This window comes from Pogona vitticeps, chromosome 3 (assembly GCF_051106095.1).
Source record: "Pogona vitticeps strain Pit_001003342236 chromosome 3, PviZW2.1, whole genome shotgun sequence".
In the NCBI taxonomy this organism is placed as follows: domain Eukaryota; kingdom Metazoa; phylum Chordata; class Lepidosauria; order Squamata; family Agamidae; genus Pogona; species Pogona vitticeps.
In genome coordinates, this window is record NC_135785.1 from 78,600,166 (window position 1) to 78,857,047 (window position 256,882).

Genomic DNA, 256,882 nt, shown 5'->3' on the forward strand with positions numbered 1-256,882 from the left:
CAGATTAAGATTTTCCAGGAGTGTCTGTTCCTAACACCAAGGAAAAACACTTCCTTTTAATGTCGACAGAGACATGTTAGCAGTGTCTCTGCCATCTCTGCCAGCTACTGTGCAGCTTGTAGCTCAGCTCATAGGGGACAGGGAAGCTTGGTCTAGGCAACTAGCCGATGATGGGGTGGCTAGCTAAGGCATACTAAAGGGCCACCATGATGTAGTGATTAGAATGCTGGACTATGCTCTTCAGAATCTCTGGGTTCAAATCCACACACAACCATAAAGTTTCCTGCATGGCCTTGGGCCAGTAACACACATTTAGCCTTACCTAATTCAGATTGTTGTTATAAACATGTGGAGGAAGGGAGGAGTTATGGATGCCATCTTGAGCTCATGAGAAAAAAGGTAGGATACAAAAGCAACAAATTAAATAATAAAAAAGTAGTATTGCCTCAAGTCTGCTGCACTTCTGCTCCTAGGGCTGATTCTATGCATAAACAGGGAACTCCCTCTCCTTTCTAGCTTATTCATCAGCTTTTGAAAAAGCTCTGGACATTTCTTTAACATTACACTCACCTTCCCTTTCAACATTATCCAGCTCCACAGTGTCCTTGAGTTGTGGTCCTGAGTTCCTAAACATCAAACTGCAAAAAGCTCTTTTCTGTGGCTGCAGGTACCTGATTTCCTTAGCCAGTATCGATCATAAATACTGTATTTTTCGCTCCATAAGACGCACCTTTCCATAAGACGCACCAATTTTTAGGAGAAGAAAACAGGAAAATATAATCTGTTTTCTTCGCTCCATAAGATGCACAGACTTTCCACCCCCCTGTTTTGTGGGAAAAAAGTGTGTCTTATGGTGTGAAAAATACGGGTACTTTTTTTTCCAGCTCTGGACTGATTGGAGGTGATTGACATACACATGTATGATTAATTACAGTCCTGACCATATCCAGCAGCCATGGCTGTTGTGCAAAGCTCCACCTTTCCCATTCTCCACCTGCTGTTGGAGAATGGGAACTGGAAGGGGATAGTTAACCCTTTTCCCTTGCCTCCAAAACAACTATCAAGATTGCAGCTTTTTAACAGAAGGAAAGTGTGTTTCAACTAAATGCATTGGAAAGAGCAGAGAAATCCTGGCATAACTGAAATAAAGACTTTCCCAACATATTTAGTGGATTTCTCATCTGTATACTTAACTATTGGTGCTTATCTTCCTACTTTGTGTGACTTTGTGTTGCTTCATACTTGACCATTTTCTTCCATATGACAACCAGCTTTTTAAAAAAAGTATAGAAGCACAGAATATGCTGAATCATCCTCAAGCAGACAAAATGCAAGAAGCCAAGTTTGTTCCACCACACATCAGCCTAGCAGTGCGAAATTAGTATAGTCAGTCTTGACTGGGACAGAAAATGCTGTTAGGTTATGTAAAAATATCAAAATGAAAAGGCTTTGCCAATAGTACAGAGCCACACATCGGAATCACCATGAGACCTTTTCTCAGAAAAGAAAGCTTGGTAAGGTAACTTGTAAAATGTTGTTAACAAATGAGGCACTTCCAAAGGAGTGATCATCATCTCTTCACCAATACTACTACTACGACGACGACGACTATTAATAATAATAATAATAATAATAATAATAATAATAATAATAATAATAATAATAATAATAATAATAATAATAATAATAATAATAATAATAATAATAATAATAATAATAATAATAATAATAATAATAATAATAATAAACAAAGAAGGTGTGTGAGATATTTTAGTTTTTGAAACAGATTCTTTTTAAGTAATTAGCAATCAAGCTTGGAGTACTGTTCTTAGTCATTAGGTGGAAGATAGTAAGCTCTTCAGGAGTAAAAGGACTCCTTAAAGGTAAGAAGGATTCTCAAAAGTAAGGGTTTTTTTTAATGATCAGGAGACTTTGAGGTTTAATCTAAAGGCTTGCTGCTTATTTTGGAATAAGCTGTAAGGATCGTGCTATTCAAATCTTCCTGTCAGACCTCTCAACTGGTGGAACAATACACATCCTATGTCTCTGACATCCAGAGTAAACTTTGCCTATTTCTAACTCCAAAAGTGTGCCAATCTTTTCATACCCCTCATAGCACTTACGTAGTCAGCAAATAATTTGCATAATAGGCAAATGTGAATTGGGGAGCTGAAATATGACCCCTTTATGAGAGAATGGGGATTCTTCTTCTTGTTTTATTGTGGTGGAGAAGACGATTAGTAAAGAGCAGTAGGGCAGAAAGCCATTTGTTCACCTATTGTGAAAGGAGCATATGGGACCCCCTCTGTTGCTTGCAGATGGCTGTTTGACTGTTCCTTGATGACTTTGTTTTAGTTTGATGGAGACAGTCACAGAAGCATGATTAGTTTTGCCCAATTCATACACATTTTTATATGGTTTCTCACTTCCCATCCTCTGTTCTCAGTGGCAAAAACTAAGATGCATGTGCTTAGGCAGCACAGAATGCAGCAGTTTGCATCTTTCTCTTACGAAAAGATCAGACACATTCACAGTTTTGCTTGCAAAATACCCCTAAAGCTTCACATTCAAATAAATTTTTTTACAACTATGGAAAACTATACAACTTTCTCTTCCAACTTAGATATAAATGAATGATCTGACACAAGTATTGCACAAATTCATTTTCCACCTCCCAATATCCTTTCATCCCCCGAAATAACTCCTCTTTCTCCAAGAAAAATCTGTCCTCACCCCTAGGATCAGGAAATTTTAATTTAGCCCACTGGGGTTGGACTGGTGGATTTTTAATTCAAAGGAAGGTGGGAATTTGTGCTAGTTCCAAGTCCTTTCTCCTTGAGTATTCAGGGCTTTGGGTAGTGTTTGTCTTCTGATTATGTGAACTACACATTACAGGCCACTAGGGATTAAAATGGTTCAGATCCCTCCAGATGTTCCCAGAATTTCTGTCTCTCAGCAATACTGGTTGGAAGCTTAAGTCCAAAAAATTTTGAGCCACAGAACCATTGGTTTGGAACACAAGTTGGTTAAAGGTAAAGTATTTTTGCACCAAACATACAATATCTGGAACTTTTTTTAATTCACAGGAAAAAGCAATCTATATAGCTCAGAAACATCAAGGGTCAGACCTTATGCCTTGGACAAACACAGCCATTGCTATCTATAATAGCACCATTTAACAATATCTGCAATTTTTAAAAAATCCCGTAGGTCATTTGTATTTTGCACTGGCTACATTTTACCATGATGCATGGAAATTGTCAAAACATGTACTCTGGACTTCTTTAGGGCCACTCCATCCTAAACATGACCTACAACCACCCTCTAGTGGGGGAAGAGAGCAATTTACTATTGTTTAAACTAGCCAGCATTATTATTGCCACTTCATCAACAGCTCTATCTCCATTTGAAACTATTCTGCAATAGAGGAAGCCAAGCAGCACATGGGGCTATTAGAACAGGATAGGATCATTGCCATCGTTAACCAAGGGGAATTTGCGCAGAGAAAGAGACTTCCACATAAACTGGATTAGGGAATTCTACTTGCAAATGAGGTATGTATAAGCAGTCTTCATGATGCTGGATTCCTCCTGAGTTCAAGGATTAGACATATTAAATAAACACTAATGAAGCATGGCAAGAAGAATATGCAGGATGAATTTTTTAAAAAACATCAAATGCAGAAATCAAAGGAGTGAATGTGTACCTGTATCCCAATCTACACATTCTGTTTTTCTCAGGGCCAAACTATATAATACAGTCCCTGCAGAGGGAGCAGAAGGAGAGCTGTGTCTAGGAGGCCATCCTCGACTGGGTGTGTTTTTTTTAAAAAGGTTTCTGTGAGTAGGTTTATTTCTGACCATGTGCTCTCGGTGCTAGGCAAACAGGCAACACAAACAGGGGTGCTTACACAGTGTTTAGCAAGGGAGTTTTAGGGAGAGAATCAGACTTCCTTTCTTTTTCTCTCTTTTTTAAATTGACTGACCTAATTATTCATTATGGACAGTGATGGAGTGGCTCCAGTCACCTGCAGCAGCTGTGGGATGTTTGTATTCTTGCCAAAGGATGTGCCTGGCTACACATGCACCAAGTGCAAGTTGATGGTTGACTTGTAAGATACGGTCCGGCAGATGGAAGCCCATGTTTCTAATCTTCAGATTACTAGGGAGCATGAGGATTTCTTGGATGGGGAAGTGAAGATCATCTTCAGTACAGAACACATGGAAAACATCATTGAGGAGGAAGACAGTTCTCAAATACAGGAGGCAGACACATGGAGGAATGTCACACACAGAAGTAGAAGGCCCAGGACCCTTACAGAGAGTTTGGAGGTACAGAATAGATTCCAACCTCCCTCCCGTATTAATCAGGAAATGGAACAGCAGCAGGAGCAGCAGTGTCAGCCTGCAGAGAATATCCAGAGGACCCAGAAACAATCTGCACATCAAGTGTCCTCTACCAAGCTTCAGAGGAGACGAGTTGTGGTGGTTGGGGACTCCTTGCTCAGAGGAACAGAAGCCACAATCTGCAAGCCTGACAAGATGAATCGTGAGGTGTGCTGTCTCCTGGAGCCAAAATTTATGATGTGACAGAGAGACTGACAAGACTTATTCAGCCCACGGACTCTTACCCCTTCCTTTTGGTTCATGTGGGAACCAATGACACTGTGAGGCATAGCTTTCAGGACATCACAAAGGATTATGAAGCTATGGGTAGGAAGCTGAAGGACCTGGGTGCGCAGGTTGTAATCACATCTCTCCTCCCTGTTGAAGGACATGGCCCACAAAGGGAGAGAAGAATAATGGAGGTGAACAACTGGTTCTACAGGTGGTGCCGCCAGGAACGATTTGGCTTCTTGGACCACAGTCTGCTATTTCACAAAGATCGTCTTTTGGCAGGGGATGGGGTGCACCTCACAGTTGTTGGAAGTAATGTTTTTGCTAAGAGGCTAACACATCTGATCAGGAGAGCTTTAAACTGAGTTCTGGTGGGGAGGGAGACAATAGTTTTCAGGGCAGAAATTCAGCAAGTGCTGGCGAGAAAAGCCCAGCAGGACAAGTAGTACTAGAGAACAACAAGGAGAAGAAAAATACACATGGTCCTAAATGTCTCTACACTAATGCACAGAGTATGGGAAATAAACAAGATGAACTAGAACTCTTAATACAGCAAAATAAATATGATATAATAGGTATCACTGAAACCTGGTGGGATGAAACTCATGACTGGAATGTAGTTCTTGGGGGATATAAAATATTTTGGAGAAATAGTCCTAGCAAGAAAGGAGGAGGAGTACCTTTATATGTCAAGGATGTTTATACTTGTGAAGAGATCCAGGACTTAAATCTAGGAAGCCAGGTTGAGAACATCTGGGTAAGAACTAACGGGTAAAGAAACAAAAGGGATGTCATTGTGGTGGCATAGTACAGACCCCCAAGCCTGTCCGAGAGTTGGATGATGCCTTCTTGGAGCAGATGGCCACACATTCAAAAGGGAGAGATGCAACAGTAATGGGAGATTTCAACTATCCCAATATATGTTGGCAGTCAAACTCTGCCAACAACATAACATCCAGCAAATTCCTCACTTGCCTTGCAGACAATTTCATTCTCCAGTCATGTTCGACTCTAGGGGGTGGTGCTCATCCCCGTTTCCAAGCCATAGAGCCAGCGTTTGTCCGGAGACAATCTTCCATGGTCACATGGCCAGTGCGACTTAGACACGGAACACTGTTACCTTCCCACCGAGGTGGTCCCTATTTATCTACTTGCATTTGCATGCTTTCGAACCGCTAGATTGGCGGGAGCTGGGACAAGTGATGGGTGCTCATTCCATCATGTGGATTTGATCTTACAGCTGAAGATCTACAGACCTTACAGCACAAAGGCTTCTGCGGTTTAACCCGCAGCGCCACTACATCAGCGAGCTTACTCTAGTGTAATTTACCACATTAAGCAAAAGGATTTTGGCCACACACACACACACACACACAAGCCACACATAAAATTATTTAGTTCCTCTTTTCAAAGTAATATATCATTTTCTCAAAATGTGTACTGAGCCATGTTTATTCATTGCTCCTTATGTTACTTATTTGAGGAATTCTTAGACATCTCTTTTAATTACTAGTGGCAATGAACTACTCTTAAAATATTGGAGAATATTAACAAGGCACTTTAAAAAAGCATGACAACTAACACATTACTTTCATAATGTTCCAAGCTTTGCAGTTTCACTTCTTACACACAATCTTTTTAAATACAAAGGCCTTTCTCTGTGTCTTAGTCCAACAGCTGTAGTGCATTTCTTCTTGTGCAAAAAGGCTGAGAAGGATTTATTAATGTATATATTTACTGGTAAGCAGAACTTGTGCATGGATGAGCATGGTATGAAGTACCTAGAATCTGGTACTTCAGTGAAGTTCGCATATCTTGCTGTAGCTCATTAATGAGGCGCCAGGGCACATATTGGTAATGTGCCTAGCCATGTACTAACTGCACAGATGAGGCCTCATTAATCAGCTGCAATCAGCCATGGCAAGTAATGCAAGACCTAGGCAAACACTGGTAGGATTCTGCCCATTGTAATTTCCAAAGGGACCTTAGCTCACACCTTCTGGAGTGCTTGCCATAGTCCACAATAATAACAATTACATATCAAGTCAATTCTGACTGAAAGCATCCTCTTCGAGGGTTTTCTAGGCAGTGAGTACTCAGATGTGATTTACCATTGCCTTCTTCTGAAGCTGCTCTGAGACTGTGTAGTCTGCCCAAGTCTCCATAGGCTGGCTCTTCCTCCAGGAAACACAGTGAAGGACTGAACCCCCCCAAACCCTGGCTCAGAAGCTCCAGTGGATTGAGTTATCCAGCCAATAATTACTCAGTCATAAACATGATTGAGATTCTAACATTTGAAAGAAGTTAACTCTTCACTAGCTGGGGAATGATCCCAATAAAACTTGCTCTCAATATAAGCATTTATTTTAGATTTATTAAAAACCACAGAGCTCTGCAGTGGCATCACACAAATACCATTTATTACAGTGAAAAGAAAAGTACATAGATCTTGTAAGTAAAGAAGGTAGGAACAAGGATTGAAAAGTACATAAATTCCTCATCTAAAAGACTGTGCATCAAATCTTTGTTACTTAAAGACCTGTGTGCTCTTGGGTAGGAAACGCAGGATTGATCAAACACATGTACAGCAGAAGAGCAGAAAATGGCCAGGGTCATGTCTAGGTTTGGATGTGGGCAACTGAAATGGACAAGAATGCACCAATTCAGTGATCACTTAAGCAGAAGAATGAGAGTGGATTCTGCCACAAGCAAGTCAGATGTTGCCTGTGGACTAAGCTTTCTTGTCACCCGTACATCTGGGCTTTCTTGTGACATGTTTACATGCAGAATCACAACCTACGCAGGCGATACTGCCAGACATAAACAAAGAGAAGCTGCAGATAACCACATCTCACTTGGTTATAGACAGCAAGAGACCACTTGGTTATAGACAGCAAGAGACCACTTTTAAGTGAGTATGCTTCTAAATGGGTTTGTTTTTCAAAAGTCACCTACAATTCTATTGATTCCAATGGATGGCTCAGCAGAAATTTGATGCCTTGCCTTAAAAGCAGATGATGCCTTCTGGTTGGTCCCCTTCTACATCAGTGGAATCTGGTGTTGGGCTCATCTGGCAGGGGCAGCGGGGCTCCGAATCAGTGCCAGCAGCTTCTAGTTTAATCCCCCCCCCGAGTGTTGTGCTTCCAGCTGCCTGACAGTGCCATGTATTTCCATAAAATGTGGGGAGAGACACATGTCTACAGCTCCCTAGAGAGGATGGCAAAAGTACTGGCTTGTGGTGGGTAACTTTAGGAGAGGGATAAAAATTGGAGAAGGACTGGCCTGCATAGCGTTTCTATGCCAAAACCTCCTCCTGACAAACTGGGGGGGGGGGGGAGAGACACCTATGGGCATAATTCTATCAATATCAAAAATGGGAGCGTCTTAGTGATATTTCTGGGAGAAACATGAGCACACATCCACCTTTTCCACCACACTCAATAGAAAATGCTTGACCCTCCCTGGCTAAATTGTGTTCCATATTCTGTCATATTCCTACTTCATGGTCATGAATCAGTTTAAGCATTTCTTTAAAAATGATCAGATCTTTGGAGGAACTATATCTATTAGCTTAACACAGACAATGTTTCAATGAGATAGCCATTGTTTCCAAAATCAACGTAAAACATTCATTATGATGCTGACAAAGCATCAAGAGACTGCTTGAAGGCAAAGATTAAAAATTCAACATTTTAAATCTGTGATGGGTAAATAGAGGATAAATAGAACATGCCGCCGCCAAACCATAGTTAAGTTTGGGATTAAAGCTAGAGTGTGTTTACTGTAAAGTCTTTTGTGCTAAAGGCAGCTGAACATTATGTTCTGTGACCAGCTGGCTAACCGTGTTGGCACTTTGATGCTGGATATTTCTGCTGGCATGGATGGCTTTGCCTGCAGCATAACATCAGGTTTTGTTGTGCTGCACTAAACTGTTGGCAATGCACAACCTGAACAGATCTAGGTTATTAATCTGATCAATATTATTTGGGTTTTCTTAAAGGCCAAAGAAATTACTCTTGCAGCACTACCCATTTCTACAGCTGAACTGTAGTGCCAATATGCCACTTACCTGATTATGGGCTACAAAACACCAGATAGAAAAGCTTTGGCTTCTTTGTGCCAAACACACTGTACACAAACAAACTTTGTTTTTGTTTTCTTGTGGTTCTTCAGAAACGTTGGTTATATATAATATTGGTTTCTTACTGATCTCCACATAAAACTGTGGAGAAGTAAGCACATTTTGGTTATTGCCCACAGACGTAACTGCTATGCCATTGTTGTGTTGGTTGGTATAAACAATTGGTATGAAATCCATGCTATCACTTCTCTTTTACAGTAGCAAAATAGAAAGGGTCTTGTTACAGCACAGCTACAGAGGTAGCTGTAGATCCAGAAGTAAGGCTGTAAAGATTCTTGCTTTCAATTCGACCCTCGTTCAAACTTGGCATGTTGGCCCACAATCAGGCACCTCAAAAAGACAGCAGAGGGGAGGAGAAAGTATTTATAGTCACATTAAAAGCATGCTAAGTTCACTTTTCTTTAGGAGAACACAACTGGGAAGCAAACAGGGCAAACTTTGAGACGTTTGGTAACAAACAGTTTGATTGAAAACAGTTACAAGATTTATATACAACACAAATATTTGCTATCTTAGAACCAAGAAGTCTTAAGTATTTCAATAGTAACCTAAAGCCACTATACAGCAAAGCAAGCCATTAACGACACATTTTTATGCTTGTTTACTCAGAAGTAAGTTCCACTAAAATTCAACAGACTTTACTTTCTAGTCAGTCTGTACCGGATAGCAGCCAAAACCTAGTAGAGTGGGGAGACAATTTTTTTTAAAAAAAGAAAATATCCATAGTTGGAGCAAACATCACATCTTTCCTCTTCTCATGAGAAGTTAAGACACAATGTTAGAAATGTATACACAGTACTTTAAATTGCGCTAAGAACAACATAAACAGAAAGGTGCATCAAGGCATTGCTTTCTCCACTAGTAGGGCATCATTTTCTAGATACCACATCTAAACCCATCAAAATACCCTGCTCTTTATGAGTGAAGAAAACATTAACCTCTGTCCATATGCTTGTGGCCTACATAGTTTGTTGCAAGTAAGGGTACTTTGTGAAATATTCAGTCTGTTTGGGGGTGAAATGTCCTCTTTTGCACCGTACCATTTTAAGATTTCAGCAATAAAACCCAGGGCGATTGGTTTTAGGTGCCAATGCCTTGAAAAGCTTCTGATAACATAGTGACTAGATTAGTTGAAAACCAAGCCTAGTCAAGATGGCACTCTTGCCTGCAGCATCCCCATTGAGTCATCCTGTTCCGACCGGTCATGTGCAGTTGACATGCTCGGCAACTCTCCAGTACTCTAAAGATACCAAGAGCCAACCTTGCATGCATCAGCTTTTGCTGGGGTTGTAAGGACATACTGTGAATGTAAGCTTTCCATTTTGCAATCTTTGCTCTCTTTCCCATTCCACTTTTGCACTTCTGACAGGCATTCTCATGGACCTGGGTTGGGCCTGGCCTCTGGCTTTTGCCACCTGAATATATGCTTCAGGCCCCTAGGAAAAGAAAAGGATAAAGAAAGGAATGGAACCGGTTTCGCCAGAGTGTTGCATAGCAAAGTACCAGGTAACAACAGGCAATCTTCTAAATCCACAGGTTCTGTGAGAACTATTGGCCTCTGTTGTGGCTCTACAGTGTTGTTTTTTGTGACTCCTCTTTTTGTTTTCCCCTCAACTCAAGTACTTCATGTACTGGCATCTGCTTGTCAGTTGAACCTGAGAATTATTTGTTCAAGCTCCTGGCCCATCCACCTTGGCCCAGTCGTCCTAGCTGCTGCCAGTAGAAGAACATACTGAGCTACACATATTCAGATTGGAATTCTCAGATTCTGTTTCAGTCTCAGCTTCATCAGTGGTTTCAGGTGGAGAAATGGACTCGTTCATTTGATCTTGGCTCTTCTTCAACCTGGGCAAAAGAAAAGATTATAGGTAAAGGTATAGGTTCCCCTTAACATTTAGTCCAGTTGTGTCCAACTCTAGGGGGTGGTGCTCATCCCCGTCTCCAAGCCGTAGAGCCAGCGTTTGTCCATAGACAGTTTCCATGGTCACGTGGCCAGTGCGGCTAGACATAGAATGCCATTACCTTCCCACTGAGGTGGTACCTATTTATCTACTAGCATTTTTACATGTTTTTGAACGTCTAGGTTTGCAGGAGCTGGGACAAGTGATGGGCGCTCACTCCATTGTCTGGATTCGATCTTACAACTACTGGTCTTCTGACCTTGCAGCACAGAGGCTTCTGCGATTTAACCCACAGCATCACCATGCCCCTGTGAGGCTGATTATACAGATGTTGGAATGATAAGGAGAACCATGTTGTGAGACAAGAAAGCATGTGCCAGACAACAGAAATGAAAAAAGAACTGTGCATTTTTGCAAAGGTTTCCTTTGTGTATTTTGAATCTCATTCCATACTTAGTCCTCCACATGTTCAGGGTATGCAAGAAGAAAGGACCAGCGTCATGCCACTAGCTCTCTCCTTTGCATTGTTCTGCCCCTATTTAACCCAACCTCCAAGAAAGACACACCTTTAAGTAGATAACTAAAACACAAAAGACTAAATTCAGTTGCTAGTCCCATTTTTAATTGACATTAACTTCCCATTGAGTCAATGAGTCTACACTAATTGAGATCAGGAACTGGAATGCAATGCAAAATCTTTTGAGCAATACTCTAGGCATCATATCAAATGAAGTGGCAGTGCCATCTGAGTTTTGGAAAAGCAGAGACCTTTGTTGGGCAGTCTTTATGTACTTTTCACGGGTAAGCAAACACCTTTTATTCACCTAATTCTTTTCAATAATACAGTGGTGCCTCGCTTAATGATTACCTCGTTTAACGACAAATCCGCTTTACAATGTTTTTTTTTGTGATCACTATTGTGATTGCAAAATGATCTTCCTATGGGGAAAATTTGCTTCACGGCGATCGGTTCCTTGCTTCGGGAACCAATTCTTCACATTATGACGATCTAAAAATAGCTGATCGTCGGGTTTCAAAATGGCCACCCGCTGTGCAAAATGGCTCCTCGCTGTGTTAAGGATGGATTCCTTGCTATACAGATACCAGAAAATGGCTGCCCTATGGAGGATCTTCACTGCACAATGAGGTATTTTGCCCATTGGAATTTCAAGCGAAATTTAAAAACCCATTGAAATGCATTGAAAACCGTTCAATGCATTTCAATGGGTTTTTAAATTTCGCTTGACGACGATTTCACTTAACAGTGATTTTAATGGAACAGATTATCATCGTCAAGCGAGGCACCACTGTATATGTCAGATAATCTGGATTTCTCAGTTTAAATAATCAAGGTTTTAGTGCTGCTAGCTTTTATTGTATATCTGTCAGAAACCTATAGAAATAAACTGTGATGGTGATTATCCACTAATTAAGGATTTGTCACTGACATTCCTAGAAGTGTGCTAAGTTGTGTGACTGGCAGATAACTAGGCAACTTGTTAACTGCCAGCAATTTGCCCCCGCAGTTTATCCCTTTACAGTTATATCAGCATAATTCTACAATAGGCTTTTGGCCACTGTATTTTAATGTTGCATTTGTTACATGAGGCAATCCCAAACACTGGGATCATGAGTCAGCCATATAAATTTGCTAAATTAATGCATAGTCAAGAGGCTAGGAAAGCCTGAAAGTGACCCCTTTTCAAAGTAATTAAAAATAGTTGTAGAAGCAAAGATTTTTGTGCAGGTCTATGGGCAAAAGGAAATAGAGGGACTATGTGTCTGGTACAGAGGAGACAATTACAACGGGAACTCGGACTTAATAAAGATATTTTTCTTGTGGGGAATTTTACTGGTAAAAAAATGGAAGAGAGGGGAAATACAAGTCAGTGTAGCAGGAAAAACAAAGAAAGCTGCACAGCGTATGTGGCCCGTGGGGCCTTCTTGTTTGGCTTTCTGGCCTTTCCTCTTAGGTTCTGCCTCCTCTGTGGCCCCACCTCTCCTTCCAGGAGTGCATCCAAAGAAAACAAGCCTCCAACCTTACCCAAATCCCACACCCCAAACTTACTTCTCTCTGTTAAAAATGACAAAGTCTTGCTGAATTGCTTCTAGGCAGTCCTGGAGGTAGTCGTTTTCCTATTAAAAGAAAAAGTTAACTTGGACTTTTTGCCTCAGCTGCAGTGTTTTTGTTTTGGATGACATGAAATTCATTATTGATTTTATACTGATTCTTTTTCATTGCATGGTCTCTTTTGCCTTCATTTTTAAAAATTACTTCAGGACTATGATTCTCATAATTTAGCATATATGATATTGTAGTTAAAACATCAGGCTGTCATGAGTGCTTCCGAAGACCTGGAACCCGAAGGGTTAACTGTGGCTGAAGAGAATGTGGAGAGATCAGAAACACCTGAACCGCCTCCAGATTCTCCTTCCACAGCAGACAGGCTTTGGGGCAGGCTTCGGGAAAGACTTAGGACCACAAGATCAGAGGATTGCTCAAACGCTGTCCACAGAAACCTACGTGCATCTAGTCCTGAGTATTAACAGGATAGAAAGCTTTCCAGCAGCTCAAGGAGCTGTTTTACTATAAAACAGCTCCCAGTGAAGCCAGAAATTCTGTGGAAGCAAGGAGTCAAAACCTTGGCTTGCATCCATGTTTCTTGTGTTGTGTTCCTGAACCTGAACTCTGGACTCTGCCTTTGAACTACGCCGGTATTGGACTTTGGACTCTGACTCTGGACTACGCTGTGTATCGGACTCTGGACTTTGACACTGGACTTCCTTCTGTGAGTTGATTTATGGACATTGGCTTTGTATTCTTGGTATTCTTGACCCTGGACTGGTTTATTGGACTTTGGCTGTTGTAACCCCTGGGAACGTGACAGATTGCTTCCACCCCCACACTTTTCCCAACATGGAGGGAAAAGCAAATGAAGACTCAGGTCCACTGAATGCTGTGATTAATCAGGTGCAGTTCCTTACCCAGGCAGTCGGCCAGCTTCAACAGCAACAAATACAATTACAAGCGGACGCTGCTTCTCAAGCTAAATGTCCTGTGCTGCCTCCTGAAAAATTTGAAGGCAGTGTGGAGGAGTTTCCAGCATTCTTGGCACAGTGTGAGCTGTACATTGAGCTGCGTGCCAGAGACTTTCCCACAGACAAAACCAAGGTATGCTTTATAATCAGCTTACTCAAGGGTCAGGCAGCTAAATGGGCTAGTCCTATGCTCCTTGCTCCTTCACCCCTGTTAACTAACTACCAGGGTTTTCTGGAACATATCTCAGCCACGTTTGCTAACCCCTTGCAAGCTGCCACAGCTAACAGAAAGATTTGGGCCCTGAAACAGGGAAAGGCTTCAGTTTCCCAGTATTCTACTGAGTTCAGACTCCTGGCTCAAGACTTACTCTGGAATGAGGCAGCTTTTATGGACCAATATATGGAGGGTTAGCTGATGGGATCCTGGATGAGCTGGCATGTGTAGACCGACCTAACACACTGCAAAAGCTAATCACTCTATGCTTATGCATTGATGGCCGCTTGGAGAGCCGACGCTTAGCACAGGGCGGGTCCCACCTTCTGCAGTCACCCTTGCCAGTCCCCAATATCAGACCAGAGGATTCTGAACCTATGCAATTGGGAACAGCTCGGTCCTGCCTCAGCCCTGAGGAAAAGACACGACGACGCTCCCAGAATCTTTGTCTGTACTGTGGGGGAGCAGGACACTTTGCTTCTGGCTGTTTGGTTAAGCGGCATAACCTTGATTCTATGAAACTGTTGCCAGTAAAAGAATTGCCCTCAGACGTGGGGCACTTAGCTGGGTCTCCTGAACCATATCTTAGCATCCCGGGACCATTCCTTGTACCCGTTAAACTCTGCCTGCCAGATGGACGTTGTTTGTTTGTTCATGCCATGGTTGACTCTGGGGCGGATCGCTGTTTTATTGACACCGCTTTTGTGAAGCAGCACCGGATCCCTGTACAAGATAAAGAAACTCCGACCATAGTCAAATTCATAGATGGACGTCTCCTTCGCGCCGGTCCCATGACCCAAGAAACCCAACCGGTCATCCTCCAGGTTCAACAGCATCAGGAGCAGCTACAGTTCAACATCGCCCGCATGCCCCGTTTTCCACTTATTTTGGGACTTTCCTGGCTCAGAACCCATAACCCCCTAATGGACTGGACACGAGGAGAGTTAAATTTCAGGGATCTGTGTCCGCATCTGGATCCACCAGCTACCTTGGCCACAGCAGGGTCAGCAGACAAGTCCGCAATACCCTCGGAGTATGAGGACTTTGTTGATGTCTTTGAGGAGAAGGGGGCTGACCAACTACCTCCGCACCAACCCTTTGACTGTGCTATTAATTTGGTGTCTGGGGCGCCCCTTCCTGTGGCACGGATCTACCCCATGTCGGAACCCGAACTCGCAGCCTTGAAGGCCTTTCTGGATAAAAATCTAAAACAGGGATTCATCCAGCCAGCCATGTCACCTCTGTCTGCCCCTGTCATCTTTGTTAAAAAGAAGGGTGGGGAGCTCCGCCCCTGCAATGACTACAGAGCTTTGAATAAGATAACTGTTAGAGACCTCTACCCTTGATTGGTGAGCTTCTGGATTGCCTTAAAGGGGCCCAAGTCTATACCAAGTTGGATCTTTGTGGCGCCTATAATTTGGTACGAATTCGTGATGGCGACGAATGGAAGACGGCTTTTGGAACACGTTATGGTCAGTATGAATATCTAGTCATGCCTTTCGGATTAACCAACACTCTAGCGGTGTTCCAGCGATTCATGAATGTTATCTTTCGGGACTTGCTTGATCGCTTTGTAATCGTTTACCTGGGCGACATTCTGATTTATTCCCGAGACCCCGCTCGGCATATGGAACATGTTTGCCAGGTTTTACAGTGATTACGGGAACATCGACTCTACACCAAGCTGGAGAAATGTGAATTTAACCTGCGAGAAGTCGAGTTCTTGAGTCACATTGTGTCTCCCCAAGGGATCCAGATGGACCCAAAGAAGATCAAGACAGTATTAAACTGGCAGAAACCTCGGAATCGTAAGGATGTACAACGGTTTCTCGGCTTCGCAAATTATTATCGTCAGTTTATACCATCTTACGCAGATGTAACCACGCCACTGTCCTGTCTCCTCCGGCTCAAAGAGCCATTTCTTTGGACTCCGGAGGTGGATCATGCCTTTACCACCCTAAAGACCTGTTTTACCACTGAGCCCATCCTATGCTATCCGGATTCCCGGCTTCCATTTGCCGTGGAAACAGATGCCTCCAGTGTTGCCCTGGGCGCAATACTGTCCCAGCGGGAGGACCCCTCACAGCCACTACAGCCCTGTGCGTTCTACTCCCGGCAGTTCACGCCCTCGGAGCGTAATTACACCATCTGGGAGCGAGAACTTTTGGCCATCAAAACGGCGTTCGAGGTTTGGAGGCATTACCTCGAAGGGGCCCGTCACCCAGTCCAAGTTTTGACAGATCATCGAAACCTGGAACACTTACAAACAGCCTGATGCCTTAACCAACACCAAATCCGATGGAATCTCTTCTTCTCCCAGTTCAACTTCCGTATTACTTATGTCTCACATACCCAGAATCGGAAAGCTGACGCCTTGTCCCGCAAACCAAAATTCACTGTTCCGGCTTCTGAAGAAACCCCAATTTCACTGATCCTGCCTCCCTCAGTCTTTGCAGCCGTAACTACTCGCTCCCTGGCTGACGAGATTCGAGCCAGCCAAGCTCGAGATTCCTGGGCCAAGCAATGTCTGCAGGAACTTCAAGAGGGCTCGGACAATGACTTTACCAACCACCAGGGCCTCCTATTACATCGTGGACGCGTATATATTCCTCCGGGGCCCCTCCGAACTCAGGTCCTCCATCTGACCCATGATTTCCCTCCTGCAGGACATTTTGGTCAATACAAAACCCTGCATTTGCTCACACGAGAGTTCTGGTGGCCCCAGGTTCGAGCTGATGTCGCCCGATATGTTGGATCCTGTGAGGTTTGCCGTCGAGCCAAGGACGTACCAGCTAAACCTTCAGGTCTGCTGCAACCTTTACCTGTACTGGCCGGCCCTTGGGACACAGTATCCTTGGATTTCATCACAGATCTCCCGCGGTCACAAGGGTGTACCTGTATCTTAGTGATAGTGGACTTATTTACTAAGATGGCTCATTTCGTTACATGTTCCAAACCTCCCACAGCTCCTGACACCGTTGAACTCTACCTCCAGCATGTTGGACAGACCGAGCGTACCAATGCCACCCTGGAACAGTATCTCCATTGTTACACCTGTTACCAGCAAGATGATTGGGCTACCCTGTTACCCCTGGCAGAATTTGCTTACAATAATGCGATACATACATCTACTGAACAGACACCCTTTGGAGCCAATTATGGGTTTTTCTGGCTACTCTACCCTCGACCATGGTTCCTGCTGCTGATGCCCACATACGCGAGTTGCAAGCCCTTCAGGACTTGCTCCGAGAGCAGCTTCAGCAGGCTAAAGAAGCTTATAAAACAGCAGCCGACCGGAAGCAACAAGAAGGGCCACCTCTCAAACCAGGAGACCAGGTCTGGCTTTCTACCCATCACCTTCGCCGACTTGGCCGAACCCGTAAATTGGACCCTCGGTTTATAGGCCCCTATGAGATCACAGAACAAATCAACCCTGTTGCTTTCCTGCTACGACTTCCAGATACTCTCCGTGTCCACCCAGTTTTCCATCGATCCCTCCTTGTTCCTGTCTCAGCCCCAGACCCTGCTCGATCCTCGCCCCCGGCTCCACCTCCACCTGTTTTGGTCGATGGCGAGGAAGAATATGAGGTCCGTCAGGTCCTGGACTCCCGAATCCACCGAGGGGGTCTGCAGTATTTTGTGGATTGGGAGGGTTATGGTCCTGAGGATCGATCGTGGGAACCAGCCAGTGGGAACTGCTGCTGATACAGCAGTTCCATGCTACTTATCCCGATCGACCCGGCCCAACTGAAGGGGGGAATCCTGGGGAGGGGGGATAGTGTCATGAGTGCTTCCGAAGACCTGGAACCCGGAGGGTTAACTGTGGCTGAAGAGAATGTGGAGAGATCAGAAACACCTGAACCGCCTCCAGATTCTCCTTCCACAGCAGACAGGCTTTGGGGCAGGCTTCGGGAAAGACTTAGGACCACAAGATCAGAGGATTGCTCAAACGCTGTCCACAGAAACCTACGTGCATCTAGTCCTGAGTATTAACAGGATAGAAAGCTTTCCAGCAGCTCAAGGAGCTGTTTTACTATAAAACAGCTCCCAGTGAAGCCAGAAATTCTGTGGAAGCAAGGAGTCAAAACCTTGGCTTGCATCCATGTTTCTTGTGTTGTGTTCCTGAACCTGAACTCTGGACTCTGCCTTTGAACTACGCCGGTATTGGACTTTGGACTCTGACTCTGGACTACGCTGTGTATCGGACTCTGGACTTTGACACTGGACTTCCTTCTGTGAGTTGATTTATGGACATTGGCTTTGCATTCTTGGTATTCTTGACCCTGGACTGGTTTATCGGACTTCGGCTGTTGTAACCCCCGGGAATGTGACACAGGCTAAGATTCAGAAGATGAGGTTTGAAATCCCTTAGCCATGAAACTTACAGGATGGCTTTGGGCACGTTATCCAAAATTACTACTTTCTCCATTCTTCAGAATTGTGTAGACAGCATGTATGTCTATGTTGGTTGGGAGGTTGTGGGAACTGTAGTCCACAAAGTAAAGAACTCTATCAATCACCATTTTTCAAACTGTTCTAAACTCTTTCATGTCATTGTTGCACAGATATAATGGAGGGAAGGGAAGTAGGTACACTTTGGAGAAAGGCAAGACTCAGATGGATACCTAGTATGGTATACTGGATAGTGTGACAGACCAGGACTCAGGAGGCCTAGGTTCAAATCTCCCCTCAGCTATGGAAACTCACTGGGTGTGGAACTGGTGTGTGTGGAACTGGAAAAACCATTCACATAATTATCTCACCTTGAAGGCCATATTAATAGTAATCATGTGCTGTCAAGTCAATTCTAACTTACAGTTACCTTTTTCAGGGTTTTCCAGGTAGAGAATACTTATAAGTAGTCAACCATTCCCTTCTTCTGGGGAAGCCCTGGGACTGTGCAGCTTGCCCAGGGTCACACAGGCTGGCTCTACTTTGCGAATTTTACTTACAGCTTCCTATTTAAGTATGTAATTTCAACACAGATCGTAGCATATATTTTCTTTTCATACATACACTTACAAAACTGTGTTAAGGACCAAGCAGGCTGATTGGGGGGGAGGGGCATAATCTGTATCAGCAGTTGTTGTAACAAATTTCCTAAGTAGAAGTTGGCCTTATACCAATAGAAATGATGTTTGCACAAAAATTAAATAGTAGGAGAGGAGATTACAGAAGACAAATGTTCTGCATTCTCCTATAAAGCTCTTCTCAGAAACAGATGTTCAGGAGATAGCATAGCATGGCTTGTATTGGTAGTTGAAATGTTTTCTCATTCTTCAGAACTTAGGGCAAGGTAACTGATTCTATGAGTTCACAACCTTCAAACATTTTGGTTTATTTTGGTAACTGCAAAGAGACACTTACTGACTGTGAGCTGTCCTTGCTGTTATCCCTGGATTTATTCTTCGCAAGCCTCTTCTTCTTCTTGTGCAGTGGCCTTGACTCCAGGATCATCTCTTCAAGCTCGAAGGTGGGGTCACAATGCAGACGGCCTTTCTGTTATAATGAGACAGAGTTACTGCCTACAGGAAAAGCCTTGGCTTTATATTACTGCCACCTTTCCTGTGGCACCCTCCTCCACCAAATAACAGGGATCAGGAAGAGGAGCAAAGGTAGTCATTGCTTGGACTTACGTTAGGAACGAAACCTGGCTCCACTTTCTTTTCACCGATTTCATCCCAGTCCACCTTAGAGAAGTAGGAGGAAGTCTGGATATCAGCTAGGCTAGAATACCGATGTTCAGGATTCACGGTCAAAAGCTGAAATTGCACATATTGAGGAGTGAGGCAGACCTGGTCTTGACAAAATAGCACATCTAAAGGGGAAAGCTTTTTTAGCTGAGGCTTATCCTTATATTACTTCTGCAGCCTGTGGGGCCACCATTTCCATTAGGCAAAGCTGGAGAACCAAGTAACAGACCATCAGGACAAGAGGGAGATCCTCTGGAAGCATTAACCTGCCCTCCACCACAAGGACCCACTCCCTATGAGGGAGCTAACTATTGTTGCTGCTTTCCATGGCTCTCCAGAGGAGGCTTTCTTCCAAACACCGAGATCTCAGGACCCTGAGCTCTAGAGGCAGAAACAACCCCTTAGATCTTCATGGACAGAACCCCCAATCATGCTTAGTGAAAAATAGTGGACTCTGTGGAGAGGAATGGAGATATTGCTGGTCTCTTCAGTGCCCCTCTGTTCTTTGTGTCATTCTTGGAAAGGTTCAATAGCACACACATTTTTATTCCCTTCCATACTTTGTAGCAAACTTCCCAGAAAAAAGACCTCTTCCATAATTAAAAAAAACATAAAATTTGTGTAACATTAAAAAACCAATGAACAGAATCGGTGGCATGGAAATGCCACAGAAAGGATGAGCCCATAAAAAACAGCAAAGAAGTTAATGAAGCCACTCCTATTACATTAGAAACCACTATCAAAATTAGTGCTAAATTGCAACTGATTTGGCTAGTAATTGAAGAGCTACATTTCAGAATAAATTATTTTCATTCATGGCTCCAAGGCCTCCAACAGTAGCTAACATTATAGTTAGAAATATGCAAAGGTAACCATTTAGTCATCATTTTGTAAAATTGACTGAAACAATTACTTTTATTTACTTGAAAACACAGACATGTGAACACTATGAGCTTTTGCTTCGCAGTACAAAACACCTTTTTCTTCTGCCTACCCTGATGCTGTGATGATATAGCAAAAGACAGCAATAAAAGGCAAAGGGTAAGCTGGTGCTTGAACCGTATGATATTCTATGCCTATCATATAATGAGAATGAGGACAACTGTGAAAGTAACAAAAAAGTGAAGTTACAATGCAAGAGAAGTCATCACTCATTACAAGCAACAGTTGCAGTTTGATATAATGATGCTCTCATTGGTGGGAAAAGGAATTAATTCCAAGTAACGAATTGCCTCCAGACTCTGGATTTTGGAAATATCCTTCTAATTAAAGATTATTTGCAGGGTGATCCTAACCTTTAAGTCTGGCAGTTGGAAGTGTTAGGATGCAGCAGAAGTACTGCTCTGCCAGAGAAAGCAGGCCCGGGGGAATGATATCCATCTTGGCCCCCGAATGGAAAACTCTGCAGCCATAGATCTACTACAAACTTCCCATCTCCTGTTACCTGAACCTTTCAAACGGAGATGCCATCTAACAATGTCTTGGACCATCTGCAAGCAGTGGTACCTATGCTATTCTGTTGGAATAGTGATACACCTGTACAGCTTGGGCAACTCCAGTCTGGCATGCACCCAACACTTTGTCATTACTTCCCAAATCAGTTTAACATGCCACCATCCAGGCCACTTTGGACAGTTATGCAGAAAAGATGATCTCAATATGGTAGCTAGCTTTACGCATGAAGACTATAAATTGGATGGATGCATTTGAAAAGCCTTAGAATAAAAGCTTACATTTTGTCCTTAAATAATTTATACATACCAGCCTAATGTATTTTCAGCTGTGATATATTCTGTCATCATTTACATTACACAGTTTGTTTTTGAAGGGCTGTTCCTACCTTAATCCAGCAGAGGGCATCTGTGCTCTTGTTGAGTCGTTGGTGGAATTGGTTGACACTAACTTAGAGGGCAGGCAACGGGATTGTTTTCACTGTGGTGTAGGGTTTTTTTTTAATGTTTAGTTTTATTAAAACAGGGTGCTGACACTTCACTTTTTAAAATGGTCCAATGTTTACAAACAGTATATTAACACAATTCCACTCCCATGAGAACAGTAAACATAACATAGCATAAGACTCTTCAGATCTACCACTGAAAAAGGAATGTGTCAAGAGATCATATAACCCAGGACAGACAACCTATGTGGGAAATCCACGGGAATCCATATGGGCCTCTTCAGCTTTGTGTCTAGGATGTTATTACAGGCAGAGAGTGCAATGAAATGTGCCCATATATCATCCTCTGGCAGGAGAGTTCTTGCTCAGAACACCAGGTGGCAGAGATCCTCCTACAGAAAGGGTGAGCAACCCCTGGGAGCTGGAGCATTATTTTGCCCTCATGTACCCATGGGGAGGGCTGCCTTTTGTCACCCAGTTTACTGCTGTACCAACAAATTCCGGTGGTGTGGCAAAGGTAGTGTTTGCTGTAAATAAGGTCTGTCTATATTGTGAATCCTGCTTACATACATGTGATTTGGCTTGAAAACCAGCTTGTACTCACTGCACACCTGGTCTGAAAGCAGCAAAACAACAAATTTCTGGGGGGCGGGGAGGCAGAGATATCCCAGCTTTACATAATTCCCTACTCCGTTCTGCAAGTTCTGAAGGCTTCCTAGGAATAAAGGGGATTTCTAGGAGGTAGCGAAGGTAAGGGAGAGGAAGATTTTAATTTCCTGAAACAGACATGGCTGATGATGTCATTGGAGATCTGTGGCATAAGTGAGGCCAACAGGATTTCAGCCACAATGATGTCTCTAAATTTTTCCACCGAAAACCTTTAGCCCTGAACAGACCAAGGCTCAATATCCATCTGTTCTTTATAAACAGCATATTTAAAAACAAAATGTTTGGCACAGGCCAGCACTTTCAGACTGGGGTCAAATGTCCTTTTTGTTATAGTTTAAAAACTACACTCTACATCATGAGGTTTGAAAGCTCTTCCGTTAAAAATAAAAATCAGGTTTCTTGAAAGTCTGTCAGGCTTTGGAGGGCCACATGAAAAAGCACTGAAGTTGCCCATCATTGTACAAAAAAACCCTAAGAAATGAGGCTGAAAAAGGTATGTAGCATATCATAACTAACTCACATTACAGGATGATATTCAGCTTGTTAGGTGTCTAATGCTATTAGATACTTATACAAGCAGGTTGTATGAATAGTTTGCAAGCATAATGTTTGCAAATATAATGCAAAAGAAAGCCAAGATTGGGAATAAATTCCCATCTGTTAATTCATGCACACATGTATGTTAACATACACAGGCATAAGAAGCATTTCATCAGCCCGTTCTGAAAATGTAGTGTGGGAATAAGTCTACATTAATGAAAAAGGAAGAGAATAATTAAATTATATGATGTTGCCAATCAAGATTATGATCATTGTATACTTTTAGAAATAAACATTGTTCTTTTTCTAAATCATCGACATTGAACATGGTGTGTTTCTATATTTTTATCATCTACATTGCACACTTACATTTTGAAGCAGCGAATACGATGCAAAATGTGATCTAGAAAATGTATGAGATGAAGTGCCCTGTGATTAGAGTGCCAAGCACAGTATCTTCGTGATCAATGCTCAAGACGACTGGCATTGCTTCTTGACACTCTGCTTGCCACAAAGCTCATGGAGTCATCCCTTCTGAAAACTATGTAACTGTGGGCTAAATCCAACTGTTACTCCCATCTAGAGCAGACCCATTGAATGAATGAGAGATAAGACAACAATTATTTATATCTCATTGATTCTACTTGAGTCTAACAATCGGATTTTGTCCCGTGAACTCTGTCTCTAGATCAAAGTTCTTGTTTGCATTACGTTGAAGAATTACTGCAGTTCTTAGTGGAAGTAGAGTTCCCTTACCTTTCTCAATAATGCCACCATGTCTTTTGACCACGTTGTTGCATACTGGACACTTACAGTGCTGAACAGCTGGACTAAAGATTCCACTGGACTATTAGAGTGGATGTCATAAGGTCTCTGGGAAGAAAGAAGAAATCAAAAAAGAAAGACTGGAAGTGCCATGCTTACTTCTGAAGGTGGTAAAGAATGAAAGGGCAGTATCCTTTAGACTGCCAAAATAACTTAAAAATAAAGAACATGGCACACACCCATCCACGGAGGAGCTCATATGCCATCACTCCTAGTGACCACCAATCAACTTCAAAGGAGTAACCAGTTCCACCATTCACAAAAGAATGGAAAATCTCTGGAGCTGAAAAGAAAAAGAAAAATATATATCCAGGGATAGGTTATTGATTGTGTTCATTTTTCACCTCCGTTAAATTGCCATTGCAGTAAACTAGCTCAGAGGGCATATTGATATATATGTTCCTGAAGAAGGAAGCTCTGTTTAGCAAGGCTTATTCCTAGGTATGTCTATACAGGACTGCAGGCTTACCATAACTTTTGCAAGAGTAGGGGAGGAAAGTTATGAAACAGAAAGGTCAGAGCTTTGGAAAGTTACAAGCCATGATGGCTTGAGAATACTGGTAGAGGTACCCCAAAAGGGTGACATTTGCCAGCTCTGAAAAGAGGACTGAGACACCAGCCTTTGGTGTGTATGAGTGGGCAGGAAAGGCACATACTTCATAATCAGCTTTACATGTGGAGTCGTCGCTTGCATTCCTAGCTATATGGAAATCACATGACTGGGCCAGGACTAGGAACCCAAATGGCAACTTGTTAACTGCCAACAATTTGCCCCTGCAATTTATACCATTACAGGTATAATGGCATAAATCTACAATAGGATTCTAGCTGTTGTATTTTAATGTTGCATCTGATTTGGGAGCCAAACTCAAAATTGTGTCATTTGGCACCCACATAAATATGCCAAACAAATACATACTCTTGAGCTAGGGAAGCTTGAAGAGAGATTTGTGGCACAAGCTTCAAAAGCAAAGCAAAGCACAAGCAAAGCGTGCTGCTTATATACCACCCCGTAGTGCTTCAAGCACTCTCTGGGCGGTTTACAAGTTAATTATGCAGGCTACACATTGCCCCCCCCCAGCAAGTTGGGTACACATTTCACCGACCTCGGAAGGATCAAAGGCTGAGTCAACCTTGAGCCGGCTACCTGGGATTGAACCCCAGGTCGTGAGCACAGTTTTGGCTGCAGTAATACAGCAGTTGAACCACTGCGCCATGAGGCTCACATTTTCAATGCAATTAAGAACAGCTACAGATGCACAGTTGCCTCATTCCAGGTTTTTTGCTCTGGGGTATGGGCAGGAATGAAAGGTGCATACTTCAGAATCTGTTTTATATGGTGACAATGAAAATGTGGATTTACGGATCCATGCCAGTAGAATTAAAATCCTGCAGAAGAGGATGGATGGTAGCTAAGTGACAGAGCACATAATATGCATACAGAAAGTCCCAGGTTCTCCAGTTGGAAAAGACCACATGGCAGGTGAGGAGGGGGGAAAATCACTAAGCTCTTGAAGAGTTGTTGTCTGTCAAAGTAGAAAATATGGGGCTAGTTGGACAGATAGGCCTGCCGCAGTAAAAGGAAGCTTCCTTCCTTCTTATGAAAGACAAATTTGCTTCCTGTGTAGGGAATATTCCATCTCAGTACACATTTCTGCAAAGGTTCAAGTTTCCTGTCAGAAAACAGAGAGGGAGAGAATGGGGCAGAGGCAAAGCAGCACTGGAGACAAAGGTGAGAGATCCTGTCTGCATCCATATACCAATCCTGCAATGCCTTTCTCTTCAAAACATGTGATTTAGAAAAGGCCTCACCAAGAGCTGATGCTTTAGGATACAAAGGGAGGGGGAGGCTACAGGCAAAAGGGAGAAACTACTCCTTCGGCTACTCCTGGCAGAGGGAGCTTCTGCCAGTTCAATGACTTGTGGAAAATGCTTCTGCCAACACAGGAGGGAAATGTCCATTGATGCAAGTCTAGCTATGCTAATAGAGGGCTGTGACTGATAGAGCCCAAAAGGGATGCTTTGAGAACAGAATGTCTCTGAATCAGATGGGTAAAATGTAAAACCTTAAATTAACACCGTAACAGAATGAGAATCAAGATGCAACCTTTGCTGGACCTAAAGTAGAGACAGATAAAGGGGCTGTCATGGATCAAAATCTTAAATCTTTATTTTCCACGTGAAGAAACTGAGAAATTGGAGAAAGAAAGAACATGGACTTCCTCTGTGAAATTAAGACTTTTCTGTCAGTGCCTGGGAACAGCTGGCTAGAAGTGGGGAGGGAAGAGTCTGTCCAGTAAAGAGAAGGGAGTAACGCCTGCCGTTTATCTTTTGTGAGCGAGGCCTTCAAGGCCAAGTTGGCTTGTTCCCTGGTACTGTGGTAATTAGAAAGTGATTTGAACTATGTGAGAGGAAGGGACAGGAAGTGCTCTTGTCTTCGATAATATTCAAGGAAACTCAAAACCTGATTGGCAGATCGTCCGGAATGGTCCAGAATGTGAAGCTTAATATATAAAAAGGAGTTCTGAGTTACTTTAGTTGGCTTAGCTTATCTCTTAGCAGATGTTATGCTTGGTTGTTGTCCCGTAATGCTGTCCTGGAAGGGATGTACTCTGTGCATGCTCCAAAAACCATGCTGATACTATGCTAATGTGTAAGCATTAGGTAGCTTAGCTAGCTTTCTTATTTTCTGTTTTTCTTCACTATTTCAGCCTTTGCCTCAAGTTGATTGTTTGCTCCCAGTGCTTTTTGAAACATTCTGGAATCTTTTTGTCATTTTCACAATTTTTATTAAAATATAAGCTGGCTGGATAGCTCAGTGGTTTGGGTCTCTGACTGTGGAGCCAGAGGTTGGAAGTTCTACCTTGCAGGATTGGTGTAATGGTCTAAAGTGCACCTTGTGGATTTTGGGAACTTCCTGAAAACACTGCTCAGTCAGGGTAGAATAGGGTGTTGGGAGGCACCTGAGTCAGGTAGGTTCCCTAACCATCATCACCAGACTGGACTCTCCTGGATTCACCCACTCCAGCACCAACAGGGTAGTGTTGCTGAGTGCTTAGAGTGGTACTTCCTGAAGCCTGTAAACTGTCACACTCCATATATGAAATAAAAGGCACAACACAGTCCTTTGGATGAGCATTTAAAGGCATAAATGAACAAGTATGCTGATCCCTAATATGGAGCTGCTTAAAAGAAATAACAAATCACTAATTTTATAGGAATGGAAGAAAAGTGGCTTTGTAAACACTGCTCAATTCATCAGAGTTTCTGAACCACTAACAAAGAATTGTGGGGTGGTTTCTTCCAACTGGTAGAACTGACACCTGCGGAGAAAGTTCCAAACCCTAACACTTTGTGTGGGAGGAACATAATCAAATAATCTATCATCAAAACATTTGCATGGAGATCCTCTCAACTAAGTGAAGTTGTTTACTTACCCATATATGGCTTCGTTCCAGCTAGAGCAGTTGCTCTTTCACTGCCCCTGATGATGGTTGCAATATTAAAATCAGTTAGGTGTGCATGGCCTGAAATGAAAATAAGAACAACGTAAAATGTCAAGTTATGTAGAAACAAAATACATAACATTGATGCTAAAACACTGCACAACTGTGTTGCCCATTTCCAGGCTGGCTGGAGATGGCAGGATTTGTAGTTCAACTAATCTGGAGGTGGGTGGGGTTGGGGAAGTCTGCATTAAGAGTTAGCATAAGTGTAAAATTGCTCCCTCACGAATAATGTGAATCATGTGGCATTATCTAGGTTTCATTATAGAGGTCTGAAAAGAACCCAAGCCTCTTGCTGTTTTCAAAGATTAAGAACTAAAGCAATGAGAACTATTACATTACCATCACATTATAAGGAATATTACAGGTTTTCCCACTAGTTTTTAGTGTACTAGATGCACAACTTTTGTAAAGCCAGCAAGCATTAATATAATTAATATTCGCACATGCACACACGCATGCGCGTGCATGTGCACGTGCGCGCGCACACACACACACACACACATCTCCAGATCCCATGTTGCCATGCTGGCACATGGTATACATATATACATGTGTGTGTGCACGTGCGTCTGTGTGTGCGTGCGTGCGCACATGCATGCATGTGCAAATATTAATTTTGTGCACTAAATTTGGCACCTGCTGTAAAAATTCAGCCAGATATATATATTACAGCAGGTGCCAAATTTAGTGCACAAAATTAATATTCATATATATACCCAAATCTTAAAAGCGGAGTAGAACTTCAGTCTAGGCATAGTACTTTCTTTTTAAATGAACACTCAAATTAAAGGAACAGTTTTATGTTACTCAAGACCTTGAACGCTGTGTTTTGAATTGATCAACACTGTCTTAACAAAAGTCTTATTGCACTGATCCTATGAATTGTGTTACTGTGTGCCAACATGGCAAGATGCAATCTGGATAAAATGGGTAAAGGTCCTGTGGCACCTTAAAGATAGCGGTCAGAATCTTATTGGAACCATGACACATGAACTAACAGTTGCACAAGTGGTGTGCCTGATTTTGCTTGCTGTCCAGAGTATGGCCTGACACCTGGCAAAAGGTCAAAACACATGCTCAACTGCCCTTACGTGTGCTATATTTTGCAATATGCTTTTGATCTGAAAAGCTAAATCCAATTGTTAGTACCAACCTGATAAGAGCCATTGAATCAATGGGACTTACATAAAGCTTGACTTAAAAGGGTCCATTTATTCAATTGATCTACTCCAGTTTGGACTTATAGTGGGATTTAGCACTGACAAACTTCCATGGACTAACGCTCCATATCAAATACTAGATTATACAATCATGCATTTGTTATTCTATAAAGTGCAGAAAGACTTTTGGTCCAGGAGACTAGCCTGACTTCCACTCTGGGAACAGTTATGAGTAATTTCTACAAACTGCTTCTCGGGGTCAGCATACTCCTTAATAGAAGTTTGTTTTACTCCTTGCTTGCCTGATTAGCAAAATAAGCACCCTATTCCTAGGAAGTGATCAGTGAGTGCATCTTGTCCTCCAAAAGAAAAGATGTTACAGAAGACGTTAGAACATCACTCAAATCTCTTCCCGATCAATGTACTAATGTGCAAGCTATGACACCTTAAGCACAACAAATGCAGGCAAGGTAAATGCCTGTTCAAGCAATCTCTGCTCAGAACGGGACCCAACCCACTCACTTCTCTTCTGTATCTACTAAAACACTTTTTGATAAGCTGTTTAAGAGATTCATATGGGAACACGGTGTTGTCTGATCTGAAAAAGGACTGAAGGCACCAGGAAGGAAGGAAGGAAGGAAGGAAGGAAGGAAGGAAGGAAGGAAGGAAGGAAGGAAGGAAGGAAGGAAGGAAGGAAGGAAGGAAGGAAGGAAGGAAGGAAGGAAGGAAGGAAGGAGTAACACTCTTTTACTTGATGGCATTTTTTAAAAAACTAAAACTTGATTAATGAAAAAAATGGCACAATACTGACTGGAAGGGGCTATGGCTTGCCTCATTTAACTTCTCCTCTTCCTTCTTCCCATCACCCTCTCACTGAAACTGGCTTGCCTCACAGCTGGTCAACCAAAGTACCTTTGCTCCTCAAGGTGGCAGTCATTGATTTACCTGGAGCGAACAAAGCCCCAAATGTCTGGCTGTGAAGTGTCCCATGAGCCAGGCATTTGGGGAGTTAAGCAAGTCTGTGGTATTCAGGGCTAACAGGATGAACCAAGCAAAAATCAATAATTTCTCAGCATAAATAAATGAGCTTCTGAACATTAGTGCTCTATTGTTTTTTTACATATATTTTAAAAAATATTTTTACAACCAGACAGAATCTCTTTGACAGGACCAGTACCTGTTTGGCCAGAAAGGAGTTAAAATTATTCTCCTGAGAGTCAGCTACAGGGTCAAGACTTCAGATTGCCCCAGACCTGAAGCTGATATCCTCTTGGAAGATTTGTGTCAGGAGCCTGATCTTCAAAATCCAGAGATAATTTTTAGTGAAAGCATTCAGGGCTTGGAGAAACACAACTGCTCTGAGTTTTTTTAAATGCAGAAATACTTTGACTATGCCTTACAAAACTGTATACTAATTCCCTGGAGATACATGGCAAAATATTCCTTTCTGGAGGACTGTCACTCCATTCCCTTCTTTAAAGGGAACCTGGTTTTTTTACTGTTTCTGTGATCTTTCATTGGCTTCCAAACATCTCCATTCCCTAGCCAGGAACTGCAACAATGTATCTACTTTAGAACACTCTTGCTGGTAAGCCTGTTCCACACCTGCTCAGTTTATTACAAAGTCATTGTTCTACCCTTTTGAAAGGATTTTTTGAGGATCAATATTTAAGCCCCTGCAGCCTGGAATCCTTCCAAATAAAAAAACTGGGTGCAGTCAACCATTCTCTTCCAAGATAAGCAAGATTGATCTTTTCTATTAATTTGATTTGTTTAAAATCCAAAGATGGCTGAAAGTTGCTTGTTTCTGCACGAGGAGGGTTAAAACAGATTTAACTTTTTAAAAAATCATAACAAAAATCATTTCCCCAAATTTCTCTAAATTTGGCAGAAAGCAAGAGCAGGCTGTGTGCTACATGTGTGCCACACTTGGTGTTGATCTGAAGCTCAGTTTCAAAGGTATAAATTTTTGTTCATGCTGCTCCCGTTTTTAGAATTGCCTTATCAGTTGATTTGCTCTGCTGAACAATAACATCTCTGTACTTTCATGCAGTGATAATCCAATGCTGAAAATGGCACAGGACCTTCAGCTGTGACCAGGAAGCCAATCCAGAGTTGCCAGGGCAGGCTGTGTGGCATGCCCAGCTCAAACAAGGAGAAAAAAGTCAAGAACAACAACTGGGGTCAGTCAATTCTTCCTCTCCACCTGTCTCATTTGGTTTAAAAGTAAGGCCAATCTTGAACATAAAGCAGAGTGCTGGGTGCTCTTTAAAGTATCCAAGGCAGAGAACTCTCCCCTGCTCCCCTTAGCTATTTTGGACACATGCAAAAAGATGGGCTTTAAAAGAGCAGGCCTCTCCCTATCGTGTGTACTTTGTCATTTTTGCTATAGTCTGCACAACATAAAACAGGATATATGGAACTCTCTCCTCCAGTCCTCCATTAATGTGGACCAGTTTTGAACTAAATACATGTGCCCTCTATAAGACCTGGTTTTCATACAGCAGCTGTATAGTTTGTTGCTGTCAGATTTCTAGTGTTAATAGCCACATCTCACTTAGACTACAATTAGAAGTACTATATAGTCTTTGACCAATTCAGCTGTTTCCTCAAAAGGCTGGAAAGAAATCCCACATGAGGTGCCTGAAGTAGATTAGGAACTATTTTCAGAACTTGCCTGAGGAAGTTCTGAAAGCCAAGATAAAAACTCTAGTCCAAAAACAATCCTCTTTCTTATTCTCTAGTGTGTGCCTGTGGGTATCCACGCACAACTGCAAACTCTGTTGTTACACACCAGATAATGCTGGTTAACTTTTTGGAAGTCTGCACCCAATATGCTGTTAGTGAGCCTACATCCCTGCAACAATTGCCCATGCCTTACTCTGCTTCTGAAGGGTTGAATTCCCATCAACACCCAGAGGAAGGATATGCTGCTTTATCTTGCCCCAATCACTGCTCACTCTTTGCCTTTGGCTTGGAGGGAGAGGGTGACTGAACAAGCAGCTACTGTGATGAAGATACCTGACAGTGCGCCCCCTCTTGGTCTGAAGGCTTTGAAAGATGTGTAGTAATGTCAACCCATGAGAACACCATTTGCAGTCTGAACTGGCCTTGCCATTAGTGAAGCAATGTTTTCAGGTGACAGGAATGCAGCTGCCCTCCAATATGCCTTCTGAGCTGCCAAATATTTCTCTGTTGAAAGCGATGTACGCCACATGGCCAATACTGCATCCATTAAACTGGCCTACTTGTCACAACCAGTATGGCATAGTGGACCAAGTATCAGACTAGGACTCAGTCTACTTGTGTTCAAGTCCCTGTTGGGACATGGAAATTCACTGGGGGATGGCAACGGTAAACCACTCCTTCAACGTCTCACATTATCCCAAATATTGTGTGAAGGTTGCTGTAAATTAGAAGCAACTTAAAAACACGTAACAGTTACCTTCAACTGTGGTATAAGATGTTTTCCCATTACAAATACTGAAGTAAAATTTGGCTATCAATTTCAGTTTGTGGAATGGGGGAGGGTAAAGCCATCTTGCCCTACATACCAGATGTACAAATTTTTTAGGCCTGCCCCGGTGGCAACAGCACTACCAGTCTTAACACTAGAGTGCTGGAGATAAATTTGAGATTTCAGCAACTACTGGCCCTTGAGGCTGTGGTGTGACCTGGCACTGCTTAAACTTCATGATAGTAAAGGGCAGAAAGCCAACCCTACCACCTCCATTCTTAAGGAGTTGGTGAGGAAGCATACTTTGGACTGCCGCCCAGAGTAGACCTTTGGTCTAGATGGGCGGGGAAGAAGTCTAATAAATAAATAAATAAATGGCAATCTACAGGGCGAGGGTCACTTGCATACGGAGACGGCATGTTCCAGCTCTCAGAAACTATTGCTGCTCTTATTCATGGCTTTGACGTGTACAAGGAATTCCATAAGAGATCAAGTGCAAGCTATTCAGAGAAGGGCCATCACAGATATGAAGAACTGCTGGATAACTCAATGGTTTATGTGTTTGTGGAGCCAGAGTCTGGAAGTTCAATTCCTCACTGTATCTCCCTGTGCAGGGCTAGATGTGATGATCCATAAGGATCTGCTCTTTCTGCTCTTCAGTTGTAAGATGAGGAGGAGGAGGAAGAGTGAAGTCTCCACTTTTATGGAGTTCCCTCCATGCTGCGCTCTACAGAAAGCTGCTATATAACATGTCAGATCAAAGGCCCAGACAGCTCAGTATTGGCCAACTTTCTTAGCAGCATTTCTCCAGAAGCCAAGCCCAGAGATGCCAAAAATTGAACCTAGGTACTTCTGCAGACAAAGGGCATGGTCTCCTTCGGGGGTACAGCCCTTCCCCTATCAAAGCCCAGCACAACTGTAGCTGTTCCTTTAATTCCTTTAATTCTTTCCTCTGTCTAGCCAAGCATCAAAACAGTGTCAAACCTTACAAAAAGGCATAAATATGTCCTCAATAACAAAGTATCTCTATCAGTAAAAGACAATGGGTGCCCCACAGGCTTCAATTTTAGTTGCTTTTGCCAAACCACTGTCGTTATTTTAAAAAAACTTTCCAGAATGAATAATAGTAGCAACCAATCAATGTCAATTACCACTAATTCATCACTAAAATGAATCTGGACAGCTGATAAATAAAATCAATTCACTTTTGAATCTCATAACCTTGTGTACTTCATTCACAGCCATGAAAACTGGTGTAGAAAATTGAAAGATGTAAGTGAATGCACAAGACCCAAGGTGCTGGGAAAAACCAGACTATTCTGATACACAAGAAGGAGAAATAATCAGCATTCCTCCCTCCCCTTACCTTGTTCATCAAGGAGAATGTTGTCTGGCTTCACATCTCTGGAAAGCAGAAAACAAGCCTTCATTGTGAAATGTGAAATGTTCATTGTGAAATGGAAAAGGCAACTATTAAAATTCACATATGGGCAACTTTTGTGGTTCTGAGGGACCTGCTAGGCCACTCTGCTAGTGGTAGTAAGTACCCACAAAGTCCCCCCCCCCATGGCATTTTATATATGAAATGTGTGAGGAGCACACACCTTGTTTAAAAAAGGCTTACAGAAGCATTTTTCTTCTCCTTAACAAGGGATGCACTCTCTGTGCTCCTTGATGTCAGAGAACCATGTGCAGCTTTCTACTGTTACAAAAGTAGCTGGTAAGGCAGAAGGTAGGTCTGCACGTTACATGTTATCTGTTCTTGATATCATGTACAATGTCCTTGTAGGACATAAAACAATGTGTGTCCAGTATTACCCAATGTTTGAAATAAAATGAAGGTGTGAAATTTCTGCAACCTCTTCAAGGAAACTTTATTTGAAAGAAATGCCTTACGTTGAAGAATAAAGGAATGACATGGCCTGAACACAGGTCTGACTTAATCCAAATTTTTAGAGTTTAAGCCCAGGTAGACAGTTGTTGGAGCATTATTACAGCCTTGCATGCTGCTTATGGTTTGAGTAAATGGGAGGGACATTTCTAGGCTGGGGTTACTGGATTGATGGAGCCTCAGAGGACTAGGCCAGTCCTTTCACGGGTGTATGTCTGTGACACCCAGGATACCGCCTATGAAAATTTATTAGAATACCGGGAGCTGGAATCCAAAAAACCCCAAATGCCACCACCGTGGTAATCATAATCCAAGAAACTTATGGCATGAACAAACGCTAAGAGTAAGAACAGAAGAGGTTATATGCATACCCCAAAGGCTGTGCATCTCTAATAAACACCTCAAGATAATTATGACAAGTAGGCAATGACATAACCTTTCAACTGGAGGTGGTGATGTATAAGTCAAAGGTCGCCTAATGGTGATTTTTCCTGACACAAAGTATCATATAATTCAACACTAGCACTGGGGCTTAGATGTTTACTGACTATAAACTATGTAAGCGCAAGTTCAGTTTTACTGCTGAAACCCACTGAAAAGCTATCTGAAATGAGCCTGTATCTCTGTTGAATTGTACGGTTATGCCGATTTCTGACAACTGGGGAGCAACAGATTGAGCTGTTACCTGTGTATGATATTCTGGCTGCGCAAATAATCTAAAGCTGAAGCCATTTCACAGATATAGAGTTTCACTGTTTCTTCAGTAAACTGCACATTTTGCTGGAGATGATAGCGCAAGTCACCACCCAGGAGTAAATCCACCACCATAAACATGTCCTCTTCATCCTGGAATGAGTACCTGCAGAAAAAGAACAATGGTGAGCAAACTGCAGGATGTTATTAAAATTTCAAAGAAAGTCTAAACATGTCTAAAGAAACGGGAAGATCTGTTCATTTATCCAGGATCTTTCTGCCCATTGCACCCATATATTTTATCCTAGCTAACTTCATTTTGTGTTGTTTCATTTTGTTTTGCAGTGCTTATTATATCACTGTGCCTTATTTGGCACCTAGCAAAGAGCAGCTGCCCCAGTTAATTGTGTCTTCCTTATACAAAACCTGCTTCTATATTTGGTATAGTCACATGGCTTCTATAATATAATCATTGCACAGTCATTTTTTCCCAGGCATAATCAATAATGTACTGGAATATCAAGCATCCTGTCTCATTTCATTATCGAAGAAAAATCAGTGCCGTCCATGTGAATGACTCATGGGCCATATTGCATTAGCCCGAGTTTGAGTTGTTGCTATTGAGCCTGCTTTTTAAAAATAGGATGTCAGGGGCATAACTGGCACCTATTTGTTCTATGAGCAGTGTTTCTCATTTAACAATGGTTTAACAATGGTTGAAAGGGAGGTTGCAATGAGACAGATAATTGTCTGGGAAACAGAATATACTGATAATGATGTAATGGAGAAATTATGGGTTAAAAAATCAACTTGCCATTCTGTCCTCAAGTGCCTTCATTAAGTGATTCCCCCACTCCCACCCTGACACCTTTTATACAGTTTAATCGAAGAACATATTTATTTATTTATTTATTTATTTATTTATTTATTTATTTATTTATTTATTTATTTGATTTATATCCCGCCCATCTGATCTAAAAGACCACTCTAGGTGGCTCCCAATATAGTAAAAACAGTGAAATAATATAAAAAACACACACAATTACATAAATCATATTGTAATAAACAGACTACAACAATAGAATAGAAAATACAAAAGGAGAGAATAAAGAAAAGTCAGATATGACCAGTGGCCATGCTGGTACAGTAGTATGTATACTGTGCATAGCAACTGTTCCTTTTCCATTTCTTTCTTTTGTTCTATAGAAGATTCCTGAGTTGCATTTTATTGCCAAAATCCTGTTCCTTAGCATTGTAACATCACATTAGAATAGGTCCATTGAATCAATGGAGGTTTGGTGAGTAATCTCCTCTGTAAATTGCATTTATTCAAATAGACCTGCTCTAACTACATTTTGTGGGACGTGGTGGCACTGCAGGTTAAACTGAAGAAGCCTATGTACTGCAAGCTCAGAAGACCGGCAGTCGTAAGATCGAATCCACGCAATGGAGTAAGCTCCTGTTGCTTGTCCCAGCTCCTGCTAACCTAGCCATTCAAAGCATGTAAAAATGCAAGTAGATAAATAGGTACCACCATGGTGGGAAGGTAATGATGTTCCGTGTCTAGTCGTGCTGGCCACATGACTACGGAAACTGTCTATGGACAAACGCTGGCTCTACAGCTGGGAGACAGGGAAGAGCACCGCACCCTAGAGTCGGACACAACTGGACTAAACGTCAAGGGGAAACTTTACCTTTAACTACACTTTATTTGTAACTTGCCAAAAGGAACAACAAAAGAGTTGTGGCAGCTTCAAGACTAACAGATTTATTTCAGTGAGAGCTTGTGGCTCACAAGCCACTTCCTTCTTTATATGTTTCTCAAGAAGTGGACTGTAATCCATAAATGCTCCCACTGAAATAACTCTGAAAACTATGAAGATGCCACAATTCTTTTATTTTAGTTTTTGTTGTGCTAATAGTCCAGAACATCTAAACAGGATACAATCAATTAAAGCCCAATAAAAAAATAAAATAGGAGCCAAAGGAAACCAAAGAGGTAATAAAGAAATTAGACAAAATATTTGCTTCTAATTACGGTAGTTACTAAAAGTAGGCATATTTGTACTTTTGAATGACAGCTCCCAGAACCCCCCTGGCAGAACAGCAAGTAACGAATCTGCGCAGCTCTAGTAGCTAACAGCATTTTGCCACTCCCACTCCCCCAAATATTATCTTCTGCTTATGATTCATTGAGGATTCTGCCATCTTCCTGGACTTTGCTGACCAAACTCTGAATGCAGTTGTATGCTAAGTACAATTTTGCCAACACCAACATAGCTCTAGTTGACATGTGAGTTTGACAGACAGTGAAACAGAGTCATCCACCCACTTCACAAACTGTATTGGGGGAAAAAAAAGATTCACCAGAGATTCACCAAGAAGACATGTTCGATTTCCTGCAGAATCTCCAGTTCTCTGAACACGTTCCGAACCTCATCTCTTTCAATGCACTGCTGTTTGTTCATGTACTTCATGGCATACATCTTTTCTGTGTCTCTCTTTTGTACAATGCACACCTTGATGTGAAAAAAAAAAGAAAAAAAAGAAAAAGTGAATTGTGTTAGATTGCATGGTCTTACTTGCTTCTTTATCCAGCTGCATGAAGCCCTTCAGCCATGGATAGTCCTGATCTTGTTACACATCTCAGCTCATACTCTCTGTGGTTGCCTTCTTGCAACAGAATAAGATTTTCAACAGGCTACAGCAAACCACCTTATAACTCCAAGTTTCCAGTAATGTGCAAAATCCTGGCAGTATGTCAGAGGTAAGCAGCCACTGGTAACATCAGGGCTATACTATATGAGTAATTTAGTGCCAGTCATCAGCCACCACTTGAGAATGGGGTACCCAAAGGACATCTCTACATATGGCTCTCCATAATTTAATATCTTCAGAACACACCATTGTCAGGTGACCTTGCCATCTGAGGTACAACTGAGAGCTAAGAGAGATCTGCATGCTTGGAGAGACACCCCATCTGTGGAAAGCTTCCCGCATGGGGACTCGCTTGGTATCTTATCTTGATGCCAGGAAAAAAACATTTTTTAAAAAAAATCCTAAATTTATAAATCTAATTTTAATCCTGTGCATATTGCTTTAATTCCACTGACTCTTCCATACCACTTTTAGAGTGCAGTGCTTTGATGTTCTTGTTTTAACATTGTACCGTAATTTCAGCTCTTTGTAAGCTGCCCTGGGAAAGCATTCAAAGACAGGACATAAATGAAATACATAATATGACAAGCTGTTTATATGAAGAACTACCATATCAACCACTGCCCGTTGTTTAGCCAAGCTCGTTACTGTCTACTCTACTGGAGTTGTTCACTGTCTCAGGCAGAAGATTTTTTTTTTAATCTGCCACTTGATGGGGGGGCATCCAAGGCAGGTCTGAACGGGAATCTGTCTGAAAGTAGAAGCAATTACTTTTTAGCTATCTTGATGTTTTGACCTACAACCTCTTATCTACAAGCTAGCCATGGTCCAAGAAGAAGGGCATGCCACATCCTGCTGTTGCAGAATGAGGTATGCACCTGCTTTTATTAGCGGCCATTCTTGCTGAGCGAATGGAAGTGATAGACCAAAAGATACATAGGGCCAAAAAAGCCTTCATTGCAACTTACAGGCTGGAATCAACCTATCTAATTATTAAAAACAGTAGTCCCAGCTTACTTAGTTTTTATTATCTCAGGGTGTCATTATTTAACTCTTCAGATGCATAAGTTAACAGAAAACAGAAATACAATATGCTGCATAAATGCACATTATGTGCTTCTTGACTTAGTGTGTAGGTTAATGACAAAATCATGTGCTTGAGTTACTGGATTTGCACATGTTTTCGGGTATTGGAAACGTGGCAAATTGGACTAGGGAGGATTATGGCAGATCAATGATGGTGGCCTCTTTTTAGCCTGTGGGAGTCTGCCTTCTTCATGAGCTAGAATTCTATCCTTGACACGATCCTTTTAACTGGAGACACCAGGGAGTAAAATAGGCACGTGTTATTCATACTGAACGATGCCCTCCTCATATATTTTCTGTCCGATGCATTTATTCTTGAACAAATAGTTACACCTAGCTAAATTCTGGACTTGAATCACTTTTCATATTCGTGAATTGCCTTTAGAGGCATATGGGTGAAACTTCTGCTCTGTTAGAGGATTAATTCTATTACCATGCAGACAACCAGGCTGAAGCTCCATTGCCCTTGAGATAGCTTATTCCAGAAACAAAACTGATGCTACCAGCTATTGACACTGAGAGGTTAATTTACTTCCTTGAAAAAAAGATTCATCTGCCAACCAGTGCAAAAACAGGTGGGCTCCAGTTACTGTACATTCTTACAAATGCTTTGACTTTGGACTGTATTTTTTCTTTTCCAAGGCTTCTTTCAAGCATTGTGAAACACTTAATTACAAGGTAACTATTTGGAAATGAGTTGATGAAAATTCTACACCAGGCACATTTACATCCGTCGTCCTTTAATTAGCAGATGCTTAGGAAGCTGTGCCTGCATCTAAGAAATTAATATGACCATTCATTCATACAGTTTCCTCAGCAAAAACAGAAGGTTGAACATGACCTGAAGGTGACATCAAACAAATAGTTAGAACAAGAATTACTCATATGCCAACAGAAGTAAACAATCAGAACAGGACATGAATGGGCATGGAGCATGACCGCTTGTTATTAACAAACTGCAAGTTGCTGCCAACATATAATGTGAAAGCACCATGGAGGCATAAGATGCAGGGAGAACAAATAATAGATAGTTATGATGATTTGGGTGAAGACCTCAGCTCCACCATCTACTTTAGAGAGGCACGAATAGAAGAAATGAGAATCAGCACATTTTTATATGACAGACAGTACGTTTATTTGTTTATTTCAGTATATCTCTCTTGAATGTAATGCCAGTACTAAATATAGATTCCCTGAAGAGGTTACAGTTAAGATGCACGGTGCATTGTGCATGGAAGTTTAAATTTCTAACATTTCTAGTTATAAAGTTATTAGCCCTGAAAAAACCCCGTATCAAGACTCTGGAATCACTGTCAAACAGAGCAGACATACCTGGACTGAATGTTCAGCAGGCCAGACTCAGTATGAAACAGTTCCTTGAGGGAAGGATAGAGCAGACTGTTGCAGACAATATTTTGGCTCATAAATACTCATACACAACACTTATGCAACTAATGATGCATGGGAGGATCTTCAATGCATGTTATTTCTTTGCTTCCTCTTTCTCTTATCAGGCCTGCTCTATGTTTCTGTTCCAGTTCCTATTTTGGAGGTGGTGAAGACTTTCAATCCAGCACACAGTTCAGAGAATACATGAACTAGGCAGTCACTGATGATACCCAAGCCTGCAAGGGACTTGTTTGCAAAATGCCTTTCCCCATCACCTCAAGGAAGTAAAATCCATGAGTGAAAATTCTGTGTCTTTATGGTGGACAGAATTCTGTCCTACACATTTTTTGGAGGAGAATACAGAAAACAGAGGGCAGTTGCCTCCAACATCATGAAGGGACATGGCCCCTTTCTAGTCCCTTCTCATTTTTGCACTTCTATTATATTTATATCTTGCCTGTCTTTTAAATACATGGTTCTTCTCATCTCCTCCATTCTGCATTTGGAACAGACCTTGTAGGATTACATACGCTGAGGAACAGTGGCTGGGCCAACCTCATGAAATGAGCAAAATGGCTATGTAAAGACCTGAATCTGCATTACTGTCCTTTAAGCCCTCACAACTGCTCACCACCCAAGCCCCACTCTTCCTAAGAGTCCACCCTAAGAGTCTATGCCTTACAACTCTATCTTATTTCCTACTGTTCCTCATAGCCTTTCTCTTTTCTCTCCATGCATGTTCTCTCTCTGTTTCTTGTCTTTGACCCTCCCCTTTGCTTTACAAAGCTGCTGATTTTATTTTCAAATATTTCTATGCACATCATTCGGATTAGCGGCATGTTTTGTAATTGAATTGTCCATAGAATGCCTTCTCTATTTTCCCTCTCTTCATCAGAGCTTATTTTTCTGAACTGAAGCATCCTTCACAACTAAAGTGTGATGGTTTCCATGCTGTCTTGACACAATAGACACCACACTCGTATCTTCTTAGAGACATCAGCTGGTTCTAGATTAAGGACTGTGTTTGTCTGTCTCCCACTGTGAGGTGGTAAGAAGCAGGTCTTGACATTTGAGCACGCATATACCTGACTCATGAGCAAATAACAGGAATAAAGAGTTTCTGCATTATTCATTCTGTTTCAAGAATAATTTGGGGCAGCATTCCCAAAAATGAAAGGCTGCAATACAGGAAGTGACTCTTGGACAATGCTGATAACCTATGAGCAAAAAGTTGGTTTTAGAACTACAACAGCAAGATTTAAAAAACCTGTGGGACAGTTTACATTATCTTTCCACTTCAGAAATGTTGCTAGCTTTGAGGGGCCACAAACAGGACACCTTGGGGAGGACACTTTGCTATCTGCCTTGCTTTTTTCTATCTTGCAGTGGCTCTGTGGTTACAGTGATGGTGGCTCTCTTCCTGTCAAAGAGAAGTGCTGCAGGGCAGGCTACAGGTCTGCACTGTACTAGTTTCTATCATTTTCTTTGCTAAATTTGAGTAGCAGCAATCTGAACTAATCAGCCACAGCCTCTAAAGTGAGGACACTGAAGCAGTGTCCTCACTCTAGAGGCTGTGGCTGATTAGTTCAGAGTGCTGCTTCTCCTGGGCTGCCTCCTGCTCTCATAATCTCAGTGGCTGCACTCTCCCAGTGGATGATTTGTTTAGTTCAATGCTGCTCAACAATGCCAAGCCAAATGCCTTTTGGCAAAATGCCAAAATGGTGGGTTATATGACTTCAGCCTTGACCGGCTAGCCATGTCGAAAACACTTTCCTTTAATCCAGAGTGTTATGATTTGGGGTCCAGACAGTGCCACTACTTTCCAAACCAAACGGTCCTGCCTACAATCAGCTTCAAACTCACCTTAAGACAGTTTGCCTTGCAAACATTTGCCATGAACCTTTGGGACATGCATTTATGATTCTCTGTGCTGCACCTGAGCTACTGGTGTATGCCTGAAGAAAGGATTTTTAATTCACAAAAGCTTGCAGTCATTGTTTGGGGTATTTTTTAATGGTCTACTAAATGTGTCACATTTTTCTACTTTTGTAATTCCAGATAAAAATCCTTCTTGCCCGACCGTCATATCTAACTCATATATTTTTGACTGCATGCAAGGCTTTTTTTTGGGGGGGGATGTCCATTGCTGATGGTATTCCTCTATTCAGATGGTTTACTATTCTGAATATCACTACATGGAAGGAGATCCCATGGGTTTATCCTGTTCAGCAAGTCATAGGCAGATCAGTCCATATTTTATGGCTACAGAGATTATGAAGACAGCATGGTTGGAATGACAACATGAACTGGTAGCTTTCTCCAACTGTTGTCCCATGGAATGAGTGAAGGAAGCACCCAACAAAAAAATGTTGAGGTGAGTTATGCTTCCCCAGCACTCCAACTGCAAGTCACCAATGATTGAGAAATTCATTGATTCTGAATCCAAAGGTTGCTTGTAGCTACTACAGCTAGATGTCAGTATGAACAAGTAGTCATACACAGAAACTGTAAATGGATGTTTCCCTCTTATTCTGCTGGTATTTAGCCTCTTATTTTGTACAGAAACCTGCCTCAAAGCAACAAAATGTAATTATTAGACAAACTCTGTATAATATGGGCAGAATTAAGGCTGCATGGGCCAGGATAAACATGTCTGCCTGTTCAAGAGCCTGTGTATAATAGACTGAACAGAATGCTGGATTCCTTTTCAGTTCAGCCTCTGCCAACTGATTTGTGCACATCTGCCATTGCTTTTATTAAGTTACTTGTATAAAGAGCTTAGAAATTACTTTATTCAGGGAAGATGCTATCTCCCATCTGTAAGCACATTCATGAGACTCTGGATAATCTGATACTACTCTTTTATTTTTTACAATAAACTAGATCAATCAACATCTATATTCTGCTCCCATTTATGTTACTCATCTTATACAGAAAGAAATGAGAGAGCAAGGCTTTGCAACATTAAATTCATTTCTTTGAAGGCCCTCACAGTGCTGTCCTGTATTTTAATGCCTGTACTCAGAATGAAGTCCTCTTGTGCACAATGAATTTGTTGCATATAAATTGTCAATCTGAAATTTCAGTTCAATAAGCCATGATGTCAGAAAACGAGTGCTCGGTATGGGGCACAGCCATATGGGGTGTACTAGGATTAGATGCATAGCTGTAATAGTACTGGCTCAGTAAGACAGGACATTTTATGCCACATTTTATGCTGCTTTCACCAGCAGATTAATCAATTTAGGGGTGATTACTCTGTCAGACCCCTTCACGGATTGCTACCTTGTCAAAGTAAAGGGGCATGAGTAATTCAGAGAAGCTATGGGCTATGCCTGGCAGGGACACCCAAGACGGAGAGGTCATAGTGGAGAGTTCTGACTAAACACAATCCACCTGAAGCAGGAAATGGCAAGCCACTCCAGTATCTTTGCCAAGAAAACTCCATGGACAGAAACAAAAGGCTAAAAGATATGACCCTGGAAGATGAGCTCCTCAGGTCGGAAGACGTCCAACATGCTACTGAGGAAGAGCGGAGGACAAGTACAAGTAGCTTGAGAGCTAATGAAGTGGTTGGGCCAAAGCTGAAAGGATGCTCAGCTGTGGATGTGCCTAGAAGTGAAAGGAAAGTCCAATGTTGCAAAGAAAATTACTGCATAGCAACCTGGAATGTAAGATCTATGAATCTTGGTAAGCTGAATGCGGTCAAACAGGAGATGGCAAGAATAAACGTTGACATCCTGGGTGTCAATGAACTAAAATGGATGGGAATGGGAGAATTCAATTCAGACTATTATCATATCTACTATTGTGGGCAAGAATCCCATAGAAAAAATGGAGCAACTGATAGTCAACAAAAGAGTGGGAAAAGCTGTAATGGGATATAATCTCAAAAATGATAGAATGATTTCAATACAAGTCCAAGGCAGACATTTCAACATCACAATAATCCATATTTATGCACCAACCACCGATGCTGGAATTAAGATAGCTGGAAGAAATATCAACTACCTCAGATATGCAGATGATACCACTCAGATGGCAGAAAGTGAGGAGGAATTAAAGAACCTCTTAATGTGGGTGAAAGTAAAATCTGTCATTGCCTCCATATCTTCCCCTTCTATTTCCCAGGAGGTGATGAGATCAGTGGCCATGATCTTAGTTTTTTGGGGGGGAGGATGTTGAGATTCAGACTGTTTTTTGCGCTATTCTCTTTCAACCTCATTACGAGATTCTTCCTCCTCACTTTCTGCCATCAGAGTGGTATCATCTGCATATCGGAGATTGTTCATATTTCATCTAGCAATCTTTCCAGTTTGGAATTCCTCCAGTCCAGCCCTTTGTATGGTGAATTCTGCATATAAGTTAAATAAGCAGGGAGACAAAATACAGCCTTGTCGTACTCCTTTCCCAATTTTGAACCAATCAGTTGTTCCATATCCAGTTCTAACTGTTGCTTCCTGTCCTACATATAGATTTCTCAGGAGATAGATAAGGTCAGGCACTCCCATTTCTTTAGTTTGCTGTGGTCCACACTGTCAAAGGCTTTTACGTAATCAATGAAGCAGATGTTTTCTGGAACTCTCTGGCTTTCTCCATAATCCAGTGCATGTTAGCAATTTGGTCTCTAGTTCCTCTGTCCCTTCGAAATCCAGCTTTTACTTCTGGGAGTTCTCGGTCCACATACTTCTGAAACCTGCCTTGGAGGATTTTGAGCATAACCTTGCTATTGTGTGAAATAACTGCAATTGTACAGTAATTGGAGCATTCTTTGGCACTGCCCTTCTTTGGGATTGGGATGTAGACTGATCTTTTCCAATCCTCTGGCCACTGCTGAGTTTTCCAAACTTGCTGGCATATTGAGTGTAGCACCTTAACAGCATCATCCTTTAAGATTTTAAATAGTTCAACTGGAATGCCATCACCTCCATTGTCCTTGATGTTAGCCATGCTTTCTAAGGTCCACTTGACTTCACTCTCCAGGATGCCTGGCTCAAGGTCAGCAGCCACACTATCTGGGTTGTCCGGGACATCCAGATCTTTCTGGTATAAATCCTCTGTGTATTCTTGATGTCTTCTGCTTCTGTAAGGTCCCTACAATTTTTGTCCTTTATCATGTCCATTTTTGCACAAAATGTTCCTTTAACATCTCCAATTTTCTTGAACAGATCTCTGATTTTTCCCTTTCTATTATTTTCCTTTATATCTTTGCACTGTTCATTTAAGAAGGCCTTCTTGTCTCTCCTTGCTGTTCTTTGGAAGTCTGTATTAATTTTCTGTAACTTTCCCTATCTCCCTTACATTTTGTTTCCCTTCTCTTCTCTACTATTTGTGAGGCCTCATCGGAGAACCGCTTTGCTTTCTTGCATTTCCTTTTCTTTGGGATGGTTTTTATTGTTGCTTCCTGTACAATGTTACGAGCCTCTATCCACAGTACTTCAAGTGCTCTGTCCATCAAATCTAGTTCAAAATGAATGCTAGATTGGCTAAATCATATTACATTTTCAATTTTCAATGAAGACCTCCAACAACTTATGAACACTCTCTGACACTCTCTCCCTAGATGCTGAACTGGATAAACAAATTGGCAAAGCAACTACCATGTTGTCTAGACTCACAAAGAGAAGCTGATGGCATACACCAAGATCCAGGTCTATAGAGCCTATGTCCTGAGTATAGTCCTGTACTGCAGTGAGTCCTGGATCCTTTGTGCACGGCAGGAGACGCTGAACACATTCTATATGCGTTGTCTCGAACACATTTCTGGTGTCACCTGGCAGGAGAAAGTTCCAAACCTGGCAGGAGAAAGTTCCTAGAATGAGCTGGAATTTTTAGCATATATACATTACTGAAACAGTGATGTCTACATTGGCTCGGGCATGTCATGAGAATGGCTGATGGTTGGATTCCAAAAGATCTCCTGTATGGAGAATTAGTGCAGGGAAAGCACCCCAGAGGGAGACCACAGCTGTGATACTAGGATATTTGCAAGGGGGATCTGAAGGCCTTAGGAATAGACCTCAACAGATGGGAAACCATGACATCTGAGTATTCAGCCTAAAGGCAGGTGGTGCATCATGGCCTCTCCCAATTTGAAGAGACCCTTATCCAGCAGGCCAAGGCAAAGAGGTAGTCCCGAAACCAGCAAAATCAGGGAGCTGGACAGGGGACAGATTTTATTTGTCTTCAGTGTGGAAGGGATTGTTACTCTTGAATTGGCCTCCTCAGCCACACTAGACCTCTGTTCAGAGTATGTTACCCTAGTCTCTCGAGACCGAAGGATGCCTACTATTAGATTTTCATAATTCATTATATTGTTCTCCTACACAACATCCGAGGAAAACAAAAGTGATGAACACTGGCCGCTCAGTTGGGCCAATTTCACAGTCTAAACTTGGTAGCCACATTTACTTGTTGAACATACCCTTGTTCTAGACTGTCCTGACTTCATCCCTATTTAAAGTATTTCTCAGAGGCCACTGAACCACCTGCTCTGCAACATTTATTCCTAAGGCATTTGTCTGATGATGAGGTGTAAATTGGTGCTCTCTTTCATTTTGTTCAAATAGTGGGCTAATAAGAGCTATATTTGCATCCACCACTTTTCCAGTACATATTTCAATTGGCAACCATGAATCACATATCAAATTTTATCCTTCAGAGGGCCAGATGTGGCTCCATAGATTCCAAATACTGATACCTACTCTGTAAAATGAAGACTACCAGGGTTCACATTGCTATAATATGAAACAATTCATATTCTGTACATATGAGTTGTACATCTCTACTCCTTAGGAGTAGAGATGGATTAACAAGGCTATTCCTGAGCATCTCCCCCCAGACTGTCAGGGAAATGCCCATTGCATGCCTGATATTAAGAACTACCATGCCTCCTACAATGATTCTTCTCGCCTTGAAACAAACTCAGCAATTACCTTTGGCCAAAGCTACAGATTTTATGGAAGTCAGTTGCTCTATTTCAAATAACATTCCATAAAAAACGCAGACTTTGAAATCCAAAAGACACATAAAAGGGGCATATTTGGATGGGTGAATGCCCATAAAAGTACAGCATCTGGCATGATAAATGAAGTTTTTGTTAGCGAAATGATCTCATTATTATCTGAATTTTCATTGCCAGCCGCAGGGGCGACATGCAGAATGTAAAACATTAGATCCTGAATGGATTGTTGAAAGAAATAGGGTACAAATTGCTAATACCAAAAAAAGATAGAACAGAATGTCTTTCCCAAATATATTTTCAAACCGCAAGTAGTAAAAATCTACCATCTTCTCACATGATAAAGAGCTTTTCTGTCACTCAAAATATTCCCTTTTCCAAAACCAAGAGAGGTGTTGGTCCAATAAAAAACATTGTTCATAATATTTTGGTTTTTTTCAATATCTGGAAGCCAACACTGAAGCAATAATCAACACCAAAGTATTAGGAATACTCAGTGCTCTTTCTTGATGAGAATATTGCAAGTCACATGGGGAGCAAGACAGATTGCTGGCTTCCTCCCCTTGTTACTCTCAATCCTCCAGTCAATTCTAAACATTGCATGCTCCAGTAGTTATTTAGTAATTGGTCTCAAACCAGATCCACTGACTGAACTACTGAACGGTAAATCATTGCATAAGTCTCATTGATTTAATGAGTCTCCTGTAGTTGGGACTAACAGCTGCATTTAGGCCTCTACCCCTTGCTGATGTCAATAACACTACAGTGAGAAGTTATACTATGGCCAAAATCCTACTATCAAGTACCACCTGCTATAATTACAATGTATTACAGCAGATAAGTAATTTCCAGTTTGCGTTATACAAACCGAGGAGGATTCCAGCTTACCTAACTAGAAAGACAAAGTGACATTGACCATACTGAAGCAGACATTGTGAAGACACTGAGTGTTTTGAAGAAGATCCAGAAATGTAGGAGGAAAGGAGTGAAAGAGAAAAGGAGTTAGGGAATGAGGTGATGGTTGGCCTTTCTCAGGCAGGATTCGACCTAGGGCTTCCGGTTGCCAATTCCTGTTGCTTATGTGCACCTAACTATAAATTGTCAGCATTCATAACCAGTTATACTGTGATAAATTTGGTCTTTTGCTCTTCTTATCTTGATCCATCTTGGCTTGGTAACATTTGTTTAAGCATATTTGCAGAAAAGATATAGCACAGGATTCTTACAGCAATGACTGAAAAGCTTACAGATTCAGAATGAGTAATAGAAATATAGAAGGCTTTGCTGTAGCCATCACTGTATTCAAGCTATCTTCTGTCATAGAAGTGCTTTCATTCCTTCTCAACTACACTCAAATCTGGTTGATGAGGCCCTCAGTGTATAAGGCCTTAGATTTATGACAGATGGTAATGAGTGGCTTTAGTACATATGATGGGCTTTCCACTTTTACTTGTGCTTTTACTTGTGAGGAGCATATCCATATTACTTGATTGCATCAGGATATGAGCACAGAGAAAGGTAGTAGCATATTGCACAAGTCCCAGTGTGAGATGGCTAGCAGGTCCAATAATACCCCTGTTGGAGCACCATCCATCCCAATTGAGAGGAGAAGCCCACAGACCTTCAAGCTGAGAAAAACAGGGTAGAAACTGTAGGAAATCCAGGAGCCAGGAACTGGAATGCCCAAGATCAAGGCCCCGATAAGGAAACTGATGTTCCTGTTGCCAGTTTCATCAGACACAGAGTTAGTGGACTTTAACCGGGAGTCTGGGTGTGGACAATTGTACTTTATCATGGACAACCCTTTTGTGACCCAAGATTATAATCCCCTCCTTACCCCGTTATGTGAAGAAGAGAAGTTGACAGTTCAAGTTGATGTTAATAGTTTTTTGGATTTATCTGAAATAAATGTTTTGAATTTGAACCCTGAGAGTAAGTTGTTATTACCTAGTCCAAAGGGGGAACCAGGAGACAGTATGGCTGAGGTCCCTAGCGAACCCCCACACCCAGGCATCTGAACAGAGAATAGGAACCACTTTTCTGTTTTTCCTAATGGTAGGCTGTCAATATGTACGTGCTGCTTTCTTCTGATTATTATTTTTCCCCTGTTTCCCATGCAACAGAAAGTTTTGGCAGTCTTTGTTCCAGTATAATATTTAATACAGAGGTGAAGCTTACACTTGTGCTAAGTGTCTGTCTTCTTGTGACACTTGAAATGCAGTGTCCCATTTAATAACTTTCATTTCTCGTAAAAGTGAATTTCATTTATAGACTTTTAATAACTCTTTTCTTGAGCGTCTGGATTAGCAATGAGCTACAAACCTTGCTGAGATTAAAGGTTCTCAAGTAATTGCATAGCATGTCCAGAGCTATCTCACTCCAACGATATAAGCAGAGCGTGGAATTGAAAAAGCAACCATTTTGTATTCTGGCCACTATCCATGAGCAATATCAAATAGCAGAAAATAATTACTTGAGCTCTGCTAAGCCAAGATATCTGTTCTGTTCTATTTACAAAATGTATTGGTCATTCCAACTTGCAGTACTTATAGTCCTGTTGCTAACTGTATTTGTTGAAATTGAAAGAGATGATATGCAATCAAAATGCAAAAAAATAAAAAATAAAAAATGCCTTCTAGTAAATTTGATTTCTCTCACCACTGCAGCTTGATGATAGGAAAAGCAGCACCATGTACCTCCTACTGAAGCTCTACTGTCTGATCCTAGTCACATAGGTATGTCTGATTTCCAAGGAAGATTATAGGCTCTCAAATACAGGAGCCAGTGATGGCTTGCACCATTAGGGGGTGCCATGCCCATCCTTCTCCAGTCACCCCAAACCACCTAAGATTGGATCCTTACTAGGACTGAGTCCAGCAAGCCCTGTATGGTTAGCATTTCCCATCCCAGCATAAAAATGACTCTGAAGCACTGACATTCATTTGACAAAAGAAGCAATGTCATGAGCAACAACAAAAAGATCAGACAGTTTAATACTAAACAGGTAGAGAAGGGAGACTGAATAGAAAAGAAAAGAACAAAGGAAACAAAAAGGTCAAAGAAGGGGGCAGAAATAGGAAAGCTGCAGGCTTTGTTCCTCTTTCCTGCAGGGGACCTGAACTGCTGAAAGGTTTTAGTTACAGACAGTTAAATAGCCTGGTGCCTCTTCTCATTGTGTTGTCATAAAATATTATTATTATTATTATTATTATTATTATTATTATTATTATTATTATTATTATTATTATTATTATTATTATTATTATTATTATTATTATTATTATTATTATTATTATTAATAATAATAATAATAATAATAATAATAATAATAATAATAATAATAATAATAATAATAATAATAATAATAATAATAATAATAATAATAATAATACAAACCAAAGAAAGACCAGTGTGAGAGGGAGAATGGAGTGCTGCATGTGTGAAGAACAGTTCAAGGCATGGGATAACCTGAAGCCAAATTTGAACAGAGGGGTTTCGTCCTTCACACATGGACATTTATCACACCAGCTATGAAAATGCTGCTTGGAACAATCTGAAAAGTTAAGGATTTGGAGAAAAAAGGCAACAATCCATGACTGAAATATTCTTTTCCAAATCATAAAATAATCTGAAATATTAATAGCCCGGAATTAAAGAAAGGACTACTTGTTCTAGAAGTTATGAGTTCTGGGCAGTTATGAGGCATGTTATGGCTGTGAAGAGCATCTTCTTGGCAGTGGTACCTCACAGATGTGGCTCAGTCCTGCTCAATGGATGCATATACTGTTAGCTTTTCTTTTTATGCTTATATCTTTTTTTAACCAAACATCATTGCAATTATTTCTCCTGCTTTTAAACAGTGTCTTTATACATTTTAATAAGCCACTCTAGAAGTGTTTACTAAGAGGCAATGCTGAAATTGAGACTGTAACTAATCGACCAAGCAAACAAGCAAGCAAACAATAATGTAAAGAATCTTCAAAAGCATTTTTAATTGTCAGAGTGCAGAAAGCTTATGGAGCAAATGGAAACCCAAAGCAAATGAAATTAGAATTTGCTGCCTACACTAAAAGTCATATTTAAGCACCAACTGGAACGTAAAACAAAAGAAAGTTATGTACAGACTAGAACAGATTTAGATGAAAGCAACAAGAATGGTTAGGGGTATGTTAACAAGTCCTGTTACAAAAGATTAGAAGAAGTGGGTATGTTTAGCTTGAGACAGAGAAGAAAGGGTGGGGTGGCGTAGGGATGATTCAACTTATGATTGGCACAAGGGGTTGTTTCCCTGAAATTTTGGGATGAGGCAACTCCCCTACTTAGATATCTTTTACAGAGAAGAAAGAAGAGAGCTGTTCTCTATTGTCTTTCAGAGCTGGACTAAACTTAGTAGCTTTATGATACAGGAAGTATATTTGTGAAATGCTTATCTAGAAATAAAGGTCTTTTGCAAAGACCTAAAATGGAGTAGTATGGCTTTACATTTACGTAATCTAAATGTAGAGGGAAATGTGGTATATCCGCAAAGCCTTACTCCTGGCAATAAATAGTAAGGTCTCAGATTAATGTGGAATAGTCCTTCAGAATATTTAAGTGATTGGGCTGAATGTCAGGAGGAAAAAAAAAACATGTATTCAGATATGTCATGTAAATCTTTTTTTAAAAAATGCAAATAGCTGCTGTGTGGGGAAGGTAATCACACTTAGAACAGTATGGGATGGGGTTCATCCTGTCAAGAATTGTGCCCACCTCTGCCTGTATCTGTTATTTGGACTGGAACAATGGGAATTTTTGAAACAGGCAGTTGTGACCTCACAGAGCATTAAGCCCATTCCTTGCTTAATTTCCCTTTACGCATAGGGAAATCAAGAAGCCAAACCAAAAAAGTTCTGATTTGAAGGATCAACTCCAGAACCAAGTATTAGCAGCAGAATTCTCTTTCCTTGTTCTGCTCATGAAGTGGAACCATCATCACAGAGCTTGCAAAAGGGGGTATCCAGGGTCTCCTTCTGCCAGTGGAAGCCATATTATTGCTAATGGGTCTCTGTCTGGGCAACAGACCCTGTATGGCAATAATGCCAATGGAGCTCTCCCCACTTCTCCACTGATGGACAACCGGGTGCTGGTCTCTGAGTTCAGCCTACTTCAACTCAAACCAGAGAGAAAAATATTCCATAGAAGAATGACAGTCCCATTGATGAAATAGATTTACTCTCTTTAGATCTATTTATCCTTCTCAAAAGGAAGAAATATCTTTTATTGTTGTGATTGTACATAGTCATATAATTCAGAACAGTTACATGAGGTCGCAGTTGCTTTGATTATGCATCTCATCTGTTCAAGGCTTTGTTCCCTGAACAGTTTTGACAACAGTGTCACCAGCAATGTTATCCTCAAGTATTATCTTCAGCACCTAGAAATCCATTTAAATGAATTGGACATCTGTGGCAGTGAATTAAGTGGTGATCTGCATAACAATAACCACTCTCAGACAATAACACGAGCAAGGCATGGTAGTAGAATAATTTTTATTCATGGTGTGTTATCACTGATAAGGAAACTGCTTCTTTCGCTGCTGATTTAGGTTTACAAAGAACCTTAAGCTACCGATGGCATCCAAATGGTTTTGAAAAGAAAGATCTGCACTGGAACTTTAATTTTGGAAAGTAAATTCTCATTTAATTAGGACTGCTATTGTACATGAATTTGACTTTCTTTCTTTCTTTCTTTCCTTTTTTCCATTTTTTTATTTTTTAACATAAGGGGTGACAAAAAGGAAAAAGGGAATTGGAATTGGTGAGGAAGGGGAGACTTTCTTTCTTTCTTTCCTAAATGTCCTGGACAAAATGGCTTCAATTTATTCTGAGGACTGGGGATGAAAGCTTTAGAAAACTTAGGGCTTATCCAGACAGAGCAATTGTTCACTGTAATTTATATGATTCAGCACTGATGTCATTAGGGGTCTTCCTGGATGCCATGTTATCCATATGCCTTGATTCAGCTAGTACAGGGACAAAATCTGGACTTTTTGTGCTGCTTCATACCTCCTGAAGGCATGGTTTATTTCTTATATTGTGTTGTTCTTTTAAGCAGAGCACTATGTCACTTTTCATTGAAGTTTGTATCCAATTTGATTGATTGATTGATTGATTGATTGATTGATTGATTGATTGATTGATTGATTGATTGATTGATTGATTGACTGATTGATATCCTGCCCATCTAGACCACTGGTTCTTAACCTTGGGTTACTCGGGAGTTTTGGACTGCAACTCCCAGAAGCCTTCACCACCAGCTGTCCTGACTGGGGTTTCTGGGAGTTGCAGTTCAAAAGCATCTGAGTAACAAAGGTTTAGAACCACTGATCTAGACCAAAGTCCACTCTGTGCAGCTTCGAAGTAACAGCTTCCTGTTTGGAAGCCTTTAGTCAGCACTTGAAAGCATATAAACAACTCCAACAGCTTCAGCAAACTCTCAGAAGGAAATATGATTTCTTTAATTTAAACATTTTTTTTAAGAGACTAGCATTCTTGCCTCTTAAAGTTAATTTGGTTTGATTATATGTGAATCCCAATAAACTGTATTTATCTAGTTAACAAGTATGTTGCGGAGTGAACAAATGGTTTGTTTGTTTGAGCCATTAAGCTTCTTAAACTAGAAAGGAAAAAGAAAAGGAAAAAAATGAACCATTTGGTCTCTCTCTTTTTGCAACATCTAACTTGACGGTAAAATATGAATGTCACAACTTAATCTGAGTGAAATAATAGCAATGCTGGGGTGATTCAGATAAAATGCAAAACTTCGGCTTAGCTTTGCACAAACCCCAGGCATCTTGTGTGTGTTCATTTTCTCCTCTTTCACACATCAGTTTATTCCTATCAGTCCCTGTGCAGAAAATCAGTTAATGGATGACAAACAGCCTGAAGTTTCCACACTTACACCAGTCTCCACACAGTCATGATGACAATGGGGTTTGACTTCACTATCAAGCACAAGCTCTATGAATGGTGCACTGTTCACATAATGGACCGTTGCACTACTGGAAGGAGCAAACAGGATTCTGCCATTGGGTGGTGGCAACCTACAGTTTGGGGACCAGGTAAAAGCCAGAATGGAATGAAATGGAATGGAACGAAGTGGAGCGAGGACTTCTTAATGAAAATGGATGCCAGAAACAGTGGGATGCAATGGACAAAAAGAGCAATAATTCAGAACTCAAACCTTAAAGAAAACATTATTCTTCCATCAACTCTTCATTATTCCCAATAAAGAATCCCCACAGGATTCTCTCCTAGCCTTACCCGATCTACCTAGGATTGTTTCCCAGTCCTACACACAGAGATACTAGGAGCTGAATGTGGGACCTTTAGTGTACAAAACATTTTTTAACTAATGTGCTACAATCCTTCACCCCCCCCCCAAGCTGCACTTTTGATACTTTTAAAGTTTCATGTTGTGTTACATTTTTTTAAAATTTTGCAAGCTTACCGATCATCGCAATGTGATGTTTTCCCTATCTAAACATCGCAATGCGATCGCATTAGCAATCGCAAAAAATAGATCGCTATGCGGATTCGTCCTTAAACGGTGTGCTCATTATGCGAGGCACCATTGTATATTAAAAAACAGTTTTGCTGGTGTCACACATTTCAGAATGATTTGTAATTCATGTTGGTTTTCACATCTCATGTGTTTACCAACAATATCAGATTTCCTCCTACGCCATCTAATATAAGTAGCCGGGTTCTTTTGATATTCTTTGATATTCTTTGCATATGAAACTCATAGCACCTTCAAAATGATTATGTTGGTTTTTTTTTACCAGATTAGTATAACTGTGGGGAACCAAACAAATTCGAGACAGCGATGTGATGGCATGGTTTATGATATGTCAGTACTGCCATGTTTATTATTTTCTGCATCTTCATTCCATGTATTTATTTCATTTCATTTAACACGCACACTGCTTTTCTCCCTGTAGAGCAGCTCAATGTAGGTTACACATTATTAAAATCTTGAACCATATTTGGACAGGCATCCTAGCTTTTCAATAAAAATATTTCAGAAATTAATCTTGCAATTCATAATTTTAGCAATCAGCAGTATATTTTTTTACAAAGATTTACACTATTTTACCCATTGACTAATGGGATATATTAAAACTGCTATAATTCTTCTCCCAGGCATTGAGCAAAAGCTGTAAAAATGCTGAATTGCCAGAATATTTTGTTTGAAATGTGTTATCCTATTTTGGATTTTTCTTAATCTGTTGGGAGAGCATGTCAGTAATATTGGTATGCCACAGTTATCAAATGAAATCGAAGTTTCTTTATATGTACAGTACAAGGACATTGTGCCTCTGAAATGCTCCTAGACTAACTTATTGATTCATGCCCATGGCCATGCAGTGGTGACCTGATTTCACCTTTATAAAATTGGCAAAGCCCACTGCAGAAGTTAAGAATTAATGGATAACGCATGCGGGTGAAGGACAGTGGGAAGAGATTTGCTTCTGTGCCATTCTCTGAACAGACCCAGCCACAAAGCTGTGGGTTATTTGCAGCCAGCTGTTCTCTGCCACGAAGAAAAACTAACATTTAGACTTTGTGCAAGCAACTTGTTTGGACTAAAACTCCCTAAACACTACAGAATACTGAGAGATTTGGAGAGCTGTTGCTAAATTTCCTAAGCCCTAATTACATTTATGCAGGAAAAACACAAGATGACCTCCTTTGCACCAGGAAATACAGTTATTTGGGAAAACAATGAACATTTGATCCTACATAATGTGTGTTACTAGCACAGGACACTTTTATATCAGTTAGCAGGCTGATCTTATGCATGTGCATTTCAATGTAAGAACTTCTGGGTTCAATTTAGATGCTAGTTAAAGGTGAGATATTTGTATTACTACACAAATACAAATAACCTGGACCCAGGTGGCAAGGGTTACCAGTCCTGCATCACCAACCTGACCCGTCCACATATGGGTCACCGCACAGCACGCACGGCCAGCAACCTGCTCATTGTGCCAGTGTTGGAGGAAATCTGGCTGGCACTGCTCCGCCTTCCTGCTCTTCTAGCCACTCCAGCCAGGGGGTGGGATTATGAGTCTACCTACTCAGTTGCTAAGTGACTATAAGAGCAGGAAAGCAGAACAGCACCAGGAGAGCTTCATCCAACTTTGGTGGAACAAGCAGGATGCTGGCTGTGCGTGTTGCGCTGCAACCCGTAAATAGATGGGTTGGTTCAGGAAGGTGGGACTGAAGATCCTAATCACCTGGTCCAGGATATTCATGAATATCCCATCTCTAGTGCTAGTACCAATGAGATGAGTTCCATTAGCCAAATGGGACTTACACTAGTGTTGACTTTACCAAATTTCATGCATTCAGTGGGTCTATTCTATTTGATGCTAACAGATGGATCTAGTTGTCTATGTTCAATGGGCCTTCCTCTCAAATCATGATCCTTGTCCCTTTACATCTTAGCAAATCAGGCAAAAACTAAAGAAAAAAATAAAGAAGACAAAAATGTTGTGGCAGCTTATATTTTAATGTGAGCATTTGTGGACAAGTCCACTTCTTCAGACTTAGCAAATGTTACTCGAGGAGGTTTCTGCTTATGTTCAGAATGAACTTTCCTTCACATTTAACATACTTTTTGTTGTAGAAAGCTATGGGGGAGGGCTTGCCAGGCTGCTCCTTTCTTTCATTTACAGCAAAACCCAAAAAAGAGAGAGCTTTAAATGGAAATGAGTATTGAAGACTCTTTCTAAATCTCACAGGCAAGCTGCTCTTGCTTCACCATTAGAAGTAACTTGACTGCTTGTCAAAATATGTTTCTAGGCAACCATCTCTAATGTTGTGGGACCTAGAGTCATGTTTGTTTGTTTTTCAACATGCACCAAATGTGTCTTTTAGAAATGGAACAAGAAGAGGAGAAAAGGTGGGAGGTAGTGGAAGAGAGGTTTAATGTAAATTCTAACGAGATTTCAGAGCAATTTGGAAGTCATAGAGTGTACTTTTAGCAAGCCATCATTTATCTGAAACTCTGTTACTAGAACTCTCTCCAGCCTCCTCAATTTCAGCCTAACACAGTTTTTTCATTTATCCTGACCTGCGATCATCCATTTGTTTTGGATGTTTACTGGGCTATTTAGATAACTGAAGGTCCCCTTTGATGAATGGTGTGTTGTTTTTATGAGTCTGCTTTTTCTTTTGTCCTTTCAGTATCTGGTAGCTCTTTCATCAACAAGATTCAACAACTCAAAAATTTAGATTTGGAATGCACTGCCAGGACATTTTGCAAAAACAAAGCAGTAGCAAAGGCAGCAGCAACAACAGCACCGAATAACTAGGTGTAATAAGCCCAGTACAGGACACTAACACAGCAATTAGAGCATCAGCACTAGATTTTGCTTTCATTATTCCACCTTGATTGCAAATTGTTGTTTCCATATCTCAATGGTTGGTAATTAGAAACTGTATTGCTGACTATTATTGGAAATTCTATTTTTGGCCCCTGCAATAATTGCTGAGTACAATCTGAAGTTTTACTGGAACTGAGGTTGCAAGATCCTTGTCTCATTTCCAACACTGGTGCTTTAGCCAGTTGAGATAGAAAGGAGTGAGATCAAGATGTTAAGTCAATATTTCTGTTCCTCAAAAATTGCATAATGTAAAGAATGTATTAAAAATGCATCAATGTTCTTTTCACCACAGGCCTAAATTGAAGCAGAATCCCAACTAAACAAATTCACATTAATGGGGCTTCTTAGTGAACACTAGCAGAAGTTTCACTGTTTTCAGTGTTTCTATTCTAGTCAGGACTAAAATTAGATTTAGCCTTCATTCTTTTTCCTGTTTATTAGAAGTATCATCTATAGTAGGCTTTATCGTAACACTAAGGTTGTGGAGCTTCTGTTGCAGTGGCTTTGGGAAGAGATGTGCATATTTGTGATTTTGCATTACAGCTTCCAGACTCTGGGGAGTTGTCATTCAAAAACACAAATCTTCACATCTCTAGTTTTCAGTAACTATTCTGGAAATGTATGACATTTTTGACATTATTTTGCAACCTATCTTCTTTTACTAGGCCTCGCCTTTTCAGAAGCTTACTCTTTTGAAGTGTGATTGTGTTGGACCTCCTTGGCAATTGCCACTGATACGTAACTTAAACTTGAGAGCACTGCAACAATTGTTTCCCACAACACTCAGTTTCTGCATTTGGTCCTGAGCATCTGTTCTTTATGTGGACTTTAAATTCCTCAGGAATGCTGTTAGGATGATATTTTGGCACTATGATTCTTTTAGTGTGTTTTTCTCCCGAGTTTTACTCTAATGTTGGATATTAACAGTTCATGCCCAGTACCACAATCTACTCATCTTATTTTGGCTGACAGAATACCAGAAGAACTGTGGAGTGAAACCAGATATATTATCAGAGAAATAAGCAAAAAGACAATTCGTGTCGTAAAAAGAAAAGAAAACCCATGATGGATGAGAGAAGAAACACTTAAAGTTGCAAAGGGTAGAAAAGATGCAAAGGTAAAAAGTGCCAGAAGTAGGGTCAAAATCTTGAATGCAGTTTTCCAGTGACTGTCATGTAGAGACAAAAAGAACTACTACAACAACCAGTGCAAAGAAATAGAGAACATAAAAAAGGGGGAAAAATCTCTTCAAGAAATTCCAATAAATCAAAGGGAAATTCAAGCCTAGATTAGGCAAGCTGAATGCCAAACAGAGAAGCACATTGTCTGACCAGGAGAAAATAAAGAGAAGATGGAAACAGCACACTGAAGACATATAGAGGAGACATAAAAGGATGACAGATTCCTTTGAAGGGAATCCTATGATGAAGAAATTGCAGTTCTAGAAAGTGAAGTGAAAGCTGCTCTGAAGGCACTGGGAAGAAATAAATCACCAGGGGTAGATGGGATATTAACAGAACTGTGTCAAGCCACAGAGGCCAAATCGGTCAAAATCCTAACAAGAATATGCCAATAAATATGGAACACAAAACGATGGCCCATAGACTGGAAATGCTCAATATACATTCCACTCCCTAAGAAAGGTGATGCCAAGGAGTGTAGTAACTATAGGACCATTGCTTTAATTTCTCAAGCAAGCAAAGTGATGCTCATATTTCTACAACACAGGCTTTTTCCGAATACAGAGTGAGGGATGTCTGGTGTTCAAACTGGATTTCAAAAAGGAAGAAGCACTTGAGATCATATTGCAAACATCTACTGGCACCAAAGAATTTAAGAAGAAGAAACAGCTATGGGTTGTTCGGAAAGGCATGGGTGTGCCTCAGCACTTGACTGTCCTGATGCATAACTTGTATTGTGGACAAGAAACTACCATTGAGACAGAATATGGAGAGACAGAATAGTTTCCTATAGGCAAAGGTGTCAGTCAAGAGTGTATTTTATGTCTTTATTTGTTTCATCCATACGAAGATCATATCATACAGAAAAACAGTAGATTCAGACAGAGTGAAAACTGGTGGAAGAAACATCAATAATTTAAGATATACAGATGACCCCATTTTACTGGCAGAAAGCAGTAATGACTTGAAATGACTTTTAACGAACATAAAAGAAGAAACATAAAGATGACCAAAATCATGAATACAGAAGAAATACACAAATTTAATGCTGACAATGAAAAAATTGAAATAGACATTTTGTATGCCTTGGTTCAATCATCAATCCAAATGGAGACTGTAGCCAAGAAATCAGAAGAAGACTGACTCTAGGGAGGGCAGCAATGGAGGAATTAAAAAAGATCATCAAGTTTAAGGATATGTTACTGGAGACCAAGACCAAGACCAACCATACTATCAAATTTCCAATAACCATGTATGGATGTGGATGCTGGACCATTAAGTTTGGACTGCCAGAAAAGCAAACAAGCAGGTCCTAGATCAAAATCACATCTGAACTATTTCTGGACACAAAAATGTTGAAACAGAGGCTGTCCTACTTTGGGCACATCATGAGAAAGGAAGATTCTCTGGAAAAGACAAGAATGCTTGGAAATGTTGAAGGCAACAGGAAAGCGGAAGACCAGATATGAGATGAACTGACTCCTTGGAGCAAACCACAGGCTAGAGTTTACAAGAGCTGAACAGGGCAGTTGAAGACAAGACCTTTTGGAGATCACTCATTCATAGGGTCACTATAAAATTTTGGCTCAACTATAAAAAGTTCAGCAAAATTTTTAAAAGGCAGTCAAGGAAGGAGTGTGTTATAAAGGTTTTAACTCAGGACACTGAAACTTAGGGTGCAATTACATTACTCAGATTATCTGGGAGTTGTGTCATGGTATTATTGTATCAATTCATGTCACATGCTCTTTGTGCTGCTGTGTACATCCTCATACAGCAGCTTCAGTCGAACCAGATTTATTCAGTGCAGGGGACTACACCATTCTTTAAATGACCTTAAATAGTCTTGAGGCTGGCACTTTGATCCAACCATGGGCCTATCCTGACTGTGCCTGCATTCTGTCCTTGCCAATAAGCTTCTTGTCCAGAGTAATTTTTTGCCCTTTTTAAAATTCTAAATGGCATAGCACTGCATCAGTGTCGTAGACAGAAAGAAGCACCAATGAAAAAGAGAATCAGTCATACAGCAGGCATAATTGCAGATTTCCTGGTGGGACAGCATCCCACACTTTCTCATAAACATCACCAAGGCATCTGCACAAGGAATGCCCCAAACACAGAATACAACACAGCTGTTTACACAACAAAAATGGGTAAAAAAGACAGCGTGATGTCGAGCAATTGAAAATAAACAGCCTCCTGACAGGTGTTCAAAAAGAAACAATTCCTTGAAGAAAAGTGAGAGTTTCCTCCGATCTTACAATACTCTTGTGCAGTTGGGAAATTTTAAATCGATTTGGATTGTCCTAAACCTAGTGTAAATGGAGGAAGTATATTGCAAAGTAGTTGCACCTTCAGTTAGTAAGAACAAAAAGGAAACTACTTCCTGAGAAAATATTTGATAACCAGAAATTAAAAAAAAAATACACCTGGTGGCAGCAGAAAAGACTATGGGAGGAGAAGAATTGAAAGGGTTATGGCAAATGGTTTTACCCATTTCCCTTTCTAGATACAAAATGGCTTTGCTCACTTGTGACAATGGACTCGCCTGTGTTATTCTGTTACCATTGCCAGTCAAAGGTATTCTGTTCAGATTCAAGATCCTGCTTACACTGGACATATTTTGAAAACAATTTCAGATCAGCTTAATAAGGGATCACAATATTGAGGCTCTCCTTTGAGGGCAAAATTGAAAAGAAACATTGTTCAAAGAATGAAAATATGGGACCAATGATGAAAGGCTTCGGAGGGTGAAGAAAGGTTAAAATACAGATGATATCTCTGAAGGGCTTGAACAACCGAGTCATATTTATCTTTTGAGCTTTAATAGACTTCTCAAGCACAGCTGCTCCTTTCAATTAACCTTAGGAGAGTGGGAAGCCCAAGAAGTAAGGTGATTTGATTTAACATGAAAATTCAGAGGAGGGGTGTTATGTAAGAAAGAGAGGGAGAAAGGGAGAAGGAAAGAAATCGCTATGCTAAAGTGATTGTATTTCCTGTTTTGTATTCCTACTAAACAAGAACAACAACAACAACCTTTGAACTGCACAGCTGGAAGGGACTCTATGGATCATCCAGTCCAGCGCCTCTCAAGGAGGCACAGTGGGGAATCAAACTCCCAGCCTCTGGCTTCACAGCAGATGATACATAAACCACTGGGCTACCCAGCAGCTCATGAAGAAGGCTGATTTCCAACCCTGAATCCTCAGTGTGGCTGGATTTTAGAATTCCTCAAATCCTACTCTGTTTCAACATCTGGAGATGCATTTACTTTACAGATGTCATTTTCAAAAAACTGAACTGCGTCTACTAATAGTTAAGATTCTCCCAAGGGATGAAGTTACTTACTGTAGGTAGAATGGCCTCATCCTGAAAGAGGCACACTGTATTATCTGTGTAAGCAACTTATGTGGAGCAGTAATTATAAGCATCCTTTCCTGATTCCACAGACACTTTCCATTGAGAAAAGAAACCTCAAACGAGCAATATAGAAACTCCATGAAATAAATCCAGCCCTCACTGAACCCCACTTTTAAATACCAGTCTAATTATATAATTAGACTGGTATTTAAATCTAATTATAAATTTTCTTTACAAAAGAAAATTGTATTGCTGTTCTGCAGAACACTCAGACTTTACTCTGGTAAAATTCTAGGACAGATCTGTGGCCTTCTGGGCATAGTTGGACTCCAGTTTGCATCATGTGTGAAGACTAGCCATGTTTCTGGGGCTAATGTGAGTTATTACTATTCAAAAATCTTTCAAGGACCACACGTTCCTCTCCTCTGCCCTAGGGGAAAGGAGTTCCACTCCTGTGGACAACCTCAGAGAATATTTCCTACCTGCTCATTCTTTTTGAACTGACATCATGGACTATTCAGCTTTAAAAAGAGCATGATCTGTTGTAAAAATTTATGATGGAGCACGGTATGCATAGAAGGCAGTGTATATTAAGGTGTTTTAATACCATCTTGCTTTCATAGGCTGTTCTGAGATGAACTTTCCAAGTGTACAAGTTTTTGTACACTTGTTCTTTCAGTATTTGGTATCTGAGGCACCCTCTTCTAGCAACAGTAGTTATCAATAGTTTTTTTTCATGGATTTACATGCAAATCGACTCCATCTTCTGCATTAAAATATTATTTATATTTTATTTATTAAATTTATTATATTATTTATTAAATATAGACGGACGGACGGACGGACGGACAGACGGACAGACAGACAGACAGACAGATAGATAGATAGATAGATAGATAACATATTAGAGCTGAACAATCAATGGATATGTCTTTGTTCTTTCACTAATTTGTCTTTTCACATCAGAGCTCTGTACATCTCTGGCATGCATTATTAAATTTTATATGGACAAATGGAGAGATAGACAGAAGAACATTGTCTATGAATTTCAGCTGTCAAAAATAAATCTCCCACAGTGGCCTATATAGTACATTAGCTCTTATCAGAAATTTCCAGAAATCTCTTTCAAGCAGAGCTCCGCTACTGTATCATCCATCCTACGCACTGCAGACCAGCATGGTGAAATATTCTGTTAATGCTGGTGTTTCACAGCTATTTCCCGGATCCTGAAATTGTATGCGCAACTGTATTCAAAGAGATCAGAGCTACAGAAAAAAAAGTAATACAGCACTAGATGAGGCTGGGTGGCTTAAAACACATTGTCCTTAGTTGGTGTTCAGGGTAGATGAAGTTATAAATAAAACAGTCTTACAGTGCCTGGCAACAAAAAGTGAGCCTGCAAGAGTCACAACCCTGCCAGTGTTATTTGTGCAACTATCTTGTGTTTTTTTATGTTTTGTTTTATTTTTGCTTTCATGAGCCCAGCTGTCCAGTGCACAAATTATGCTTTAAAGACATAAAATACAGTTCAGGGAATGTTACTGAAGTGTTCCTTTATGTCTGCAATGTAGTTGGAGCCGAGTAAAAGGTTACTGCAATTTTACTCAGCCAGACTTACTGACAGTATCATCCTGTCCTGAAAATTCCCCAGTGGATGATATGTCAGACGCACATAGAAGTGGAACATCTTTAGTTATTGCCTGTGAACAAACAATATGGAATAAAAAGTGTCATTTGATTCAGGGAACAGCTCATCTGCTATAAAAAAAGATAAATCTTAGTTTACCATCCACACTTATCTGAACTTATTCTTCATATTTCTGCAATGCATTAGTATGAGCTTTATGCACAGCTGTTCAGTAATTCATGCAAAATCTTGCTTTATTATCCCTATAGTGTAGTTGTAGTAGGTGGGGCTGGGTGATATTAGCTTGCTTAAGAGCACTGATGTGAGTTCATGGTGGAGATGAAAGTTCATACTACACACTCTTAGGTACTGCAACACTAGATGTCTAAAAGATTGAATATCTGGATATTTAGGAAGAAAATACCCAAGAAATGAGCAAATATTTAATATTTCTACAGAGCTCCTCCCTTGGTGTTCATAAAAATTTCACATTCACCTCAGTTATCCTGTAAATCAGCAATGAAGAACTCTAGCATTTGCCCTGCTATAAAGGTTTCACCTCCAGCAAACCCAATGGGCCGCCTGGCTTTGCCCCACTAGCCCAAAGGATACTGGGAAGGAGAGAGTCTCTCCACTGGCAGGGGCAAGCTGATACAGGTGGAGCAAAGGGCATCATCTCATGAAGGACAGCTGGGATAGTGTGAGATGGAGGGAATAAGAGAGCTAGAGGTGCAGGGCTCAGAGTCATCATCATTAACTATGTCATCAAATGGGATAGAGGGCAAGTGGAGCCACATCCTCCCGGCGAGCCCATTCAGCCAGGGAAGGCATCGGGGACGGAGGAGGCTCTGGCAATGGAAATCCCAGCTGATCCAGCACCGCTTGAGCCTTGGCATCCTCACTGCCCAACACTTCAACCCAGCTTTGGTGCTGGAGACACAAGCAGCAACAGGCATGGAGGTGCAACACCATGGAGCTCAGTCCCCATCACCTGTCTTTACCAACCCTTCCTAAAAGGTAATGTTGCTCCTTGCTTATTTTTCAACAGGGAGGAGGAGAGCAGCCCTCCAAGGTCCATTCTGGATCTTTCTGTGACAGTGCAGCTCTGGCATCCTCAGGCAAACCAACACATTCTGGCTAGCCCCACTGAACCAGCCAACTTGATATTTCCCATTTCTCTAGGCTAAACATCTCCAACCTGGCGCCCCTTGCTGTGAAGCAAGGGGGCGATGAGAGTTGTAGTATAACATCTCTTGAGGCAGGAGGAAGCTATTCTACTCTGATGGCTCATCTACTGGTGGATTTTCAGCTGTGTGAAAATATCACAGCCATGCAGATTTCAGACTATAAATTGTAAACAGCTCAAACATCAAGCTCACAGAGGGACATGCAACCTCTCCCCGTGGTGTGTTACATAAACTGAGACGTTTTAAATTATACATGTTTATACAGCAGACTGAGTTGGTTTATGTGATAATAGGATGGTTGCTGCTGAGAACTGCACTGTAAAATCCAAATCCAAAGGATGCTATATAGTCTTTAAAAACTTCATTGTGTGAAAACAGTGGGGCTGCAAATTTCTGTTCACAATGAATTTTTAAAGAAGAGGGTTGCCCTTTTCTTTGCAATGCATAAACTTTCTTGACAATTTATGAGTTTTCTTGACCATTATTTATAACCTTTTGAAAGGTTTAAAAGAAGTCAGGGGAATTCTGTTTCCCTTTTGCACAAGACAGATGAAGAAATGTTAATCTTGTAAACAAAAATGTTTGGGCTTAAGTAATGGAACGTAATACATGTACCGGACTGTGGGCCAGAACACCAGCATTTGATGGCGCATGATGGAACCCAATGAATGAGAAAAATAATGCTGAAGGTGCTCATGTCTAAAAAAGAGGTTTTCATATTTTTTCCTAAGTATGATATCACTTTGAAAACAACAACTTGTTTTGAATTCCAGTTTTCAGGGAACTGGAAATTGGCAAGTAACTTGATTAATCTATCCGCAGTGAAGTTATGGAGTACACAGAGGGCAACCAAAAAAATGGTATGGAAACTTGTATATCCACTGCTGAGCAGACATCTAACTTAAAAGAGACCAGAGCTTGGGAATAACTAGTTATGCAAACCAGTAACAAATAACTAATTACTTGCAATTATTCCCTTTTCTTGAGATCCATAGAACATCTAAATTACATTATGACTACAACTTAACAAGGGAAAATTTCACTCCTTTTGCATAACTGTTATTTTAAAAAGCAACTATGCACAGTTACAGGGATATGGCATCACTTAATGGTAGTGCTGGCTTGTGCTATGACTTGTACTCTATTGTGCATGTTGAGATGACACTGAAACAGATGGCAAGAGTATTTGTTTTGTAGCACAAGGCAGTAGTTTTATAGAATTCTGGTATATATATTTTAAATATCTATCTGGTTACCTTTGATTGAAGGGAGTTACTTTTGAAAATATAACTACAATGATAAATAACTACTTTGGGGAGCTTTGACCGTGACAATGACTAACTACTTTTATAAATAACTTCTCAATACCTGGGAGAGGCACTGCTGGCCCTGGGTACCTCATACTAGGTAGCTAGGTCAATGAGCTTCCCACCATTTTAATTAATCACTGTGCCTCGAGTGCACCTGCACTCCAGGACACTAAGGGAAATTAAAATGGAAGACAACATAGAATTTCACTCTTCAAAGTTCCTGAGTAATATTACATCAGAGACATTGCGGGTAATTAAAATAGAAGGTCTAGCTTTGCTATCTGACTCATCCATTAACCAGCAGACTTTGCCTGGCAGTTGAGGCGGGCTCTCAGATCTAGAGGCAAACTAACTGGGTTGATAGAAATTATATTTCTCACACACATTCTACCGTAAGTAGGCTCTTCGTATGTGACAAAGTTCTTTGTGCTGTTTGGAAAGATTTTAAGCATGACCTCAAGGGTAGAATGGATTTAGAGCAATTCTAGATGTGGACAAGTATTGCCTGTTTTTGTTTTTAATGCACCAGACCTGCCAGGACATTTATACAAAAGTCACCATGGGGTAGCTTTATCATTTCTGGCACCATCTCAGCTGCACAGCTATACCCACTAAGGGGTGGGATGCTTAATGTTTGCTTTATGAAACAATTGTTGCTTTTGTGTGGCATTACCTCATCAGGCTTAAAATGGGAACCCCAGAGGAGTACAGGCTGATCAGGCTACTTAATTATTTTATCTCCCTCAAAAGCTGAGGAAAGCAGATACAGTATACACCATTTTATAGTTCTTTTTCCCCAACATACAATACAGTGGATAGCTCAGAGCAATTGCTGTGCTCCTCTACCAGCACTTATAGTTGTTTTGTTTGGAGATGTGCTCATTTCTAGTTAAGATGTTAACAGACAATACTGTTAACAGACAACTGCTCATTGTCTCCTAAGGCATTCTATTTTTGAGAAATTTGAGTAATTAGCAGTCTAGTACTGAAACACAGGGCCAGTTCAGGCTTTTCAGCCAGACATGTAGAATAGCTTTCCTCAATCTGGTGTCTTCAGGGTGTGTTGGAGTACAATCTGCATCGTGCCGGGCCATCCTGGCCACTGGCTATAACAAAAGGGGATGATATGAGTTGCAGTCCATGACCTCTGAAGGATGTCACTGAGAAACGGTGAAACAAGGCATGTAATAAACAATGTTCTCTTAAATTGTAAATAAAGCCACAGGACTCCAAATTCCTGCCATGCAGTTATAAAATATATTATGCTGCATTGAACAAAAGGTTCAGTTCTAGACACTGACTCTAAAACTGCTTTGCCCTCTCTTCTCCTCTGTCAAGTTCCTTCAGATCCCATTTTCGACTTCTCATCCCTCAGAGAATGCATGAGACCATTAGATATGATGACAGTGCCTATATGGTAAAAAGCAGTAAGTTTGTTTATTCTCTCACCAAAATATTTCAGCCATTTTATATGCCTTGAACTTCATGGTGATTGGGAAGGTTATATGTATGTTATGAGACTGAAATTGAATTCAGGTGTAATGCTAGCCATCAATGTCTTGCATTTCTCCCTGAACTGCTGGATAACTCAGGCATCTGACTGCAGAGTCAGCGGCTGGGAGTTTAATTCCCCACTGTGCCTCCATAACAGGAGTTGGACTCAATGACCCATAAGGTCCTTTGAAGTTCAAAGAAGAAGAAGATTAAGAAACACCAGCCCAGTTAATTAAGATTATAAAAACATTGATTGGTATTATATAACAGATACAAGTTTTAACCAAAAACCTAAATATCTGTCAAATATAGGCACAATAGGTATGCTGTTCCTAATATTGCCATTTTTGAAGCTCTGATGGTGCTGTTTCTGAGATCTGCAACTGCTTATAATATGTGTGAAATGTCTTGATATTCTTCTGAAAGCCACTGAAGTGTGTTTCATCCAGAAGTGAAATGTCTCTGTATTTTGTTAGTTTTTCCAATTCTTTATCTTCAACTCTGGCATCCCCTGGAATTGCAATGTCAATTATCCTCTTCTTCTTCCTCTTCCTTATTATTATTATTATTAACTGTGAAATGCTCTTTCCTAACAAAAAATGCACCCAAATCTTAGCTGGAGCATTCTTATGTGCCACCAAAAATTTTTCTTATTTAGATTGGTTTTTAATATTTCAGTTTAAGAATGGCCTGTGGATTTGTATTCCATTTTTTAGCACAATGTTTTCAAATGCTTAATTTTATTCTTGTGCTGAGTTACCTTTTTAAAAACTAATGTTACTTATCATTCTAGAGTATCACAGATGGAGCAGGAAAGAAACTGAAAAATTGGATCTTATCCTATATATCAGTGGTTCCTAACGCGGGCAATAATGCCCCCCAGGGGGTGATTTCATTTTTCAGGGGGGCGGTAGAACGAAAAGGGGTGGTGTGGGGGCACCAGAACAGAAGGGGGGCGGTAGGGGGGCGCTGGAGCAAGCCAAACCTGTGAAGGCAGCTGCAGCCGCGGTGCTGGCAGTGGATCCGGTGCCAGCACCACCAGACAATCCAACTCTTTCTGCCTGCCACATCTCACCTTCCTCCCTTAAGGGAGCACTGAGTGTGGATTGGGTGGAAGGCAAGGGTCTCTCAGGTCCCTGTCCTCGCCCGGTGAAGCGCTGCCTTGCACCTGGGTGGGGAGGGAGGGACAAGCCCCGTTTGTCCGTCCTGCCTTCCCTCCCACCTTCCTGCCTGTTGCAAGGGAAGCGCGGAGAGAAATGGGTCAGTTTGAGGTGGCGTGGCAGGATTTCTAGGGATGGGGCTGGTTCGGGTCATCCTGGGTGGGTGGGAATTTGGCAGCTTTTCCAGCTTTTCTTGTTGTCCTGTTGTGACTGGCTGTCAGGGGGGAAGAAAGTTCACCTGGCCAACTTTAAATGGTTTTGAGGGACGTCGAACATGAGATCTTCCCCTGTCTTCCGTGTACCTCTATGTGATGTGCCTCTATGTGTAAATCCTCTGGGAGAGAAAGCTCTCAAATTGAACTGAGAGCACTGAGAGCAAAATCCATGGGGCTGTTATAGAGAGACAAGCAAACGCACTGCAGAAAGTCAGTCGCTCCTCTTTCTCCCTGAACCCTGAGGATCCGTTCAGCGAAGGCAGTGGCTTGAGTATAACAGTTTGCTCCCTTCCTCCCTCCGGACCGACCGCCTGCCTGCCTGCCCTCCTCTCTGGCTGGCGGCGGCGGCGGCACCTCCTTCCTGGCCCAAATGAAATGCACCCGGCATACAAGACGACCCCCTCCCCACTTGGAGGCATGTTTTTGGGGCCAAAATAGTCGTCTTGTACGCCAGCAAATACGGTATATAATGTGATTATGTTTGCTTCGTTTTTTAATTCTTGTTGTGCTCTGTAAAAAAAATTGTGTGTCTCTTTGTATTGGAATTAACACAGCCATGTAAAACTGTTTTTATCTAAGTTATCTCAAACTTGTTAAAGCAGAATATTAGAAAGACATTAAAATCATATGATTGTACAAAAGGAAATCTTATATCCACTTCTCAGTTCACACGTTTTACAAAATAAATATTGTCATAGGCCACTGAGATTTGCCTATATATATTTAACTTGCTGGCTTTAAAATTCACCAGTATATTTGGGAACACAATTTACACAAGAAACTGTTCTGAAACAGCTGAAAATGCCAGTATTAATACCACAGGAGACATGGATTCTGGTATGATCTAAAGGATCAGCATACACATGCATTTAAACTTCTGATTTTAGAACTGAGCTGAGTAGTAGAAATCAGAAGTTGCGCCAATAGTATCAGTGTTGAGAGACTAAGCCATGGATCAGAGCCACACCAGAACAAAGAAGATTATCAGGGCTGCCCCAAGATATTGTGTTGACTGAGGCCAAACAGCAAAAGTCAGGGCAAACAGGACCCAAGGTCAGTCAAGTTATTTTGGCACCTGAGGCTGCTTATTTCAGAAGTATCTATCCCTGGCAGAAGAAACACAACAACATAAAATTGAATTAATATGATTTTCCTAAATGTTGACTCATGAGTCAGCTCTTGATTCAATGGTCTAACTCTCTAGCAAATGGATGTAGGCATAGCAAATAAGTAACAATTTGCTGCCCTTTAAGACATACCACATCTATTGCCTGAGGAATTTCACTCTGATTAATGGGAGGGCTTACTCCGAAGGTTACTGTGACCCAACCAAAACAGGAAGTCTGTTTAAGAGGACCAATGGCCACCCTTGGTAAAAATGGTCAGTCTAGACATGTGGTTCCCAACCTTGGGTCCCCAGATATTCTTAGACTACACCTCCCAGTAATCCTGGTGCCAGCACAGCTAGTGGTGAAGGCTTCTGGAAGTTTAAGCCAAAAAACATCTGGGGACCCAAGATTGGGACTCAGCCAGAATGTACTTTACTACCCAGGAAGATACTGGTAACCACAGTACTGACAGTTCGCCACCATATGGGAAGCAGATGGTTACACTCTTCTAACTCAAGTGGTTCTTGGCAATTATATATAAACTCATGATACTGACATTTACCAGCAAGTAGAAAAATATACCACACGAGTGGGAGTGAAATTAACAACTTCTATGTGTGCCAGACCCATATAATGCCATGGGATTACTCTGACCCACAGTTTAGACTTGGGGTCTAATAGTTAATTAGGATTTACTTTTTCTAGGTCCCTGCTTGTTTCCAATTAGACAGATGCAGTAATAGTGACTCAAGTGTGACAACAATACTATTTAAGTAATTCTAGTGATTAAGATTAAATAACTATTGTTGCCATAGAAATGGCTGTGTGTTTCTCACCCTAGCTGTGCACAGACAGGGTAAATATTAGGAATATGCACACCACACATTAATTGCACAGAAAAAAATTATCTAGCCGGGAAATAGCTAGAATAAGATTAATCCATCCCCAAAAGGATTTCTACCTACAACCGAGAATCCCATGACACCCGTGCACAGACCTACACTTTCACTTATCAGTGAATTGAAAGACCCTGAAACACAGGCAAATGGATTTTTCGCTTTGTGGATCACAACAGAGGTTGGGGACAGAACCCTCCCATCTTAATGGATGTTCCTCAACTGCTCACTTCCCTGTACAAACATAGAAACAAGGAGATGGGTATGACTAGCTGAAGGCCCAACAGGAGGATCCCTGGCAACATTTTGATTGTGATTGACACTTTGTGTCCCAGGACAAAAAAGACCTTTGCTATTTGGCTCATGTAAGGTTACTCTAACAGATTCAAAGGGTAGCACCATAGGAGACTTCTGTCACACCATGACTCTGTTTCTAATGCTGAAATTTATGAAGGTATCCAGAAGATGACATCATCCACTTGGTAATCTACCAGGTTTTCCCACTGTTTTTTTCATCCTTTTTTATTGCTACAGAAAAAAGAAAAGAAATAGCTCCAGAGTTTCTTCTGATCATCAGCACTAGGACTGCTCTATATGGAAGAACCTAATCTTGATGGCCTCTGAAATTATGACCCTTGTAACTGCATACCAGGACATACTAGGAATCTAGCTACAGATTTTTCAAATTTATGAGATCACAATTCCTTCCATGCTGTGCATCATCTTCCCCCAACCCTCCCTAGTGTCATGCAGATGTGTCAGATGACTACTTCCATCATCTCCAGCTAGCATGGTCAATTATGATGAAGGGAGTTGTCATTCAAAAGGCTTGAAGCCTCAAAATTGGGGGAAAGTAGCTCAACATGTTTGTTTTCAGTGTCTAAACTGACATTGGATTTCAACACAGAATTACTCAAGAACACAGTCACTCCCAAATGGAGCTGTTTCTGAGATGCCATGTGAAGCCTTGTTTATGAGGCATGATATGAAAGTTGTTGTAAAGTATCCCTTGATCGTCCAGCCACAATGTTATAATCACTCCGTACATTTGCTTCATAAATGATTGTATACTAATGAACAGAAGTGGCCTGAAAAACAATGAATTTTTTGGTCTGGTGCTCGGTGGGGGTTGAGGGAGAATATAAACCTCACAGACTCTCTCAACAGGAATCCTTCTTTTTCTTCAAAGCAAGACTTCTTTGTACAAGTTTTTCCCCTCAAGAAATCTCATGAGCTTTTCCAGAAGTTCTGTGGCCATTTTCTCCCTTCTCAAAGAAGCATTAAATGGTGCACAATTATTACAATTCCTCTGTGGAATGGCGTATTTCCTACCCAGAATTCCCCCAACAAAGCAGAGGTAGTACCAAGCTGTTCTAGCTGTTTATAGTTCTTGTGCTCAATGGAATCTTTTACCTAAAGGACACTCAACTGTGCCGCATTTGGCAGTTTCCTGCATAGAACAGACCAAAAAAAAAAAAAATGAAAAAAGAATGTGAATGAGACCTCGGTATCAATTTCACAGGAAGCCACAAAATCTCACTGGTACGGGGACAAGTCTCATCACTGAGTCTTGGCTGGCAAGACTCAGGAAATTGCCAGGGATAAGAAATCTTTCTAGTAATTATTACATCTCTAGCTCAGGGAGGTCACACCTCAGGGGAAGTTTGAAAGTGTAACTAATCATTACTTCTACTGCCCAAAACAGCTCTTGGGCAAAGGGCCCTTTTTAAAAAAAATGGCTTAAAACTTTTCTTTCAGCTTTAATTCCAAAATTCACTGACATAATAGTAATTAAGGCTCTGGGTTGATCTGTACTGCACTGTTTGGATTACTTACTGAGGAAAAAATTAGGATTTTTGACCCTCCCTCAGCAAGCTGAAGATTACTGTGTGATAGAAATTTTATTTCTGAGGGAAGAAGACACAGTTGCTGCTGACTGTCAACCACTGAAGCCTGTGCACACTGATTTTAGATATCAATAGGTCTATTCTAGATATGACTAGCAATAAAAATACTTACTGACCCATCTTTCCATACTTTGTATTTTTTTTTCCTACTAGTACTTAAAGGTCCACCAACCAAATCCAAAATGAGAAGAATAGTGGCTCACTGACACTTCTATATACAGTACATGAAATTAATGATTCGTGTGCTTCTGAGTACATGCTTAACCCAAGAACTATTCAGCTTGTGATGTACAACAAGTCTAAGATTCATCTCACTTATAGTATTACTGAGCCAGGAATCCCCTATTGTATAATGGTGCATCTGGTTGCTTTTTCCCTAGGTATAGAACTTATTCCTGTTAAATTTCATTCTGTTGTTTTCAGCCCAGTGCTCAATCCCATGAAGATCTTTTTGAATCCCCCCACCCGTCTTCCAAGGTATTATCCATCCCAGATTGTTTTCTGTCACATGACTCAGTATAAGGCTACTGTTCTTGTTCCTGCTTTTCACCCCACTGACTTAGATGGATTTTGAACAGGTGATCCCGCAGTAAGCTATGGGTTGTCCTTTGCACCAAACAATCAAGCTCTTCTAAAGCATGGCATGAACAAATTGGGTTTGAAACGATAACCTGGAACTGATGAGCTTTTCTTCCTCTCTTTTCTTTTAAAGCCAGAAACCTTTTAAAAATAAGAACCACTTTACCTCCTGCACTGTTTCATATAAATCTGCTTTAAAATCATGCCCAGTAAAGCTGTTTTTTTTAATCTTATGGATTTTTATTTTTCATCGGCTGACAGACATGAGCAGTGTGATAGAAAGACTTTGTTTCACTTATTACTATCTAGGGTGAAATCTTGAGTTGGTAACGTCACTGCCATGCACGATCTTTCCTTATATCTCACCCACCCGACACATTGAAAGCAATGAATCAACAGGACCAAATTGCTTTTAAACATGAGGATTGGCCTTATCCTGAAATCTACCATCCACTTCAATTTGATATTGTGTCCAAATAGATGAAAGCTAGTTCAATTCACAAATTGCTCTGACTACGTGTTCAGGAGGAGTAAGTGACTAGCAGAACAGGGCAAGGCAAGAGCTGAACTTAAGAAAGTGCTTTTTGGGGATTAAACCCAGAATCCTCAGCTGTCATGACCTTTTGCCATGTTCACAGGGAAATACTGGGATCTGTAATCTAAAACATCATGTTGCCAAGCTCTGGATGGCAGGAAGGAGACAGAATAAGAGTGATCTCTTTCTCCTAGAAGAGAGGTGCTGTCCAGGGTGCTTGTTGCACATGGGCTTAGTCCCACTTCTGTAACAATGCACTTCTATTCCTGGAAGCCAGCTCAACAATTAAATCAGTTCCTAATTCTTGGGCAAGTGGTCCTACACAGCAAACAGTGGTAGCCAATCAGAAATCAATATGTGACAACCAACTAGAAATCAGCACTGGACACAGCAACATCAGCTGATGCTGCAGCCACCTTGGTGAGTAACCAACAGATAAAGAAATGGTTTTTGCAAGTCCTACTCAGTCACCAAGTGTATTGAAATATAGCCTTATTGAAAGGCCACAGATGTAGGCTTTTACAAGGTTGTGAATGCTAACCACATTCACTAAATCAGCAAAGGGAATGCCAAAATCCTGTTACTGTGGGGAATTGTTGAGTTCACTCCTCAATGCGTTCCAATGATTTAAATCGGCTTACTCTAGCGGTGTCTTACTTTAACGTAGTAAATAGCAGTTAGAAATGGCCCATTTGAAACAATAGAATTTATGGAGGAATTTACACTAAATCCACATTCATCCATATCCATACTCTAGTGCAATTTACTACACTAAACAACAGGATTTATGCCACTGCTTGATTGAAGTTCCCATCCTTTTGCCCATTAGCTATGTCAGCTAGAGTTATTAGGACCTGCATTCCCATCCTACCTAAGGAATTTGAGAGCTGTAGTCCAAAACTCTGCAGTTTTGCTTCCAAATACAGATGTTTAGGGTTAGCCTGAACTTTCAAGCTTCCAGATGTGCTGGATTAAGACCTCACATCAAGGAACGGCAGCACCATAAGGGTTTCTGCTGCATGGGGATGATGGGAGCTGTAATATAACATATCTGGAACAGATGCTGGACTGAGGAATGCTTGACTAAGCTGTTAAAGTCAACAAGCAGAGAGTTAAATTTCTATCTCATATCACTCTCAGTTAAAGGCAAAGAAGGCCTGGAGTACTCTTGAGGCAGAGGTTGTTTTGCTGACTGTTGTACAATATATCATGTGCTGGAGCTGAAGTTTCCCTTTACTTTTCCACTCTAAATTATTTAACAACATTATATGCTCCAGAATTTTACGCTTGCTCTCACTGCTACAGAGCTAGACAGCAGGCCAATAAGAGTTTCCCACCCCCACCTCTCTCTTGGTTGCAATTTTTAATCTGCACTGTTTTATAGCTTGCTTCTACAATCCTGGCCATGAACTGTCCTCTCAGAAGAGGCATCAATTTTGACCCCCCTTTCCCTCTACCTCCAATAGTTTCTCAAACAGCCAGTTCGCTACAAGATGCTAAAAGGAGGCCACAAGCAGCAAACCAGAGTTGCGGGTGGGTAGATGAGTCTTTTCTGATTGCATATACTAGAGGAAAGGAAGCACTAGCACTGGGAAAGTGACAGGGAACAAAATTATTCCTTCTTGTGTTGATAGGCTGGCTGCACAGCAGGGCTAGGCAAAGTGTGGCCTTCCAGAGGTTACTGGACTGCACCTCCCACCAGCCACTAGAGAGGAATGCTGGGAATTGCAGTCCACTGCCAACCTTGCTAAGACAGTCTCTTTGTGATAAATACTGAAGTCTGATGCATTTACTCTCATTGCAAATCAGAGTTTGGAAATGTCCAGCAGCGATTTCCTCCCCACAAACTCTGTCCTAAATTGCTATCCACAGAGGCTGCTGTAATAATCTATTTTGGTCCCACCATGCCATGAAAGCCCTATTCACTCATTCCCTTACTCCTTGAGGTGAGTACACTACGCCTGCTCCTTCCATTGATATTTCGAACACATGAAGGCAACAGACAGAACTGGGGGATGCCTCTCTGCATAGGCAGCCTCTCCAAGTAAGCTAGAACTTCCCCATGGGCGAGGCTGGGAGAGTAAGGCTTAGTAGGTTCCACTCAACATGTGCCAGAATGACCTGCTTAGATAACAAAGGAGCAGGGGTCAAATATGAGTGGCATATTTCAACTCTGTGAACAATGGCTTCCCTATAACAGCCCAACAGCAATGAGAAAAAGGCATTTACTCTTATCTACTGTCACGTCAGAAACTACTAACAGCAACCCTAATAGAGCATTCATGGTAAATGCAATATTTAAGTGTATTTTTACCAGTTTCCCGCACCCCATGAGTTTCCATGACCTGGTACGGAATCAAATCCAGGTTTCCTGATTCCTATCCACTACACCATCTTGGGTACAACTCTGTGAACAATGGCTTCTCTCTAACAGCCCTACTGCTGCACAAAGAAGAAAGACACACCAACACCATCAGTTTCCTCCCCTGGTGCCAATGCCAACCTCCCTTCCCAACTGCTGATGGAAACAGAACATACATCTTGCCACATACATGGAAGGATGGAGTGTGTGTATTTGTAATGTTGGGCTGAGCCAAACTGGGAAAGAACAAGATGTAAGACACAGTGGTATTCCTTTTCACTACCCTCATGCAGATCTTTGCTGCTTTTAAAAGAGACAGTTCAAAAGTTATAAAGACAAACTGGCACCACAGGACAACTGAATAATTTGGTACAGTATTTGAGGGCTCTGCTCCTCTTTTCTTAGACTAGCCCTACAGCCATGAACACAGCTGAATCTCCCAACTTGTGCCTTCCCTTGGCTCAATCCATTACCTGTATCTAAGGTGAAATATAAGGGGTGGGGGGGAAATCCTTTAGATTTACCATCTTCTCCATTATGATCTCTCTCGAAGATTCAAGCCATTGAATGACTGGGGATTTTGTACTGTTGCATATCTAATGGCAGACATTTTTCAACTGTCGATGGGACAGAGTCATTTCATGCAAACAGCTGTACCAACATTGACTTATGTATTTTCACTGCAGTTTCTGTTGGGTACTGTATTGATCCGCAGCACCACAGCAGTAGTGTGGCAAAATTATTCCTGCAAAAATAAGTGTTTTTTAAGAACTACTGTCATAATGATACCGTATTGGGTGGTTATGAATATAGAGATTTTATCTAGGTGACTCGAAACTGGTTCTGGCTTCATTCTATTTTTAGGTCCTTTTATTGTCTATTCACTGATTCCTGCCAAATTCTGAAAAATACAGATAAAGAGATTTTTCTCTTCTCCAATATGGGTTGAAGCAAAATGCACATACAAACATGGAGGAAACATCTCCCTATACAAACAGAAGTGTTATATTAAAAACATATTACGGCTGAGATATATATGGAGGAAGGGTCGGGAGAGAGGGAATGCTACCATGCAAGGACAGACCTTTGCAGGAAGCAACAAATTAACAGTGGCAGTCTCTGATCAGCAGGAGCAATCTCAAATTAACACCTCCTCCTTCATACATCAGGCTTTTAATATCATAGCTTCTAAACTTCTGAAAAAAAGAGATTTCAAAAACATAAATCAACAGAGGATTTGTCTTCATGCGATGTGCTGTCAAGCCAGACCTAATTTACATTAACCACATATATGAACATATTTTTAAGTGAACAATATAAAATGTGGGTTACTGTTATTCCGGGCTGTATCAAATACCTACATAAACTATTTTCCTGCTATAATCGGCACTCAAATCGATATACAAATGAGGAACTCTGTCTGTTCTATGCACAAAAGTAAAGCAGGTTTGATCTGTGGTATCAACCCATTTGTCCACTATTTGTTTGTATTCTAATTTGATGGATTTTCTCATCTTCTTTTTCTTCCTTTTCTTCTCCTAGAAGAAGAATTGTGAAGAAACTGGAAAATTGGAGAAGGTGGAACAGGGGATTCATCTAGAAATTTTGTAAGTGCCTGGGAAGCAGACTAAGGCTGGGGTCTGCCAAGAACAAAGGGGAAAATGACACTTCCAACTGATTTATTGCCTGAGAGGAAATCAAAGCAGCACACAGGGATCTAGCACCTTCACCTTATCTCTTCTCATTAAAAACCACTCTCCTTAACTTCCTTGGAGTCATACAGATTGAGAGAGGATTGCAGCTATGTGAAAGGAAAAGGGGAAGAAGGTGCTTTTATTTTTGGTAAACATTAAAGGAGATTTTGATGAAGACAGGTCTGGAATGGTCATTTGATGTATAAAACAGATTTGGAAAACCAGTCAGCTTAGCCTGACTAAGTAGAGGGGGCTTTGCTCACAGCTCAGTCTCTGGAGGAAAGGTTTTGTCCAGCTGCTGTTTGCGATGCCAGGAAGGATGCATTCTGTGCATCCCTAAGAACTATCTGACCATGCACAAAGGTGAGGGTATCAGAAAGATAACTTTAGCCTTTGTTATTTTCTGGTATTAACTCTGAACTGATTTATACTATCTCTGTCTATTGCTCCAAGTAATGTTGACTTTGTGGAACTTGTTGTCCTTTTACTCTTTTTTGCTTTTTTTTTAAAAAATAAAACCTATACATTTCTTCAACCAACTGTTTGAAATTTTAGCTCAGAGAGTTTGTGGGACTATCATCAGGTCTTGCCTTCACCAGCTATCATGACTTCAGTGTCTGTCTAGGTGCAGTCGCAGCTCTACCTTGCAAGAGTGGTGCATGTTCTAAGTGCCTAACCTTGTGGATTTTGAGACTCCCTAAATGCACTGCCATGTCTGATGGGCTGGATTGTTTGGGAGCGATAAAGTTCCAGTCAGGTTCCATAGCATTCACCACATCTGACTCCTCCCTGGTCTCACCCACCACAGGAAATTCAGGGGTAGTACAGCTATTGGCAATGTGTACAGACAGCCCACACATCACTCCTGTCAGTCATTTTAGAGCTCTACTATAGGAGCCTATGACAGGACAGGAGGGGCGGAGCCAAGAGAACTGTGAGTGACAGAGAGTTAGAGAGAAGACTGTGAAGTGTTTAGACAAGATATTGGACAGTTGGTGTATTGGAGAATATTAAAGAGTTAAAAGGAATTTATTGAGACCTTGATTAAAGTACAATGAATACAAGCAAGCTTAAAAGTAATCAAATACACGTTTATTGAATGAAGGATAATAGAACATCCATGATTTTCCTTCTGTGATTTACTTACTACTCCATAAATAAACCTTGTTATATTTGGCAGCAAGAGTGTGAGATTCATAATTGATATAGTGAGGATAATATCCTCTGGTGGCAACGAATAAAAGTGAAAAGAACAAGTCGTGTCCAAAGGTGAACTTGTGTGAGAGGCAAAACACACAGGGGTCACTGGGGGTGTGTGACAGGCAACTATCACAACAATGATATACACTACTTCATCAGTAATTTTAGGGGGGAACTAGACAACAAGCAGATTTCACATATTAATATTCCATTGCTCTGTTTGTTGACAAAGTTAAAATGGATCTTAATATTGATCTGCAGAATGAAATGCAATCCATCATCTGCTCAGGAAGGGCCCTGTGCACACATCCCTTCCACTTTCTATGCTAATTCTCAGGAATGCGCAATGCGAAACGACAGGTGTGTGTGGGTATGTGTGCATCCTGTATGCTGTGAACCACCAGTAAAGCTAGGGTGAAGAACTTCTTCCAGCCCAAATTTGAATTTAGTTTCAGAGTTTTCAAGGGCCACATTCCAAAAGTGAGCAGGCTATAGAGTGAGATGAAAAAAGTCCAGCATACTTTAATGTAAAACTACTGCTACCAACTAAAGTTTTGGAGGAGCTAATGGTTGTTCTGGGTTTTTTGGGCTCTGAAGGTTGCTCTTCCTGACGTTTCGCCAGTCTCTGTGGCCGGCATCTTCAGAGGACAGCAACCTGTGCTCTGGTGTAGTTGGCTTGGGAGTGCAGTATTTATGGCTGTGACATAGGCTTTTGTCTTTTTCTGTAGATGGGTGATTAGTGTGTATTTGGAGGAGCATTTCAACATTTTCGAATGGAAAAAAAACAGTACAAAAACTGGAGAACAGAAAAATGATGTTATAATGGGGAACACCCTAAGAATAGCTGGTTTGGGAGCCTAAGACAACTGAAGTTGGCCTGATGGTCCTCACTCCCAATATGTAGGAAATGGATTTTCCAATGCATGAAGAACTCCAGTGTTCCATGCTGGCTGGAGCGTTCTGGAAGTTGTAGTATAAAAGAAAATGATTATTCCAAAGTCTAAACTAATTTGAATGTCTGGAATCAACCAAATTAGAATGTCCTCTATGAACCACAGATGATTTTGTGCATGCACGTGTGTGAATTAATCTATTAGACTACACATTTTCTAGATCTGTGATTTTTGGATTCCTATTTTGAACACATGGCAATTCCAGCTGCACAGATAAAATCATCTGCCAAATTCTAAATCTCTACAAATTGAATAAATAGAGAACAAATGGCAGAGGTGGTGCTGTATCAGCAAGTGCAAAGTGAGGTATGTGTGTATGTGTGTGTGTGTGTGTGTGTGTGTGTGTGTGTGTTTGAGAGAGAGAGAGAGAGAGAGAGAGAGAGAGAGAGAGAGAGAGAGAAAGTATTCTGATTTCACATAGCTATTCATGTTGTTTGAACTGATGATGATTAAGCAGAAAATAATCATAGGATCTGGTACGGTAGATCAATATAAACAATAAAAACACAGACACCATAAGCCACAATTTATTAAAAGGCCAAGTATCATACAAATAAGTAGGATAAGTCGCTGGTGCAACCACATTTGGAACATTGTGATACTTCCGATTCCCTGGTGTTATTGCACAGAGTTGGAAAGGGTACAAAAAAGATGGGCCAGACTCATGGAAGCATTTGAAGCAGCTCCTACATGCAAACGTTACATGCAAAGCACTGGAGGCTTTTTGGTTAAGACAGAAAGATGACTTAACTATGCAGTTTGCCCATGTCCAGTCAAAATCGAGCCCCATCAGCAAGTACCTCTAGGATATCAGCCAAAAAGGAACACGGGTTTATTAAATCATTAATGGTATGGCATCTCAGCAACTAGCCACAATTGGCCACAGCAAGTTATGCAGACTTTATGCAAACAACGGGATTCTGACCATTCCTTTTATTCTTATAGTTGATGTTCTTCAATGTTGACTTTATGTGACACAGAATGGCAATATCTCCAACACAGAATTACAGTTTATTTGTAGTTCAGCTTCTGTCCAACCCTTTAATGTTGATTGTTAAATCCAGTTTTAATTAAGCCAAGATAATAAGAATTCAGGTCAGGCAAATATTGATCCACAATGAACATAATTCAATGTTTACTTCTGTTTCAAATATGGTCCTACCTGCCACCGAACCTGGAAATAGAAAGAAGTGCTACTGAACCTTTGCCAGTCTGAACTTTTTTCTACTCTGTACCTGACTAGCAACACATCAGAAAGAAAGAACCAGATGCAAAGATGAAAGATTGCAAGAAAAAGAAGGAGCAGAAAGGTTGGGATGTTAATTGTTTTCTCTCTTCTCACAGCTTAGGCATCTGACAAAAGTCTGGTTCATTCCTGCTCTGAAAACACACGTTTTCTGTACTGCGTTGAAAGGGAGGTTACTGAAAGAAGTGACAATGCAAGAAATTAACAAGGGCAGAAACACAGTCATGCTGCAGTGAACAAATGAAATGCACCTACATTTTCCTGAAATGAAGACAGCCAATAACTGTTGTGTGCAATAGATAGCACCGCATGTATTACTGACCCATACTATGATGCCTTTGGTAACTAAAATACTTAATGCACTGTATTATTAGTGAAGCAGAATTGATATCCTTTAAGGATTTTGTGCAAAGACATAGCTTAAATGCACAGAGTTTAATGTTTGCAGTTTATAAACTGAGGGGAGTCTTTTTCCTGGAATGGCAACAATTTTACAGTATTAGAATTTTGCTTGATTTTAAAAAATAGAATTAGAGTATAATGTTCAGTGATAAGTGTGAGCACACACCCACATAAGGTTATTGAAATAGGCATGCATTTGTGAGTGCATCCACATACTTTCATGGTTGACCTGGATCTTTGCCACAGTTAGACCATCAGGAATCCTCAGATTCATGGAACACAGTGGCAATTAAAGAAAAGTGTTCTTTGTTATTTGTGTAAGGTGCCAAGGGTCTCAGATTGAGATTCCAGCATCAAGTCCAGGTATCTCACTCTCTCCACCACCAGAGTAATTTCTTAGTAGAGAGAGCTGTCAAATTGAACTCTGTTATACCACCGTGGCCAAAGCAAAGGCAGAATGTGCTGCTTACATACTACCCTATAGTGCTTAATAGGGAAGTTTACTAATTTTAATTACGCAGGCTACATGTTGCCACTCCAGCGAGCTGGATACTCAGTTTACTGACTCTGGAAGGATGGAAGGCTGCGTCAAACTCAAGCCAGCTACCTGAACCAAGGATTAAATTCAGGTCATGAGCAGTTTTCATTGCAATACTGCAGTTTCACCAGTGTACCATGAGGTCAGTGCTGGAGCTATTCATCCATTCATCCAAATCAGGTGACCTGATCTGTGGTCCAGGCTTGGTTCCTCAGACTGAGCAACTTGCTGTTCCTTCTTATCTGCTTACTCTAGAATGTGAACAATAGCATCCCTTCCACCATGTTACCTGTTTCTGGCCCTTTAGATCCTTATCACTTCTCTTTTCAGACTTTTCTGCCTTTCCCAGAATTCCAAGGGGCTACTACTATCAACAGATCTCTCCTCGGCCATTTCGGCTAAAGACCAAGACCATTCAGACATCACTGTGGCAAGACCAGGCCATAATACCAACATCAAGTCAAATTCCTCCCCTTCATCCCATCACAAGCCTTTCAAAACATCTTGCCTAATAAAGAGATGTCAAAAGCTCGTAGAGATGTTGTGTTCTTTTGGAAGGTGTAATAAAGATATCCCAATGACAGGGATTTCAGAATTTTTCTTGTGGCCTTCAAAGTTACCTTGGTAGCAGTGTTCACAAGGTAACTGTCATTGTCTGTTGCAGACAGAGTCTTTATTGCTTAGTCCAGAGACCATATCAAAATAAAAATAAAATCAATACATTATATGAGTGCAGTTACACACAAATATTTTCCAAATACTTGGACCTCTTGCAAAGAAATAATAAAGAGTTGTGGGGCACCTCTAACAGATATTTTATTGACCAATATACTATCCCAGAAGTCAAGTGATTTCCTGACCATTAACAGGTCCTTATTTCAATTCTAGGGTGCATGTCAATCTATTAGACAGGCACACATCTGAAAATCCAAATGGGGACTTGTTATTTAGCAGAGAAAAACTGCTTTGAGTAATGCTTGACTGCAGGTATAACTAAGCAATAAGATTTTAGCCATTATAATGTGAGCTTTTTAAAACCTTGTTTAACAATGTTTTAATCACTGTTTATATGTTGTTTTTAATTCTTGTCTTATTAATGATTTGTGAGCAGCCCTGAATTCCACTGCTAAGAGAAAGGTGGCATAGAAATGCAATGAACCAATCACTCAATGAATCAATGAATCAATAATATTTTGTGGTCATTTTGCCTTTTTATGACCTTATACTAGCTGGCTGAATATTTCAATGAGTTAGGTATCTGGCTGCAGAGCAAGAGGCTGGGAGTTCAATTCCCCACTGTGGCTCCTGAGAGAACAGCCAGCCTGTGTAGTTATGGGCAAGCTGCACAGTCCCACGGTGTCCCCAGAAGAAGGGAAAGGGAATTAATATTGTTGTTTGTTCCATTCTGTTTACACTCCATCACCAATAATTATGAGCACAAGTGGATTAAGTTGACTACACTTTGTTTTCTGGATCATTCTTTTTGAGGAGCCAATGAATGGGAGCTAATTCTCTACAAATAAAATTAGGGTCATAGAATGAGTGGATACATTTTTTTTTTCTCCAACGACTTTGTCTGAGGAAGATGAGGTTGGCTGATTATGCCTGCTTGAGAAACATTTTCTGGAGATGTTCTTGTCTACCTTACACTTTTGTACAGCACCTAGTCTGCAGTGATCAAAGTTAGCAAAAGGTCCATTGACCTTTAAGGATTCAACTTATATAGAATAAAGCTTTGTTGTTTTCAGCTACAAGCAGTAAGAAGTAATAAGGCCATGCAATCATAACATTAAGTTACATATGAACCATGAATCGCATTAAAAATGTGCCTTCCTTAGAAAAGTTACACAGAAGCAGCTTCTGCTAAGTTGCTAAAATTTCCAAGTCATTCTCATTTATCACTCTTAAACTAGAAAATCAGTTATTCTCTCTCTCTCTCTCTCTCTGAATCACATATCAATCAATTCAGCTGATACCTCATCACTTGATGACTGATGAGTAGGTGATTTACAGTTGAACTTGTTAATGTCAGCATAGTGTTGGAGATGGTGTGCTGTGATATCAAGGAGTTCTCTGTATGAGATCTATTTCCCATAGGCATATGTCCTCAGTTGATATTACAGCTATGGAATGCTATGTAAATCTGCACTTACTTCCAGATAAAGACGGTTAGCTTACTAGCATGTGTACACCTCAAATCAGTGAAAAATAAAATAATTTCTTTTGCCTGAAGCAGAACAGCAGATTCTGCAGCTAATAAAATTAATATGTTAAGAGGAAGAAGACTGCCTCTCTCCAGGGCATGGTTACTTGAATACAGTTGACTTCTGTTTACTTAGTATTTTTCTCACTGCTCTGCTATGTTTTAATTGGATTCAGCTCTCTTTTACAGCATGTTTCCTTTTAATTTAGTATATGTATTAATTATCTATGTGGAATTTTATTATTTCTATAATATTCTGTGCTTATCTCAAACTCTCAAACAAATAACAATAACAACAACAATAATGAAAGCTTTGTATGTAATTAACATTTCTTTTTTTTTTAACAGAGGAGGTGTGACTGAGTTATTTAATCAATGATATTCATTACGTTTACAGTTTATGGAAGGTTTTGAATATAATCCATGAATTTGTAACTCCACCTAATAGGCCATATCAACTGTCATTAGCAATATGGGCTCTACAATTAAACATTATGAGACTAAATGTCCTATGCCTTTGTTCACAGAACTCATCATAAGGCCCAAAGTGCCCTCTGGTGAGGGACTCTCCTCTGTTGATAGATCTTCTGGAGTTTATCATGCACTAATGATGATCAACAACAACCTGAGCAGCACTGGATTACAGGGTCTGGCTGCTTATTACATTTCCCACAGTGCCCTGTGGCAACTATATGCTGAGGAGGCATCAAGGGCAAGTGAAATGGTATTTAGACAAGCCACCTGGTAGCCTTAGGAAGGTGTCATCATGGGTGAGGGAAAGCATTTGGGCTGCAGGAGTTAGTCAAAGATATCCAAATGATGATATTATTCTTGATATAAGGCCTCAAAGCAAAGCACCAGGAAGAGGAAACTCCTGTCAGTTTTTTCCAACAAAAGCTTGATTCAATCACATTTGATAAATTAGCCTGCTTTTGACTTCTGACTCTTCAGTTGGGAGATACTGTAGTTTTGTTTGCATTTTTTTTTATGTCTCAGGCATGTAGCACTGGAAGATTTGCTTACCTCGAGAGATAATCTTGCAAAAGGAAGAAATGGACATTTGCCTTAATACGATCTGACTCCAAATCTCAATGGCAACTTGACGCAACACATTAATATCTGTCTCAAAAGTTTCTCCATCTTCTTTCACCAGTTTATTCTCCTATGTAATCATGTTCTTTAATTTTTCCAAAGCGTAAAAAATAGGCACAATCTTGATATTATTGATATTATTGTAAGCCGCCCAGAGACCTCTGGGTAGAGTGGGAGGCATATATATAAATAAATAAATAAATAAATAAATAAATAAATAAATAAATAAATAAATAAATAAATAAATAAATAAATAAATAAATAAATAAATATTGTTTGTAAAAATGAGAGATAATAGCAAAAAATGTAGTATTGTTAATACGTATTAATCTAGGTGTACCTGAAAGAAAACTCGACTGTTTGTTGTTTTCACTAAAGCACAAGGTCAATTATGTGAAGAGGGACCGTTAAACAATAGTAACATAATGGTAACATATGCCTTTTGATTTCTAGATTTCTTATTTTTAAAATAGCTCTGGCATAACCATGTTGATACTTTTTTGGATACTAGGATTGTTTTGCTAATATACTTTCCTGGACTAATATATAACCTCCCTGCAATTATTCTGAATAGTCCTCAAATACAGCAGCATATCGACTACACACATGCGTAACACCATCTGTGAGGAGGTGTTTATTGGGAGCCATCATAATTACAGAAAATACAAGCTGAGTATATCTATACCCAAACCTTTCTATGAACTTGAACTAAGTCAATTACTCTTTTCTGTCAGATTTTACATATTCTTCAACAGGAAATTCAACCTGATGACATTTTTATCTTGCTTCTCCCCCTCATCTCACTCTCAATATGGGGGTGGTAGACAACGAAAAGCATGTGTTAGTGTTCTAACTGTGAGAGGAAACTTGTAAAGGGTAGAAACTTTATAGGTTGCATTTAAAATGCTATTTTAGAAAAAAGCCTATCCAGGAAAAACACAAATTGGTTACAGAGAGAAATTGGTGCAAAAGAGAAAAAGGAAGATAATATTCAGTTCCACACACATGCCTGCACTGGAATAGCAGCTGCTTCCCCAAACACAGTACAGGCCCTTGCTCCTGTGGCTTTCATACCTTCTCACCTCATTCCCCTAACATATATTCCTGATGGGAATATTCCAGACATGACCAGGCACATTTGGAAGCCAGGATCTACACTTTTCATATCATATTGCCCTTTATCCATCTCCCTGTTTCCCATGATTCAGCACTAAAGACAGGACACATAGGCAGTGATGTAGTGGAGCCAGGACTCACATAATCCATGCCCTGTGTCATGGCTACTCCAGGTCAGATAGGCCACTAACCACGCAGCCACACTACCCTGTTTGTCCTAGTGTGGGTGAAATCTAGGAGGGCCAAATGTATTGATGGTTGGGGGAAATCTTCCTGCATGGTACCTTCCCAACATCTTAGTCCATCCTGACTTAAGCAGTGCTTCCAGGGAGTTGCCAAAAATCCACAAGGATAAGTACTTAGATTCTTTTAAAAAAAGTTTTAATTGGTTTTTCAATCTATCTACGTTTGGTTCATGCTTGTCAAACATTGTGTTACATGGGTTGCTTCCAATTATTTGTTTTTTGCATCTTGGTGTCTTCCCAATTGTCCCCCCCAAATTCCACACATCTTTCGATCATTCAAACCGTTCATGTACTGTATGTATTTTAGTATACAATATTGGCTATTATCATAATATTACTCTCATAGTATACAATGTTCTTAAAATCCTCTAATAACATAAGTTATTCCAGTTCCAAATCTATATAATTTGAGAAGATTTAACCAACAAACTTTGTAATTTATACCAATGATAATTGAGTAAGTTCTTAACACATATTATCTAGAGCATTTTATACAGATTTTCTTTGTATAGTTGTTTAGCCATTTCTAACTCCACATTTTCTATCCTGTCTATAACAATATCATATCTAATGTATGTTCATTATGTACTATTTGTTTACCCCCATGCTTTCCAACATTTGTTTACCCCCATGCTTTCCAACATTGAGCGCTACCTTCCTGTTTTTTCCTTTTTCATTTTCCTAAGTAATTCCTTCTCTTAATCTTTTTTTTTCAACTTTTCTTTCTGTCTTTCTAAACATTCTGCCATCTTTTGTGTCCTCTGAGGCCATTTTATGCATTTGGTTTACCTCCAATAGATCTTTATACACTTGGTCTATCTCCAATAAATATTCCAGGCTATTTTTAATTGATTCTTTCCCCCCCTTACCTTCCCTTCAAACTATCCTCGACTCCACTAGGTTTTCCCCATTAAGTTCCTCCAGCCCTTCTTTAGGTTGGCATATACCAGCCACCACCCTCTCATTTCCTTGTTCATTATTTCCTGTCTCCTGTTGACTATAATTCTTCTTCAACTGCTCCGTGAATAATTTTGCCTCTTCATTGTGGGATCTCACTACAGTGGTGCCTCACATAACGAACGCACCGTTTAACGACGAATCCGCATAGTGACACGTTTTTTGCAATCGCTAATGCGATCGCATTGCGATGTTTAGATAGCCTAAACACCGCATTGTGATGATCGGTAAGCGTTTTGCTTACCGATCTTCGCATTGCGATGTTTAGAAAACAGCTGATCGGCGACTCTAAAATGGCCGCTGGATCAGCAAAATGGCCGTCCGCAGCATTTTTGCACCCTGCCCTCACTTACCGGACAGCGAAAATGGCTGCCGGATGGGGGAATCTTCACTTACTGGTGAGTTTTTTCCCCCATAGGAATGCATTAAACAGAGTTTAATGCATTCCTATGGGGTTCCCCCCCCGCACAGCGATGAATCCGGATAGCGATGTTAATCCTGGAATGGATTAACGTCGCTATGCGGGGCACCACTGTATTTCTAAGATTGTTTGAAGGATAGATTTTGTTTCCTCCCAAAATTGTCCTTGTTGTGTCATTATGCTCCATCTGTCAAAAAATTGCATTTCAAGTTAAAGTTATTCATATGCTTAAAGTAATCAATCCAGTTCCATTAAGTTTGAATCCAGTCCCAGATATAGAGAATTTTCCCCGCCTAATGGCTCAAGGTCCCATCCAGTTCAACATCCAAGATACAGTTTATAAGTCCCACTTTGGCTAAATTAGGCTTTCTAGAATTAATTTGTCTGTAGTACACTTCCATCATCAAAGAGAAAGGGAATTCCAAACTAATTCCTAAAGCATTCAAGGTCAGTGATTCCAGGCATTTTGCCAGTGCCTTAGATAGCTGTTACACTTAAAATAAACAGGTTTCTTTTCCAGAGTTGTTGTCAGTAGTGTTTTCAAGAAAAAGATTCTTAAGTTTACAACGACAAACACTCTCTCTCTTTTTATATATTCTCTCTCTCTCTCTTTTTAAGTCATGCCTTCCTGGTAATACCTCATTTGGAATTTAATTGTTTAATTTTATTTTTATGATTTTATGCATGTTATATTGATTTTTTAATGTAAGCTGCCCCGAGTAGACATAGTCTAGAGGGGCGGGGTAAAAATCTAATAAATAAATAAATAAATAAATAAATAAATAAATAAATAAATAAATAAATAAATAAATAAATAAATAAATAAATAATACTGAACTTCCTTCCTTTAAGTATCATTAAGGGTCTAATTAATGTCCAGTTTATTTTCCTTATGTCTCCTTCCATCTCCTCCTCTCTCCAGCTTCTCCGCAGCTCAATCAATGATGATGGAGAGCTATGAGATGCTATTTTAGCCGTAGGAATTGTCATATCCAGGGATACTAAATAGATACAGTTTTTAAAGATGTTTCTCACCCATTTGGAGCACAATGTTAATTAGGCTGATTTATCGCTTCTTCATACCCGGCTGCCGACATCTTGCAAGCAAGCTAGTTCAGCTGCTTGTTTCCACCCACTGGTCGATTGGGGAGTTTCTTGGATCAAAGGTGGGTAACCGCCATTCCTCTGTGATCAACAGGCTTCTCCCCCATTTCACCACCTCTTTGAAGTGGTTTTAACCCCCTGGGGGGGTCCCAAACAGGTCAGAATTCAGCCCAGGGTATGGAGCCCCATCCTCCTGCTGCTGTCTCATTGTAAAATCAAGCTGTAAGACCAATAAGTACTTAGATTCTTATGGCAACTGTGCAAAGTAGGAATTCCAGTGCTTGTGGAGCAAAATAAGCAATTAAAAAGATGAGGCAAGAGTAATTACAGAGCAATCTGGCAAGAAAATAAGAAAGCTAACTAATTATGCTCTTATTCTGGCATAGCTGCAGAGTAGCTTCAGAGCATGTACAAAGTTCAAGTCTTGTAGCAGGCAACAGATGAGCATAGCATTCTCTAAGAAATAACTAGGCTAAACAAAATTATATCTGTCTTCATTTTTATACCTCAAATTCTGATTTCCTGACTTTTCCAGACGATTTGCCAATCAGGCGTCAAGTTTCCCTGAACTTTCACGAAGAAGAGAATAACTTCTTCCCCCACTCAGCTGAAACCATTTTCCTAATTAACTGAGCACTAAGTAGTGAGCTAATCTTAGCCTTGATGTTTTCTTTCTCACAGAGATAAACTGCAGATGGTACTGCCATCCAATTCCTAGTGAGCATTTTGCCCCCTTCTCTTGATCAACTTGTCACTAGAGTCACTAACAATGTGCATTATGATAAATCCACCTCTGAAATGTACAAGAAAAGGTATTTGTCAGCCTGCCCTACCTTGCACTGTTGGAGGAGCAAGTTCCCATTTGTTAATGTTATGTATATAAATACCAGAATTACATAGGCTGAGCCAATAGTGCAGTTCTTTCACTGCTCCTCCCCCTGAAATATGCATATGCACACCAGAAATGTATAAAACTGAATTACAAAGGAAATAATTTCTTTTCCATTGCCAATAGAAAGAAATGGAATCTCACACAAACATAAATATATTTACTTACTCTTGAATTATGACACTGTGAAGGAAGGAAGCAACCCCACCCCATAATGCAACACATGTTCCTCAGCTAAAGGATAGATTGCCTCTGTGATGAAGCATTGAGTGTCCCTTCGTTTTCCCACTCCAAATCAGGTTGTATATTCCTTCCTGTTGCAACTCAACAACCTTCTTTGGGCCCAAAAAACAAACTCTTATATGTTCCTTGTCAAACTGAATAGATAAAAAGAACATAAGAAAAGCTGTGTCAGACTAAATAAAAGGTCTCTCTCAGAAAATACAATTTCAATGAATGTCCAAGTGATTGGTCTGTAGGAAGTCAACAGGCAGGACATTAGCACTATAATATTTTCCTGCTTATAGACTGCCATGGCTAGGATTTACAGCAATACTGTCTCAGGTTGTGAAGGTTATGAAGCAAACATATGCAAAAGATTGCCAGGTGAGCTGAAATCCATTTCCTGAGACTTCAAGGGCGATAAATTGAGACTTGGGACAGGTCTTCATTGTGACACAAGAGAAGGAACCTATAATGACATAACAGTATTTGTCGTAATACAGAGGCAGGACAGGCAAGGGTTGGGAGGGACAATTGCCCAAAACCAATGCAAACATCTTTGTGTTGAGCTGGTGAACTCTGGTGTTAGCTGTTAATGCACAGAGATGGTGTCCAGGCTTTAAAGTCACCTCTTATGGACAAATCAAACTCTATTCTCCTTTAACATGGCTCACCCAGATACTTCTCCTCCTGCCTGGAGAACTGGTGAAGCACAGCAATTCTTTGATGCCTAAGTTGGTGCTCTGAGATTTGCCAGCCTTATACTGCAAGTAGATGATTGATTCAAAACATAACTATAACTACAAAGCAAACACAGCAGTCTAGAGTATTTCACACATTCAGTCACAGGCAAAGAATCTGTTACATTTTCCAGGTTTAGAGCAAGTCAACGTAAAATCTAGTTTACATAACTCTTTCACTGCATCAGGTTTTTTAAAAATCTTGTGATGGACATGTCTTTTAACCTCTCCTCCGCTACATAGTTCTATGGCTTCAGGTTTATTCTTCTTCTTTCTTCCTTATTCTTCATAGATTAATGAGTGCCCTGAGTGTTTGCTTTTTATATTTATACTGAGATTCAGCACAAAAAACATTTCAAATTTGTTATTTTTATTGCATAAGTTAGTTCAGCGTGATATACTATTAATATCTGCAATTAAAAGTTTGGTGTGCATCGTGACACATGCTCAGGCACATAGGCTGTATTTCAGTAGCTTCTTTATTGGTCACTAAATTAAAAGGTTGCACAGATCAGCAGACCATAATGGAAATAGCAACTTGTACATATTAGCCATAATCCATTCAGTGAGTCATGGAACAAATTGCATGTTGCGACTCAGCTGATTCCAGGACTCCTGGCGCTTTCACTGTGATCTTTCAGACTATTTTTGGATTTGTACAGAAATATGGTATTTTGGTTTCAGAGATATTACTTGGGTCCTAAGCAAAGGCATGGGTTTTTCAAAATTAAAACTAAAATAACCAGCTAAAGATAAATTAACGAGCCATCTTCTGAAAAAAACAAAAACAAAAACAAAACCCTTTTAAAGACAAAAACATCCAAAAGTTCAGAAACAGCAAGGGAAGTGATAATTACATAGATATAAGCTCCATTTCTAGATAATTTCGGGGTGAGGGTGGGGAGACCTGGATTCTTCCAAATCAAAATTATGCCTTTATACATTTCATAACAGACCACACTCCATCCCAAATCGCCCTCTCTTCCCTTACCTTCCCGAAACTTCCCTTCCCAATTGCGCGGAGAATCTGGAAATGGTCAAAGTTCACTGCAAAAACAAAACAGGAAAAAATGCATTCATGTCACTTCTTAACATTTCACCAACATGTTTCACAGAGATGTATCACCAGATGAGGTGGTGTGGTGTGGTGGTTAGACAAGAACATGGGAGACCTGCCTTCAAATTCCCACTCAGTCCATCTCACAGATGTCCTGAAGATAAAGTGGGGAGAAGGGGCGCCATGTACACTGCCTTGAGCATCTGGGAAGAAGTGTGGGGTATAAATGCAAGAAATAAATATAAGCAAATAATTATGCTGAGCAGTATTGTGCAGTACCTAGTGTGGGATTAAAACTACAGAAATCTGCAACCAGATTGCTTTGGATCATGATGAATCTTCTACAGTGGCAATATGTGTTTAAACTGACTCTTTTAGAACCCTTTCTTTCTGCTGTTTCAATGCTTTCATTAGTTCTGTTGTGTTGTTCTCCTTTGCAAAATAAAATGTTGCAGCCCTAATGGCAAGGAGAGATGGAAAAGAGGAGAAATGGGAGAGAAAACACAGTGGTACGCAGGGACTCCCAAGATATAAGAAGGGCCATAATGTTATGGAGAGAGCTGCAATTTTTGGAAGATACGCACATAGCTGGCCATCTCACAAGCCAAAGTTCATGCCCCAAATTACACCACATGCTGTCCTATCATCCCTTCCACTACTAAAAACCTTAACCAGCTCCAGTGCACTGCTGGACAACTAGTTCCTCTCCACCCCTGAATGTGTTTATATGATGGAGTGAAGGCAAAGAAATGCCAAGGTCAGATGTCAATAAGTCCCTGGTTCCAAGCCAGAGCAGGTGGTTGTCTTAGATTCCCAAACTGGAAACTGTCTGTGGGCATGGTCACACCAGCAATAAAACCGAGGTTGAATTAGGATTTGCATGTTTAAAATCAATTTTAAAAATCACAGCTGCATGATGTTCTACTGACACCATATTTGTTTGGCTGTCAATCGAGTTTTTTTAAAAAATAGCTTCATGGAGGTTCTTTATTTTAACACAGTTTTGGAATCAATTTTATTTTGCATCATTTTAGCATATGTGAATGCCCCTGTCACAATAAATACAGTCTTCAATGGATTGCCAGTCTCAGCCTGCAGGGGCCTGCAGTACAAAATAATTTTTTAAAGGTTCTTTTTGGTTTTAAATTAGTGCTGTGTCACATGATGAGCTCTCCCTTAAATCTCCTCAGAACTGAATTTTTTGATTCTCACTCTCAGTTTGTGAGATTCTCACACTCAGATATTGTAGCTTACATTAATGAATGTTTGATCAGCTTGACATCAAGTAAATTCATGCATCCTTCCAGACAACTTTCTCACACTGCCACTGGTTCATTTGCAATATTATACCATAATATATTTCATATAATTTTAATTTTATCACAGCTCCAACATATATTAATATAATATGCATACGATCTTCATCACCTCCAAGATTTGTCTTGAAATATATCATAAATAATATTTAGTATTATATATGACTGATACATGGTATTCTATATGTTTTCTTTCAAATTTGTTGCAATCAAGATTTTCCTTATCTTCCCTTTAACCAACACCATATTTTTATTCTGTTGGGGTTATAGCCTGATCCTTGTTCCATTTACTTGTCAGAGCGTCTTTCCTTAATGTCATCCACCCAACCCATAAGATCATCTCAGTTGAAGCTTCTCTGGGGGCCACCCTGAGGGAGGCCCATAAATCCTCTACAAGAGGTAGGGCCTTCTTTGTGGTGGCTCCAATTTTATGGAACCAGCTTCCAGAGGAGCTCCATCTAGCCCCCTCCCTGTTGACATTTAGGAAGCAATTAAAGACACTGCTTTTCATTGAGTCTTTCCACACCAACCCTAGCTGACCACTTTCCCCTCACTTCCTCTGTCTTCTCTCGGTTTATATGATTATTCAATGCTATCTGCTTTTATAGTTATTTTTGTTGTTTTTCATGTCTTTATCTTCATTTCTGTTCTCTCTGTGTTGTAACCACCCAGAGTACTGCCTTGATACTAAAAGAAGTGAGATATGAATGAATAAATGAATGAATGAATGAATGAATGAATGAATGAATGAATGAATGAATGAATGAATAGAAAATTCATTGGCCTTTTAGGATTTGCAGATTACTAAGAACTTTATAGGCAAATTTCTAATTAATCACTTCTTGCCAAAGACTGGAAATTCCATTCTCCAATGTGCCTCCCAAAATAAGAGCCAAGAAATACTTGTAAACTAGTTCTGATTTATTGATAACTAGGAAACCCTGACAAAGGTTGCCATAAGTCAGAATCAACTTGATGGTACATGTTTATTTAACTAATTAATAAACTGCTGAAGCATAAAACAGCTCCTTCATTGTCGTTAGCTGTCTTACAGTATTCGTCCATATTTTCTAATGAATGAGACAATAGCGTGCTTCAAGCAAAATAATGTATGCCGCATAGGAACAAAAAAGGGTTCATTTTATGCCTCACAAACTCAAAAACATCTTTCAGTGTATGAAATCAGTAAGCCTCTCAAAAAGTCATATCCTCCCATACTGTACATATTTATTTCCTTCTCCCATTTAATTTAAAAAAAAACTCTCCATGTGTAAAGTCTGGAAAGCATATATCAGTCTCTAAGCTCCTTGAAGGTAGAGTGGAATAAACAGGTAGCAAATAATTATGCTGATATCCAACCTGTCGAAGGCTGTTCTTTTTATTTTGTGAGGAATGCAACAGAGTCTTTGTAAATATGCAGGAGCCCATATATAGTTGTTACTTCAGCTAGCAGGAAACCAACATTTGAAGAACTGCCCGCTGGCATCTGTTCATTTGATTTATGGTTCAATTTGAATTTTAGCTCCTAGCTAATTCCAGAGCCGTAATGGAAAATAATGGAGGGAAATGTGTTTATACATCACTTTAATTATATTTAATGTGGTCTGGATCTGCAGATGAAGCAACTACTACAAAATTATTTCTGCTAGGATAATGGCTATGATCTTTTAAAAGTAATCATTGTGTAAGATAATACATATTTAATTTACTTTAGCCAGATTTTTAAAAAGTGTCTGCTAAATATAAACATTTCAACATTTATTTATTTATATATTTATTTATTTGTAATATTTTTACCCTGCCTTTCTCCTTAAAAAGGACCCAAAGTGGTTTATATCATTACAAGACAATATCTGAAGCTAAAACCGTAAGTAGACAAGTACTAAAAAAGATCAAACAAATACCACTTTAAGAAAATGTAAGCAAAAGTAATACCAAAAACACAGTCAAAGCAATAAAGCACAGCGTCCATTAAAAAACCTCACTCAGGCAGCCAGTCACTGAGGGGAAGCTAGCCTAAAGAGAAAGGTCTTTGCCTGCTTGGGAAAGAACAGCAAAGATGGGGCCAGACTGGCCTCCTGTAGGAGGGAGTTCCAAAGTATGGGAGCAGCAACAGAGAAGGCCCTCTCCTGTGTCCCCACCAAGTGCACAGGTAAGGGTAGTGGAACTGAGAGAAAGTATCAGTCTTAGCTCCTATCAATAAAAAAAACTCCATTTCAATTAGGTAAAGATTTTAAACATTATTGATATCTTGCACTTGAATTACTTTGACTATATTTCTCTCTGTGCAACTTGCTAAGACTGGTAACATTTTACTGGAGGCTCTTCATACAATAGTTATGATACGAACAAGTGGATTCTGCAACTAAAAGTTGCTGCATATACTACTCTTACTTTGGATTTGAGCTTCCAGTCCAGTATTCTTTTGCTTTACCTTTCACCATTCTGCTTTTCTCTTTTATTCCCTCTAATGGCCAATCATCATTTTGAGTTGTTCTGGGTTTTTTGGGCTCTTTGGCCGTGTTCTGAAGGTTGTTCTTCCTAACATTTCACCAGTCTCTGTGGACGGCATCTTCAGAGGACAGCAACCTGTGCTCTGGTGCAGTTGGCTCTCAAAAATACAACATGCAAAAGGTCAACGAACTCTACCCAGCCACAAGGACAGGGGATCACTACACACAAAAGACCAGCTAATGATACCCATCAACCACAGGAACAGATAATCTCTTCTCCTTAGCACAACAATACACCCACAACAAGACACACTAATCATCCATCTACAGAAAAAGACAAAAGCCTATCTCACAGCCATAAATACTGCACTCCCAAGCCAACTACACCAGAGCACAGGTTGCTGTCCTCTGAAGATGCCGGCCACTGAGACTGGCGAAACATTAGGAAGAACAACCTTCAGAACATGGCCAAAGAGCCCGGAAAACCCAGAACAACCATTAGATCCCGGCCGTGAAAGCCTTCGCAAATACATAATTTTGAGCTCACCCAGCATACTCGGTCCTCAGAGATTTGCTTCTTTTTGGCACACTTCTAGTGCCCCCCTTCTCTCCTAAAGGTGTTGGATTCATTGTTTGAGTAATTTATGAAACTGTTGCTGTTGTTTTGGTTAGGAAAGGATCCAACCAATGGGAGAATGAGTGAGAACGGTTTTTGCCACCATACATAAAGAGCCCATGATTTTTGCGAGTTGGGGGCTCATCCTAAAAACGTTGGGACAAGATGCCCTTCCCCTCTCAGACCATGAACCACTAATGTTGTCATAACCTGTGAGTGTTATGGTATGGTTGCATGAACTGACCTTTTCTGAAGAAGGCCTAGAAAAAGGCCTCAGTCCTTTTTCAACCCTATGCTTTTTTCAGTTCTATTTGCTGCTGTTTCTCAACACACAGTATTATTTGTGATTTAATTGTTTTCAATACTTCTATCTTTATTTTGGATGGCTGGATCGCTCAGTGAGTTAGAGGTTGGAGTTCAATTCCCCACGGTGCCTCCTGTGAGAGGAAGCAGCCTGTGCAGTTATGGGCAAGCTACATAGACCCAGGATGCCTCCAGAAGGAGGTTAACCACCTCTGTGTATTCTCTACCTGGAAAACCCTGGAAAGGATCACTGTAAATTGACAGCACACAATTATTATTATACTGTCTTTATTTTACTAATCAATTTAGATGCTGTTTCAGGTAAATTACCATAGTGAAAACTTTTTTTATTTTTAATCTAAATGCCAGTATAGTCTCAGCTACAGTGGATCCATTGATCCATTGCAGGGGATCCATTATGTTATGCCACCATAATGACCAATAATTCAGCAGCTGATTCAGTGGATCTGCTCAAGGTGCGATTAGCAACTGGACTGAGGTCTCTGTTATTTCCATTGTTATTGTTTCAAGAAAGAGATTAAAGCATGGGCTCCACATTTGAATTTAAAAAAACTCACCCAGTTTTTGACTGTAGATTTCTGCATCTTTGCGATGCTGTAAGACATCCCGGACAACCCAGATAGTGTGGTTGCTGACCTTGAGCCAGACATCCTGGAGAGTGAAGTCAAGTTGGCCTTAGAAAGCTTGGCTAACAACAAGCCCAGTGGAGATGATGGTATTCCAGTGGAACTATTTAGAATCTTAAAAGATGACGGTGTTAAGGTTCTACACTCAATATGCCAGCAAGTTTGGAAAACTCAGCAGTGCCCAGAGGATTGGAAAAGATCAGTCTACATCCCAATCCCAAAGAAGGGCAGTGCCAAAGAATGCTCCAACTACCGTACAATTGCACTCATTTCACATGCTGGCAAGGTTATGCTCAAAATCCTACAAGGTAGGCTTCAACAGTATGTGGACCGAGAACTCCCAGAAGTAGAAGCTGGATTTCGAAGAGGCAGAGGAACTAGAGACCAAATTGCTAACATGCACTGGATTATGGAGAAAGCCAGAGAGTTCCAGAAAAACATCTACTTCTGCTTCATTGACTATGCAAAAGCCTTTGACTGTGTGGACCACAGGAAACTATGACAAGTTCTTAAAGAAATGGGAGTGCCTGATCAACTTATCTGTCTCCTGGGAAATCTATATGTGGGACAGGAAGCAACAGTTAGAACTGGATATGTAACAACTGATTGGTTCAAAATTGGGAAAGGAATACGATAAGGCTGTATATTGTCTCCCTGCTTATTTAACTTATATGCAGAATACATCATGTGAAAAGCTGGACAGGATTAATCCCAAACCGGAATTAAGAGTGCCGGAAGAAATATCAATATCCTCAGATATGCAGGTGATACCACTGTGATGGCAGAAAGTGAGGAGGAATTTAAGAACTTCTTAATGAGGGTGAAAGAGGAGAGCGCAAAAGATGTTCTGAAGCTCAACATAAAAAATAAACTAAGATCATGGCCACTGGTCCAATCACCTCCTGGCAAAATAGAAGGGGAAAATATGGAGGCAGTGACAGATTTTACTTTCTTGGGCTCCATGATCATTGCAGATGGTGGCAGCAGCCACAAAATTAAAAGACACCTGCTTCTTGGGAGGAAAGCGATGACAAACCTTGACAGCATCTTAAAAAGCAGAGACATCACCTTGCCAACAAAAGTCCGAATAGTCAAAGCTATGGTTTTTCCAGTAGCGATGTATGGAAGTGAGAGCTGGACCATAAAGAAAGCTGACCGCCGAAGAATTGATGCCTTTGAATTGTGGTGCTGGAGGAGGCTCTTGAGAGTCCCCTGGACTGCAAGGAGAACAAACCTATCCATTTTGAATGAAATCAACCCTGAATGCTCACTGGAAGGACAGATCCTGAAGCTGAAGTTCCAATACTTTGGCCATCTCATGAGAAGAGAAGACTCCCTGGAAAAGCCCCTGATGTTGGGAAAGGCTGAAGGCAAGACGAGGGGGTGACAGAGGACGAGATGGTTGGACAGTGTCATCGAAGCTACCAGCATGAATTTGACCTAAGTCCAGGAGGCAGTGGAAGACAGGAGGGCCTGTCAGACACAACTTAACGACTAAACAACAACAACAAAAGACATCCAAGATTACAATAGTCAGCCTGCAGTCTTTTTCTTTCCTTTAACTACAGGGGTTCAGCATGTGTTTTTTTAAAAATACTGCATACACAGAGTTTCTAAAAATAAGAAAAGGTCTCTACAGAAGATGTGATCATTCAAAAATGGAAGAGCCTAAACTTGCTTGGAACAATATATAATTCTAATCTTGTGTGTGTCAGCTGACAGAGAAGTGACTCAGTTATCTTCTCATTAGGAATGATTGCTAATAGTCGAGTCATGTATCAAAGGGGATAGGAAACTTTCATAACACACACTCTGAAGGAGAAAGAGATGGCAGCTGTTGCCTATTCAGAGAGGACCATTTTCACTCACTAATGTGTCTCCTGTGTGGCATAATTTTGACAGGACAATCCATTGAATACAACAAGGCTTTTGGCATGACGTTTCAAGTGAAGATGCTGGAGGGCCTCAAATGATACAAAAATAGTTTGCAAATTGCACATAAATGAATCAATGTTATCAAAGTCCCTAAATGACATTGGATCTGCAAACCATGCCTTTCAGACATTCTGTATTGTTCCTTTATTTCTTTCAATTACTCTGAGAGTTTGTATTCAAGATGGCTTTCGTGTCTGACAATGGAGACAAACATTTCCACCTGAAAATCATTAACAGAAAGCAGATAACAGAGAAGGGCAGATTCCAAAGCAAAACTGTTTGTATAAACTAGCTCTGTCTGTAGATTGAAAAGTAAGAGAGACCAGTAAGTTGCTTTTAACCTACCAACAATGGGCTGAGTCCATATCATACTTACAGCCAACTCAGTAAGAACAATGAGACTTAAGAACGCTATTATTAAGCCCCATTACAGTAGTTTCAAGGGCTGGAATCCTATCACTTGATTACTGCACACACTTCATTGTATGTGACTTGTGCCTTTTTCAACACTTATGCAAGGAATTATTTAATAGAAAACAACAGGGGCAGCCTCTGGCTCATGCAATGGTAAGCCAGAGCTCTTTAAACACCATAGTTGGAGCATTAACACTGTTTCCAAGTCTAAGTATAGCTATGCCTGGGTTCAACACATTATAATAAGCTTAAGCTTCACTCACTTCAATGGGATTTAACAGTGACACATTAATTGGATCAGGATCAAATATTATTCTGGGGAAACTATTTAAACATGGTATAATAAATTCAGGGGACTCTTTGGATGCAACTGTTGTGTATAAATACTTTTCAATAGGTGTATGCATGAGTTTGTTTTAAAATATCGTGCCTATTTCTATTAACTCTGTTCAATACACAGGTGGAGATATTATAGGATTTTCTAGCTCAGGCAGCTTTCCAATTTGGTATCAGAGTTTAATGAAGGTTCCCAGCCATTATGCCAGGGTCAGAGCCCATACCTTTCCCTTAAAAATGCATGTGCCTTCTCCTCTTTTAAAATGTAGCCAAGGAGAACAGCAGCCTTAAGAAATACTTCCCATTAAAGCAGTGTCTCTATCGACAGGGAAAGGTAGGATTTATGAATGCTGAAGCTGGGGAAGACAACTGAGGATGTCAGAGACTATAGGGCAGGACTACTGACATTTAAACTAGGGCTGGACAACTTTTAGCCTTCCTGATGTTGCTGAACTTCACTTTTTATCTGCCATCATTGCAAGCCTAGTCATTGGTGAGGTATGATGGAAGTGGGCATGTATCAAAATAGAGGGGCAAAGTTTTGCTACCCCTGCTTCACAGGAAAAGGTAGCATTAGGTCTTCACCAGGAAAAAAAGCTGGAAGTGAGCATGTTAGCCGATCTGCAGACAAAAGGGATGTGAAATATTCACATGTCTGGAGGCAAGGATTTGCAAACTCAACATGGTGTCACAAAACCTTTGAGTCAATTTTTAACACATTTCAGTGTGAAAACATGTCTTGGCTCTACAGTTTCCAACATCCCATGAGTCATTCAGTCTTTGACACCTAGTAGATGGTGGAAAAGTTGGCTATTCAAATATGAATTGATTTTGTAGTTCTTTTATAACACACAGCAGTTCAACTCATCAGTGTCAATATGTTTCTCAGGTAATTTTAACTGTTAAGTGCTTGCATACAAAGCTACATAGAAGAGAAAATTGTTAGATCAGTATGTGGCTGGGATGGAAAATATGCTGTATTTTCATTTTTCTTGTTTGAGACTAGTCGATACTGTATATATTTTGCCAGTAAAGTGCTGGTCACTGTTAAGGGGCATGTGCTCCAAGATACAATGAGAGTTACAAGGATCCCAAGATCTGAAGGAGGGTTTGTCTTTACTTAGTTGGGCTCCAGATTCCAACTGGTGAATTTGGTTGTGAAGGAATCAAGCCAAGCCACCAAGACCTGAGCCTTCCCCATAAGTGTAGATCCTTTTTCCCCCCTGCTTACCTTTCAGCTATCCTCTACTAAGCGAAAACTGTATTTAAAAAAACTCCACAATGAAATATGCACAGATGTATAAACAAGAGATGACTACTATGCCCTTCAAAAATTTGGCTCAAAGCACATTTGATCATTTTTGACGGTAAATCCGTTTTGAAGAAGGCTGGCATGGTTGAGGGGATAATGTTGGGTCTTTGGTCCTGAACTCTTTGCCATGAATCAGATGGCAAAACTCTTTGCCATGAATCAGAAGCTGTGAAACTTCCTAGATGATGCTGGGCTAACCACTTTTTCTTAGCTTGATCTGTCTCACAGGGATGTTATGAGGATACTGAAGGGAAGAGGGAAAAGTGTGTTATTTTATACCATTAACAATGGTATCTTATAAGCGTCAGAAATTAAAGTTGTATGTAGCACTCCACTATGTATAAGAGCTTTTGTTTCCACATTCGTTTCACACACAAGTTCCTCTGCATGTGAGACATGTTTCTCCAGAAAATGACAGAGCAGCCTACATGCAAAAAAGAGTTCTACGTACATATTGGAGCTCACTCTGGATTCCAGTTAAGGATTTTCCCATGGAAGCACCAGAAGGTAAGGTGACAATGGTTAGAATAAACGGCTTTTTTTAAAAAAAAATGCATTAGATAAATTCACAGAGCAGGACTGAACTACTGTGGCCTTCCAGACATTTTTTGGACTGGAACTCATAAAACTGAAAACATCTGGAGGTCTATTGTGCCATAAATGATTGACTGTGCATTTCTTCTTACAGATGGAGCCTCCTTGTTCGGAAGCAGTAAATCCTCAACTGATGGGATACTAAATGGTTATAGGAGCATTATGCATTCTCATAGTTCTGGAGTTAGAACGGCTCAGATTGCAAAGAAGAATCTAGCTAATCAACGGCTGTAAAGATTAAAATGATATATTTAATAGCAGGTTTATTAAAGCAGTCTGAATGTAGAGTAGCAGTTCCATTCCCAAGGTACATAACTGTTCACTGGAAACATGTGCGCAAATTATAAAATATGTTGCAGATTTCACTAATTAAATGTATTAAGTAGAACTGTACAGTGCTATTATTTGCAAGTGAAACTCCTAGACCCCCCCCCTTCTGCCAAAATATGCATAGCTCTATTTAGTAACTCAGTTAAATTAATAGCCTTTTCAGATAAGCCCTGTTTTTATTACTGCTTTCTTACTAGGGACAAAACTGTGAATAGGCTGCACTTATGGATATAAAACTTTAATACATAACCACACAAATGATGATTCTGGCATGCTTTACCTTTCCATAAACAATGCTGCATTTGGACATCCTTTTCAGTTAATTGCCCATAATGAATATTACAGATGATTCTTCAATAGACGACCCTAACCTTCAAAGGATATCACAAGGGCAGCATTTAATTCACTTGATTAGTACTGATCAGGTTGTATTACTGGCAGATCAATGAAGGATTAATTCTAAGAACCTCTCATGAGCATCTACGAGGGTTGCATCAATTGCATCCATTCCAAAACCATTATACAGAATGAACAAGATAAACTCCAGTGCTATTAAGTGTCAAATGTGCCGCTGTGATGGGATTCTGATGACTTTGTGATGCCTTTGCAGGGATATGCAGAAGTATAAAGGATAGAGAGTAGAACAACAAACTCCATTCAACTCTTAATCGCTATTGTTACACCACTGCTACTAGTGTTTTATTTTAGTCTTTTCTGTACTTGTTCCTTGAACATTTCTGAATGGGGAAAAAAGCAGCCTCAATCTAACAATCACTTCGTACCTTCACTGCAGCCTGGCACATAAGAAAATGCCATTTGGTACATGCAAGTCTAGGGACGTGGTGGTGCAGTGGGTTAAAGCGCAGAAGCCTCTATGCTGCAAGGTCAGAAGACCAGCAGTCGTAAGATCGAATCCACGTGTCAGAGTGAGCTCCCGTCGCTTGTCCCAGCTCCTGCAAACCTAGCAGTTCTAAAGCATGTAAAATGTGAGTAGATAAATAGGTACCACCTCTGTGGGAAGGTAACGGCATTCAATGTCTAGTCATGCTGGCCATGTGACCATGGAAACTGTCTTTGGACAAATGCAGGCTCTATAGCTTAGAAATGGGGATGAGCACCGCGCCCTAGAGTTGGACAAGACTGGACTAAATCTCAAGGGGAACCTTTACCTTTACCTTACATGCAAGTCTACACTGAATCTTCTTACTTGAAGAGGAAAAGGACAGGTCTGTGTGTTTATGCTTTGTGCACAGATATAGGCAATGTAATGGGCTAGCTGCTCACAAGATCTATGTGCTAGGATATTTTAATGGGCTGGAACCATGACATTCTCTCACCCATCCGGCCCTTTGGGTGTCCTTGTTCCTCTGAGCTCCTTTGCAATCCTCATAGCAACTAGAGGCAGGGAGAGGCAGGGATATTCTATTTTTGTTGTGAGCAACCTCTGTTGTAAGAAAGCCAATGTGGTTGTAAGAGAGTCAATGTAATAAGTGGTTGACTATTACCTGGATGACCTGGGTTGAAATCCAGCTTCTCTGTGAAACTCACCAGGCACTCTTGGGCCAGTCACAGTTACTCTGCCTGTCCTACCTCATAGGCTTGTAGTGAAGATAAAGTGGGAAGAGAAGAGCAAAGTGTCCTGTCTCCAGCTCATAGACAAAAAGGTGGGATATAAATGTATCTAACTAATTATCTATAATAATGCAAAGTATTTGGTAGTGGATGCTGACTCAAAGCAGCTGCTGTTGGTACAAAACAGCTAAAATCTGTTTTACCGTATGGATAAAGAGATGCTGGAAAGCTGAGTATCCTTAGCAATATGGCTATGGAGATGATAATGATAAACACTTATTCTCCAGAATGTGTCATTGTACTACTGTGCAATGCCACTGTGCCAAAACAAATTGCATTATCCCTCAAAACTCACACATAGACCAAATGTATCTATCCATCACTAAATGAACCCCAGTTCAACATCTGTAGGGATATGTTCTGTACAAATGGTTGAATCTGGACCTGGCTTTCCCATTTGTCTCTCAATATTTATGCAAACATCTCTCAACTTTGACTTTGATAGCTTTTCACAAGTAAGCATCTGTGTATAAAGACCATAGCTGTATTATTTGAAAGTATGGAGAGCAGCAGCCCATTTTATCTTTCCTGATATTTGGCACAACCCTCAGAATTGATTCAATATTGACTGCATGCAAAGCTAGCAACCTTGTCCACATTAGACCTGCTTCAGTGGACATTCTTGGGGTGCTCCTGACTTCAGAGGATAGGCAAGTAGCCCCCAGAGAGACAGGGTCTTTTCAGCAGTGGCATCCACACTTCAGTATCTATTCCCTAGACATGTGCTTTGTTTATTATTATTTAGATACTAGGGCCTGCATTAGTTCCCTAGGCCTGTATCCAGTAATGTTATTATACTATGGCATTAATCTTGCACTAGTGACTATGCAGCAACTACACAATTTAGGTTGTATAAGGGTGCTATGCAACAGAATTTCTGTTGTGCAAGCAGTTGTGTACAACTGGTTATGCACGAAGTTGCACAAGGTATCGAAGTGGTTGTAAAAAGGTATAATCCATCTGAACCGTGCTAGTGGGGATTGTGACTTTGTAAGCATTATACTGGATTTAATCAATTGCCTTTTATGTCTCTTAACACTTATGGACATTGTTTACTGTTTCTGAATCTTCTGCTTGATTTTATTGGTTGAATCTTCCACCATCTCCTCTGGTGGTTTTTTAAAATGGTTTTATAGTTCTTATTCTCATTTTCTTTTTAATTTTTGTTGCACAAAGCCATGAGACTATGTATGAAAAGGTCAGTGATTTATAAAAGTTGTAAATGTATTGCAAAAAACAGGTAAATCTCAGAGAATAAGCACTGTACACAAGAGTTAATTTCTGTAACAGAAGTTAGCATGAAACAAAACTTGTCAGTCATTAGAACGGTCATTTTGACTATGTGATTAAAAGAAGCTTTTGCCAACAGAGGTCTTTGGGCTAAATCCATAATTCACAGTCAAATATGATTATTGGATATGTTGAGCCCAGTGTGTATTCTACTCTACATCTATGAATCCTGTGCTGGCCACAAAAAATGGGCTGACACTATTTTGACCTCACAGTGACTCTTTAAGACAAGCTAAGATATGGGACATTTGTTATGTGCTGCCAAGTTAAAAAAAACTTTTAGCAACCCTAATAGGGCTTTTCAAGGTAAATATGATGTTTAAGGACTGACTTTACCAGTTCCATACACCCTAGTGATTTTCCATGGCTGAGCAAGGATTCAAGTCAAGGCTTCCCGAGTCATAGTCTGTCACTCAGTTATTCACTACACCACACTGGGTATACAAAGGTAGACAGAGGGAAAGAGAAAATGATTTATTTGTCAATTCAGTGAAGTCTACTGACTCTGAGTTTGCAGAGATTGTGTTATCTGCTCTGGATTATAGTCTGAACTTTATAGGAGCTATATAAGTTGCTGAAACTATTTTGGGGAAGGTGTTCAGCACCTTGGACAACTTGTGCAAAGTCTGGACAAAACCTGGAGCAGAATCAAGTCACTACACAGTTGCCTCCACTATATTCAACTAACCAATATGTTTCATAGCCAAGTACGGATTGGAACAGAAATCCATGCTGCGTAGAGAAGTATAGTTCAACAGCAAGTCTTATGTTTTGCAAACAGATGTTCCCATGTTCAGTCTTTGACATTTCCAGGTACTGCTGGGGAAGATTATCTGAAATGCCTAGAAGTCACTGCCAATTGTCATAAACCAAAAGTGAGTGCCCCCCCCAGTCCAGATGTTCCTGGACTTTGACTCAGACAACTGTCAGCCAGTATGACCCACAGTTAGCAATTCTGGGTGCTGTGATCTAGCAATGACTGGGAACCACTACTGTAGGCAATACGGCAGGTTCCTACATTCCACTACTAGACCAAACTGGTTCCCACTGGGGGAGAAAAAAGAACCCCTTTACTCTTTTCTTTCTGCAGTCAGGAGACCCTTAGACTGGGTTGAAAGAGGAAAGGCAGAAGGTGCCAAAACTTTCTGTTTTAATTAGGAATTCACACCTAAAAATGTGCTCCCAATAAATCTATTACTCAGCAATTTTCTACAGACACCTGTATAAGAAGTTTAACAATCAACACACAAGCCTACCTTGAAATTATTTTCTAGTTGTTTTTCTGTGACTAATGAATACATACACAATGCAGGGAATGGAATAGCAACTCAGCATCAGGCTTCACCCAAAATCGAGGCTCTTTCAACTAGAACATTTCGCAACAGCTCTTGTGTCAGCTGTAGACACGGGGCTTTCTTCAAATGCTTTCTGAATGTCCACAGATCATGGTGGAGCCTATTCTTGATCATATGCATTAATTACCCACAGGACACAAAAGTGAAAGGAATCACCGAGGTAAGCTGCTTTGGTTTTGCCTTTCAGGCATTTTCTTTCCAAGACCTGCTACATGACATCTTTGAACTAATGCCAAGTTTAATACTGAGGGGAACTTATGTACGCAAAGCATTTTCCCTTACCTCTGTTCTTTTGGTTGTTTCTAACAGTCTTCTCTCCCAGACAGAAAACACAGTTTCTGGTGCTAGCATCTCTAGAAGACATATTAATACTTTTACTGATCATTATGCTATGTTGCTACTGAGCACTGATGCAAAGCTTTACATATGCCAGTAATTGTAGTAGAGGCCTATTGCCCTCCTGCCCTGATGGCGAGCTTTCGAGAAGTACATAGTTGGTCACTATGGAAAACAAGATGCTGGTATAAGACAAGTTTGGTATACAGCTAGGATTGTATACTCTTAAATACTGAACATGCCGAAAGGGAAATCCTCCCCCCCTTTTTCCCCCTTATGGCAAGTTAAATGCAGTTATCACAGCAGTAGCAAAGCTAAAGAGCTGAGTCCTTAGATGAGCTTGAATTTAATCAGCCAGTATTCAACACAGCCAAAGGAAATATTATAAGGTCTGAAAGAAGAAATGGGAAGATTGAAAGATATGAGCCAGAGACATTCTGTTTTGTCATCCAGGATAATATGAAGCTAGGGAGAAATGCCTATGTATATATTCAGAACAGGGAATGCAAAATTTCACCAAGTTCTAAGGGAATATTGAACTGAAAAATTGGGGAGAAATTTCCAGGAAGAAAAATGAGCAAATTGAACAAGGCATGTTCTCCCCCCCCCCCCAATCCTTGTATTTTTGATAATCTTTATTCATTACATTTATATCTTAACTCTCTTTCAAGGAGGCCTAAGTGGTTAAGATGGTTCTCTGCCTTTATTTCATTTTCTTCTCACAACACATGTGTGAGGTGACTTAGGCACAGAGAGAGAGAGACTGGCTCAAGATTGTTGAATGGGATCTGAATATGGGTCTCTTTAGCCCCATCCATAATTTGCCTACTACATTATGCAGGCTTCTAGAACAAATCCACCATCTCTAGTTTGTTGCCATACTTAGATTCCACATGATTTATAAGAATCAAATAGACTGAGTCAGACCATGAGAGAATGTTCATAAAGCCACCACCATAAGGCATAAAAGAAAAAAAGAAGAAAAGGGGGGAACTTTGCTCGGTATGGCTGTGTCTTCCCCTGTGAAGCTTAAAAATTAATACCAATGTCCTTATAAAATATATATCACCCTAATTAGTTATTTTACTTCAAATAACAATTATGTGCTAACACGTCAAATCCAACTTATGGCAACTCTCCTCAGGGTTTTCTAGTTACAGAGTTCTCAGAGGTGGCTTACTCTGGTACCATACACCTTACCCAAGGAAGGCCTCACATACTGGCTCTGCCTATGGGAAGCACAGTTATCCAGCCAGCACATTTTCCTTCTGCTCAAACCAAATTATCATAGTATTGACCCCTAAAAAGTTTATGAAGAACAATCAGTGATGCATGAAGCAACTAAAATTAGTGTTCCTCCAATATTCGGTAGGTGTCACAAAAATTATGATATCAAAAGATGTGTCAGGGAAAAACAAATTAATTGAGCATTGAACAGAAGAACAGGATTAGGTTCTTTTATCCTTCCTATTTGTACCAACACAGTTGGACTAATTATGTATTCACAAGAACTGGCAGCAGTGTTACATGGTCACCTGTACAAAACAAAGCTTTAGAAATTAGTTCTGGACCTCAACGCAATTAGCAAGTACAAAGGCTGAAATGTTTCCAGCAAAGCTGGTAAAGAGAAGCTTCCCTCTGAATTAAACAGAATGGATATTTCAGTCAGTACGTAATCAATAACACTGGATTAGTCAGAGTAACAGTAACTGACTATAATACAATGCAGAATTACATGCATGCCCCCATTGAAACCAGGAATTAAAATTAATTGGTTTTTAGTACTCATTCATCAGGATTTTAGAATGACTGCAAGGAAGGAGTTGTGTTATTTTCTGGCCCCACAAGTATTCTAATGCACTGAGAGTCAACAGTAGGGTTAGGGCTTTCTGTACACATCTTATGTTTCCTATATTCCAGTGTATTCTCTGGACAGAACCAACCTATAGACAGAGAAAGGGCACTGTCGCTTTTCAGCACCAAAGTGCACAGGACAGGATTTTTCACATGTGTTACATTAGGTGTGACAAAATTTCTTGAGTAGCAAAATGCAAGGGATGAGTTGGGAATTTTTTTTTGTCTCGGCCATGTTTTGTTTGAATTAAAACAGAACAAAACAAAACAGTACAAGCCCCACAGCGGACTCTTAGTGTTGTAGTTTACAAATGTGCAAGTGATGTCATAGAATGTCCATATTACAGGTCTAGATCTATGTGGATCTATAACTCTGAGGATTAGACTATCCCATCCTTGTGCATCTTGGTTAAATGTATTTACAGCACAAGAAACAACAAGAGACAAAAGCTGTATAGTCCTTACACAATCCAAAAGCAAGGACCAATACGCAGATGACACTCAGCTCTATCACTCCTTCCATCCTTTTGCAGTGGATGCTGTCCCATCCCTTGAGCGCTGCCTGGCTGCAGTGCTGGGATGAATGAGGGACAAGAGACTGAGGCTGAATCCAGACCAGATGGAAATCCTGCATGTGTCAGCCCCTAGTTTCTGTGGTCTGAGAGCCTCCTTATCTTTGGGGGTGAGCACTCTTTCCATGAAGAATGAGGTTTGTAGCTTGGGCATGCTTATGGACCCATCACTATCAATGACATCTCAGATAGCGTCTGTGGTATGATCTGCTTATTTCCACCTTAAAACGGATCACCCAACTATGTCTCTACCTTGACACTGAGTCCCTCACTACACTGGTCCATGTGCTGGTAGTCTCAAGATTAGACTACTGTAATGCCCTCTATGTGGGACTGCTGCGGAGACTGCAACAGGTCCAAAATGCGGCAGCCAGACTTCTGAGTGGGGTTAGAAAATACCAATGTATCTCCCCCACCCTGGCCACCTTACACTGGCTACCTGTTCACTTCTGTTCCGGTTTCAAAGTGATGGTACTAACCTATAAGGCCTTATATGGTTTGGGACCTCGATATCTGGCCGAGCGCCTCCTTCCAGTTAGGTCTGCCCATCCTATAAGATTGTTACAGGCAGGGTGGCTGGGAGTTCTGACCCCGAGAGAAGCCTGAAAAACAACCACTAGAAATGGGGCCTTCTCAGTTATGGAACACTCTTTTGCCCAAAGTCCACCCGGTCCCTTCACTGGGCATGTTGAAAAAGCTACCAAAACCCAGGCTATTTAGACAGGCCTTCCCTGAACAAACTACACTTTTATACAATAGTGTCCAATAATATAACTTCTATCATACTGCCATGCTCCATGTTTCTATATTTTTCTATGCTTCTAATTGTATTTATTGTATTGTAATTTTATCCTCACTGCACTTTGTGATTTTTGATTTTCGCCCCCATGCATTGATGGTGTTATTTGCTATTTCGTTACTTTGTCATTTTTCGTTATTTGTTGTAAACCGCCCAGAGTGGCCTTGGCTGCCAGATGGGCAGCGTATAAATCAAATAAATAAGTGAAATAAATAAACAGGTGACACTTTTATTGGAGCACTACATTATTTAAAAAAGAAAGCTGGCTTTTGTCCTATACTAGTCTTCATCAGTCTCTCGACCAATATACAAGAGTCTCCAAAGTCATGGCAGATTTCTCTGCCAGCTCTGATTCTTAAAAGTGAGTTCCAAAACACAGGCTACAAATCACAGGTCAGAAATGTAGGTTTCAAACTCTACCCTGTTGTCCGTTGGTTGGATTTTCTCTTCCAACTCCTCAAAGGGTGAACAATAGTCAGCATTTTCCTAGCCCTACAGCAAAATGCTATATATGTCTACTCAGAGGTAAACCTCATTGAATTCAATGGGGATTGCTCCCTGGTGAAGTCAGTATGGGAGAGTAGGCTTAATTTTGTGCTACATTACAGTAAAAATGTGTCCCTCATTCCTGCTGCTTCTATTAGCAAGTTAGAGAGTGTGCATTGTTCAGCTGGAATATAATCTTATAATAATTATCTTTAGAACTGCAGAGCTGTAAGGGACCCAATGAATCATTGAGTCCATCCCCTGTCAAGGAGGCACAGTGGGGAATCCAACTCCCTACCTCTGGCCCTGCAGCTAGATACCTAAACCACTGAGCTAGCCAGCAGTCCTTGATGAGGATATCAGCCACAGTTTTTACAGAATGCTTTGGCAAATGGGTGATTTGGCATTTTAGATGCACCACAGCTCTCGTTTAGCTGCCATATCTAATTGTGGTTGTGCCCTGGTTGCAAGTAAGAAATATTTGTGCAAGTATACAATTCAGTTAGCTTATTCTTTGGGGAACAGGATTCTGGCATTTTAACCTTTTTATTTGCTTTCTGTAATTATTATCATTATTAACAACCCCCCGTTCTCCAAATATGCACTTCCCCATATTTTAATAAACTGAAATAATATGTTCAATTGTGTACAGGAGGATAAATAGCACCACAGACAAGACGTGTAACAATATACCCAACTAAAACTTAATCCATCACAACTTCCTCTGAACAATGTGTCAAACTATAGGAATAAAGACGTGTCTAAAATAATTCCAAGTTTTAACTTGTAAAATAACAGCCTTGTAATGCTAAGCACCTCATTCTCACTTATAATGTAGAAAATGTCAAAAAGCTAAACATTTGGAAATAAATTGTTTTTGTCTAGGATGAAAATGACCTAGCTGAGTGGTAAAGAAGAAAATTGAATTTTCAAGAAATAAAGCTCTACATATTTATTCATAGCCCAAGCTCCAAAACAAACCCTTATTTAAAATATTTCAAATAAGCACAGATTGTAATTTAACACACTGCTACATTTGCCAAACTGTAATCTGTGCACTCATTTCACACACTAGCAAGGTTATGCTCAAAATCCTACATGTAGGCTTCAGCAGTATGTGGACTGAGAAATGCCAGAATACAAGCTGGATTTCGAAGGGGCAGAGGAACTAGAGACCAAATTGCTAACATGTGCTGGATTACAGAGAAAGCCAGAGAGTTCCAGAAAAACCTCTACTTCTGCTTCACTGACTATGCAAAAGCCTTTGACTGTGTCGATCACAACAAACTATGGCAAGTTCTTAAAGAAATGGGAGTGCATGACCACCTTATCTATCTCCTAAGAAATCTATACTGAATTTTTCTTCACCTTTAAGGATTGGAGAACATGCTGTACCATACCTGAACCCAAAAGGTTAGTCTATGGGGTGACAAGCAAGTTGCATGGCTTCTTGCTGTTCCCTTTCAGTAGCTACCATCTGAAGTTTCTGTCTGCTAGGTGAATTGTCACTCATCTTATGAAAGCTCTCAATGAGAGTATAAGGGAATATTCCCAACTTGCTGGTATGCACTATCAAGCTGCATTTGACTTATGGTGACCATAGTAGGATTTTTAATGTATGTGGGTAGTTTTACCATTGTCACTCCCCTAGTGAGCTTCCATAGTTGAGTGGGGATTGGAATCAAGTTTTCTTGTATCCTGACCACCACTCAAACCACTACACCAGTGTTCCCCAACCTTGGGCCTCCAGATGTTCTTGGACTACAACTCCCAGAAGCCTTCACCACCACCTCTGCTGGCCAGGATTTCTGGGAGTTGAAGTCCAAGAACATCTGGAAGCCCAAGGTTGGGGACCACTGCACTACACTATACTGGCTCTCAACAGTCTCACAGCTGCTCCATATTTTACAGTCCTCTGACTACATATTGTCTTCAACTACTTGCCTACTGAGCTTTCTTCCAACTTAAACAAAAGCAATCTCTTCCACAACTCCACATACCTGAGGAGATATCAGTGCTGAAATTAGGATGGTACCAAGAACACATGCCAACTCTAGATGAGAAGAGAGAAAAACAGGCAAAGAGAGCACAGTCTAATTCAGTGAAATGAGACAAGTCTGTCAGTGTTTTTCATCATATCCTTTCTTTTTGTCTAGTGTGCTGCTATTACTATTTTAATTGGAGAAAATAATAACATTATTATTTAATAAAATTTAAAAAAACAGAAAAGGATGTAAAACACTAATTTCTTCATTCCTGAGATGTAGGCTATTTTGCAAAAGCACCTCATCACACAAAAATAACACTGCAATAAAACTGCATTCAAGCTTTGCCATGTCACAGTTCAATGTGAATATTGTCTGTGAGAGACTTTTAAAAGAGAGGATGTGGTGAAAAAATGGTAAGAGGCACGGGTCATGCTCCTGCCATCCACCTTGAAGATTATTCCATTAAACATTCATACCATGTACTAAAGCACTTTATACCGAAGGTTCTGGAGTTGGATTTGTAATTCTCATCCACATACATAGTGTGCTAATAGAATGTAAAGCATTTAGATATGCCATGTTTGCCTGCCTTAAAATATTTCACAGTTTCATCTCTGGCTTGTGGCTTTCTTTTTTAGAGATTTGGGCAGACAGCAGGTGGGTTTTAAGATGTGAGCTTCATGTGCACCCTACAGTCAGCAGAGAGATTACGTGGCACATTCCAACCATTAAATTCTAACTCTGACATTCGTTTTCACAGTTCAGGAAAGTATTCTTTATATAGCAGGATATAATTGCTCATTCTTCAGTTTCTGAATGATAGACTTTCCTAGAAGTAAGCCCTGTTCACCTCAATGAGACTCATTAGTCTCTGAAATACTGGTAAAAAGTTTGGGTGATGGCTATGGAACACTACAATAAGCATGCACAGTCCAACTTTTTGAAAAAAAATTCCTGTGTAAAGTAAGCATCTTTAAGGTCCCATATCTTTTAAATGACAGGATGGATCAACTTCCAGTTTTAAAATGCAAGTAGCAGGAATCAATTCCTTTTCAGGAAGCAGTGGTGGGCATTTGCAAAATAGTTACCAAGTTCACTATGAGCCATGAGAAAAACAGCAGCAACATGAAATCAGAGGGATCAGAGGGAGTGGGTGGGAAGGTTTTTAAAGCAGAAATTAGAACTTTAAAAGTACTTGCCTAAGCGTCTCCAAATATGGTACAGAGCAAGCATTTACTCTCTACAATCACTCTGCCAAACATGGCCTTGATTCAAGAGCCAGACCAAAACTTACAATGTTTTGTTTAGACTTCCTTCTTCTGTTACTAATAGCTTATGGAACATTGTTTTGACTAATCATGCAATATCAAAAGTGAACTCCTGTACACCTCTAATAATCCATACTCTAGGAGTGACAATTTTTTTGGCAGTCCAGATATTTGGATTGCAGCTCCTACAGTCCTTCGTCATTAGGCTGGGGATTCTGGGAGTTGTATGCCAAAACATTTGGAGTGCCAGAGACTCACTGTTCCTTATTTGTTTGTAGCCGCTGGCTAAGGAGGGCCTTTTGCAAATCATGTATCCACAAAGTAGTCCATATTGCTACCACTGATGCCAGCTCTGTATCTGTTTAAGATGCTAGAATGGAGCCACAAAACAAATCTTCAGTTATTTCTTGATGATACATGCCAAACCAAATCAATTAAACTGAGGTTCCTTTGACTGCTACCTGGTTTGAGAGACCTCCTGGTAAAAGAGATTGGAAGCACCACAGATAATACCTCTTTTACATGTTTCTTTTTTTCAAAATGGGTATCTAGCTATATCCCGAAGAAAATATATTTTGCTTACCTCAGAAAGAGTGTCAAGGCAACAGAACATCTGGCATGTCTTATTCAGTCCACTCAAAGGTATATACAACTTACAATGGTTTCTCATGCAGGAGTGACTTTGAAACTATATTAAACATGACCTGGACCATATCTCCATCCTGCTGAGGAGTTGGCAACTTGTGGTCTCCAGATGTTGTTGAATTGCAGCATCCCTCAATTCTAGCTATACTGGCCAAGGATGATAGGAGCTATAGGTCAAAGCCTTGTGGAGGTCTACAGCTGTCCACCTCAGTATAGTCTGGTGTTATCCACTGTCAGGTGGGTGGCTTCATCAGTGTCTCAAAAGGGATTTTTCCTAGGCTTTCTGCCAAGATGAGTTATTGTACAAATCTGGATCTTTCAAATGAAAATTGTGTTCTTTATTGCTATGCTATGCCTTCTCATTAGAATTGCTTCGAAACAATCAAACATCCACATACATTTTTATATGCCTCTTCCGGCTGAACATTAAATTCATATAGAAATGATACATTATGTGCCAGTAAAAGGCTGTAGGTCTTTTGCTGATGGTTCTGGTTGAAGAACGTTCTGTGAGTGTGTGCGTGTGTCATTTTTCTGTTGCGCGTCTCAGGATGCGCTTTGTGATTCTTCATGCTGACTTTAACCTAATTCATTTCCACTCTGCCAAGGGCTTTCAGTGTTATCTGGGATTCCCTCCTTACTCAGTGCCTGTAAGCTATACTTTTCCTGCCAAAGAATTCTTTGCCCTCCTGAGTGGCCTTAATGGCTTGTCTCATCTCCCGCTGTACTGCAATCAGGAGGGATAGCTAACCACATATCTGCATCCTCTCTCCCCCCCTCCCACATTTTTATTGTTTGGACTTCTTTTCTTTTTTCTTTTTGTCAGAATACAACAAATATCTCAGACAAACAGCTCTGATGGCAAGCTGAAAAGACAAGAAAGTGAAAGGATGAGAATTTGGGCAGTTGTGCTCCTTAGCATCTACTTCACTGTATTATTCAGGATTACTACTATGGCTATCTACTACTATTACTGTATTATTGTGTACCTGGTGTAATGGATAGAGCGATGGACTAGGACTCTGGAGAATGGAATTTTATTCCCTGCTCAGCCATGGAAACTCACTGGGGGAGTGGAACTGGTAAAATCACTCCTTAAATACTTACTTACCTGTCAGAGTCACTATAAGTCAGTTTTAACTTGATGGTACATAACAGCAACCACCACCACCACCACCACCACCACCACCACCACCACCACTACTACTACTACTACAAAATGAAATGGACCCAAACAAAGTTAGTTGGATTAAAATAATATTGGTATCACTGGAACTTAAGGTACGATTAACTTGTCCTCCTAATTTCAACTGTAATCAAGTCTGATTAACTTTGGCTGGCTCTAAGGCAATATGACCTAAATATAGTAAGACTTTAGAGGTCCAGTGTACAAAGAATGATTCTCTGAGTACTCCGGTTCTCAGTCATGCTGATCATAAAGACACCATCCAACAGTACATGGATGAAAGTGAAAGAGGGTTGTGAGCAGACAAATGGGTTATAAGCAGAAAGCAGGAACTAAAAGTACTGTGTTTTTATTGGGCTGGACTATGACTGGAGTCTGGTAGCCCTGCAATTTGTCTTGGCAGACAACACTTATGGATCAAGCCAGGGGCCAAAGCATAATTTAAAACATGACAATGCTTTCTACACGATTACTGGAACATATTGCTGGCAATATTGCTACTATTACTACTATTCCTGCTACTACTATGAAAAAATCATCAATATGCAAGGTTTTTTTATGGAGAACAGGAAATGTTCCTATCTCAAGGAGCTTACAAATTAAAATTCAACACAGAGGAAACAAATGGTGAAGAACGAATGCAGCTTGGTAAGTAAGGAAAGAATATATTTATTTCAACAGATATGTTAGGCATAATTACAGGCTACCCCCTAACAACAGAGTACCTTCATCAAGTTAGAGTGATTGTGTGAAAGCCACAAGAAGGAATTGGTGGCTTTTAAGGAAGAATTTGAAAGATGTTAAGGAGAGAGGGCACCATGCAGGTGTTCTAGGAAACCGCTCTAAGCTTACAGGAAAGTAAAATCCAGCAACTGAGGAAGAAGCATGCAAGACTCAAGGAAGGAGAATCAAAGGCAGGGATGTATTATAGCAGAAAAACGACAAGAAAATGAGTACTAAGGCTTTGAAGGCATGCACAAGAAATTTATGCTCAATCCAGGGAAAGCCAGCCAGTAAGAGGGCATCAAACAGTATCATCACGAGTCTCTAAGTAAACAGAAAGTGAATTGTCAGCCAAACATACATAACAACTATGCCAATAGGCCCCTTCACGGATTGCTGCCTTGTCGTGGCGAAGGGGCTTGAGTAATACAGAGAAGCTATGGGCTATGCCGTGCAGGGACACCCAAGACGGACAGGTCATAGTGGAGAGTTCCGACTAAACGCTATCCAACTGGAGCAGGAACTGGCAAGCCACTCCAGTATCTTTGCCCAGATAACTTCATGGACAGAAACAAAAGGCTAAAAGATGTGATGCTGGAAGATGAGCCCCTCAGGTCGGAAGGCATCCAACATGCTACTGAAGAAAAGGGGAGAACAAGTACATGTAGCTCCAGAGCTAATGAAGTGGTTGTGCCAAAGCCGAAAAGACGCTCAGCTCTGAACGCACCAGGAAGTGAAAAGAAAGTCCAATGCTGAAAAGAAAAATACTGTGTAGCAACGTGGAATGTAAGATCTATGAACCTTGGTAAGCTGGATGTGGTCAAACAGGAGATGGTAAGAATAAACATCGACATCCTGGGCATCAGTGAACTAAAATGGATGGCAATGGGCGGATTTAGTTCAGACGATTCTCATATCTACTATTATGGGCAAGAATCCCGTAGAAGAAATGGAGTAGCCCTCATAGTCAACAAAAGAGTGGGAAAACCTGTACTAGGATACAATCTCAAAAATGATAGAATTATTTCAATACAAATCCAAGGCAGACCTCTCAATGACACAGTAATCCAAGTTTATGCACCAACCACTGATGCTGAAGAGGCTGCAATTGACTAATTCTATGAAGACTTACAACACCTTCTAGCACTGACACCAAAGAAAGATGCTCTTGTAATTATAAGGGATTGGAATGCTAAAATAGGGAGTCAAGAGATAAAAGGAACAACAGGAAAGTTTGGCCTTGGAGTTCAAAATGAAGCAGGACAAAGGCTAATATACTGTAGTTTTTTCAAGAGAACAAGCTGGTCATCACAAACACTCTTGTCTAACAACACAAGAGGTGATTCTACACATGGAAATCACCAGATGGGCAACACCAAAATCAGATTAATTATGTTCTCTGCAGCCAAAGATGGAGACACTCTATACAGTCAGCAAAAAACAAGACCTGCAGCTGATGGTGGCTCTGATCATCAGCTTCTCATAGCAAAAGTCAAGCTTAAACTGAAGAGAGTATGAAAAACCACTGGGCTAGTCAGGTATAATCTAAACCAAAACCCTTATGAATACACAGTGGAAGTGAAGAACAGATTTAAGGAACTAGATTTGGTGGAGAGAGTGCCTGGAAAACTAAAGATGGAGGCTCATAACATTGTACAGGAGGCAGCAACAAAAACCATCCCAAAGGAAATGCAAGAAAGCAAAGGGGCTGTCCAAAGAGGCCTTACAAATAGCAGAGAAGAGAAGGGAAACAAAATGCAAGGGAGATAGGGAAAGTTAGAGTAAATGGAATGCAGACTTCCAAAGAATAGCAGGGAGAGACAAGAGGGCCTTCTTAAATGAACGATGCAAAGAAATAGAGGAAAATAATAGAAAGGGAAAAACCAGAGATCTGTTCAGGAAAACTGGAGATATTCTGTCAAAAGAGATATTAAAGGAACCTTTTGTGCAAAGATGGACATGATAAAGGATAAAAATGGTAGGGATCTTACAGAAGCAGAAGACATCAAGAAGAGATGACAAGAATACACAGAGGAATTATACCAGAAAGATCTAGGTGCCCCGGACAACCCAGATAGGGTGGCTACTGACCTTGAGCCAGACATCCTGGAGAGTGAAGTCAAGTGGGCCTTAGAAAGCATGGCTAACAACAAGCCCAGTGGAGGCGATGGCATTCCAGTGGAACTATTTAAAATCTTAAAAGATGACACTGTGAAGGTGCTACACTCAATATGCCAGCAAGTTTGGAAAACTGAACAGTAGCCAGAGGAATGGGAAAGATCAGTCTACATCCCAATCCCAAAGAAGGACAATGCCAAAGAATTCTCCAACCACCGTACAATTGCACTTATTTCACACACTAGCAAGGTTATGCTCAAAATCCTACAAGGTAGGCTTCAGCAATATGTGGACCGAGAACTGCCAGAAGTACAAGCTGGATTTCGAAGGGGCAGAGGAACTAGAGACTAAATAGCTAACATGCACTGGATTATGGAGAAAGCCAGAGAGTTCCAGAAAAACATTTACTTCTGCTTAATTGACTTTGACTGTGTGGACCACAGCAAACTATGGCAAGTCCTTAAAGAAATGGGAGTGCCTGACCACCTTATCTATCTCCTGAGAAATCTATACGTGGGACAGGAAGCAACAGTTAGAACTGGGTATGGAGTACGATAAGGCCGTTATATTGCCTCCCTGCTTTTTTAACCTATATGCTGAATACATCATGCGAAAGGCTGGACTGGATGAATCCCAAACCAGAATTAAGATTACCAGAAGAATTATCAACAACCTCAGATATGCAGATGATACCACTCTGAAAGTGAGGGTGAAAGATGGGAAAGCGCCAAAAATGGTCTGAAGCTCAACATGAAAAAAACTAAGATCATGGCCACTGGGCCCATCACCTCATGGCAAATAGAAGAGGAAGAAATTGAGGCAGTGACAGATTTTACTTTCTTGGGCTCCATGATCACTGCAGATGGGGACAGCAGCCACAAAATTAAAAGACACCTGCTTCTTGGGAAGAAAGCGATGACAAACCTAGATAGCATCCTAAAAAACAGAGACATCACCTTGCCGACAAAGGTCTGCATAGTCAAAGCTATGTTTTTCCATAGTGATGTATGGAAGTGAGAACTGGACCATAAAGAAAACTGATTGCCGAAGAATTGATGCTTTTGAATTGTGTTGCTGGAGGAGACTCTTGAGAGTCCCCTGGACTGCAAGGAGAACAAACTTATCCATTCTGAAGGAAATCAACCCTGAGTGCTCACTGGAAAGACAGATCCTGAAGCTGAGGCTCCAATAATTTGGCCATCTCATGAGAAGAGAAGACTCTCTAGAAAAGACCCTGCTGTTGGGAAAGTGTGAAGGCAAGAGGAGAAGAGGATGACAGAGAACGAGACAGATGGACAGTGTCATCGAAGCTACCAACATGAATTTGACCCAACTCCGGGAGGCAGTGGAAGACAGGAGGGCCTGGCGTGCTCTGGTCCATGGGGTCACGAAGAGTCAGACACGACATAATGACTGAACAACAACAACAAAATGCCAATAGAACTGGGGCCTTGTTTTTGTTTTTGTAGGGCAAACGTACAGTATGTTAAATGCCTTTGGGAAATTGACATAGATCAGCAAGTTTCCTTCCTTTAAACCCTTAGCTAATAATAATAATAATAATAATAATAATAATAATAATAATAATAATAATAATAATAATAATAATAATAATAATAATAAGAGTTAATGTTTAGAAGGAGTGACCAGCAAAGATCTTCATTATATACTACACATGTACAACTGTAGGGCAAATCTAAAGCACAATTATGGGTGAATAGTTGCTTATCATTAATCATGACTGATGAGATATCTAAGTACTATATCATTCCAGTACTTCATAAAAACAAATGTAACCACAGAATTCTTTGTTCTTCAAGGAAACCAGCTGAAAAAGAACCTTGTGGCCCCTTGCATGTATCTCCAGTCTCTCCTCCAAAACACTCATTATTTGAAATGACTCATCTAGGATAACTTAAGTGGAAGAACTCTGACACAAAGGGCTTATCATTCCCCAGAAGCTTCAGTATAAAAATAATGAATATACAGAATTCTCCAAGATAAAGAGAGGCTCAGGACTGTTGCTGGAGATCTTGTCAACGACGATAACTGTATTCCAACTTCCATAATTATATTTCAGCTTTAGCCCACAATTGAACACAGACTGGGAAAGAATCCCTGCAGCTTGAGTTAACCATGTTCTAAAACACAGAAAGCAGAATAGATTCTTCTATTGCTTCAGACATTTTTTTTATTTACTGTTAACTTTTGAATATTTTGTTTTTAAGCTATACCTCCCAGCTCACTAGTGTATTATGTTAGTTTTGGAGCCCTTTGAGAATAAGAATCCACCTAACAAACACAAAACTCAAGGAATTGGGATAGAATTTGTACACGTAAATAATACAAAGGCTAGAATCCTACTTGTGTATGCTATCACATAAGGCAAGCAGGCAAGTATTTGTTACTCCAGCAGGTTCTCTGTTGTCTCTGGCTAAGAAGGTGGGGGAGAAATTGGGTACATGAGTGACTATGTGAAGAGCATTCCTGTGGAATAAAAAGCTGCTCCATAATTGTTCTTAACACACGTGATTTTTCATAGTTGGATTTTTGGTTAACCCCTTTTTTCTAATTAACCTTTTGAAAACAACCTTGAGGCACCATGCCTAGCATAACACTTGGGCTACACAATATAAGAATGAGTGATTCATTAACATTCACTTGGTAAAATACAACTTGACTTGAGCACTGGAACATGTCTTTAATCCATATACTGTACTTGGTTAATATAAAGCTTTCTTGTGTTTCTTGCTGTTATTAAATCACATTGGATTTTGAACTTATGGACATCTAAAGGAGGACTTATAGTCTACTAAGGCAAAGGAAAGTCCTTTCTATTCCTTTCCTTGGGGTGGGGTGGGTGATTTCATGCCATCTTCTTATGTCTCAGGACACAGATGTTGATAAAAATTGGTGCAATGGTAGGAAGTACCAGGATCATGACTTGGTGTGAATTTATATTGCATTGTTATTGTTTTGACTTTTTGTTTTGAAAAAATTGAATTATTGCTTTGAATTTATATTGTATTATATTGGACTGGGTGCTTTTCAAAATTTTTATTAATTACTTGGATGCAGGGAAATGTTTATCAAGCTTGCATATGACACAAAATTGGGTAGAATAGCTAATACCGTGGAAAACAGGTAAAAGGCAAGAAGATCTTGATAGGCTTAAGCACTAGGCTGAAAGCAACAGGATGACACTTAAAAGGTATAAATGCAAAGTTCTACACCCAAGAAAAAGTTAGACAACTATCTGCCAGATATATTTTGACTTGGATTCCTGCATTAAGCAGGGGGTTGGATTTGATGGCCTTATAGGTCCTTTCTAACTCAATTACTGATTCTATTATTATTAGCTGCCTACTTTTAGAGCAGGAAATAATTTATAAAAAGAAAATAAAATAAATATTGTATCCCTGGGGTAACTTGTAATATGAATAATAAAATTGTTTTCTTGGATTAAAGAAAGAGCTATTAAGAAATTAATCAAAGATTCTATGGAGAACATGCTGTCAGCCCCAAAGAAGTCTGTATTTTGAGGGTTAGCCCTACCATTAGGCATATGGGAACAAGTGTTTCAAGCAGCAAATTTCAAGTGTCATAAAAGGTAGCAAATTGTTAGTTATTCATTTTGCTGTCATTGTGTTTATAGAGCTTGAGAATGGGAAATCTTCATGCAATCTTCCATCTCCTGTACCCCAATAACTTGTTTGGCTTTGGGTGTTGTGCACAATGACATATAGAATAATAGAAAAGTGAAGTTGGAAGGGGCGTACAAGGCCATCAAGTCCAACCCCTTGCTCAATGCAGGAATGCAATCAAAGCATATCTGCCAGGTGATTATCTAAGTTCTTCTTGAATGCCTCCAGTGTCAGAGCACTCACCAACTCCCGAGGGAACTGGTTCCACTGTCATACTGCTCTATGGAATATCAGGTTTTCCTGATATTCAACTGAAAGCTGGCTTCCTTTAACTTGAGCCCATTGTTCTGTGTCCTGCACTCCGGGATGATCAAGAACATATCTTGCCCCTGCTCTGTATGACAGCCTTTCAAATATTTGAAAAGTGCTATCATATCACCCCTCAGTCTTCTTTTTTCAAGGCTAAACACAGGTGGGGAACAGAATGGCCACTGATGCATCCCCCAAAAAGGAAGGTGGACATCACCAAAATGGAGGACAAGAAACACCAAAAAGGACAATCTTCACAAAAAAGGAGGAGTTTTTGTATTAAATGTGCATATGTTAATTTAAACTAATATACACAAATAGCATCACAACTAGACATTGTTGCTATAATTGAGATGGAAATACCCTACTGTTCACCAAATTGCATCAGACTAACATTGAGATAAAGGTTGGGATATAAATCAAATAAATAAATGTGGTGTAGTATTAATAATTGTCTGAAAGACCCTGTCCCCTTGTATGTTATGCAGCCTACTGAAAATGGAAATATATAGAAACAAAATAAACAGAGACTAGTTTTTCTTTTCTTTTTTCAAATCTAGCTAGGTAACAATCAGTTATTTCACAGGTCCTCTCTGAACAGTGCCCTCAGAATATCCAGTGCTGGTACTCATCTCACAACTGAAGCTCATACAAAACTGACATGCCATGCCATGTCCTTCATGCAGTTATACAGTATCAGTGTGTGTGGTTTGCATCTTTCCTTGCAAAGTGATCCCCCTCTAAACCATTTTATTAAAAAAATGAGAGAGGGCTGATAAGATACATTTACCAATCAAAGCCTCTACTTTCCCTGCTGGGCCATGGAAAATTACAGGGGTGACGGTGGCAGAGTGTGGCAGATACATGTCACCAAAAAGGAGGACAGCTCTCCAAATCAAGGACCCTCCTCCCTATAGGAGGACAGATGTCCTCCACATTAGGGCACCATTTGTGTTGGGCAACAAAATATCTAGGATCGCCCCTCAGTACTTCCATTACAGCCAGTCAATATTAAGTCCCCCTTTTTGTTTAAATACTGGATGAGTTTGTGACAGTGTTCTGTTTTACTCACTTGTGTATAGGCCTTAGTCTAGGAGGGTTTTTGTTTGTTTGTTTACTGAGAAAAGTAGTTGAAATATTGGTGGGTTTTTTCTTTTAACAGCCTGTATTCTTCTTATCAGGGAAATCTATAGATATTATACATTAATGGATCTTCTTTTTCATTCTTAATGACACTGATATGCCCCAAACTGGAACATGCAGTATTCTGGAGGCTATTGGCTTTTAGTTATTTTTCAGTTGCTCATGGTTTCCATGGCAACCTATATTTCTGGTGTCACTCTGAGGAAGCCAGTCATGAAAAGTCAAAGAATGACACTGGCAAAGTCCTTACTGATATAAGCAAGGAGGCCTTGACAAAATGTTTTTAAAAATAAAATCTCTGAATGTTATTTATGGGTTAGTCTGCCTTGGAGTTCTTTGTAGCTCCTGACCTGTAGTGTAGCTGTGTTGGATGAAGGACTTGGATCTTCTCATGGCAGTTATATTAAACCTTTTTCATTCGTTCTAACCAATTGAGTTATGAGTTGATTTACAGAATACCCTTCATTATAATGATAAGTTTGAGAAAACATCAGTTTATTTGGAGCACACTTGGTTTAGTGTTTCTTTCCATGGGAAGATACATTTGGGTGTTTGTCTCAATAACTGCCCCTCCCTTACGTCTGAAGTCTTGGTGACGGAGGAGCCTGGGTTTCCCATGGTTGTAACTATGCCCTGAAGCACATTAGTTCAGACAAACAGGACACCAACGGTGCCATTTAGCTCCATAACTTTCTGACCAGTGCTTCCCAACCCCTGGCCCCCAGATGTTCTTGGACCACAACTCCTGGACAGCACAGCATAGTGGCAAAGGCTTCTGACTTTCAGGCAGTAGCCATTTCCTGACATCTTGGGAGAGACTTCTGTTTTAATCTACTGCATGCAGTTCATGTGCCTTACTGCAGAGAACCAATCTCTCCCAAGGAAACAAGCTTACTTGTTCCCATAGGATTGAATAGTAGCCATGCACTTAAAACTGGAACCAGTAAAGTTGTGTACTGTAGGACAACAGTGAGGCTGGAACTCAGCTGACCTCACGTCCATCGAGCTATGACCATGTTAACAAAGAGATGATTTTTTTTATTTGTTGTTTTGTTTTTGCTTTCCCATTTGTGGTCTATTGTAGCTTGTTTACTTTCATCCAGAGAAGTTATATCATAGACACTCCTTCTATCTGACTAGGGCATCATTTACGTATTTTTACCCTGTGTTCCAAAGCTTAGTGATGACTGAATGTGACAGCAGGACAGAGTGTTGGAAATGGCTCTTGAGATAGCTCATGCCTTTCCAATTTGTTTTTGTTTCAGTGAAACAACACACGCAAAACATGGCATGTTGTATGGATCTAAATCCAGAGAGGTGATTGAACCTCAGCTTTCGAGTACCGTTTTCTTGCTCTTGAGATGAAGATCTCATTCTCTAAAGAGATTACAGCAGATATTATGTTAATTTTGGCCTTGCATCTTTTAGGCAGGAGTCAAGGTGCACATTGTTTGTATGAGTTCTTTAGAGAGAAACTCTTGACTTGTACCAATTTAGATAATTGTCCCTTGTCATCAGTCCCTCATGAAAATTGTAGGGATGGGATCTATGTCCATGCTGTTTTCCTTTTCAATTAGCTTGTCAACAGATGCTCTCGTGTAGGTGTAAGGGCGGGAGTGAAAAACAGTGGAAGGCGATGCTTTCTGTGTCAGAGCAACAATTTGCTCTAAAACTGAAGGGACCTGATCTCGTCATGAGCCCTGTTTAGTCACTTGTAATCAGAGTTAAAAAACAACAACAACAACAACAAGCACATAAGTTTCACCCCCTCTGTTTTCACTCTCATGTACAAGCCAACTTTTCTTTGAAGATGAGAATCTCCTCTAGCTGCATATGTTCTTTCTACACAGTCCAGAGCACTAATACTGCAGTGTTTTGTATCAGGTGGGAAAGCCTCCATTGTTGCTTGCCAAACACCAAATGTGTCATTGTACTGGTAGTGTGTAGGGAAAGCTAGCACTGGAGCCTTTTCATTTAGCTCCTGCACAAGCCAGTGCCCTGTGAGCAGCATAGGGATGGTTCCTTGCCCCTCTCTTATGTGACTTGGGGGGGGGGGAGAAGAGAGTTAACCCGTTTGGAGTTCTGAATCATGACATTAGCTGTCTTTACAAAAAAAGGCCTGGTATTGAGTTATGTAGCAGAGCCAGAACTTTAATGGGTAGTGCCACTGTGACTGCTACTTTAACTTACTAGGACTTAGTAGGGACCTTTTAAGTTTTGTCTGAAAATAGACAAGTGTGCATAGTTCAAAGCAAGCTTCTGACTTCTCCCTAACTCTTCATCAGGCAGGAGTGATATAAAACAGAACACCCCAAAATTGGACCAGATGTGAGGCTTGTGGCTCATGAAGTCTAACTGTCATAGAGGCAAAATGGAATTCCCACATGAGGCAGAGGTAATCCAGATGTTTTGTGCAATCTTTCCTAGTGAAGAGTTCTGGAGAACACAACAGCTCATCCTTATTTTTAACTTTTTAGTAATCCTTTAAATGCCCAGCCCAGAATAGATTGGTGAAATGAATCACACAGTTCCTTATTGTAAATGTGCAATGTTTTCAACCGCACAACCTCTTGATGAGTAATAGTGTGTGTTTGGGGGCAACATGCAGCTCATGTATAGCTACCCAATTATACAACTTGCATAGAATTTCTAATTAAATCAGACAACAGTGTACCGGCTCTCTAGAGAAATCCCTTGCCCATTTTCTCAGTTTCATTTTGTTCCAGGTGTAGCTCTTCCTTGATCACTATTCTTTTTCTCCCATTAAGCAATAGCTTCATAATGATATCCCTTTAGCCTTGCTTCGGAAGTAATAATGCATTGATTATAATCATCTGCTCCTGACCTATAAAGTTCTTAATAATGTATGTCTCTAGCTGAATATTTCTAAGGCCATCTGCCTGTAATACAGGCTGCTAATTTATGTCTGGTGCTTTAGTGAACCCTGCATGTCATCTGGCAAGTCTGAAATAATATTGAAAATTTTTACACTTGTTCTTTTCAACAGTAGACATGTTTGTGATGTAGCTACCTTTATGGAAGTATCACCTTCTTCTTTCTGGGTTTTTTTTAAAAATCCAACTTAGCCCTAGATCTTTTCAGTGGCAGAAGCTAAAATGTCACAATTAAAAACTGTACAGCTATCTATTGACTCTGTCATGGTTAAATCAAGTCATGATTTTTTAAAAAATCAGAGAGTAATAAAATCCACAGCTGTTCACCTAGAAAGTGTCCACCTTAGTTACAGATCTGCAAGAGTCATGTGAGATAATATGTGAGGCGGACCACAAGAAAAGACCATGTGCCAAGAAATGTGCACAGCTCACTGATGAAGCAAAAGCCACCTCATTGAACAGAAAAGAGATGATATTTGGCTAAAAAAAATCTTTACAATAGACCAGTGGTTCCCAACCTTGGTTTTTGGGATGACAACTAATTGAAATCCTGGCCAGCACAGCTACTGATGAAGACTTCCAGAAGTTTTAGTCCCAGAACATCTGGGGAACCACTGTAAGTGAAGGCAGACTATCATGTGATCACATTCAGTCAGTCAGGGGTTATTCCGGAAAGGCAGCTCTGCATGGTCAGCCTCAAAGGTTGTGCTTGCTCAACAAAAGTGATGGCTTAGTCCTGGATTAGTGTTAACACTGTCAAGTCACTTTGGGTGTTTCCAAAGGACAGCTGCTGACCTAACACTTGCGCCTGGCCTGACCTTACACTTTCCAGACTGTATGGTTTTCCTAGCTGTGCTCTGTTGCAGCTAGGAATTTCTTATAACAAACAAAGTTCTTATGGTACAGGTTCTTATGTTATACAATAGTTTAAAGACAAGAAGAAGATAGTAGAAAACAAGGGAAACCAGATATGCAGAAGTACAAGGAAAAAACCTAAGGGTGCAGCTGTGCTTGGAAAGAATTGAGTGAGCAGTGAGCATGCTTAGTGGCCAAAGAATGCCATGTGACTTTCAGAGGGAGAAAATAGAAAAAGTACCAGGAAAGAGAATGAATGAAATATTCTACATCTAAGCAATTTTCAACATTTGCCCTTCCATTTGTTTTGGCATCCAGCTCCCCCAAGTTGCATCCAGCATGGTCAGGTGTGGTCAGAGATTTGAAGAACTGAAGTTCAAAACAGGTGGAAGGCTAAAGGTTGAGAGAATCAATGCTGCTAGAGAAGGGTGTGGCTGGATGGCTGGGATGTGGAAGGGAACACTCAACTCTGCAAAATGTTTTTGTAAGCTCCATTTGTTATTACTGGGTACCCACCTTTTTTCCCCCTTGAGTTAACACTGTCATTTAGCTCAGTTGGGAGTCACATTTGTGGTCAAACTAGGGAACATAAATCATGCCATATTTGAAGCACAGATCTCTTAAACAAGGAAATCTGTATCTTTGTCCTAGACATCTTCCCTTCTGTAGGTTGCAAATTAGCTCACGTCCATTTGTAAGTCCTTGTCAGGGGGTAAGTTCAGGCTTGATTGCTCAGGCACAAAGCTCTAAAAGATTCTCACTCTGAAACTCGTAACACATTTTCATTTTCTAACAGTGTGCTATCTGTACCATCAGACTGGACCCTGAGGAGTTTTATTTCTGGAGAAAAGATGGAAATATCGTTTATGGTGACTGAGCAGGATTTTAAAACTGTTGCACTTTTTGCATGGCAAAGTTTACCAACCAGCTATTATGTGGCCTCAATCAAGGAAGTTTCACTTTCCAAAAGGGAAGACCTCTTCAGCTTGGAAGGCTCCTGTAATAAGCCATATAGTTAATATATGTCTAGGTATGTTGCCAACATCCATGAGCATTAATATTAAAGTACTCCTACAAAATGGATAAGGCACCAGGCTGTTTCCCCTTTTCCTAGAAACTGTGTTTATTTCGTGGGACTGGGCCACTTATTTTAAGAAGCAGCTTCCTGCCTCCACCCTCACCCCTGGAGGGCATTACTTTACAGCTAATTGAAGAGAAGTGGCCTTTGCTAATTCCCTATTCCAGTTTTTCAATGCAGCATTTTGAAATGTAAGCAAAGCAGTTACCCATATCTCTTCGGCTGTGATGGTAAAGTTTATATGCAGCAATCTGATACCCAGGCAGTCAATTTAGACCAGTTCAAACTGCACAGTTTCTTCATTAGTGTTAACAGTCTCTTTTAAAAAAAAAGAACTTAATGTCCCAGGAAGTTAAAGATCATTAGGCCTGAACATTCTCTTTTTGAGTCAGTACCAATAATACTGCTCATTAAAATACACTACGTCAATTTCCTCCATCCAGGGTAAGTATTTTGTGCTGACACTATTTTGTACATGCCCCTTCTATCCCTCAGATGTCTCCAGAAGGCTGCCTAAGATGACCATTAACTGAAAAGAAAAAGGGAAAAGAAAGGCTATACCGGATAAATTGGCATCCACTCAATTTTCTGTGGCCTTTTGGTCCTTACCTTGTATCATTGGCTTTAGGGCCAGCATTTGCTACTGAGGCTAAAGACTGAATATATCTCTGTTCTAAGTACGGATGCTGACTGAACCGGCAGGTGAACCTTTCTTCTCTATTGGAACAGGATACAATCTTTCACCACATCTGAATGCAGGAGCGCAGTTTAGGGGATGCTTCTACTGTTCCTCTCTTCCCCCCCCCCCCAGCAACAGGCGCCTGAGATGTCCACCTCACTCTGTCTAATGGTAGGGCCTATTTAAACCCTCTATGGAGGAGAGACAGCACATAATAGCTTATTTCAAAATTACCAGAATTCATAATTTCTTCATTTGGATTTTTGACCTTGGGTTCATTGATAGGTGCGTATATCTGTATTAGATATCTGTATTAGATCATTAACATCTCACAAAAAGAGGTCACCTTTCAACTCTTAAGGAGGTTTCATTAGAGTGGGCATCATAGGGCTGAGGGTGGTACAAAGGAAATAAATGTTTCAAAATTCATGGAAAGCTTCTTTAAAACAAGCTCCACGACGGGGGTTGAAGAATTAACCCAGAGGCAGTTGGTTTGAGATTCCCAGTTCAGCACGGAAGACTAGAATGTCCTTCCCAGTCTCTTTAGAAAGTCTTGTTACATTGGCCATGAAGTTGAAAGGTATCTTATGTTTGTGGGATCCTAGTGGTATGATGAAATTATCACTTACTCTTCCCTTTCTATTGTGTAGAAAGACCACAAAGTTTTATTTTTGGCTAGTTATCTGTAATGTTCACCTTTAATGTTATTTCCCCCTAGTCATGTGCTTACTCGGCTGCTGTTCTTTCAACAGTAATAGACAGCTGGTCTTTGTCATTTTTCTTCCTTCCCACTCTCCAACACCTGGGGTTACCCTGCACCAGTGCTGAGGTGCAAGGAGGGGAAGATTTTTTCCCCCTTACTGCCACTAGTAGGTGAGGAGGTTGGGGGCTCATGGAATTTTGGGAGAAGACATTGAAACTTATTGTGCTTTGGTAACTGACAACGCAGCAGAATCCAGTGGCTACTAGTTGGTTTTAGAACAAAGAAAGGCATTTGTTTTGAGAGGATAAACTCTGTTTGCAAAGCCCACTTGTGCACTGAACTTTGGAGGGGGAGTTTACTCATTGCCACAAATAACTTTATTAAAGGGGACAGTATGAAAAGAGCAGATGAAATCGTATACTAACTGTCCATTTGTCTATGACAAGTATAAATGTCAGCTACTGCAGGTTTTAAAGCTTATGTATTAAATGCCCTCTTCAGATGATGCTCTCATGCATTCATACTGGATTCATACTGGGCTGGAGTAACATTTTTGGTCTTCAACTGAACCACCTCTGATCTTTTCATGTTGATGCAGAGTTTGGCAAAGATACTCTTGCAAAAACATGGATTACAACTCTCAGAATCCTCCAGCCAGCATACAGTATCTCATGGTCATCCTGGCTGGGTGATTCAGAAACTAACTTTTCCAAGCCCTGCTTAGTAGATCTTTGCGTCTAGAGTTCTACATCTAATTACAGACCTTCCATGATTTGTTTTCTTGGTTACTTGGAGGATTTAAAAAACATTCAGCTACCCTGTTTCCCCAAAAATAAGACACTTATATTAATTTTTGCTCCAAAAAAAGGCATTAGGGCTTATTTTCAGGGGATGCTTTATTTTTTATGTATAATCTCTATTTATTAAAATACAGTCACATCTTCTTCTTCTGGTTGCTGCACAACGGTGGAGGGCAGGCTTTCACTTAACTAGGGCTTATCTTTTGAGTAGGGCATATATTACAAGCATTCTAAAAAATCATACTAGGGCTTATTTTCAGGTTAGGTCTTATTTTCAGGGGAACAGGATAGCTCCCCTCTCCTCAAAACAAAACCTCCTTTAATATATAAATGTTATGATGGAACTGGCAGGGATCAGAGCATTGGGGTGATCTAGTGTGCCAGCCAACCCTTATCATGAACACATGACAGGAAAGATAATGGAAAAGGCTTTATGTTTGTCTCTTTGTAATTTTACTGTCCAAAACCAGTGTCTTCATTCAATGGAGAAATCCATTTTGCAAAAACAGATTTAAGGGACATGATTCATACACAGAAACCACAGACTCTATATTGGATACCTTTATTTTGATGCCATGTATAAATATTTGCCATGTTAAATCTTTTTCTTATATCCGATGTAGTGGACTTGTCCATGAAAGTTCACATTTTTAAAAAAGTTAATCTTTAAGGTGCCACCACATTTTTGTCCTTTTTTACTTTTTATTTCTATTTTGCTTTTACCTTAATGCATGCACAGAAGGGTCTACTCTTGGGGATCTTCAAAATGGAACACCAAAGTAAGGTGCCGTTTTTGAAAAAAGAGCATTGGTTGATATTACTCTTTTAATGTGTATTGTAATATCTACATTTGTAGTGGGTGTGAGGAACAATCACATACAGACTTGAACAAAAAGTAGATGTTCCTGCAGGCAGGAAAAGAGGACTATCAGGCAAGCTTTCCCTTAGCGACTGGCTGCCTCAGCTGGATTTTTAAATAGATTGTTGTGCCTTATTGCTTTGAATGTGTTTTTGATGTTGATTTTTACTCTTTTTTAGTGTCGTATTTTTTTTGATATTTGTAATTTTTTATATTGTTTCACTGATGGCTGCTGCAGTTCAATATCAGAGGCGTAACCTTGGTTCACTAAGAGCTTAATAGTGATCACTATCTAATTTCACACATGATTGGCCTGAGATCACACATAGGCCATCAAATAAAATGGAGCAGATATTTGCTCATGGCTAAGATATTTCACACCTCAGAGCCACATTGATCCAGCTAATGTGGGCATATCAGAATTACTGTGACCCCAGAGTTCCAGGTTACCTAAATTTTAGGATGGGGGGGGCGAAATGCCCATGATTTTATCACTGCAACCACTCAGAACTCTAGCTTGAGAGTTAATGTCTCTCATCCTTAAAAAGTACTTGCCTTCAGCCATTCTGTGATGTTGTTTTATTGTCTTCTGATGAAACACCACAAGTATATCATTGTTGGAAAAAAAATGGGCTAAATTGGAAAGTTGATTCTAATTTAATGACAGAGAACAGAGAATTCTGGGTGCTGAGGTCTTAAAATTCTTCATTGATTGATTGATTGATTGATTGATTGATTGATTGATTGATTGATTGATTGATTGATTGATTGATTGATTCACTCATTCATTCATTCATTCATTCATTCATTCATTCATTTTATATCCCGCCTATCTGGACTACCAGACCACTCTAGGCAGCTTCCAATACAAAAATCAAAAAATGATTTTAAAAGGGTGTGTTTGACATGAAAATCACTGGGTGACCTTGGACCACTCACCATGTCTCAGGCTGACTTATCTAACAGAGTTACTGTTGTAATATAGTTACTGTTGAAATAAAGCAGGGGAGTGAAGCACATATGCTGCTTTAATCTCACTAGAAAAAAAGTGGGATATAAATGTAAGTCAAATATGTCACATATGCAACAAGAAGCCAGAAAAATTTGGCTTGTCATGCAAGAGTTGTGTTCATGTTCTTCTTTGCTACTTTCTCCTAGCCTGATCACTAAAACAAGCCAGGAAATATTTGCTTACAGGTTGTTGCTCCAAAGCAAGCCAGGAACTGTTAACCAAGAACAAACTGTAGTTTGCAGTTCTAGCTCAGTGGTTCTTAACCTTTGTTACTCGGATGTTTTTGAACTGCAACTCCCAGAAATCCCAGCCAGCACAGTTGGTGGTGAAGGCTTCTGGAAGTTGCAGTCCAAAACTCCTGAGTAACCCAAGGTTAAGAACCAGTGTTCTAGCTCATCAAGGGAGCAACATGCCAGGATCTTTAATTCATGGTACCCATGAAGCAATTCTTTTCTGGTTTATATTGCAGTCACACCAATAAGGAGTTAAGTGGGAACAAACAGGTTGCCTACTTCAGAATGCAGCTTATTCACATTAAAAGCTTCCTATCCATGGTGTCTTCATCCTGAAAGGGATTCCATGGGGAGCCGTGGGGCCTTTAGGTAGGGATGAGAAAGTTGTACATGGTTTAAGAAGAATCTTTGCATTAGGACCCTATGTAGTTGAGCGTTCAGAAAATATGGTTTGCCACTCTTAATTCTCTTTTTAAGGTATCATCATAAGAGTCCAAAGTGAGTTCTGAATCACATGTGCCCGATCAAGGCAGATTTTAAAGACGTTCATGTTTTGGGGTAATGAGATATTTGACCATAAAAATAAAGAGACTGGTTACTCTGTCTCAAGTCAGGTGACTGACCGAAAGTATGAAGTATGTGCAGCCATTCTGCTCACTAATTCTCTCTAGCACATGACCATCTGGCATGGGGCAGTATAATATGTAAGTGAAAATGTCACTAAATTCACTTTTCTAAAATATTCAGGTGATGCCTTGCACAGATTCAGACTCCCAAATCTGCATCGCTCTGTAGGGTCAGGGATGTCAACATTGTTGCTTCATGCATGAGGCACTAATGACTTCTATAGACAAAATGTGCAAACCATGATAATGAGTCTATACCATACCCTGGCATTTAAATCATTGTCACTGTTCACACAGAAAAGTTTGATTGTTTTAGAAAAGTGTGTTTCAAGCATTCATGCATCACAAACCCATCCTTCCCTTTAACTCTTATCAGCTATTTTATATAATAATATTCTTAGAACTATGGAGCTGGAAGGGACCCTATGGATCATCAAGTCCAGCCCGTCAAGGAAGCAAAAGGGGGAATTGAACTCCCAACCTCTGGCTCTGCAGCCAGATGCCTAAAGCACTCACACAAACCCCTTTACACACATCTTTTGCCAGCATTCAAATTGCTTGAGTTTCTTTTCAAAGTTTAGTGGGTGAAATAGCACTGAATTGACATTAGCTATAGTGCTAAATGAATATAACACACACATACACAATTTACAAACTGTAGTGCAGTTGTCAACCTTACCAATGTGATCAGAAGGCTGGCAAAAAGAGCCAGCCCCATGCTAAGTCCCAGTCTGTATATCATCAGTGATATCATGTGGACATGTCCAAAGGAAATGCCAAAGGACTGATGTAAGTGATCACAGAAGCCAAAATAAGACAAAATCATGTGACTGGAAATACTACCAAAAAAAGTCCAAAATATACCATATACTTCTGCCAAAGGGTTGTATCTATTCGTGATCAGTGCTAATGTTACGTAATTGATGGAATAAATATGGAAATGAATAGTGAGGAACACACATAACTCATGGAACAAATACCCACCTTGTTACAGCCTTACTTCATGTATCAGGTGGAACCTTTAGGGTCTTAATCAATTCTATTTACTTATACTTGCATGTTTAAGTTCAAGCTTTTAACATATCAGTTAAAGAAATATAGGTGTAAAAAATAAGCTGTGATAATTGCAGGAATACTGCTGTAGTTTATGCCATGGGTCTTCAGTCATCTTAGCTGGGTGGAGGATCAAAATAATGGACTGGGACCCCACTTCACAAGCCATCCATGATTTACACAGCTTTCCAGAGGCCTATAGATGTGCCTGCCCCTAATAAAATACTATACATACTGGGTTTGCTGTGGTGCAGTTGGTAAGCTAACATGAGGTATAACTTAAATATGAGAAATGTTACTTTTTTTAGTGGCCATGTTGGATGAGGTGTTCTGGGAGTAGTATTTTGGAAATGTAGGGTTTCCCTTTTGTAGCATAACCATCTTGGGATGAAATTCCATGAGCCCAGGATGGCTTTGGCCACCCTAAACTTTGATTCTGACACTTAGGAGCTTGCAATATGTCTTGCTCTTTGCTTTTTAAAAGTGGCTTCTTAAAACCCGGAACACATCCAGCTCATGATACAAATATACTTTGGTTTCTTCAAAATTACACATTTTTTAAAAGTGAAGGGCAAACTCTCCTTCCCCTATACAGGTACTATATTTTGCTTTGCTAATTATTTTAATGCAGACAAATGACTAATAAGTTTAATAAATTTTATTAATTTAACTATCCAGTCAGTCCCTATGAATCACATCCGCATGTGCAGTATGATTTAAAAATCAAGAGAGTGATTGCTTTTCATGGAAATAGCAGGGCTTCAAAATATGTACCTGCACGTGTGCTTTCAGGAAGAAGGAACAATTCATGAACAAGTTATTAGTCAGAAATCTGTATTGAACACACTGTTTGTTGCCTTGCCCTTTGAACAATGTGCAGGAAGTTGCAGCTGAAAAACTGGTAGCTTTAGATCTGTTATTGATTTTCAAGTACTGTGATGGATCACTAGCAGTTGGGTAGAAAATATAAGACATGATAGAACAATGGATGGAACATGGGCAAAGCCAGCTTTTATTCTGGTAAGAAATACACACTGGATTGCTGCAAGCAACAAGACCTAGCTGAACCTTTCTAGTGAGCGGTCACACTGGCTGACTTGTTAAGGTAACCGGCAACCAGACTTTTGCTTTTCTGCCACCCTTTTTGAGATGGAAGTGCAAACACTCAGGTCCCTTTCATTTCATTCTTGCTTCCTGGAGACATCTGCTTGGTCATATAATCATTCAGTAGTCTGGATGTGCTCTGAATCTTTCCACTTTGGCCTCCTTTTATATATTCCAGACCTCAGAATTAAGCCCAGAAATATGCAATTATTTTTCATGATTGAGCTTTACTGCGTCTTCTTGGCATAGCTTATGCTCTAGTCTAGCCTTCTCTCAGCTGGTACCCTCCAGATGTGTGAGACTACAACCCTCATATTCTCCAATTGTGGATGGTGCAACCTATAGTCCAACACATCTGGAGGACCCTAGTTAGGGATGACTGGACTAGTCTCCCAGCTGTGAAGTTTCATTGTGAACAGTTATAAAAATCTGAGCATTTTCTAGAAGCATGTAGTTGGCCATTTAATGGCTGAGGTTAAGTAAGTGGAAGATACTTTGGGCCAGTATACTTCAGGTACAGCTACACTAGCAGTAGAAAGTGAGCTAATGTAGTCCACTTGAGAATGGTTAGGCTTCATTAGAACAAACTAATCAAGCCTGGCCATTCATATGGAAATGGTTCCTCCCAATATCCTGAAGTGGCTTAAGAAGTGAGCCACTTCAGGATATTAGCAAATTAATTACTTCCCTTGCTGAGCAGAGGGAAGGGGAAATGGAAAAAAATGTTTTGACTGTATATAGATTATTGCTGATACACTGCATCAGTTATAAATTTCTTTGTGGATTTGACTGTGGATAGTTTCTTTATTTTCTCCTTTAAGATTAAGTAAAGAAAAAAAATATTTTTAACAACTGGTGTAGTGCATCAGTGACAGTCTATATATAGCCAAAAAAAACCAAAACCATTTTTAGTTTCCCTACCCTTTGCCAAGTAAGGGAAATGATTAATTTGCCAATATCCAGAAATGGTTATTCAGCTACTTCACAATATTGGCAAATTCAAGCTGGAAGACTTGCTTTGGATCAGTTCCAGTGATCGCATTTGCTGGAACTGACCCAAACCACAATGATCCTACCTGCAACAGAAAAGAAGAAGTTCCTTGATGGGGCCAAGAAAAGCATGGGCAAGAACACTCAGGGCTGGGGCTGGTGCAGTCTAGCAAAGACATTATCTGATTGCTGTCTCTAAGAGTGCACTAGTCCATCATTGCAGCACAACCAAACAGCAGGCTAAATAGCCCATGTAGTCAGCCTCTTAGTTGCTTCACTTATTATTTCAGTGATCTAATGTATAGTAGGGCCTCTGTATCCATGGGGAATTGATTCCAATACCCTGCATGGATGCTGAAAACCACGGATAATAGTGAACGTTATACATAGCATGGTAGAAGAAAGAAACATATTTTTGCCATTTATTATCAGAACTGGCCACTAGGGGGAAACACAAACCATGCTATGTATTCTTCAACAACATGAATACATAACATGGTTTCTGGCTTCCTCTTGTGGTCAGTTCTGGTAAACACACTGAGAAAAAAATATATAAGTTTTTTTCTTTTAATATTTTTAATATTTTCAGACGGCGGATAAGTGAAACGGTGGGTACTGATCCCACATAGATGGGGGTCCTACTGATCCTGAATCCTTCAAACAGGATAAAGTAAAAAATCAGTGTAATACATGAGTTGTTCTAAACTCCAGTGGCTGACCAAAAATATTTGTCTCAATAAATAACACAGCAGCCTGCACTACCTGTTTTTTCCTGGAAGCATCTAGTGTAAGAAAGTGAAATCTTGCAGCTCCAAGAAAAAACACTGCTCTTTTCTCCTCTCCGTACAAGATCCTACTCTCTTCCCAAAACATCTCCTGGGAAATCTTGTGGAATTCATTGAAAAGAGCATTAAATGACACAAAACTTGACAATTTTCTGCAGATCTTTTTCCTACACACACACACACACACACACACACACACACACACACACACACACACACACACACACACACACACACACACACACACACACACACACACACACACACACACACACACACACACACACACACACACACACACACACACACACACACACGAAAAGATAAATGAAAAGGATTGCATAAAAAGGTGGAAGATCTCTGATGTATGACGAGGTGTCAGGGGGTGATGTCAAGGTAAAACCTTTCAAAGAACAAACTGAAAAAAGAAGATTTTGGAAGTTCTTGTTACATACCAAATGTAATGTATATATCTAATGGTTGTTAATCACCCAGAGAGTGTGCATCATACCATTGGGTAGTAAGTAAGTAAGTAAGTAAGTAAGTAAGTAAGTAAGTAAGTAAGTAAGTAAGTAAGTAAGTAATCTGATGGGCAGAAAAATTGAGACTACGATGCTGTCAAATCAAGCTTTCTCGCTTATTAAATGTTTCTGGAAAAAGGAGAATCATTCTAGGATTTAAGGGTCAGGCAATAATGCACTACAATTTAATATCAAATTATATATCTTTTTGCTTGGTCATTTATCTGATTGTATAATTCACATGCTCACACTCAATTTTCTTTATAAAGGGCTTGGTATGATGTCATTGTTTAATCTTTGTAATCATTAATTTTGTTTTAAGCTGCAGTATATTACACATTGAGTAAAATCATGGCATAGAAAGTCATGGTTTAAAATGGCTGTTGTAAAACACTAATGGTTTGGAAAATGGTGTTATGATTACATGAGAACAAATATATACACTCAGCTTAGAAAAACATGTTTGTACATAGTATAGTTTTTATAAGATTTGGTTCCATGAATCAACAGTGGATTTTTAAGTAAGCATTTTATTGATTCCTTTTGGGAATTTTACACTGTAATTCTATGGATGTCTACTCAGAAATAAGCCTCACTGAATTCAATACTAAACACCCCAAGAAGGTGCATACAAGTGTTCCAATTTTAGCCCCATATTTACTAAAAATATTGTCACGGAATAAACTGCAGCATTGTGTTGTATGCAGAAGATCATGATACACAGTGGCATTTGCCGTACCCTTACAGCCATCTCTTTGTAAAATGTTACATTATAAGCTCCATAACCTTTCAGATGTCAGCTTCTATTAAGATCCCTGTCATTTTGCAAAACTTGGAAAATGGCACTTCCATTCTGACTTAATTGATTAGCTCTGGTTGCCTCTGGGCTCAGTTTCCCTCACAAGAGGTTTTTGGGACTTGCTTCTTTTTAAAATTTTACCAAATTAAAGGGAACAAAGGAACAGAAGCTTTCACATGTTTGTATTTTGAGACAGCAGGTTAACTGGCTGCATAAGAAAGCTGTAGCAATTTGTGCTCTGCTGAAAAGTTCTCCCATATTCTTTCCTAGAGAATTCTCATTCCCAGAGATGGTGAAGATCATATTGTAGCTGTTGTCATAAAAATATTAAAGGGGAGGTGCCTAATAGAAAAGAGGTTGTAACCATTCATTCATTCATTCATTCATTCATTCATTCATTCATTCATTCATTCATTCATTCATTCATTCATTCATTCATTCAACTTGTATACCACACCAATTAATGATAAATATTACTCTGGGCACTTTACATCCAGAGTGAAACAGATGTAAAATGAAACAATACAAAATATAATAAAAATGTACACCACATATAATCAAAACATAACCATCCAATCAATCAATAAAACTCCAACAATGGCGAATAGGCAATCTAGAGATTATCAATCATACCATGTTAAGAAAGGATGCTCTGTGAGGCTTCCATAGATAGCCTTGTTTTGAGCATCCTCTTGAAGACTGAGAGGGAGGTCAGGCGTAGCTCCACCAAGAGCCCATTCCAAAATTCCTTTCTTACCAGAATTCTCCAAGAACTTCTCAGACAGAATTTAGGGAGTTTCAGCCCACAAACACTTACATATAGACACATTTCACTCACCTCTAGCCAGCATGGCCTTCTTTGGCTTTTGCTTTCTGTTATTAATTGGGGGGGGGGGGGGAGAGAGGAACCTGTCATTTTGCTTCCTGAGAGTCATCGTTCTTTGAAATGCACCGTCTGTGCAGCATAATGAGACAACTAATGATGATTTTCAAATAGTCTCACTTTTAAGCAGTATTATCAGTTGGTTTGAACTTTACATTGACCATCCACCATTTTGTCGCTCATGTAAAGTATATGCAGAATATGTATTCCTATGTAAATATCTACAAAGAATATGTGTATCTGATACATGATCACAGTTCGACTTAATGTGCTTGATGTCAAGAATCCTTTCTAGTTATAGAAAAAGAAATTAGCCTTGCTGGTCCTAAGATTAAAAAACCAAGAGTCCATATTATTATGATATCTTAGTTAGGTCAAATGAATGGCCAAGGCAATGTACACAAGCTTTCAAGATCTCCAGAACAAGATGTTGAACCAGGCAAGATGTTAAACAAACAGTCCAAACTTTGCCTTATTTTATTTCACCAATGGGGAAATCAAACTTTTCTCTTCTCCTGAAGCTATCTCATTAGCTACCATCTGAATCTCTGTAAATCCCTTCTTTCTCATTTTATCTTAACATGCTATACAGACAAAATAACCCTATTCAAGCATTAGAAAATCTGGCTTCTTGCTTGCATGGAAAGCCGAATGTAAAAGGGGCACTCTATTCTTCAGACTCCCTGGTCAATCCCTGAAACAAAGATGTGTGAAGCTAAGTATTTTCCTATAACAGTATTAAGAACACCAGGTTTTCTAATACTTCTCTGGGACTCACAACAACTATTCAGATCTCCCCATTGCTCTTTTCTTTCTCTCTCTCCCGCCTTCTTTTTGTAATGTCTTGCCTAATGGAAAGATCTGGTGGTCTTGAAAGCTTGTTTGCATGTTGGAGCCCTTTTGGTTGCTCTAATAATGGTATTATCCTAACCCAGATTTTCTAGTAATGTTTGCCTGCTTTGCATATGGGCAACAAGCTGACTCTTCTCTATTTAGATTGCTCAGCAGGACTTACTGAACACAATGTTTCCAGTGAGCATTTGGGTTTCAAAATATTTGGATTTCACTGAATAATGCTATATTTGGATAGTTCTGAATACAGTGGTGCCTCGCTTAATGATGATAATCCGTTCCAGGAAAATCGCAGTTAAACGAAAATATTGTAAAGCGAAAATAAAAACCCCATTGAAACGCATTGAAACCCGTTCAATGCGTTCCAATGGGGTAAAAACTCACCGTCCAGCGAAGCTCCTCCATATGGCGGCCATTTTCACTGCCTGTATAATGAGGAATACGTCCCTAAACACAGCAGGGAGCCATTTTAATAGCCCAGTGGCCATTTTGAAACCGCCGATCAGCTGTTCAAAAACATCCTTTTGCGAAGAATCGGTTCCCGAAGCAGAGAACTGATTATCACAAAGCGAAATTCCCCCATTCAGACCATCCTTTTGCGATCACAATTGCGATTGCAAAAAGATCGTCGTTAAGCGGTTTTGTCATAATGCGGGGCAATCGTAAAGCGAGGCACCACTGTACATCTGAATTTGATAATTCCAAATGTCATGTTTCCCTGAAAATAAGACAGGGTCTTATATTAATTTTTGCTCCAAATATGCATTAAGGCTTATTTTCAGGTTAGGTCTCTTTTTTTTCAGGGAAACAGGGTATCTGCAATAATAATTCCTAATATTTAGAGTTCCATAGATCAGAAACAAAAGGCTAAGTTTCTGCTTGCTAGAGGGAGGACCGAAAGTTAAACCTATTTCTCAGGCATCCAAGAGTGATTTACTGAAAAATGAAACTTAAAGACACTCTTGACACTGAGGGTAGCAGGGACATAGAACTCTGTGTCTCCTATTAGAGGCTGACATGGGTTTTCCAAGGGAGAACTGAGACCAAAGCCTGTACATAATATCTGCCTGCACCATTTAATTTTAGAAGCAGTTACAAGATACCAGAAGGCATTTTTTCACATTGCTTTTCTCCAGTTGGGCATCGCTTATAAATCCCCTGCACATTTGCTGTAGGGATATGCTGTGGGGCAAACCTGTACCGCAGCAGTTTTCTCTGTGTCCTTTTCTGAATGCTCAAATCGCATTTACATTCTCTACATCTCCTTGTGTATTGTTTATTTAATATAGTGGGAAAAAGATTTGGAATTACTAGATTCATATAGTAATACATTATAAATCAATAGGGAGGTATTACATTATGTTTAGGCCCTTTTGGGGTGTATCAAGCATGGGAATGAGATTTTGTTATATGCAAACAGATATATTAGTTAATAGATTTTGTGCATACGTTGGCTTTAGTTGGAAGGGTTTGTGTTCTGCTGTAGCAGAATCAAAGACTGTTCTGTAATCCCTGTTAGGAAAATGCAGTTAAAAACTGGAGCTCCCAAGAAGTCAACGATCCGGAAGCATTTTCAATAGGGAGCAACAGGTGCTTGCATGGCTGTGTGTATTCAATGCAAGAAGATGCTCAAGCATAAGCAGGACTTGGGTCAGCGCTCCAATAGTAGCATGCTCCGCCACCTAAAGTCTTAGCACAGGGCACTGCTGCTGGCAAATGAAGTGGGTATTGCAAGGGCAACTGGTTTCCTTAGTGTGAAAAGTAAGAGTCATCTAAGGGCAGAGTTTGAGCCATCAGTCCAAGGAAGATGGGAAAACAGCAAGAGGAGAGGACCCACATCTCAATAATATGTTCCAGGCTGCACTGGAGGGACTTGGAGGAATGCAGGAAAAGGCTTTCTGCAAACATATAAAGCCCTAAACGGCTTAGGGCCTCGATACTTGGTGGAACACCTACTTCCACCAAGTTCTACCCGTGTCACTCGCGCGAGTCAGGAGGTGAGGCTGAGGAGCCTAACGCCGAGGGAGGCCCGGAAAGAAAAGACAAGAAATCGGGCCTTCTCGGCGGTGGCTCCTCGCCTCTGGAATAACCTTCCCCCTGACATTCGCGTGGCTCCCTCGCTGGGTATTTTTAAAAAACAATTAAAAACACTGATGTTTCGGCAGGCCTTCCCCTCAACCGATTCCTGATTATCCCTATTTTTTCCTCTCTCCTAGTGTCTGTTCCATCTTGTCCAAAGTTTGTCCCCTTTTTAAAATTGTTTTAATTATATTGTATTATGCTTGTTGTAAGCCGCCTAGAGTGGTCTTAAGTGACTAGATAGGCGGGATATAAATTAAATAAATAAATAAATAAATAAATAAATAAATAAATAAATAAATAAATAAATAAATAAATAAATAAATAAATAAATAAATAAACATAACAAATGCCAGGATTACTCACCATCTAGAGGAGATGATAGCCCTGAATGACCAGTCACTCTTTGGTGTAAAACACTGATTTCCATAGATTTGTGGCAGAACTGGCACCCCATTACCAACTGTCATCCTTAACAGTGCCTGATTTATATAAGGGTGTCAGGAAACTAGTAGAGCTGCAGTTGGCCAGGGAACATTTAGTACATTTTACAAGTGACATCTGAAGCAACCAGCAAAACATACCTCTTTCTCCCTGACAGAACACTGGTGTGAGGCATCAGGCATAGAGCAACACATAAAGATACAGGTGGGCTATGCTGAATATGATAGAGGGCAGCCATACAGCTCACAACATTAAAGAGGCTCTGAGGCAGCGGTCCTCAACCTTAGGCCTCCAGATGTTATTGAACTACAGCTCCCAGAAGCCTTCACCACCACTTCTGCTGGGAATTGAAGTCCAAGAACATCTGGAGGCCCAAGGTTGGGGACCACTGCTCTGAGGGGACATGCTGCAGCAGTGGAGTCTAGCTACAGAAAGGCAAAGTCTATTTGCTAAAGACAATGGGGCAAACATGGTGGCAGTACTGCAGACTGGGAAGATGAAAGGGGTGTGTGTGGTGTATAGCTCACACTCTCAACCTAGTAGTTTGGGGTGCTTTGCAGGGTATAGAAGGGACATCACACCTAATATAACTGAGTGGACCAGAAGGGTGGCAGGGCATTTTTGCCAGAGTGTCTAGAGCAGTGAGCTATTCCAGCAGACGTAAGAAAAATTGGGATTGTCACTGCACCACCTAATACAGGACGCGATAACTTGATGGAACTCCACTTTCTACATGCTTGAAAGAGTGCTGGAGCAAAGGGCACTCTATGACTTGGCACTGAAGACTTCCATTGATGTGACTGCTTCTCTGAGCAGAAAAGAGTAGACATTATGGGTCAAGTGGTCTATGTCCTCTGAAGGTTTGAGAGTGCAACACAGACCCTTAGAGGGGAGACAGCCAGCCTTGACCAGATGATCCCAACGTTTCAGGGTTGGGTTGGGTTGATGTAAGGCATAATGAGGGGACAGTCTGGGAGGATGGAGGATTCTATAGAAGGGAGAACAGCATTTTTCTAGCCTGAAGTGGTGCTCCTGGTCAGCAAACAAAAGGACTTGCTCCACTATAGGTTTTCCTCCTGTGGAAGAAAGAATAATATGTTCTAGTAACCTTCTTGGAGCCCCAAATTAAACAATGGGCAAATGATATTAAGCAGCAGTGGGGGAGGGGGCAATGCCAGCTATCTTTCCATCTCATTTCAGTAGTTAGTGAAGAAGGCTCAGCTAGCACTGAGGGGCCACACAGAGCAGGAAGAAACTAGCACTGTTGACAGCACCCAAACAACAGTGCTGGTTGTTGTATTCTACAGTCCAAGTCCTTCATACTTGCAACAACATGACAAGTTTTCTGGGACACTGTCTTGACAAGCATGACATGGGGAAGGACATGGCAGAGGTATACATGGAGGAACCATGCAAGCCCAAAGAAACTGACATCTTACTGGGCTGAGAAGGAGTCTGTTTGAGGAGGTTTGACCGAGGTGCCAGTGAGACTGCTGTCTTGCCCACCAACCGGTGTCCAGTGAAGGAGCGTTCTCCCAGGCAGGGGACATTGGCTGTCCACACCACTCATGATTGGAACTACATGGAACTGTAGAAAAACTTATTTTCTGTATGGTTTCTGGGATTCCCTGAAGTCCCCTTTAAGTAAGAGCGAATGGCACACTCTGCTCATACTTTAGTCTGCTGCCCCATCCTCCTGCCTCTTTCATTCTTCCAGCTGCTCCTCCAAGACTGTGCTAACTCACCCAGCTCTGCTGTGCCCCATGCTTTTGGCACACTTCCCACCACCACATACTATCTGCTGCTCCAATCTACTTGCCACTGTTGCCCAGAGTATTTGTCCACTTCCCAGTGTGACATGTCCTCTGCTTTCCCAATGCTGTTGGCATTTCCTGCTGGCATTTCCACAACATGCAATTATGTTGTTGTTTAGACATTTAGTCGTGTCTGACTCTTCGTGACCCCCATGGACCAGAGCCCTCCTGTCCTCCACTGCCTCCTGGAGTTGGGTCAAATTCATATTGGTAGCTTCGATGACACTGTCCAACCATCTCATCCTCTGTTGCCCCCTTCTCCTCAGCCTTTTTTATGGTCCAGCTCTCACTTCCATACATCACTACTGGAAAATCATAGCTTTGACGATGCGGACCTTTGTTGGCAAGGTGATGTCTCTGCTTTTTAAGATGCTGTCTAGGTTTGTCATTGCTTGCCATTATAGTAGTTTCCTAATATCTAAGCACTGTTTGCTGTTGGTGTGCATTGTTTTTGTTCAGCACAATCCCTGGGAATTGTCAGAGGACATGGGGAAATCCTTTCAAAATGTTTTGTCTGTTTGTGGTTTTTTTTAAGGGGAAAATAATTGCTATATAATATTCATAATGCCTGTAATGGAGTTTCAGATATCCAGAAATTCAGAATTTTCAAAATTCCAAATTATGAATCTGAAGGGCTGTAATTCTGAATCTGAATTTTGGTGCTAGTGCACCTCTGTAATTTTCAGCTTGGTGAAAAGGGGGGGCAAGTCTGAGCAAGACTATAGAAACTCTAATTAGATCCATGGACATATGTATACTGAAGTCATTAAAAGTGCATTTTTAAGTTTGGTTCAGCAATAGCTTCTCTCAAATGCCATGTAATATTGTTCTGTGTAAGAAGTATTAATCTCTCCAACATTAAGCATTTGTGCAATTTGAGAATGGATTCTTTAAACTGACAAGGAATTAATGTAAGCTGTCGACTAAGGTAGCTCTAAAATTTGACAGAAACTTCATGCTTAAACCAAGACAGAATGCAGCTGCTTTATTAGCACCCTGCCAATGCTTGCTACTAACTAATCAGAGTGATTGTTGTTTTCTGTCTCAAACAAAAATGAACTTCAGAGCGATGAATTCGCTCTATGGTGACGCTTTTGCGATCGCTAATGCGATCGCAGAGCGAAGGCCCCAATGGGCGAAAATCGCAGAGCAAAGGTCGGTAAGCGGTTCGCTTACCGACTTTCGCTTTGCGACCCGCTGATCAGCTGTTCCGCGGCTTCAAAATGGCCGCCGGAACAGCCGAAAGGCCCGGGCGCAGCGTTTTCGCGCCCTCCCCTCGCTTACCAAGGGCGCGAAAACGCTGCGGCCGGCCATTTCGGCTGTTCTGCCGGCCATTTTGGACCCGCTGGACAGATGATCGCAGCCATTTTCGTGCCCTCATTCAGCGAGGGGGGGGGCACGAAAATGGCTGCCAGCCATAGAGGAACATCGCTGTACGGTGAGTAAATCAGCCGACTGGAATGCATTAAACTAAGTTTAATGCATTCCAATGGCTTTTTTCTTTCCCTACAGCGATGTTTCACACAGCGAGGGTTAATCCGGAGTGGATTAACCCTCGCTGTGCAAGGTACCACTGTAGCTCTTTCAATGGTTTTTGCATGCCTGCTGTATGCATCAGGAAATAAATGCATGCTATCCAAAAAAAAAAAATCGTTAGGATATTATCTTTTAAAAATACAATTGTAGCTCTCTTCCTCTTCCCCAATCTCTGTAGTTGAGGCAAATGCTGAGGGAATTCTTCTTGGCTGTCTTCAAGCCTTACAAAGTAAGGCTTTGTTTAAAAGTGCTGGAGGGGAATAGACTGTAAATCCTTCCAGGCAGAGAAAATATTTGTCTCTCTCTCTGTCTGTTTGTTTATTTACTTATTGCATTTTGGCCATGAGGTTTTAAACTGAAGAATTTGATTCATCCTTTCTTTATTGTTCTAGATCAGTCAGAAAGAAAACTACTGTCCACTTTATCAGAACTTTTAAAATCTCCCATTGGAGAGCCCTGCCATTTTGTCCTGTTATTGAGTTTAGCAGCTAATGCTGCTAAAGCTATACATAAAACACGTTTATCTGTAGTGGTGTGTAATACACGCCCAACTTGTGATCTGAGTGCTTCTTTCCAGCCAGCACTCCCCACACCCATTGGATCCATGGATGGCCTCTCCTCTAGCTCACCCACCCACCCACTTAGACAGTGGACCAACTCAATTAAATGTAAAGTATCTTGCATCTGCTATGTTTAACAGTTTCAGTCATCCATAACGAGAGTTCTTCTAAATGCTGAGTATGCAAAAGAAAATAGCCAAAAATAACTGCCACTGCATAGAGTACTGCTGCACTTTGTTATTCATTTTCAAGAGAGAACAGTTACATCAGGCCACTTGTTTCTTTGGGTTAAATTCAGGATTCCTTGAAGAAGATGGGTCATTTCCTTTACTATTATGTGTATGATGAAAACAGTATGTTTACTAGAAGTTACACTTTGAAATTTTAAAAAATGTATATACATTTCAAAAAGAACATATTCTCCAATTTGCTTTTGGAAATGATTAACTATTATGGCATGTGGGAGGGATATAATATGTTTTATTCAAGACATTCTCTTGGGATTTAAGATCCATATATTTTAGGGCTTTAAAAGCTTGCACAAGGAGCTGGTAGCTAATGATAGCAAATAACATCTAATTAGCCATTAAATCTGGTTACCATAGCTCATGTTTGATAATGTCACCGTTCTCTACACCCTAAGAAAGGCAATTTCTAAAGATACAGAAAATAACAGGTAGTTCCTATTCTGGGTAGATAACTGATAAGCACAAGTGTAAGTCATTTTTACCTGGATATTTAACTACAGTCTAGTGACCCTCTTGGCTTTTGTTTGGTGTTCCAGAGTGATACTGAAACACAAGGTGGGCAGCTTCTCTGGAAAAAAATGGTGCAGCTTATATGAATGCTTGGTATCAGTCTGGAAGGTGATATTCCAGCTTTGAATGCATCCCTAAATCTTCTCTCTCCTGATCCTTGACAATCTCCAGCAGAATGCCAGTATTTGGGGGATAAAATGAAAAATGTTCCATGGTAACCTGGAAGAAGAACATACAGAAGGAAAGTATAATTCTACATATTCTGCTATATATCTCTATGAAAGTGGTTCTCAACCTTTGTTCCTCCACATACTTAGGCCTTCAGTTGAGAAGAATACTTTACTCTCTGGTGGCAGCCCTGTATTTGCTTACAGACAACTTCCCAATCTCAAACAACTGACAAACACTCAACAAACTACATAACACTGTTCTGCTACAAACCCAGATGCCAACTCTGTGTCCATATCTACCCCAGAAAAAATTTTACAGGGCAATTTGATCTATGCCAATGTTTGTCAACAACACTCTTCTGTACTCTACATAACATAAATAGAACAATCTCTGCACAAGATAATTGATGGACATAAACTGGACATCAGGAATGTAATATTCAAAACCAGTTTCAGAATATTTCAATCTACCTGGATACTCTTCGGATGAATTGAACAATTACCATTACTACATCCCCAAACACTACAAAACAAGACTCGAAAAGGAAACAGCTATGATTAGGTAACTGGAGACCAACTTAAAAGGACTGAATATCAATCAAGGGATCTTAAGTCATTAGCAAGTGTGAGATGCTATATTGATTCCCATTTTTCCACTTACGTTAACTATGTTATTGTTACTTTGTAGAACTAATAACTGAAATTATTGATAGCCTATTCCTTTACTGACAAGTGACTGTGATTTGTCCATTATCTGTATTGCAACCTGCTTGTAGGGCCATGCATAAATATCACATCATCTAGTCTCACTTTTATGTCTGAGGAAATGGACTTGATCCATGAAACCTCACAATAAAATATTTTAATGTGTATGGCCTAGAGATCCATTCAAAGCAAGGCTTACTCGGTTTACTATACAACCTACAGATGCCACAATGTTTTCTCTGTTGTCTGTTTTTGTTTTTGGTCTAATATGCTTGCACAGAGTAACATAGCTACTTCTTTGAAAATTGCTCTATAGTAGGAATTTGATTTGCATTAAATCATAACAAAACAAAGAAGTTAAAGCTTCCTGATAGTCTTGAAGACCATAAGAAAAATAAGAAGAAAAGAAAAGAAAAGTTTAATGAATACAGTTTCATTAAATGCACTCTTGTGAAATGGTACATGACCCACATCAGCTTGTCCACGTATATAACTGGAATAGTATTACTGGAAAGGAACAGCTGATCTGTTTCCTAACACGTCTCAAAGACCTCTCAGGTTGGTATCCGTGCTCAGTCAGTTTGGGCCCAGCCAAAATCTACCAGATAATGAACTATTTAGTGCAACATGCTTTTTGAGGCTCAAATACCATATAGGAGCCCAAACTGTTTTGCATGTAGAAGACTCCTCTGGGTGGTCAGCCATCTGATTTTTCCATTTAAAGTTACATTCTGGTTTCCTCTGTAGAACAGGGACTTGATGTTTTTCTAGATTCCAGAAGTGATGGGATTTCCATCATGGCTGTCCAAAATGGTGACAGGCCATTTTGGACTAATGTCTCATTCATCTCTTCATTTTGACTCCCAAGCTAGTCCTTGCCAATAGAGAAATACATTGTCCAATAATCAACAGATTCTTTCAATGTTGGCAAAACAGTTCATTCTTTCTAGGATTGGAGCATACAGACAACAGAAAATGTCTACACCTTCCAAGATAGCTCAGACAAATGCAATGGAAAGTTTGGAATTTGTCCAGCATTTTAAGGTTGCTTTGATTTTGTTTCAGGAATTGAGCTCCTAAAAAGGGCAAAGAGATTTAAAGTATTGTGAATACAGTGGTGCCTCCCTTAACGGGCGCCCCGTTTAATGACAAATCCGCATAGTGACGATTTTTTGCGATCATTTTTGCAATCGCATTGCGATGTTTCTAATGGGAAAAAATTGCTTTGCGATGATCGGTAAGCTGTTTCGCTTACCGATTTTCACATAACGATGATTTCCCAACAGCTGATCAGCTGTTCCAAAATGGCCGCCGGGTAAAAAAATGGCTGCCCGCTGTGTTTTCGCCCAGATTCCTCGCTTACCGGGCAGCGAAAATGGCGGCCGTACGGAGGATTTTCGCGTAACGGGTTTTAATGCATTCGTATGGGCTTTTTTATTTCACATAGTGACAAATCCGTATAGCGACGATTTTGGCTGCACAGATTATCGTCACTATGCGGGGCACCACTGTATTTTGTTATTTTCTATTACATTCTCTTGGAAATCCTGGAGCTGAATTCTGCCTTCATCTCCCAGCTAGTTCCATGAATTAATAATTGAGTCAAATAATCTGATTTTCATTCATCAAATATTATCAAGAATCAGTCCTGGCATACTTACTCAGGGATGAGTGCGATAGAGCTAGTAAATGTGCATAAGTTTGCATCCCTAAACTGAAAATCCAGAAACTGGACTCTAATAAATAATAAAGCCCTGATATCTATGTTGACCTGTCTTTATGATATTCTTCCACATTTAGAAGAGACAGCATCCAGTGTCTGAAATCAGTTAGTTTTAAATAATTCCAACTGCATCACCATATCCTGTTACAATTCAGATTTCTTGCTATTTTGATTGCTGAGGTAATTCCTGTTTTCAGCAGTCTTATGAAAGTCTTTATAATGACTATTCTCAACCTCTTCCGTTTACTGACAGGTTAATGATTTCATACATGGTAGATTCCCCATGCATAATTCACACAATTCCTTTCAGTGCTTGTGCAGTTAAAATATGGTCATTAATTTGAACCGAGGAAAAAGAAATTTGATTTTTGATTTTCAATCTGAATTTCATGGTGGGTGCTGGGCAGACTGTCAGGACAGACTAGGTAACACACATTGTTTCTTCTTGCTGCACCATCCAACTGTCCACCACCTACCACCAAAACCTGCTATCTTCTTCTGCTTGAGGGTAGGGCTGGACATCTCCCTAATATATGATATCCTGTGCAAAACCAACTATCTCTTTGCCTGACCCTTCCAAATTAAGAAGAGGAAATCAGATTGAAAGTTTTAGTGCCACTGTTAATGATCCAGTATACACCTGGGCAAAAGAAATATGAAATACAGATGGCGATAACCAAATCCTGTACACACATGAATGTACATAAATCCCACAGAGCTAAATCCAGCCTGCATAGGATTGTAGCCTAATTGCTAGCTATGCCAACAGCCTCCCTTATAAAGGTGAGACGGAAAAGAGCCTATTTGTTTTGTGGCTGGGTACAGCTTATTAAAAATGTATCAAGCCAAGGGCACATTGTGAGGGCATGGATTTGGCACACTGGCACCCCATGAAAAATGCATGAGGTTTTATTTTTGTCCTTCGTCAAGTGAGAACGGAGCTAAAAATAACATCTGTGGGGAAAAGCAAAAACAGAACAAAAACTACCAACACAAAGAACAAATCACCCACTCATTCCATTTTTCAGTGCCTCATTTGGTCTACAGGGTAGCTGTTGACCTACTTTTCTTGGGAGCAAAGGCCATTTGTTTTGGCAGCTTTGAGAAGTTTGCAGATGTCATTCCAAAAGATTAATATTTCCTTTAGTGAGGAACTGGTTTCCCTGTAGACAAAGTCCTGGTCTAGACAAAGTCCTGCTGCTTAATGCCTAGTGAAAGATTCTTCATGAGTGACCATCAGCCTGGTAGATTTTCCGATCAGCTTTTAGAAATTATCTAAAAGTATGGCTAGGTAACACACTACAGGCTGTTGGAGCTTGCTGCAGTGCAAAGGAAGGAAAATGTTATTGTGTAGGCCCTGTTCCATGGAGCTTATAAGAACCTTCCTATGAACTGGTGTCATCCACAGGTGCTTGACTATCAGACAAGTGTATATCTTTAAAACAAGTCTTCCCTGAACAATATAAAGAGTTCATCAAAGTTCCAACAACTCAGTGCAGTTGCTGCCCATCAAAATATCACAGGGATGGATTTTTACCCCAACCTTATTTAAATACAGAAATCTCTATTTAATTCTATTTTTTTCAAACAACTTATTTAAATGGTTATTTCTTTTCAATGGATGTATATTTCTCTAAAAATATCAAGTGGTAATTTGATATATTTAAGAATTGAATGTTTGAGAAGTTTGAAATCTAAGCAATAGCTAAATTCCTATCCACCTTTTAGTCTAAGAGTTGCTTTTCAAATAAGTTCATATAGGAATTAGAAAGAACAAATTTCTCAGGCATTTACACATCCAGTACAAGGAAAATAGTAGATAAAGTGTACAGTAAAGGTACACCTTGCACTGTACTAAACTAGGACTTTGCAGAACATTTTCTAGTTCTATGGATAATGTTAGTTTTTATAATAAAAATCTAAACATTTAAAAAAATAATCATAGTTCTTCAAACATAATTTGAAGATCTGAACTAATGCTGGACTTAGAAGTTCAGCTTTATTCCCAGAATCTCATGGAATATGAAAAACAATTCTTGGTGTTTTCTAGAATAGAACTGATTAGGTGCTTCCAGTGAAATCCATCTGGACTCTGCTGGTGAGGCACTTGATGAATAACTCCAGATTTAAGCTATCTAATAGTATTCAAGGGATTTTGCCATGGAGGTTTTGTTGTCAAATTAAGCTGAGACGCCAGATGTGTTTCTACTGTGAAGAAAATTAAAAGAACTAGGATGGATTTCAGATGACAGTCACTGGAATTTGTAAGAGCAAGAAACAGTGGTGACATGTTGACAGAATGGAGCTGTAGCAAAACAAAAAAATATGGCCCTTTTGTGTAGGAGGCTACTGTGTTCTTCATATGCGTCTGGCTCAGCTATTTACCGGGGAGCCTTATATAATACTATGGGCCTTACAGAAAAAGAGGTGGATTAGACAACCAATCTGCATATGGGTCTGGAATAGGTCAGATTTCTAAGTCAGGGCATTAGAAGAAACAATCAACAGTAACTCGTCTTATGACGTCAGTTGTAAATCAGAAAAATACCATTATTGTCCACCCTCTCTGGAAATAGTTAGAGTGCCTCAGTTCCTTCCTTTAAAAGTGTTTCATTACTATCATCTTGAAAGAATGTATTTTTAGAAGGGGCAAGTACACGATAATTATTGCAAAGTAATCTTTCCTAAAGAGTTAGGGCATGACATAAGGCTCATCTTTCTCACTCACTTTCCCATTTTGAATGAAGCTCCTGTTTACATTAGTTCTGTTTTCTTTTTTAAAAAGCACATGGTTTTGAAAGCCTGGCACTCAAAACTCAAATGTTTAAAGTAGAAAAACTGCAGTTAAGATTTTTATGTAAAGTTAAGCCCACTTCTCACATTCACTGTAGAGAGTAGTCATCATCACAAAGCACCCCGCCAATTTCATGGGATGAATATTCTTTACCAAGGATTCCCCATGTTGTAGCAACCCATACTGCTTCTCTATCTCCTTGGGAAAAGCTTGAAAAAGAGTAAACTCCCTTTCAGCAAGCATGGACAAAGGCATCAAAAATGTTACAACATGAAATTAATGAGGCTAATTATCTTCTGATTATTCTTTCAAAAAAAGAAGGGGGGATTTAAGGAACCTAATCACATAGCATATAGTTGTGGGACAACTGGAGGACTTGGGACATTCACAAACAATCTTTCTAGTTCTGGTTATTTGCTTCTGTGTTATTCAGCCATTCCTAGGCCACATTTTATCTCCTCTCCCATTCTCAACACTTATCTGCTATTTTGTATTCTGCTAAGTGTACTTCAAGTATTTTTGATACACCCTATGTTTCCTTATCCCATAGACCCAATTCATAATGCTTCTAAAATGAATGTTAAATAGCAATAGTGACTTGAAATTACCCATAAGCTCCACAGGGTATTATGAGGGTATTATGAGATGGGAGCGACAGTTTCCTCTCTTCCTGTGGAATAGGTTTCATTAATCTAACATTAGTAGCAGTAGTACTAGTAGTAGTATAAGTAATGAGCACACATGCTAGTGTAAATTACTCGTAATTATTTATGTTAAGGTATGCCCCTGAAAGATTCCCAGTGTCGTGTAGTCCATAATATGACAGACTAGGACTCTGGAGAACAGGGTTTGAATCCCCACTTGGCCATGGGAATTTACTGGGGGAGTGAAACTGGTAAAACCACTTCTTAAATATCTCACTTACCTTGAAAGCTCTATTGGGGTTGCTGTAAGTCAGTTCCAACTTGGCACAAAACACACATACATGTCTCTGAAAAATTGATCTCATCTGCATTAGATTCATAACATTCAAACTGAATGTTATGGGAACTTTATACAGTCAGAGCACTAACTTCTTTTTTCATGGAATGGCAGGATTAGTTTTTCTATTTGATATTTTTGCAATATTGTATATTGCATAATAATAATTGTCTGCTATTGAGTCAATTCTGAGTTACGGCAACTCTTTGAGGATTTTGTAGGTAGAGGAAACTTCACCAAAGCAAAATGAAGTTTTGTCCTAGTTTAGACACAATGCTTAATCAGGATTTAGCACTCCATGTGCTATATTGGAGCAACCTTTTTCCCCCTCTTCCTTTGCACCAAGGCGAAGGAGTGAAACAGAATTCAGTTTTACTTTGCCAATTTCTACTCCAGGGGTCTCAAACTCAATTTACCTGGGGGCCGCAGGAGGCAGAGTCTGGGTGAGGCAGGGCCGCAAGCGGATCAACAGCCTGAAGAACTGCCCAGGAGTTTCTTTAGCCCGGCTAGGGCTCCGAGGAGGAAGAGGAGGGGGGCGCGAGCCTCGTCACCAGCCACGACCCCCTCCAGCTCCTTCTTCACTACCACCACCTGCAGCAGCAGCAGGATGAAGAAGCAGAGAAGGGAGGGAGCACTGGCGACCGCCTAGCGGGGGGGGAGGGCATGACATAAAATTTTAAAAAACCCTCACAGAATCACCTTGCCAGCAGAGAAAACCCCCATTGGTATCCGTGAAATTAAACAGAATGGGGTGGGCCCCCCACAAGTGCATGCACACACACGCGCACACACACACGGAGGTCCGGCAACCTTCCTCTGAGGGCCCCCCTCAAAAAAAGGCGCACTCAGCAGCAGCAGCTACCCACCACAACAGGGGAGCAAACTTTGCAGGGCGAGCCCAGACAGCCTCCAGAACTGAGGTGGCTGAAGCAGAATGAAGAGGAGGAGGAAGAGGAAGCACCATCAGGTGCTGAGGCGGCTGCTGGCCAGGCTGGTGCTGGGGGTGCAGAGAGAGTAAGAGAGCCAGAGAGCCACTTCTCTGGAAGAGACAGTGGTGGCAGCTACTGTTGGCGGCTTGAAGGTGCTCTTCGAGGACGGGATGGGAGCGAGCTCCACTCTCAGGCATTGCTCAGCGGTGGCTTAGGCACTTGGTGAAAAAGGCCAGCAGTGCACCTCACTCGCCAGCTGTCTCCCAAGACAACGCCTCTTGCACCCTCCATCCGGAACTGCAGCCTGCCAGCCAGCCTGTCTGTCTGCCGGCTGGCAGGCTACACTTCCGGATGGAGGGTGCAAGAGGCGCAGTCTTGGGAGAGAGCTGGCGAGCGAGGTGAGGCTTTCTTTCTTTTTACTCTTGACAGCAGAGGACACGTGGGCGCATCGGGGGAGCAGGCAAGGTGGGGGCCACAAACTATCGTCCGGTGGGCCGCAAATAGCCCCCGGGCTGCATGTTTGAGCCCCCTGTTCTACTCTTTTGATTAAATACAAACTAACAACCAGAGGTGGGGCAAAGTGTACATTGTGGACTACATACATCCCTTCCACCAGGAGCTCACCTGCTCTCCTGGCACCTCACTGCTCTCAGCCTTTGTGACTTCTGTTTTAGATTTTGTTTTCAAACCAGATGTCAATATTCACGGTTTTTTTTTGGGGGGGGGGTTAAAAAGCACTTGTGCAGTTCCTCTTTCTTCTCTTTCTTGTTTAATTTCATTCCAAGATTTCTGACATCCCTGCCATTTCAATAAAATATTTTTAAAAAAAAACAACAGCAAAGGAACTATAGAATTCACTTTACAGATCTGTGTTCTTGACTATGAACATTTGGTACAGCTTGTAAACATGGCCAAGCCTACATTTAATAACTTGGCTGTTTTTCACAGTGCTGGGCTAAAATCCTCCCCTGAGTCTCCTGAAAATATCTCACCCCCATGCAAGGATGAGACATAAAACTCCACAACTATCCCATATATAGTTAGGTGGCATGAAGATTTTAGAGACTCATGATTTTGAAAGATCTTCTTTTTCTTCTCTCCCACCATGCTCTGAATAGTTCGCATGTACTTATTGATTATATTTTTCAGATCCTCTGTTTTTTGGGTGTCACTTAAGCTGCCTTGCTTGTGTTCTTCCATTTGCACTGATACTATCTCTGTGTTCTCTCCTTCTGATGTTTTTCAAGTGACTTGCCTGACCACTCTAATGCTCTCTCTGCTGTCATCCTGACAGTCTGATCTTTTCTTTGTAATCCTCCTGACAAGCCCCCTCTCCGGGTTGTGTTCCCCCCTCGATTTGCTCAGCTTGATCAATTCCACATTTCCTTCTATGTTCTTGGTGATGAATTATTTTGTTGACTCGTTCAGCTCCCTGATTTGCAGCACAAATGCAAGCTGCTGGTTTGACAGTCTGTTGATTCACAAGCTTTTCTATGTTGATGTTCTGATGTATTCCTACCAATACACCAATCTCTTTTGATCTTGGAAGCTAAGCAGAAGCAGGCCTGATTAGTACTTGGGTGGGTGACAATCAAGGATCTCTAGGTAAGGTTAGGAAAGAATCCTGCCTGAAACCTTGGGTAGCCACCGCAGGTCAGAGTTTACAATACTATACTGGTCTTAATCAGTATATGGCTACTTCTTATGTTCCTGTGTGATGAGACGGTGTTGTTGATTTGTGGTAGAAATAAACCCAGTGTTCAATAGTTGTTGTGATCAGCCTAATAAATAATACATTGCCCTTCATTATGGTATGGATCCATACTGGAAGTGGAGCTTTATGTGTATGCAGGAGCTTTTAAATATCCACTTTCAAGCGCCATCCCCTGTCATCTGTCATCTGATTGTATACCTTGTAAAATTTAATTGTGCCCCTGAAAATCAGGTAATGGTTGCTATTATTTCTGTGCCATGAAAGAACTTCTGTCAAATCTGGGGATGCTCCAGACCGATTTCCCGTAAATTAAAAGGGCCCTGTTTGGTTTTTATAACTCTTCTATTCAATGCATGGAAGACAGTTGGATCTCACTCTATATTCTTCAAGTACAACTTGGCAGTCACATACAAAGAGAGATTCATTCAACCTGCAGCATGATTATGAACACATCTTACATTTGTGACCATTCATGAACATCTGAGGGGAGTGATGGGCTCCCTCTTCACCAACATAATGTGTTTGCTACACATTTGGCACCACTCAGGGAAAAATAGAACGAAGCAATTTCATTCCATAATTGTTCTTTTTTCAGGGCCAATGTACTCATTACAGATAGCTTGCCATGTTGGTGTTCAAGCAGTGTGACTGAGACAGTATTTTGTTTGTGAGAAATCAGGCTTGTAAAAAAAAAAAGAATTGTTGGAGTTTTATTTCCAGCCTCACATGCTGTCTGCAGTTTGTGTGACTAGGTGAGAATTTTCTGGGCTAGGGTGGTTGTCTTCCTACCCAGCAGTAACCAATTGTTCCTTCCAGACTTTCAGTTCAAAGACTGCCCTGCTTCCCTGCAGAGGTTTCCCCCCCCCCTTTTTTTTAGTTGGTTGGTGGCAATCGTTTGTTTGCTGTTGAACTGTTTGGTTGATTGCTAAGCATGTGTGCAGTAAAGAAAGCAACATGTGTCTGTAATTTCAAACAACTGAATGATTTTTCTTTCTTTCTCAGATGTCTCAGTGTAAGTTATTGAGACTTTAAGTGCCAATTAACAAGAAAGGGGTGGACTCTGGAGAACTTGTAGCTCTTATCCTATGTGAGTTTCTATACTTCTACTGCATAGTAAAAAGGGAATGAGGTGAAGTCAGTGTAAGATAGGTGATCCATTATGATAAACAAAAGAATGTGACAAAAGAGGAATAGACAGCCAGTATGTTGGACCTCTTCTAGGTGAAACTGTACCAATTCTTTCACAATCTGTGCCAGATATGCAGCAGGAATGCTGTGACACACAAAGTGAAAGTAATACACCAAGATAAGGGGAAATAGATGGTGATGTTAAGACTGTTGAACTGGAAGAGAAACTCATGCCACTATATTAAAGTAAGTTGCAACTAGAGTAGGCCTATTTGAATTTACAAAGGAGTTGATCCACCAAATCCCTATTGTTTCAATGAGCCTACTCAAGTACAACTTACAATGCTAAGCAACAAAATTTCAGTCTCTATATATGAAAAAAATGTTATTTGCTTATAGATTATGTTGCACCAGTTACAATGTTTTCCAAAACAAAATGTGAAAAATACAAAGAGAGAACTACAGATATATTTCTTTAAGCCTCAGGTGGCCTAGGACTCACAAATGTTTAAGGTCCACAGGATAGTCATACTTCATGAATCTGTTGTGGGAGCACTTAAATATATGCAGAAACTGCTGCTTCATGAAGCTATTCTTCCTTTAGATTAAATCACTCCAATATAGAAAGGGGTCATTTACCTATAGAAACCCTAGACTAGTTTCAAAACACAGTACAGTATTTCAAGTGAGGTTTAGAATTCCTGTTGTTGATGTGGAAAAGGGAGATAAAACATTGAGTCCTTTATCTCCTTCTGCTAGCAATCCTTGCACCAATGACAGGATTCCTTGCCACACAAAAATCAAAGAGCACAATGTGAAAACAAATCCCTTCTTAATCTACTTGGAAAACATCTTGTACTTGTATCTAATCAAGTAGCAAGCCAACAGCCACTATTCATCATCCTGATGCCTACACAACTGACAGCAAATGCAATGGAAGGACAACAGAATGCTCCTGCTAACCCACATGGGAAACAGCACACTTCTAAATTTACCTGCATAAAATTAAGCCAGCTAGATTGAGAGTAGATGGCAGCTTTAACGTCAGACCTTAATAAAGCCTGAAGTTATAACTCAGAATTCTAATTCCTGTCTTCTTTGTCTCACCTGGGGATTTCTATGTTTGGACATGTTGCATGTACACCACAACAAAATATTTCAGCCATCATAAGGATTACGTTCGGTCAACTTCCAAAAGAAGGTACTGAAAAAGAACAACCCAAATGCTCACAAAGCTGGCATACCTTCCAAACATGGGAGAAGGAAACTGTTTGGGGTTCTGTTTTTGTTCATTTTGAGGTGTTTTTTAAGTTTTAAGTTAAGGGGACAAGAGGGTGAGCTTGCAAACCTAAACGCTCTTGCTTGGGAAGAGTTGTGCAGCTGGATAATTGTACTTCCTGGATTTCTTGGTCTTAGGGTGGGGCGTGCAAAGCCAAGTAAAGTGCACAACTGTTTTTTTCCCCTTATGCCTCCTCACATTCAGTTCTATTCCACACTTTATAGCTGCTTCTACATCCCTTATATATCAAGAGCAAACAAAGAAACTGGTTTGCCAATCATGACAAAAAAGAGATATTTTGAGCACAAACAATTTCAAATTTTAAACTCAATTCAATGATAGAACTACCATGGCTACAGAGATATAATGGAGTACACTTCTGCTGCTCTGAGGCTAAACACATCTATTACTGAACAAGCTATACTTTATCCTAGAAAACAAGGATGTATTTTAAAATTTTATCATTTTCTACGATATTATAATGTTAAAATACATTTTTGTTTTCTAGGATAAAGTATAGCTTGTTCAGTAATAGATGTGTTTAGCCTCAGAGCAGCAGAAGTGTATATATGTATGTATATGTATATAACCATGTACATGTTAAACTGGGTGGCCTCTCACTATAAACCATTCTTAAAACTGAAATCCATTGAATTCAGTTGCCAATCCAGCTACAGTTTATCCAATGAATCAATGTATGAGCTTCACATTTCAGCAACTGATTCAACATGTCTACTTCAGCTGGGACTGCCAATTTCAATTCAGGTCACTGTTGGTGCTGGCTTAATTTTGCAAAAGTATCAGGCATAATCTTGGATCAATCAGTCACTCCAAGCCATGATGTTCTTACTGGAACAGTCATGAGGTGGAGGAAGTGTGCCACTAAAAGTCCGGGAATGCTACTCAGAACAGGGAATAAAAGAGGAAACTATTGCTTTCAAGGTCATCTTATTAACTTCCCACAAGCATCTGGTCGGTGAGGGGATGCTGGACTAAACAGAGTTTGGCTGCAATCTAGCCATACTTTGTTTGTTTTATACTCCACCTTTCTCCTAATAAGGACACTCATGGTGGCTCGCAATATTAAAAAGAATAGAGTTAAAAACATAATAAGTTAAAAATTACAAAACAATTAAACTATATGTTAATTAAAATACAATTAAATAATTACAATCACGTGAACATTCAAAACTATCTGACTCTAAGAAGGCATTTAGGGACTCAGTCATGATTGTTAAAAACCTGCCTGAAAAGGTGGGTCTTCAGCTGTTGGCAGAAGGACAAAAGGGAGGGGGCCGTCTGATCTCCTGAGGGAGAGCATTCCATGGCCTGGAGCTGCCACAGAGAAGACCCTCTCCTGTGTCCCCTATCAGTCATGCCTGTGCTGGCAATGGGACTGACAGGAGGATCTTCTCTGATGATCTGAAATGCCAAGACGGCCCATGTGGAAAGATACGGTCCTTCAGATAGCCTCGACCCAAGCTGTATAGGGCTTTATAGGCAATGACCTACACTTTGAATTGGGCCTGGAAATGGACTGGTAGCCAGTGCAGGGGTGTTATGTGCTCCCTATAAGTGGCCCAAGTCAGTAGCCTGGCAGCTGAATTTTTAATCAGCAGAAGTTTCCAAACTGTCTTCACAGCCCCACAGAAAGCACGTTACAGTGATCCAAGCAGGATGTAACTAAGGCTTGTGTCACTGTAGCCAAATAAGGCATCTCAGTTCTCATACGTTCTTTGTTGCTTAGAATTACCCAGTCATAATCCTGAGAATCATCTCGTCTCTTAAATAATGATTTGTTTCACAGAAACATGGTTGTTGGTTGATACATATTGCAAGATATTCATTAAAACACGGAGAAGTGCTAACATAACTGTATGCCAGTTGTCAAAACAAAAGAACTATGTATAGATTCTTCTGACACATTGTCTTGGCTTTTCTATTAAAATCGTTTCACCATCTTCAGTGGGTTCAGTGGAAGAACTGTGCATACGTTTTGAGAAAGTTGGCTGTAAAAGAGGTGATGCAGAACAGGAAGAATCATAGCTATGGCCTAGAGATGGTTTCTGTGATGGTTTCTGCAGACACAATTTCTTTCTCTTGAAAAGGACAAAAGCTGATCCCACAGCTGTAAATACTCAACTATCCAACAAACTGCAGCAGAGCACAGACAGAGTTCCAACTCCTGTCCTCTGAAGATGCCGGCCACAGAGACTGGCGAAACCTTAGGAAGAAAAACCTTAAGAATATGGCAAACAGCCCGGAAAACCCACAACAACCAACACTTTCTTTTTATTAAACTCTTAATTAGGAATGTGAATGTTAGCAACCAAGGCACCAGCTAGATGTATAATATACAGGAAGTACCCAGTGTACAAAGTATATATTATAACCTTTTGCTGTGTATAAAAATTATTTTAAATCCCCCCCCCCCGTGTGTGTCTGTTTGCTTTTCTTGACTGGTTCTTTAAGAGAAAAGCAAAGAAGAAACCCCCTCATTGCTGCCTCTGTCTCCGCCCATTTCCAGGAGGAAGTTTTCCATTTGGCTCATGTTTTTTTCAGAGTGATGCAGTACATATGCGCTCTCCTAATACACTTCAAAAACAGCAGTAACAAGTTCCTCAGCCCCTCCACAGAAGTGTTTAAAATAAAGTGTTTAATTTAGCAATAACCTGAAGTGTATCTCTTCTTAAGCCACATCACAATATTGGCAATTCAAACAGGAAGGGCCGTTTTTGGTTCATATCCAGTGATTGCATGTGATGGAAACAAACTAAAACGGAGCGGACCTAATAGGGTCATTTGAGGTCCATATGCCAATTGGATGGGAGGATTGTAGCTAATGGCTTACTGAGACTCCTAGCAAAACTGTTTAGCCCAATCCATCCCGCTCCAAAACAGGCATGCAGACAAGCCCAAAGTAGCAGCCACGCATTTTTCATACTAAAAGCAGCCATCTGGACGAACACTAATGCACAATAGTGTTCATTCCTACAGCTGGTCTCTTGTTTTGTAGCTATGCTCACTGTGTCGGAGCAGATTCCATCCTGGTGAGGGACTTGAGAAAGGGAGAAGGCAGCAGCCAACAGGATAACAAAAGGCAGGTACTGACATTACATGCGTAGGCCAAACAAGGAGATTGCAGGGGACATCCTCATTTCCAAAGGTAATGGAGATACTTGGAGAATTTCTCAAGAAGCTATGATTATGTGCTTGCAACAGAAGGAAAATGTAATGACCAGTCAGAAGCAAAGAAAGGGAGACTGGAAGTGGGCATAGCTGGGAAAATCACTGACAAAGTAGAATAGAGGCAGATGGAAGAGCAATAGCTGTTCTGTCCGGAAGGGAAAGGAGGACAAGCCCATGGTTTCCAATTTCTGTATGTCCAGTTATATTTGAGAATTGCAAGATACGTCAATAGTTGCCCTTTTTTGCTTAATTCCATCTTCCACAACTACTCTGGCAGTTTTTGAAAAGAAAAAGGTGTTCCCTCCACATATACACCCTGATCTCACCGAATATTATTTGATTTTTTTAAAAGTCTGCTCAAGAGAATTTGCTGTGTTAATTAATTAGAGGTAGTAATATCTTTTAACTTCTTTTGTGCAAATACTTTTGAGATGGTTAAATTAAATCTATTGACAAGAGTGAAAACTCCCTGTCTATTACTGCAGTATGAGCCTGCAAATTCAGGAGGTTGGAATATAAAGATAAATGCATGTTCTGGTACTTTAAAGGCACAGATGCACACACCATAAATAGATAGACAAGCTTTAAATACTACAAAACAGAATGGTAACTACAAGATATTGAGCTATTTGCATTACAAGAGCTGGAGCATTACAAGTGCTAATTTTAGAGGTGTCTAGCACCAACATGACAGTAACTCAAGATTACATTTTTCTCTTTTATATCAAATTAAGAGCAATTAGATCCATGAAGGAAAACAACACGCCTGATATCTACCCTGGCATTGCCATATGTGAGATGTTTTCCTATGGTGGCATCACGTGCAGCTATGATATCTGCAAAATAACACTGCCGAGCTGCTGGAATCAATTGGGGAGATCTCTTTCAGTGATCTAGGATTTGCTGGGAAAGAATAATGTTAGCATCCCTCCCCATGTGGTTGTGGCAGTCCTGTTCATATGAGTCATGAATAAGCAACGCCCATATAAGCTTGGTACATGCATGAAAGAAGACTCAACTGAGACAATAATATGGTGTGTTATTTGCTTGCCATGCAAAGTTGAGAATCTTTTCCATACAAATATTAGCAGTAAATGAACCCTATCCCCCTTTTCATATAGCTGCCCTATTATTTGAAGATGCTGCCTACTGAAGCAGCAACGATGGGTGCAATTAGGTTCTTTTGGAGTCGACTGGTACAGGCTAAATAGAGTCACTTGGGGTCAGGTGGTCGTCCGATATTCTATTTGGTGTGATTCTTGCATCCAAATGGCATATTAGAGCAAATGGCCCTATTTGGTTTGGCTTCTTCTGGTTGAAATTTTCAATACTGTAAAGTGACTTAATAAATGAGCCACTTCAGGATATCAGCAGGTTGAACACTCCTCTGCTTCTTGGCAGGGGTCAGAAGAAGTGAATTCTTATTTAGACTTCAGTAGACCATCACTGATGAACCGCATCACCAAAAATTATTTGCCTTGTCTCAAAGAACTTATTGAGAAACTTCCCACAGCCAAATCCATGGAGACGCCCTGGCTACCATTATCCAGTAGTGACTGCTTGACCACCATTATCCAAGTAGAGGTTATGCCCAAATTAGACTACAACAACATGTGAGGCAGTCTCAGAAATGTCTCTAGAGTAAGACTGTTAGATTGTTTACCTAGATCAGTGGTTCCCAACATTGGGTCTGCAGATGTTTTGAGATGAATTCTCAGAAATCCTGGCCATCACACCTAGTGACAAAGGCCTCTGGTAGTTTTAGTCCAAGAACATCTGGGGACCCAAAGTTGGGAAAAACTGACCTAGACAGATAGAACACATTTCAATGAAAAGCTGCCTATTTCTGACTGCAAATCAAGATGCTAGTTGTCACCTCTAAGCCCAGAGAGATTCAGGACTTGGGTACCTGAAGGACTGCCTACTTTCACATGAACCTGCCTCGTTAAGGTTATCTTTTAGAGGTTTTCCTTCAGGTGTCTCCACTCTGTGTTCTAAACATTCAGCATTTAGGTGGGTTTTCAATTGTAACATATGGAATGCTCTCCCAAAAAGGTTTATGTTGAATCCAACACTTTTCTGCTGCTAAGTGAAAACCTTTATATTCACCCAATATTTCTACAATGTTTATTAGACTTTTTAAATGTGGCTGGAGTTTTAGCCAGCAACATGTGGATTTTCAGCTTTTTTCTTTTTAAACCACAACCCCCATTATCATTCACCACTGGCTATATTAACCAAGGCTGCTGGAAGTTACTCCAAGAACATTCAAAGGCCACAGGTTGCCCAACTTTATATATATATGTGGGATATTGTGCTTCTATGTCCAAGATTCAAAACACCAGGAAACACCCCGATATTTCTGCACAATATTGTGCCCACTGCCAGCAAGAAAAAGGATTACATTATTTACATAGAAAAGGGCAGCCTGAATGTTGACAACACACATGTCAGCAGTCAAGATCATCTATGAGATACCTTTTTGGGGTCATTACCATTCACAAGAAGACACCAAGCAAGAGGAAATTCCAGAACTTGATTATTTTTTTCAATCAGTTAACCATTTCTTTCCAAACACAAAGCAATTGCCAGGGCTGTTTTTCAACAAGTTCTCTCTTTTGAAATGTCTTTTTTTTTTTTTGAGGATCAGTAGTTCAGCCCTTGCAGCCTTGATTCTTTTCAAATTAAAAATATTTTAAAACATATATATCATCTATTTTAAATCTGGAGATGGTTCGGATCACCTATTTCTGAATGGGAAAAACATTTTTACTTAAACAAAATCATAACTTGAAAACCATTTGCCCAAACTCCCCCAAATTTGGCACAAAGCAAGAGCAGACTATCTGCTACAACTACACCACTTGTGGTGCTGATCTGAGGCCCAGTTGAAAACTTGTAAAATTTTGTTGGGCTGTCCACATTTTTAGAATTGCCTTGTAGAATGTTGATTTGCTCTGCCAGCACAAGATCATTGCTGCACTCTCATGCAGCAATAATAAATTCCACCACAATTGTAGCACTTTTTCTTTCATCTCACCTGGCTTTTGAACTCATTGCTAAAGTTGGCATTTCAAGCTGATCTTTTAATGCAAAAAAGCAGCTGTAAGAGGTGCCTACAAGATAGATCCTAAATAAATAAATCCATCAATCTGCAGAAATACTGAAGGATAAATTGTGAAGAGACAATTATAAGAATGTGCCCTAGCTGAAGACTTGTCTTGTTGAGTGGTTATTAATTGCAGATTCCTCTGTAAACTTCAAGAACTGACACTGGGAAATAATGTGTAATTCAGAAAAGCAAACAGAATAAAATGTAGCATGCAGTTAAATTCTTCAGTTACAGATAACATTGCAGTGTATTCACAGGGCCTGCTTGCATAGGATGGCACTCTAGGTCACTTAAAATACTGTGCAGTTGTTTCAGGGTGTGAGGGGGGGATGATCTTGTCTTCATTCATTTTCCTCTTCCCGTGAAGACATGTGATGCTATAAATATCTTCAACAGTACAGACAAGGGAGGAATGCTTAATAAGATCTATACAGGACTTGGCAAGGTCTTAAATAGAAATGTGCGCCCCCACCACCCCATGTAAGGTTCAACTATTACCCAAAGAAGGTGGAGAACAAAAATAGCAAGATTTATTATTTCTGGGGGGCGGGGAGGTATTCATCCATGGCATATAGAAGCTAGCTAAAACTCTGATAGACTGAAAACCTTGGCAACAAAACCTGCATTTTCCTACTGAAATGTCTCAACATAAAAGAGACTGTGTTATCTTCCTATAACAGAACATTAGTTTGGCTTCAGTCTTGCATTCCCACCACACTCCCTCTACTTTGAACCCTCCTCCCACTTCCCAAATGTCCCAGCATTATTCATGTCTGTCTTTGTTCTTATGAAAGTTCAGAACTATTAACAGGTATTGTGAGGGCAGCAGGCTCAAAATAGTCTACTCCTTAACTAACCTCATTGGTTCAGAGCATACATATCCTGTTTTGGGAAAGCCTTGGTTTGTGGACCGTGACACCGCGCATGACCTGAGTGGTGGCTTGGACTTGTCTTGCAAGCAGGGAACCAGCTTGGTCCCAAGGGACAGGCTATGAGGAAGAAATTAGGCTGAATGAAGTACACAAGCTTATTTTGCTATGACTATGCAAAGAGACTGCATTCCTAATCTTAGGGTCCCCAGTATTCTGGGCACCCACACTTAGGTGTATTGTGTATCTGAATTGGTATTTGCTGCAGCTTGGTTTAATAAACCTGGGACCTTGGTTCAAGAAATTTCACCATTTTTGCCTGGTGTCTGTTAACTGAAAGGAGTTAGGGTGACAGTATTAGTCTTTGCTTGTCCCAGATGCATTAATTATATCTTTGGTTTAATATGTGCCAAAATCTTAAGCAAGGAGACAGTTCAGAGCTATGACCTTGATGGTCAGTCTTCCAAGATAGTATTTCGAGTACACAGCACCAAGACTCGGTAATCACTCCAGGAAGACTTCTTTCCTGAGCTCAGCTGAAGTCTGCAGAAAAATTGGCTTAAGGAATTTTTTTCCACTGCAGCTATCCCTTTCAGCTTCTGAGATTTTGGCCCTTTATTCTTCCTCTCTACCAGAAGAAAGGCAGATGAGATGCAAATTCCTCAATTATTAAGAACTCATTCTACTCCAATCTCCAGGTCCTCTTGTATGTCTGTATGACATATCCTCTTGTATGAGGGAGGCGCAGAGGGAAAAGACATGAAGCCGGGCCTTCTCGGCGGTGGCTCCTCGCCTTTGGAACAACCTTCCTCCAGAAATTCGCGAGGCCCCAATGCTGGGTACTTTCAAATGCCAACTGAAAACATGGATGTACATCCAGGCCTTCCCTCCTGTCAACTACTGATTGCTTTGCTTTGCTATTTATTATTTATTTATTCCTGCACTATTTGTTATTGTTGCATGCTAATACTTTTATGTTTTTTTTAAATTGTTTTTGATATTCTGTAAGCCGCCCAGAGTGGTAGAATATACCAGATGGGCAGGATATAAATCGAACAAATAAATAAAATAATAAATAAATGTCTGATATGCCAATTCGTAGTGACACAAACTGCTGTGGATTATCCATACATTGCCTTCTGGCATGCTAGTAGTAACTGTGGACAACCAGTTTTAATCCTATACTCTACTTGTCCTGTGGACCAATTTGCCTTAAATGAGAAACAGAATAATAGAAAGCCTATAAACATAGAAAGATCCTTCCCAGGAAAAATGTGGTTTTAAATCATGGTGAAACTCTGGTGTTTTGACAGAGTGATTGGTGAAAATGTTGAAAAGCACTGCTGCAGCTTTTAGCCGATCTGCTGTCCCTTCTGACTTTTTTTTTTTTTTTTTTTGCTGTGTCTGGCCTTTTATTCCTTCCAGCAAGAACCCTCCAGCAAACCACATAGTAATTTCTAGAAACACTGACAGTCTGCTGACTTACATATAAGGAGCACTGAATCAATCTAGAACATTCCCTCCTGGTCTTAAGCAGTGCTGAAGCTTTGTCCCCTCTTTGATTGCATGGTTCAACATATGACAGTGCACTTCTACAATCAATATGGCATAAATTATAACTCTCCTGAAAGCCACAGATATTATATGAAAATGTTTACATCTGTACATGGGTGTTACATCCAAAAATTCTTCAGAGTTGCCCTGGAGTTCTGAATGACATTATGAATGATGTTTGTGTCACTGTCATCCTTGAGTCACTGTATATTACAGCATTACAGCATACTCAAATATTTTGTAAGCTGCACCTATGCACAAATATGCGTCATCACATACATCAATATCTACACTATGTATTACTTCACAAATGGTATAAAATTGATGCTTCTAAGGGGGAAAAGTGTGATTACTATGTTTGACAATGTGTTATGCCATGCACAATCAACTGTACAAGCAGATGCAATGTCACATGCTTTTAGATATTAAAATAATCACTGTGCATTAGTCACAAATATTATTAATGTGGGATTTTTGGAGGGGGAAATACACAATTTGTCAGTTATGCTACACCAGTAGTAAACTGCTTTTCCCATCACCTTGCCTCCATAACAGGCTTCTCTTGTTGAATTTCTGCCTTGCCCCAACTTCTTAAAAGGTGGAGGAACTCTGCTGCTAAAAAAGCTGGCATCCATTTAACCGATGCAACTAAACATGAAGAGTTAAACTCCTTCCCCAGGGGGCATCTGCTTATTTCAAAATCCCTCCTGCCAACACTCTTAATTTCCAGTGCAGGCACATTCTAACCCTTTTTAATTTGGCTTCAGCAGAAACTGTCACTCCTTGTACTCTTTCACTGAACAAACAGCAGTGGATACAATTAACGCATCAACGAGCATCTGCCATGTGATTGCTACTTTATTCCCCAGGTGAGCCTACAGCAGCCAGCTGAGCTCTAAAAGCCTGCCCTTCACCACTTGGAAACCAGAAGCATGCTTTGCTCAGGAAGCCTTATAATAATTCTTGCATCGTTACCTTCTGTCACATGACCCACTGCAGCCTAATATATTCATTCAGTTGGAACAGGAAAGAAAGAATATCCCAATCCACCTGCTGTGGGCAGCACACAGATAATGAAAGATGTGAGTTTACTGACAAGGAATGGGGACATGGTGATGTGAAGGTGCCAGTTCGGCACATCCCCAGGGCATGATTGGCAGCTGATGGTACAACAACAATACAGTTTTAAAGACATGGCTTCCTCACATTGCGGGAAGCCTTAAATCTGGAGCAGGCAACCCTAGTATTTCGGGATTGTAGCATTTGTTCCAAATTAACTGAGCAGGGAGAATTGTCCCAGTGCTTCATTTTTGTCATCCTGCTTCTGTGTATCAATTGCAAGTAGCAAAAGACAAGTAAAACTGGGAATGCATCTGCTCGTTTTGGTCTCTTAATGAGAACTGCACAAGTACTTTGTTCAAAAACAGAAAACAAAGACCTTCATTAGAGTTCTGCCCAACACATTTTGTTCTTCAACCAGTTTTACTTTTGTCAAATCTAAAAACAATGTGCTTGATAATTATCTTATTGAGAATCTTCCCCAGAATAGGAATGTGAAAAGTACTCAAAAGAAAGAAAGGAAAGGAAAAAAGATGCCAGAAGATATAATCCTAGAGCCTTGTGGTGAGTGGTTAAACCGCTGTACTGCAGCCAAAACTGCTCATGACCTGGGGTTCAATCCCAGGGATCAGGCTCAAGGTTGACTCAGCCTTCTATCCTTCCGAGGTCGGTAAAATGAGTACCCAGTTTGCTGGGGGGGGGGAATGTGTAGCCTGCATAATTAACTCGTAAACCGCCCAGAGAGTGCTTGAAGCACTATGGGGCGGTATATAAGCAGCATGCTTTGCTTTGCTTTTGCTTTAGAGACAGGAAGCATAAATCCAGTCATCAGTTCCAGACTAGAACACTTCCACTGAATCAATGGAGCATACAGTATAGATTTATTGGCAAACTGAGTTCCCAATGATTCAGTGGGTCTACTGTTACTTGGGAATAACAAGTGGGCTGAGGTCAGGAGTAACGTAGGCAAGCCAGAAAAGAAGCTGGTAGGATAACCTTGCATGTGGCCAGTCACCTGATCATCTGGTAAGAGTTATCTCCAAGCAAGAACCAGGCTATAACTCGAAAGAGAAATTATTCCTTTGTTTGGGTCTCATATAGGTCACATTTTATAAAGAACTCATCCACATGGAGAATTTGACCCCCCCCCACCCTGCCTTGATGATGCTTGATGCTGAATGAACATGAATCCTATCAGGGCTTCCATCCACACTGATTCCTATAAACCTACTTCTCTTCTTCTAAAGAAATCAGTATCTTTGAAGAAATGATTTTAAGATATTTCCAAAAGCTTGAAGAAATGCTTTAAAAATATATGTGTTAGATTTATTTTTTAAAAAAACAGCCCCCAATCTGAGCTCCTTTCCAGTAGAGATCCACTGCTAATCTAACTCTTTCACAAATGTTGAGGAAATCTTTTAAAAATGATTTTCTGTGGAATCTCTCTCTCTCTCTCTCTCTCTCTCTCTCTCTCTCTCTCTCTGTGTGTGTGTGTGTGTGTGTGTGTGTGTGTGTGTGTGTGTGTGTGTGTGTGTGTGTGTGTTTGCTCATTTATTTTAAACATTATGACCTTTTGACCCAAGAAGCTCTTGCTGGAACTCTGGTCCCAGTACAAGGTGACATAAACAAACCAACAAAAATGATAGCTACTGTAGGTGGTTTTAAAAAGTGCAGTCATTCTTTGTCACTGCAGGTACCAATTTAAGTTTTGCATCATCTGGATGGTATGAAAAATACTGTTATCATTGGTGCACAATTAAATGCTATTAGAGAACAAATGCTCTATCTAGATGAGACCTAAGTATGTGAAAGCAGGCAGCCTGCTTTTTTAAAGAATGTACACACGCTATTATGTTACTCAATATACTACAGTAGTTAATCCACAGATGAGTTTGTGCATATCAGATACATAGAATAGAAAACAGAATAGAAAACAGAAAAAGAATTAGAAAATTGAAAAAGAGTGCAGCTTTTCATGCTCTCAGATAGATGCTATTGTAAGGAAGACAAATGTTTTCCAACCAGGTCAGTCTACAGCTTCTAATCAGAACATGACATGATTCATAATAAGTGTTTATTATGATTCATAATAACTGAATCAACTGATGGTCAACAGCCTGTTCCTACTTCTTTCAGCCAGGCTTACTGATAAAACTCGTATTTTATTTGTGTGTATTCTCAACATCAGTCCCTAAAACACACATACACACTGAAAGCACTGAAAGAACAATAAAGGAGTCACAGAGCAGTGCTGGAATTGAATGCTGCCAGAGGTCCTTAAAACTGGCTGGTGAAAGAAAACAGAAAGAACAATGCTGTTCTTTTGCTATTGTGATGCCAGACCAACTGTGCAACTAAATGCACTTCTGGTCCCTGAACTGATTTCTGAAGGATTTGTTATTATGTACCATCAAGCTGGAAACAACTTATAGTGATCCTAATAAGGCTTTCAAGGTAAGTGGGATATTTAAAGAGTGGCTTTACCAGTTCCACACTCCCAGTGAGTTTCCAAAGTTGAGCAGGGATTTGAACACAAGCCTCCTGAGTCTTCTTCTGTCATTCTATCCACTTCACAACTATGAGTATCTTTCTGAAGGATAATAATAATGTGTGCCATCAAATCAAATCTGACTCATGGTGACCCTTTTCCAGGGTTTTCATAGTAGAGAGTACTGAGAAGTTGTTTACCATTCTCTTCTTCTGAGGGCATCCTGGGACTGTGCAGCTTGTCTCAAACCACACAGGCTGGTTCTTCTGAGACACATGGTGGGGAACTGAACTCTCAGCCTCTAAGGTATCTGTCCAAAATACAGACATGCAAATGCATACAGAGGAAAGTACAGACCATGGAGAAAGCAAGAAGAAATATTAGGATATGACACCCACTAGGTTGAGGGGCAAAGAAATTGAGACTCAAAAGCAAAGCGAAAAGCGTGCTGCTTATATACCGCCCCATAGCGCTTCAAGCACTCTCTGGGCGGTTTACAATTTAATTATGCAGGCGACAAAGATATACTTATAAATTTTAGATTATCTCTGAAGATGGGAGAATGTGAATACAGGAAAAGGAGGGAAAATATAAAGCTATGGTTTGATTCAAAGATAAATCAACTTGTCTTCTTGAGGTTAATTGGGCTTACTTCCAAGGAAGTGGACAAAGGATCTGAGCTTTAAGGAACTTAATGGAATAGAAGTTTTCCTTTCTCTTTTCCACTATACCATCAAGCCCCCCCACAAAAACACTTACTGAGGACACCTGCTGGTGTGGGATGGGGCATGGAGAGTTTCTGCTGAATGGCAAGTCACCCAAAACCAGGTTTGGATTCTGATGGAAATTGACTTCAGAAAGCCCATGGAATAAAATATTTTTCCCCCTCTGCCACTCCATCCTGTATTTCTCATTAGAGGCCCCCCCCCAATCTGAGCTTTTCTAGGCAATGCATAGGAGAAGGAGAAAGTGGGAATGAGAAATTGTCCTTCAACACATTTCCTCTAGGATCATCGACTTTAGAAACCAAGTATTTAGTCTGATACATCAGTGACATTTTGAGGAGAAAATGGTGACAGTGTGTAAAAGCAAAGGAGCCCACCTACATTTGACATGATTAATTTAGAATTCAGCTCTAGAGGAACCTCTTGTGTTATTCATTCTGTGATAAGTAGGTTCACTTAGTTCACCTCTATTTATTTGCTAAACTCACAAGAGAATTTTGTAATCTGTTTCATGTCATTCTACAATATAGAGACCCACTGTCCTCTATGCAAAGTTCCCCATCCTTATCTGTCAAATCCACAATTCCCAGTGGATGAATAAAAGAACCAAAAAAGAGAGACTTTGTTGCTGATATTCTACAGCCTGCTGCATTTCCTAATTCCTTCTGTCTAGACTTTTCATTCTCTAAGTGAAATACAGTGAAAATGAGAATCCTTCTACCTCTGTATCTAGGGCTGTCTCCTTCACTTGCCCTCTTGGATTTTTGCTATGCACTGAAGATGCAAATAAACTACAAGGCAGTATTAGTGTTTAGCCTTGAAAAAAGAAGCCTGAGGGGAGTTATGATAGCACTTTTCAAATATCTGAAAGGCTGTCATACAGAGGAGGGGCAAGATCTGTTTGTTCTTGATCATCCCAGAGTGCAGGACATGCAACAATGCGCTCAAGTTAAAGGAAGCCAGCTTTCAGTTGAATATCAGGAAAAACTTCCTAACTGTTAGAGCAGTAAGACAGTGGACCCAGTTACCTCAGGAGTTGGTGAGTGCTCCAACACTGGAGGCATTCAAGAAAAACTGAGATAATCACCTGGCAGATATGCTTTGATTGTATTCCTGCATTGAGCAGGGGGTTGGACTTGATGGTCTTGTAGTTCCAACTTCACTTTTCTATGATTCTATGATTCAAAAATTGTTTATTAGGACTCACTAGTGTTTTATAAGAAAGAGTATAGTAATGTGTCTTGAAATTTAGTGACCATATTGGATGCCTCCACCACTCTGTGCCAGGTCAGCAGCATTCTGTTCTCAGAGATTTCAGGGCCAGAACCTGAGACCCAGGGGCAGGTCCTTGGAAAATACAGTGGTGCCTCGACTTACGACCACAAACCGATCTAGAAAATGGACGTAACTCAAAATAGTTATAAGTCGAAGCACCATTTCCCATAGGAATGCACTGAAATGCAGTTAATCCATTCTGGCTGAAGAAAAAAATCACACACACACACAAAAATCACTGCAAGACTCATTGGAAACACAATTAATCCCTTCCAGCCAAAGGGAGCAAAAAAAAGGGAAAAGTAATCAAGTGTGCAAGATCCAGTGGAAATGCACAGAAAACAAAGAGAGCAGATCGGAAATGCACAGAGAACAAAGGGGGCAGGTTGGAAATACAAAGAAAACAAAGGAAAAAGCAAGGGAAGCATGCAAGACCCATCAGAAGTGGGGGGAAAACCCCAAAAGCAACAAAAACCCCAAGACCCATCAGAAATGGGGGAAGCCAAAAAACAACCCCCAAGACCTATTGGAAATGGGAAAAAACACTCCAAAAAGCAACAAAAAACCCCAAGACCCATTGAAATGGAGGGGGACCAAAAAACAAACAAACCCCCCCAAGACCCATCACAGCACAGAAACATAACCCTCCAAGCCGAAAACCATGCTGGGAAAAAACCCAAAAAAAGTTTTTAAAAAGCGGAAAACAGCACCTTCCCTTATCAGGCAGTCCGAAGCCTCCCTGAAACACACACACACACACACACACACACACACACACACACACACACACACACACACACACACACACACACACACACACACACACACTCAGAAGCAGAACCAAGGCAATCCCAAGCCTCCTCCGACACACACTCTCTAGCTGCTGGGGCGAAAGAGCTACAAAGCAGCAGCCTCGTCGCCACCTATAGTTAGCAATTTGAATTTCCTGCCTTTTTCCCCTGCCTTTTTCTGTTCATAAGTAGAAGCTCCGGTCACAAGTAGAAGCAAAATTTCGCAGCTGGAGCTGGTCGTAACTCAAAATGCTCGTAAGTAGGGATGCTCATAAGTTGAGGCACCACTGTAGTGTATACGGCACATATGCTGTTGAGCTTTTATGATTACTTTAAAAGCCAATTTATGAATCTGCTGCAATTCTAAAGTGCACAAGGTAATGAAAAAGACAAGGACCCTTCTGAGCATGTCTAAATGGCATGTCCAGAGGTTGTGAGAATGAACTCCTAAGCAATGTGTTGTCAAGCTGGCAGCATCAAAGGCCAAAGAATTCAGGCCCAAAAACAAAGACCTGGAGAATGGAACCCCAAACTTAATTTTCAAGCCTAATATTTATTTATTTATTATTTATTATATTTACTGTATATCCCTCCCATCTAGTCATTCGACTACTCTGGGCGGCGTACATCAGACAAAATAAACAATTAAAGTAACATCAGTATCCAAGAAGACATAATCATTCAAGATGGAAAAAAACAAAGAAGATAGATCAAATAGTGCCCGGAGGGAAGGCCTGCTTGAAAAGCCAGGTTTTAAATTGGTTTTTAAAAATACCCAGCGAAGGGACCATACGGATCTCTGAAGGTAGGTTATTCCATAACCGAGGCGCCACTGTCTAGAAGGACCGGTTTCTTGTTTTTTCCTTCCGGGCCTCTCTCAGCGTTAGGCTCCTCAGTCGCACGTCCTGACTAAATCGAGTGATACGAGTAGATTTTGGTGGGAGAAGGTGTTCCATCAGATAGCGAGGTCCTAAACCATTTAGGGCTTTGTATGTAATCATTAAAACATTGAAATCGGCGCAGAAGCGCACGGGGAGCCAGTGCAATGCGGCCAGAGTGGGAGAGATATGATGGTGTTTTCTCACCCCACTAAGAAGTCTGGCCACTGCATTCTGCACCATTTGAAGCTTCCACATCAATCTCAAAGGTAGCCCCACATAGAACGCATTACAGTGGTCTAAGCTCAAGATTACAAGTGCATGCACTGAAGTGGTGAGCGTCCCAGCATCAAGATAGGGACGTAGCTGGGCAATCCGCCAAAGATGGAAATAGGCGGTGCAGACCACTGATACCACCTGAGTTTCCATGGTGAGCGCCGGGTCCAAATGTATCCCCCAGCTACGAACTTCACTCTTTGTGGTGAGAGTCACTCCCCCAAATGAGAGGGAGCTTCCCAAACCGCTGATGGTGGGGCCACCCACCCTCAGTACCTCCATGTTGTCCGGGTTCAGCCTCAACCCATTTTCCTGCATCCATTGCAGGTCAGTCTCCAAGCAGCATTGAACGGCATCCACTGTAGTTGGAGAGAAGGAGATGTATAGCTGTGTGTCATCAGCATACTGATGGCACAATGCCCCACATCCCCTGATGACCCCACCCAGTGGCCTCATATAGATATTAAACAGCAATGGGGAGATGATCAAGCCCTGCAGGACCCCACAATTCAGGCTCCACAGGGCCAAAACCCTCTCCCCAAGCTGAACTCTCTGAGGATGGTCCTCCAAGAAGGATTGGAGCCAAGCAAATGCCAAGCCACCAATTCCCAACTCGGAGAGCCTCCTCGGGAGGATACCATGGTCAACTGTATCAAAGGTAGCTGAGATACTGAGGAGGACCAAAAGGGATGTTTTTCCCCTGTCAGCCTCCCTCAATAGGTCATCAAATACAGTGACCGATGTAGTTTCTGTACCATGGTGCGGCCTGAAACCCAACTGGAATGGATCCAGGGCATTTGTTCATTAAGTGAACCTGAAGCTGGTTGGCCACCACCCTCTCCACTACTTTGCTAATGAAAGAAACATTGGCAACGGGCCAATATCATCCACCGCCAAACTTGGTTTCTTTCTTATGGGCCTAATGAGTGTCTCCTTGAGGGCAAGGGTACCCCTGCCCTCAAGGAAAGACCCATTAATTATTGCTGTTGCCCATTCTGTTGTTACAGGCCTGGCTGCTTTAATTAGCCAGGCCGGGCAAGGGTCATGGGATGAGCTGGAGGCACGACAGCGATCAAGTGCCTTGTCCACAATCTCTGGTGTCACCAGCTCAAAATGATCAATTCTCACCGGGCAAGTACGAGAAAATATGTGTCCTAAGTTTCAAAAGTCAGATAAATACAAGGAAAATATGGCTAACCCTCCCTGCTCCTTTGCTAAAAAGGGCACCCCATTTATTTTGATAGTTAAAACGTCAACAGGATCACACAACATATTTAAGCACTGCTACACATTTCTTCACTTGCTATGCAAATTGCATTTATGCAGAGGAGAGAACAGAAAGCTACATTAATCATAAAATACTAAGCATGATTTAATAATGAAATAATAATGATACTGGCTCTGCCCAGTACTCTTTTTCTTGAAGATGATATAACTTTAAAGGAAAATTGCAAAATAATAGCACAGCTTACACTGAAGTTTAATATGAGCTGACCATCTCAGTCGGTTTGCAAATCTGACTCTGCCTTTTAAAAAAAAATTAGAATGGGCCTTCATTTTATCTTTTTCAGGTTGTTGTTATGTGCCATCACCTTTGACTTTGAAGACTGTATGAATGAGTGACGTCCAAAAACTCCTATCGCCAACAGCCATTCTCAGCTCTTGGAAGCACAAAGCAGTAGCTTCTTTTCTTGAATCAGTCAATCTTTTGTTTGGTCTTCCTCTTTTCTTGTTGCCTTCAGCTGTTCCTTATTGGCTTTTCCAGTGGTTCCTGTTTTTTCATAATATGCCCGAAGTATGATAGCTTCAGTTTTGTCATTTTTGCTTCTAGAGTGAGCTCAGGCTTTATTTGATCTAGCACACACTTGCTTTTTTGGCAGCCCATTGTATCTGCAAAGTTCTCCTTCAGCACCATAGGGTATCAACACATTTGTTCAAGTTATTCAATGACCTATTTGTGAAAAATAATGTATTATAAAATATATCCATCCCTCTTCACACTTCATATTAAGGAAGTTGAGACTGGATAGCACAATCATGAAAGTGCATGACGGCTAGAGATGGGGACGAATATAAACAAGGATCGACTTTTTCAATGAAAATAGCGGATCCATTAAATATTCATCCCTTCATATTTGTGGATTCCAGAGATCCCCATGAATACGAAGGAATATTTACCCATTTTTATTCATCCTTCGTATTACAAAAAACAAAAAAAACCACCATTCTGCCTACTCCCCACAGCCATCCCCTCACAGCCACCCAACCCCTCAGCCTATGCCCCCACCTCCTTCGTCTCTCTACCTTAGCACTCCCCCACTCCCACCGACACCCCCTTAACTTCATCACCGCTGCCGAGATCTTCATCTGACGTCTCACCCATGGAATGTAGAAAGGGAGATTTGCTGCCCTATGCAAAGATGGCGGCTGTGGCTTCATTTAGGTTAGGGAAGCTGCAGCTGCCATCTTTGCAAAGGGCAGCGTGGATTCCCTTAGCCTGCCTTAAGGGAATATAGGCTGCCCTTTGCAAAGATGCCAGCTGCAGCTTCCCTATCCTAAATGAAGCGACAACCACCATCTTTGCAAAGGGCAGCCAGTCTCCCTTTTTACATGCCATGGCTGGGAGGCCAGAAGGAGACCTCGGTAGCAGTGATTAAGACAAAGGGGTGGTGGTGGGGTGGTGGCTAAGGTAGAGAGAGGAAGGGGGTGGGGGTAGACTGTGGAGTTGGGTGGCTGAAGATGGGTGTCTGCCTATATGCCGCTGATCAGCTGATCGGGGCAAGTAGGCAGAATGGTGGGTGTTTTTTATAGGAAGGGAGTGTTGGTAGAGTGGGGGGCTAAGCTAGGGAGAGGAAGGGGTGGGGGTAGGCTGTGGGGTTGGATTGCTGTGGGGGGTGGCAGCTGCCTATCGGCCGCTGATCAGCTGATTGGCAGATGGTAGGCAGAATTGTGGTGTTTTGGGTTTTTTGGTAATAGGAAGGGGTGTCGTAGTGGGGGTGAGTTTTTTAATAACACCCCCCATGAATCGATGAAGAACTCCATTATTTGTTGCTTCATGGTGCTTCATGAGTCGTCAACTTTTGATGATTCACAAAGTGGGACGACTCACCAAAATGGTGAGTTCTCCCCAACTCTAATGACGTCTATAAATATAAAGGCATGGTAACTATAAACATTTATAGTACGTGCCTATCATTATCTTCTACATCAGGAAGTCTCACAAATTCTTTCTAAAAACTGTTTTCTTTTCAACAAGTGCTTTTAGACTCCCGTATATAGTAAGGCTAAACAGGTATTCTCTCATTCTCACCACATGATGAACTATGGTTTAGCACTATGCACATACATGCCTCTGGTTTATATGCTCATTCCACTCTTTGGCCAAAATCCTGTTCCTCAGCACAGTAAACTGCACTAGAGTAGGCCCATGGAACCAATGGGGATTTGGTGAGTCACATCCTACATAAGTTCCATTGATTCAAGTGGGCCAACTCTATCTGTGACTTATGTGGATATAGTCAGTTGTGGTTATAATAGGTTTATTTTAAACAATGCAGCTTACACAGGAGTTGATTCACAAAATCTCTATTGGTTCATTGGGCCTACTCTAATGTTATTTACTATGCTATGCAAATCACAAGATAATAAGTAAGATTCTGGTCACTGTGGGTGATCATGAAGAGAGGAAAAAACCAAATTCAGTTTTATTTTAGGAGATCCCTGGTTTGTTGTTATGTATAAATCACAAATCGTGGTTGAAAACAAATTTCTACACAAGTCTATAACAAATCGTAGATTTATTTATTTATTTAAAATATTTTACCCCAACTTGCTCCTTAAAAGGACCCAAGCTGGCATACAACATTTAAAAGACAATATTTAAAAATTAAAGGCACTAAGTATACAAATATTTTTAAAAGAAATATAATAAGTACTGTATATTAAAAATGATAAATATATTCAATAATAAAAACACATTTAAAAACAACAGAGCACAACAATCCATTATTTTGCTGGCTTGCTTAACAAACTCCAATTTGTTTAAAATCACAATTCTCTGTTTTCGTGTAATGAAATCAAATTCTGGTTTACTCCACCTCAGTTCATGTTGATGGAAGAAATGCATGAGCTGGGCATTTCACATGGGATCTTTCTTCATGATTCTGTATTTTGTTAAATTGTGGATAGCCATTATGTGAGAACATGGCAAATCACTTTCTACCAAAGTCATTATTGATTTTTAAATATACATATATTTACCTAGCAAGGAAGATACCACGATGAAATACACCCCTCTTAATTTCTTGGGTTCTCTGCTAACTATAGCAACAGCATAGCCTTAATTATTTTAATTTTCTTTTCTACCATTACTATATTCACCCTATTAAGACTTTTATTTGCTTCTCAAGCTATGAATTCCCAGAGGTTTATTATGACCACTGAATTTGTTTAAGAATTCTCATGATAGTCTTCAATGAGTGCAGCTGCATTATGATCAGAATCAGAGCATAAAGAAATACCTTTTACTTTGTACTTTACGTGATTAATATTCCCTAGAAGGAGAAAGAAAAGTTGATCTCATTTACTCACAAGAACATTAAAAAGGCATTTTGAATAAATCTGATTGGTGATCCTATAACAGCAATATGGCTTAATCCGCCTAATTGTGAAGTCAAAGGCAACAATCTGAATTATTCCTAAGAGTGCAGAAAAACATATATCTTCAAGTAAAAACCAATTTGACTAATGCAATGAAGGCTTAAAGGCAATCTTCAGAAAGAATACATTAATTTTCAAGGAGCACACTTAACTAGGTTGCAATTCAGATACTTTTCTTTCATTTCATAACCAATTTTAATGAGTGGGATATTTACCATTAAAAATTCAGCATGCAAACGTACACTCAAGATATACTGGATGAGGTATATAAGAAACAAAAAGAAGCCCTGTTGTGAAGACACAGTTGATTATAATGGTTATGCCAGTGCATATTTGCAAAGGCAACATAGTTCCACCACTGCAAGACTGAAAATAGGGTGGAGACATGAGCAAGGCATGGAACAAGTGGACTTGTAGCAAATCCTATACAGCCAAGCACCACCTCTAGGCTAACCACTATGTTGACTGGCCACAAAGCTGGCAAAATAGGACAATCACTCACAGTGATGGAGCACAGGATTTGATGCATCTTTTCATGAAAACACTTCCATTAAAAACCGACTAGAATGACCATGATCACATGATATAGTATAGTGCATGGCTCTATGTCTTTGGCCCCATATTATGTATATTTAGAACACACAAGGGAGAAAACTGGTGATGAAAATGAGAGGAGAAAGGTCACTTTGCATCAATAGGGGGCACTCTGAAGAGAGGACAGGTCTCCAGAACTCCTAGAAGAACTCTGCCTTTGGCACAGATCTACTTTGTCATGCTTTGTAAAAGTACAAACACATAGCCAGCATTTGTAGGGAAAAGGTTAGGGGGCTACATGACACCAAAATTGTAGGGGTGTCATACTTCAGAAGACAAAATCAAGATCCAGGATGATTGTAATAGATTGAACAGCTAGTCTGAAACAAACAAAATGAGTTTCAATGGGGGAAAGTGTAAGGTTTTGCATTTAAGCAGGTAAGAAAGCTTTGCACAGATACAGGATAGATGACACCTGGGCAGGTAGACATATATGTGAAAAGGAGCTAGGGGTCTTAGTAGATCACAAGCTAAACATGAGTGAGCAGTGTAACATGGCAGCAAAAAACAACTTATGCAGTTCTTGGCTGTATCAACAGTAGTAACCAAGTCAAGGAAAGTAATACTACCACTTTGGTGAAACATCACTTGGAATATTGTGGCTAGTTATGGTCACTATCACTTAAGGATACAGACAAGGTGGAATGTGTCCAAAGGGCAGTAACCAAGACAGCAAAGTGTTTGGAAACCATCTCATATGATGAATGGTTGAGAGAGCTGGGTATGTCTAGCCTGGAGAGAGAGAGAGAGAGAGTCTCAATATTAAAAGGGCAGGCACATAGAAAACAAAGCAACCTTCTTTTTTTAACTCCAGAGGATAGGACCTGAAAGAACTGTTCGTGTTACAAGAAAGGAAATGTCAGGTAAACGTTAGAAAGAACTTTATGATCTATTCAGTGGAGCTATCCTGGAAAGAGTGGATTTTTTTTAGCAGAGGTTGGATGTCTATTCAGAGATGCTTTGGCTATGAGTTTCTGTCAGGGGTGTTGGTTGGAATAGACACCCCTTGAGACCTTTCCAACCCTAGTTCTATGCTCTTCCAAAATGTATGTCTCATGCTAACATGGATGAGCACTCTCATATAGCCATTGCACATGATTAGAGCAGAATTGACACATATTTAAACATCCTGTCATGCATTACATATGTCACTGGGCCTTTAAGGGGCTACTGATGAGATTTTAACAGCAAGGTTCCTATTCTTCTCAATTAGTTATGTAAGATTCAAACAACTGAATCTATTCTACAATTGAATCTTGAATTATTGATTCAAGATTCATTTGTAGAATAGAGAAGAAAGAGGGGAGAAGAGACAAGGAAGTCCCCTGCAAAGATGCATGCAAATTGTCATGGCCATGGAAGTAGAGTGTGAAGAAATAAAGTTGCCACAGCAATGCAACAAAATATTTAAAATAAGCACAATTGCCACCTCCTGGTTTCACCACAAGGGTGAAAACAGTATTTCTTTGCACCTTTCTGAACCTAACACTTTTATAAGGAAGCTGCTAAACAGTCAATTTTGATCTGTCCAAAAATATTGAGTAATCTGGTTTCTGGCAGCAAATATATTTATGTTATCAACCCTTTCATCACCACTTCCTCTAACCATGACTTTTTGTGACTTTAAAGTTTATGCTCAGCCTGCGGTGACAATGTAAACAAAAGACTGAATTTTCAGGTTGCATGCATCATCACTTAAGTGCAGTGATGTATGAAAACAAACAGGTCAAGGTCAGATCTTCAGGTGCTTTACTGTGCTACTCTGGGTTACATAATATGCTCAAAAGATTCATTGTGAATTAGCCAACCAGCAATAAAGAACAGCTAAGCTTATATGGTTCTGTTCTCTACAATGTACAAGTAGATTTCAAAAAGATAAGAGTTTTCTGAAAGATAGCTGTGTTGAACTGTTTCAGGAAAAAAAAAGGTTTTGTGACATCTTCAAGATTACCAAATATATTCCAGAATGCACTTTCAAGGATTATGATTAGATATGAGGATGAACCTCCCCACCCCCTGCAGTGGCCTCCCATAAGGGAAACTGGTTGCCCTTTGCAAAAATAGCAGCTCCAGCTTCCCTGACCTAAGCTGCAGCCATCATCTTTGTAAAAGGCGGCCCTGTTTCCCTTACAGCAGGCTGCTCTTTGCTAAGCTAGTGGCAGAGGCTGGAGGGTCGAGGCTGCAGCAGCACAGCTGGGGGTGGCCAAGGGAGGGAGGGGAAGGAGATGGTGGGCAGGCTGTGGGGACGGGAAGCTGTGGGGGGCTGTCTGCCTATGGGCCTGAAAATCGGCTGTTCAGTGGGCCCATAGGCAGAGAAATAAAGGCCAGTCTTCCCTCTCTGCCTACGAGGGACGAATAAAAATGAAGAAATATTCATCCCTTCATATTCATCAGGGTCAACTGACAAATGTGAAGGGATGAATATTAAATGAATCAGCAATTTTTAACAAATCTTGTGATTCATTATTTTCTTCGTCCCCATGTCTAATTATGATCCATGTATTCAGGCACATGTAATTTTAATATACTTTTTCAGATACATGCTCAGACATATGTAACCTACAATTTTGTTGTTTGGTTGTTAAGTCATGTCCGACTCTTCATGACCCCATGGACCAGAGCACGCCAGGCCCTCCTGTCTTTCACTGGGAGAAAATATATAGTTTTGCCATACTCCTTTCCCAATTTTGAACCAATCAGTTGTCCCATATGCAGTTCTAACTGTTGCTTCCTGTCCTACATATAGATTTCTCAGGAGATAGATAAGGTGGTCAGGCACTCCCATTTCTTTAAGGACTTGCCATAGTTTGCTGTGGTTCACACAGTCAAAGGCTTTTACGTAGTCAATGAAGCAGAAGTAGATGTTTTTCTGGAACTCTCCGACTTTCTCCATAATCCAACACATGTTAGCAATTTGATCTCTAATTCCTCTGCCCCTTTGAAATGCAGCATGTACTTCTGGGAGTTCTCGGTCCACATACTGCTGAAGCCTACCTTGCAGGATTTTGAGCATAACCTTGCTGACGTGTGAAATGAGTGCAACTGTATGGTAGCTGGAGCATTCTTTGGCACTGCCCTTCTTTGGGATTGGGATGTAGACTGATATTTTCCACTCCTCTGGCCACTGCTGAGTTTTCCAAACTTGCTGGCATATTGAATGTAGCACCTTAACAGCATCATCTTTTAAGATTTTAAATAGTTCCACTGCAATGCCATCGCCTCCACTGGCCTTGTTGTTAGCCAGGCTTTCTAAGGCCCACTTGACTTCACTCTCCAGGATGTCTGGCTCAAGGTCAGCAACCACAGTATTTGGGTTGTCTGGGACATCCAGATCTTTCTGGTACAACTTGCCACCTCTTCTTGATGTCTTCTGATTCTGTTAGGTCCCTCCCATTTTTTGTCCTTTATCATGCCCATCTTTGCACAAAATGTTTCTTTAATATCTCTAATTTTCTTGAACAGATATCTGGTTTTTCCCTTTTTATTATTTTCCTCTATTTCTTTGCACTGTTCATTTACCATAGGGCACACCAAAATAACTTTGTTAGCCTTTAAAGCTGCTACAACACTTTTTGTTCTTGTTTTGCTTTTCACAGAATACCAGGGACTCATCTGATATCAGCAGAGAAATTTTCCACTTTCCATTTGAGTTAACCCTTCCATACTAATTATCTGAACTATATGACTTATGAGACAGAGAGAGATCAGTGCCATATACATCTGTGATATTCAGAACTAAGCAATGGCCATATCTGCCAAAGTAAATGTGCTGGTCATTATGTCCAGCAACAAAGGATTCTATCATGTACCTGCATGATCAATCGTGCAACTCCAACATGACTGACCGCACAATACTATATTGGAGTAAAGAATTCTAAATCTGTAGTGTTAGTCAAATGTCAGAGCCTGTACATCAAGATTTTAAAGGGAGAGTGAACCAAGGTTTCCCATTTTCAGGATACTGCAAAGCATGAAAAAAGATAACAGATACAAAAATGCAAGCTGTCCACCATCTGTGGCTGAGCTGTTATGAAAATGATAAACAAATTATGTTAATTGCATGCATCTAAAACAAGCAGATTGGGTCCACTCGTCGTTAGACTTTTCCCAATACAGCCCTCAGCACTAAACTGGTAGCTTCTTCCAGATACTGCTACCAGCTTATGTCACCTTAACATTCCAAGGTAATTTAGCCCATTGTTACGCAACTGGAATTTAATAAACATCCTCCTGCAAGAGTCCTAATGCTGCACTTTGCAAAGCAGTTGGGAAAGGATGACTCAGTAATTTTATGCTACATACATAATGCCCATTTCATGGCAATACTCCAATTCAGAACTGAACCATACAGGGCTAATTGAGTTTGAAGTGACAACAGTATCTACACAAAACAGTCAAAAGGTCGAGCAGACTCAGACAACCCAGCGAACCTCATTATAAGGCAGTACTCTCCAGGATAGATCAGCGTTGTTCAGTTGTCATGGCAGTGCTTTGTGGGTGTTAGCAATATGTGTGGATACTAAGTGTGAAACTTTTGCAACACATTTGCCACACAGTGCTTCGAAAGTGTTCATGCTTAAACAGTGAGGAAACTGTGCTGGTGGCTAAAAAAAAAATATTCCAATTTAAAAGGACATTTTTAGAGACTTCAGAATTTATCTTGCAAAGCATTGCTTTGACATGTCTTGGCTTATTGTTGTTTCAGGGCGCCAGCATTCATTTCTCTTCATCACCTGCTCGCTATTCCATGCAACATCCCCCCCCCCGATGCTTTTTAATATCTGCATATAGCTGCTGCGGAGATCATTGAAATCTGGGGGCTGGGTCCTATAATTATATTGATGATGCCCAGCCTGTATCAGTTTTGCAACTGATTCCAAAGAGGCTACTGAAATTGTCAACTGTTGTCTGGATGCAGTGCTAGATGCATCCCAGACAAAGCTGAAACCCTACTGGTCTGTAGACGTGACAATCCGAGGATTAGGGGGATACTGTACACTATGTTCTAATTGGGGTTGAACTCCCAAGAGCAATGCCTGCTTCCAATTTGTTCTTTTGTTGAGTCAACCCTTTTATGTTAGCTCTTCCTCTTTTCCTCCTTCCCCCCATACTTTTCCCAGCAATATTCTCTTTTTCAGACAGTTCTATAGTCTCATTGTATGTGCAAAGTAAGATCACCTCAGTTTACTCATTTTTGCTCTAGTGAGAGTTCAGACTTGACTTGATTGAGTACCCACTTATTTGCCTTTCTGGTGTTCTGTGGTTTCTGTAATGCTCGCTTCCAATACCACATTTCAAATGAGTTGATTCCCCACCCGTTTTTCTTCACTGTCCATCTTTGACATAGTATGGATGAGACTGGCTTTCCTTTCAGGTCACAATCTTTGCTAACTCCCAGCATTAACACATTTTTTTTATTCCAAAAGTCGAGGGAACATCTTTTGGAAAACATGTAGCCAATATGTTTGTAGAGCAAAGGTTTGGTAATTGGAAGATAGCTTACTAGTCTGCATTCTGTGAAGCAGGCATAGCTAAGTGGGCATTAGTTTACCTGAGAGGTTAAATGGTGTGCATGCTTCTCTGGTATGTATCTGACACTTACACTTTTGCTTCACCATTTCATTAAGTCCAAAACAGGCTTTCAAAATATTTCGGCACAAAGAGACTGCAGCCACATCTCCATTGTTCTTGGCTCTGCCCTCCCCCCAGAAACCATATTGCAGAATATGGGATAATCTTCTAGGATCTTCTGGTTGGTTGGTGAGTGACATCAAGTCACAACCAATTTATAGCAACCCTAATAGGGCTTCCAAGGTAAGTGAGATGCTTAAGGAGTGGTTTTACCAGTTCCACTCCCTCAGTGAATTTCCATGGCTAAGTGGAGATTTGAACCCTGGTCTCCGGAGTCCTAGTCTATCCACTACACCAGTGGTTCTTAACCTTTGTTACTCAGGTGTTTTTGAACTGCAACTCCCAGAAACCCCAGCCAGCAGAACTGATGGTGAAGGCTTCTGGGAGTTGCAGTCCAAAAACATCTGAGTAACAAAGGTTAAGAACCAGTGCACTACACCACTCTGAGAATTCTCTGGGATTTTCAAATACTGGGTAATTCTACTTGATGGAAGCTGCTGTTGGAATTTGTGTACAGTTTATATGCATTCAGTTGGCCTAGACAGCTTGGTAGGTTAGGCATCTGGCTGCGGATCCAAAAGTTGGGAGTTACAGTTCCCCACTGTGCCTCCTGGGAGAAGAGCCAGCCTGTGTAGTTATGGACAAGTTGCACAGTCCCAGGGTGTCCTCAGAAGAAGGGAATGATAAAAAAAAAACTTCTGTGTATTCTTTGCCTGGAATGTCCTCAAAAGGGCTACCATAAGTCAGAATTGACTGGACAGCAAACAATTATTATTACTATGTATACTTAAACTCCCATTTAAGAAAAACAGGAAATTCAATTTAAAAAAAAAACTCTAAGTTTTATCAATGTGGGATATTGTGCTTCTATATCCATGATTCAAAACACCAGAAAAAGGTCCAATATTGCCGCACAATATTGTGCCCACATTGCCAGCAAGAAAAAGAAAGACAGTCTTTACATAGCAAAGGGCAGCCTAAATATTAATGACACCATGTCAGCAGTCAAGATGGTCTACAGCACATCCTTGTGTACTGACTACCATTCACAAAGAGACATCAAGTAGGAGAACATTCCAGAACTTGACTCCGTTTTTCATCAGTTAACCCTTTCTCTCCCAAACACAGTGCAATTATCGGGGCTATTTTTCAACAAATTCTCTAGGTATCAAAATGCCTAGACATTTATTAGCTGCCCCAGCCTTATTAGTATGTATATAATATTATATGATACATGATTTTTATTTATATTATTTTTGCCGCCCCTTTGTTTTCTAGAGTCACCTCTAATAAGGTGGGAATTCTGTGTTCATACATATATAGCACATGCAATACTTTGGATTGGGCAAGTTTTCATCAAGCTATTTAACTATGCACTTGGCATCTTCAGATCATTTTTGGATATGGAGCAAAGTGCAAGTATACAAGATTTTGTAATTTATTTGACTTACAGCTTAGATTTATTTCTTTTAATTCTGGTTTTATTTAATTGTTCATTAATCTCAATATTAGTTTTTCAGTTATTATCCATTCATTTGTCTTCATTTTCCATTAATCTGAATTCCCCTGATGATTTCAGGTAAAGGTAAAGGTAAAGGTTCCCCTTGACAATTTTTGTCCAGTCGTGTCCGACTCTAGGGGGCGGTGCTCATCCCCGTTTCCAAGCCATAGAGCCAGCGTTTTGTCCGAAGACAATCTTCCGTGGTCACATGGCCAGTGCGACTTAGACACGGAATGCTGTTACCTTCCCACCAAGGTGGTCCCTATTGATCTTATTTGCATTTGCATGCTTTCGAGCCGCTAGGTTGGCGGGAGCTGGGACAAGCGACAGGTGCTCACTCCGTCACGTGGATTCAATCTTACGACTGCTGGTCTTCTGACCCTGCAGCACAGGCTTCTGCGGTTTAGCCCACAGCGCCACCACATCCCTCGATGATTTCAGAGAGAAACATAAAAAGCCTTATGATGCATATATTTTACATTCTCATGTCATAACATTTTCAGGCATTGAATTCATATTTCAAAGCATCTGACCTGACAAATGTCATACAGAATGGACAAAGGAGCTCTTATTAAATACTGTATGTTCTCAAGAGAGAACATATTCTATAAACTTTTGAATATCTTATATGTGAGACTCAGCTCTAGTTTTCCTGCTTGCAACTCCTATACTGTATTTTACCTACATAATTCTCACCCTCTTAATTTTTCCAGCCATTCTACCACCACTTGCAAATTAGCAGGTATAATCCTTCCAAAGAGACAGGACAACAAACCCTCATTTTGAAAGTAATTTAAAGAGGTGCACATGCACAGACCAACTGCTATCTTCAATAAATAGGGCATTCCAATATTTCTGTTTCTCTGCTCAGCACACTGTCTGTCTCCTTCACATGCATCAGCTTTCACACAGGCAAAACATTTAAGGGGTTTTAATCAGAGATAAGGAACCCATACAACTTATTTTTGCACTAAGCTCTTATTCAAATGGGGAATAATTGCTTCCAATTTAAGGGATTACAAACTCAAGCACACTCAGTTAAAATCAAAAAGCAAAAGATTTTATTGTAGCACATTTTTGTTCTTGAAACAAACATCAGCATTTTAAAAAATGAAAGAGGAAAGGAATATTTCTTGGTTATCCTAGCTGCTCTTTGCCCATGAGTTAGTGTCCTATCAGAACTGGTTAATAGCTAGATAAGATGAAGATTGTGGAAACCGAAAAAAGCAGTGCAATGTAATGATTACCAAAATATTGGAGTGGTACTTGGGAGATCCTGGTTCAAATTTCAGTACAGCTATGAAACTCTCTAGGTGGCTATGAGCCAGTCACAGTTTCTTAGTCAGGCCTCATCCCACAGGATTACAGTATTATGATGGTAGAAAAGGTGAAGGAGACCCACGGATGCCACCTTGTTCACTGGAGGTATAGAAATTCAACCAATCAATCAACTGACCAACCAATCAATAGCACTTGACAAATAAGGAGGTGAAGAGGAGTACCAAGAACGAAGTAATCGGGGAGGGATACAACTAGGACAGTTGAAATTGCAGTGAAATGGTGGGCCATGGGGCAGAAATGGAGATATTTGGGAAGAAAAGAAAAATAAGGAAGCCTAGGAGTGAATCTGTTCACTTTGGCTCAGAAGAAAGGAAAGCCAAAGAATTTTACTTCCTGACCAGTTGCCAAGAAATGGGAAAATGTTGTGGACAAGGGTGACTTTTGCTTATCCTTAAGACTGTCTAGCAGCCTTCTCCAATTTTGAATGTACCCAGGGTATGGGGCACATTGGTACTCCAGTATTCAGTATGTGCAGCCCTAGTGACTCTTTATACAATCCTAGTTACATGAAGCAATAGCAATATAATAGGGGGGAATTGCCAACACCCCTGCTGTGTCCCTGCTGTGAATTGTGCATGCTGCATAGCTCAGTGGTTTAGGCTTCTGGCTACAGGTTGAGAGTACGATTCTCCCACCTTGACAGGGGCTGGACTTGATAATCCATAGGGTATCTTCCAGCTCTGCAGTTCTAAAATGAGGAGGAGGTTCAAGGAGACAGAGCCGGTAACAAATTGTGCAAAGAAATTGGAAACAAATGGAAATTCAAAATGAATGTGATTTCACAGTAACCGTCTTCTTTGTTTTTCCATTCATTTTTAAAATAGATGCATGCCTTTAGCACCAGACATACAAAAGCTTGACAGCAGTTCTGTCAGCAGCCACCTCATTTCTCCTTGCAGTCATGTCCCATCTCTCAGTCCTTCCTTAAAACTCCGACTGGAAACAATGGCAGAATGTAATTTGTGGATAAGACCTTGTCATGCCGCAATACCTGCACCCCATTCATTCACTCCACAAGTCAGCTCAGCAGTAGAAAAACGTACCTGACCCCCAAATTGAAAATGTTCCTACCTCCTGGTGTTGCTGCCCTCTGTGCCTGATTGCAAAAGCTTATTCACTCACATCCATTCCTTCATTTTTACTTCCTCTTGCCCTAACTCTCTCTCTCTCTCTGTCTCTCTCTCTCTTGCTCTCTCACACACTGAGAATATGGTGTTGTAATAAAACTAGGTGTTCAGCGGGTGGAGAACGTAAGGCAGTGCCCTTGACCTCTGGTAAGAAGGTAGGCCGGAATGGACTCACAAGGGGGCAGCCTGAACCTGAGATGAGCAGCATCCCATTTGGACCAGGCCAGAGGAAGTGCCTAATAGTTGCACAGGACTAAGAATGGAGACAAAAGAACTGAGCTCCACATATATGGCAGCACTTAGAAGAAACTGCGGCTCAGCTTCTTCCTCAGCCCCTTTAAGTCTAGAAAAGGAAGGCAGAGATTGAGGGTGAGATCAGATGGGCATTGTCCTGTTATTTGGTCCAGGTTGGAGATGAGCTGATTTGCACCTTTTCTTGGTGACAACACAATGCTATCACAAACAAGCCTGTCAACCACAGGAAGAAAATGAGCCACAGTTTCTTCTAGCTAAGTGCTGACTGATGCCTACCTAAACGTTTTTGGGTCCCTGTCAAAGACTACTGTTTTTCTGATGTGGGTAGGAGTGCTCCATTTTGGTTTGGTTTCAACATGTGTGATCACTGGGATCAAATCAAAGATTAAGCTGCCCCTTTGCTTAAGTCATTTATCAACACCGAGAAACAGAAAGCTTCCTTCCCACTTCCCTGCAGAACAAAAGAGAGTGGAAGTTTTCTATTTCTTTTTAATTGTTACTAACATATCACTGATGCTTTGAAAGGGCTTTTTAAAAAGCATCACTGATACACTGTGTCAGTTAGCAACAATTCAAAAAATAAAAGATTCATCTCCCCCTTTGAGTGCAATGACAAATAAATTTCTTATGTCTTATGTCTTATGTCTTTGTGGGGGAAAGTTTTCCATTTCTCAAGATTGTTAGGCGGCTTAAGCAAAGCATGGAGGAGACAGTAGGGGGATTTTTTTCCCTTCCCTTTGAAAGACAAGAGTATCAGTCTAGATTGTGCTAAACAGTGTTGCTTGAGGTACAATGCGGTCGATCCTTGCATGTGGATGAAAGCAGCTACTCAAATAACACTACACCTCAAAACAACCCCTCTTTAGCACCATCTACACCAATCCAGGACAGGATAATTGGGCCATCTGATCTCATCCAGAGAGCTGAGTGTTTACCTAGTGGCTTGTTACAATGCGGCACCAACATTACATATCTTCGCAAGGTATATATCTTAGCAAGTTTGCAATACATCAGACACAGGAGATCAAATATAACAATAATTTGTGTCCCTTTGGGGAAAAACAATATCACTAGAGATAAAAATAGAGCATTGGAAAATTGTTCTCTGAACAAGCTCTGGGTTTTATATGCACAGATAACTGCTTGAGAAAAGAACAAAATAATGGCTAATTTGGTTTTTATCTCTAGAAATATCAAGGGATGGAATGACATGTGAATTGGCTAAGTTTTTCTGAACAAAAGAAGACAAACATCAATGTACTTTTTCTCCTCTCCCACTCTTCCCAAACATCCCCCAACATTCAAACTGCTTTAGCTGACAGTATGAAAACGTGACTGTTTATAGTATGTAGGAACAGGAGAGGAAACTGGGGCTTATAAAGAATAATGGAACAGGGATGACTTTCAGTGTGCTTCAGCAGACCCTTCTAAAATGCAACAATTGTATAGGATATTTCATTTGTACATATGTTTGGAGTAAATTTCACTTTGGCTGTTGACCTACACTAAATGTTAATTCATAAGTTTAGGGCCCAGACAAAACTGGCAGCTTGGGAGCTTTATTATCTTGGTTTATCTTGATTTGATATTCAAACATTATCCTTCTTTTACTGACAAGTTTCCATATAACGACAATGATCAATGGTGACTGATGCTAAGTTTCGAATCCTTATGCTTCGGGAATGTCTGGTCTAGGAAAAATGAATAGTAATCTCTATGAAATTTCTTTTAGGTTAGACACTGTCAAGAATAATTGTTAGGGTGCTATGTGTTTCAGAGCAGGGACCTGCTAGGCAAATAATGGTTCTTTCCTCCACAAAAGAGGGAGCCACCATTACATCTGATCAGTGAGCCACCATTTTGGGATGCTACCAAGGTAGTGTTGGCTAGTTAGAAATCTTGATGTAAATTTCAAGATATGGGAGGAAGGGCCTCCATCACAGACTAACTTCTTTGCTTGGTTTTTTGCATACTAACTAATCAGAGGGGCTTGTTTTTGCCAGGCTAGATAAACTCCAATCTTGTTTCTTCTCTTCTCCTCATGCGTTTTGAAAGACTCCATTTTGTCTCAGACCCTTTTTCACCTTGGAAGATGCTAGATCTCCCAGCTGGATCTCTGAACCCAGCCACATGGGCTGAGGAAACAGACCTTATTTTTACTATTTTCCTTTCTATCAACTTTAAGCCTAATGAGCCCCTGTTTTAGAAATGGACTTTTAAGTGAGTAAAATACACAAAACCTTTTATACTTAAAGATCGCCTCCTGAGTCTTATTTTCTAAAGGCTTTGGTGAGGGTGGTTACCAATAACAATTGGGTAAAGAAGGGGACTTCTACAACTAATTCTCACCTTAAGGAGCTGGCCTTCCACTATGCATTTTACTGGAACTTAAGCAAGTTCCCAGAACTCTCAACAGTTAGCTGGACAAAGAAGGCATGTTGGCTGAGAAATTTGTCAACAGTAACTAAGACACCAATGATGCTTCACAGGACAAGTCTCTTTCCAGGCATCACTTGGAAAATGAAATATTTTAGACCAGAGCTCACATAATCTTCCACACAGTCTAACAATAAACTAAGTTCTGCTCCTCAGTCTTCTTTCTGTACCCGATATGGGTATCAGTACGCATTCCTCAAAGAAAAAGAAGGGGAAAATGTTCATCACATACTGCACATATCAGTCAATCTACTCCTTGAAGCCTTCTCACCAGTGCTGGCCTCACCCAACACAACTAGTCTTTTAAGCAAGCTCCCATTCTGACAGAATGAGCAATTGTTCTTAGTCTAACTGAGCAAGGGAGACTTCCTTTAGTTATGGCAACCTTAGTTATGACTAATTTGGCCAAATTCTCATTTGAATCGATTTTTAAAATGTTCTCACTTCCACACCACATGGCATTTTGCCTGCGTATCACAGGAGAGCAGTTTGGTTAAATATGGGAATTATTTCTTAGGAATGGAAGATGCAAATCCCATTCGTTGAAAAACCAGTTCATAAACTATATTATCCTTTCAGTATACTTCTCGTCTTTCTCTCTTTCTTTTTTTGAATGTGAGAATTATTAGATTGACTATCTCATTACCAAAATTGATAATAATTCCAGGGCATATATGTTATAGAATAATAATTACTATGAAAGATAATGATCTTGTGCTGTTTTCAGCCTGATGAACATTTATGAACTAAAACACAGTACAACGGAACACTAGACTATGTTTCATTTGTGTCCTTATTATCTCAATTGCCTATGTAGAAATTCATTCATGCCTCTAGCTCTCAGAAGAGTTCTAATTAATGAATAACAGTCTACCATGACCAACACTATCACCTTAATTTTAATACTAGAGAAATAGCAATGTGTGGATGAAATTTTCCAGAAGCCTGGAACTTTCTCAGGGAGGGGGGCTCAAGACTGGAGGCAGGTCATTTTGAATTTTGCAAATTTACAATAACATTTTACATGTGCTTCTTCAAAGGGCTAAACAAATAATATATTTTCCCTTTTCTATTTGATATTGTTATACGGAATATCACAATCAAGCATACAGCTGAATGAAAATGATTAAAGCATAAAATTAAGCAAATGGATGAATATGGAAGATCCTGTTAAGTAATTGGGGTGGGGAAATGGTTATTGGGCTGAGATGGGTAAAGTGCAATCCTTCGAATACTGTTGGATCTAAACACCGAGCAGCCTTAGCCAGCACAGGCAACAATGAAAAATGATGGAAGGTGCAGTTGAGCAACATGTTAGATGCCACGCCTTGTCCACCCTTGTTATGAGTTTTCCTAAATCATAGTCTTTCCTCAATTCACTTACAGGAATGCAGTCCACATATTTAGACAAGAAAAATACATGATGTGCCTACCAGCTGACTGGATAGTTCAGTGAGTTAGCTACCTGGCTCTGGAGCTTGTGCAAACCCTGAGCACACACACACCCCAGAAGAAGGGCATGATAAATCACTTCTGAGTATGCTGTATTTAGAAAACCCTGGAAAGGGTAGCTATAAACTGAAATTGACTGGATGGACACATGATGACGATGACGATGATGTACTTACCAACTTGAGGTGTAAAAAATTTCCCTAAGCAACAGCTGGAATTAGGCATGGGTAATGAGATTGATTGATCGATTTTTTGATTTATACCCCACCCATCTAGATCTAAGTCTACTCTGAGCGGCTAACAATAATGGATGAAAGTCAAAACAATACAGTGGTGCCCCGCTAGACGCTTACCCCACATGACGTTGAAATTGCTTAATGATGACATTTTTGCCATCGCTTTTGCGATGGCAAAATGATGGTTCCAATGGGTTTTCTTCGCATTACGTTGATTAGGAGCCTGCTTCACAAACCGTTTGTTCGCTATACGATGATTTTTCTGGTTCTGCAAAATGGCTTCCCTCCGCAAAATGGCTTCCCTCCCTTCACAAAATGGCTGCTTTCTGGACCCCTGCTTTGGAAGACAGCGATTTTTAACAGCTAATCAGCAGTTCTCTATGGGCAATCTTTGCTGGACGATGAGGTATTTCCCCATTGGAACGCATTGACCAGTTTTCAATGCATTCCAATGGTTTGTTGTTGTTGTTGTTGTTGTTGTTTTGCTTGACAACAATTTCGCTTAACAGCGATTTTCCTGGAACATATTAAAATGGCAAAAATTCATAGTAAACAAAGTGATGCATAATGGGGCAAAAAATCCCAACTTCACATATATGTTAATGGGATCTGAGACAGCAGCAACTGACAAAGAAAGGGCTTACTGTAGATCAGACCTGGGCAAAGTGTGGCCCGAGGGCCACATATGGCCTGCAAGCCGCTCCTGTTCAGCCTGCCGGACATCAAAACCATTTATAGCTTTTTGTCTAAAGTTGATCAATTGCATATCTTTAACATGCCGTATGAAACCTCTTTAGTATTTGTGAAGATTAACAAGTTTAAAATAAAAACAATCATAACATCACTGTTTCATTTTAGTTTTAAGTAAAGTTGGTTCGCCCCCCAAACACAGTTCAGATTTTTCATGTGGCCCCCCTATAGAAATTAATTGCCCACCCCTGCTGTAGATAGTTTGAGGCAAATGTCAACCCACCCAATGCATGATTGCTATAAAAAGGTACAGCGTATGGTTAGCACAATTAGAAAAATAATAAAAAGGGTAAAATAAAACGGTTGCAGAGTTGGACAAGATGTAGAACAGGACAATCAAAACAATCAAGTTATAAAAGGCTGCCATTTGGGAGCTGTTTATTTTAGGGAAGAGGCAAGTCCAAAAGTAAAGCGTGCTGCTTATATACTGCCCCCTTGGAGTTTAAAACACTCTCTGAATGGGTTGCAACTTTATTATGCAGGCTACATTTTGAACCTACAGGATTGAACCTCAGGTAGTGAGCATATTTTTTGGCTGCAGTAACAGCAGTAACAGCACTTTAACCACTTTAACCAGTAAGTATTCTTAGTTGCTCAGACAAGGCTAAACCACCCTTGAATAATTTGCATAATACAGTGGTGCCTCGCAAGACGATTTTAAATTGTTCCGTGAAAATCGTCGCCTTGTGAAAAAAATCTTGCGAATGAAATTTATTCGTCTTGTGAAGCATTGGTCTCAAGAAAAAAAGTATTGCAAAGCACTATAGGGATCGCAAAAAACAATCGTCTTGCGGGTTTTTCACCCACGAGGCAATCGTCTTGCGAGGCACCACTGTAATAAGAATAGCTTGCAACAGTGTACTGTTCCTAGAAAAACAATTTCTCTCCCAGCTACTGCAAGGACTTCAGCTACACTCAGACAGAACATCCCTTCAGGGGGTGGAGGATGTCATAGTCCCTGTTATTCAGAAAGTCAAAGAGTCGTGAGCTCGCAAGCCCTTGCTTCACTACATTACTGACTATAAAAGCAAAAACTATGGAAACATATTAATGGAATCACAGGGAACAGACACAATAAAGTCTTGTGTCATCTTAAGGACTAAAAAAATGAAATTTAGGATAAACTTTTCTGGGCTTTAGTCCAGTGGTCCCCAACCTTTTCTGAGTCGTGGACCGGTTGGGGGTGGGGTAGGTGGGTGGAGTGCATGTGTGCGGGGGGAGATCTGTCTCTGCGGCCCAGTCTTGCCATGGCCACGGACTGGTACTGGGCCACGGACCGGGGGTTGGGAACCCCTGCTTTAGTCCATTCTCACAGAGACATGATGAGCAATCACATCAGACAGACATTATACAGCCAGGTATTATTTGAATCTATACAGACTAAATTCTGTTCATATACAAGATCAGTGCCTCAAAGCATTATAGTGTTGAGAAAAATTAGAGTGTGCACAGAGTGCAAAGAAAAAATGGGAGGAAAAGAGAAGGGGGAGAAGGAAGTGGGAGAGAAATAGAGACAGAAAGAGATTGCAGTCAGAGATAACTAGCCCTTTACTGGGAGCCATGGAAAGCTAACCAAAAGAGGAGAAATAATGCAGTATCTCAGGTATCTGTACAAGTACATATTGCAGTATAAAAATATATGCATCATAATTTCACTATAGGATGTTGCTCATTTTTGTTCTTGATTTTCAAATTTTGTTTCCAAGTTTTTTTTTGTTTTCAAGAAGTTTATTTTTCTGGAATTGAATGTGGCTGTCGTGGACTTCTAGCAATTTTCCACTTACATATACATTAATTTTAATAGCACTGTGGTTCAACAGCACTCACTCATGCTTAGAAATAAGTGCCGTTTAATGGTACAAGTAGATGGAGAGGCTATCCTAGGTTGATTCGGGTTGATTGGAAGTTTCCTATGGCAGTTAAATTGGTGCCATTCTATACAGAACATTTCATTATCCCAGACAATTTTCAAGGCAAGAGTCCACACCATATCTCAAATCACTACATTTCTCACTGGGATCACAGGTCGCCCATCTTCTTCTGCCATTACTACTGTTCTCTTCCCTGACTCTTTTTTTAAAGAGTGCTGCCAATATAAAAACTTGTGAAACGGCAATTCTCATCTGACAGAGTGCTATACTGGGAAAATATAATACAGTGGTGCCTTGCTTGACGAAGTTAATTAATTCCAGCGAAATCACTGTAGAGCGAAAACATCATAAAAAAGCCCATTGAAATGCACTGAAAACCGTTCAATGCGTTCCAGTGGGCTGAATACCCGCTCGTCCAGCGAAGATCCTCCATATGGCGGCCATTTTCGGGTGCCTGTCTTGTAAAAAATGCCTCCTAAAAACAACGGGGAGCCATTTTGAGCAGCCGGCGGCTATTTTGAAAACCCAACCATAAGCTGATTTGATTGTCGTAATGCAAAGAATCGGTTCCTGAAGCAGGGAACCGATCGTCGCAAAGTGAAAAAAACCCATTACTACATTGTTTTGCGATCACTTTTGTGATCACAAAAACCTAATTGTACAGCAATTTCCTCGTTATGCGAGGCAATCGTTAAGCGAGGCACAACTGTATTTTTTTAAAAGTTTGTTCAGAGGAGATACAAGAGGTGCTCACTTGAGGGAGATGTTCCTCCTGAAGTAGCGCAACATTCACTTGGGCCACAGTATGACAGTACATCAGGAACATCCCTCTCAAAAGAGTTTCTCTTGTCTCTCCTTTGTAATTTTGATTGTGCTTTTCCTGCAATTATTGAGAAACTTCAGTTATATCAATCAGCACTAAGAGCCCTGTGGCTCAGTGGTTAAACTGCAGTATAGCAGTCAAGCCTCAACTCACAACCTGAGTTTGGTTCCGACAGATTCAGATCGCTGGCTCAAGGTTAACTCAGCCTTCTATCCTTCCATGGTCAGTAAAATGAGCACCCAGCTCATTGAGGGACAAAGTGTTGTTTACGTAATTTTGTTGTAAACTGCCCAGAGAGTGCTTTAGCACTATGGAGTGGTATACAAGTCAAAACAACAATAACTATGTCACTTGACAATTTTTGTTTTGCAAGACACCCCACTATTAGCTTTACTTTAGGACACACCTGCCGCTGCACCTTTGGACAGGTACAGAATGGAATCATAGAATCATGAAGTTAGAAGTGACCCATAAAATTATCAAAGTTCAATCTCCTGCTCAACACAGAAATCTAGATCAAACAATATCTACCAGTTGGCTGTCTAAATTTCTCTTGAATACCTTCAGGGTTGGAGTGATGACACATTTCAGAAACTGAAAGAAAGTAATGCCAGAGGAATTGCTACCAAAAAACCCCAAACAGTAGTCCCTGCCATCAAAAAGCAATAAATGCCCATGAATCAAGTCTGAGCTTAATCATGATTAGCTATATGTCATGTAGTTGACAGAAAGTACATTGAATTTAACCTTGCCGACTCCAGATCTGACTGTACAGTAAACTGCAGTATACTGTAGTCTTAAGTTTATTAGATTTGTTTCCACAGAAGAATAGGCTTGGGTTGTAAGACTTTAAGGATGTGTGTATCTGTTTTTGTGAAAGTCGGAGGGTAACGTCTGTTTTGTGCATGCATTTCTGAAATACTGAGATTTCTGAGATTCTGAGTCAGGGCAAGCAATATGATAGCTATGAATCTGTTACAGGAGCAGCAGAAGTAAGCAGTTGATGATATATTTTTAGTTAAACCTTTGGGTAGGCATGTATTCAGAACAGATTCACAGTAAAGAAGACCAGCTTCATATATATGGTTTCATGTAAGGATTCCAGACAACCCAGACAATGTAGTTGCCGACCTTGAGCCAGACATCCTGGAGAGTGAAGTCAAGTGGGCCTTAGAAAGCCTGGCTAACAACAAGGCCAGTGGAGGTGATGACATTCCAGTTGAACTATTTAAAATCTTAAAAGATGATGCTGTTAAGGTGCTACATTCAATATGCCAGCAAGTTTGGAAAACTCAACAGTGGCCAGAGGATTGGAATAAATAAAAGATCAGTCTACATCCCAATCCCAGAGAAAGGCAGTGCCAAAGAATGCTCCAACTACCATACAATTGCACTCATTTCACATGTTAGCAAGGTTATGCTCAAAATCATACAAGGTAGGCTTCAGCAGTATGTGGACCGAGAACTCCCAGAAGTACCAGCTGGATTCTGAAGGGGCAGAGGAACTCGAGACCAAATTGCAAACATGCGCTGGATTATAGAGAAAGCCAGAGAGTTCCAGAAAAACATCTACTTCTGCTTCATTGACTATGCAAAAGCCTTTGACTGTGTGGACCACAGCAAACTATGGCAAGTCCTTAAAGAAATGGGAGTGCCTGACCACCTTGTCTATCTCCTGAGAAACCTATATGTGGGACAGGAAGCAAAAGTTAGAACTGGATATGGAACAACTGATTGGTTCAAAATTGGGAAAGGGGTATGACAAGGCTGTATATTGTCCCCCAGCTTATTTAACTTATATGCAGAATACATTATGCGGAAGGCTGGATTGGAGGAATCCCAAACCGGAATTAAGATTGCCGGAAGAAATATCAACAACCTCCAATATGCAGATGTTACCACTCTGATGGCAGAAAGTGAGGAGGAATTAAAGAACCTTGTAATGAGGGTGAAAGACGAGAGTGCAAAAAACGGCCTGAAACTCAACATCAAAAAAACTAAGATCATGGCCACTGGTCCCAACACCTTCTCGGAAATTGAAGGGGAAGATATGGAGGCAGTGACAGATTTTAGTTTCTTGGGCTCAATGATCACTGCAGATGGAGACAGCAACCACAAAATTAAAAGACACCTGCTTCTTGGGAGGAAAGCAATGACAAACCTTGACAGCATCTTAAAAAGCAGAGACATCACCTTGCCAACAAAAGTCCGAATAGTCAAAGCTATGGTTTTCCCTGTCATGATGTATGGACCATAAAGAAAGCTGACCGCCGAAGAATTGATGCCTTTGAATTGTGGTGCTGGAGGAGGCTCTCGAAAGTCCCCTGGACTGCAAGGAGAACAAACCTATCAATTCTAAAGGAAATCAATCCTGAGTGCTCAGTGGAAGGAAAGATCCTGAAGCTGAGGCTCCAGTACTTTGGCCATCTCATGAGAAGACAAGACTCCTTGGAAAAGACCTTGATGTTAGGAAAGTGTGATGGCAAGAGGAGAAGGGGACGACAGAGGATGAGATGGTTGGACAGTGCCTGCGAAGCGACCAACATGAATTTGACACAACTACGGGAAGCAGTGGAAGACAGGAGGGCCTGGCGTGCTCTGGTCCATGGAGTCACGAAGAGTCGGACACGACTAAACAAACGAACGAACGAAGGATCGCAGAACAGAGGCAACAGGGATTGTTAACCACAGAGCAATTAAGCGTGCTATCAAAACAACTGGGCAACTTGGCTAAGTCTCATGTGTAACTGAACATCCTCGAGACATTTCAATCAGAAGCAGTCTAAAAATGAGCACACATGACAATGATTAACACTGCTACTGCCAGAGTCTTCCTAGGAGTTATGTTATGCAAAGTTAACATAAGCTACACAGAATTTGAACAAAAGGAGATGGCTCTTTGGTGGATGAGTATTCATGGTCAAGGCTGACTGAATGGAGAGGGAGATGCAATTTGCAGTTCCTTCCCTGTGTTCTCATACACACTGATAGATGTTATGATGGCTTCACTGGAGATTCCAGAGCACAGCAGGAAGGAGCCTGTCCTGACCTCAGCCTCAATGACCTAGAAAACAGCAAGGTCTTTTCTCTTGAAAGGTATTCATTGAGCAACAGGCAGCTTAATTTCCTGGAAGCAGGAAAACAAAGTGAGAAAGGTTGCAACAGCCATTTGTACACATTGTGCTGGACCCCCATTGAAGAAGAAAGGCTTGCTACAATATTGTAATCTAGAGTTAGCCTTGAGTGAGTTGCATCCACAAATTATGTTTTCTTTCTTTCTTTCTTTCTTTCTTTCTTTCTTTCTTTCTTTCTTTCTTTCTTTCTTTCTTTCTTTCTTTCTTTCTTTCTTTCTTTCTTTCTTTCTTTCTTTCTTTCTTTCTTTCTTTCTTTTTCTTTTCTTTCTTTCTTTCTTTCTTTCTTTTTCTTTCCACACTTTAGCCATGTAGGCAGGCTCTGTAAGAGCTAACAGCACTCCAGGAAGCCTCTCAGAAACACTGAGAGTATTGTTAACAAAGTACACAGGGCACTCGTACACTAAAAGCTGGGTGAATGCTGATATCACGAACCACGGCCAAATGCCAACCACCCTTCTGGAAGTAGCTAAATGCTACAATGCTCTAGCCACCCCTGGAAATGGGGCTGGTAGCCACCCACATTCCCTGGATTGCAACATTTTGCTTTGCCTTATGAACTATAAGCAAGCAATGAATTGGGTCCTATGCTGCTCTAAGCAATTCAGGATTCTTCTTTAAAAGAAAAAACACACACACACACATCCCCAAAGCACATCTGCTACATCATATAGTAAAGATGGCAGGCAATACTGTCCAATAACTCCCCTGGATAACAAAGAGAAGTGTGCAGACTTGTGTCTTTGGACTGCAGCTCCCATAACTCCCCAGGCAGCATAGCTGCACACCTCAGATAACAAGCAATACTTATTCCACAGGAAAAGCCAACAACTGGCAATTGTTTCATTATCTGCCAAAAGAATGCTGTTTTGGCCTCATTAGCATAAAAATTAACTCACTGCATATAGTCATTAATGTGTAACACATTTGTTCCAAGTACCTCTGTGACATCCTTACATAGTTCATATAAACATTAGGGAAGTAGCACATGTAAAGTACTTAAAGTACACAAGAGTACACTGAAGTGCCACATATTGCTGTTATGGTTGTTGTTGTTTTGTTGTTGTTGCTGCTGTTGTTAATACTGTGGTAGTTTTATTGCCTGAAAGAGGGCATCATGCTGCAGCAATATAAAGGTTCATCCTGGGCTGCCAGGAACAGATACTGTGACAACCTCAGCTGTTTGCTCTACAGCACGTAACACTGAATGAGGAAGATGAGTCAAAGCCTTCTTCGTGTTTGAATCTTTACAGCCTGTACGAAAATGTATCGCCCCGATGTACAGTATGACACAGCTGCCATGGACAAAGAGCAATAGCAAATAGCAGTAGGAAAATGACCAGAGGAGGACAGGAGAATGTCCTATGAACCTCTAGGCCATTCCAACTCCAAATGCCCATGTAGCAATGTCCTGCTTTAGGCAACTGTGGTTCTGCAAATAAGGAAAGTATTTTTTGGATGCAAGGGTAGCATTAGGAAGTGTGTGTTTTCCGGTAGTTGATCATCTCCACAAGCACATCTTTTCCTTGCATTGTTGTACAGAATATACTCAATGCAGAAGTACCCACATCATAGGGGAACTGTCAACATGAAGAATGCAATCAGAAGACTACACTTCTTTATTTTATTTTATTTTATTTATTGATTGATTTATATCCCGCCCATCTGGTAGGTTGGTACCACTCTGAGCGGCTAACACAAAAAGTATAAAATTATAATAACATAAGTACAAAATATCAATAACAGAACATAGTAATCATAAATAATAAATAGGAAAGAAGAAAGGAATAATTTAAATTAGCTTAGAAGCTGGCAGGAGGGAAGGCCTTGACATAAAGCCATGTTTTTAATTGAGTTTTGAATGTACCCAGCGAAGGGGCCGCGCGAATCTCAGGAGGGAGATTGTTCCAAAGGCGGGGAGCCACCGCCGAGAAGGCCCGGTTTCTTGTCTTCTCCCTCCGGGCCTCCCTCGGCGTCAGGCTCCTCAGCCTCACCTCCTGGCTCGCGCGGGTGGTTCGGGTAGAACTTGGTGGGTGAAGGCGTTCCGCCAAGTATCGAGGTCCCAAACCGTTTAGGGCCTTATAAGTGAGCATTAAAATTTTGAAGTCGATACGGAAACGAATGGGCAGCCAGTGCTTCTATCTTGCAAGATTATTCAGATGTCACTGGGATACTAGTGCAACAAATAAAGATAGGCAGTTGAGATAGCCCACACAGGTGTTATCCCATTTTCTCTTCAAAAGAACAGATAGCCCTGAGAAAATATACATGGCGCTTTCCTCACCTTTTCATTTTTACATTAACACATACCACAGCTGAACCCAAGCACTGAGTTCTTGCTCTGAACTCTGTTGTGAATTTATCTCCAATCAAGAATCAGAGACCACAGTCCTATTCACACACACATATGGACGGAAGCCCCATGAAAAACAGTGGGACTTACTTTTAAGCAAATATCCAAAGGATTCCACTGTAAATATTATTTTGCTCAATATCAAACATTTTGTTAAACATTAGCAAGTAGTTCCTGATGGTGAGAGATGTACCACAGTAGAGTGGAGTACCTTAGAAGAGATGGGCTTTCCCTCATTGGAGGTTTTTCAACAGACATCAGACAACCTTTTTCAGGGATGTTTTAGCCAGTGATGTCCACATTTGCAGAGGCTGTGGTGGATGACACTTCGTGACCCTCCAACTCTACATTTTTATGATTTTGTGTTTCTATTGCCTGAAGTAAAAACAGAGATTCCGAAGCTGACTGGCCCATAGTTTGACTATCAGCAAAATAAAAGCATCCTCCGTTACAACTGAGTTCAGGGAAATAAGAAATTACACACTACTCTATTTTCCAGCAGAGCAGGATGTTCAGGAGACTGCCATTTTGGACCCTCCTCATCTACCCACCTGACACATCTGCATCACATTGGCAAAAGATGAGGCTAGGCTTGTGAATCTGTGCCTGGGCATCAGAATCTGCAGATGCTTGCACACACACACACACACACACACACACACACAGAGAGAGAGAGAGAGAGAGAGAGAGAGAGAGAGAGAGAGAGAGAGAGAGAGACTGTTCATTCTTGGTTTAGAAGCACTTTTGTTAAAACATTGATTCCTCGGTCAAACTAGTCACTGGGGAAAAGCCATCATTTAATATCTAGGACATGGGCAACCAAGAAATTGAAGTGAGAAAGGGGAGGTTTCAAATTGATCCAACCAGCCATGAAGTAAAGCATTTGACAGCTTTCCAGGCAATAAACCTGTCAACCAGGTTATGTAGAAAGGCTTTCTCAAGCAAGAGAAACAAGATTACTAGCTTAAAGAGCATATTTGGGAGCAGGGGGATTCTGCAGATGATCAAAGAGACAGAGGAGAAAAACTGTTTGTTTTTTTCATTTGCTGAACAGGGTTTTCTTCACCATTAAATATTATTCCATTGTGTTATTTCTCCAGGCAGCACATAATACATAAGAATCATCACATACTCAGGCATAAGCAGTAGTTTAATATCACACTGATACATCAGGCAACTTAGTTGCTTCAAGTTAGTATATTCTGTAAATAGTGTGGGCATATCTGTGCATGTCACACTCTCTCTCTTGGTCTCGCTGGTCCATTCCTTGTCTGTAGGCTGGGAGAGGAATGGAAAACGCCATGTTTCCTGCTCTCCACACACTTCACAGGAACACAGTGTGGTGGCCAAAAGAACATCAGACATGGCACCAACATTAGATGAGGAAGCCAGCCAGAGCAATAGATTTGCATCTAGCCATATTGACAGCACTCAGAGGTCCTGGACTGGCCAAGCAAATGCTTCCCTTTCTTCTTTGTCTCTTTATCAGAGTCACATGACCTAGTGGACATGATAGGCACATGAAAGTTTGAGATTCACACCAGCATAAATATTAGCTAAGCAAAGGGGAGGTAAATGTTGTAGGCAACCAGGAGGGCAATAATTGCCCATTCCATTGTTTAGAGTATTGTGTCCTTTTGGGACACTGTGTCCTTTTGGAGTAGCTCCTTCAGCAACGGAGGAAGACTCCAGAAGAGTCGGTGTGGTATACAGTCAGTGTACCAAGATCTACCCGTGTCACTCGCGCGAGTCGGGAGGTGAGGCTGAGGAGCCTAACGCCGAGGGAGGCCCGTAAAGAAAAGACAAGAAATAGGGCCTTCTCGGCGGTGGCTCCTCGCCTCTGGAATAACCTTCCCCCGGACATTCGCGCGGCTCCCTCGCTGGGTATTTTCAAAAATCAATTAAAAACACTGATGTTTTGGCAGGCCTTCCCCTCAGCTAATTCCTGATCTTCCCTTTTTCTTCTCTCCTAGTGTTTGCTCCATCTTGTCTAACGTTCTTCCCCTTATTTAAAATTGTTTTAATTATATTGTTATATGTCTGTTGTAAGCCGCCTAGAGTGGTCCTGAGGGACTAGATAGGCGGGATATTAAATAAATAAATAAATAAATAAATAAATAAATACTTTGCTCACTGAACTGGGACCTGCATAATTCAGGTTCGAGTCCCCATTCAGGCACAGCATTCACTGAAAACCTTGGGTCAGTCACTCTTATGCTTTCTCAAGCTAACTAACTTCACAGCATTATTCTAAGAATAAAGTAAAGAAGAGAACCATGTGGTATAGTGGCTAGAGTGCTGGACTGTGACTTCGAAGATCCAGGTCCCCTTATTGTGTGGCCTTGAGCCAGTCACCTCTCTCTTAGCTGACATATCTCAGAGGGTGCCTGTGATGATAAAGTAAGGAAGAGGAAAGCCATATATGTTTTGGGCACATTGGATAAAATTTGAGATACAAATGTAATGAATAAATAAGTAAATAAATAAATAAATAACCATGATGACATTAAGAGCAATCACACAGTTTCACCTGTACAAGTAGAAAGCAAAATAAAGAGTCATCATCAGAATAACTAAAACATTCTCAATTCTGCCATTGTGATAAGTGCATGATAGAAGTAATGGATTTTGGCTGGGAAGTGCACTATTTCGTTAGTGAACCACCACGAGGCTTAATGAACATGTAGTGAGGCTCACTAGACACTGCTGTCAATTCTAGCAAGAGGCAAAATTCAACAAAAGGACTAGATGTGTAATCTTACAATTCAGAAGCTTTAGATGCACCTGGGTATTTCTTTCCCTTTCATCACAATCCAGGAGAAGGATTAATGCTTGCTGGGCTGACAAAAGGACATGGGAGTGGGGTGGGGATAAGCTCCAAAGAAGGATATTGCACACAATTTCCCAAGGGGCTTTACAGTAGTACAGTGTCTGACAAATATATTTATTCTTCTGTGTTTAAATAGTCATATTTTGCTAAGAAGCTCAACAGACCTCACAATGGAGTAACAAATACCAAAATAAACTGAGACCAGAAAGCACCTCTAAATTCAATCTGCTCTCTTAGAAACTGTGTTTCAGATCAATTCTGTTGGAAGAAGAGAAAACACATAATCCAAGGAGAAACAGCTGGAGAGATTCAGAAGCCTGATTTGTTGTTATGTACACCATGGAAAACTGAAAGTTGGGGCAATACAACTCCAAGAATCCCTCAGCCAGGATGGACCTGTTTTTGAAATACCCATTTAAACTACTCTGTCAGGACACAAAATGTGTGATGTTTCTCTCTTGGGGGGGCAGGAGTTGTTTATTCTTCATGAAGAAGACTTTGATTTCAAACCAGTTATGAACTCTCACTCTGGGGTTCAGCAGAAGCATAAGGTCACCAGAGACTTAAGCTGACTCATGTGGGTTCACTTCAATTCATCTGCACACAGGGACTTTATTAAGTTAAAAATGGGAATGCTGACTCCTACCAGATGTCACCTAGTTGTAGTATAAAGATAATGACATGTATTTCTATTTTTAAAGAAAAACAGTGTGCTCATTCTGATGGAATACTGGGTTCAGGAAGTCCCTCTCTAGCCACTCAGCCACATTACCCCATTTATCCTGGAGTGTGTGAGCCCAGAAGAATCAACTATGCTGATGAGTAGGGCAATTGCCTGGCCCGAAACTTCCCAACACTCCAGTCTCCCAGACTGGGCAGTGTTTCCAGGGAATTAAAAAATTCACAAGGCTGGGAACACAGAACTGCAATGCCCACTTTGCAACACAGAAATGGCACCATACCCACCCCTCGATATTTGACGGAACGCCTACTCCCGCCACAATCTACCCGTATCACTCATTTGAGTCAGGAGGTGAGGCTGAGGGGCCTGACGCCAAGGGAGGCCCGAAAGGAAAAAACCAGGAATCGGGCCTTCTCAGCAGTGGCCCCTTGCCTCTGGAACAATCTCCCTCCAGAGGTTTGTGTGGTCCCGTCACTGGGTATTTTCAAGACCCAACTAAAAACCTGGATGTTCAAGCAGGTCTTCCCTCCAACTAATACTTAATCTTCTTTTTTCACTTAATGTTTGTTAATTTTCCATCTTGAAGAACCTGTTCTTTGTTTGTTGTTTCATAATTGTTACTTTGATATATGTAGTTGTATATGTTATCCTTTATTTGTCTGGAAGCTGCCTAGAGTGGTCGCAACGGCCAGACAGCAGATAGGCGGGTTATAAATAAATAAATAAATAAATAAATAAATAAATAAATAAATAAATAAATAAATAAATAAATGAATGAATGAATGAATGAATGAATGAATGAATGAATACATACATACATACATACATACATACATACATACATACATACATACATACATACATACATACATACATACATACATACATACATACATACATACATACATACATACATACATACATACATACATACAATATCAAAACAACCAGTAGCTGGTTGAGGCAATACCAGTTTTAGTACCACAAACCCTCTGAGCCAAAAACCCAGAGAGTTGGCTGAAGAGATTTTTATATTTGATTAAAGATGGTGAAAAAGACCCCAAAAGTCTCCAAAAGGTTTCAATAAGTACTTGGAGCAAAAGGATAATTTGAGACAAAAGATGGAGCAATTAAGAGATTATGCCTGAAAATAACAAAGCTAATCTAATCTACCTAATACTCACACTTTAGCCTAGCATCAGCTGAATTCTGAAGCATACACAGAACACATCCTTCCAGGCATGGAATAACAAAATAGCAACTGAGCATAACATCTTCTGAGAGGTAAACTAAGCCAACTAAAGTAACGTCTGGACCCTTTTCTTTATACTTCAGATATTCTGGAAACTTCCAGACAGTCTGCCAATAAGGTCTATCAATTCCTCTCAAATGCTCATGAAGACAAGAGCACTTCCTGCCTCCTCACCTCACACAGTTCAGGTCACTTTCCAATTAGCACAGTACCAAGGAACAAGCCAACTTGGCTCTGAAGGCCTTGCTCACAAAATATAAACTGCAGGTGTTACGTACCTTCTCTTTACTTGCCCAGACACTGCCCCTCACATTGCCCACCAGCCAGGAACTGACAGAGAAGCCTGGTTTTTTTCAGAAGAATTCTATGTTCCATTTTCTACAATTTCTCAGTTTCTTCACACTCATCTTCAGAATGGTTTTGTAAATACATCTTCCAGTGATCTGTCACACCGTTGACTTTGCATTTACAGGGTTTTTTTAGGTATTATGTAAACATTTCAAACAAAAAATAAAATACTTTAGATCTTGGAACTGTTTACATTAAAGGATCACCATCAACTAATCAATCTCCCAACGCACGTACCCACACAAACACACCTGCAAAAAACAGCAGCACTCTGGCTTGTTCCCACCATACCTTTGTATCATGGTCTTAAAATATAATAAAGTTGCCAACTAAAATGCTGACAACACAGCCTCTGTCAACCATTGACATTTTATTGTTCACCTGAAAGAAAAGAAACAGCTATAAACACAGCTGACGAAGAGCACAGTCCTATGCCCCACTGAGCAAGCTCCACTGCTTTCCTTGAGACATATTCCCACATTTGGAAGGAAGCGCTGCTCCCAAAATGCAGGCTATTTCCTGCTCACTTTGCCTATACTGGAAATACAGGAGGAGGGAACAATGCTGGGTATTGGAACATGGGAACATGGGAAAAGCTAAGGGAGAAGCCAAGTCAGACAAGGAGATAGTTGCCACTTGCCACATCATCCTTGGTGTCCAAAGAACCTCTGTGGGCTGAGCTGGAGACCTTAGTGAGCTAAATTAGATGTGCAGGCTAGGGTTTTCCTTCCTCTAGTCAGTGGCAGCAAACCGTTGGCATGCCAGATGTTTTGGACTACAACTCCCAGAATCCCCAACCTGTCCTGCCAGTTATAATTGTTGTAGTCTAAAATATCTGGAGTACCAAAGTATACAGAATTCCAGCTTTTGGACCTGACTCAGACATAATTCTGGGTAAGAATGCTGACAACTGCATATTATAGTCCTATGCACATTTATTCAGAAATATACTCTGACTAGATTCCATGGAACATACTTTCTAGGAAACATGCTCAGAATTCCACTGTTAGGACATATCTGCCAAGAAATTCTATGGCACAAGTTTTACATGCATAACCTGGGCAGCTTCCATGGTTTCTGCAGCAGAATACTTCTGCACAATACCCCAGATCACACTTTTAACAGTATTTATTCCCACTCTAACTCAAAGAAGTTAGTCACACTTAAGTGCTATTGAAATTAATAGCCAATTAGTCATGTTTAAGTGCTATTGAAATTAATAGCTAAGTCAACTGTAATACATTTATTCTCCTCCATTTCCATGAGACTTTGGTTGCCCCTTCCAATTGTTTGCTTCATTTAACAAAATATCCTTATCCAGAGCTTTAAAATAATGCATTATAATTAACACACTAATGTTGAATTCATTACTTTTTTTTGGACCAATGCCAGAAAAAAGCTCTCAACATCTAATGTTTACATTAAGTTTGGCATTGCCAAGCACCTATGGCCTTTCTCAGGGCTTCTGGTAATTACACTCCAAAATGCTCAAGAGTCCCAGGGTTAAGCATAACACTGCAGGTAGCACTGAATGAAGGTATAGGGCTGGCTAAAAGCAGGCTTAGAGCCTGACTGCGTCATCTGAGTCAGCTACGGAAATTACAGCAACCAGTTCCTATGATATTGGAATCAGTTCAATTCAGGTTTTTGTTTTTTTAAAGGCTTCAAATTCCATTGGACAATGGTTGTAACGTGTTATTATTTGGAACCCAAACACACTGAGGAGCCTCTGTGCAAGATGTAACTGGGATGGTTTGCATGGTACCCTCCCCCCCCCCCCGGGCTATGTTAACTGGAAAAGAAGGCTCAAGTAGTTGTGGAAGAAATTCTTGACTAATGTCAAGACAGCTAAGCTACTGCATTAAACAAAATAGAAAAAGAAATAGCTTACATGGAGGGGGCGCGCTAACCATTCCAGGTTAGTACTTTTATAGGTACAAGGAAGAGGAGGAAAAAGAACTTGCATCAATAGAGCCTTTGTTTTTTATGTTTGCTTATTCATTCAGACAGACAAATTTGCAACTACTCATGGGGGCTGGATCATCTTTTCAGGCCTACAGAGACCTTTGCAGGGACCACCCAAATCATCCCAGCTTCATCTTGCACAGAGATTGCTGCTTCATTGTTTTTCTCCAAATAACATTATTTTTCAAACATCACACTTGGGAGACAGCAACCTTTTCCCCCTCTCAGTTGTATATAGTCCTGTTGAACTGTTTTGGGATCAATCGAATCAGTCACTATGATTTAAATGTCTGTCTTGGATGAGATAGGCAGACTCTGAGACAGATTCTAACAAGCCTGATAATTTTGGACAACGTTTCCATTTTTATGCCAAAGAAGTGCAACTGAAAGCTTTTTTTTTTTAGAACAGTGGTTCCAAAACTCCGATTTCAAACCTCCACTGCCTTGTGGCTATATCCACTGATGGAAAAGGCTTCAGGAGTTAACCTCGAGGCAAAAGCCAGAGCCAGAGTCCTGGAGGCAGTTCATGCCGTTCCGGCAACTCCTGTGACATCGCTGGAACCAGTTGTATTGGCTCTTGCCTTTCCATTGGACTGTTCCAGCGATGTGGAGAGGGGAGATTTGCTGCTTGGGTAACAGCCTATCCTCCCTATTATTCTACCCAGGCTTCGTGTTCTGGAGAGGACACTCCAGCTTCGCATACAGCGTCAAAGTCCTCCATACAGAGCATGTTATCAGTCTCTAGACTGAAGGATGCCTATGTCTCTTTTAAACAAGCAATGATCTTAGACTACTCTCCTTGCTACTCTTCCTCCATTCTCTCTGCAGTTCTCAGGATTAAACTGTGGCCTGCTTAAGACCATGTAATGAGCAGCAATGGCAAGAGTAGAAACTAAAGGGCAATTCTTGGCAAGCAACCCGGTTCACAAACAAAGCCCACTAAGCTCCAGAGAAATGGAAAAGACTGCTCTCTATTCCTCTACACTGCCACCATCCTCTTTGTTACTGTGATGCCATTTGCCCTCTGCACATACTCGAAAGCTTCTTGGTAGTTATGGTCAAGCAATGGCAAGGCTATGTGTTTTAGGTAACCAGGGGGCTCTCTGAACATGTCAGCCAGACAAGGAGTCTAACTAAAAGCTTCATTAAAAGAAAGTAAAAAAGCAACAGGACAAAATGGAAAAGGGGCGTCTCTGGCAAAGCCAAGGACGCATTAGGTTGCAAACAAAAGATAAAGTTACAAAAGCAAGGTTATAGGCAATGCACACACAAACAAACTGGGCACAGAGAACTCAATATCCTAACTGCTGTAGAACAAATCCAAGGTGGAAAGGAAATCCTTATAGCTAATGTCCCCTTTGACATATTTTCTCGCATGCCACTTTCCATCTCTATTTTCACTGCATTCTCCTTCTCCTCTTGTGCTTGCTTGGATTCCTCTCCTAAACTATCCATTTGTTAATCTATCCATTCATTCCCCCCTCCTGGCCTAGCCTTCTTCCTTTAAGTCTCTCTCTCTTCCTGGCAAGAATAACATTAAAAAGGTGATAAGAGAAAACCAGAACTTCTTGGTTCTTGTGAGAAGGTAAAGGCCAATTTCAGGTCTTTATCAATATACAGTGGTGCCTCGCTTAGCGAGTGCACCGTATAGCGATGTTTCCGCATAGCGATCCCTTTTTCGGGATCGCTATACGGAAACATACCCGATCTTCGCAATGGGGAAAACCCGCATTGCGAAGATCGGGTATTGCGGCAGCCATTTTGGAGCCGACGAACAGCTGTTCGGCGGCTCCAAAATGGCCGCCGGAAGCCCGGAAATGGCTGCTGGCAGCCGTTTTCACGCCCTGCCCTCGCTTAGCGAGGGCACGAAAATGGCTGCCGGCAAGGGGAATCCTCGCTGAACGGGTAAGTAAGCAAGGTATTGGAACACATTAAACTAAGTTTAATGCGTTTCATTACCTTTTCCCTACCCGTTTAGCGGCGATTCCGCACAGCGAGGGTTAATCCGGAACAGATTAACCTCGCTATGCGGGGCACCACTGTATAAGGTAAAGGTAAAGGTTCCCCTTGAAAATTTGTCCAGTCGTGTCCGACTCTAGGTTGCGGTGCTCATCTCGTTTCCAACCCATCAAGTTAGCGTTTGTCCACAGACAATCCTCCGTAGTCACGTGGCCAGCTTGACTAGACACGGAACGCCGTTTACCTTCCCACTGAGGTGGTGCCTATTTATCTACTTGCATTTTTGCATGCTTTCGAACCGCTAGGTTGGCAGGGGTTGGGACAAGCGACAGGGGCTCAATCCATCATGTGGATTCAATCTTACAACTGCAGGTCTTCTGACCGTGCAGCACAGAGGCTTCTCCGGTTTAACCCGCAAGGAGATGTTGGTAAACATCCATACTGAGTATGAATAACCACACACAAATATGCATGCACAGGCAACAGTGTGTTAAAAATAGAAAGAAAGATAACTAAATATCATTGTATTCAGTTGAGCTCTGCATCTACAGCAGGAAACAGTCAATCAAGAAATGTCTAAGAAAACCATTGAGTGACAAACAAAGATAAAGTATTTTGTTAAATGTTGGATCTTCTGCCTTAACGATAAGACAAAACCATTAAGATTTCAAAACCGGCCTTTTGTGTTGAAATTAAACAATCTGTGATACTGATGAAGGTAAAAGCTACAATCTTCAGCAACATAATTTTATCTTGCTACTATTTTGCCGCACTCTATATATTTACATTAAATATACCTATCTGAAATATTTCTATTCTACAATTTCTAATTTAACCAACGAAAACAACCAATATCATTTTATAAGTGCAATATATAATGAAAACACAGCAAGAAGTAAACACATGAAAATAGAGGGAATGAAGGACTGAAACAAAAAACCAACAGAACAATCTACAGAAAATCAATAAAAGCTAGGCTAAAGGCACATCAAAACGAAGGTTTATAACAGTAGGATGCTGAGGGTGTGGAGGCAGAATCAAAGGGGAATTTCAGAGAGGAGGCGCTGCAGGTGAGAAAGTGCTCAACAAAATTCTGTAGGTGAGTGTGGGATAAACAAGAAGACCTCACCCAATAACCCTAGGTAATGAGTAGGATTATACAGGAGAAGGTGACTCCTTAGGTTTTGCTCTAGGTTATATTTGTGTTTATAATAACTAAGCAACACATCCAAGCTGAAAATATATGGAAATGTATGTGTGCATATAAGTGTTTGTTCAGAAAAGACAAGGCAAATGGTACCATGGACAGAGCAAAAATTATACTGCTTGAGCTCAACGTTAGGGGAAAGTGACCTCTCCATTAGAGCATTTCTATGGCTGAGTTAACATCTGTGCTGGCAACCCCAGCTCACCCATGAGGTATTATACCTACCTGTGAGTCCTGGACCTGGGGAGTCTCCACCCAGTTGCACCTTAACACTTATTCTCACTTTTTTCCGCCCTGAACAATTGGGTTACTTTATGCTTATTACCTGCCCATCATATTATCCCTATTTTGTCATGTATTTACCTAATGAGAGACTCATTAAGCCACTACACAAGTCCAGCTTTGTATACACTCTAGCTGCAACTAACTGAATTTACCCTAGTCAACTCAGTAAAATAGGAATAAGACTCTAAAAAATATAATGAAATTACAGGGGCAAAAGTTTCCTACCTCAGTTGTGGGAAAGTCTGGAAATACATTACTCTTCGGGGACCTATTCTGGATGAGTAAACGTTACCTATAATATTGGACTCTTTCAGTAATGTATTTTTTATAGATCTGTAAAGTACTTAGTAAAGATATTTGGCAGTATTTTGTCCAGACTAGAGGAGGGGGGAAAGCAACCGCACACATACACATACAGAGGATGGAGAGTATATATATAAAGAAAGCAGAGGGAAAATATCTTGACCACTGAAAGTAGTCTGGTAGCCATATAGTCTCCTTTAGGGAGGACAGTGCCCCATATGATAAATTCTCCTCCTTTTTGTTGATGTGTGAGTGGCCACTCTGCCCCAGTACCCATAGGTTTCCACAGCCAGTAGGGAAAGTAGAGGCTGTCATTGATAGATGTATTTGTTAGAGATCCCACCACCCAGGTTCTCCTCTACAGCCACTGTACTATCTGTGCCCTTGTTCTGTGGGTGGGTCGCCTGAGGAAGCAGGACAGACTAGAGCCATGAGCTCTGAACTGGATCCAGTTATTCCCCAACACACATTCCACCAGTGTGTTTTGCATGTCCAGGGGTTCCCACTTAGAACTTTGGAAGACTGCCACCAGCTCCCATTGATCTCAATAATTCCAGTAAGTAGCTTTATTATTTATTTATTTATTTATTTATTGAGCTTATATGCCACCCATTTAGACATAGTCTACTCTGGGCGGCCCACGAAAACGCAGAATAAAAACAATGAATATCAAATAACAATTTACAGCACTTACACAGAACAAAATAGATAAAGATAGAGAAAAAGTGGAAGTTACGTAGTGCCCAGAGGGAAGGCTTGTCTATATAACCAGGTCTTGAGTTTGTTTTTGAAAATACCCAGCGAGGGGGCCAGACCCATCTCAGGGGGGAGCTTGTTCCAGAGACTGGGAGCCACTACCGAGAAGGCCCGGCGTCTTGTTTTCTCTTTCCAGGCCTCCCTCAGTGTTAGGCTCCTTAGTAGCCCCTCCTGGCTAGATCGGGTGATATGAGTAGCTCTAGGTGGAAGGAGGCGTTCCACCAAGTATTGAGGTCCTAAACCATTTAGGGCTTTGTATGTGATCATTAGAACTTTGAAGTCAATGCGGAATCGAATGGGCAGCCAATGCAATGTGGCCAGAGTAATATGTTGATGTTTCCTCACCCTACTAAGAAGTCTGGCTGTTGTATTCTGCACCATTTGGAGTTTCCGCACTAATCTCAAAGGTAGCCCCATGTGCAGCACATTACAGTAGTCTACTCTTGAGATTACGAGTGCATGGACCAAGGTGGTGAGCGCACCAATGTCAAGAAAGGGATACAGCTGGGCAATCCACCAAAGATAGAAATAGGCAGTGCGGACCACTGACGCCACCTGAGTTTCCATGGTGATCGCCGGGTCCAGATGTATCACCAAGCTGCAAACCTTACTCTTAGCAGTGAGAGTCAGCCCCCCCGAAAGAGAGGGAGTTTCCCAAACCACTGACGGTGGGTCCACCCACCCTCAGGACCTCCGTCTTGTCTGGGTTCAGCCTCAGCCCATTTTCCTGCATCCTTTGCAGTACAGACCCCAGACAGTGGTGAAGGGACAGAACGGCATACTCTGTAGTTGGAAAAAAGGAGATGTAAAGCTGAGTGTCATCAGCATACTGATGGAACAATGCTCCACACCCCCTGATGACCCCACCCAGCGGCCTCATATAGATTTTAAACAGCATTCGGGAGAGAGTCAAGCCCTGTGGAACTCCACAATTGAGGCTCCATGGGGCTGAGTCCCCCTCCCCAAGCTGGACTCTCTGAAGACGATCCTCCAAGAAGAATCGGAGCCAGGCCAACGCCAGGCCATCGATTCCCAGCTCGGAGAGCCTCTCCAGGAGGATACCGTGGTCAACGGTATCAAAGGTGGCTGAGATATCAAGGAGGACCAACAGAGACCTCCCTCAGTAGGTCATCTAACAGGGCGACCAGTGCCATTTCTGTACCATGGCATGGCCTGAAGCCCAACTGGAATGGATCCAGGGCATTTGTTTCCTCCAAATGTGCCTGAAGCTCATCGGCCACCACTCTCTCGACCACTTTACTAATGAAAGAAACATTGGCGATGGGCCTATAACTGCCAATATCATCCGCCGCCAAATTCAGTTTCTTTCTTATGGGCCTAATGAGTGTCACCTTGAGGGCGGGGGAAACCTTGCCCTCTCAGAATGACCCATTAATTATCATTGTTGCCCATTCTGTTGTTATAGGCCTGGCTGCTTTGATTAGTCAGGCTGGACAAGGATCAAGAGTAGAGGTGGTGGCCCGGCAGCAGTCAAGCACTTTGTCTACAATATCTGGCGTCACAGGCTGAAAGAGATTGATACTTACTGGGCAAGGTGGAGTGCTGGACATCTCTGTTCCATGCACTGTATCCAAAAAAAGGAGAAAGCTCCCAGCGCATGGCCTCCACTTTAGATTTTTTAAATGCTGCAAATTGGTCGGGTGAGATACTAGAAGGAGGCCCATCACTTTGACCAATTCTGGATAGGTCACGGACTATACGGAAGAGTTCTGCCTGCTGATTTGAAGCCTCACTTATCTGGTTAGCAAGGTGAGCTCGACTAGCAGTCCTTAAACAAGATAACAGTTAGTCGTGACCCTGACAGCTACCTTATTGTGATCCGTCGGTTTCTGTCTCCAAATGCACTCTAGCCTTCTCCTAATTTGCTTCATCGCTTGTAGCTCCTGATAAACCAGGGCACTGGCCGAGCTCTGCATTGGAGAGGGTCTTTAGGAGTGATCGTGTCTACAGCCCTGGTGGCTGCTGTGAACCAGTCAGCAACCAGAGCCTTGACAGGAGCACCAGCCAGCTCAACCGGAATCCCTCTCATGAAATCCTGGAATCTTATAGGATCCAGTAGCCTTTAAGGGCGGACCTAGCTTGACTAGGGTTAAGGACTAGACAGTTAGTACTACACACTCCCTCCTCAGACACCAACTTGAAAGAACTTATGAAGTTTATTTAAAAAGAAAAGTAAGAAGACAAAAAGATAATGCAAAAAATTAGGGAAAACAGTTCAAAAATGCAGGTACAGGATTACAGGACACAAAACAGCAACATCAGAAAATAAAAAAAATCTAAAACTCCCTATCTTATTCTACTGAAGCAGAGAAAGCAGCATAGCTTTACAGGATTGTGGCAAGTCAGCAAGGGGTCTGCAAGGGAAATCTTTGCCTAAAACCACTTTTCCCAAAGATGAGACAAATGAATCACTTTCCCAAGTTTCCTTTATACAGCTAATGGGCTGTTTTCTTAATAGCTCTCAAATTTGATTTGATTACCCTGCAGAACAAAAGACAGCCTGCTACAAGTGTTTAACAAAAGAGAGGTCTCCAGCTGGCGGCCTTAAATCTGCATACCCTCTGGCAAACAGTACTTCCCAACTTCCTAAGTCATGGTTACAATCCTTTTGACATAGTGCAATGCTTCTGAAAGTGAAGGATGGGCTGGCTGCACACCAATGCCCAGATGATGCCCAAATGTACACCCAATGCTTGTCCACTCTTTGGAGGAATCTTTTATTTCTGCCTTGTGGTGGCACATGATATTAAGCAGCCATCAACTGCTACTTAGAAAGCTTTACCTCTTTATTAAAGATCATGGAGCATCAGAAATGGTTGCCATTCTACTTCCAAACCAAAGTTTCTTTGCTGAATATCAAGGAAGGCAGAGATGCTGAAGTAATCAAAGGAATGGTCACCCACAGGGTATTGTCCTGGCACCATTACATTTTAACATTTACACAAATGATCAGCCAACACACCCATTCTCCCAGAGTTTCATCTATGCTGATGATCTTGCCTTCTCAGTCCAAGGGGAAACTACTGAGGCCATCCAGCACCAGCTAACCTCTACATTAGAAGATCTTTCTTTATATCATGAGGACAAACAGCTGAAATCGAACCCTTTAAAAACCCAGGTCTATGCCTTCCACTTAAACAACAGAGAAACAGAGGGAAAGCTCTGAGTTAGTTGGGATTGTAAGATTTTGGGACACCACCCTACCTCAAAGTATTTGGACATCACTCTGGATCAAAACCTGACCTGAAAAAGCATGGTCTGAACTCCAGACAGAAAGTTGCCACCAGAAACAACATACTTAGGAAAGTGTCTGGGTCAGATCGGGTGCACACCACAAAACAATAAGAACAACAGCTTTGTTCCTGTGCTACTCCACAGCAGAATATGCTAGTGCCATATAGTATAAATCAGTACATGTCACACAAGTAGATGTACCTCTTAATGAATCATGAAGGATTATTACTGGCTGTTTGAAACCTACTCCTATTGGAAAAGTCTACTATTTGTCTGACATTGCCTCTCCAGACATACTCCAAGAGATGCTAACAAATAATGAATGAAATAAGGTAATACAGCATCAAACCCACCCACATCATGGGCACCAACCCCCTAGACAATAGCTAAAATCTCTGCACATATCTCAGGCTTTGGACATTAAACCAGAAGAGGCTGGGCGAAACGCTATGGAGAACAAAAACAACACACCTTGCCGAATGGGCAGATGCTGAAGAGTTCTCCCACCAGGAGAAGACTCCAGGTGAACCATTCAGAAGTCACTAGGAAAAGCAAACAATAATCAAGTAAAATGGAACTACTTGGATACAGGATAAATTTTCTGTAATTGGAGAAATTCATTCAAAGCAGCACTTAATGCCCAGCACAATTTATGCCACACCACATGTATAAAAGAAGATCTAGCAAATTGTCAAGATAACACTATGGAGGTAGTTTCCTTCTGGTCAAAAACAGTCTAATTATCAGAACAGTTTAATTTGTTTTAAATTTTACCTCTATTTCACATACGTCCATAATTTAAATTAAACAATGCTCTGGTATGGATAAAGAAAGAAAGAAAGAAAGATTTTGTTATACAAAAAAGATAAACAAAAGATACATTTGGAGGGTGAAACTCCCCTTTGAAGCCTTCCTGATCTCATCTCTTCCTTTGAAGTTACACAGTGCAGGAAGCAGGAAGGGAAATGAGGTGGGAAACAGGTGCCTTCCGGACATCAGAGACCCAGGCCTACCAAGCAGTCATAGAAGTTCATACAATGTATTTAGTTTTTTGAAATTTCATCACCGTGTCTAATAAGCCTTCTCTCATTTTTAAGTAAAATGCAAGCTGCAGAAAATACAAGGCATATGGAACTTCAAGGAGTTATTAAACACTATGCCTTACCTAATCAGTTGATTGATAACCCATATTTATTTCAGCACTATGTCTTAACATGGTAAGCAGCAGGGATGGGGCTCGAGTCATGGGGCCTGCTATCAAGTCAGGACTTGACTCAGACTCAATTCAGTTTTTTTTCCCCAATGACTTGAACTCACAACTCAGAACCCACCTACCCCTCCTTTTTCTGGGGGGGTTGTTTAATAGGGACTCAGACTTGGGGCTTGGGACTTGGTACCAAAGATTCTTGACTCTGACGTGGAACTCGAACCTAAAGACTTTTCCACTACCTTAATTATGATGTCTAATTGTGATGCTGTTAGCATATATTAGTTTAAACTAACATAGGTAAATTTAATGCAAATATCATCTTCTTTTGAGACGAATGCCCTTTTTACTATTCCTTGCTCTCTGTGTCTTCCTTTTTCGGGATGGAGCTGTGGCTACCCAGAAGGCAACAGATTAGAATGGAGGTGGACATCTTGTCACCCTCCAGGTGATGTTGGATCCTTCACTGCAGGCTCTGTTGGCGAGGTTTGTGGGAAGTGCAGCTCAACCATGGAGGGTCAGAGGTCAACCCTCCCTAAACTAGAAGCTAGCCATTATTAATGTCATGTTCCCACCAATGTGAATAAGTGTTTGTCATAAGTAATCTTTGCCATACTGACTAATATATTTGTTGAAATGCACCGCTCAGCAGGACTATCAAGTTTTCAACATGTACCCCCTCATGTGCTTTCAGACTTCTCCCTCCCGTAGGTGGCAATGTAAGCCTCCCGCACAAAGGATTCAGGAGGAAATGCAAAGCATACAAGTGTCACAACTACACAAGCCACTTATATTTTCTCCTCAACAGTACAGTATAACACATGTCAGTGATGTACGCATCCAATCTTCTAGCCCACTATTACTATATTCAAAACTACAAATTATTTTAAGCACCATACCCTCTTTTTTTTCATATTCCTCACAGGTTTCCATGGGAATGGGAACAGCATCATGGCAGTCTGAGCAGTGCCTCTAGTGAGAAATAGCAAGTGCCATATTTCAAATGCTGCTTACAAGACTTTTAAGAGCCTGCAGGGTCCAATATAACTCCTGAAGCTGAGAGTGCTCTGAATGTGTCAAAAGAAATAGATGGGGAAATAGCTCGCAGATGTATACCCTTTCCTTGTTCAGACAGGCAACTGTATTAAAGGGCTTCCTCCTTCCGACTGAAACAGACGTCTTGGCCTTTTCATACACCCAAATGTTTCCTTTAGTTTCTGTAAGAGAGGAGATAGCTTGTGCTGTGGAGCTGCTGTTTGATATGAGAGCCAACATGTATACTGCTTAAGAGAGATGCTCTGGGATGTGGAAAATTCAGGAGGTTCAGGTCCTTAGTCAGCCATGGACATCACTGGATGATAATGAGCCAGCTAATCTCTATCAGCCTGGCCTACCACATAACACTACTGTAAAGAGAAAAGTGGTGTGAAGAAAATAGTATGTGTGTTGCCTTGAGCTCACCGTGATATACAATTAATAATGTGACTATCTTATTACATGCAATGGAAATCCTGCTGTTGTCCTTCCCTATATTTGTGACACCTCCCAGAATCCTTTACCAGTGGTCAAGCTGGTTTACCTTTCTAGGTACTGAGGTCCAAAGATTCCATATCCCAGCCTTTGCCAAACATGATTCTGCTCCACAACTGGAGGTATTGGCTTTTCACCACTGTCCCCAATCCATTTATGCTTCCTTTTGGCCCCTAAAAGCTGCTTTTAAGGACTTGGAAACAGTCCAGAACAGAACGTGATAAGCAGCAGAAGTCTATAATGGGGGGGGGGGAATCCACACCACCTCTCTCCTATTCTATTCCATTTTGTTGGCTGTCATCAAACCTTGCTGCCAAATGTTGCAACTGAAATCACATTATCCATCCAAACAGAGCAGTGGTTTGCTTGTTTTTCCACTGTCTGTTGTGAATCATGGTGCCTTGGGTGATCCACATTAGTCCTGTGCAGTCACCAGCTTGGCACCAGGGCTAACCTGCTGAGGGCATGTTCAACGCAAAGAGCCCCTGCCTTTCCTTTCCTCTATTCTTGCCCCACCACTGCCTCAGAATATAAGGCATGGATTCAATCATCTATCCAAATGGCGGGTGCAGCCAAGACATGAGAAGAAGACTGAGACTATGAAGGGCAGCCATGAAAGAATTAGAACAGATCTTCAGGTGTAAAGATGTGTCACTGGAGATGAAGATCATCCATACTCTGGTATTTTTTTTACATTAGATAGTAGAGAAAGCTGAGAGGGGGAAATTTTTCATTCAAAATGTCGTGCTGGAGGAGAGCTTTGCTGATACCCTGGACTGCCAGAAAGACGAACTAGATAAAATCAAGCCTGAAGTATCTCTGGAAGCAAAAAATGTTGAAACTGAGGCTATCTTACTTTGGGCACTTCATGAGAAGGCATGATTCTCTGGAAAAAGACAATAATGCTGGGAAAGGTGGAAACTAGCAGGAAAAGAGGAAGACCCAATACAAGATGGCCAGACTCCCTAAAAGAGACCATAGGCTTGAGTGTGCAAGAGCTGAGCAGGGTGAGGACAGGACATTTTGGAGAATGCTCATTCATAGGGTCACCATAAGTCAGAGGTGACCCTATTATTTCCTTCTCTCTGTGGATCATAACTGTTTAAGACTGGGTCTTAAGCATGACTGTTCGTTTACCAAGAAAACTATAATAAAAAGCAAATGAATACCATACACAGGGGTCTGATCCTTTTACAGTGGACAGCTCACAGCTTCTCCCATAGCGGGATTTGTCTGAACAAGTGCAGGAAGCTGAGGCACAAAAGTTAGCAGTATCTTTTCTCTCTGCCTTAATTCTAGAAAGAAAAATTTACCAACTCTGGAACAATTTACCAACTGAGTTACACCAGGTGCCTTCCCAGTTTATATCTGAGAGATTGATCAAAACAGAATTATTCAAATCTGCTTTCAACAGAAGAATGTCCAAGATGCTTTGATTTTTTTTCTTTTCTTTTTTTTCTTTTTCTATGAATGTTAGACTTTATAGTTGTGTAATACCATACTGTTTAAACAGATGCTCTTATGTGGGTTTCTGAGGTTTCAGGTTTTAATATGTAAACCGCCCAGAATAGTGCTTACACTAATGGGATGGTATATGAATCAAATAAACAAATACGTACATAATAAAATGAACTTATGTTTATCACCTGGTTGCAGCGAAGCAAAAAAAAATGACACTAAAATGTATTTAGATGTCTAATGCATATATAGACACAAGTCTGTCAAACAAAACATAATTTGAGTTAGCATTTCACTGAATTACTCCTCTGGAGCAATTCAAAGGTTAAATTAGGGAAATGTGGGGAAAAAACTGCATGGCACAATCAAAGACAGCACCAAGAAGTGGATTAGTCAAGGAGCAGGTGCCGGCCCTTCTTTATAATCAATTTTGATTAAGTTCAAAATGAAAGATACAGAAAGCAAACTCAAATGAAGAACATATCCAGCCACCTCTGATTGAGGGAGACTGGGAAGGGTGTTTTAGCACTTCCATCTCTCAAAATGCAGACAGTGTAGTACATACTTCATTCCTTGTTAGGTCCACTGCCAATATGTATGGTTATTGCAGCCAGTCTGGGCCGTAAGTTGGGTCCTCACAGTGAGACTCTTCCTGGCTGGACCCTCTGTGTTTTCAATGATAAACAATTATGGCTAACCTGCTGGATAAGAAACTGGAGGTCTGTCTCAACTATCTTTCAGACAGGACAGCTACCTAAGACTGCATAATTAAAGGGCCACCCATTTTCTCAGAAGTGAGTTTGGGGATCTCATGCTGCTTTTAGCATGGCTGGTTTATATGTGCCCATTGTTCTTCTCATGGCAGACAGCTCTAGTAGCTGCCTAGTCTACCAGCAGAATTGAGATGGTCCTCCATTGTTATGTTCCAAATCTAACAGTCAAGAAAGACTAGTGAAAATTATCTTTGATGCTCTGTAGGGTCTCAAGACCTTCTAGTAACCCTCAATATCCTCCAGAAATATTAAAATGCCAAAGAACTCAAACATATTGGCCACAATCCTGTTGAGTAACTATACAGGGGTAAATAAACATGATGTCATCAGTTCTCAATATTACTCTTCAATTTAATCTAAACATTCCTATCTCACTCCTCAGTTTTGAGAAGTGGAAAATTTTAATACAGAAAAATCACCACTGGATTGTCACTGATTATGACAATTCAGCAGCAATTTTCCAATATGTAAAGGCTTCCAATCCCCTTCTTGAAGGTTTCCCCAGCTCAAAAGGGATCCCTGGGGAGCAGCAGGAAGCTTTAAATTAAGTTAAATTAAATTAAAGGGTAACATTGTGAGCTGGTGACATTGCAACTGGATTTCAGACAAAGAATGCTAAGCAGAATGTCCAACTCTGAACAAACTTGAATTCCAACACTACATAGATTTTCCCTATTCAAAAACCCAAGTGTCACATATGGATGCTGGTGGATGGATGAGCTCCCCTCATAAAGCCCCCTTCATGTGGGCAAAGTGTGAAGTGATCTCTGTGAATTTCTATGGAGCTGGCCTTACCAGCTCGTCCACTGTGTTGTGCCCAGTGGATGAGCTAAGAATTTTGAAGCCACAGTGTGGTCATTAATATCTGTACTTTGTAATAATCTAGTTCCCATCCTTGAATCCAAACAAAAGTGACAAAGGCAGCTAAACCAGGTTACACTTCGTCGTCGTTTAGTCGTGTCCGACTTCGATGACACTGTCCAACCATCTCATCCTCGGTCGTCCCCTTCTCCACTTGCCATCACACTTTCCTAACATCAAGGTTTTTTCCAAGGAGTCTTCTCTTCTCATGAGATGGCCAAAGTACTGGAGCCTCAGCTTCAGGATCTGTCCTTCCAGTGAGCACTCAGGGCTGATTTCCTTTAGAATGGTTAGATTTGATCTGCTTGCAGTCCAGGGGATTCCCAAGAGCCTCCTCCAGCACCACAATTCAAAGGCATCAATTCTTCGGTGGTCTGCTTTCTTTATGGTCTATGGAAGTTACACTTACCCAGGTGTAATGTGCCCCCACACGTCTGCCACTCGCCTGCCTATCAAGATGGTGAAAGAGGAGCAGAAATATCCTGAAGATTGGGTCAAACCATATGAGACCAGAAGGTGATGAAAAGTTATCTCCCCAGAGACATATTAATTCAAAAGTGCCACTCACAATGACAAATCACAAAACAAAACCAAGCAAATAAGTCTTGTGCTGGAATAAACATACTGTGCCTCTTTCATTTTTAACTGTGAAGCTATGGTCTCATATAATCTAATCCCGAGCAGCGGCTTCCCCCTTTGGGCAGACAGACCATCAATGGAACCAGGCCTTCCACTCTCCTCTGATGCCTCCCATCTCCATCTAGGGAAGTTAGAAAAATCTTGAACCATCTGGGAAGCTGTCCTCGTAATACGTTTGACCTTTAAGTGCGTTGTTTCTCTGCAGCAAAGGGTATTCATTTCATTCTACAAGAAGAAATTGGTCTTATAAATAGCTTAACTCTGGTTCAAATGCCTGTGCTGTTTAAAAAGGGGAGACACACCAAACCTTTGCACCTGATTAACAATTTGCCAAACTTCATAATGGTTTTGTTAAACATGGAGATGTCTAGGCAGGTTTGACTACAACTGCAATCATTCCAACATGGTTCCACCAGCTCCTGATGATGGGGGTTGTAATCAAATCAGCAGATCTGGGCAACAACAGCCTTTAAATTCTTCTAGTCCTGCTACTTCATTTGATATTAAATGCTACCTTATGTGCTTACTGCAATCATAATGAGAGCACATGTTTCATAATATTATCTCTTACACATAAAAATCCGAAGTATTAATTGATGTTTTATTTAAGGAAGTCCCCAAAATGTCTTAAGGGGTCTCCATAGCAACCCTGCTGTGCCAGTAAACAGGAGCATGCCAGAACAATGCTGTAATTGCTTCTGAATATACTAACAAGCAATGGTTTTTCTACTTTTTATCATTTTTTTTAAATCAGGCAATACTAAAAATATACTTCCATGAAACGTTAATATCTTTATAATAATGCTCCGTGGCAAGCTCCTTTTCCTTTCCACCTCGCTTTGTTTTTTACACACCATAATCCATTTCCCAACATTTCCTCATCAGAAAAGCTAGCTTTCTCTCTATTTAAAGTGCATAGATATTTTGCATACTAACATTTACATTTGACTAAATTACTTTGAAACATCGCTCCAGTTGCTCTTTTATATACAGAATGGATTGGAAACTGAATTGAGGTTCAAATGGAAATTCAGATAGTTCCATGCTTATTAAAATTGTATCAGTTTTTGCAGCACTGGCATCCTTTACCAAAAAAAAACCCCACAAACTTCTATTCTACTTTCAGAACAAAACACGTGTTAATCATTTTTTCGGCTCCAATTATATTGAATGGCTTGTTAAAAGCCTCTTAGCAGGTTTCCAACAGCTACTTCTTAATACAAGCCTGCTATGTCTAGTATTTTCCACTAGCTACAACAAGAAGCAGTGCCTTCCTTGTACATCTTTATTTCTGTGGATTACATTCCTATTTATTTAAAAAAAACAGTTAGAATACCAGTACCTTCCTGATATTTTGAACAGCACTTTCCATCACCCCTATTCACAGGACATGATAGCTATAGCTCTGTGGTTTCCAACCTGAGGCATGTGTACCCCTGGGATACAAACCAGGACATATGGGGGTATACACAAAAAAAACCCTGCATGGCAGAAAAAGGCAGAGGGAAGCAGAGGGAGGTGGAATTGAGGTACACATTATGGACTGATGTTTGGACAAAATGTCTGCGAGAGCCTCTTGATAAGCATTCACAATCCTTCATAGTCCTCAATGGGCAGGTCCATTTCATGCCCTCTTATTTGCTTCATCAATTGGCTCCTGCTTGATAGGTGTGAGGCAGGTTCAGTCGACACCGCAAAACAGGATTGGTTGGGTTCCCTTTCCATTCTATGACTGTGTGTCAAAATTGCAGCTGCCCTGTAGGCCTTTGGCTTAGGGCAGTGGCTCCCAACCTTAGGTAACATTGTTGTTCTTGGACTGCAATTCTAAGAAGCCTTCACCACCAATTGTGCTGGTTGAGGTTTCTGGGAGTCGTAGCTGGGTCACTCTAGGTTGGAAAAAACTGGTTTAGGGGGAAGCTGGTGAGTCGTGGCAAAGTGAGGTCAAGTGGGCCTTAGAAAGCCTGGCTAGCAACAAGGCCAGTGGAGGTGATGGCATTCCAGTTGAACTATTTAAAATCTTAAAGGATGATGCTGTTAAGGTGCTACATTCAATATGCCAACAAGTTTGGAAAACTCAACAGTGGCCAGAGGACTGGAAAAGATCAGTCTACATCTCAATACCAAAGAAGGGCAGTGCCAAAGAATGCTCCAACTACTGGACAATTGCACTCATCTCACACGCCAGCAAGGTTATGCTCAAAATCATACAAGGTAGGCTTCAGCAGTATGTGGACCGAGAACTCCCAGAAGTACAAGCGGGATTCCAAAGGGGCAGAAGAACTAGAGACCAAATTGCCAACATGCGCTGGATTATAGAGAAAGCCAGAGAGTTCCAAAAAAACATCTACTTCTGCTTCATTGACTATGCAAAAGCCTTTGACTGTGTGGACCACAGCAAACTATGGCAAGTCCTAAAAGAAATGGGTGTGCCTGACCACCTTATCCATCTCCTGAGAAACCTATATGTGGGACAGGAAGCAACAGTTAGAACTGGATATGGAACAACGGATTGGTTCAAAATTGGGAAAGGAGGACGACAAGGCTGTATATTGTCACCCTGCTTATTTAACATATGCAGAATACATCATGCGGAAGGCTGGACTGGAGGAATCCCAAGCTGGAATTAAGATTGCAGGAAGAAATATCAACAACCTCCGGTATGCAGATGATACCACTCTGATGGCGGAAAGTGAGGAGGAACTAAAGAACCTTGTAATGAGGGTGAAAGACGAGAGTGCAAAAAACGGTCTGAAACTCAACATCAAAAAAACTAAGATCATGGCCACTGGTCCCATCACCTCCTGGGAAATAGAAGGGGAAGATATGGAGGCAGTGACAGATTTTACTTTCTTGTGCTCCATGATCACTGCAGATGAAGACAACAACCCCGAAATTAAAAGACGCCTGCTTCTTCGGAGGAAAGCAATGACAAACCTTGACAGCATCTTAAAAAGCAGAGACATCACCTTGCCAACAAAAGTCCGAATAGTCAAAGCTATGGTTTTTCCTGTAGTGTTGTATGGAAGTGAGAGCTGGACCACAAAGAAAGCTGACCGCCGAAGAAATGATGCCTTTGAATTGTGGTGCTGGAGGAGACTCTTGAGAGTTCCCTGGACTGCAAAGAGAACAAACCTATCAATTCTAAAGGAAATCAACCCCGAGTGCTCATTGGAAGGACAAATCCTGAAGCTGAGGCTCCAGTACTTTGGCCATCTCATGAGAAGAGAAGACTCCTTGGAAAAGACTTTGATGTTGGGAAAGTGTGAAGGCAAGAGGAGAAGGGGACGACCGAGGATGAGATGGTTGGACAGTGTCATTGAAGCAACCAACATGAATTTGACACAACTCCGGGAGGCGGTGGAAGATAGGAGGGCCTGGTGTGCTCTGGTCCATGGGGTCACGAAGAGTCGGACACGACTAAACGACTGAACAAATAAAATGGTGAGTCTTGTGCTGGGATTCTTGAAGGGGCTGCACAAAGCACAGCACTAGATAGGTTTTGAGGTGCTTCAGGATTTGAGGAGTGCGGACATGGTGCCAGTAAACTGAGGTGACTGTTATGGAATCAGGAATTTCATTGGTCACAGCTCCTCCTTATTCTCTTCAGTGCCAAGGTCTACAAGAGGGGAAGAGAAGCAGGTTGCACCACACAATCTATCTCTGCCTTTAATTCCCACAGTCCAGCTGAGAGGATAAGGCTGTGTGGGGTTGAGACCCTCCTCACTAAGGTGGTGAGAGTCACTTGGTGCCACATTTTGGGTCTTCTGATTGCTGAGAGTAATAAAGAATTGCAGAGATGGCATAAGGAAGGCAAAAGCTGAGAATGAGCTGAGGTTAGCAAGAGACACTAAAAGCATCAAAAAAGCATTCTTCAGGTATGTGCACAGCAATAGACAGAGAAAAGAAACAATGTGGATGGGAAACTAATAAAAGATAACAAAGAAAAGGAAGAAGTGCTCAATTCCTACTTTAGCTTGGTCTTTTCCCAATACACAGTCTATGACTCTCCATGAAAATGTGAAGTACAAAGGCTTGATATCGCATTGTAGCTTGAGATTGATAAACAAACAGTGAACAAATGCTACTTTGAATGAGTTCATATGCTTGGGGCCGGATGAACTGTATCCAAGGATATTGAAGGAACTGGCAGAAGAGATCTCAGAACCACTCTCTCTATTTTAAAAAAAAATAATAATAATGGAAGATGGGTGAGGAGCCAGATGATTGGAGAAGATTGCTTCTATCTGTAAAAATGGCAAAAAGGGAGAACAAGGGAACTACAGTCCGGTCAGTGTGACACCAATCCCAGGGAAAATTCTGGAACAGATTATAAAGCAGTCACTCTGCAAGCACCTTGAAAACAATATAGTAATAACTGGAAGCCAACATGGATTTGTCAAGAACAGGTCCTGCCAGACTAGTCTTATCTCATTTTTTAAATCATGTAATCTCTCTGATAGATGGTGGGAATGCTGTAGATAAAATACATTTTGACTTCAGCAAAGTTTTTGACAAAGTGTCCCATGATATTTTGATTAGCAAACTAATTAGATAAAACAATCATCAAGTGGATACACCATTGGCTACAGGATCATACTCAGAGAGTGCTTATCAATAGTTCCTTCTAAAATTGGGAGGAGATAAAAGTGGGGTAGGACAAGGCTCAGTCCTAGGCCTGGTGCTCTTCAACATTTTTATTAATTATTTGGCTGAGGGGGTGAAGGGAATAATTATCCTATTTGTGGATGACACAAAATTGGGTGGAATAGCTAATACTTTGGAAGAGAGAAATAAAATTCAAAGAGATCTTAATAGTTGTGGGTTTTTGGGCTCTTTGGCCGTGTTCTGAAGGTTGTTCTTCCTAATGTTTCACCAGTCTCTGTGGCCGGCATCTTCAGAGGACAATGCTCTGTGCTCTGGTGTAGTTGGCCAATCACACCAGAGCACAGAGTGCTGTCCTCTGAAGATGCCGGCCACAGAGATTGGTGAAATGTTAGGAAGAACAACCTTCAGAACACAGCTAAAGAGCCCGAAAAACCCACAACAACCATTAGATCCCGGCCGTGGAAGCCTTTGCGAATAGATCTTAATAGGCTTGAACACTGGGCTGAAAGCAAAAGAATGAAATTTAACATGAACATGAGCAAAATTCTACACCTGGGGAAAAATTCCGAACACAGTGTTACAAGATAAGGGATTTCCGACTCAGTAATATGAGTGAGAAGAATCTAGAATTGTAGATCACAAGCTGAATATGAGCCAATAGTGCAATGTGTTTGCAAGAAAGGCAAATACTAACAGCAGTACAGTCTCCAAATCCCACGAGGTAATAGTCTCCCTCTGTTTGTCATTGTTTAGGGCTCATCACAACTACTGTGTCCAGTTTTGGGACACCACACTTTAAGAAAGATGCCAACAAACTGGAACAACTTCAGAAGAAGGCAACAGAGGACTGGAAACCAAGCCCTGTGAGAAAAGACTGAAAAAGCTGGACATGTTTGGCCTTTAGAAAAGAAGACTGAGGGTAGATATGAGAGCACTTTTAAAATATTTGAAAGGTAGTCATATAGAGGAGGGGCAGGATCTGTTCTTGATCATTCCAGTGTGCAGGCTACATCAGTGGTCCCCAACCTTGGGCCTCCAGATGTTATTGGACTCCCAGAAATCCTGGCCAGCAGAGGTGGTGGTGAAGGCTTCTGGGAGTTGTAGTCAAAGAACATCTGGAGGCCCACGGTTGGAGACCACTGGGCTACATCATAATGGGCTCAAATTACAGGAAGCCAGATTTCAGCTGAATGTCAGGAAAAGCATCCTAATTGTTAGAGCAGTACAACAATGAAACTAACTATCTTGGGAGGTGATGAGTGCTGCAACACTGGAGGCATTCAAAAGAAAATTGGACAACCATCTTTCCGATCTGCTTTGATTTTGGTTCCTGCATTGAGTAGGGGGTTGGACTTGATAGCCTTATAGGCCTCTTCCAATTCAGATATTCTATGATACTATGAGACTGGGGCTCCCCTCACAGAATGGGGTGAGGGTTGCTTGGAAAAGAATAGTGGCTGGCAGGGCAATGTTGCAGCTTCTGTGGGTTGTGCCATGTCAGTTATTGGAAAGAAGGTGGGGGAGAATTGGGGAATGAGCCAGTTTGGAATATGCCCAGGACTTAAAAGGAAATTTATGTATAGGGTGTGGGTGGGCCGACATAAGAAATTGATACATGTCTGTTGCTTTGTTATTTTAGTGAATGGTGTGGGATACAATTTATGGAAATGAGGTTACACAACAGAAAACAGGTCGGGAACCACTGCTGATGAGACAACGGGATTTCAGTTCAATGCGTTTTCTTTCCAAGAAACCGTGTGTATGATTGCACTCTTCAGTCACTGACATGTCATCACTGGTTTACAGCATGGTTTACAGCAGATCCTGCTTCTCCCAGCATTAACAAAACTGGACCTTTAATTAACTGTACGCTGAGCCAATTTTTTCCCAGCCACCTGCATCCAATCCTTTCAATAATTATCTCTCTGAACTCTAATCCTACCATTTTCTCATTTAAAGAAAAAAAAATCACAATCTAAATACATGAGCAAAAAGGCAAATGAAAATTATAATTTTGAAATTAAGACTAGATACTCATCCCTAAAACACTCTGGGGAGTCCAGATTTAGGGGTGAACTCAAAGAGAAAGAGGGAGGATCTGGACATGGAACAGCACATAATGAGGTACCACAAGAGTTCCTGAGAGTGGGCTCCTCAGCCATACAATTGCTTAGCAGTGTCTTGTGGTTAATGTCTCACAACAGCTGAGAGAGAATGGGGGTTACTGTAGGCAGCATCAGTGCTACTGTTGGGCTGCTAATGATGGACAAAGTGTGTCATCTGTTATAGCCAGTATGAGCCTTCTCCACTGTCCCAGCTAACAGGATTATCTGTTCTTGCTGTTTTGCAGACCAAAAGCATCAGGGTAGTCCATACTAGATAACCCAATGGTCCACTACACTGATAAGCTTAAAAAAACACTTAAAATCAGATAATGAAGAAGCTTGGAAATTACACTAGAAAGCAACTGTTCACCAAATACATCATCTGAACACTCTAGACTCAGAAGGGGATCATAGCTCCAGATGAAACAGTGAGCATGGACACAACCTGAGTTTCCATTGACTGAACACGATTTCAAAAAACTGATTTTCCTTTGAAGACCATCCTCTCTCCCGATCAATAAACCAGTGTGGCCTGTGGGCTGCATGCAATCTATCAAAAAAGAGTAATTGTGTCCCTATAAGACTTACCGGCATTGCAATTTGCCATTCACGTAATCCTTCCCCTCAGGCCTCTCACACCAGAAAAAGCCAGTGACTGCTGGTCATTTCCTATGTTAAAGAAAGTTTTTTTTTCTGGTCTAAATCAGACTGGAGAGCAGCAGCAGGGGGAATTACAGCATTATATGTCAACTGAATATTGCACACAACCCCAGAAGCTTCTGGGAATGCAATTAGCCAAATGTTAAGGGGGAAAATGGGAGATGTTGAGGAGGTCAGAGGTGAGAGGCCCTTCAAGGTCTAGGGAAATGACAAAATATTTCCTAAGTCCTCAAAAATCACCCGACTTTGCTGAAAAGGAAGGTATACATGACGGCAAAAAAACCATCCCAATATTTTCATTGTTTTCTTAAACACATGGTGCTGTCACATCAGACTAAACAATGTCAACTGTGTCAGAAAATGCAGTCCCAAAGGAAACACAAATAGACCATCCTTTTGGATTCATGGAGCCTGCTTACATGACACAGTTCTGGCTTGGCAAACCTAAGCCAAAAGAAACAAAAATACGTGGACTAGGCATTTAAACCGGTTATTCCCATCTCCTGCTTTAATACTGCTGGTTTTGTTAGAACTATATAAGGCATGAGGGACAGTTCCAAGTCATGTGGATGGATATTTGCTATGAATATTCATGTTCAGTAGGTGCCATTTTTAAATGTACGTAGACCTGTCCTCTCAGTAAAATAAGAACCCCTACTGTATTCTAGTCTGTTTTCTCACTAACCAAACTGCACAGTTTTCCAGGTATATATTATGAACAAATTCAGAAACATGATTCATAACTCACACAATGTGAAGAGTCATCCATATTTATACTTAAATCTTGTGTGATAATTCTGCCCAAGTGTGCACAGTTTTCTTAAAGAGAACTGGGAATTACACTCATTTCCAGAATGTGGAGAACTGCTTTTTTGAACAACAGCTCTAAGAACTCCCAAAAAGTGTAGCTACCAGCCATGTTGCCTGAGGAATCTGGAAGCTGTAGACCAAAAAACGAAACTTCCTAAACTCTGTTCATCTCTTCCTAATTTTCTCAACTTTGTTCTTGCACTTTGGAATGACAGGCTCACACAGCAGCAGTATCTGAAGCATTATAGATAGGTGTAAAGCAAGAAACCCCTTATGACTCTAGTATGGTTTTTTGGAAAATATTTATCAGGTACCCATGGGTCTACATACTGGTATGACAGAGACACAGCAGCGAGCAGAAAAGCAACTAGCACACAGCCCCTCTACTCAAAGCATGCATGTGTATTCACTTTTACAGAATATAGAAAAACAGCATCAGTCTCTTCAGAACATCAGAGAGAAGTCATGCTGCTATTTGCTCTCTCCATATAATAAATAATTATATACCATCAAGTCAATTCCAAGTTATTCCTACCCTTTCCAGGGTTTTCTTGGCATAAAGTACTCAGAAATGGTTTTCCATTCCTTCTTTCTGGGGGCACCCTAGGGTTATATTGCTTACTCAAGGTTGCATAGGCTGGCTCTTCTCCCTGCAAACACAGTGCAGAATTGAACTCCCAACCCAACGGCATATTGCGCTTCCACCCAACCTCATGCAACCCTATTTAGCCCACTCCAAAAAAAGCTCACCCTCACTGAGCTATCCAGCCAATTCACCTCCATATACAGACATAAATAAATGACGACACTGTTTCTCTCCATAAAGTAGGGCTAGGGAACCTGTAGTCCCTTCCAGTTCTCATCCAGTTTGGCTATTAGTGAGGGATCCTAGCCAAGCGGGTGCACAGCTCTTTTAAACAGACCAGCTTGCTTGCTTGCTTGCTTGCCTTCCGTTGCATGTATATCCTACTTCTCAACGTGGCATAGCTTCCTCCACCCAGTTTATCTCCACATCAACTCCATGTGATTGGTCAAAGTGAGAGGCTACAACTGGACCAAAACCACCCAGTGAATTACATGACTGAGTACAAATCTGAACAGAGATTTCCTGATCTGGAGTCTAAGACTCTAGTCATGGTCCAGCGCTATACCAATCTGTAAGTAGTCTGTATAGGTAAAGCAGGGTAGGGGAATATATAATTATTCAGCTGTTGTCAGAGTATAATTTTCATCAGTCCTAAGCAATATAGCCAATAGTAATGGACTGTGAGATTTTTATCCAACAAAACCTGAGGGCCATACATTCTCTATCTACAAAGTACAGTGCCATTTTTAGTGTGTTTCTATCCCAGTATGTCAAGTGAACTGATCATCAGAAAGATTAGTGTAGTGGGAAAAAAAGTATCTGAAAATATTGCACATTAACACTGGAGAAGACTTCTGAAATGCTGTGTTACACTCCTAACCATCCCACTAAGACTGAAGAACTTCTCAAGTGTGAGTTCTCTTTCTAGGTGTTAGTTTCCTCTACTATGAGCCAAGTTAGAAACTTGCCTCAGACTAAGAATTTTGATTTTTATCTCTCTGGGTTCACAATCTCAGCTTTTATTCCGCTGAGAGTAAGTGGAAGATAAAAGTGCACAACCCACTACAGTACCTGCTCACATTTTCACCCAGGCAGAAGCCTGGGAACACAGTCACACCTGAACATGTCACTGTTGTGCATCCTTTTCCTTTAAAAAAGCAAAGGTTAACTTAGCATTCTTTCTCAAGATCCTTTTTATCTACCATTGTTTCCACCACTCTTTCAGAGTATATGTTATAGAAGGCCCCAAGTTCTATCACCAGCATCCCCAGAGAAGGTTGGGGAAATCTGAGAATCACTGCTGGTTATGGTCTAGCTAGACAGAAAATAGCTTCTTATACATAAAAGGAATAGAAATTTGAGTCTATGTCAGTGACAGTGACTGCAGAAACCTTACCCATTTGTTTTCTGTCTAAGGTGACATCTGGAGCAATGTCAAATCAAAGATGAGGAAGTCATTTTTCCCATCTTTGCATTTCCTAGAGTGGTTATGCTGTCTCTGCTCTGAACCACTTATAACTTATTTCCAGAAATTAAATGAGTAAACAGTACAATTTGCAAAATAAGCCCCTTATAGATTAAGTTGGAGTTGCCAGCTATGGGTCTTCACTTAAGAAAAACGAAGATGAAGGACAAGCATTGGTGCAAGAGGGAGCAAGAAATTAGAGGACAAGCATTGGAAAAGGTGCAAGAGGGAGCAAGAAATTAGAGGGATCACCAGTTCGCAGAAAAGTTTTGTTGAGAGATTTTTCAGTGTTCACATTATCTGAAGAAAATTCCAGGTAGAAAATATCCTGAACATATTAAAAATCCTGAACATATTAAAACCTTTTCCTCCCCAATGCCTCTCACAACATGCAAGCAACAAAACAGGATTTGTTCCATCTAGCAAGTCAGATAAACATGCTGATGGCTTTATAACAAAGGAGATTTATAAAGAAATAACTGAACAGTGAGAAGTGTTTTCTGATACTTCTACAGTATATGAAATCTAACTCCAAATCTAAAACTAAATATTAAAAAAAAATGTAGAAAAATGTGCAGGTGTCTTGGGAAATACTTTACCTAGCCCTCTTTTCAAACTGAAAGATGTTCAGTGTTTTAATGTTCACTCAGTAGCTTCAGAAACCAATGGTTCATTTTCCTTAGAATGTTGTATTTCCATTTGTACTCAAAAGTGTCGCTGACTTGCCTCCTGCAGGTGATTCACTGTGGTTATTCTCCACATTCCTTATCACTGAAACAGATGCACAACCCTAAAGCAAAGGTGCACACAAAGAATAATGCAAGAAGTCAGGGCATCCCTGTAACCTATTCCTAACTCTGTGTGGGTCTCAGCTGTTACAACTGTCATATAAACAAGCACAGACATGGTATGTGATGTGCACAGTCCAAGTCTCTGCCAGTTTATTTAGGAGTTCAAAGGAACGTACTCCCAAGTAAAAGTGTCTATCACTGTACTTTCCTCTCCTGATAAGCCATACAGAAATCATCAACTGTGCACAAGGAAGAAGAGAGTATATGATGAAATATAATGTTTCTTCAAACTGTGACATACATTCAGTGACAGCAGGAGCTGGCTTTACATGTGGTCCATCCTTACAAACCTAGTCCCCATTATCCTAACAACAACAACAACAACAACAACAATGGCTTTAGCAAACCATTTTCTATCTCCTTTACTTTATCTCGTTCCAATACCTAAGGGCATCCTTCACAATGGTTTTATCTAGAACTAGTCAAGTGAACAAAAGAAAGAAAAAAGCACGAAATAAAACAACAACAAAAAACTCTTTTGTGAGGAGAGAGGTTATGATCCAATGGTTCTGGGGTTTATGCACCTGTCCTTTTTTTTCGTACAGTACCAGCTCCAGATTTGCACTTCAGGGGAATGTGAGTTTCCCAAAAGTTGTGTTCTGTGCACATTTGTTCCTTTACCTACCCTGATGAGGTGGTTAGCACACAAGCGGCGCCTCCTGAACCCAGAGAGACCGACTCGAAAGCAATCTGTTCTGCTACTCAAGAAGCAGAAAATCCCACTCCCGGCTCACTTTCCAGCCCCCTCCCCTTCTCTGTATTGACAATTTCCTTTTTCCTCGTCAGATAGAGACCACATCATTTCCAGGCAGGCAAGCTCTCCAACGGAGGCATGTCAGCCAAGCTCGCTCGCCAAAGCCCGAGTTCCCCGTGCGCGCCTTGCGCCCGCTTTCCCAACTCCAGCGCGCCGGCGGCTCACAGGCGGGAGTCCTTTGCGTGTGTCCCCGCTCCTCCTGCCCTGGGGCCAGCAGCCCCTCCGCGCACACGCGTGCCGCCGTTTTAACAAGGACGCGCGCCGTGGGGCTGTCCGCGCCGGTAGGGCTACTCACCATCCTCCTTCTCGTCGAACACGGGTCTTTTGGATGACGAGAACGACGTACTGGCTCCCATCCTTTTCTTCCACTTGCTCCAGTGAAACATTGGCGAAGGAGGCGAGAGAGCATTCCCTAAAAGTCCTGGGGAGGTGGGCCAGCCGAGCGCGGCGATGGAGGGGGACACAAGCAGCCGGCGCGGGCGAAGGCGAGCGGAGCAAAGAGCCCCCCTTCCAAGATGGATCGGCGGCGCGCGTGGATTCCGGGCGTCCGAGCGGCTTGCCTTTCCCCGCCAGCCGCTCCCGTCTCTCTCTGTCTCTCTCTCTGCCTCCCTACTCACTCGCTTTTGTCTTCATAGCATACACACGACGCGGTATTGGAGGAAGGCGGGCGGGCAGGCGGGAGTTGCTGATGCCTGCAATTGCTAAAGAATCGAAGACGCGCTCTCGGCTCTCGCTCTCTCTCTCTCTCTCTCTCTCTCTCGGCGCGCCCCCTCCCCGCCGAGTCCTACTCCTGCCACTTAGTAAGCATAAGGAGACCGAGCGCGTTTGAAGCTTCAGGGCAGCCTGCCTCTCCGACACTCATATACATATCAAAGCCCGAAGAGACTACTGAAATCGAAATTATCCTTGTGTGGGCTGCTTCTTCTTCTTCTTTAAGGAATACGCCTCTCTTCCACGCCCTCCTGGATCACAACCCGCTCTTTCCCAAAGGAAGAAAGTAACACCCCTTGACCAGGAGCTCCACCCAAACTATGTGGAGAGATCCGTCACTGATTGATTTTGTTATTTATTTCACGGAGGAGACCCTGGTGTCGATTGTCCCGCTCCAGTGAAATCGGGCCGCGGTGCCTCCGTGCCAGGCTAGGCGGCGCTCGAGTTGCACGAACGCGGGGAATTACCTTTATCCTTCGGAAATCAGCGAGATCCAGCTTCTTGGAGGCGGGGATATTTTTTTGATAAGAACGACGGGGAGAGACTGTTGTCATCTGTCGGGTTCGGGCCACTCTTGCCTGGCTAAAGATTTTCTTCCTGTGATCATTCCAAAGCGAAACATTCGTATATTTAAAACTGGATCGAAGCACGATGGCTCAAAGGGGAGGAAAAAAAATAATTATATAAATAGTGTTCTCTGGTGGCAGAAATGATAACTAGCAGTGTCAATTAGTCATGGTGCCTATACATTAATTCCAGTACCAGGAGCAAAACGCCTATCAGAACAGCAATGTGGGAATGTGAGTGGGAGGGTGGTATCGCACCTGTTTGTGGGTGTCACATAAATATCTGTCCAGCTGCTGGGGAAAGAACGCTGGGACCAGGATATTTACTTGTCTGCTTGTTTGTTAATCTTGTTTCTGCTGTTATTAAAGCATAAATCTGGCACCTGCACTGTAATAAGTCCTTTAAAACATACTGTATATACTGGCCTGGTGTTTTAAGCAGCAAGTGGTGACATGGGCATTTATGGGAAGTCAAAAGGGTAACCAGACACAGGGATGACTCCAGATGAGGCTCCACACTGCACTTCCTCTGCGGACCTTAGTACACTGGATTATGGTCATGTCCTTGTTGTAGTCTAACCTGCCATCCAGCCCATAAATGTCCCCTACAGCTGGCCTAAGTCCATGCACAAAAGGATGTCCTTCCAACTCATGCAACAGGGCAGTGGTTCTCAACATTTGGCCCTTCAGATGTTCTGGATAACATTGCCCAGAATGCCTGCTAAGGGCTTCTGGGACCTGAAATTCAAAATTCTGGAGGGCCAAAGTTTGAGAACAACTGAACTAGGGCATTTGTGCCTTGTCCATTGCTGGTGCTGGGTGAGTGCCTTGGGCCTGACCAGCAAGAGGGTATTTAATTGTCTCATACCTGGTTCTATTTCTGAAAAATATTACTGTCTTCATGAAACCCACAATCAGTCACAGGCACTGTGTGCGAATTCTCTTTTTATTACACACACCTTAAGAAGTGGGCTATAAATCACTAAAGTAAATATCATTTTTAAAAAACTTGTTAATTTTCCAGGTGCCACAAGACTTTGATGCTTTTTCCACAGCAGACTTCATACTACAATGGCTATCCCTCTGTTTGTTCATGTTTGGGGCAAATTTCGTGGAATATGATATTACTAAATAGGCCAGAAACCTGCCTTTGGTACTCAGCATTGACCATAAGCCTTTTGTTACTGCCTTAGTTACAGTTGCTATGGAAGGAAGCTTCAAGCTGACTTGAGGATGACTAGAGAAGGAAGCTATCTTTGGCTTAATCAGAGGCCTAAACACAGAAGTCCCACAAGGCTAACATAAAAGTCCTACAAGGACTCTAATTAGTCAGAAATTCTGGCCAGATTTGAATGGGTAGATTAGAAGTCTGTCAGAAATAGGATGTGACAGCCAGAGACCAGAGCTGGGAACATTGCCTTTTAGGCTACAAATCTCAGATTCTGCCCCTTCACGGATTCCTGCCTTGTCATGGCGAAGGGGCTTGAGTAACTCAGAGAAGCTATGGGCTATGCCCTGCAGGGACACCCAAGACAGGCAGATCACAGTGGAGAGTTCTGACTAAATGCGATCCACCTGGAGCAGGAACTGGCAAGCCACTCCAGTATCTTTGCCAAGAAAACCCCATGACCAGAAACAAAAGGCTAAAAGATAAGATGAGCCCCTCAGGTCGGAAGAGTGGAGGACAAGTACAAGTAGCTCCTGAGCTAATGAAGTGAAAGGAGAGTCCGATACTGCAAAGACAAATACTGCACAGGAACCTGGAATGTGAGATCTATGAACCTTGGTCAGCTGGATGTGGTCAAACAGGAGATGGCAAAAATAAACATTGACATCCTGGGTATCACTGAACTAAAATGGACGGGAATGGGCAAATTCAATTCAGACAATTATCATATCAACTATTGTGGGCAAGAATTCTACAGAAGAAATGGAGTAGCCCTCATAGTCAACAAAAGAATGGGAAAAGCTGTAATGGGATACAATCTCAAAAACGATAGAATGATTTCAATATGAATCCAAGACAGACCTTTCAACATCAAAGTAATCCAAGTTCATGCACCAACCACCACTGCTGAGGAGGCTGAAATTGACCAATTCTATGAAGACTTACAACACCTTCTAGAACTGACACCAAAGAAAGATGTTCTTGTCATTATAAGGGATTGGAATGCTAAACTAGGGAGTCAAGAGATAAAAGGAACAACAGGCAAGTTTGGCCTTGGAATTCAAAACGAAGCAGGGCAAAGGCTAATAGAGTTTTGTCAAGAGAATAAGCTGGTCATCACAAACACTCTTTTCCAACAACACAAGAGGTGACTCTACACATGGATATCACCAGATGGGCAATACCGAAATCAGATTGATTATATTCTCTGCAGCCAAAGATGGAGAATCTTTATACAGTCAGCAAAAACAAGACCTGGAGCTGATTGTGGCTCTGATCATCAGCTTCTTACAGCAAAACTCAAGCTTAAATTGAAGAAAGTAGGAAAAACCACAGGGCTAATCAGGTATAATCTAAACCAAATCCCTTGTGACTACACAGAGGAAGTGAAGAACAGATTTAAGGAACTAGATTTGGTGGACAGAGTGCCTGAAGAACTATGGATGGAGGCTCGTAACATTGTACAGGAGGCAGCAACAAAAATCATCCCAAAGAAAAGGAAATGCAAGAAAGCAAAGTGGTTGTCCAATGGGGCCTTACAAATAGCAGAGAAGGGAAGGGAAACAAAATGCAAGGGAGATAGTGAAAGGTACAGAAACTGAATACTTACTTCCAAAGAATAGCAAGTAGAGACAAGAGGGCCTTCTTAAATAAACAATGCAAAGATATAGAGGAAAATAATAGAAAGGGAAAAACCAGAGATCTGTTCAAGAAAATTGGAGATATTAAAGGAAAGATGGGCATGATAAAGGATAAAAATGGTAGGGACCTAACAGAAGCAGAAGACATCAAGAAGAGGTGGCAAGAATACACAGAGGAATTATACCAGAAAGATCTGGATGTCCTGGACATCTCAGTTAGTGTGGTTGCTGATTTTGAGCCAGACATCCTGGAGAGTGAAGTCAAGTGGGCCTTAGAAAGCATGACTAACAACAATGCCAGTGGAGGTGATGGCATTCCAGTGGAACTATTTAAAATCTTAAAAGATGACACTGTTAAGGTGCTATACTCAAGATGCCAGTAAGTCTGGACAATTCAACAGTGGCCAGAGGATTGGAAAAGATCAATCTACACCCCAATCCCAAAGAAGGGCAGTGCCAAAGAATGCTCCATCTACCGTACAATTGCATTCATTTCACATGCTAGCAAGGTTATGCTCAAAATCCTTCAAGGTAGGCTTCAGCAGTATGTGGACTGAGAACTCCCAGAAGTACAAGCTGGATTTTGAAGGGGCAGAGGAAGTAAAGACCAAATTGCTAACATGCGCTGGAGTATGGAGAAAGCCAGAGAGTTCCAGAAAAACATCTACTTCTGCTTAAATGAATATGAAAAAGCCTTTGACTGTGTGGACCACAACAAACTACTGTATGGAAAGTTCTTAAAGAAATGGGAGTGTCTGGCAACCTTATCTATCTCCTGAGATATCTATATCCATGGGACAGGAAGAAAAAGTTAGAACTGGATATGGAACAACTGGTTGGTTCAAAATTGGGAAAGGAGTATGACAAGGCTGTATATTGTCCCCCGGCTTATTCAACTTATATGCAGAATACATCATACAAAGACTGGACTGGAGGAATCCCAAGCCAGAATTAAGATTGTTGGAATAAATATCAATAACCTCCAATATGCAGATGATACCACTCTGATGGCAGAAAGTGAGGAGGAATTAAAGAACCTCTTAATAAGGGTGAACGAGGAGAGTGCAAAAATGGTCTGAAGCTCAACATAAAAAAAAAACCACTGGCCCCATCACCTCCTGGCAAATAGAAGGGGAAGATATGGAGGCAGTGACAGATTTTACCTTCTTGGGCTCAATGATCACTGCAGATGGTGACAGCAGCCACAAAATTAAAAGACGCCTGTTTTTAGGAAGGAAAGTTATGACAAACCTCGACAGCATCTTAAAAAGCAGAGACATCATCTTGCCGACAAAGGTCTGCATAGTCAAAGCTATGGTTTTTCCAGCAGTGATGTATGGAAGTGATCCGCTGGATCATAAAGAAGGCTGACTGCTAAAGAATTGATGCTTTTGAATTGTGGTGCTGGAAGAGACTCTTGAGAGTCGCCCGGACTGCAAGGAGATCAAACCTATCCATTTTGAAGGCAATCAACCCTGAGTGCTCACTGGAAGGACAGATCCTGAAGCTGAGGCTCCAATACTTTGGCCATCTCATGAGAAGAGAAGACTCCCTGAAAAAGACTCTGATATTGGGAAAGTGTGAAGGCAAGAGGAGAAGGGGACGACAGAGGATGAGATGGCTGGACAGTGTCACCGAAGCTACCAACATGAATTTGATCCAACTCCAGGAGGCAGTGGAAGACAGGAGGGCCTAGCATGCTGTGGTCCATGGGGTTACGAAGAGTCGGACATGACTTAACGACTAAACAACAACAACCAGATCCTGTCTTCCCCACTTAGATGGTTTTGGAAGTTGTAGTAAAAAAGCATAACATTCTTGAGCTCGGCTAGAGAGTGTTAATTCATGTTTGGCTGAATAGAAAGGGCTTGGATTTGGGAAATGAGAAAGCCCAGTGTGGGAAAACCTGATTAAAAAGTAAAGACAAGTTTGTTTTGTTCACCTTGTTTCCAGTTGTTGGGTCATTTCTGCCTGTGCCATAGGAACCAAGCTGTAGGGTTTCTAAAAGGTATCGGCTATGATTGTGGATAACAAACATATTATATTTAAGAGAACCGTGTGGCAGAGTGAGATTCATCTGAACATTTTGAAAAGGGGAAAGCAGTGGTACATCTAATTTAGGTATTTTCTTACATTTTGTAGCCATGTTGATAAGATGTAGAGAAGTGCATAAAGATATTTAATGCGTCAGTGTCTACAGTCTCCACATTATCCTTACAGATGCAATTTACCTATAATGACCACCAAAAGTATTTTAGAATACCCAGGTTGCAATCCTGGTCCAGTAGCTCAAAGTCAGGCCCACTGAACAATCTGAGATGTGCTTTCAATTAAGCATACACTACTCAGAGTTGTTGTTATTTAATCGTTTAGTCATGTCCGACTCTTTGTGACCCCATGGACCAGAGCACACCAGGCCCTCCTGTCTTCCACTGCCTCCCGGAGTTTGGTCAAACTCATATTGGTAGCTCAGAGTACAACTCCACAATTGATTTCAGCCAAAAGGTCCTACTCGGTTGCAATTTAGAGAGGATTTCATTTGGTTTTCAATCAATAGTAGCAGTCTGTATACAGCAGGCTTGTCCAACCTGCGGCCCGTGGGCCACATGCGGCCCAGGTCGGCTCGTAATGCGGCCCAGTGCAATTTTTTATTTTTAAAGAAATTCCAAAGTTTCAAGTTACACTGCTGGTGCTTGCGGCCGGAATGTGGCTGGGGCATGTCACAACAGTAGAGGAGGAGAGAGGGAAGGAAGGAAGGAGTGGGAGGGGAGGAGACAGGGGGGCTGCGTGACTGCATTGTGCTGTCCCCGTCAATAGGTGCCCCCCCTCCCGGCCCCATGCCACTGGAGTCGAAGCTGGCAGCCTCAGCTGTCTGAGATCGCAGCTGCCAGTAAGCGTGCTTGGAGCGGGGCTGCGGAGGACGGCTAGAGCTGCCCCCCCCATGCGGCCCAAACCAAATTTTCATCTTCTAATGTGGCCCAGGGAATGTGAAAGGTTGGACACCCCTGGTATACAATATTACACTCTATATATCAAATGTACTGTCAAATAGTCAAAGCTTCTGGGATTCATCTGGGGAAAAATCCAGATAAATCTTATGTTAGGTCCAGAACTAGTTTCTAACATAAACTGTTTCATCACTACTGAGTCATCTACAATCAACACTTTTGGGATTTATAGGTAGGGCTTGGTGGTGGGTTTGAGCCAAGAGTGGTTTTTTAAAAAAATAACGTCACTTTTATCTAAAGCTGCCTACCATTATTCCAGCAATGTGATAACACCTCTTTCCCTTGTACTTCAATTCTCTGTTAGGTATTGTCAGTTTTAATGAAAGAATCAAAAATGGCCCTATCGTCACACTGAAAACAAAACAAAAAGAGAAAAACCCTTATGAAAACCAGTCTTTTGAATAATGTAACATCTTCTTTATTTTAAACAATATTTTCATTAAGTTGCATAACCAATTTTTAAGAAAATTCACATTGTTTTCATTTAACATTGCTAATTAATCCACAGCAGTTTTCTTTTACTCATTTAACTGTTCATTTGGAATTGCATGTTGTCGCTAGAAAAAAGCCTAAAAGAGATGCTTCAGAGTGAAGGAGGTTTCAGTTGAATGTATGTCCTGAACTTCATCACTGGCATGATTTCACACATATTTATGTAACTCTTTTGAAACTCATACAGAAATAGTAGCACAAAGACAAAAAAAAGGCTTATAATGGAAACATAATTTTGCAAGAAGCAAAAGAAAGTCCTAAATTAAATTTCATTTCTTTTGTACCAAGAGAGAGAGATGTACAGCCTTTCTTTCAAATTACTGGGATTATTCTACGGCTTCATAGATGCCAGCAGACAGCATTGGAAATGAATATTTTAAGTGTTTGAGCGTCCATGAAGAAGCCATATGCAGCCTCATCCTGAATTCAGAGTCAGTCTAGTTCAGAAGGGCTTAGGTATGCAAGGAATTTCAGTCTTTAAAATATTTGTGAGACTATTTCTTTATTTAAAATATTTATATCCCACCTTTCTCTTCAAAAGGACCCAAGAACAGCTTTCAGCATTTAAAAAAAAAGACTTAGAAGGGCAGCAACGAAAGAACTAAAAAGTCTAAAGATTAACAAGTATAAGGCTGATTAACAAGTATAAGACCTAGACCAAGATCATCCACACACTTGTATTTCCGATCACCATGTGTGAGTGTAAAAGCTGGACAGTAAGGAAAGCTGACAGGAAAAAATTGATTCATTTGAAATGTGGTGCTGGAAGAAAGATTTGTGGATACCCTGGACTCCCAGAAAGACAAACAAATAGGTCCTAGATCAAATGAAGCCAGAACTATCCCTGGAGACAAAAATGTTGAAATTGAGGCTGTCCTATTTTGGGCACATCATGAGAAGACAGGATTCTTCCCCACCCTCTGCAGCCTTCCCCTGGCTATTCCTTGATGGCCACATGGTCCCCACTTTTCTCTGTCCTGTTTCCCCAGTTTACTGGGGAGCTATAGGTCATGAAATCCTTCCTGAGGCTGTGGGGGCAGTCTGGCCTGCTACCACCCTCTGGCACACCATCCATAATGGTCTTGACTGTCTCACAACACCAAATGAAAGTGGATACTAAAAAATATCAATACAAACTTTTCAAAACATTTAAGCAGCACTTTCTATAGAATCTAGTCTCATAACATTAGAGACAGAAAATTATGAGGAAGTGTGATGGGGTTGCTGGTGGTGCCCTGGTCAGGCTGTCTGCCCTTAGCCCACAACCCCATGGGTGTCTGGGAAGCCATTAGATCCTAAGGCATGGGGGTGGGGGGGGGAGGACAGGTATTTGCCAAAGAGGCTATTGATGGCAGGCACCTGTGGAAGATGAAGGATTGAGCATTGGATGGAATCGAGGAGGAGGAGCAGGAAGAGTTCAAAGGCTATGAGAAAGACAGACAGGCACGTAAACCTCAGGTGAGGAAGAAACTTGAAGGGAAGAGGATCCCTGGCAGGAAATCCCTGGTTGCAAGAGGAAGAAGCCATTGGAGAGAGGGTCCTGTTGAGTCCGTTCAAAGAAAAAACCACTGCTGCCTACAACCCGTTGGTACCCACACTGGTTGACTAGAGCAGTGGTATCCACACAAACACAGTTGTAATGGTAATAACACAAGCATCAGAGAGGCTCAGGAAGGAATAGAGGAGCACATCCAATTGTACTGGCCATCCTTGAAAGGACTGCAATGAGGTCCTGGATTCATACTCCTCTCCTGTTTGTCTGTGCTGTGGTTTTCAGGGGATTCCATTTAAGTTAACTGAGACCTCTCTTGTAAAGACACTACGTGCAGGTTAGTGGAGTCCCAGGTACTATAACTAGACCAAAACTCAGTGCAATAAAGACTGTAACTGGTTATACTAGCCATTTGGAGCCAATGGAATCATAGCCAGTGGACCTGGCTTGATCTTCTGACTTGATTTTGATGAACATTACCATTTTCTTAATAGAATGTTGCTGTGCTGACTTGAAAATGCATCATCCTTTATTTACCGACAAAAGACACTCAGAGGAAGGCAAAGAGGTCAAGTGAAAGAATAATTTTAAACTTGGTAACAGGACTGGGGAATGTATGATCTCCAAATGTTGACCTGTGGCTCCTTAGACAGAGATATGGTGCCTAGAGTTATGTGAACCTCTGAGAACTATAGAAAGCTGTCCTCACAGGTTTTTGCCTCACTATGTTATTTATCAGTGAAGAACCATCTGGGGAGAAGGGACCAGGACTAATTAGAAAGCAGGAAACTTGGGGACATGATGAACAAAATACCCTGGAACAAGTATTTTCCCCTTTCAGCCTCTTCCAGAACCCTGGTTCCTGATTCCTTTTCTTTCCTAAAGAAAGATTTTCTCTCTATCTTACCCATCTTTCTCTCATCCAATCTTCCTACTGAGCCTTTCCCTGACCCCCTATCTGGGATCTACTGTAGGAGGAGAGTCTTTTATCTTATATAAACATAAAGAAATGAGTTCTGTGGATCCCTACATTGGATTAGATAGATATAATATTTTCAGGGTTTTTTAAAATTGTATTTTGATTTGCAGGCTTTGCTGCTTATAGTTGAGAACTTTTACAGCTGCTTCAAAAAGTCAGACTAGTGGGTGTTTAGATGGTGCTAAGTAACAATACTACTTTAAACCACTGGTTCTTAACCTTGGTTTACTCAGGAGTTTTGGACTGCAACTCCCAGAAGCCTTCACCACCAACTGTGCTGACTGGGGTTTCTGGGAGTTGCAGTTCAAAAACTTCCGAGTAACAAAGGTTAAGAACCACTGCTTTAAACAGATGTTCATTTCATAGATCTTGATTTTGCATGCCATAGATTTCATATAAAGAGTTAATGCAGTCTGTTCATGATCGTATCTATTTAGACAGCTCTAGTGAGACTGGAATCATAGTCTGCTTTGTGTGGGAAATTTTCTTTATGTAACTGTGGCGTCCGCCCAGGTCATGAATATTCATATGCTATCTGCATAGACCAATAGGAGTGCTGGAGAGGTGGAGTCACGAGATATAAAAGACTCAGCAGGAGGAGGGGGAGTTAGATAGGGAATTTTGAGTTAGGAGTTTTGGAGGGGGAGTGGTTGTTGAGGGTGGAAAAAAGAGAATGTTTGTTTAAGAGTTAACAATGTTGCTTGTTCTGTCAACACCTGTATCAATAATTTCTATTTGGTTCTTTTAAAATGACATATGGCCTGGACATCTATCATTAATAATAGGTAATGTTGATGTAATCAACTGGTGGCAGCTGATGGGGCACATAGCGTGAGCTCCTAGTTTGGTGAAACAAGCAAGAACCACATGGGGATTGTAACAGTAACAAATGGCTTTATTTTGATGAATGTTACCATTTTCTTCATGAAATGTTGTTGTACTGACTTAAAAACGCTTCATCCTTTATAAACTAGCAAAAGGCATCCACAGTTTCTCCCTGTTTCCTATGCAAAACAATAAATCTTCAAATTAATTCCACTCATAAATGGCCTTGAGTAATTTTTGGTTATACCCTCCTACCCCTGGGTAGACAAGAGCCACATTTTCACCCATCAACCCCGACCAGAAAAAAACAGTGATGAAGGATGATGGAAACTCAGGTTAAGCAGTATCTGGAGGGCTAGATAAATATGTTCCCCACTCATTGCCACCTGTCACAAATTGCTTGTACAGGGAACTGATTTACCAAGTAGTAAATCTGAAGAAGCCTTAGCATTTGTTAAGGCTCATAATATTTACCATATATTCCAACATGTGGTGGTGGGCAAATCTCATTATTATCATTTATAAAGCATCTACAGTTTTCTAAGTGCTGCACCTTCTGTATATTATTGGCTCAACACCTGTCAGCTTTAGCCTACTCCTGAATGTGGCAATTGTTTACAGATATTAAAGGAAAACAGAATATGTGTTTGTGTGAAGGAGAGAAAGGGAGTGAGCCGTCCTCCCTAGTCAGAGGAGCGGAAAGAGGAACAGTGTGTGTAGAGGGCATATTGGTAGAGGTAGAGGCAGACGATAGGGAGGTACAAAAGCCTAGAGAGGTATGTTTGGCTGATGAGGGAGGGGAGGAGCTTGATTTGATTATATGGGAAGATATAACAGAGGAAGCAAAGGCAGGAAGCTTCAGAGTGGTGAAGAGCCAGCCGGCTGATAAGAGAGATAGATCTCTACAGACAGAATGGAGCATGGGCCAGGAGAGTTTCCTCAAGAATTTCCGAACTTCCAAGTAGATGGAGGATTACTGCCAGGACCTCCTGATTTCTTCACGCGCGGGCAAGAGGTAGATCCCTTGGAATGGACTGTGGTGGTTTACCCCTGCAATCAGCGTGGAGGGAGGAGAGTGATCCGTCCCAGTCCCTCTTTACTCCAGAGTCAGCGGGAGGGGGACTGGGCGAGACATCCCTGTTGTGGGACAGTTCGTGTGGTCAGAACCACACCGATTCAGCCTATGACCGACCAGGAGCTAATTGGGCCAGCCCCCCAGTAAGGAGAAAAGACAAAGAAATGAAGACTCGAGTTCGGAGTTATAAGTTGTTACCAGAGTTAAGTTTAATGGACCCTTTTGAGCCAGCCGAGTTGAGTTTGTTTACTAATAAAACTGATTCTGTTAGAAAAGAAGTGCAGCCTCCTGTCCTTTTTCCTGGGCTGTCAAATGAACCGCCCATGGCAGAACCAACCCATATTCACAGTTTGCAAGCTTATAGTCTAATTGAAATAATACAGAAAGAAAAAGGAGTGGGAAAGGGAGGGAAGAAAAGAGGAAGACAAAAACAGGCACTGCTCATTTTTCCACTGACTGAGTAAAGCCAGGTTTTGTGGTGTTCTGTTTTTCTCAGGAGGCAGGGGATGGAGGTTCTCAATCACCTTACCTATCCTGGTAACATATGCAGGATGCATGATCCTTTGCCCATTTCCATGTAGTAATATATATTTGTTGTTTCTTAAATTTGAGTCCCAATATTCCACCAAATGGTAGTCAGAGCAAATAATGTGTGCAAAGAACAATATGCAATACTAATTAGGATAATACATGCTTAAAATAAAGGACGAGGAAGGCCTGGTGACATAAAAATATTGGAAGCCAAGAAGAACAGGAAGTGTTTTTAAGTATAGTTGTGTTCATATGAAGACTTTGCTCATGCTTTCAGTATTGAAGATGGAAGCTCTTACTTTAAAAGCAAGAACTGGGTTTTTAACTGTATAATCCTCCAATTTTCTTTCTTTCCCCTTTGCATGTATTAAAAAGTTTGCAAATTATTGGATTACTAAATTATACGAGTAGTAACCAGAAATTATTTGAATTGTGGTGTTGGAGGAGGCTCTTGAGAGTTCCCTGGACTGCAAGGAGAACAAACCTATCCATTCTAAGGGAAATCAACCCTGAGTGCTCACTGGAAGGACAGATCCTAAAGCTGAGGCTCCAATACTTTGGCCATCTCATGAGAAGAGAAGACTCCCTGAAAAAGACACTTATGTTGGGAAAGTGTGAAGGCAGGAGGAGAAGGGGATGACAGATGGTTGGACAGCATCATTGAAGAGACCAACATGAATTTGACCCAACTCCGGGAGGCAGTGGAGGACAGGAGTGCTTTGGTCCATGGGGTCACAAAGAGTCAGACATGACTAAACGACTAAACAACAACAACAACCAGAAATTAACCATAGCTAAGTAACAATCAATCAATTAATCAATCAATATCATTTACCAAATAAGGAGGTGAAGGTGATGGGAAGGAAGTAGCAAAAACGGAATGGGAAGCTTTATGATGAGGAATACTTAGGTGGTGGTGAAATGGTGTGCCATGAGCATGTGAGATATTTGGAAACAAAACAATGAAAAGCCCCTAGGAATGTTCACTTGGGCTCACAAAGTGTTTACCATTTTTTTCCGTGTATAAAACAACACTTTTTACTTAAATAATTAGACAAAAAATTTGAGGGTCATTTTATACACGGAAGGCAGCAACTTTCCCTGCCTTTTGCAAAGCCACAGGGTAAAGCAGTCGTGAAAGGGCTTCAGAATCAAAAGGGTGTGAGCGTGCCGCCCTTTCACGGCTGCATTACCCATTTCCTAAGCCCTGCAGGGCTTAGGAAGTGGGTAACGCAGCTGTGAAAGGGCGACAGGATCACACCCCTTTGATCCCGAAGCAGCCATGAAAGGGCTTCAGGATCAAAGCGATGTGATCATGCAAAGTTTCTAATTTTCTAATTTGGAGATTAGAAAAGGAGGAGTCATCTTATACATTGGGTCATCTTATAAAGAGAAAAATACGGTATATTATGTTCTGGATAATACAAACAAAGAACAATTTAAAAGGTAGGTTGATGGGTTGTAAAATAGTTATTCAAGATCAAATGTTTTCTTTGAAAGTCTTCTATTTATTGGCAGTTGTGTTCAATAAGTATTTTTGTATAAGCAATGTTATCACTATAAAACTGGTAGCAATGAAATGCTTTTAAGCTCTGTCTCTCCAATCTATACTATTGTGAGCCCACTTTAATATTGTGGTTTTTTTCTTACAGGGCTTCAACAGAAATGGAGAATTAGTGAAATTTCGATGCTCGAGTCGTTGTCGTTTAGTCGTGTCTGACTCTTCATACATAATTCTTCCACTTGAGTTAGTGGTGCACAATGATAATCATCTTTCTCCTATTGCAGCCCTATTTTACTTAGGCCATGATGTTAAATATCTCCCTGGCCATTTGGAGAGGCTTTTGGGATGTGTGTGCAAAGGGCAACAGGAGAAAAGGAAAGATCTATTATACTTGCTTCTTTTTTCATATTTATTTTATAGGTACAGTCATTTAGAAACCATGATATAGTTCTACAATATTCACCACATAGTTATGTTAAAGATGACTTCAATCAACATGATGTAATTTTCAGAGGCTGTAGTAAAACACTGCACTTTCTAGGTAAAGCAGCTCTCTATCATCTGAGTTCCCTTGCTGTATAAACCTCTCTCTTGGAACATTTTTCTGTTTGCAGTAACAGTTGCAGGTCTGTCAAGGACCTCCTTTAAAAAATTTAAAAGTTCACACCAGAGTACAGACAGAGTCCTGGCTCCTGTCCTCTGAAGATGTCGGCCACAGAAACCAGTGAAACCTTAGGAAGAGCAACCTTCAGAACACAGCCAAAGAGCCCGAAAAACCCACAACAACCATCTTTCACACTATTTGTTAGGAAATATTCTTTTGCATCCAGATGCCTTTGCTTTATTACGATAGTTATGAGTAGAATCATACAATTATAGAGCTGGAAGGGACTCTCAGAATCACTGAACCCAGCTCTCTGCAGAAGCAGGAAATCTACCACTACCTGAAAGGTGACCATCCAACCCCTGCCCCTACAAAAACCTCCAGTGAAGAATATATGTTAGCATAAATGTGAAATTGATTCATAGTTCATAGTTAGCTTATAATCTAAGTCTTCAAAATATGGAACCATAAATCAGTAACAAAGGCAAAGACAGAGGAATGGCATTGACATAGGTCAATCAATGGCTCAGAACAGTTTATATAAGCAACTTGAGGCTGCAGTTACACCAGCAAAATGTTTCTGAGTGACTCATGAGTTTCAACTCTTTGGGGGGGGGGGGGTTCAGACGACGCACAGCCATTACTGATTCTTTTGTTCCCCCTGTGCCATGTCCACATCAAATCCAGCCTGCTGGGAGGCTACTACTATATTTGTTCCACACTTCATTGTGCAGTACAACCAACATTCCATAGAGTATGTACTACAAAACTAGTTCATTTCTTTTACATCTGGCATGCAGATGTATGCTACTAGCTGTTGTTGAACTCTGTTAATTTCTTTTTTAAATTTTCAAACAGGAATGTCGGCACATTGGTATGCTTCTGTCAAGAGGACTGTGGGTTCTGCACAATGGAGGGTAACATAGTTTGGAAACAGGAAAAAAATGCCCCAATTCATTACATGGCCCACTAGGGTGTTTTGCCAACACATCAATGTACCTCCACTTTTTTTTAAAAAAAAGGGGGGGGACAGAGAAACATGGGGGGAAAAGGAATGGATATGCCCTGCTGAAGTGGTATATACGAACATACCACATATAATTTAGCTAAAAACTGCAGACTTCCAAAGAATAGCAAGGAGAGACAAGAGGGCCTTCTTAAATGAACAATGCAAAGAAAAAGAGGAAGATAACAGAAAAGGAAAGACTAGAGATCTGTTCAGGAAAATTGGACATATTAGAGGAACATTTTGCGCAAAGATGAACATGATAAAAGACAAAAATGGGAGGGACCTAACAGAAGCAGAAGACGTCAAGAAGAGGTGGCAAGAATACACAGAGGAATTATATCAGAAAGATGTGGATATCCCGGACAACCCAGACAATGTAGTTGCTGACCTTGAGCCAGACATCCTGGAGAGCGAAGTCAAGTGGGCCTTAGAAAGCCTGGCTAACAACAAGGCCAGTGGAGGTGATGGCATTCCAGTTGAACTATTTAAAATCTTGAAAGATGATGCTGTTAAGGTGCTACATTCAATATGCCAGCAAGTTTGGAAAACTCAACAGTGGCCAGAGGATTGGAAAAGATCATTCTACATCCCAATCCCAAAGAAAGGCAGTGCCAAAGAATGCTCCAACTACCGTACAATTGCACTCATTTCGCACGCTAGCAAGGTTATGCTCAAAATCCTACAAGGTAGGCTTCAGCAGTATGTGGACCGAGAACTCCCAGAAGTACAAGCTGGATTCCGAAGAGGCAGAGGAACTCGAGACCAAATTGCTAACTTGCGCTGGATTATGGAGAAAGCCAGAGAGTTCCAGAAAAATATCTACTTCTGCTTCATTGACTATGCGAAAGCCTTTGACTGTGTGGACCACAGCAAACTATGGCAAGTTCTTAAAGAAATGGGAGTGCCTGACCACTTTATCTGTCTCCTGAGAAACCTATATGTGGGACAGGAAGCAACAGTTAGAACTGGTCATGGAACAACTGAGTGGTTCAAAATTGGGAAAGGAGTACGGCAAGGCTGTATATTGTCCCCCTGCTTATTTAACTTATATGCAGAATACATCATGCGGAAGGCTGGACTGGAAGAAACCGAAGCCGGAATTAAGATTGCCGGAAGAAATATCAACAACCTCCGATATGCAGATGATACCACTCTGATGGCAGAAAGTGAGGAGGAATTAAAGAACCTTGTAATGAGAGTGAAAGAGGAGAGTGCAAAAAACGGTCTGAAACTCAACATCAAAAAAACTAAGATCATGGCCACTGGTCCCATCACCTCCTGGGAAATAGAAGGGGAAGATATGGAGGCAGTGTCAAATTTTATCTTCCTGGGCTCCATGCTCACTGCAGATGGAGACAGCAGCCCTGAAATTAAAAGGCGCCTTCTTCTTGGGAGGAAAGCGATGACAAATCTGGACAGCATCTTGAAAAGCAGAGACATCACCTTGCCAACAAAAGTCCGAATAGTCAAAGCTATGGTTTTTCCTGTCGTGATGTATGGAAGTGAGAGCTGGACCATAAAGAAAGCAGACCGCCGAAGAATTGATGCCTTTGAATTGTGGTGCTGGAGGAGGCTCTTGAGAATCCCCTGGACTGCAAGGAGAACAAACCTATCAGTTCTAAAGGAAATCAACCCTGAGTGCTCACTGGAAGGACAGATCCTGAAGCTGAGGCTCCAGTACTTTGGCCATCTAATGAGAAGAAAAGACTCCCTGGAAAAGACCCTGATGTTGGGAAAGTGTGATGGCAAGAGGAGAAGGGGACGACCGAGGATGAGATGGCTGGACAGTGTCTGCGAAGCAACCAACATGAACCTGACTCAACTCCGGGAGGCAGTAGAAGACAGGAGGGCCTGGCGTGCTCTGGTCCATGGGGTCACGAAGAGTCGGACACGACTAAACGACTAAACACACACACAAAAACTGCAGATCTGTTAAAAAAAACACTATCATGGGATATAGGTCACATGACTGCAATATGCAACTCTACAGGAAGAAGATATGAGGAAAACAAGGGCACTTTTCTAGTGTGACCGTGGCCTATGAGATATTACTTTATTCCATATTTTATGTTTTTTAAAACAATGATTTGCTCTGGTATGAAAGAAATTTAAGGCAGCATGTCCACATAGTACACCTGAAAGCTGTCAGTTTGACACTCAAGCCTAATCTGCAAGTACAGAGACGGGAGTGACTGCAAAGACAAGGTTTAATGTGACATTATCTAACTTTGCTATCTTATTTCTGTATGTTTGCTTCCTTCACTAAGCAAATCCTATCTGCAATAGAAGTAATTCTATAATAGTGTCTATCTGACAACATAACACTGGCAATATTATTTTTCATCTTGCAAGAATTGTAGGTAGTATAAATTAAATTATCCATAGATTACAATATGTTTATCTAAGATTAATGTAAAGCTCTTGTGCTTTCATTTTTCTTTGTCTGCATTTAGTAGCTATATAATGGATTTTTATCGATCCTCACAAATCCTCCTGGGGGAGAGCTCCTATTTCAGACTGACACAATTCCTCACTGTCAGTGTTATTCCCTGCACTTTTATATTATAAACTAATGACTGAGGCACCCTTACATAAAGAGTACCCTAACAGTGAATACCTTATTTGCTACTATCAATTTTGACAGCTTCAGATATGAGTGAAACCAGGCTTGCGCAACTTTTGTGCAGTAATTATGCATAGTGAAACCTCTGGGTTTTGCTGCTTGGTTGAGACTGGGAAAAGAGAGGGGATATCACAAAAGCTTACTATGCAGTCCTTGTGGTTTGCTTCAATTCCCAGCTAAATAAAATACATATGATTGAAATCTAAAAGTGGAAAATTATCTGAAAATTATCTGATTCTTACCAACCTCATTCAGCTTGGATGATCACATCCAAGCTAAACCACAAGGACTGCATAGTAAGCTTTTTGAGTATGCTTGCATACAGTAGCATTATTAATGTTCCCTATTTTTTTTATTTTTGTAGAATATCTTAGTATATAGATATGAAGTCGTTTGCCTCTCAACTGATTATATTTCAACACATGTTCAAAAGGGAGCCCATGCTACCAGAATTTAGATATTCAACTGTTGCATGATACTAAGGCCACCTAGGCCACCATATTTTTGGAAATCACTCCTTCCCACCCAGTTTTAAAGATCGCAGAAGGTGAAATGCTTTGAATGCTTTACAGTACAATGCTATGTAATTTGTAATTATTTTTAATTGTCACTGATAAAAAGAAATTACAGTATAAGGCTCATAAAATGGATACTTTTCCTACAGATGGTGTTTCTGTAATCCCCTGCATTTTACTACTGGACAAGATTATCAAATACACTAATATTGTTTAACCTGTTAAATTCTACATTTTTCAAGGAATTGTTCTGTACATATTCCAGCCTTTGAAGTGTTAAATGTCATTTTCAGTTAGTGTTAAAATGAATTACAAACAATTAAATTTTTCTATACACATTTCAGCCTTTGAGGTGCTGAATGCTATTTTCTGTTAACATTAAGATTATTTTCTTTTAATGCAGAATTTAGGGCTTGTCAACACTGGTCATTTTGGAGTGGGCTGGGGTGGGCTAAATAGGGCCGCTTGGAGTCAGGTTGAAGTGTGATATGCCATTTGGTGCAATCCTTGCATCCAAATGGCACATCAGAGCTCAAATTACCCTATTTGGTCTGGCTCCTTCTGTTTTGAATTTCCTATATAATGAAATAATAAGCTTAATAAGCATAACAAGTGAGCCACTTCAGGATACTGGCAAACTGAATACTTACACTCTGCTCCTAGGCAGAGGAGCAGGGATAGTAAAAAAAACGTTTAAGACTCTGGTAGACCATTGCTGATGTGCTGCATCACTTCTATAAAAATAAATTTTTAAATATTTTCTTTGTCTTGTCTGAAGGGCAACATGACTAAAGTTTCTCAACCAGCCTTTGAAGACAAAGGACCATCAGCAGTGATCTATCAGTGTCTTTAATACAAATTCACTTGCCTTACCCCACTACCGGGGAACAGCAGTAGTGTTCAATTTGCCAATATCCTGAAGTGGTTCAGCAATCACATGCACTGGAAATGGACTAAACTAGAGTGATATGATCTGCACCAAAAAGTAGAAACCGCTGATAGGGAATCAGAAAAGTGTTGGTAGAGATGCTCTGGGAACAATTTAGTTCACTCCAGTGATTATGTTGTATAATTGCTTGAAAAAAAGAGCACACCAACCTGTCCCCACAGCAGACCAAACAGTGAGCTTTACACCTGTTCGATTTTACTCTTAGAAGGTTACTTTTAAGAAGAATGTGTATATAATGGATACAAAGCCATCCATAACTTGAGCAACATTTACCCCTGCTGAGTTATCAGTGGCTTCAGTAGGTCATGTTATTCATTCTTAAAGGTAATTATCCAGGTTCTGCTCTTGTTTGTTCTATATTACTGGTTTTTCGCTTTAATTTCCTTTCCTGGATCTGTTTTTCAGGCTCCAGTACATGTAATTTGTCTTTTAAAATTTGTGGATGAGAATAGAAAAATATTGAGACTAATGAGGGTAGATTTTTGTCAAGAAAATTATGAAAAGCTGCTCTAAGTCAAACACTGTTCTTATAATCCCCAGGAGGATGTTTCTGCTATATAGAATATACTGTAATTGAAGCAGTTCATCTATCCCAGCTTTCTGTGAGGCACATACATTATTCACTAAACTATTTTTTCCTTTGTACCCAAACCTTCTGTTAAATCGTTTCCAGTTAATGAAATGTCCTCATGTTGATTTGGTTGAAGCTGAAACAATGGCACAGTTAGTAATGTGAAGGGGACTAATATATTTTTAATTTGTTCTATATTAAAATTATTTCCATATAAGGAAAAGGTTATTTATCAAACTGTTCTGTTCTACAGACTGAATAAAAATATCAAAAAACAGTTGCTTGAATCCTAACTAAAATTTATACCTTTTCTTAGTAGACACCCGCTCTTTTTCACATGCAAACATTTAAATAGAGGCAGACTTTATTTAGAGTTTTGCCT

At 40.8% G+C, this 256,882-nt stretch overlaps 1 protein-coding gene across 3 annotated transcripts; it reads right to left on the reverse strand.

The window, feature by feature from the left end:
• Positions 1-6,962: 6,962 nt before the first annotated feature.
• Positions 6,963-236,795, reverse strand: STK32C (serine/threonine kinase 32C). Of its 3 annotated transcripts, none has more exons than XM_072995383.2 (12): positions 236,534-236,772; positions 91,707-91,762; positions 36,613-36,764; positions 34,238-34,411; positions 33,028-33,065; positions 26,973-27,062; positions 23,715-23,818; positions 23,467-23,583; positions 19,548-19,673; positions 19,279-19,410; positions 12,727-12,794; positions 6,963-10,602 (listed from the first exon to the last, which is right to left on the reverse strand). In XM_072995383.2, the coding sequence occupies exons 1-12, from the start codon at positions 236,622-236,624 to the stop codon at positions 10,464-10,466; spliced, it is 1,287 nt and encodes a 428-aa protein (XP_072851484.1). In that variant the 5' UTR covers positions 236,625-236,772; the 3' UTR covers positions 6,963-10,463. The 3 variants fall into 3 exon arrangements, with proteins under 3 accessions (XP_072851484.1, XP_078247388.1, XP_078247387.1); XM_078391262.1 differs by lacking the exon at positions 236,534-236,772 and adding an exon at positions 235,233-235,253 and having other exon boundaries at positions 9,106-10,602; XM_078391261.1 differs by lacking the exon at positions 91,707-91,762 and having other exon boundaries at positions 9,106-10,602; positions 236,534-236,795.
• Between the last annotated feature and the right edge of the window lie 20,087 nt (positions 236,796-256,882).

Bases quoted from the DNA above. Each gene is read 5' to 3' on its own strand.
- STK32C (XM_072995383.2), bottom strand. From the start codon at position 236,624: ATGTTTCACTGGAGCAAGTGGAAGAAAAGGATGGGAGCCAGTACGTCG. The intron at 27,063-33,027 runs GTAAGGGGAGGG...TTTTCATTTCAG, and splicing joins CATTCTCCTTGATGAACAAG to GCCATGCACACCTAACTGAT. The intron at 23,819-26,972 runs GTAAGTAAACAA...TTTTCTTTTCAG, and splicing joins TGGAACGAAGCCATATATGG to CTCCAGAGATTTTCCATTCT.